The sequence below is a fragment of the Chrysoperla carnea genome, chromosome 2, assembly GCF_905475395.1.
Source record: "Chrysoperla carnea chromosome 2, inChrCarn1.1, whole genome shotgun sequence".
Lineage (NCBI taxonomy): Eukaryota > Metazoa > Arthropoda > Insecta > Neuroptera > Chrysopidae > Chrysoperla > Chrysoperla carnea.
The window spans coordinates 82,497,367-82,733,262 of NC_058338.1; the positions used below are offsets into that span (position 1 = coordinate 82,497,367).

Genomic DNA, 235,896 nt, shown 5'->3' on the forward strand with positions numbered 1-235,896 from the left:
TTCTTTTTTAAATTCAACAAATACTTCATTATGGCTTCTTTTAAAATTTTTAAGTTAAACTCCACTTAAACAAGTAGTTAAATAAATTAGAAATCGTAAAAAGTTATTAAGCATTTTTGACCTGGATTTCAGTACTACTTAGCCCGCTACCTATTTTTGTAGCACCATGTATTCATTCTTTCTTCTCTGATAGTACTCACTGCCCTGATAAAACCATCCGGCTCAAAGCATGCGCGTTACGACAGAGACAACTTTTTTAATTTTTTTAAATATTAAATTAAACTGACCAATTATTTATATTAGATGACCAATTATCAGCGAATGCTTCCCGATCGCGCATAGGTGAAGTTTTTTATTTTTTCTGCGAATGAGGTGCTAAACTTATTAATTGACCTTGAAAAACTTTAATCTTTAATAACAAATTTTCTGATGCTGACCAATTAATGAGACCAACTGACCTTTTATGACCAATTTCTGACCTTTCAGATGGTATAATTGGTCAATCGAAATTCCTTCCGCACATGAGGTGCTAAGATCGCGGAGCTACGAAAAAATCTTCAATTTTTTCAACATTTGTACTAGGAGAACATAAGTACGAATTAGTAGTTCCTGATAGGGAGAAAAAGCAAGTAAGTGTTTTCACCCCGAAAGTCTAAAATTTTATTTTGGCAGAAAGTTATTGGTCTGTCTAGAAGTCATACTCACCAAACACGGGTGTGCAGACCACTAACTTTCTGACTTACGAGGGGACAACAATTACCTTGCTATCAGGTACTACTAATTCCGTCCGTCCATGATGTTCTCCTAGTAGAAATGTGAAGAAAATTGAAGTTTTTGAACGAAAAAAAACTAAAATTTTTCATCATTTGCTTAAAACAAAGAAGAAGAATTTTTTTTAATAAAGTCCTACCCTAGTTTCGAACCAGGCGACTATCTATTCGTAGTCAGATACGCTAACCACTATACCATAAGGGCTCTGTTATTTATAATAATAAATAATTATATTAATATTTTCGACATTCACTCAATATTCCCTAATAAAAATTATAACAAAGTAAAACTCATTTTCGGAAAATTTTGTGATGTTTTATTAGAAAAAGAAATGGCAAACGAAGTTTGAAATACTTACCTATCGCAAAGTTCGAAATACTTACCTATTTTTAACTGAAATAATAATGTATAGCTACAGAGAGATGGGGAAAAATAAAAGAAAAACAGGTTTTGAGTTTTCAACTTTATTTAAATAAAATCAAAATACATAAAAACTATTTACGAATTACTTCCACATAATTCCATATAACTAATTTCATCTTAAAAAAATTTTTTTGCATCAACTTTTTTTTTACAAACCAAATACCACAAAAAAATAAAATGAAAATCCAAAAAAAATTTGTTGATTACGTATCGAAAATGAAAAATGATTGGTAAGGCCACAATCAATAATATAAAAAATCTTTTAAAAACATTCCCCCTCAACTTTTTTTTTACAAAATTTGTCACATGATTGGTGCAAAAGATAATAAAAAGTGAATTGACAGGTCTGGAGTCAAGCTATTATTATTCTAGGATATGGCACGTGGTTTTTCTGCCCCGTGGTAAATAAGCTACTGAGTCGATGTGGAACATTTTCTCTTATAGAACATACAAATGGCAGAGCAGCCATTTTCGAAATAGACGGGATGGGGAAAATAAAAAGAGAAAAAAACTTGATTTCCCACTTCCTCTGTATCTCGAAAATAGCCGCTTTGCCATATATATGTTCCTATGCAAGAAAATGTTTCACATCGATTCGAGAACTTATTTACCAAGCGGCAGAAAGTTAGGGTTTAATGGATTTTTTTACGTGTCATATCCTATAATATATCCAGGATGTACCTAAAAATTTTTGGTATATCTACGAAAACTTCCATAGAAAGAGATTCTTCTTCAGAGGATTGTAATTTAAGATTAAAATTGATGAATATTGAGATCGATATTCAAATAAGAATATTCATCAATTTCAAACTTGACGCTGAAATACATTTTTCAAGACCCTCTGAGAAATAAATCACGGCTTTGAAAATTTTTGTAGAGGAAAAACTTGTTCAAATACTACGCCTGTCTCTAGACCTATTATTTTAAAAGAAAATTCAAATAAAATATTTAAAAAAAAAACTTTGAGATCTAATTTTTATGGCGAACAATTTTTTTAACAGTCAAATATTTCTTTTTTTAAAAATATCATAAGATCACAGTTTTCCTAATGTATGCTAAATCTGGTATGTATCTGAAAAAATTATTTTCAAATTAATGGATATTTTCTTTTTTGGCAAGATTTTCTTTTAAAGAGAGCGTAAATTTTGAAAATTGTTCTCCACAAAAAATTATTTAAAATTAAAAATACAGTCATTTTTTGGCAAACTTAAATAAAACCTTTCAAATTACTATATTCGGTAGCGAAATTACGAAAAATCTGTACTTAGAGGACTAATATTTGAGCCAAGAGGGTTAAAGAATCGGATTATTTGGAAGAATCACGTGAAATTTACAAAATTTAAAAATCGAAAACGAAATCCCCGATTAAATTTTCCTTTGAAATATATCTAAGACTAAGAGAGACGTGAAAAATCTTTAATTTTCTTCCTGAAAATTTTTATTCTACAGGTAAAAATCTAAAACTTGGCATTGCTGCTTTTCAGATTTCTTTCGAGTTTCACAATCTTATTCGTAAATTCAGCTACCGAATAAAATTCGACAATTCCAATTTCTTTAAATGATAAACTGGTTGATATTTAAACAAAACTACCTCCCATAATTAGGGTAAGTTTGTAAAATCAAATTTTTCTGAGAAAAATATTTTCCTAAAAAAGAAATACATAATTTTTTACAAATGGGATCTTTTTAAAATTCTTTAAAAACTCAAAAATGCATGCAAAAATTTCTATAAAAAAAAGATAATTATTTTCGGTTTTCATTTAATATGAAAAATTAAAACAGTCTTGGGAAAATTTTAAAAGTTAAAGAGAGCACTTGCATATGAAATCAAGGGAAGCTGGTTCGTATCTTGGTGGGGCTAATATTTTTACTTTTAGATTAAATGAATTTTTCCTGATGTTCAAAATTTTCCACTTTTTTAAAAAATATCCTATCTCTTTCTCCACTATTAAAATAAATAGTGGAGAAATATCCCTGATAAAACCATCCGACTCAAAGCATGCGCGTTACGACAGAGACAACTTTTTTAATTTTTTTTAATATTAAATTAAACTGACCAATTATTTATATTAGCTGACCAATTATCAGCGAATGCTTCCCGATCGCGCATAGGTGGAGTTTTTTATTTTTTCTGCGAATGAGGTGCTAAACTTATTAATTGACCTTGAAAAACTTTAATCTTTAATAAAAAATTTTCTGATGCTGACCAATTAATGAGACCAACTGACCTTTTATGACCAATTTCTGACCTTTCAGATGGTATAATTGGTCAATCGAAATTCCGCACATGAGGTGCTAAGATCGCGGAGCTAATTCGAGACATTTTTTATTTTAATATTTGGTAATAGGAGGACATGATATAAAATACAAATATTTTACTATATTTAAAATATTACATTATAAATAACGATATATTTTAATTAACTTAACCCATTTATTCATTTTTAGGCACAAAAAATAACTCGTATTGACAATGAAACTTTTTTCCTCAATTAGAGAAAAACTGCAAAATTTTCACTCTCATCTTCGCAATCCGAATTATTACGCGCATCCGAATCATCGTACAAATTTACGTAATTTGGTTTTATTTTCAGGTTTCATTTAAAACTAAAAATCATTCAAGTTAGTCTGTAGTCGTTAATAACATTTATGAATTAAAGTAAAATTATTTATGATAGATTTGAAAACTTATTAATCAACTTCGATTTTTTTTTATGTAAAACGTATTAGTATGTAAAACACATGTAGTATGTAAAACACATTCTGAAAAATCTCACGTGAGATTGGGGGGCGGGGGAGGGGGTTGACTAAAACCTCACGACATCTCACCAAGGGGAGAGGGAGGGACAGAAAATTTAAAAAAACACCTCACGTAATTTATGGACGCCCCCTTATCAATAAAATATATCTGTAAAAAATGAAATTTGTTTTGTATAATTGACGAATAGAACGATACAGAGCCGCATATTTAAGTTTCAAATAGAGCATATAAATACCTTGATCCAACCCTGACATAAATTAAAGGCCAAGTAAAATAATAAATAAGCCAAAACGATTAAACATTCTAAATTGATAAACTAAAATAAAGGCGGTAAAATTTAAAATAACAGGTAAGTAAACTAACGGTATTTTATTTCTTACTTAAGAATGTATGCAGGTAAAGTCAAATATCACCTACTTATTCCGGCATAAATATAATTTGTATATATTATAATGACGTATTCATCTTGATATTATTATTATAAACATGAAATTTTAAAAATTTTAATTATATAGACAGTAAATTTACCAATTAGTTGTTTTAGAAATTTTGTCCATAATTAGAGTTAAGAATTTCTTAAGATAAAATTTATGTAAAATGAAAGAAAAACAACGTAATTCAAGTGAAAAAACAGTGAGTGATTTTAAAAATTCAAAGAGAAAAAATTTTTTCAAATAATTAAACATTTTTGGTAATATCGTTAATATTATGAAAGCTTCTAGACACGAATTTTTCTGCGGTAATAGACTAATTAACCCTTTCATGATTTTATAAAAGTTTTTTTCTGATTTGTTAATAATTTCACATCTGTGCCTTAATTCATGATTTAATTCTGTAGCACATAAGACTTAAAATTGATAACAAAATATGATGAAAATTCGAAATATGTGGTTGGAATGAGATATTTATGAACGGTCTCTCAACAATAACGCCGGCTAATAGCTTAAAATCTAACTTTCTGGTTCGGAAATAATTTCAATAAAAATTCATACAAAAAAAAGTATAAAGTACTTTTAAATAATACGGTAGTTGTCTGATGTAAAATTTTCCATATTACGCATAAAAAATATAAAACTAGACTTGATATCATCACAAAATTTGAAAGTGAAATTAAAATTGATTAAAAACGAAGAAGTTATAAGCATTCAAAGATTGTTTCCCATCTCCTTTTAGCAAAACAAAGTTTTATATGTAGGTAATCTCTATGGAAATATCGGGCAATGATGTCACTAAACTATATCTTCCTTTCTGTTTAATTAGGAATTTTAAACGTTCATATTTTGCGTATATCTAAAAAACTCGTCCCAAAATTTTTTGCATTAGAATAGAAGAAATCTCAATAAATATAAAATAAAAGTTTATGGAATTAGATTCATTTTTGATTATTTTGGTTTTTATTTTAGGAAAGTTCGTTAAAATCAACAACAAACCGAATTGAAAAATGTTGCCAAAACAATAATAATACAAGTATTCTGTTGGTTCTAGCTGTTTGCGTTGGATTAACAGCAATTAATATTTACGAAATACGCCGTATTGATACAAATCGACAAGTAATAGTACAAGAATCAGCTCCAAAGATTACTCAACCAACTTGTCCATCCAACGATATCGAAAACAATCGACCAATATACTGGGTTTACGGACGAAATGTAGATAGTGGATATTTGAAACATGTATTTTTAGTTTTGGAACGACTTGGTTACCAACGTGGAACGAATAATTCAAATTGGGATTTATTATGGGCCCATGATTATCCATTTCGTACTTTATATTCACAGTTAAATAATTTAAAATCACATCAAAAAGTTAATCATTTTCCTGGATGTGGTTATATTACCAATAAAGTTGATTTATCAACGAGTGGTGTGAAAAATATGCCATTAGCTTTTAAATTACCACAGGATAAAGAAAAATTGCTGGATTATGTGAACGAAAATCCAGATAAATTATTTGTACAAAAAAGTAATGCTCATCGAGGTATTAAAATTGAACCAATCAAAACATTGGATTTGAATTCAAATGAAACTTTCATTCAGGAGTATGTGGATAAACCATTTTTGGTAGATGGATATAAATTTGATATTGGTGTTTATACAATTATAACGTCTATAAAACCATTACGGCTTTACATTTATTACGGAGATGTTTTGTTTAGGTAAGTTTTATGCTCGGCCCAAAAATATTAAGAATTACCTATTATCAAATAAAAGCGAAATTTCTTTCAATCATAAAAGTGAAACGTGTAAACTTTACCGTAGCCGCAGCGACACTAAATAGAATAGCTAATACGTTCGTAAAATTGAGAAAAGGTGTATGCAATTCATCAATAAACACCCGAGCGTTCTTCTCACACGTGCAATCTACACCGTAGCCGCAGCGACACAATAAAATAGTTAATACGCTCAAAAATAGTTTATCAAAGACCGCAGCTACTGTGAGCGGCAAATATTGCGCGTATTTTGTTAACGAATTAAAGCAGGGTCTACCTAAAACAAATACCGCGGAAGATACGTTTTGCATTTTTATTAAATTCTGTCACTTTAATTGCTCTATATTCGTTCAAAATTAAGTATTCCTGCTCCACAATTTGGTCGTTTTTGAATTTTAATCCACAAATTCTTCAGGCTAAACTCAGAACAAATTCTATCCTTCTTGAACACTTTGCACCACTTTTAAGCCATTTTTGATAAGCCTGATTTATTATAAAACATTTCTAACATATTTAAGCGAGCCGGGAAACGAAAATTTATTTACAGCAAAAAATTAGAGCAAGCTCTAAGTCAATAATTGATGACATCTTGTATTTAATAAACCAAATGACGTTCAAGCGATTCTCTTACTCCGGTGAAAATGGCATTTACTTTGACAGTTCAGGCTGTTTGCACAAATATGGTAGCAGGATTCATTTCAGCCCCATTTGTATTATTCAGACTCAAAATAGCACATTTCTAAATTTCTGGCCAATTGAAAAAATGTAATATTTATATGTAATTTGTTTTTTCAGATACTGCCCGGTTAAATATTATCCATTTGATCCCGAAAATTTAGATAAATATGTTGTGGGTGACGATTATTTACCAACATGGGAAGTACCTTCATTAAAAAAGCTTTATGATGAATTTGGATATTCCATGAAAGATAGTTTTGACGCATATGTTCGTATGCAAGGTAAAAATCCTAAAACTATATGGGAACAAATTAATGATTCAATTATGGAAATATGTTTGAAGAAAGAAAAGCAAATTAGTAATATTTTAGAAAGGTAAAAAAATAGCTTGATAATTTTTCTTTTCAGAGAACATGAAAGCAAAAAAAAAAATTTTAAGATTTTAGCTTTAAAATTAAAAATGTTTCTAATTTTTTCGATTCAATTTCTAGATTTAAATCAAAATCACACAATTTCTTTGAAATGGTACGATTTGATTTTGTTATTGATGAGGATTTGAATGTTTATGTTATGGAAGCAAATATGAGTCCAAATTTATCATCCGCTCATTATCCACCAAATCAATTGTTATACGAACAAGTTATATTTAATTTGATGGGTCTTGTAGGTTTAGCTAATCGTGTAAGAAAACCATCTTTAGCAACTCGGTAAGTTAAAACACTTTCCTTTTGTCAGTTTTACATATTTAAGCATAGGCCATTAAAATTGAACATAATCGTTGTTTTTTAATATTTTATAGTTTGAAAGAGGTCGGGAATTAATGAAACTTTGAGGTGTTGTTCAGGGGTGATTAAATAAAATTTTCTTAAGTTTTGGGTCTCGAGGACTCTGTGTATAAACAGGAGAGAAAAAAAGTTATTGATAAAAAATCAGAGGAAGATGAAAACTTGAGACTTCATTATCTTCCGAATTTTTTCTATTTGAAACTACCTATCGACTGTATTATACTTATAAGTAGTCTTGAGATTCTGCAGATAATTCAAATAGTTCAGGAAATTGACAAAAGAGGGTTACATGTTATTTTGAATTCAATAGCTGCGATAAAAATGGCAAAGAAATAAAATTTTTATGAATTTTCATTTATAATTTTTTGTTATAGAAATCGTCCCGAAGAAATGATGCAAACAGCCGATAAAAATTTAGTTGTTTATCCCGAAGAATGTGTGAGCAAGAAGTGTAATGAAGATTGTTTGAGCCCAAACTGTGATTTATGTTTACCATGTTTAACATCAAATCAACGTAATATTTTAGTAAATGCCTACAGAGAATATGTAAATCGGGGTGATTGTAAACGAATATTTCCTCCATCATTGGTAAACAGCTAGAATATTTTATGATATAATTTTACCGTCAAAAATTAACACTAATTTTACTCTTCTACAGAATTCGAGTGAAACTGATTTATCAACAAAATTAGCCAGTTTATCGGAAGAAAATCAATGGTTGTATAGATGGTTTTACGGTAAATGTTTATTGGATGATGCATGGTGCTAAATTATAAAAATTAAACATGAAAAATGTTTTAAGCATTTCTGGTACTTGGTGCAGTTATATGTACAGTTACCGTATAAAAAACTGAAACACCGTGTTTTAAAGATTGATTAATGCAATTTTATTGATTTCTTTATTTAAGATTATCGTTACGTCGTCGTTGGTATCGATATCTAATACAATTTATTACACTCATGTGTTTTCCTAACTTGAAAAATTCAGTTTAAAATTCTCAAATTACATACCAGCTTTTGTTTATTTAAATAAAATTGAATATAATCGTTGTTTTTTAATATTTTATAGTTTAACGTTGAAAATTTAAAAATATAAACCTTTAAAAAATCTAGGCTCGTTTTCTATCTTATTGCACCAAAAACTTTGAATGAAACAAATAGTTTTGTGTGATAACTTGTATTCCTATTACAAAATCTTCAATTTCATTTATCACTTAATAAATTTTATCATGCTGGAAGAGCAAGCGAAACTATTTGATTTCGGAAGTAAAAAATGTAATATTTCGTAAAAGGAGAACATGATACATAAAACAGTACAAAAAAAAAAAAAAGTTAATAAAAGATTGAGATGAGGCGATTTAGACCCCAACTAACTACAATAATATTGAACAAGAAAGTGAGATATACGAATAATTGTGTTGAACCAAAAGATGTTATTTATGTTTTGGGGGTTATGATGATTCAATTGAAGTTTATTTCCGGATCACAATCTGCGTACCATACATCGATTTGTTTGTGACACATTTATAGGATCGATTTTTAAATCATCGCAATATTTTATCGAATTTTGCTTGTCTCTTTCGAAAAATTTTGATAAAGACTCTTGCGCTCAACTTTTTAAACAATACTCTTCAATTTTGTACGATGATTCCCATGACATCTGGGTCGACGAGTCAAACTTTGGCGAAAATTAACTCGAAACACTGGATAGTTGCAATTTTTCGTTCTGGCAGTTTTTCCTGAGACAAGTGTAAAATTTCTTCAGTTTCAATGAGCACATATGCTAACTTGACAGAAAACCCCAGGTTATACGTCGTATATCGGCGTGTACCCTCCATTCATTGCGTGTAACGTAGACAAGAAGGAATCATCGATGTACTTAACTTTTATTAATTTCAAAAAATTTCATATATTTAACAGTATTTACTATTTAGGCATTAACACGTACTTAGCCACGTAGATCGATGGTAAGTCCAAGTCCAAAAAGAATCTATTTTTAAGTTCTAATAACTTGACTAATAATTTAATTTAAAAATATTTTTTTATTTATCTTACAAAAATGAATTCATAAAAACGCACTCATACACAAAATTATTTAATTTACGTGTCTGTTTCAACATTTTCTGAATCATCTTCCGTAGTTTCTTCAACATCTTTTTGTTTATTCTGGACGTCCTATAAAAAAACATTAATTTAAACAATATACTATTAAAATAAACAATATTTACAAGAGTTTAAACCACCAACCGTTGATTTTGAATTTGTTGATCCGGAAATAATTTCTTCTGGTACTAAAATCTCCTCTTCTTCCATTGGCCGCGGAATATTTGGTTGTTTTGATATTGATGTTTCTTCTTCATCACTATCACTGCCACGATCGTCACCTGGATGTACTGATGCATAACTTTGTGGTTCAGAATCAATTTCACATGTTCCTGGTTTTTTCCACTGTTTCGTTTTTTCCTACAATGAATACATTTGGAAAATACGTTAAAGCTTAAATCGATCAATATTTAATAGTTTAAGTAAGGGGATTGCATAAAATAGAAGAAGATTTGTAAGAAAAGGAAAAGCAAACAAGATATTGTAGTTGGGAGATATGGTTAATTCATTTATATTCTTTCTTTTTAATCAGCGTAACCATATTCGTTGAGTGTCATTGTAGGGACAATTTAATACCACTATATACTATTCTGTCAGATACAAGATGTATTCCATCCCTTCCTAATTTCAATAAGGGAGGTTAGATTAGGTGAGAGTGGCTGTCCTGGAGTGAGACACACTAAAATCATAGGATCTGTTGTGATACCGAAAAGGAGTTGATCCATTTCCGATCACTACTCCATAAGCCATGGAGTCAAAGAAAGGCTGGCTCAAGTGAGTTCAGCTCCTCGTGGTAAGAGCTGGGAAGTGACAGAGAAGATGAGACATCGTTTCTTCCACCTACTAACTGTCATCATGATACACTGTCAGGCCCAGGCGTTCAGCGAACCTGATACCTAGCCAGTGTCCTTGGAAGTAATACAAGATCTTCGGAACATCGACTTCATAATTTCCCGGAATGTCCCTGTTTCAATAAGGAAAGAAATATCCGAAATTCAGCTACCCTAAGCTATATTACTCTCGATTATTGACACTCGATAATGTATCCCTATGACTCTCATAGACTATGACAGTCGATACTGCTATACTACCTTAATATGAATTCTCGAATCTTACTAAAACTGAATACTCCATCTATGGTAATCGCTGCAAATGTCCTAACTATTAAACTCGTGGTTAAGACATTAGAGGAGTGTTTACAAATCACGGAATTAAACCAGCCCATTTTTGTACCAATACAAGGGACACATAAAATTTACTTACATAATATGACTCAATTGCTTTATATTTCTCCATATACATATTATATACATAATTAGCCATATGTGCCATGTCTTTTATAACCATAGGTGGAACATGTGGCTTCGCTAAATGATGTCGATTAGTTGGATACATTTCTCCTGGCAAAAGATGTAATTGAACAGGTTTGTCCATAAGCTATACATAAATTAAGAATTAATACAATGTTTTTCTTTATTTAAATTCCGTATCAATCACGTCGTACCTGTTTAAATGCTGGTGTCAACTCAAAACAATTCCTAAATAAATTTGCCCTAGCAAACACATATAAACCTAGACGTGCACGTGACATTGCTACAACCAATCGACGTACATCACGTAAATGCCCAACTGCTTTGGTACGTACCAATGATAGTAAAATATAATCATTTTGTTGCCCTTGATATTTATCGACAGTCGTAATCTGTAACCAAAAATTAAAGTTAACTTCCAAAATTTTTCTGTTAGGTTTATGAATTCAAAGCTTCTTTAGCTGCGTTGAGTGATTTAATTATAATAGTTTTTTATAGAAGGGGGGAAAAATTCTAGTTTGGTGTTTACAAAAAAAAATTTCATACAAAAGTTGTTTATTTTTTTTATGAAATGGCTTAATTAGGTGATTTTATGAACACCTATACACGTATCATCAATATTTCTAAGCCTAATAAACTTGGGAATAAAACTAGGATACGTTCATACATACAGTGCAACCTCGATGTAACAAATCTGAAGGGAACCAGTAAATATTCGTTATATCAAGTAATTCATTAAACTGAGGTTTGTTATATTGAGGTTAAGTTGGTCTAAAATCCGTTATAAAGAGGTAAAGAAATAATTTTATTTACCTCAACATTGCGTACTCATCTTGTTATAGGGAACAACTTCTACTAATAAATGATAACTCAATTTTATCAAATTACTGTATGTATTTTCTATTAAAAAACAATTAGGTATGTTACAAAATTTTCCCCTTAGATTACAAAATTAAATGCAGTAAAATCCATATAAGTAGGTATTCAGGAGGTTACATACATTATGTAGGTAATTAAATGTTAACTTCAAAAATTTTTTGAGTAAAAAAAGTGTCGGAACCTGTCGCGACATGAATTACATACTATGGAGCATACTAACTGTCATATATTGGTGGGACTTCATACGTTATATAATGGTTTTGAATTGATGAAATTCGTTATTTAGAGGTATTTGAATTTTTTATTATAGTTGAAAATTCGTTATAAAGAGGCTGTTCGCAAAAAATATTCGAAATGTAGAGGTATATTTTAAATTGACTCTTATGGACAATTCAAGGGGATTACGAAAAATTTGTTAAATCGAGGAATTCGTTATATTAAGGTTGCACTGTATTTAATATATACAGGGTATAAAATTTTAGCTTTCGTATGTTTATGGCTACAAAACCCACTCAAGCAGTAGCGGATTTAAGATGTGGCAAAACAGTAGTTGCCCACTGGAACGTCGAAGTAGGGCACCACAAGAGGTTTCGAAGTGCATTTACGAAGACTAAAACAAAAAGGAGGGAAAAGATAAATTTGTATAAGAGGACATCACAAGTGACACCAAGTTCATTAACGAAGACTTACAAAAAAAAACGGGGAACCGAGGTAATTAATAAAGACTTAAAAAGAACGGCCATATTTATAGATTTTATCTACTGGGCCTTTTTCCTCAAATTCACCACTGCAACCACTGCCAAGAGTGTTCAGAGGCCCAATGAAGGAAAAAGGGAAGAATGTCTAATGTGTTTTTAGAATATTTTTATTTACTCCCCTACTTTAAAGCCACAGCGAAACGTGAACGGATTTAACAAATATGTTAACAATTTTAACTTGCAAATTATGAATTATTAATCATTCATATTACAATTAATTTAAACACAGTTATTCCAAAGTTTTAAGTTTTCACTTCTATCGGTAGTCCCCATAACTGCCTACCATTTTGCTTTTATTACTTACTTTGTTTGGTTTTCCCATTAAAGGATTTTCAGCACATCGTATATTGATAACATCACGTATTAAATGTTTTTGTCCATTATATGTCGTTAAAATTGATATTTTTTCAGCCGGATATCCCAATAATCTCATATACATGAATACTGCTACACAATATTCTGCTTCAGCTAAATTCTAAAATGAAAATTTGATAAGTCAATAAATTTCAATAATGAAATTAAACTGCAAGAAAACAAAAATTATTCAAAATATGAATTACCTGGTAAAAGTATGGACTAGGTTCTGATTCACCAACACCATTGAAATCTCCAACGTCAATTAATTGGTAATCAAATAAGAAACCAGCATTGGCAATTTGATATTCAGGTGTATTTTGTACATGTGCCAAATTTCCAAGACGTTTGTATCGCCAATTATATAAATTACAAATACTAAACAAGAAATAAGATTAGAATGAAACAGAAAACAATATTAAACTACTCAGGTTCTGGCCCGTAGTCAGGGGTAGGTCAGGGCAGGATTAGACTCTCCTGAAAAATCTAGAGCCTGCCCTATAACAGGTTCCAAAATGTGGGATCCTGGTTCCGACATTTAACCCAAAATTAGTGGGATTCAAAAACAATTCCCATCAAAACCGATAAAATTTAGCTGTAATATCGAAAAATTAATTTTGCTCTATCACATCCAATTTATATTCAATTTTGTTGAACCAAGCATGTAATCCTACTAAATTTGAGTCATACTTTTAGAATTTTTGGTCAAATTAAACCTATCTTAAATAGGTTTCAAGAATGTAGGGTCCTGGTTTCGACATTTAGCGCAATGGTAAATGGTAGAGTAAAATTAACTTCAAAGATGGAAAGTTTATCCCAAAATTAGGGGAATTCAAAAAAATTCCAAACTAAACCGATAAAATTTGTACTATCACATCCAAATAATATCCAATTTAAAATAATTTATATGACATACCTTGGACGAGCTCTTCCTTGTTCGTCTAAATCAACAGTAGGAACACCTAAACGAACTAATCGCGTAAATAGTGATTGTTCCATATTTGAATATTTTTGAAACGCCATATTTTTTATAACAGGTGGTAATTGATGATGATCACCAATCATAATCCATCGTTTTAATCGATTGTATCCATCCTGAGGATTTTGTAATAATAATGGAATAAATGTTTCAATTTCTAAAATTTGTGCAGATTCTTCCATAAGTATATTATCATATTTGAATCCTTAAAAATAGAAAAAAAATAATGAATAATACCAAAGGTTTGCTCCAAAACTTGTTCGTGACTTTTTATGAGTAAAGAAAGCGAAGAATAAAACTAGTTTATCATTGGTTTTAGCATATTCTTGATAAAATACTGAAGATGTATAGATTCTTCGACGGAGGAACAATAAATTATTGAAAATTTGCTTCGATACTTACCCATATCGACTAATTCTTTTCGTTTTAACGCAGCATGCGTACATGTCATAGCAATAATTTTAGCTTCTTTCACCAAAAGATATTTTGATCGATCCAATCCAGAACGTAATAATTCAAATGCACGAAATTCTTCCAATTCGTTGAATATATGTTCAATATAACGGAAACAACTGTTGGCAATCTCCAAGTCATCTTCATAGGATACACCTTTAAATAAAGGTTTTGGAGCATCTTCGAAAAAATTATGAAATGGAAATTCTTCACTTATAGATTTTACAGCAACTGGCTAAAAAAATAGTTAAAATTCAAGTGTCTCGATTTCAATTCGAAAAACATTCTGAAAATTACCTTTCCATCAGCTGGTTTTACACAGCTTAAGAATTTTTCCCATCTGGCTAACACTTGATATAGGAAAAAGTGTCCAGCTGTTTCACATGTATATGATACATCACCAGGCACATCTAAAGCAGCTTGAAGGCGAGCAACTCGTTCGAGCAGATCTAATCGTTTAGCCAAAACATAATTTACTCGACCATATCTTTAACAAAATGCATTTTTATTTGATTAGAATGAAAAAAATGGAAAAATTTTACAATTATTAAAATTTTAAATTTTAATTATTAAAATTAAGATTATTGCCACCTTTTAAAATTTGTCATCTCGAATTTTGTAGAATTGAACGACTTGTGAAAATAATACTACAAATAATGAATCGTCATAAAATATAATATAAAGCGAATTGAATCAATATTTTAGTCATTATTTGGTAGCATTAATACAATCGCAAAAAAAAAAATGGCACACTTAAAAAAATGTTTTTTTTTTTTTTTGATAAATTTACTGTTTAGATTTATTGTTTCTTTGTAGCAATTTTGATTTGACAGGGAATAACTTAAGGGGTTATATCCAGTTAGAATTTTTAAGGATTGATTTTTTATATTTAAGTATCTTCTCTGAAAATTTCAAGTTGATCCGAAAAATATTCACGAAGATAAAGGCATAAACAAAATTTAACTTAACGTAGACGTCTTTTGAAACTTTAAACGCGTCTTTCTCGAAACAGCGTTTTCAAAGTCGGTGAGCAAGATTTCTGAAATTTATTTCGATATTTTAGACCACTTTGAATTTGGAAATTTTTTTTGGAAGCCGTCATTTTGTCAAAAATTATAGTTTTGACTATTCCTTCGATTAATACCTGTATTCATCTATCGACTAAAGAAATTTTCTGAATTTTTTCATTTTGGATAATCAAAACTAGAGATATGGTGCTCACCGCCGGATAACTTTTTTAGAGGACCTCCAGGAGATCAACTACAGGAGCAGTACCATATCAAATTTTTGAAATCGAACAACGGAACGAAATTTTACGTTTTTATATTTATGTAAAATAAATGGCCTTCCCATAAAAACCTCATAAAAAACGTGTTTTATGCTCTCTCAACTGGATGTAACCCCTTATCTAAGAAAGCTCTTAAGATGTTTAATACTAGCGAGCTTAAAGAGAAATTATCAAACTTTTGAGTATTTTTAAAGGATTTTTTCAAAGTTAATAAATAATTAATAAGAACAACTTTTTCCACAATTTGAAAGTCTCGCCACAAAGCGATAAGGGAATATATATATTCTTTAGCTTTTGTTTTTAAAAACATAAAGGTTTAAACTTTGAAAAGATTTCAGGTTTATTTCTGTAAGGTCATTATTTGAGGACAGTTTAAAGTGAAAAGTGTCTATTTTGCTTTGTCGGCGAAAAGCTCGTATAAAAATCAATATAAGCTGTTTTACAGAGAAATAAACAAGCTTTCGATTGCACGTACTCAATTTCTTAATAAGTACTTATGAAGCCCGTGCCCACTTTAATATTCATATAAAATTAATAAACAAATTTTTTTAGCGGTTTAGTTCCCTGAACATAAAATATTACGAGATGATAAAAATGTTTGAGATATTGAGTCAAAAACTAGAAATTACAAGCTTTCATTCCTGTTGATAATTCTGCAAATTTACCTGCTGAAATCTTTTTCCGTATCCAAAGCTTCTTCACCATGACCTAAACGTAATAAATGTCTTTCATCAATATCAAGAGCAACAATCTTTTCAAACAACTGATTTAAAGCTTGATTGGAATGTGTGACAATTAGGGTTCGCTGATGTGGCCAATTATGGTAAATATTCGATATAATTTGAACGGCGACGTCAGTTTTACCAGTACCAGGTGGACCCACAACAAGTGTTAAACCAGGTTGCATACCAGCACGAATAGCTTCCACTTGAGTTGGTGTAAAAGGTATCCAATTTCTAAAAATAAGGAAATAAATTGTTTTTAGTTTTATAAAAAGTTAAAGCAATAATACTCTTCAATCCTTATTGTAATTTGATTATCTAATCCGTAATCTGTAATAGATTGCTAGTTTTAATTGTTGACCGTAATCAGTTATTCCATTACACAATTCAATTATAAATTCTAATCAGTAATTAATTCTTGGAATTATTAGAGTTTTTTACTTGTGTGAAAATTTTATTAATCAAAAAAATTACAGCGCTTTTCTAGCCTTAGAAAAAATTTTTATTTCGACTTTTCGATGCAACGTTTGCAAGACCCTCTAAAAGATTTTATTTTACGAGTACAATCGAGATAGAATTGGTACCTCGGAGTGATAATTACTCTTCGGGAAAAATTCGATACTATTTGTCACGTTTTTTGTTTAAAAAACGATCACAATTGCTGCGATGTTATATTTTCGTTCTAAAAAATTCACGAATTGTTGTTTCACAATGCTGACTGTGAATTTGAAGAATTTTTTCCACAAATGGTTCAATAAAGCCAAATAGTCTTTTTAAGAATTGCCTGTCCTTACAAAGTGGCCATTCATTAATTACGTAAGCATGATTTTGACGATTTTTGACGCCCCTCTTTCCACATAAACATAACATACATAAGATTTTTCGAATCTCCTTTTCCCTTCTTATATAACATTCAATCTCGTTTTGCCCAATAATAAAACTCTGTTAGAAAAAGATCAGTTACAGTTTGACGTAAATTGAAAATTTTTATTCTTTAGTAGATAATTTAGATTTACATCATTTCTAATATTAAATTTCAACTCATAAAATCTTACTTAAGAATGGGGTTCTTCCCCCACATAAGCACATAAATAGACTTTTAAAACAACCCCCTACACCAAAATGATTACGTAATTAATGAACGGCTCCTTAAATCTTTTGCAAGCAATCATAAGGCTCTTTTTTTCGAACGCGTTACTATTATTGTTAATATAAGGTTTTGTAGATGTTAAATAGTACTACTTTTGGATTACCGAACGGAAATCTATTTTTGATTTTGGCAATTTCATCTTTTTGTTATTTGATCAGATGATTTAAATTGGTATTTATTATTTTCAAAAAACTGTGCGGTAAATCATGTTGAAATTCAACAAAAAAATACGGTTTTAGTGGTAAAACTAAACGGTATGTTAAAAAAAATCTAATTTGTGTCTCTCTTTACTAAGGGAACTATGATTTTTTGAATAAATTTTAAAAAAAGTTAACTATGACCATAAAACACTGCTATACTACCTTAAGGTACAAATATGAAGCGATTATACTAAAAAATGAATATTTTCGATGTATGTTGTTATCATCATAAAAAATACTTACTTCTTCGGTTCATTATACAAATAAGGACCACGTTTTGGAATTACATGTGGTTCAACAATTAATACTGGTTTTTTACCGTCTTCCATTTTTTCCTCTGCTTTACCACTCTCTTCATCATCGTCATGATTTTCAAAAGTAATTTTAAATGGTCTAACCAATTTTGTTGGATCATTAGTTTTTACTTTTATTTCATAATTTGGGAAACTATTACGTAAATGATCCATATCCAAAAATGTATCATTAAAATCCAATGTTGAAATTTGATCAGACATTCGTGTATAATGTGCTGCACCTGGATCTCCATACCCTAATATAATGTCATGTAACCAATCCGGTACAACACATTCAGTGTTCATTAGTTCTCGGATTGTTTCAAGTACGGCCTTAAAGTTATTCTCCTTTGGTTTGCGGCGAATTAATATGTTAAAGTTTTCGTAAACGTCATCCATTATACCCTTGTTAGCGTTATCCATATCCAAACGATATTGATTACAATCAAGCCATACACGAAATGTACGTTCATCGCCAGGTAATATGGGTCTTGGTTCTGGTCCTTCTTCAATTACACGACCAGCTGTATCCAACATACCTTCAATTTCACATCCACGTACAGCATATAAACCAGTTTGTGGTATGAATGGCTGTTTATAATCGTATTTGGTACCTAAAAATTAAATATGAATCAAAGAATGAAAAAATGCTTTACAAGGTACAAATTCATGTAAGATGCTAAGAATTAGTTTTTAAATGATAGATTTTTCAGTTTTTCTGCGGAATCAAATGCCGAGAAAAGGGTTTTTCTCAAATACCTCCAAAACGATTAACTTTTCGGTTTGAAATGCTTTGAAAATAAATTGTAATTTTCAAAATATAGAATTAAGCTCAAGAAATACACAATTTGGACGATAAATCGAATTCTTATCGTAAGTTACACCCAGGGCCGGATTAACCATTAGGCAAAGTAGAGAAAATTTTATTGGAAAAGTTGGATCATCAATGACAATAGGTATTATTGCGTTTTTTCCGACGCATGCTGCTGTCAGTTGATGAAATACTTCATACTTATAGAACAGCGCCATCTATTGCATTTAACAAGAATAAAGTGAAAATACACCCGAATCTCATGTTACTCACATCCGTCACATCAACTTGAAAAGAGCGGATGATCTTCAAAACATTGAAAAGGTACCCCGAGAATTACATTGCCTAGGGGTCAAAACATGGTTAATCTGGCCCTGATTACACTCTTAATAGCATTCATCAATCTATTGTAAAGTCTCGAACGATTATTAAGAACACAAAAAGAGACTCGCGATTCTTCTGAAAACACAAACATGATGCTCAGTTCATTTTCAAGCTGCATAAAATGTTCCCGAGCAATCTATAGCCGTTTTTTACTGCGGATTATGGATCTAAAGCTTATATTCAGCCCCCTGGGGTGTGTATTCATTTCCGAAATAATTTTTTTTCAAAGTTTTTGTACTTGTTGCAACATTTTGCTGTATTTGAAGACGTTGAACAATTTCAGTTTAGCTCAAAAGTGATTACAGAGTGATTAACTAAGGGGTTCGAAACTTAGAGAAGAAGAGAGACTATCTTAGTATCCGTAAAATTAATCATATAGCTGGGAATAATGAGAAAGTTGTATTTTTAATATTACCTATTGGATTAGGTGGCTTTACAGACACCAAAAAACATACATCATGTTTACGTAAATTTTCCCATTCGTTTTTAATTTCAGGTCGAACAGACAGATTTACTGTGACATCGGCACGAACACGTGATGGACGTTTTTCACCAATGTTTGGTTTTGCAACTTCTACAACAGCAAAACTCGTAATCGGTTGTGCCATTCTAGCCCAACCACCCCAATAAACAGTACTATCTTCAGCTTGCCTAAAAACAAATGTATTTCATTAGCAAGTTAAGTTAAATCGATCACTACTGACGAGATTTTAAATAAATCATTTCAAGGAACTTACCATGGACATAAACGACTTACAGCATCTTCAATATCTTGTCGAATTTCATCTATAAAAAAAAATTAATTAAATAAGAATATTAGAAAAATTTTTTTTGACAATAGGGCATCATTTTTCAAATAGATTCTAGAGTGCGAATAAACCACTAATAAAAACACAAAATATTTCAATCGATAAGCGCTATAAAAATGCATTAAAATTTTACACTTTCAAATTTCCCGGATAAATTGACAAAAGCGCAGGACACAGTGGACGACATATTACTCTGTGGTCGACGTCGACGTCGGTTGGCTGCTCAGCCGTATGACGTAATAACATAGCGGTTTCTATTTCATGGTGTTAAAAAAAAATGAAAGTTTAACTTGAATTTTAAAATTTATTTTATTATTTTTGAACTAATGCCGGTTTTCCACTAAACGGACAGTTGAGTTTTTGTTGAAAAATAAAAACAAAACTGAAACTGTAATGGTCATTACACTGTCAGTCTTGTTGCAGTTTTGTTTTTTTGACAGGACTTTCTGTTTTTTTAACCCCTGAACTAAAAAAAAAAGGAAGTGTTATAAGTTTGATCGCTATATGTATGTGTGTCTGTGGCATCGTAGCGTCTAAACGGATGAAGCGATTTTGATTTTATTTTCATTCGAAAGGTAATTTAATGGAGAGTGTTCTTAGACATGTTTTTTAAATTTTGTAAATTTCACTTGTTGTTTGTTCGTTTAGTGGCAAACCGGCATTAAACTAACATTTTCCGACTGCTTTTTACCTAAGCTATCTCACTAATATATTTTTAGATTTTTCCTCAAATATGGTAAAATACCCAATTTTTTGTCTGTACTTACATGTGCTTTCTAAGCGGAATAAATTAAAATTACGTAATAAATAATCGTGTAATGTTAAGAATTGTAAATTTAATTTTGGCAATGCTAAACATCCTTCACCACTAAAGTATGCAGTAGGTACAATATTTTCATCCCATATAATGTCTTCGGTAGGGTATAAAGGCATTTCATTTAATGCCTCTAGCTGTGATGCACGACGCTCATGTCGTGAAATAAGTAATTCACGTAGAAATGTTTCATCAAGACGACACCATTCTAATGTACGTTTGTCTTCTTCACTAAGATCAGGACCTGGTGGAGCTACCAAATTTAAATATGCTGCTATTTCATGTAATTCTTTTGTGCTAAACATAATTAAGAAAAATATTTTTAGTATATCATCGAATTTTATTATAAAGGGTATCCCAAGAATAACACAAGATTCGAATCGTACGCCATATTTTAGGGCGAAAAATCGATCTAGTTAGGTTTCATTTTTAGAACACATCGTTTTATCCGTGTTTTCAGGAAAAACTGAAATATAAACTGCAAAATATGACTCTTCCTGACATCTATTGACGAATATATACATTGTACGTGGTACGTTTCGTATGTATTGTATAATGTGCGGTCTGTGTGGCTGTCAGTTTTGGTTGATAGACAGCTGCTGTGATATACGTATATCGTAGTTAACGAAATAAAGTACATTGCCGGGATATTCAAATTGGTATTTGTATGGAGATATTTTAACGGGTCTTATATAAGTGATAAAATTTAACTCAAAAAATACCGAACAATGCTCGGTCATCCAGGTACTGAAATACTAAAGTGAATAAACGCTAGACAATAAAATATAACGAAAACTTTATTAAAAATAAATTAACAAATAGTTTACAAAAACGTACCTCAACGAACCAAAATGTTTCATTAATCCATTTCTCGTATCAACACTTGCTACATTAGCTAAGGCAAATGCTCGCAATTTTTTAAAACGTGCAAATGCAGCCCTTTGTAACGATGTAATACGATTGTAATGAATTTGCGTCATATCATGTTCCGATAAAGGATCACCAGAATCATCACTAATTTCAAATCTTGCATAGAATTTTAGCATGTCTAAAAGCTGAAACAAAGAGAATTAAGACATTAGTTAAAAAATTTTTTAAGCAATTTTTTATACTTATAAATTCAAAAATATTGATTTTGCTCTATTACACAAAAATTTTATTTAAGGTAGTACGAGCACCAAGACATTCTTAGATATAGGGTTGAAATTATTTATACCTTATTTTCAATTTTGATTCTTTTTGTTATAACTTCCGTAAATGAAAAAATGTAACCGAAAAATCAGAATATAATTTTTCGATATCTGTCTCAGTTTTCGAAATATCAAAGTCTAAATAATTAAACAAAATTTTCAATACTCGGTATTTTGAAAATTACTCCCGGTATCGAAAAATTGAATTCTTACTTTTCGCCTTATATTGTCAAGTTATAACATAGTTAACCATCAAAATTAAAAATATATATTTTTTTAAATTTGTGTCCCCATTACCGTGCTTATACATCCTTAATAAGTCGGGCACAACGGGTTTTTTTTTTGCTTTCAATAATTTATTAAGGTTTTAACTTTAAATAATTTTTTTAAATTTCCACTGATTATTTTTGGAGAAATTTCTACCATCCATCTACCGTTTTACCATAAAACCAATGCTAAATATGCCTACTTTTGAAGTCATTTATTTATTTAAATAATCGGGCAATTCCCCCTAAAATTTTCAGTATTGATTTAGACTTGGTCCAACATCATATCAGAAAAATCAAGCTTTTTACTTAAAATTGCCTTGATGCTGGTACATCCTTAATGTAATATGAAAATATTTGGGTTAGATTTTTCAGATTAGAACTATGTTCCATATCGCGTGCCCGATCTACACTTTTTTACTGTTTATCATATTGAAATAAAATACTATCAATTAGATCCTTGATCCTCAAGTCGAATTCAATCCACGGGAAAATTTTTTTTTTTAAATTCAACTTTGTTAAGTAACTTTTGGTTCTAATCTTTGGTAACTTATGATTACTACTCATAGATGGCTTTTGACATAACATTTGAAAAACTTCTTTTGTTTTGGTAAAATTTTGGGTTAAAATTTATCCAAAATTTCAGTTTTAACTTTTGGTTAAATATTGTTAGGATCAAATGCGGCTAATTTATCGATAAAATCGAATCGGAAAAATTTTCGAATATACTGGGCCCAAGTTTAGTGTGATAAAAGGCTCTTATCAAAGAATTTGAATCACACATGTAGATAATAACATATTTATTAACCTTGTAATAATTTCTACGAATATAAAATTAAAATCGTAAGATTATTATAAAAATGTTAACGTTAAAATATGTGTCATTTAAGTAAACAAACTTGAGATTTCTCGATGGCCAACTGCGTAGTAGTATGTTCAACAACATTTTCTTTTGAAATTACAAAACAATTTACATTTGTTTAATGATTAATAATAATTTCTTTGTAAAATATAATTTGTTGAAGCATTTGATGCTTGAGTACTATTCAACTATAATTGTAAAGATAAAATAGGTGAAAAAAATATTATTTATTGAAGTAGGTACTTATTTACTCCAATTTCAAAATAAATAATATTCAAGATGTTTATTGTAAAATTATAATTATAACAAACAGTAAACATAGGAAAATATACTTTTATTGTTTGACTAGTGGGATTATCCGAGACTTCGTCTCAAGTTTATGTTGTTCAGTTTGACAAACAATCTTTATGACGTACTCCTTGTCAATCCAAGGTAGTAACAGAACATTTTCCTCTTAGGAATTGGAAATTTTTTCAAAACCATTTTTTGACAAAAATGGAAAGAAATATCATATATAAAAGTTTTATAGCAAAATTGTTTTTATTTTTCATGATAATTTTAAAGTTACAGGCAGTTTTAAAAAACTTTTCAAAAGAGAAACGAAAACGCCCAACAAAAAAATGTTCGTAAAAGTTCGTGTAACGTCATAATGTTACTTAATAATTGTATACAGTGTATACTATTCAATTAACATTATTACATCACAAAGATGTTTTACGAACATTTTTTTGTCGGGCGTTTTCGTTTCTCTTTTGAAAAACTGTCTGTAACTTTAAAATTATCATGAAAAAATAAAAACAGTTTTATTAAAACTTATATATTATCTCTCTATTTTTGTCAACAAACAAAAATTTGGTTCAAAATCCCAATTGAAAAATATTTCAGTGATAACTAAAATGTAGAGCAACATGCAAGCGTTGTTCAGAAAGAAATGCAATAACAGAAAACAGACTGTCCTATTAAGTACTGAAGATATATAACGCAGAGTAACTTCGAAAAAACTCCTTTTCGTACATGGTAAAAGATATATTAAGACGGAAAGGAAATTTTAACTATGCACCAAATAAAAATTTCTTCACATTTTTGTAGATAGCTTCAAAATTTACCGAAGTATGCCAATTTTAAAATTGTGCATGTTTTGCTGATTTATTCATTTAAATGAAAAAGGATCCATCTTGTAAACCGTTAGAGATAGAACAAAAGTTTAAATGTAAAAATTATTCCTTATATAAAAATGAACAACTTTTGTTTGAAATATTTTTTCATAAACTTCCCCGTTTATCATTATTCGATGCAGGATTATATCATAGAATTTTCATTCTAGACCCAACTGAAAAAATTTTCAAATCTTTTCGAAACAGAAGCCAGAAAATTGGACAACACGAACCTGAGCGTCCTAAGATAGTATTTCCGTATTTAATGTTATATTTTTATACCTTATGGAAGTAATGTCATTATACTTCCAAAAAAAAAAAAAAAAATTAATTATATGCAATTATTAATAATTATTAAGTAAATAAATGAAATTTATAATTTTTTTATCAAATTAAAAATAACAATTACCTACTTAGGCTGATAAAAATAGTGAAAATTCAATTTCATTTTACTTTCTAATATGTTCGTTAAATTTTTCATAATTCAAATAAAATGTTCCCAAAAGGTTTCAATTTATTTATTAATCTTCAAGCTAAACAAACATGGTGGATTCACAAAGATTAAATTTCAAAATTTTCTGATGATTTTTCGTTATAATTATTTATTTAACACACTTTCCTCCAATTTTTTTTAGAAAAACAGATAAGTCACACTGAATATTAAATTGATCGTCAAAATCGTCAATTGTCAATAAAAAATCGTCAAAATCCTTCTTACGTAATTAATGAATGGCTTCCGGAATTACAGGCATAAGCAAAAACCTGCTAGTTATTATTTAATAATACTTCATCCTCAAAATTCCACTTCTTCCGATTGAACTTCGATGTAGAGTTTAAACAAACTTAGAGTTCGATTTTTTCGAAAAATATAACAAGTCAAAACAAAAAATTGACTGAGTTAATTGTTGAAATACAATGCATAGACAGTGGTGATTAGTCTACCATGCATGTCACACATACATGACTGATATTCTCATATAATACATACTATACAATTTACGCCTTATTTGCGCCCTCACGGGTAAGCAGTGATGTTTACGAAAAAATGTTTCAAACAAAAGTTGGTTATTTTTTTACAAGGAATATTTTTTACATTTAAAATTTTGTTCTATCTCTAATGGTTTACAAGATGGGTCCTACGGACCCAATACCCAATTGACCTATGTTGCTCATTTACGAACTCGACCTCACTTTTTACGTCCTGAGTACTCTGTAAAAATTTGCTTGATTTCTCTTTTTTCGGTTTTGAGTTATCGTGTTGACAAACAGACGGATAGACAACCGAAAATGGACTTGTTAGGTGTTTTTTTAAACACCTATACCAAAATTTTGTTCATAGCATTAATATTTTTAAACGTTACAAACTTGGGACTAAGCTTAGTATACCTTGCATATTACATATATGCATGGTATAAAAATTAACTTTTTGGTTAATGACATGATAATATTACTTGCTGTCTGATTCTTTGTAGGATTTCCATAAATTTATAATTTATGAAGTTTTTTTGGTTTAAAAATCATCCGATTTAAAAATAAATAAATGTAATAATTAAATATTAGATTAGTCAATCGTTTGTTTTGCGTAAATCGTTTTGGAAAAACCCAAATATGTACATGAGAAAAAGTAAATGTTTACAAACAAGTTTTCTATAGGTATCTAGTACCAACAGGTAACTAATAATCACATTTGATAAAAACCACAAATATGCCGGTAATTAAATAAAATTAATCAAGCACGAGAGATTCATAGACGCACGAAGCATCACTTTTTCCTCTCAAGACCCTGTGATCTGATAATTACATAAGCTTTTCTAGTTGTGCTTGATAACATTGCAATCCGATCTAATTTAATTTTCCGAAAAAGACTCTTGCGCTTAATTTTTACTTTACAACCCCTATTTGTTCTGCATAAATAGTTCGTATTGATCATAATTATTAATAATTTATTTGTAATATTTTATTGATTTAATAGTAAAAAAATATTTTGATAAAGTTTATTAAAAAAAGACAATGATTGAATTGTTTTTCAAAAAGGTCGAAGTTGAAGTACAAAACATATACATCATAAACTGACCCAGTCAATCCAACCTTATCAAATGAACAAGCAATGAGCAAAATCTTTCTTGGACTCTTAACACCTCTATATATTCGGTTTTATACGAAAGATTTACGCTCAACGCTCACGTCAAATTCAGTTTTAGCTGATATTGGCTTTTACAAATTACTCTAGTTATGAATAAGATGGTAATCCGATCTAATGTAATTTGCGATAGGAGCTGATGCACAAAATTTTTTCGTAACAATTTTTATTCTGTATAAATAATTCGTATTAATCATAATTATTAATAATTTATTTGTAATATTTTATTGATTTAATAATAAAAAAAAAATATTTTGATAGTTTACTAAAAATAAGACAGTTTTTCAAAAAGACCGAAGTTGAAGTGCAAAACATAAATCATAAATTGACCCAGTCAATCCAACCTTATCAAATGAATGAACAAGCAATGAGCAAAATCTACTTGGACTATTAACACTGTCTGTCCGTCTGTCATCACGATTACTCAAAAACGAAATGAGATATCAAGCTAAAATTTTTAAAGCGTGCTAAGGACGTGAAAAGTGAGGTCAAGTTCGTAAATGAGCAACATAGGTCAATTGGGTCTTTGGTCCGTAGGACTCATCTTGTAAATTGTTAGAGATAGAACAAAATTTTAAATATAAAAAGTGTTCCTTATAAAAAAATAACTTTTGTTTGAAACATTTTTTCGTAAACATCACTGTTTAACCGTGAGAACGCAAATTGTATAGCATGTATTATATGGGATTATCAGTTATATATGTGTAACATGTATGTATGTGTAATGTGACAGAGTAATCAACACTGTATATACATGGTATTTCAACAATTAACTCAGTCAATTGTTTGTTTCACTTGTTTTTTCTTTCGCTAGATAGAGTCTTTCTTAACATTGAAATCCAATAGACTATAGATATATAGATTTATACAGCACATTGCTAAAATTACTTATCAGATTGTAATACTTGTATTTTACAAAAGATTTGTTAATTTACAATTACAATTTTTTTAAAGAATGACACTGCAATTATGATTGTGTGTATATAGAGGCAAAACCAGATGAAATATGATTCATATTTTTAAGTTTATCGCGTGCGATGATATACGGAGATGACGCTTGCCATATTTTTTCACCTTATTTGACTAATTTCAAGATAATAAAAATTAATAATGGTGCATAGTCCGTTCAATGAATTTGACTTAACTTTGCCGGGATTTGATAAAAATTATATAATTATAAAATAATTAATAATTATACATGTTATATGCATATAACAAAACAAACTACAAAGTTTATATAAAAAAGTATGAAAACTATCGAAATTATAAAAGACTCGAAGAGCAAATATGGCACAGCACATTTAGATGTATAATGAAGTAGTCATCTTTAGTCTTTTTATTCAATGAAAAAATCAGCTGAGTGTACAAAGTAGGGTTTACATTTTATTTACTCGTGGCACCTACATCTTAGCGTTAAAATCGGTTAATATTGCGAACAGATATTTCGAAAAGACAAGAAGTTCTTGTAAGAGTCAAATTCGTTAAATCAAAAATTTAATGGAATTTGCAAAGCCACTCTTTACATGATCAAAATTTGGTAGATCTGGCTTTTTGTATAAAACATCAAATTTTTGTGTATAATAAATAATTAATTTGACTGTATAAAAAAAATAAACAGTCATAAACAGATTATGAGATTAATTTACAAATAAATTTTGAGTAAAATGTTAGAATCATAAAAATTTTAACTGTAATTTGTATATTTTTAGTGGTTATTGTGTTAAGAAATAGCCCGTGAGCAAACAACACCTCAATGTCACCCAGCTGTTAAAAACTTGGCATTGACTGAACATTGAATGTTGTAGCTCAGATCAGAATTATATTATCCCAAATTATTTCCAATTGTTCGAATAGTACCTGTGGGTATCCGGTCCCCCTCCCACTAAAATTTATAGAAAAATATGCATGATTTAAAATGGCTTCCAAAAACTTGAGACCAGTGTGGCTTTGAAAATTAACCCAGAACCATACTTTTCTACACAATTTTCTAATCGACCGAGTGGTACTGGAGGTTGCTATCCCCTGTAACACTCGCGGTGGTCAAAATTTCTCACAGTGGGAGCTAGAGACTACCAATAATTCTTGAGGGATTGAAGATAATATGGGAAAGTGTTTCTAGTCTTATCTACAAGAAAGCCAGGTTTTTAGAAACTAACGATATTCAAGTGTTCCTAGCTCCCGGACTAAAATTTTGTGGTTTTTAAAACAAACAAAAAAACAATTGACATGACACTATTGTCGTAAATTTTTCACGTGATCATTAAAAACCAAATTCAATATAGTATTATTTATTATTGACACTTGAAAATTTTGTGAAAAAATAATAATTCCTAGAATTAGGTACCTACGTAAGTAATGTAAGGAAACAGGAAAAAATAATGATTATATGATATTAGCAAATAATTTTGTATAAGCTTTTATTTACTTGCAATGTTTGTATGTACTCTGTGCCCAAAAAATAAGGTGACATTGTATTTATTTTGAAAATTCTAATTTATTCTTCCAAATCAATTTCATCCCCTTCAATGTAATCCCCTCCCGATGCAATGCACTTATGCCAACGGATTTTCCAATGTTCGAAACACTGGTTGTAGTCACTTTCCGGGATTACCTTCAGTTCCGTCTTCGCTGCGGTTTGAATCTCCTCTATCGTATCAAAACGGTGTCCCCGGGGCGGTCTTTTGAACAGCTGCTGAACAGCCAGATCAGGTGAATACGGTGGTTGTGGAACAATATGGGTTGAGTTTTTGAAATGATCACGAATTATGAGTGTAGTATGGGATGGTGCATTATCGTGGTGTAAAAACCATGAATTGTCTTTCCACAATTCTGGCCTTTTTAGGCGGATAGCGTTACGCAAATGACGCATAACGTTCAAATAATATTCCTTGTTGACTGTTTGGCCGAGCGGAAGGAATTCATAATGCACAACAAACGCGCGCAGTTTAAATTCAAATTTCACCTTATTTTTTGGACACAGTATTATGTAGGTATGTTTGTTTGGGTCTCAAATCTTGTAACTATATTTTAAATCAGTTATCCTCAACGGATTTAACTGAACTTTTGAAAACACGTTTAGTTTGGACAATTCATGGTAAGCTAAGTGACGTCATTCTAAATTCAATATGCCGGACTAGCTATTTTATCCAAAGAAAGGGTATTATGAGAAGAATACGAATAACCATACATGACTATCGTAAAAGCTTTAGACGTTCTAAATCATATTTAAAATTTTATTGTGAGTAAAAAGTTGAGATCCCAGACTATAAGCAAATTAGGAAAATTGACAAATCTCCGATAACAATAATTGATTTTTTACATCCTTGTACGAAATAATGAAAATATTGCAATCGCAAAAAAAATTAGGGTTTTCTTTTAACAGAAATGTCAAACAATCGCCCATTAATCCATTTTTATTGGTTTATCACGTATGTACATACTTCCGTGCTTATTTATGTCTGCGTCTAACATAATTCAAAAGCGATTAGCAGTAAAATTTTGAAATTTTATATTTAGTTATGTTATATCTCATATTAAATCTACTTTTATTAAATAGACGTACAAGGAAGTACTGTGGTGTCACCTGATTTTTAGTTTTTGTGATCAACGTGCTAAGGTGAATGTTTAAACACTTAAAACAGACTGATTATAGCTTTAATTATAAATAAATTCACAATAAAATCAGTACGATTAAACGATTAATTTTTATACCTACTTAATTGATAAGAAAAAAAAAAAAAAACACTTTACTTTTGTAAATGTCTGATTACACAAGAGTTTCATTTCAGGCACTAATTTACCTTCGAAAAAGGAGAAGAATTATTATAGTAATATGAGAAATATTCTATTCATTAAAAATTTTTATCCTTTATTTTTTAAATTCCCCCATTTAGGGGAATTTATTTTATTCGATAGTCATAGTATACTCCCTCTGGAGCAATACGCCTCATTTTTATTATTTTTTCCCTGGCACTTCAATGGTTTAGTATTACATTATAATAAAATGAAATGTAAAAAAAAAAAAAATTGGAAAAAATTTGTTAAAAAAAATGAAGCTAGTTTTAGACACAACTTAATTTTATTAAATAAACGATTAATTTTTTCTATGTGTATTTGTATGGTAATTTTAGAATTTTTTTTTAAAGATGAATTTATTTTGATAACTTAAGTAGGTTTGCGGTTAGAAAAAACCAAATTTCTCCTATTATATTTACTAAGAGTTTTATAAGTGTGCAAGTTAAATATTAATAATTAAATTGAAGCTATTTAAGCACTTCTGATTTTGCATGATTTAACATGAGGATGCTTAAGCACCCTCATGTTAAATGACTTAACTCACAACTCGTTCGAAGTTGAGAACGGGTCCATGTGACTAAATAAATTTAGATTTTATAGAACTATGCTCCTTATTGCACGATATTTGTTTGCTGGTTGAGAGTTACAACCAAAAAAACTGCAGCTGACACCAAAAACCGACATCTAGGTTACTTAGTAAACTAAAATTTTCACATTTGATTCAAGTTACCTTTAATTTTGGGAATATGCAAAAATCTTTTTATGACTTTTAATTTGTATTTTTTGTCAAAATTTCATGTTATGTCATTTAAAAAAATTGAGTTGTGAAAGTTATCAGAAGTTAAAGAAGATAGAGATAATTTAAAGTAAGTACAATGCAATTTTTATATTATGCCATAATAAATATTCTAATCAAATCAATCGTAATGTACTCGCATATTAAGTTGACTACTAAATCAGAAGTATGTCTTTTTTAAACTAATACTGAATTTATTTCATACAGTAAAGAAGTCATAAAATTAAATTCTTTAAATGAATCAACCAAGTATTTGATTTCTAAAATTAATACCTTAAATTTTCAGAATAATACCTACTTACCGGGTGTCTCGCGACACCTCTCTAGATTTTTATAAAGATATTTTTGACTAAAGCTTTTTTTTGCCAAGGATATTTTTGAAGTGGTTCGATTACGTTTATGATACATTAATAAAGCAATTACCTAATTAATTTCAGTATTACGTACAGTTTTCAAGAATGTTTGTAATGTATGTACACACATTCTTGGAAAAATGAAACATCTAAATTGAAAAATGTTTTAGATTTTTAATGAATAACATAGTTTTGTTAGGATGATTAAACAAATATCATAGATTAATCGTGAAAAAATATAAGGAAATGAGTTATTATTCTGTGAAATATGAAGTTGTGGCTTTTAACAGATCACAGTAGTACACTTAATTAATTTAAGTGTACTACGTCATTACCCGTCCGTTTGGTGAACGATTTTAACTTTCTTCAAAAATAATTTTCAAAATTAATGTAATTCGGTTTTGCACCTAACGAATATAAAACATACTTTTAGCTCCCTTATCTTCCTTAGTCCTCCTCGTAATTCCTTACTATCACGACTTGATTCCTAAATGATCATTGCTTAGAGCTCGCTTGTTCTTCCTCTATATGTATTTAAATTCATATGTTCTTAACCTATCCAAAAAATTAAAAAAAAAAAACTTTAAATATAGCCTAGAAAACTATTTTAGATAAGCGAAAACATAATGGTAGGCTCTTCAATTTTATTAATTCAAATTAAATTCAATAATCTCAAGTTTTTAAATGTACACTGAAAAAAAAATTCTTAATATCAACCGATATGGGGTTGTCTCAAAGTCATAGCGAAATCAAATATGGCGAATGGGGCCACGAATGTGATACAACTACCGTACGGAGTTGAATGGTGAAGTTGACAAAAACGCATGAGTTGTTTTTATGAAATTTATATACTTTTTAATAAAAATTTCAAATATTGTTGTTTTGAAATATAACCTAGTTTTAAACAATCTTTGGTTCTACCATTTATAAATATTATAACATAATATTGGTGTGATTGACACAACTACATGAGCAGGTAAAAAATAAACGGTTTATACCTGCTAATAGGTTTATTTCAAATGAAAAATTATATACCTTTGAGTCGGATTTGAACCACCGACATATGGTTTACTACTGATCTACCAACTACGCTATTAATGGTTGTTGTAAAAGTACAAAAATACCTATATTATATTATAAAAATGATCAATTAGTTTATTTCCAATTCTCTGTCTATAAGTAACAACAATCTCCATGTGGTTGGCTCAATCACATATGTACTACACATGATGATGATAGATATGTTTTCGTACTAACCTAATTCTATATTTAAAGCAAACGTTAAGATTTGTTATTTTAATTTGTATATTCGCTTATTTACACGATTATATATTTCAACTAAGTACAACTTTATTTTCCATCAATAAAATGCATGACTTTAAACTAAAATCAATCTCTTTCATAGAAGTAATGATTTTGTATCAATTAATTCATATTTTAAATTCAATCCCATTCTATTGTAAATACAAACATTCAGCTGTACTTGTTTCAATCATTAGGAAATTGTTTGAAAGTATTTTTACTTTATTTCAATACGAAACGACTACCTTCGGGATGAGGTAATTATTTTAATTTTTTTCAGTGGAAGTAATACGAATTTTCAATACAAACTTTTTCCCACCTTTCAATTTCACATCTTTATGGACTGATTTTCGTTAGCCTATGTTCATTCTATGGGCTTAAAGTATCTGCAGACCAAAGTTCTTCAAAATGAATCCCACTTTTTAGTCTTGAAAGCCAAGCAAATAGACAGGAAAAGTAACTTTCACATTTATAATATTAGTAAAGATCTAACCTATACTGTAACTTAGTATTTTGTTGAATTTTCATTGAATGCTTGGGTTTTGAGGAACTTAACCTTCGCTTAATGCAAATCCAAAATTTGCGCCTCCTCGCAGAAATAATTATAAAAAAAGCTAAGTGAAGTGTCTTCATTGGAAATTGTCAATGTTTATACTATCTTCACGTTTTAATAATAATTTAACAGAAACAGGAGGGGTAGAATCTTACTCATATATGGAGGTTTTGCGTATGCATTATATTTTTTATAATATTTTTATTGTAACACTCATTAGTAATTTTAATAATCATTAGTTTATTAATAATTTAAATGAATAATTAATTAAATTATATAAAATTAATACTTATCTGTATCTGCTGCTAATGGGTTATGAATGACATCACTTTGATAACATAAAATTTGCAAGTTGTTTTTTTGCAATAATAAACGTCATTATTGATAACTTGATACAATATATTCATGTTTTTTAAGAATGTATGCAATGTATTTTTTAGAAAAAAAAGTTATTGGTAAACTATACGAAACAGCGCAAAAATTCAAAGTGTCCTCGAAATTAGGGGTTTATCGTTTCAAAACAGTAAAATTCAATGAAAAATTTTCAGGCATAATAGACAAGGACTCACGATTGACACAGTCTATTATATGTTTTTTTACTTAATAAATCACTAAATGCAACTTAAATAATTATTTAATACCTTATATTTATAAATATTTACCCTGCACTAAGGTACGTATAGCTGAGCGCCCTCTATTTCCAAAACGGTTCAATGTTTAAAAAAACGTTTCAAAGAAAATTTTATCCTCTACAACTTATAATAAATACAGGTGAAAACAAACAATTGACTGAGTTAATTGTTGAAATACCATGTATAAGACAGTGTTGATTACTCTGTCATATTACACATACATACTATATGTATAACTGATAATCCCATATGATACATACTATACAATTTGCGCTCTCACGGTTAAACAGTGATGTTTACAAAAAATGTTTGAAGTAAAAGATGTTTATTTTTTTTATTAGGAACATTTTTTACATTAAAACTTTTGTTCTTTCTCTAACGGTTTACAAGACCCAATGCAACGGTTTACAATGACCTACGTTGCTCATTTACGAACTCGATCTCACTTTTAATGTCCTAAGCACGCTATAAAAGCTTGATATCTCTTTTCGTTTTGGAATAATCGTGATGACAGACGGACAGACGACAGAGAGACAATCGGAAATGGGCAAATGAGGTGATTTTATTAACATCTATACCAAAATTTTGTTCATAGTATCAAAATTTTAAGCGTTAAAAACTTGGGACTAAACTGAGTATACCTTGGTATATTTCATTAAAGGCAAAGGAAACGAGATATTCTTAAAAAGACTGATTTTTGCGTCCTTGGGCCTTCAATATCTAAAAAAGCGCACACGTGATCATATATGACTTTTGAGACAACATTTGTACTATCAAAATAAAAGTTTGCGAGACAACAATTTTACTATCAAAATAAATGTTTGTACAAATATTCAGCTTATACCGTTAGATTCCGAGGTGAAACCCAAAGATGTTTCCACCATCATTGAGTATCAAATAATTCTTTAATAATTCCAAATATTTCCTTCAAGTTTTTAAGAGTTATTACGCTGTTATAATTTTTGGGGTATCTTATGATCGTTCTTAAACAAATTTGTTTAGAATGAAGTCGCCATACAATTTAAAAATAAATTATGATGCTGGAAATTAAATACTGTTTTTAACTAAAAATAAGTAGTACTTAAATATCCTCATAAATCACAATAAAATGCAAATAAATTGTATATTTTCATGTCACTTGGTAAATTCAAATTAAGAGATATAAAGTAACATATGTCATATTAATTACTATTTTACTATGTTCTTATAAGTATTAGATAAAATATTCTAAAATATAAATATTTAACATTAGATGAACGTTGTAATTTAAAGAACAACGCTATAATCACACTATTTAAGCTTGATTTTTTTTTTTTGACTTCCAAAGTATGCACATTTAGCATTGGTTTTATGGTTAAACAGTAGATGGATAATATGTTTTCATAGATTTTTCCAAAACTAGTCGACGCCACTTAAAAAAAACGGTTCGAAACATCGGACTTTATTATATTATCTTGTAATATTTTTATTGAAAGTAGCCATTCGTAAAAATTATTTAAAAACAAGGAAAAGCTTCAGTTTCTTAGCTTCACGAATTTGGCTTAATTAAGTTTTATTTATTTCTTTATTTGATTTATTTGATTATGAGAACAATTTGAATAATTATACGATTTTATCATGCGATTTTTGAGGTTTTTGCACTTACACTTGAACGTAAACAGTTTACTAAAATTATTTAAAAGGTTTTCCCAAGGGTGTGGGTCTTCTCGAATTTTCCTGGATATGTAGCCTATACCAATCCTAGGAACACCTTAAGGTCTAGCCTTGTGTCAAGTTTAATCGAAATCGTTAGAACCGTCTTTGAGAAGACCCAAAAAAAAAGTTTTTCCCAATAGTGTGGGCCTTCTCGAATTTTCCCGGTTATGTGGCCTATACCAATCCTTGGAACACCTTAAGGTCTTGCCTTGTGCCTAGTAAAACCCCAAAAGTCCTGTTTTTGCCTAGAGAGAAGTACCCTTAAAAAAAGGCATAGGGAAAAAATGAAAAAATCGTCTGGAATTATGACGAAACTGAACCTATGTACCGAGTTTGAGAAAAATTGCTTGAAAATTGAATGCTCCAACTTGGTAACAGACATACCGGCGGAAGCAACATTTTTTAAAAACCACTTCTTGGAATCAGTGACCCTCAAAACGTGTATTTCCGTTGAAACCCCGATATCGATTTTTTTTTTCGATCACAATACTTTATTATATGTATTTATAATATAATAAAGTAAAAAATACATATTTCCAATTTTGATGGTGAATTAGTTTATAACTTGACAATATAAGACAAAAATTGAGAATAAAATTGTTCGATGTCTTAGAATAATTTTCAAAATGTTGAAAATTGAAGATTTTGTTAATTATTTAGCTTTCGATATTTCGAAAACGAAAGTAGGCAGATATCAAAAATTGTATTCTCATTTTTCGTCTACATTCATGAAGTTATGACAAAATTCATCAAAATTAAAAAAACAAGGTACAAATAATTTCAACCCTAAATCTAAAATTGCATTGGTGCTCGTACTACCTTAAATGAAAAATATTTTACAAGATTTTATTGAGCTTGCAATCGTTGTATTTATGAGTATTTGTAAAATGTTGAGGCTCTCAATTTCAAATATCAAGGATGAGAGCGCCACAGGCTTTTAAAAATCAAGCTCATGTGTGACTGGTTTTCGAAAATTTCAACCTTTAGACCTTTTTAAGGATCTTAATCGCTAAATGAATGGGTTGATAGGATCCTTGCTTATACATACGTAATTATGGATGACATGAAATTTCATCATGTGAAAATACAACTCGGTTTTTGAACATTTTAAACTCTATGGTTGTATCTCTTATTCTCCAACAAAGTGCGTCCCCTGTGAATAATTTGCCCTAAACTTTCCAAGTATAAAGATATTTCATAATTTGAAATGAGAAAGCGTACAATGAAAAATTCCAATATTATAAATTCAATGATACGTTAAACGACGTACATGGAAATACCAAAACATTAGCACGTAATAGTGTTAATTTAACAAATAACAAAATTACATAATAAGGGTGGTTTGCGTAGTTTATTTTTATTACCAAAAGAATAGTAATTTATAATATATTGATTCAACAAATTATAGTGAACGACATTTTTAAAGCACATTCTTCATCAAAAGTCTCTTAAGTCGAGCACAAAATAAGACGCAATTAGGGCAAGGCGGTGTATTTCACAATGACTTTTACTATTAGTCACTACTCGAAATATTGTTTACTAAAGTGAAATTTATTCCCACTTTTACACCAGGTACTCTGGCCAGTCTGGGCAATGGCTTAGTGCAACGCGTTCGACTTCGATTCCCGTTTGTTCTTAAAACAATCATTCTTTGCAACCACCGTTTCCATTCTACGCATTAAGTACGCGATTCAACGACAAAATAATTGATCTATAATGCGATTTTCGAAATTTTAAAGTGAGTTCATTCTAAGTGATATACCTATAATATTAAATGTGAAATAAATGTACTGTTATAGTTATATCACTTACAATGGTGCAAATTTTGCGTTGAACAACTCGTTTTTCCATAAAATACATTTAAAATGATGAAATGAATGGCAATTGTGTGTTATTTCTTCTATAAGTGATTTTCTCTAAATCTTTAGACCTCAATAAAGTTCAAACGGAATAAGTCTCAAATATTTGCATACACTTATTTTTTAGGGAACTTCCTTAACACGTTTATGATAACTTCACTTGTTACTAATAAAACATGTAATAAAATCTTAGAAAACAATTTTAACTAACTTCAAATTTTCTAATTAATTTGAAAATTTGCACACGTTTCAAGGTCTGATGACAACAAAAATTATTTAATAACTATATTATTACTTTACTAGTATTATCTTGAAATATTAATAGTAATCTCTACGAATAAATGGTCTAATGGCTATGGTGCCCGCTTCTTATGCAGAAGGCCGCCGCGGCCGGGTCAAAACTCGTTCACGTTTATATAAATTTTATTCTTCTTTGTTACCCGAAGAACACACATTCTTCAACTAATTGTAAGCGAGATTAAAAAATAAGAAAATAAATTATAGTTAAAAAAAAAGCTTTATTGCACTAAAAAGTGGATAATAATTTTAATTGTTATGTAAAATTCAAAGCGTGAGGGAGGGTCGATATCTGTTATATAAGCTAATTTAACTATTATTAGCCTTATTTAAAGATCAATTCCATGTTATATAAAAGCCACCTGCATGTATTAATAATTATTAATCACCAAACTTCTGCAATAGAAATGATGTTATGTTTTCTTTCAACTTATATCGAAAGTGTTTGATAAAAAGTGCTTCATCACATAAACTATTCAGTTGGTTTTAATTTTCGTATATCGTAAAAAACACTTTCTGTTTTTTGTATCAAAAAGAGTGATTTGTATATTTGAAGTAGTTTATCATCAGTAATATCTTTTGAAATTGAAAACAGACATATGTAATGAATTTATCAATTAATTTAACAAACATGTGTACGGTACTGTGCAGTACCACGAAATATTTGTACACTGGATCATTTCTTAAAAATTGCTTTCTGCGAGACAACAACTTACTATATAAATATAAAATTTACTTATCCAAAAGCAAGCCGAGGAAATCTTTGCTGAAAAAAAGATTGTCGACTCGAATCGAAATTACTGCCTGAGTATTTTGTTATTCGATATTTAAATTTTTGCGTAAAATGTTGAGGAGACTAAGGTTGAAAAAACGCATTTTCATGATCTTTGGATCAAACAATGTATTGTATCACTGATCAACATTATACGCACTAAATATTACAATTTTTTTTGTAGATTATCATGTACTGTTAGTGTAATACAACCGGGAAAAATAATTTACCTTAAGTCAATATAAAAACAACCGTTGAGGCTATTTATTACTGCCACTGGGTGCTTAGAATAGAGGATGTCTGTAAGATACAGTAGTAGAAATTTCAATATTTCATTCACTTACATTCTATGATGCTGATTCCTTAGAGAGTAAAGATTGCATGTTGAAGTGCGTTTCGTTAATTAGTTAATACGGGTAAAGGCTATAATAAATAAATAAATAGTAATAGGAAAAATAGTTCTGTAAGCAGAGGCTATTTTCAATTTTATATTATTACAATGGTTTTAAAACCCATAAATGTAACTTTTTATCCGAGGTTTTACATTCTCCCCATCTATAATTATTATTAAAACCATCATCTAAAAAAACAAACTTTTCCAAATTATTTACTCGTGTTTATAAACAAAAATTTTACAATCTTCTCAGAATAAACGTATTGTTTATATTATCAATCAAAATATTTTGTTATGGAAAGTGAAATGATATTATATGCATTTCGTAATGTTTAAACTGATTTCGAAATTTTAGTAAATAAACAATAATTAACTGTGTCCACGGTACCACACGCGTGGCTTACACAGTGATCAATTTGGTTTTAATGAATGTTCAGTTAGGTTAGGTTATATTGGCTGTCCACGAAGGACATACTTAGGCTATAGAGCCTATTGTGATACCATACATGTGTTTTACCACCTTTCCGCTGATAATTTCATTTATCAGCTCCTCAATTTCAGAGGCTGAGTGTACCTCCTTCATGCACCATCACAAATATTAATTAAATTAATTTTGTTGTGACGGCGGGAATCGAACCCGCTACCCTATGCATACCACAGACGGAATTGGTTACGCCTTAACCAACTGAGCTAATAGGGCGAATGTTCAGTTAGTTTTTGAAATTATCTTAAATTTAGTTATTTTTTTTTTTTTTAGAATTAAAAACATAACCTCTCTCTTATGCTCTCTCTATGTTAATTATCCGAACTTTAATTAAATTTATAAAAAATTTTGAATTTTCTTTCGATATACCCATAGCGAGGCAACCTTAATTTTAATTTTATTTAGAATAACGTACGCTTTTATGGGGCATATAAAAAGTCAAGAAAATATTTTAATCTTGATGTTCTTATTTTGGTTTATAAACAAATGACGTATTCTAATGGTTGAATGACCCTGTAAATATGGGTTCTATGAATAACATACAAGAATCGTCTGGAAATATATCTTTTACATTGGTATGCAGTTTTATTGTAGTTTGTATTACAACCTCTTTATATGATTTACGTTTTTATAACATGCACGTTTTCTTGTAATGTACTTGCTTATTGCAGTATAATTATGCACAAATATTTGAACCATAGTAGAATTAGACAAGGTATGCTCTTGCACAGGGGTAGAGTCACCGCCATATTGACTATTTGTTTACGTTCGAGCTTCCTTGTTTCATCGAATCATCTCGATAATCTTTTTTAAATGTCTTACGGACACAAAAAAAATTCATTGTAAAGAACGATTTTTTCATTACTAAAATAAAGGTTTGTTCACACAAACGTATTCACATTTTCTACAACATTTGAATCAGGAAGCATTAACAAGTTATGATGGCGTCGACTGGGTACGTGCGCGAACTGAACAAAAACTCGTCTTCCATCGAACATACATTGTCTAACTCTACCATGACTTGAACCATCATAATGGTAGATATAAGTCGCCTTCCAATAATTCAGTAATAAAAAACAAAATAGCATATCATAGAGAACTGGATCAATTTTGGATCTTGGTACAGTCTGATACTAATTTCAGAAAATCAGAAAATCGCAAGAATTTTTAAGAAGGTAATCTGTTATTTATTAAATGATATTACATAATCACCTTAGACATGTATGGGAAAATCCAAAATCAATGGCACTGACCATCAAAGAATATTAAGAATATTAAAATTTCAATGATAGTGGAGTCAAATTAAACATAAAAATTATTGAAATCAGGATAAATTTTTGTGACACTTGGAGAAAATACTTTCAAATAATAATTTTTACCTCTTTCAAAATTAGTTTAATTAAAATACAGGATGTTCAAAAAGTTCGAGACCCCATTAACTATTAGAAAATAATGAAAAGTTGTAGGATTTTGCTCGCAAAATTTAATGGTGGCTTTGGTTTTGATCTTAACATTGAATATGAAGGTCACTTCAAGGTCAAGTCTATTTTTTAAAATGATAAATAATTTAACTCTTGATTATAAAAGTTTTCACAGAATTTTACACTAAATTACCGAGGTAACATGTAATGCTCCAAATGTATTTATTTATTTCACGACCTCGAACAGATAATTTAAAAAATATTCATAAATGTACTAAACGATTTAATAATAAATATAATAAGGTATTCTACTATATCAAGTACTTCAGAATTTTGATTTTGCAAATAAAAAGACACCAAAAATTTATTTCGGAAAAATACACACGCTTTCTTGCCAAAAACTTAAATTAAATTTAAACCTTTTTAAACTGTCAAAAACGCGTGCATCCAATTTGGTGACGTAATATCGGCATCATTATACGAAATAACACATATAAGTTTGACAGATATATTCATAGACAACTAATTATAATGAATATAAATATTTATTATTTATGGATATATTATACCCTGTTGTCTACACTGAACTAACTGATGGTTTATGGTTCATATCGATATGACATCATATCAGGGCTTGCCCGCGTTTTAGGTCACGTGATATACAGTTTAAAAATTACGATTTTTAACTTTAATATTATAAAAGAAAAATGTGCTTTTATGACTCGAAATCAGAATATTCAAGTATATTATTTTTACATATACCCTATTGTATAATTTCAGCTGGTTTCATATAAAATTTCTCCAGATTCTCCACTATTAATTAAATATACTCAAAATTTGTTAATTAATATTAATGTGATTTTCAATAAATCAATTAAAGTTATAAAACTCACACATAAGTTGGATATTCCAAATATTAAGTATTTTTGTAAATACTTATGAACATAAAATTATAATTTTAGTTTTGTGTTGCTAAACTAAGCATCTAATTTCGGAAGGCCGATTAAGATCTGACCTTATTATTATAAGGGTCAGCGGTGTATAAGTATTTTTAGATAAGGTCTAACGCGTGTGTTTTTTTTTTTTTTAATATCCGTTTTAGCAATACATTTTCAACGCACGTTATTAGACTTCTGAAAAAAAAGCCGCGTTAAAATCAACGCTCGTGTAATGATAAAAGTTGGTTTAAGAATGAAGCTAATAATAAACATAATAAACTGTTTGAAAATGGATGGATAGACAGAAACATGTCATAATATTATAAATTTTTAAAATATTAAATGAAGAGTCGAATTGTGCAAATTAAAAAATTGAAGAGTTCTTCAGCTATCATAATGGAATTCCAGAAAGTAAAGGTCTCTCTACTAAATTAATAAATTAAAATTAAGTTGTTAATAACTATCGATTTATGTGTTTTTCAACTTTTTTCACTGTTCTTGTGTGGTTATTACCATTAATTTTGTAAAATTATTATCGACTATTTTCGGTAATTATTAAAATTGAATAAAATTTTATACACTCAAAGACAACATTAATCGTTCACCGTACTTTGGAAATTTTTTTAGTGATTTTAGATAGGCTGAAACTGCGTTAATAGTGGTCGTATTGAAATAAAAAAAACATTTTTAAATTTGAAATATCTTGTTTTGAAATCTTAAAAATTAAAAAAAAAAAAAAACAAGAAGCGCAAATTTTTGGATTTTTCAAACTTTCAATGGGGTAAAAAAAGTTCTGGTCATACCAATACTGAGATTGCTTAGTCTGATTCTTCAGCTTAAGGTATTTCGATACCAAAAACATGAAAATGATGAAATTTCATTCATCAATTAATCATCTATACGTCTTTTGTGAAAAATTCTTATGGATTCTGTAAACAATTTAGGAGTATGTCAGCTTTTTTTTACCAAAAAAGGACACATTCCGATATTGTATTTAAAAAATTCTTATAGATTCTCTGAACGGTTTAGGAGAGAGAAATTGACTATCAAAGTCAGTGTTGTTACCATATAAAGTAATTCACATTTATGCATAGTTATTAGTTTTGGCATGAGTTTAAAGCTTAAACTTAAGAAATATTGAAAAAAGTTTTTTATGTAAATTATTTTAAACATTTTTTAAAGCATTTGTTGACTAATAAACCAACATTTATAACGACTTTTTCATATCCCACCATGTAAAAAAGGCTGTTATCCCTATATATTATAAATGTGAAAGTAAGGATGTTTGTTTGTCACGCTTTCACGCTAAAACTATCGAATGGTTTTTAATGAAACTGTACAGCAATATAGCTGACATATCAGAATAACACATGAACTAAAATTTATAAAGATATATTAAAAAGAAATAAAAAAATAAAATTTAATTTGACATTTACCATTTTTTAAATTTTTACAGAAATCTTTAATTTATGGTTCAAAATGATGATTATAGATGGAGTAGATCTATGATCATCATTTTGAACCATAAATTAAAGAATTCTATAGAAATTTAAAATAGTAAATGTCTAACGAATCATGTCCAACTTTTCTGATATACTAAATGAATTATGACTATTTTACATTTAAGAAAATTGAAAACTGTATATATCAAGAGAGGGTGGAGGCTATAAAGCGGTGGCTTTTACTTTTAAGCCCAGTGAAGCGGGCGGGTATCAATCTAGTAAATAATTAATTTCTCGTAAACAGAGAATGAAATTTATACAGAAGTTGTATTCAACTCACTAATTGACACACAAAATTTCAGTTTTTTCGTAACACTTTCCTTTTTGGTATCGAAACACCTTAGGTCGACGGATATGTTCTTTTCTTATGTTTTTTTCGGGTATTGAATGCAAAGTTATATTTTCCATTTCGATACTATCATTATTAACGAAGTTACAACCTATCAGTAATTTTCAGAAATCTTAAAAAAATAGTGCAAATGTAAGGGTGGACGCTTAAGTTTGTCTTTGAGTGTAGTTATAGAAAAAAAAGTTTAATAAGAACCTTGACTTTTTTGCAATGAACACTTATTTATTACGTTATTGAACCAGCTATAAAATTAATAATTGGTTATTTGAAAATGTAAACAATTAACCTGTAATTATGGAAATACATAATTTTCGAACACATTTTGCTTTCGAAAAAATTAATATCAAATAAAGGTACCTATAATTAATTCAAACGTTTATTTTTTTAATCAAATATTATTCCTTTTTGCTGAAATTTAATTAACGCTTTTATTGTCAATTGAATAAAATTGATTTTTAAAATTTGTTCACCATCGTAAATTTGCGAATTTTAAAATAATAGTTGGACTTATTAATCAATTATAATTAATTATCAATTATAATTTGGATAAGAACGAAGTAACCGAATCCACCTACATCAAACTGTAATTGTAAATATGTATGTAGTTAAATTTAAATAAATAAAGGTTAACAAATAATGATTAGGGCAACAGTTGAAAAAACCAATTAAAAATAGTCCATAAAAGCAGCTAAAAGCAAATGTTTAAATTTTCCCTGAATCATTAATACATTCATATCTATTCGTTGTGTGCGTAGTCATGGTAGGGACAATAAAATCGATGCATGCACTTCCAGTGAAAAATCTTGGAGTTAAAGGGGGCTGTTATGACTAATTTGCAATTTTTTACATGTTAATGTTATAGAAATGTCAAATTAAAATTATTGAAAAACACGAATTAATTAAACTTAATGCATTAAAAATTGTGAAAATAAGAAATCAAATTGAACAAATATTATTTTTCAAATGTAAATTATCATAATTATTTATTTAAATTTGTGAGACAATAAATTTAAATTTTAAATGTAAGTTTTAAATGCAATCCATACAATTATATATGCATCCATACAATTCTATAATTAAAGTAGTGTATCGTTACCATGGAAACGAAACTCACGCACGGAGCGAATACATATCTTTCCGAATCAATAATAATTTATGATCAAATTAATAATCAGGAAGTTTGTCTCGTCAATTTTAAATATTACTGCAATTAATTAACCGACATTGTATATCTCAGTAAATTTCATAGGATGTTTGATGGCAATTTGAATATTTCTCTGGTAAATACCGAGTTAAAATTTATTGCTTAACTTTTTAACTCATGATTAACCTTGTTCAATAAAAATTTTTAAATTGGTATGTTTATTACAAACAGGGTGATAATAGGTCACAGTAAAACCTGTTCGTTGTGTAAAAACGGTAATTAAAGAAACTTGTTATTTGACGCGTTATAAACTCATAATAATGTGCCAGGATGAAAAATAAGTTCCACGTCATATTTATAAATATCAGTTTTGAAAAATAATTTTAATTATTTAAATTATCATGTTCAAGAAACTTGATAGCAAGTTATTAGGCATAGAAGTTATCTTCTTTATGCCCCGTACCCACGAGTCCAGTATTTCAAGCCAACAAGCTAGTAAAACTGGCTTCATGTAAACAAAATTATCTTGGTCTTTAAGACAACAAAACAAATTAAGTTGAAAAAACAGTAAAAAAATGTTAAGCTTAAAAAACATCCAAGCCAGCACAATAAAATAGAATGTATTTTTAGTCCTCGACGCAAAAGGATGGATGTTATAAGTTTGACCGCTATGTGAGCCTGCCTGCCTGTCTGTCTGTAGCATCTTAGCTCTTAAACGGATGAAACGATTTTATTTTTTGTTTATTTCAAGGAAATCGGTTCAGTTTGGAGAGAGGTAAGTAAGGAAAAAATCGCATTTGTCGGAGGTTTTTTAAAGTTTGTAAATTTCACTTGTTTAAGGTACTACCTTATTCCTACTCCTGTACTAAACTTATGTAACTGCAATCATATTAGCTTGAATTTTGAATCTTCTTGTAGATATTAATTAACATACGATCTGCTAATGTTGACGATGGAATCAAGGCTGGGCTAGCATTGGTTTGCCAATCTTGCCCAAGCTTATAAAACGATCCTCGGTTTGCCAACCCTTGCCTTAAACTAATAAATAAACGCTTGGTTTCTTAGCACTTGCAGAAGATTAGACCAGAATTGATTTGAAAAGCCTGGTTTCCAAGCTTGACTCGATGATTAACAATTTTTAGTCAGGCTTGAACCTATTGGCCCGGATGTTACTTCCTATGTATGAGTACTTTGTAGGTTTCAAACATTGACCTCTTGTGTGCGGTGCAATAGAAATTAGATCGGTTTCTGATTAAGTAACCGACAGCATTCATTGATACATAAATTTATTAAAACAACCATAAAATACTGATCAAATACATACACACTGATCAAATATAATGTTAGATTAAAACCAAATGTTTTATAAGCTAACATTAAAATAAATTATTTGTTTTAAATTGTCAAACAAATTATTTAAACACAAAATATTTAAACAGCGTGTGTAATGGCATCGAATGTAAACCAATTTAAATATTATCGAAGATAATAAATGAGAACTCTAGGATATTTCGAAATAAATTTCGATTTTTTGCCCCAATATCTTAGAACAATCATGGTATAAGAGTAATCATGACTAGCTAATTCTTACTGATGATGAATACTTGGTAGTCGAAATACGTATTTATAAAATACAAAAAAAAAAGATCTATGAAATTGGGGCAAAAATCGAAATTTATTTTGTAAACCAATTTGTTAAAAAATGTTTTCTGTTGATTGTCAAATCAATATCAAAGTCACAGCTTGTCATAGAAAAGTAGAAAAAAACTTTACACAAAATCACAAAACTATGAACAAATGTAGTAACTTTTTTAATGCTTTTCACTACACTGTTTTTATTCGCTTGGGAAAGCTATTTCTCTCTATTCTTTTGGTTTTTGAACTGTGAGGAAAATAAAAAAACATGCTTTAATAAATGAACATATGAAAATATTTAGTTAAACGACTGGTTAATCTTTGACTAAGCGGCAAAAACAGTTTCGAAAAAACTCCAAGAGGCCTGTCAAGTTGTACGGAACTCTCCTACGAAAAAATATATGTAATAAGGATAGGAAACTACGAGCTATAAGCGCCCGTGGCTGAATTTAAGACGCGTATCTGAGCGAGGTCTAGTCATCGGTTGTTGCGTACTTTGTACTGCACATCAGGCTGTCTAAGAGATTGAAAACATGTTTTCAATTACTTTCAATTGATTGAGAAAGACAAAAAATTGAAAACAAAAGATAGCCTGATGCGCAGTACAAAGTACGCAACAGCCGGGAGGATTAGACCTTGCCTGAATAGGCGCCTTTTTTCGAGCTACTCTCTCCACTCTAGTTTCTTGCTTCAACGCTGGCTTTATTCAATACTCTATAAGCCTACAACCTTTCTATGGCGATTGTCTTGGAAGCGTAAAGGAATCTTTGCACAATGATGTTATTGTTAGTACATGGATCATCCCACATGGCTTCGCGCATAATATTATTTTTGACTCTGCACAGTATGATAAATCTCAAATAAAATACTTCAAGGTACAATGATTTAATATAATAATCCGACAATTAACCTAAAAAATTGGCTCTCAGTTCCTGATACAGCTCCCATCAATTTTTGGAACTCCTTCCAATAACAGTTCTAGCCTACTATGACCATTTTTATTTTAACGATTTAAATAATTTTTTTAAATTTAAAAATTGAATTTGAAAATTGAAACAACTATTTTAAGGTAGGTCCTATTTATAAACAAATATCTTCGTAGATCAGATTCTATAATTTTTTTGAAATTCTTTTCAAATTCATTCTAAACGGACCCCATGGTCTAAGTGTGTCCCACCGCAGAACAACCACTCTAACCTAACCTAACCTAACCTCAAATTCAACATGGCTACCCCATATGCTATTTATGAAGCAATTGCAGGTTTCTATTAAAATAAATGGTGATAAAATTAAAGAAGAAAAATTCAATTTTTTTTAATTTTTATCATCGCAGTAGGCTAGAAATGCTGTTTGAAGTAATTCATCGGGTTAAATACCGGTCTATAAATATTATTACTATTTGCATTCAATGGAAAGGTATGTGTATTTAGTATTATTAAATAAATATAATTTCACGGTCGATTTAGGATTTTAAATTAAATGATATTATAAAATTAGCTAAACAAGGTTAGAAGACAAGTTTTTGCAAACATGAAAATTAATAAGTAAGTTTTATCTTTCCCAAATCACAAATAACAAAAAATTATGAAAATAAACATTCAATTACTTCTTGTCTGCAGCTTTAAAAGCAGTTTTCATTGTAAAAAAATCAAAATTTCATTTGCTTTTAATTATTTTCATTAATTTTCTATCGAAAAATACTATTATTTAGTTATTTGTAAATATTTGTTTGCAATGAAATTTTTCTGTAGTAATAAGAGTCATGATTTTTCCTTTTAATGTGTTAAACTTGATCTGTGCGGTTTTTGGTTTTTGACATACGAACTTTTTATACCATGTATGTGTATGAAATATACCAAGATATATTAAGTTTAGTCAAAAGTTTGTAACGCTTAAAAATATTGATACTATGAACAGAATTTTGGTATAGGTTCAATTAGTCCATTTTCGGTTGCTCGTCTGTCTGTCTGCCCGTCTTTTATCACGATTACTCAAAAAGGAAAAGAGATATCAAGCTTAAAATTTTTATAGCGTGCTTAGGACGTAAAAAGTGAGGTCGAGTACGTACATGAGCAACATAGGTCAATTGGGTCTTGGGCAATGTAGGACCCATCTTGTAAACCGTTAGAGATGAAACAAAAATTTAAATATAAAAAATGTTCCTTATAAAAAAATAAATAACTTTTGTTTGAAACATTTTTTCGTAAACACCACTATTTACCCGTGAGAGCGCAAATTGTATAGTATGTATTATATGGGTATGTCAGTTATATATGTGTGACATGTATGTATGTGTAATGTGACAGGGTAATCAACACTGCCTATACATGGTTTTCTACAATTAAGTCAGTCAATTGCTTGTTTTCACTTGTTTGTACATAACATAGTATAGAATAGTATATTCGAGTTGAAGTTTTTCAATATTGAGACGATTCGTTCACAAGCAAACATAAAGTAGATAATTTTCAAACGGCTAGTCGGATTGTCAAGAAAACTATAAACTGACCCGAATAAACTAGACTTCAAAAACAAATTCAATTCCGATTCATCTGCTAACGCTAAAATTAAAGATATCAGATTGTTCTTTGCTTTATTACAATGAGAAACACAGACACATACAGCAAGTTTTTAAGAACGTTCCCACAAAAATGAGTTACGTTTCAAATTTTGAGGGTGGATTCTGTTAGAAATTAGCAAAATTAAACGAAAATTAAGTGTAAAAATTTAGAGAAAATCCGTTATAGAAGGAATAAACAAACAAATACCATTCATTTCATAACTTTAAATGTATTTTATGGAAAAACGAATTTCGCTTGTTATAATTTTCTTTATAGAGAAATATTTATCATGCTTTTAACCAATGAATATTAGTTTTCCAAATTAATCTCAAGAGAATTAACTTTGTTACATAATAAACTATATCTTTAAAAAAACTCAATATACGATTTATATGTTAAAAACGCAAACTTTAAGGATGTATAATCATGACAACAATGTTTGATTTAAAGGCTCAAAATTTTTGCATAAGTAGACTTTTACTCAAAGAATGTGTGGTTAAAATTTCAGCATAGGTACCCATGCAAATTTTTAAGAAAAATCATTCAAAATCAATATTTTGAAAGTTTTTATAATTTTTCATTTGGAATGAATGTGAAAGCAAATTAAAAAAAAAACTGTTTAATAGAAAGTAAACATATAATCAATGGCATAGAAAAGAAAAAATTCAAGTGTCCCCGTCCAAATAAAGGATGTAAGAGTAGGGTAGATTTAGGGTTAAAATTATTTTTATCTTATTTTCAACTTTGATAATGAATTTTGTTATAACTTCATGAATGTAGACGAAAAATAAGAATAAAATTTTTCAATATGTGCCTTGGTTTTCGAAATATCGAAAGCTGAATATTTTAACAAAATTTGCAATTTTTGATATTTTGAAAATTACGCCAGATATCGAAAAATTTTATTCTTACTTTTCGTCTTATATCAATCAAAATTGAAAATAAATATTTTTTAAATTTGTACCCCCACTACCGTGCTCATACACCCTTAACAGTTCAAATCTATTAATTTAACACCGTAAGGGGTATTAAAAAAATTTACCGGCTTATAAAGGGTATTAATGAGAATATTCACGATTTAAGTATGATCCTATAAGAAAGCGTTATTTTTTGGGAACGATTTTGTCGTTAATAAAAAATATAAACGTTGATATTTTTACAAAATACTAAACAAATAAAACAGACCTAATTGATAGAAAAATTTTATCTAAATTTCATTATCAATATCTAGATGACGAAGAATTTTCAATGTTTATGATTATATTAAAAAGTGAGTTTTTTTATTTACATAATAATCGTGACCTTTACCTGTGTGTAAATAATATTCAACCTGTTATATCAATATTTATAGCTGGTAGTAAGTAGTTTGCGTCGATTATCGTACATCATAGGTATTTTTTAAATATCTGAAGTAAAACACGACGGCCTTCACATACAAATTATTATTAATTTATAAAAATCTTTTTATTTTTTGCCTGATTAATTGGCGTCTATTAAAAATAGATATAAATAGTTGGGAACATCAAATGGGTGTGAATAGTCGATGCGTGATGAAAAAATTCTAAAATATACTCTTAAAAAGGAAATTCTCTGGAAGAATTCAGTATGAAATTTTCAGTCGCAAAAACATTTAGATTCAGCCGAAAACTTTTACCTTAGACACAATCGAACTGTTTGACACAGTGTGTCTACTTCCATTCTTGGTATCTAGACTCGAAGTACACGGTAAGAAATGCATTGCGTTTACTACAATGCAGGTATGGTATAGAAACAGATTCATATAGTATAATATGTTAGCATAAGTAATATTACAGTATTGAATAGGGCAATCCACCATAATTATTGTGGGTATCGCCAACCAGTATGGACCTGATGCTCATACTGCATTGACTCGTCCGCCATAACTATTGCTAATGTTCCCTCATTACAGTCATAAAACAGTATAGTCTTCACAACGATACTGACATAGTGGTATCCACAAAAAATTTCTTATCGTGCAGTTAGAGAAGAACATTGTCCTTTCGTTATTTATATATACTTTGTACGATAGAATTTTCTAAGCTATACAGGGTGGCCCGTCACTCGATCAGCATGGCTGAAGGGCGTATTCTTTGGACAATTATAAGTCGAAAGTGCCTTTTAAACTTTTGTCCAAAACCTAATAGTTAAGGAATTATGGGTACTATTCAAGTTAACCAATAAAGTATAGACATTGTTGAGCAAAGCAGTTTAATGTTTAAGGTAGTACCAGCATGAAATCACTTTTCGACAGATTTGGCCGAATTTTTTTTCTCGGGTTTATAATAGCTTTATTTATGAATTCCTAAAATTTCATAATTTTTGACCGTTTAGATCGCGAGATATTTAAAGACAAAGTTCGCGATTTTGAGGGTCATGTCCCATTTAAAGCATGTAAAATGTCCGGTCTCTCCAACTATTTTTTATGATATTATTATATATTGAAGAAAAAGTAGAAAAAAATGTTTATACAATACAATTCTAAAAAAAAAATTTAGAAATTAATTTTCACTTTCGAGATATTAATTTTGACGTAAATTGATCGAAATTGGGACGTTGGCATAATTATTTCCCATTTTAAACGGTCAAAATTTCTGAAACTTTGGGAATTAATAGTAAGCATTATTAAATTCTTAAATTTAATTTTTCGTTAAATTCTGTCGAAAAAAAAATTGTACCATTGCTTTAACATAGAAACTGCAAATACCATGCTGGAACATCGTTAATTAATTAAACACTAAAAAAGGGACTATATTTTCCACCATTATAGAAAAGCTTTTTCGTCGAAAAGTTCTTGCTGTACGGGACGTTCTGAATAAGCTTTAGGAAAATTACCTTTTTCTGTTAAATGACGATGTACATTTTAGAGCACTTATTTGATAGGAATTCGCCAATCACACTGACGTTGTTGCTTTTCCGTCTCAATATCCGCAAATAATAAACAATATGTGAAAACAATTACATGGTCTGCCAGATAAATTTACTATTGTTTCCTATTGACTTTTATCTCTAGAGACGTAATAGTGCACATAGCTCCTGAACTGATCGAGTCACGGAACACCCTGTATAGTATTTACATCTTGAAAGTATCTTGTTTTCGTCCAAACTCGACATTTTTTCCCTCTTTTATTTTTTATTTCTCGTGTCCTTCATTAATTCACACCTTGAGATAAGATTGTCTAAAATTTTAAATTTTTTAAGTATTCTCAACATTTTATTTATAAATGCATTAAAAATTTTAAGCATACTTATAATATTTATTACAAATATTTTCAATAAATAAATTTGCATAGACCGGTATTTAACCCGGGAAATGGATTGACTCTCTGATATGGGCATATCGCAGGGCTCTTATCATCAGTTGGGATTCCTTCGATCAACAATTTTATCCTACTTCGATAATTTTCATTAACATTTACTTAAAAATAACGATTTTCTTTTCTTCTCAAATTTGATTTTATCACCATATTTTATATCAACGTATGTAAAATTTAAAACTGAATTAAATGCCGTATGGTTTTGAAAAATTTATTTTGATCGATGCTGACTATTTAATAAAAACACAATTCCAGAATTGACAGGAGTTTTCTTACAGAGTCTACAGCCTTTTTCGACCTAAACACCAGTCTATAATGATAAACGGAAATATTATTAAATTATAATTTGATTAATTTGAATAATGTTTTAAAAATAATTTGATATATGCTGTTCAAATAAGACTGCTAATAATCAAGTTGGCAAGAGAGAATTGTTTGACGTCATTTATTAAAAGTAAGTAAAACAAGTGAAAACAAACAATTGAATGAGTTAATTGTTGAAATACCATGTATAGGCAGTGTTGATAACTCTGTCACATTTCACATACATACATATCTGACATATTTAACTGATATTCTCATATAATGCGCAAGTGTTGATGCGCAATCGTTTGTTTTTTTTGACGTCATGTAAATAACAAAAGATATTCACTTTGATATTCCTATATTAATACATACTATGAAATTTGTACCTAATTAACGCCCTCGTGGGTAAACAGTGATGTTTACAAAAAAATGTTTCAAACAAAAGTTGTTTATTTTTTTGTAAGGAACATTTTTTACATTTAAACTTTTATTCTATCTCTAACGGTTTACAAGATGGGTACTACGGACCCATGACCCAATTGACCCATGTTGCTCATTTACGAACTTGACCTCACTTTTTACGTCCTAAGCACGCTGTAAAAATTTCAGCTTGATATCTCTTTTCGTTTTTGAGTAATCGTGACCACAGACGGACGGACGGACGGACGGAAATGGATTAATTAGGTGATTTTATGAACACCTATACCAATTTTTTTTTTGTAGCATCAATATTTTTAGGCGTTACAAACTTGGGACTAAACTTATAATACTATGTATATTTCATATATACATGGTATAAAAATATCTAATAATGAACGTGAAAAATACATTAAATTATTTATAATCTTTAAAATTTGTCACAATCCATTAAAATGGTTTTCCAATTGCTACTGTTTATGTATTTCCCAAGGCTTTACAAATATTTTTATTTTTTTTAAACATTGTCACCAATAAAAAAATTAATTTAAAAAAACAAAAAGCCCCCCTAAATAAAACCTGAAAGAAAAAAGCAATTCAATTTTTTGAATAGCGACGTTAACAGTCGGGACCTAATTAAATCTAGACTGATTAAAATCTTCTCAATAATGGGTCCCAACTGTTTAATTCGCTATATAAACTACTGATCTTGTTTTCTTCTTTTCAGTTTTTATTCAACGTAGTCGGGTTTTTTGAAATTATAAATTAATTTTTTTTTATTTTACACTTTTATGTTAGGATTTTCACATGCCTATATAATGAGTCCCCACTTACCATAGTTCGTCGTCCATGTATCTTGCAGACAAAAAAATGCGATACTTCTTTACTATCGGATATATTTAATGGTTGAAAAATACACATTTTTTAATATGCTTAGTGCCACCAAATATATCTGATGTATATAAATGTCGCATTTTTATTGACCGCAAGATACCTATGTACCTCTGCGTCACAAAATCTGCACAGAGCAAATGTTAAAAAGGTGCCATAATTTGTTCTCTAAAATATATTTGGTGATATGCATGTGATATATAACATGTCATAACCATTTTTAACAAAATCTAGAAATTTAAAACCTTGGAAATCTTATAATTTTACTGATTTAATAAAAATGGATAACAACTAGAGTAGATTTTGTGACAAAGAGTATATGTTTCGTTCTTGTGACCCTCTAGATACCAAAGGCGTGAACCGATTTAGATGATTCTTTGATTGACGTCTTTTTTGACATTCTAATATAGAATCTCTGAGAAAAATATGTCTATTTTCATAGCTTGACAAATGAAAACTTGGAAAAAAAATTATTAAATAAAATTTTATCAATATTCCACCTTGATTGTGCTTATTATTCAATAATACATAACTAATAACAAAAGGAACATAGTTTCTACTGGATGCCTCCGACACCTCTCAGTTTCCACACAATCCCAGTAATCGGAACAAATCCAGAAAACGGTACATCACTGGTTGTTATTGAGATCATTTGTAAATTCAAGAAAATTTTTCTTATCTTAAGCATTTCTACTCACAAAACGACTTGCAGATAAATTCTTTACTGTTTACAAGTTAATTAAGTGCTCATTAATAAGCGGTAAGGTTTTCGTATTCTTATCATTACTTTTATATCATTTATACAAATTATTCGACACAATGTAACCGCAGTTCTATATAGGAAATAGTCATTGCTCTTATCAAAGATTCGAAACATCATCAATTATTATTGCGTGTTTTTTTATTTGTAGACGTAATATATTTGTGGTCAAAAAATTTATTGTATGAAAAGAATTTATAAGGAAAACTTTTGTAAATAGATTTTATTCGAATCACAACTATTTATGAATCACTTCAAGGGTTTATAATTTCCAGAGTGAGAAATTTTTGGTGTAAACAAACGCACGGGTTGCGTTCATCATACAAAAGAAATCAGTTTTAGTTCGAAGGGGTGCATTTAAAAGGGTATGTGAAGGGCACCAAAATTGTTTATTTAGATATTGTAAATTCAACCATTTTCAACCCATTTTTTTTTGCGTACCCAAATAACTATTTTTCAATTAAGAATGTATATATGTGCACGGTAGTGGGGGCACAAATTTAAAAATTATATTTTTCCAATTTTGATATTGAATTATGTTATAACTGGTCTCATTTTCAAAAAATCATAAATGAAATATGAAGTTATAAAAAAATCCATCATCAAAATTGAAAATAAGATAAAATAATTTAAATCCTAAATCTACCCTGTATAGAAAATGTTGAATGTCAGTGCAGGCATTATTTAAAAAAAAAAAAATTAATTAATAAATTAGAAAAGTTTAAAACTAACCCAATTATGTAACCCAATTTCCACCATTTATTTTGGTTTTCGAAAATTCTGATAATTTTTATTTTTCGAGAATCTTTACAAAGCCATTAGTTGAAGCTACCTGCAAATTTTTTACTCCCTCGTTTATAGTTTATAGTTTTGGACAAAATGGACACCATTGTCTTAATTTGCACTCCCACGAGTAAACAGTGATGTTTACAAAAAAATGTTTCAAACAAAAGTTGTTTATTTTTTTTATAAAGAACATTTTTTACATTTAAACTTTTGTTATTTTTCTCACGATTTACAAAAATTCAATTGATCTATGTTGCTTATTTACATGCTATAAAAACTTCAGCTTGATATCACTTTTCGTTTTTGAGTTATCGTGTAGCCGGACAGACAGGCGGACAACCGTAAATGGACTAATGAGGTGATTTTATTAACACCTATACCAAAACTTCTGTGCAATCATCATTATTTCTAAGCGTTACAAACTTGGAACTAAAATCAGTATCCAAATTTATCTCTCGAATTACAAGTTTTCGCATGTAATTAAACACCGATCTTTTTTCGAAGAGTACATACAGCTGTATGAAATTTTGTAAAAATTTCAGTATTTTTTAATCCTTTAAATTTTTTAAAATTAAAAAAGGTGAGAGTCCACGTAACAAATAATAATAATGACAAATGGAAATGTTATTTAAATCGGTAGATACGACAGTTTTATAGACAAACAGATGCCTCCTATGGTAAAATATCATTGGATAAATAGTATTTAGAATAATTGCACGTTCGTGTGTAGACAATGACATTAATCATGAATACATACCTGTTTTCACTTAACTAACTATTGACTTCAAAAGTAATGAACATATTTTCTATCGTAGCGCCGATTTGTATGGTGTTGAAAACCACTTTTGAACGCAATAGTAGTAGCAGGTGATCATAAAATTAATAGATTAAGTCATAAATATATATTTTTTTTAATTTAATTGCTCTGCCATTATGTCCTCAATTCTTATTTTGTATGTCAAAATAATATATCACCATCTTGTCAAACAATTTTAAATGATGTTACGAAGTTATTTATCAATAATGCATATACGTTTGAACCAAAATCAGTTTAATCAAAAAGAAAAAAATTTATTAAAAAATACTGTAAAATTTGAGTCGCTCCTTACTTTGAATAATCTTTGATATTTTAAATTGAGCTCGCAAAGCTTTCACAAATATTCATGTATTACTGACTCATAAAAAAAATTATTTTCTAATTTTGAGTACAATAAAACAGTCCCGTGCGCAGGAATTATCCAAGGCAGGAGTTCAAAATTTAATTCTACGAGTTAATTCTGTACGGCACAGAAACTTTTTTTTCCAAAACGCGATGTATTGTTCGTAGGGCTAAACCGTTTAGTCGATCTTCAGACCTTGTCGATTTAAGGAATGTTTTGAGACGATGAAAAGAAGCGTTTAATTGTCGCTGTTGTCAAAGGCAAAACTGCCAGAAAGCGATGCATTTGCTAGAAATTTGGAAACGCATCTTTATTGCAAATACCGGCTTTGAGGGTAATGCGTTTTCGCCAAAATTGAACTTCGTCGACCCATATGTCACGGGAATCATCGTGCAAAATTGTATAGTCTAGTTAAAAAGTTGAGCACAAGAATCTTTTTCATTTTATTGAGAAAGAGACAGACAATATTTGATAAAATTATATTGAGTCTGTTATGATGTGAGCCTGATTTCGCAATTCTATGCAGTATTCATCGCAGATATCGCTCACGATTTTGAAAATTTTTCTGTACTCTTTCAAGACCCAGATTTTCAGTTTGAAGTACTTGACTCAAAGAAAAATCAAAGAATGTACCTAGCTCAAAATATGCATGGATATCTGACTAGTCAGTGGAAATGCGTTTCATAAATGGATGCATTTGTAGAACTATATTGTTAATTGAAATTTATGTGGAGAGATTCTCAATGGGAGGAGTTTTGACCCCCAAAACCCCTCCCGTGCGCTCGGGCCTGCAATAAAATCTTGCCCCTCTATACAGACTACAGAGAATTTGGTGGTATAATTCAGCTTTATTATTTGAAATAAAATATCGAAGAAAATTTATTAAAGTTTTTTTTACTCTTTAGCATATTTCAAACATTAATAATATTTAAAATATAAACTAGAGAATTATAAACAGTGAAAATGTCAATAATAACGATCACGCGATGCGACGACAAATGTAACAACCAATTTAATTATTATAATAATTTCAAAGTTAATTATCGTCAACTATACTTACTCTGTATATCATAGTTTTAAAAACAAAATTTTATTTACACGGAGTTTTTTTTACCTCTATATACAAACTACAATGTACTATGTAGAAAAGCAATTATAAATTTTTTCTTCTCTTCTCAGTATATAGGAAGTTATTATAATGGATTCGATTTGCGAAATCGAAATTTTCAACAAATCTTTACATTTCATGGTCAGGACAAGTCATTAACACCAATTTGGAGAAAAACTATGTATGGGTATGGCTGTGTACGTACGTTCGTGGTAATGTTTTTCGTTATTGATATCACGCGAACAATAAATATCGACTTCGATGAGGTGCCGATCGAAGCGTATTAACCGCAATGTGCTCCGATTTCATATCATTCGATTGAATCGTTTCGAGCCGGGCGAATTTTTTGAAAAAAATTTTCCTGATCGAAATCACGGGAAAAAAATGATATCAACTTCATTGAAGGGCCGATCGAAGCATCAAAAAAATCATAGCAATATTACAATATCAATGTACAATTAATTTTTTATAATAGGTATTACAAAATTATAGCAATATTGAGTTGAGTTTTTGTTAATAAGTAATCCATTATTTTCGACTACTTAGCTTCTCCATTAGTTTTATATCCTGTAATAATAAAATATATACCAAGGTATACTCATTTTAGTCGCAAGTTTATAATACGCTTAGAATTATTGATGATACGAACAAAATGGTATATGTGTTTGTTACCACGATCACTCAAAAACAAAAAAAGATATAATTAAATAAAAGTTGTAATTTTTATAGCGTGCCCAGGACGTAGAAGTTTAAGTTTGAAAATGAGCAGCATAGGTCAATTGGATCTTTGTAAACGGTTAGAGATAGAACTAAAGTTTAAATATAAAAAAATGTTTCTTTTTTCGAAATAGTTTTTCGTAAATATCACTGTTTACTCGTGAGGGTGCAAATTAGGGCAATAATTTGGTGTTCACTTTCTCCAAAACTATAAAAGATAGGGAATTGAAAAATTTGCAAGTAGCTTCAACTAATTGTCTTGTGAAACATTCTCGAAAAACAAAAACAAATTCTCGAAATTACTTTACTTTCACACATTCTGTATGCAGGGTATTTCAACAATTAACTCAGTCAATTGTTTGTTTTCACTTGTTTTTGTGAAAATTTTAAAGTCCATAATCTATGCAGATAACATTAATTATGACAATATTTGGCATACTATCAAATATCCATGTAAACAGTTTTGGTGAACCATTATATTTTATAAGAAATGATTTTTTATTAGCGCACTGAATAGCTAAACCTATCTAATCAAAACAATCTTTACTGGTACATGTATGTATTGTAGTTTGTACAATACTAGACTTTACATAATCTAATAATTATTATAAACCAAGTTCAATACATTGAATTTAAAAAAAAAAAAAAAACAACTTAATATGTATTTGAATAATGATAAAAACAATAATGATTCTATAACATGAAAACCACCTACTTATTAATAAAATACCAAACAATTCTTTAGTTTATTCAAAGACCTTCTACAATACAGACAGACAGTTGATTCAAACTTCACTGATCAACAACTCATTATTAATTGTATTATTGTTACAAGTATTCTTATAGATAATAAAGATTAAGTCAATCGTCTTATTATTTATGTGTTGAAAAAAAAAATTCATTCAAAAAGTTTATTAAAAAAAAAAGTTTTTATCAAAAATAATATTATGATTATTATTATTACGACGCTAACAAAAATTGAAAATAAACAAAAATTAATAACAATATTTTGAGATTAATATATCAGCGTTAACACGCAAGTCGATCACTAATATTTTAGACTCTCTCACAGTCATACTCAGTTGAGAAAAAAAAATTCGTAAATATTTTAGTTTAATATAAATAAAATTTTCATTTAATGTTTTGGTGTTTATAAAATAAAGTGGTGTTTTTTGTTAGTTTTACAATTTTAAATGTGATTTTGTGATTTTCTTTTGAAATAATAATACTTCGTGAAATATAGTCAAAAATCTTTTCGAAGGTAGTTTTTCTTTTTTAGTTATTTTTTAAAGTTTTAAATCAAGTGAACTTTTCCTAGTAAAATTGTTTAAATCATTTATGAATATCTTTCGTTTAACTCACTTAACGACACTTAAAATATTTTTAGGACTTTAATAGAAAATTTAAAGTTTGAATGAAAATATAGCTGTAATTTTCGTCATCAATTTGGTAATCATTGAGGCATATTGCATTTTCTTACTTATTTAAACTGGTTAGCCGGTTAATGGAAAATTTGTTAAAAAACTTAGCTTCAAGAAAGCATTTAAATTCAGGAAATTGTTCATAAGTGTTTGATGTTTCTTATTCATAAGTTTTTGATGTTTAATTTTCTATTAAGTTCGTTAACATAAATAAATACGTTGAATTCTCAAAAAGTATTTTGCTCAAATTTTTCAATTACAATAAGAACAAATTTAATTTCACGAAGTCTTCACAATAATTGAATTATATTTTATTAAACTTAAAGTTCTTATCATTAATCTATTTCAAAATAAGTTTTGACAATCTTTTCTCCCCTGAAGGCTCCGCCAAATTTGAATTAAGTTTTATGAAACTTGCAATTCTACCATAATTCTATTTCGAAATGACTTTGAAAATATTTTCATCCTCTTCCTGAAGCCTTCTACAAATTTGAATTATGTTTTATGAAATTTGCAATTTTACCATAATTCTATTTCGAAATGAGTTTGAAAACCTTTTCCTCTCCTAATGAATCGTCCTACAAATTTATTATGAAACTTGCAATTTTACCATAATTCTATTTCGAAATGAGTTTGAAAAACTTTCCCGCCCTTTCCTGAAGCCTCTATTATTATAATTATTATTAATTTTCGATTTAACCGGTAACTTAAAAAATTAGTTCCGAGAGTTATTGGATAAAGATTGTAGTAATTAGCCCAAAAAATTTACGATAGCCAGTTTATTTGACTAATAAACAATCACATGTTTTTAAGGGAATTGTCTAGAACCGATTCAAGAAATCGCTGTTCAAGCGATTTTTGTATTTTTGGTGTTAAAATTACTTGAAGTACTGAGTTTTATGGTAAAAAAAACCACAATTTTTTCTCGATTTTTCAAATTTTCTAAAGAAAATTTTCCAATTTTCTAAGCCCTCTTTCGAAAAAATAGAAAAATCCACCAAAAAAGTTGTCAAAGTCATGTTCGTTTGACCAATTGTCGAATATTTTTTATATCGCTATTTTTATAAGATATTTTTCTTCATCAAATGAAATTGATTTTTGTGGTTTTTGGACCAACTTTATATGATCCAAAAACCAGAAACAACCAAAATTTCGAATATGTTGATAATTTTTTAAGCATAACTAACGACAAAATCTCAAATATTCACTTAATATCGATTAAATTGCAAAAATTATAAAGCAACTTTTGTTTGCAATTTCTTAATGATCAGTATATAAGGTATTTAAAACTAGAGATAAACAAAATAAACCATACACAAATTAAAGAATTTCGAAATATAACTTTTAAAATTCCGCTTTTCCCAACATTCGGACATCATAATGTCGGATTTCGTGGATAGATAGGTACTATAGTAATCGCGAATATTCGATATTTCGTCACACGCAAGCAAAGTTTCATTGTATGACTTTTCATTTTTAAGTCTTTTTCAATTTTAAAATGAAATTATTTCCACACTCACATTCCAAAGTAACTTGAAGAAAATTATATTTAGAATTTAAAAAAATTTGAAAATGTACTACTTTTAAACTGGCACAGATTTTTGTTTTAAACATATATGTTATTAATAAAAAAAATGCAAATAAGTATATTGAACTTGGGGACCAAACTATAAAAATTTTATCCCACGTAATTCCGTTGCTCATTATATCATTTATATTTAGAACAGAATTAAAATTTATTCAAAAAAAATTTTCACCGCAATAAAAAATAAAATTACCATAAATATTTAAATTTAAAATCAATCCCAAATTAATATAAAAAATTTATTATTAGATTTGTTACAGATAAAAATTTAAAATAATATAATCTACTCAAAAAAAATAAAATAAAATTTTAAAGTACTTCAATCAATAATTTTCTTGGGAGCCATCATGTTTTGGAGTCGACGATAGTGAATAATCGATTTCTAGCTAAGGATGTGGTTAGAATCGCCTTCAAAGCGTGATGGCTCAGAAAAAAATGATTAATTGGGAGTACTTCAAAATTATTATTAGTTGGGTTTTTTATTTTGGAGTTGGTTCTATTTCTTGTAAAAATAATTTATTTTTTACTTTTTAGTGAGTTTAGGCTTTCCTTCATACGTAATAAACAAAGTCACACATATAAGTCAAAGTACCATGTAGAAAACACTTAAAAATTCAATACTTTTTTCAGAGGTATCTTTAAAATCTACTGAACCGATTTGAAAGAAACCGAAACCTTGAAAGTATAACCACTTTGAGAGTATATTCTTTCAAACAAAAAATCGGCCTACAATTGGCGTAGTATAAATGTACAGGGTGCTAAAGTTCTAACATCATGACTACATCAAACGATAGATAACATTAAAATAAAGACAATTTCTTAATACACTTATAGTTCGAAAAGCGTCGTTTCCAAATACAAGTTGTTGAAATTGGAAATACAAGTTGTTGGAAAAACAAAAACATTTTCGTGATAATAGCCAAAAATGCCTGATTATAATTTGAAATTTTAGAGTATGACCTACAGATTCTTCATGATTTAATCTTATACTGATAATTGATAAAGTGACATCATCTCATTTCGAGAAAAAAAATCCTGGTACCACTGGCTTTATAGCAAAAACAAGAAAACTATGCAATTCCCATTCTTAGGGCATTATTTGCCAAATTCCCAATTTTTCTAAGTCGCCGTTTTGGCAAAGTTCACAATGAAATTTATGTATCTAGAAAGTGTGTAAAGACTTATAGCCAAGTTTGAAGTCCTGTTCTTATAATTTGGACCACCCTGTATAATTATCATTATTCATTAAAATTCAATAAATCAACTACAAAGTTTTAAATTTAATTATAATTTAAAGCCAAACTATCGATAACAAAAAAGAATTGGGTCAAAGAGTAATTAATTTATTTTAGAATTTTATAATAATTGATTTATTCATTAAATTTTATATTTTGAATTATTCAATAAAAATTATTTCATTGCGTTCAAAACATTTTTGTTTAACACTAAAAATAATTTAATAACTTTTTTATGGTAATTTAATTTCGATTATTATCAGAGAAAACTTTTATAATCAATAGACAAAGGATAGACATATACATCTTCTTTATTTTGAAACTATTTTTTACTTTTGATGCATTTTGTTTGAAGTTTTTGAAGGTTCTATGTTTGACATTACCTTGTGTCTATATGCTTTTAAGGGTAAGTTTATTTAAAACTCTCTGTAAATTAGTAACAACAATGTAATTAACACAACCGCACAATAGCTAGACATGACAGCTATGTGTTCGTAGTAACCAAATCCTATATTTAAAGCAAACGCAAAGAAATGATCTTTTAATTCGTCTTTTCGATTTACTTACACGATTATATATTCCAACTAAGTACAATTTAATTTTCCATCTATAAAATGCATGGCTTTAAATTAAAATCAATCTCTTTCATAGAAGTAAAGATTTTTTTTATTTAACTTCAGTGATTTTATATCAATGAATTCATATTTTAAATTCAATCCCATTCTATTTGAAATACAAATATTTATTAGCTGTACTTGTTCCAATCATTATGAAATTGTGTGAAAGTATTATTTATTTCAATATGAAACGGCCAACTTCGGGATGACGTTGTCATTTTTTTTTTCAGTGATGCAACTGACCGTTTAGTTTACGAAAAAAACAATAAACAAAGATTGCTTTTTGACGAACATTTAGTCTAATCCAAAAGTAAATTGTACAAGCAGCATGGTTGATCAATTTACCCAAGTGTGACCACGTGCTGCTTGCTATACTGTGGCATCTTGCCATAGTGTCATAGTGTACGAGTTGCGAGTTCGAGTCCAGGCAGCGGCAGTGTGAACAATTATAATTAGTGGGGGTGCAGAATTGATCACATTGTCGTTGCTTGGATAAGAACGAAGTAACCGATTGCACCCACATCATAAAATAAACGGATATAGTTAATAAACAGTATAACGGATGTAGTTAAATAAAAAAAATTAACAAATAATGATGTGGGTGGCCTCTGTTAAGGCATTTGTCAGAGAAACGGAGGTTAAACCCCGTAAGCAACTATACTTAAGTAACAATCCTTCAACCCTCCTTCCGTCCATCAAGATGAGAATTCTATATTCAAATTTTCTACTTAAATAGGCCATACTTATAAAATCGGTTCATATTCAGTGAAGAATTCATAACTTCTTGAATTACACTTCAGTGAAGTTGCGGATATAGCTAGTTTGAATATTAAGTTTGTTTATAATTTCAGTCAATAAAACTCATTAGCAAATAATTGTGAATTTTAAATATTTATATTTAAAAAAATGAGTTTATTTTAATTAATTAAAAAATATTGATTGTATATTTTTATGAAATTTAACATAAATAATTAATTTGATGATGTTTATATTTCAATATTTATATATATTTACTTTTTATAGTTAATAAAAAAAAATAGTCTGCACTAGAATATTTTTATTTCCAATCTAATTGTTTTCGCCATTAAATGCAAGGAATTCATAATCAATTTATTTATTATCTCTCCACTTTATAGACCCGCGTAACTCTTAAAGAAGTTCCCAAAAAATTCACGTTTTCTTAGGATCACTTTTAAGTCGTGTATACATTCTCATTCTCATTAATGCCCTTTATAATAAAAAAAAAATGGAGTTTAACCTCGGTTTCTCTGACATATACGCCTTATAACAGAGACCACCCAAATCATTATTTGTTAAACTTGATTTATTTATCTACATGCATTTTTACAATTACATTTTGATGTGGGTGAATTCGGTTACTTCGTTCTTATCCAAGCGACGACAATGTGATCAATTCTGCACCCCTATTAATTATAATTGTTCACACTTCCGCTGCCTGGACTCGAACCCGCAACTTCCCAGTCAATAGCCAAACGGTCAAAGACTAACGCCTTAGTCTGCTCGACCACTGAGCCGGTTCGTAATGCTCTTTATAAGCAGCAAATATTTTAATATAAAGAAACTGATGATAACTGATTTTCTTTTAATATTAAGGCATCAATATTTCAAAAATTATGGTATATGCATCGACAAATTTTACTTCTTTTTATCTACTATTTTTCCCAAGTTCTAACAGAACTCGCCCTTAAAATTTGCAACGTAAATCTCAAACATTTTCATACATTCTCTTTTTTTGGGAACGTTCTAAAGTTCATTTTAAAAGGGAAACTTTTACTCCCAACAAATATTTATTTATTTATATGAACTGTTTTGCTTATTTTGAGCTAGAGATTACGCATAATGACGTGAAATTTTGAAACACTCTGTAAATGTGTCGGACAATGCAGACAAACAGTGACTTAAATCTGAATTTAAAGATGTTTTTACAATAGAATTTATTATTTTAAATTGCCCTTTTAAAATTATTTTACAAACACTGAATAAATTGTTGTTTTCGACTTTATATTAAAAAATAGGTAATTATTTCATAAAAATATTTAATCAGCAGTTTTAATATAAATATTGAATTGTTTAATTTTAATGAAAGTATATTACTATATTAGTCAAAATAAGAAGATGCCCGAGTTTTATACAGTTTAGCAAATGTAGCAATATATATAATTTCATGACTGGGAGTAAAACTGGTGGAACATTAAGAAAAATCCCATGAAAGTTGCTACGAAATTCCGAATGTTTAAGAATTTCTTTTTACTTCAAGAGATTTTAACTCTCAATTAGCTACACCACTTGCTACAAATGAAAAGATGACCGGTGATGAGCACTTACTTAAGGTGTTTGTTTGTCTCCGTACAATATTATAAAAATGTTGTGTATACTATATCAACAGCAATAGTATGTATGTATACATATGCTTAGTATACATACATAGTCAAATAAAGTTCTTTTTAACTTATAGCCATCTCTCTTCAACCCTTATACTCTAAATATAACTGTTTCTGTTCAACAATAAATTTAAATAACTTTGAGTAATTATATCTCTAGAATGAAATGGTCAATAATTTTGTTTTTTCAGAACAAATAGATGAATGTTCAGTTAGTTTTTTGAAAATATCTTAAATCTATTTTTTTACAACCTCTCCTACGCTCTCCACGTTAATTATCCAAACTTTAATTGAATCTATCTCGAGTTAGAGATGGCTAATCGACTTCAAATTGTATTATTATATTCTTAATAAGTATAAAAATATTTAGAATTTTTAGTCGCTATTCCCAGAGCGAGACAACAGCCCCAACATGTTTAGTGAGCGATCTTGCGAAAAAACAACCCTAGTAGGTATGGTTAATTTAGCTTAGGGTAGGGATTTTTTCCTCCTTAATTACTTTCTTCAAATTTTATATTAATTCATATATTCTTTGTAATTTGAAGGTTTGCCGTATCGTATAAAAATTCCGCCTATAATTGACTTCATGTGGATTATTGTAGACATAGCACACCTTGGTAGCAAACAGTTTAGAGCCTAGTAATTATTTAAATTTCTTTAAACAATAGCTTTAAATGATTCATATCTTACATTTTTGTGGATGTCAATTTAAGACAAAGATTCCTTGCGTGTAGAAAATCGATCATTATGTATATTTTAGAAAAAAAATTCCTATTACTTATATTTACTTAAAAAAAATGAACAGTTTCAATCATTATTTATAAATTTGACCATGAAAATAAGAATTTTAAAATATGCTTTCGTCATTTATAATAAATTTTCTTTGTATTATGATTTTGTAAAATTGCATACCTGCATCATCTACTAAAACATTTTTTTTCACAATCCTTCCTAAGTAACTGTTTGTCTGTCTGCTTGCTTGATTTTCATGGCTTAGCAGTCGAATTTGGTGAAATTTTGTATGGGGGTGTCATGAACACTGGGAATAAATGACTAAGCATAGGCTACTGAAAATCAAAAGGGTGAAATAATAGCTTAAACTGAAAAATCTTAATACTTTATTAAAACAAGTGAAAACAAACAATTGACTATAAGTGAGTTTAATGTTGAAATACCATGTGTAAAAATAGTTGAAAGTCAATGCTTGCATTATTTTTTATAAATTAGAAAAGTTTAAGAAACTAACACAATTATGGCGGCCTTTCGAGAATGTTTTATTAGATCACTCTTTGAAGCTACTTGAAAACTCCCTATCTTTCATAGTTTTGGAAAAAATAGACACCTTTTGAATTAGACACCAAAAATAGACATAGTTTTGTCTTCTATCTCTAACGGTTTCCAGAAGGATCTCAAGGATCTCAAGGATCCAAGAACCAATTAACTATGTTGCTCATTTACGAACTCGAGCTCACTTTTTACGTCTTAAGCACGCTATAAAAATTTCGGCTTTATATCTTTTTTCATTTTTGAGTTATCGTGATGACAGACGGACTTGATATATATCAAGGTATACTAAGTTTAATTTCAAGTTTGTAACGTTTAAAAATATTGATGCTACGAACAAATTTTTGGTGTAGGTGTTCATAAAATCATCCAAAGAATCCATTTTCATTTGTCCGTCTGTCACGTTTCGTATATATTTGGCTTTGTTGGCTCAAGGATATTAAAAGAAAAACGAAAATTCTTCAAGGCAAGGAAAAATTTTGTATGTCAAGAAATGTTTGTTCTTATAGGTGTGTTTTTTTTTTCGTAACAAGAATATTATTTTCTTCCTTTTAAATTTTAGGTTCAAGAAAATATTTCTTGCGTTAAGAAACTCTTTTTCCTTGTGTCTGTATACAAACTTAAAACTATTGAATTAAAATTTTACTTGTTTTTTAATTAATTGTCTAACTGTATCTTTTTATTTTTTAGGGAAATTAGAACTGTCTATTGAAGCTGGCGGGTAACGGCTAGTAAAATATAAACTATTGATAATAAAATATAAATTAAAATATTAATATTTACTGTGCGTACAATAGTAAAAACAATAATATGTATTTCAGGGTTTAGTTGCGGGTTATGAGTTGTTGTTTACAAAAGCTGTTGACGTATTGTCTATACACTGTTTACAAGTATCATTTTTCACCTAAATGATTTTCTAAAAAATCAATGAAATGTAATAATTTTCCCATAGTGAAAATTAATTTTATACTTGTATCACAATCTTACTAGATGAAAGAGATTCAACTAAAGGAAATAAAATATAAACGCTTCAACGATTCCCAGGAAAACAATTTCAGTTTACACAATTTAAGAAAACGAAAATAATCATTTTACTCAAAAATATGTTCACTATATTCTAGTATTCCGTTGCTAAATTTCTAAAACTGAACTCTTTTTGTCTTGTTGTCTAGTTTAATCCAGTATCCTTGTCGTGTCTGAAAGTACGGGCTAGTTTGCGTTAAATCCGGTAGTTTTAATTGTTAGCAGACTTGTTTATGATGTTGGTCTAATGAATAATCCGTTCATTTGATTATCGAAAGTTTGTGACCTTGAGCACCGAACGCAACTTTGTTAAAAATCGAAAAAACCGTGAAACTTTTTGGGACGTTTTTAATTAGACTAAATTTGCTACAATATGAGACTAGAATTGTCTCCGTAGACCCAATAACTTTCGACATAATGACTTTCAAATAATCATTTTTTCGAACTTCAATTTTTTGCAATATTTTGTCGTTCTGAATGAATTTTGACTCTGATTCTTTGGAAATTTGTATCAGATTTACGAGCGGTTGCGAAGAATTAGGGTCAATGAGGGAATTTTTCACAGTTCTTGACGAAGTTGCATTCGGCGCTCGAGGTCACAAACTTGGATTATTCATTGGGCCAACATCATAGACAAGTCTGCGAAAAATCAAAACTACCGGATTTGACGCAGACTGTGATGTATAAAGTTACTGGACTAGTTAACTAGACTAGAGGTTTTAAATTTTTACTTACTCTCGAATTTTTCAGCCTTTGACAAAACTAATAAATTATATCGAACAGAAAATGTTAATTAAAATAGAGAAAAGGCGCTAATTTCGACTAAACTAAAATTCCCACTTTTACACAACACTTTCTTTGGGATATCGCAAATGAAGGAAAAGTCATTTGGCAACAAAAAAATTCAGACACAAGGTCCATATAAGAGACACTATAGGGATATCAGAAGCTAATAAGATTGGGAAAATGTTGCAACGTTACAAATTCTGAATAATTCTACTTTAAGCCATAGGGCAAGCCAGTTGGGTAACATATGCTTTCAATATTTTACACAAACATTACTCAGTCGGAAATTTCGTCCAATCATTTATATTTCTTTGAGTCATTTAATTAGCAAAAAAAAAAATTAATAAAAATTTTAATTAATTTAGTACATTCCGAAGTTATAAAAAGCTGAGACAACTTTTTTTTTTAACTTAATTGGTAAATAAGGTAATTTACGTAATTAGAAGTAAATATTTTTTGTTTACATTAATATTCCAGTAATTAAGAAACTCTTTCAACGTATTTTTTATCATCACATTCATAAAACAAATTATTAAATTCATAAAAAGACAAACAAGAGATGTAATTACTAAAATAGTTTATTTATTATTTATATTTGTTTAAGGATGTTTCTCGGGAAGGATCAAAATAATCTCGTTTTCTAAGGAAAATTTTTAAGTCGTGTATATGCATGCATTCTCATTAATAAGTATTTAAAATTTTTAATACTCCCTAGGTACGATGTTTTTATAAATTTGACCTGTTAAAGTTTCCGATGAGCTGTTAAAAGGCTATTTTTCTTAAAAAAAGTTTGGAAACTAATATTTATTAGTTAAAAACATGACAAATATTTGCCTTTAGAGAAAATTACAGCAAGTGGCACTTGTTTTTCAATAAGATACATTTAAGGACGTTCATGCGTTAACCTGTTTTGCTATGTGCGTTCATAGGGAAACAGTATGTAACTTTTAAAATTTTAAATTAATAGTAAATAGAAAATTTTTTTTGAAATTCTATTAAAAGTTTAAATAAATATTAACTGGTAAAAGTTTCAAGTATGGTTATCGATATAATTTTTGAAAAATATCGATTTATATTTTTCATTTAGTCCCATGTTAAAACTTACTTTTAGTCATTTTTTAAACTTTAAAAAAATTTAAATTAATTCGATAACAGGTTATTTTTCCTGTCTTAAATCATAGAAAATCATTTAAATTATCGCATTATCATATTGTTTTTTATTTCTCTACTAATATTGTTGACGCATGAACGTCCTTAAAGTGTATTATTGAATGGCATTTTTGTATTATTTCTTCAATAAGTGATTTTTTCTAAATCTTTAGACATCAATATTTCAAAAGCTATGGTATATATCGAAAAATTTTACTCTTAATTTTCGTCTAATTTTTACTTTATCTCTATATATTATAAATGGGAAAGTAAGCATGTTTGTTTGTTTACTTATTTGTTACGCTTTCACGCTAGAACTAGCGAATGGTTTTTGATGAAATTATACAGGAAATATAGCTTATACTTCAGATTAACACATGAGATATAATTTACAAAGATATAATCATTAAAAAAAAAATTAATTTAATTTGACATTTGACATTACCATAAATTACAGATTCCTGTAAAAATAGTCAATACGAAATATTTCACGGCCATCTTCTCTGACATACTCAATGAATAATTACTATAATACATTTAAAGAATTAGAAAACCATACATATTTTACATGTGTAAAACAATCCTTACCATTATTTGTAGTGTTATAGAAAGGAGATAAGCGAGAGCAATCTTTATCAATCTTTACTTTTAAACCCAGCGAAGCGGGTGGGTATCACTCTAGCTATATTATAAATAAATATACCTAACATTAATATAAATATATATGATATAACAGTTATATTATAAGTAATAATCTAGTATTTTCGATCGAAAAAAAAATCGATATCGGGGTTTTAACGAAAACACACGTTTTGAGGGTCGCTGATTTCAAAAAAGTGGTTTTTAAAGAATGTTGTTTCCGTCGCTATGTCGGTATGTCTGTTATCAAGCCGGAGCCTTCAATTTTCAACCTATTTTTCTCAAACTCGGTACATAGGTTCGGTTTGGTCATAATTCCAGACGATTTTTTCATTTTCCCTAGGCCTTTTTTCAAGGGTACTTCCTTCTAGGCCCAAAACAGGATTTATTTGGTTTTATCAAAAACGGCTCTAACGATTTCGATTAAACTTGGCACAAGGCTAGACCTTAAGGGCTAGGATTGGTATAAGCCACATATCCGGGGAAATTCGAGAAGGTCACACCCTAGGGAAAACCTATCCAAATACAGGAAAATGGGAATTTCTAGGGAGAGGCTGAGGGGACAGCAGTGAAACTTCGTATCAGGGTTTATATCAACAAGGTCCTGGGTTTGATATAGCTCCCCTCTGGGACGCCTCCCCCTTTACTCTATCACTTTGAAATTCGGATATGTTATGGATATTAATATTCTACCTGCCTTGGGTACTTTAACTTTTCGAAAATCCTATTCATTTTCCCAATTTTCATTTTTTACATCCAGATACAGTGCAGGAATAAGAAAAATTTCTATAGTCCCAGGGACTATATAAGCGTGTGTTTGCAACTAGTTCTAAATACAATTTTTTCGAAAAGATTAAAAATACGGTTATGAAGATATCGATGTCACTTATTTCTATAATGGATACCCTCATGTCATATTCCCGTTGTGACATTTGAACAAACAAATGAAATTAATGATCCCATATACTGAGACATTATTTTTATTATCCATTAAAAACAAAGATGTGGAAGGCACAACCGACCAAAATCGGTTTTTTCATAACTTATTTCTATAAGGGATACCTATAACATGACATATTCCCGTTATGACATTCGAACAAACAATTGAAATTAATGATCCCATACATTGAGAAATGATTTTTATTATTCATTAAAAACATTTTTAGTATTGTTTCGATAAAAGAATATTTAATCATATGGATGCAAATTGATGATGCCACATATTGTGAAATAAATTATGTTTTTCAAAAATAATGTGAATATTGTTTTCAAAAAAGAATGGGCAATTATATGTCAGCTTGAAATAGTAGACTAAACAAAAAATCGTATTAAGTTCATTGACTTGTGATTGAAAAGTGTCATATGAAGAAAATCTTGGCCTTCAAATTTAAACAGTGTGATCCAATTAATCGTTTACTGAAAATATTCCAGTAATGGAATCTTTTAGAATTATTATTTTACCATTTCATACCACGAGCACATTTCTGTCCAAGAAAAACAAAAAATGTCCTGATCATGTGGGCCGGGTGATTCCATATGGAACTGGCACTATATCTTAAGTGGAATACGTTTTATTTTGCGTCATATTTTGTAAAGAGCTGAACTAAAAGGTAGAAAATAATTTCTTTAGATTCAAAAAAATCATTTTATCGTAAAAAAGCGTAGGGTGCTAAATTTCAATTGTTGTAAATTTTTTATAGGCATAATTGGTAAAAGTAAACTCAGTATAAAATATTTTAAAAAGCATTCCACGCCTTTTTACGATAAAATGATATTTTTGAATTTAAATAAATTATTTTCTACCTTTTAGTTCAGCTCGTTGCGAAAGCGTGATTTTTAGTTTTTTTTAAACTATTCTTTATTTTGTGTTTTTTAGGCTATTATTTGTTTATCAAAAATTCAGTATAATATGGTGGGAGCGCAAGTAAATATATTTTCAGATGTGGAAAAATCCTGATCAGGATAATCAAATAAAATTATTAAATTACTGTATTGTCATCGATCCTTGATAAGTATGTCAAATTTCGTTACATAACATACCTATGAAGCGTATAATAAAAGCGTGTTAAAAATGCACTAAAATGCTATTTTTGTCGGTAATAAAAGTCACTAATAAAATTTAAAATAATTGTAATTCTTCGTCGTATTTTTATATAAGGGACATTTTTTACATTTAAACTTTTTTTTTATCTCTAACGGTCCTACAGACTCAAGCACGCTGTAAATATTTCAGCTTGATATCTCTTTTCGTTTTTGAGTGATCATGCTTACGGACAGACAGACGGGCAGACAACCGGAAAGGACTAATTAGGTGATTCTATGAACACCTATTCCAAAATTTTTTTCGTAGCCTCAATATTTTTAAGCGTTACAAACTTGGGACTAAACTTAATATACTATGTATATTTCATATATACATGATATCAAAATAATATTATTCTGAACGAATTTAAAGTAATCTTGATAAGAAAAAAATTATTGAAATCACAGAATTTAAGATTAACATCAATAAGTATACTTTTAAACTAAGCTGAATAATAATAATAATATTCAATAGGTTTTTATTAAATAAGTTATAATAATTAACCTATAGAAAGAATAATTTAAACGAACAAAATTATTACTGAAATAACCGGACTTTGTTCATGCAATAATAATCATTTTATACATATTTTATTGTATGTTTCAATGTGCAATTCAAAAGGTACAGGAATGTTTACAATGTGCAAAATTATCGTGTTAGATGTTTTATTGAAATATTCAAGTTTTCTAACTTTAAAAGTTTCCGATGTAGCCTCTGTTACTGGATAAAAGGTAATTAAAATCTTTTAAATAATCAAAAATATGCATTAAAAAATATATAATAAAGTTTTACGGACACAGTACAAAACATAATTAATTGTTCATAATTCATAAAAAAATCATTATTCATAACTATTTATTGCAAATATTATTTATGTATTATTTCTCCAGCATGTTTTTTTCTGTCCATACCTTATCTTCCCTATTCGTTTATCAAATTCCATGATTCCTAATTTTCAAGCTTATCATGTTGGCTTCTGAAAAAAAAATAGACTCACGGTCTAAAAATATACTGCTTAGGAAAAAAAACAGGCTAGGTAAATAAATAAGTTTAACGTAAAAATATCATTTTAAGAATGTAACTGCGCCAGGGCAAGTTTGGATAAAAGGATTGATTTTTTTTTAATATGAAGTTGAACTAAGTTTATATCATCAATTCTGAAAATTTTAGGAGGGGTTACCCGATTATTTAAATAAATAAATGATTTCAACAGTAAGCATTTTTAACATTGATCTTATAGAAAAACGGTAGTTGAATGATATGTTTTCATAAATTTCTCCAAAACTATTTGGTCGAAATTTAAAAAAATATATATCTTATATATTTAAACGAGCAATTCTTGTATATATATATATATATATATCAACGATCTTGGAAATGGCTCCAACGATTTTCATGAAAATGAGTATGTAGGGTTTTTTTGGGGCGATAAGTCGATCTAGCTAGGTTTCATTTATCAGAAATGTCGTTTTATTCGTCTTTTCATTAAAAATTCATCAGGCATCTATTGGTGTATAACGTAGTTAATGAAATACAATGCAAATTATAACATAACAAAAAGGAGGCGTTTGAGTAGTCTAAAGTGAAAAATATGACTCTTGCTGACATCTATTGGCGAATAACCGAGCAAAGCTCGGTCATCCAGATATTTTAAATTAAAGTTAACACGCACACGATATTTACATCATGGTCTATTCGACTAATTTTGATATATAATATGTTCCATACATTCGTAAACTAAATATTGACAAATATCTTGTCTAGTAATCTTAATTAAAGAGAATTGAAAAAAATACACTCGAACCAGGACTCGAACCCGGACTTCTTGGATTCATGTCAAGCGTTTTTTTCAATTCTCTTTAATTAAGATTCTCTTTAATTAGACAAGATATTTGTCAATATTTAGTTTACGATGTATGTAACATATTATATATCAAAATTAGTCGAATAGACCATGATGTAAATATCGTGTGCATGATTAAATGTAAACAACAACAATAAGTAATAAAGTTAACATCTTAATAAATTATTGAAAAAAAAACTAAGGATGTATGAACACGTTTCAAATTAAAAAAATTTTTTTGATGGTCAATTATGTTATAACTTGACAATATAAGACGAAAAGTAATAATACAATTTTTCGATATCTGGAGTAATTTTCAAAATATTGTTTAATTATTTAGCTTTCGATATTTCGAAAATCAAGGCAGGTATCGAAAAATTTTATTCTTATTTTTCGTTGATGAAGTTATACCAAAATTCATCATCAAAGTTCACCAGAATTCTAAGCTTTCCTAAGCGCTCGTACTACCTTACATAAGTTGAACTAATAAGTGCATATTAGGCAAACATGTTTCAAATGTAACAGTTTTCATAGACGTTCTCCTAATACTGAAGACAATTAAGAAGTAACAACATATAATTTCAAAAAACTATTTTTATTAGAAGAACGATTTGTATAAGAATAAGTACCTTAAACTATGCATTCTAAAAAGTCCTTTTTTTTAATTCCTACACCAAAATTTTATTTTGAAGTAGATTATGCATCGGTCTGTGGAGTTTTTGATCGTATCTTTGAAAATATTAGTTTGGATCAACAGATTGTAAATAATTTTTTATACGATTCATATTGTTTATTAATATTTTCAATTCATTTTCTACGCATTTGGGGGATTTTTTTATTTATTTTTTTCCTATTTGCAGACAAAAGTATTGATTTAATCATTAACATATTATGATGACCTAACCTCTAACTATAAAAATTTTTTTTAAACAAATTAATTTGTTAATTCATTCTGCCGCAAGTTCAAAGTATATTTATTTAATTTTTGCAAACCGTGCTAAAAAATTTTATGAGTTCAAATACTGAAAAGAAAGACCATGACCTTTATTATATTTTTCAATTCCGCCTCATCAATCAACAAGATCGCGCTACCTTCATAAGATATCAATAAAAACGCGATTTCAGTAAAAACAAGTTAAAATTCATCTTTTCTTTTGTAAGTTAATATTATGATAGTATTTCTTTGTTTTTGCTGATATATACGAAGGTCACTTGAATTTTTTATAAAAAAAAGTTGCATAAAATAAATGATTTCAGTGTTTATGTAATACACTTTTTTGTATTATGATAAATAATTAAATGTCTCAGATCTGTAAAGATATCAAAAACAAGCCGAGAAATAGTAGAAAACTAGAAGAAGCTAGATAAAAATGGTACCATTCTACAACAAACATAAACAAAATGCAATAAAGTGAAACTTGAAATAGAAGAATCTATAGACATGTTATTATGGTTGAAATTATTAAGTTTTTCTAAACGAATACACAATTTCTATTTAATTATTGAAATAAATACCACGATACTCGAAATAAAATTGTATATTAAGTAATTTCATTTACAAAATATAATTAAAAAGCACACAACAGAGTTACATTTCGCTAAATATCGATATTTAGATTACAAAACAACCATCGTCAGTAGCTAAATTTAGTCATATAACACATTGAATAAATTTGGTTACTGACGATGGTTGCGTTACAATCGAAATATCAATATTTAGCGAAATGTAAGTCTGTTAATTCATCCTTATAATTTCTAACTAATTTATATCATAACAAGTAAAAAAATCGTATTTATAAATATTTTTTTTTCTCCGGACGTTTTAATTGCAAAAAATTTTACAGATTAAAGAGCAGAAGTTGATAACTTAACGGATACTAACGCTTGTATTAACATTTTTTATAAACTTTTTTTAGATAAATGAAAAATAACACACAATGAAACCATATGCTGTATTAATTATTAATTGCAATATAATATTTCAAGGTCGGTGTTGTCTAGATTATTTTGAAAATTGTGGGTGGGTAATCATGTTATGAAGTAACGCTTTAATAGTTTACGCAATTTAGCACAATCGATAATAATCGAAAGAGTTTAGCGTTTAAATGTATACAAAATTTAGTAAACAAACATAAATACTAATTTAATGTCAAAAACAATAATAATCGAAATAAAATAAACCGTTGTTTATTATTAGGATTTTTCATGTCCTACCCTTATGAGCGTAAATTCGTGAACTAATTTTAATAAAAAAGCCTCATTAATTATAAAATTTTCAGGTTACAAAATTTTTATTTTTACATATATCTTTTTTCTCTATAACATCTTCTTATATATTATTATTCTAGCAACTTTTTTTCTGTCCCTTATCTTCCTTTTTCGTTTATCAAATTCCACGATTCAACGCTCATTTTCAATCTTATTATGTCTAGGTTTGACGAAAAATATACTCCCGGAAACGCTAGACAAATAATTTGAACGAAAAAATTTCATAAATTTGAATAAATTGTAATAATATGTTTATTAGGCAAACATGTTAGTCGTTACAGATGCTCTGCTAATACTTTAGACATATAATTACTATTTTTATACATGTTCTCCTAATATTAATTTAAGAACTTTTGATTTTTTTCACCACTTTTCTACGAAATTTGTTGTTTTTTGTTTTTAGCCAAGGGTTTTAGGTGTAACTACGGGAAAATATATTCTATACGGTTCGAGCTAGTTCGTTATATTATTTAAATGCGTTCATTGCAGTGTACCCTATATAATTTTTTGATGATAAAATGGTCGAAAGAATGAAAAACATTTGTGCTTTAAATTAAAAATGTTAATGAACTATATTTTAAGTTAAGTGACCTCATCATTATGGTAAATAAACACCACAATGCAAAGACCTACTAGTTGAATTCACGATACAAATGATTCTATAAAAACACACACACGCAGTGAATTAATCTTAATTTAATCGAGTTCTAGTTGGATTTATATACCGGGATCGGGAGCGGATCGCAAAATCACTTGACTCATCGATAACCGGCCTAAACTTTGTAATAAAGCAACTGTGTAATAAACAATGGGTTATGGGAACCCTATCAGACCGGTTTCAAAAATGAAGAAAACCGCAATGCAAAATTGGGATACCAACTTGGCCCATAAGGTAACCGGATAATTTTCATGCGAAATTGCATAGCTTTGAACTTATTCAACCCCCTAGGGATATCCCATACATTTCAAGAAAAATACACCATTTTAAAATTGGCATATCTCGGTCAATTTTGAAGCTAGAAAGTCGAAAAAAAAAATGTATAAAATTAAATCTGCTAGAACTTTTTTTTTTTAATTTGGTGATTAGTTGCAATTTGTAAAAAACTGATTAAAAGTTAGTTAAGCACCCCGCTGAGTGGATTTTTTGGTACGACGTTGATGATTTTTTATTTAATTTTGTTGTGCTAGTACTGATCTACATCTTCTGAGCATCCTTTGGAATACCTTTTTTCAAAATTGTGGATACCATAAATTTATTTTTCTTTTAAACTATCATTTTTATAAATACTGAAAACTTCCGCATTCTTCCAATATTAAAATGTTTAATTATAATAATATATAGAATTTATTTTCTACTTTGGTCATTACGGTACAATAATTAATAAATGCCACAAATTTGTTTATAAAATATTATAAATATAATAATTATTTAATATCCTTATTTAAATACCAAATAAATTAGTTGTTTATTTATTTTTTACCATATAGCATCTCAAGCAAAGCGAACTATGTCTTTTTAAACTGATTAAATAAATTAAAATATACTTAGAATTTAATAAATATTTTTAAGAATTTTTGTACTATTTTTCTTGATAATTTTTTATTTAGTTCTGATAAATGAGGTTGAAATCGTACAACATTATTTTTATCTTCATAATTAAACTAAAAATAAATCGTACGATTATCTTTTTATTCGTAAAATGACCAAATAAAGGTTATCTTGAAATGAATTAATTTAAATTACTTTGATTCAATTAAATGATTTGTAATGCATTTTTTTATACATTCTGGTACAATTACATACAGAATGATAAAACTAAGATAAAATTCTTAAGACAAAAGTTGGAAAGAATGTTTTTAGAATAAAATAAAACTAATTTTTAGATATTAATTTTTGTTTTCGAGATATTAATTTTGACGTAAATTAGTCCGGGCTATTAAAGATTACTTAAATGATTAATCTTTCAAGAATTTCCTTAAGTTCGATATTTTTAGAATAAGTCCTCATTTGTCTTTCCACTAGAAAATTAAAACAAGAGATGAGGTCATTTAAGGTTGTTGCCTCGCTATGGGCATACAAATTTGAAGTCGATTGGCCGTTTCTAACTCGAGATAAATTCAATTAAGTTCTGACAATTAACATGGAGAGCATAGAAAAGTTTGTGTTTTTACCAAGTTATTTAATTCTAGAAAAAAAACTAGATTTAAGATATTTTCAAAAAACTAACTAGAACATTCATGTATTTGTTCTGAGTTTAAAAAAAAAACCAAAATTATTGAATTCATTCTTGAGATATAATCACTCAAAGTTATTTAAATTTATTATATAACAGAAACATTTTTATTTAGAGTATAAGTCGTGTAAGAGAGATGTCTATTATATACAGAATCACAGATGTCTATTATTATTATTTATCATACTGAATACATACAGTGCAATACAGTTAAAACCATGTTAAACCTAATACTATATTAGAATATGTTTGTGTGCTAAGCATATATATACATACATACATATTATTATTGCTGTTAAAGTAATATACAACATTTTTACAATATTTTACGAACACAATAGCCATAAAAACCACATCTGCTAAATTGGAATAATTAATTAAAATTAATTACATAGTATCTAATTAGCGATATACCAGATGAAAAATAGTGTCATTAGGGCATCATGCAACTATTTATAAATTATTTTATATACAGACAAAAAAATCAAATTGACAGTAATTATCATTAGATCAACAATACAAATCTAAGAGATGTTTATTATTTTTACTCGTCACACTAAAATAAGAAAATAGTGTTAAGAGCATATCACAATAATCAATTAATGACTTAATAACGTAAAAAGGTGTTTATGTGACTTTTTCTCAATATATGTAATGTTAAAATTTTTCCAATAACAATTTATAATAATATTTTGATTACTTTGATCAATAAATTGACCTGTGATTGAATTTTTGAGTTTGCCAAACTACTAAAATAATCCTTAAGCATTTCTTTTACGAAATCTTAAAGACTAAACTGTTAATAACTCGGAAATTGTATAAAAAAGGTAATTAAAAAAATAAAAATTCGACTGTATTTAACAAAATTTGAAAAGAAAGAAACAAGTCGCTGTATAAACTACTGGACTTGTTGCTTTGTTCTCAGATTTTATTAAACGCAGTCGGGTTTTTTATTTTTTTAATTATTTATTTTATTTTAGTGTCCCAACACTAAAAAAACCCTCTTATTATACTATATTAAAAATTTAAACCAATTTATTATTCCTAATTAAATTTAAACATATAATTTATATATATTTTTGTAATCCCCTTTTAATTTCCTTTATTTTGATACCCTATTAGATAGGTTTCGTTAATTTCTTTTATGAGGGTATTACTATTTAGCTCAAAAAATCCGCTATTTTGTTTGGTTTTTTCAAACACTAATCTACCCTTGAGTTTTTGAGAAATATAATGATACCTTAAATGTTGAAATCCATTGAATCCACTCCTTGACAGTTGGGTAAAAATGAACAGATTTGCGCCAATTTGTGTTCCTTATTAAACGCGCGACGTCTACAGAACGTGAATATTCAATGCAAACGAATTAGAATTTTCCCAACGGGTGCTCCTGTTACGCGTTATTTGTGAAGATTATCAATTTTGAAGATTCGTGTAAACAAAATTTGGAATCGCGAGATTTTTTTAAAAAAATGATTTAAACTATTTTGTTCTCGAAATTTGAAAATTTTTTACTAAAATGCTAAATTGCATATGAATTTTTCTTTTTTAAAAATAATAATTAAAAATAATTTTTGTTTATTTCAGATTAAATAAGAAATAAATAATGGCGATAAAACTAATATTCTATGGTCTGTTAATAATACATCTGTATACGGGTGTGTCATGTGACATATTAGAAGAATTAAAAGCATCTTCAAATAAATATACTCCATGTTGTGCTGAACTTCCAAATATTATAGAAAATAAGAAATGTATAAATAAATCAGAAAATGATTTTAAATGTGAACATGGAAAGTATGTATCAAATTTGTTTATTTCGTTACGCATTCGGGCACCAGGTACCTTTTGAAGACCAATTCTATCGCGATATTCGTGTTCAGTGAACCCAAAAACCCCCGTATAACAAGTTTGGAATCATTTTCATCACTATTAACCAAATTGTGACTTTAATTTAAAATACAAATTTCTTATAAATCAATTTAGATCACAAAATTTCCTGACGCTCTAACGAATTGAATGCAGAAAACCGCATTCAAATCCGTCTTTCTGTTCAAAATTTTCGAACGTTTTTAGTGTTTCGTTTCTGCGACTATTTATAGAAGTTTTAAATTTTACTTTTACACTTTAATAAATATGGAGGAAGCGTAAACAAATAGATAAGAAATATGAATAATTTTAAAATAAAATAATTTAAATTTAATTTTCTAGGTATGCGATTCATGAAACCGAATTAAAATTTAAAAATGGAAGTATATATATAAACACTTATGATGATAACTGGGAAGGATTCACGTAAGTTAATTACTTTGAATGATTTAAAATAGATTTTCTTATTTTTAAAACTAATCTCAAATTTTCTTATAGCTCAGATTATTGTTTAACAACAATACGTAACAAAGGAATTGAGGAAATTTCTGCACTCGTTTGTTTTCCTGATTACGAAACGGAATACTTACAAGGTCAATTTTCAATAACAAATCCACGAATTATCATCTCAATTATTAGTGTTATCTTTGCACTGTTAACATTTTTGGTATATTGTCTTGTTCCTGATTTACGAGACTTACAGGTAAATGTTATATTTTATCTATGAATAAAATCATAAGGATCTCTTTCAAGAATTAATAGTTTTATCACCGGTATATCTTATAATCAATGTTACCAACAGGATAATATTTTACTTTTTATTTTGAAAAAAATAACAAAATTTATTTGTATTAGATTAAGGAGAGTGACTTGGCAGTAATAAAAACAAGTGAATGTTACAAAATTTAAAAAACCCCGAAAAATGTTTTCGGGTATGGAATTCTAAACTTACACTTGAAACATATCTAAGAAAATTATTAAATTATTTTTCTCCTTAAAGTCTTCTTTAAACTGAACCGATTTTGAAGATTATCGCCTATTTTTTAGTTGTTTCGGGTACGGAAACTCGCACTTAAAACATAAGTAATAAGAACACTCCCCTTTAAATTACCTTTCAAACGAAACAAAACATCAAAATCGGTTCATCCGTTTAGGCGCTATGATGCCACAGACAGACAGGCAGACATACACACATAGCGGTCAAACTTATAACATCTCTTTTTTTTGAATAACTTATACAATCTCTATACATTTATTTCGATACTTTTTGCCGTTACGATGAATCCCTCCATCGTATAAGCGTTACCGGTACTTAGATTCTTTCATGATTTTCCCTTGAAACATTTATTGAATTACTTTTTTTTTGTAGGGAAAATGTATAATGTCATTTTTAATATGTTTATCGGTTGGTTATACGTGGTTAACCATTAACCAATTAAATGTACTGGATAATGAAAGCCCATTTGTATGTTACATGGAAGGTAAAATTAAAGCAAAAACTTAATATATTCGTCATTTATTTAAATTGATTTTATTTTGTTTTAGCTTTTATGTTATACTTCTGGATGATCGCAACATTTTTCTGGTTGAATGTAATATGTATAAATGTTTGGCGTAATGTGAGGTAAGAATAAGCACGAGCATGAGTTGAAGTCCGACAAAATGATTTCCTTGAAATTTAGTAGGTAGGGGGTTTTCGAGGCGAAAAATCGATATAGTTAGGTTTTATTTTTAGAAAACATCGTTTTCTCTTCGAAACGGCTCCAAAGATTTTCATGAAAGATAATGTGCAGGCCGTTTTGGGGGCGAAAAATCGATCTAGCTAGGTTTTATTTTTAGAAAACATCGTTTTCTCTCCGAAACTGCTCCAACGATCTCCGTGAAATTTAGTAGGCAGGGGTTTCGGTGGCGAAATTTCGATCTAACTAGGTTTCATTTTTATAAAACATCGTTTTATCTCGGCTTTTCTACAAAAAAAACTAGCCAAGCTCGGGCATCCAAGTACTGGATAATATTATATGTGTTGTTATTTTCACACAGGTTACATCATATTACAATATCCGATCCGACCATGTTCAAAATATTTAATTTTTATGCATGGGGAATGACTGCATTAATGTTTCTCATCCTGATAGTGGCACATCATACACCCAGTGATTTTTTGAATCCAAATATTGGCGTTACTACATGTTGGTTAAGCGGTAAATACAAATTTTAATACAAAAAATAATTTTATTTTTCCAAAAAAATTTGTTAGTTTAGGCAGATTTATTTTGAATAATTTTTCTTTTTTTTTTTTAGGCGATCTTGAAAGTTGGACATTTTTCTATGGACCGATATTATGTTTGCTCATAATAAACACAATATTATTCATTATCACTGGTTTATACTTGTGGAGTGATTACAGTGGTCTTGCACCAACATCTAAAATCGTTTCTCATCGTTATAAGTAAGTATATTTTATTATCGCTCTGTTTAAAAAAAACTTCAAAGTTGTTTTCGGAAAATCGTTTTGTCATGTGACAAACCGATAGCTTAAAATAGAACTGCACGATAATAGACTTAATTTGGATATCAATAATCGTTAAATAAATAGATGGATATTAAGAAACCATAGTATTTGACAATAATACCGTCCAAAAGAATGAATTAAATTAGTTGACATTCATAGCCCACTCTTTGAATGCTCTTGTTATTCTATAAACCATTGCTTTTCTTTTACCGCCGAACCAAAAATAGGGATTTTATAAATTTGACCTAGCTGTGCGTCTGTCTGTGGCATTGTAGCTCCTCAAGAATGAACCAATTTTGATTCTTTTTTGTTTAAAAAGGAACTTAACGAAGAACTACAAGGGAAAAAGGGCATTTCGGGGTTTTTAATTTTTGTAAATTTCACAAAGATTTAAGATTGACGACACTAGTGATTTTTCAAAACGTGAAAATCGCTGAAAAGCTTTAAATAATATTTTTTTTAAGAATGAAATATGATCCTGAATTGCAAGCAAATAATTATTAATTTTTTCAGATGTCTTTTGTACTTAAAAATATTCATTGTAATGGGTGTAACATGGCTGTGCGAGCCAATTTCATTTTTGGTCGATACAGTAAAAGAAGATCCCAAAGAAGAATACATATTATTGTAAGTAAAAAAAAGTTAACGAATACCCCAAACATAAAAACCCCAAAAGTCCATTAATACCCCAAAGATATAAGCAATATTTCAGTAAGTCGGATTGCCATAGGTCGCGGTAGGTGCAATTTGTTTTTACACAGAATTTTGTAAAATCTACCAAAGACCCGCCTAACAGTCAAATAATTTTTGTCTTCTCTGAATCACTCAAAATAAATCATCTAGACATAGAAAATGTAATAAAACAGAAAAAAATTCTAAGCAAAGTCTTTAGAAATTTTTGTATCTTAGATACGACTGCTAATATCACAATGATAACTTTGTATCACTATTTAAACTAATGAGAAATACCTTAAATAAAATTTCGAAACAAAATATTATTATTATCATGACAAGAAATACGGCAGATCAAGCTGTGCACAGCCATATCTGGGCCATTCGACTGTGCTCGGCTGAGAATCGGCTAGAACAGAGTTGGGAAGGATGGTGAGACTCTTGACAAGACACAAGGTCGATTAAACTATCACTTTCATAACTTGGGAATCTCTGACTTGGGGATATCAGGCCTACCCGGCTTGTAGAGCCTGATGGAGGAAGCTGAAATCTCCATACATCAATCCTTCAATCCTGGTAGCCACCTTGTTGTAGAAGTTGTGGGCTTTCTGTGAAACGTCTGGCCTTGATAGAATACTATAGCTTCATCTGTCTAAAATAGCACCTCTTACCCGGAGATCTCTCTCGATTAAGATAATTTACGAAATTAAATTAATAAAAATCTCATTACTAAAACCATTTATTTTTGCAGGAACATTGTCGATTATATCAATTTATTACAAGGTGTATTCATATTCATCATATTGGTATTAACACGTAAGCGTGCTTTACGTGGCTTAGCACGTACTGAAATATGTGGTTATCGTTTAGCACCAGCATCATGTGCAACCATGGAACGTTTAGAAGAAGATTTTGATGAAATACTTGAAAACGATTTAGAACGTAATGTCAATAATACAATAATATCAGCAGAAATTAAGTGATTTTATACCAAAAAATAAATAAATATAGGCGGCCATAGTGTAAAGTGAAGTGCATAACTGAGTGAAGTGGAAGTGAATATAACGTATCTCTACGAGAGACTTAGAAGTTTTCTATTTGTATTATTTATTAAGGAATCGAAATATTTCAATTTATAGTCAATGGATGTGGTTTCAAAGTAGTCCGGTCGTTATCGCTGTTTTAGCTGTGAGACAAAAATGGGGTGTATGGGGGGCGTCCGCATTTAAAAAGCACGTGGTAAAAGCGGAGTATTTTTTAACCACAGTCCCGCATAAAAAAGTTTTCGTTGAAGACGAAAGAGGAAGATAATAATATACAAAAATATATATGTAAAAAAAAGAATTTGAATTAAGGTAATACCAGCATGAAATCACTTGCTTCTCCAAACTGAAGCGATTTGGAAAATCACCGCCATAGCTAAAGAACACGCTCAAAATCGGTCCATTTGTTTAGTCGCTACGATGCCTCACACAGACAGACATCCACGACGATCAAAATTTTATCACCCCTTCTTTTGGTTCGGGGGTTAAAAAAGGAGAGTTGAAAGAAATGCTTTTAGAATAGCATAAAAAACTAGCACCACGCCGTTTTGTTTTCGAGATATTAATTTTGACGTAAATTGGTCAAAATTGGGATCTTAGGCATAATTATCTCGTGTTTTAAACAGTCAAAACCTCTGAAACTTTAAGATTGAATATTAAGCTCTATTAAATTCTTAAATTTAATTTCTGTCGAAAAAAATTTTACCTTTTAGCATAAGAATTGCTAATTCCATGCTGGTAATACTTTAAATCAATAGACCTTTTCATTTTAAAAAGTGATTACCTTTTGTTTCGGACAGTATGCCAAAAAAATCTTTGTCCAACTTATGACTGTCTGTCCGAAACAATAATGAATCGCAATTGAAATGAAAAGGTCTATGAAAGGCGTACTTAATTTTAAAATATATACATTAGGGTTTTTTTTTCTAGAAAAAAAAGTTGTTTTTGCATCGGATGTGGATGCAGAAAAACTATCCGATTCTGATGCTCTTAAAATTTTTACAAGCAGCTAATACATTTTGATTTTGAATTAAAATGTCTTCAAAGCAAAATTTGCTAACAAGGCAATAAAATGATAAATTATTGTGATTAAACTCCAATGTCTCGTAAGCATTTCTCTGGATCCGCATCAAAGTTATTTAATCGAATTAAATCGATTTTAGTACCTCACGTTCTTATCACGCTTAACCTAACCTTTGTCTATTAAAAAATGTGACACAATTTCTAAATGTTTTGACCATTCCTCGAATAAAAATTTAATCTTATGTGCCTTATAATTCTTAATTCATTCTTTAACATTCTTTATAGTGTACAAATTTCTGAAAGTTTTTACGAAAAGTAAAAATTTATATTCAGAAAACTATAGTTCCGCGCAACGAAATAAATAAATTCCCTCACTTAATTAAAAGCTAAAAAAAAAAAGCAAGGTCTCAAATTAAAGTAATTAAAATTTTTATTAATAAATTTGATTTACTTTACAATCAAATGCGATGGGAAATTTTGTTAAGCCAAAAAACTTTTAGATAATTGTCCGAATTACTTATCCATTTTTCAAATTGCTTAACAGATTAGCTACCAAACACAAAGGATTTGTTATGACATAATTAATTAGATTTAATTTATACCTAATTTAAATTAGTCGTTTTGTAAAACAAAGTGATTATTTGTTTATTTAATATTTGATTTGCATAATAATTATAGCAATTTACATAACTGAGTACTGAGTACTGAGGTGCGGAGTTATAAAACAAAAAAATTACGCATTTACAAATATCTTTTGTTGAGTTCTCTTTGTCTGAATATTTAGCACATGACGACCGTCTCCCATAATTGGAATAAGGAAGCAAACGTCAATCAGTTTCTAAATCAAGCTCAATAAAAAGATGTCGATTAGTTGCTACCACAATTGGGCAGATTTTAATAGAGTACTTTCGGTAGCGAAAAATAAATTATGTTTGATAAAAATTAAAATTTATGTAGAAATATACTTAAATATTCTGATTTTGAGTCATAAAAGCACATTATTGTTTTATTATATTAAAATTAAAAGTCGTAATTTTTAATCTGTATATTACGTGACCTAGATCACGAGCCGCCATGATGTGACATCATATAGGCAAAAATAATATGCACTAATTATTAATTTGTTGATGGCTTTCATAGTAATTGTAGGTTATGTTACCATCAACTTTATTTTATACATATAATAATTACACACACGGCTGTTGTTTTTACCAATATTACGTCACCAAAATGGCTGTCAGCGTTTTTCAGCGTTGTTCAGATTAGTTAATCAGGAGTAAATTTCGCAATTTTATGGAAACACAAGTGATGCAAAATGTGGGTTATGGTTTGAACCGTAATATATCAATACCCCATCTAGTTTGCCCTTTTGAACGTTAGATACACCACCGATTTCGTACAAAACAATAAATCTTAAGGGTACAATTCGCACAATAAACTATCGAAAAATTCGCTTAAACGATTTAAAAGAGTCGACCGTTAATTTTCAAAATAAAATTACATAATTTGTAACAAGTTATAAGAAATTCATACCCATTAAGTTCATTTTGCGACATTTTATAATTATTAAAATGGAAAAAAAGAAGATAATTAATCAAAAATTTACCGTTTTTAGTCAAGTTCCTAGTAAAATAATTAATTTTTTGTGTCATTTTACGGTAATTTTTCTAACATAACTTCTTAAGTTGACTATTTTGGAATTAAATGATGACGTCAGAGTATATGTATGAGGGAAAAACCAATTTAACCTTGAATATAATTTTTGTACATGCAATAAATTTTTTTTTTTTTTTTGGGAAAAATTTATATATTTTTGTATAATGAATCTCATTATAAAAACTTAGTTTTTTTTTTTTGTATTAATTCAGAAATGTAAAACATGTTTGTATATATAATTAATAAATAATATGTTATTTAATTAATAAAAACTAATAATTAAGTTGTTTTTTATTATTCCGAATTCCAAACTAAAAAAAAATGTAGTAAGCATGTGGTTTTTTTAATGAGAGGCCTTTAGATATTTTTAAACGACAATTTTATTGTTGATAAAAGGAGCCAACGACTTGAGAAATTGACTCCAGAATGGGCCTTGGGAATGGTTGTAATATATTTTGGCGACAAGGAATTGATAAAACCACCAATTCTAATAACGGTCCTTTTACTCAGACACCAGCGTATCGATTTGAAGAACAGAAGGCAGAGATTTAATTCTATTCACAGCTAATTTTTGAAGTGAAACTTCTTTGCGCGCACCACTAAAAAAATCATACTTGAGGTACTATCTAAAGGTGAATTAGAAATACAATGAAACTCGCATTTGATTTCTCCACATTTTTTATTTAAAGTTGGTGCACGTGTTGTAAAATTAATTATAGTTTTATTCCCTGTTCACAGATAGCGCTCGTGTACTAAAATTTAACAATAGTTCTATTTTTTCTTTCACAGATGGCAATTCATTGCCATGCTACATAATCAATCACAAATATGTATTATTTAAAAATGTATAAGCACGGTATGGACTAAGAGCCAGCGCCTGCCAGGCATACGTTAAAGTATAAAAGCTACATTATATAAAAGCTTACATCTTTTTCCAGAATTTTTCAGTTCGATAGCATGCAAAGTCGATGCAGAAATTCATAGAAAACAATTTTTTTTTTTATTCGCTGCAATCCGATCAATAGAAGCAGAGATATTTAAGGAAACGTCACCAACGAAAACATTGTAGAGATAAATTGTCCCAAAACCGTGTGTACAAGACCGTGCGGAATGTTCCGAAATCGGAAAAATCTTTTTCTCTGCTTTTAAAACGAAAGAACCCTATTAAACAAAAATTAACCTTCTCCCAAAATTTTACGAATTGATTATCAAAATTCGGTAGATTTACCCCACTAAGAATTTTTTATTAATAACTTTTTTATTGTGAGTGAACTACCTAAAGTGGACACAATAGACCTCTGATGTCGAAATAACAGACAAATACAATTCTAATCATTATACATTTATCAATATGTATATACAAATGTATCTAATTAGCTAGTAATTAAAATTACATATTGACGTCAAAAGTGTAATTTTATCCTTAAATGAAACAAGTACTAAAAATAAAAAACTAATTAACACTTAAGGTTGTTGAGGCGTTACAAAACTTAAAATTTTGAGAAATTGTTCCTAAATTTTTTTAAAGATTATCTGAAAATAATAAGTTTTTTAGAAAGTAATTTTTCTTATATATTAATTGTAATTTTCAGTAAACATTTTTTTAATAAAAAAATTATACCTTAAATTATTATTTTTACATTATGACTTTCCAATAAGAACTAATGTTAATTTATGGTAACTTATTTTCTGAACAACCTGTATAATTTTCAGACAATCTTTTTAAAAATTTAATTGTACCATGTTTAAGAACAAGCATTTATCGAAATTTTAAAATTTAAGTTAATGTTGTTTTTTTTTTGAATTGCCTCAACAACCTTAAAATGACGTAGTCTATGCTCACAGATAATTTAAAAAAATAATTATTACGCTGGAAAGCTCTTAAATTAAACAACGCATCATTTTTATAAAACAACAAGGAAATTTTCTATTGATGTAAATTTTTTATCTATCATGTACTTGCGGTCAATAAAAATGCACAACATCTTATATACATTAGATATATTTTGTGACACTAAGTATATCAAAAAATGTGTTTGTAAGCGATAAACTTTTGAACGAAACAAGAAAACGATTATCGAATTATTAGAGAGAGGTAAACATTGATCAGTTCCCTACGGACCCAAGACTCAATTGACCTATGCAGCTCAATTACGAGCTCAACCTCACTTTTATACGTCCTGAACACACTATAAACGCTTCATATCTCTTTATGACGCTGAAATCTTAATTGAAAAACTCAATAACATTCCTGGAGCATTCTGTATATTAACTGTGTTATGAATTATTAAGTGCGTTTGATTATCACGCAATATAATACGGAATTGAATTTATATTGATTTGCCTATTTTATAGTTTTAAATGTGATGTATAGTATATAAACTTAGCAAATCAATTTAAAAAAAATAAAATTTTTGTTTTTGTTGGTTTTCTATGAATTTCCATTAAGTTTGGATAAAGGCCCTTCCTTTCATTTTTCCTATCCCTTTTTTATGACATATTCTGTACAATGTTTGTAGTGTTTAAAAAAAAGAATAAGTTGAATTTAATAATATTAAAAAACAAGTGAAAACAAACAATTGACTGAGTTAATTGTTGAAATACCATGTATAGACAGTGTTGATTACACTGTCATATTACACATACATACATGTCACACATATACTATAACTGATATACCCATATAATACTATACAATTTGCGTAAAATTTATGCTCTCACGGGTAAACAGTGACGTTTACGAAAAACGTTTCAAACAAAAAATGTTAATTTTTTTATAAAGAACATTTTTTACATTTAAACTTTTGTTCTATCTCTAAAGGTTTACAAGATGGGTCCTACGACCCAAGACCCGATTGACCAATGTTGCTCATTTACGAACTCGACCTCACTTTTTACGTCCTAAGCACGCTATAAAAATTTTATTTTGATATCTGTTTTCGTTTTTGAGTTATCGTGCTTACGGACAGACAAACGGACAGACAACCGGAAATGGACTAATTAGGTGATTCTATGAACACCTATACTAAAATTTTTTTCGTAGCATCAATATTTTCAAGCGTTACAAACTTGGGACTAAACTTAATATACTATGTATATTTCATATATACATGGTATAACAACATCCAATAACTGATTAGGATAGGCAAGTGATTTTCAATTATGTTAGCTTTGTTGCATAGAACACAAAAATAAGTTAAAATAACTTTTCTATCAATATAACAATGTTCGTATCTTTCAAAATTGAACAGTCAGTATCTCCATTAAAATTTTTTTAAACTACCCGTTTCGTAGCTACCGAAATGTAGCGGATTAAATAGCGGATATCGGATTAAAAATATATATTTATAAGATTTCTAAGACTAAACTGTTATAATCTGGTGCTGGGTATAGTGCTAATGACCCATTTATTTATTTACTTTTTAAATATTTAAATTATGTTATACTGAATATTCCCGTACAAACATTTATCAAATACATCAATTATATGCGATAAAATATGGCATTCGTCTTATCAAAAACAACCTACATCTCTATATCTCTATATATATTATAAATGCGAAAGTAAGCATGTTTGTTTGTTTGTTTGTTTTTTACGCTTTCACGCTAAAACTAGCAAATGGTTTTTAATGGAACTGTACAGGAATATAGCTCATACTTCAGAATAACACATGAGATATAATTTATAAAAATATATTAATAAAATATAAAAAAAATTTAAAACTTAATTTAATTTGACATTACCATAAATTACAGGTTTCTGTAAAAGTAGTCATTTGACATTACCATAAATTACAGATTTCTGTAACAATAGTCAATATAAAATATTTCACGGCCATCTTTCTGATATACTCAATGAATAATTACGACTATTATACATTTTAAAAAAAATAGAAAACCATACATATATTTTACCTGTGTAAAACAATCCTTACCATTATTTCGAGTGTTATAGAAAGGGGATAAGCGAGAGCAATCTTTATTAATCTTTACTTTTAAACCCAGCGAAGCGAGTGTGTATCATTCCAGTATGTGCATAAATGACACAATTTATACAAAACATACTTTCTCTTTACCTTTAGAAGTAAAGATAAAATTACAAAAAAGTTACATTTCAAAAATAAATTTCACTAGTCGATTGAATTTCTAAAAAAATTCATTTATAAATTAATTTTCAAAACTTAAAAAAACGTAAAATTATGTAAAAACAAGTGAAAACAAACAATTGACTGAGTTAACTGTTGAAATACCCTTTATAGAAAGTGTTTAATATTAGTGCTTGCATTATTTTTTTTTATAAATTAGAAGAATTTAAAAAAGTCAGAATTATGGCCACCACAATTAAGCCTTTCGGCAACTATTTATTTGGTTTCGAAAATTTCGGAAAGATTAAAGTATTTTCTAGAATTTTTTTCGTTTTTCGAGAATGTTTCAAAAAACCACTAGTCGAAGCTACCTGCAAATTCTCAACTCTCTATCTTTATAGTTTTGAAGAAAATGGACATCAAAGTTTTGTCCTAATTTGCACCCTCACGGATAGACAGTGACGTTTACGAAAAGGTGTTTTAAACAAAAGTTTTTTTTTTATAAAGAACATTTTTTATATTTAAACTTTTGTTCTATCTCTAACAGTTTAAAAGATGGACCCGATTGATCTATATTGCTCATTAACGAACTCGATCTCATTTTTAATGTCCTGAACACGCTTTAAAGATATCTCTTTTCGTTTTTTTGTTATAGTGTTCACAGGCAGACATACGGACCGACAACCGGAAATTTACTAATTAGGTGATTTGGTGAGCACTTATACCAAAATTTTTTCCGTATTATCAATATTTCTAAGCCTTACCAACTTGGGACTAAAATTAATATGCCTTGATATATATATTTCATATATACAGGGTATAAAAAAGACAATAAAAGTTATTAGATTCAGTAAAAATAAAAACTAACATGCTGATAATATTTAGGTATTAGCCTATTATCCATTTTTTCCACAACAGCTTTGTCAATCATTCAACCATAATAATTTTGGATTTAACCAAAGTCCCAAATTTACTCATTGGAATAGATTGAAAAACTCGTTTTCAAATAGATGTAGCTACGTCTTAGTTAATGAAAGATAAAGAAAATATGCTTAATAAGCCCTTTGGAATTTAGTCGAATATTTTCATAGTAATATAAACACACCTAAGAAAAAATATTCCATAATGACAAATTTATAAACATTAGCTACATAAATAATTCAAAACTAGAATAATTAAAATTATTTTTGCAAAAGTCGTCAATTTATATGAATAAGAAATATTTCAATATAATAAAGGTAGGTCGTTAGAATAATAAATTAAAAGTTATTAAACAAATTAAAACCTATTATATTTTGTAGGTATGATAAAATTTGCATAAGAGACTATTCTAATAATTTCCACAAAATCATCAGGTATTATTTAATCATCATGTCTATGATTCATACTTTATTATACAGGTAACATCCAACTGAAATAAAAGTGATTTAAGACAACAGTTGGAAATAATTTGTTAAATTAAAAAGTGACTTTTTTTAAAAATTCTTTTTTATTTTACTTTAAAAGTGTAATCCATCAATAAGCAATCTAATAGAAAAAGATCGAAAGGTGTGCAATTTGTAAAAAGGTGAATAAGGACAGACAATCCCCTTTCATAATAGGTAACAACATAAAATAAACAAGCCATATTAATTCTGTTTGAAATAACACTGGAAGAGTAGTCTCTCATCTAAATCAACTCTAAACCATGTCTTGAAAACTAAACTCTCTATAAATAAAGTGTTTTTTATTAGTCAGCACATTTTAATTTTAAAAAAATGCATTTAATGACATTCATAAATTAATTTGTTACATAAAAATATTAAATAATTTTCAAAAAAATCAAAACAAAATGTGTTCGAAAACTATTAATTTAAAAACGTCAATGACCTTGAGTATGGTGGTTATGTTTATATATTGCGTTTGCGCAATCCAAACAGAAACAATATACGGAAGTCAGATTCACACTACAAGCGGTAAAAAAGTTATACGTGTAAATAAATGTTGTGAAGAATATGAAATATTAGTGGGATCACGTTGTACGCATGTAAATGAAACGGATTCAACTGTTTGGAAGCCGATATTTACAAGTCCAGATGGTCGGGTGGATAATGTACAAATTGAACCAGATGCAATTATAAAATTAGCAATTGGTTTACCGATTTGTAGTACGACACAACAGTGGCAAGTTTATCATTATGATAACAGTATTGATCGTTTGTTATTGTTGCCGAGTGGTACGCTACGACATTTTATACATCATGATACACCTGAGGATGTTGAAGCGGAACCAATTGAGGGTAAAGAATCCCGATATCATGATTATGAGACTGGACAGTATTGTTTAGACAAGGTATTGCATTAGATACATTAACAATCATTAGCCATACACGAACCCTCTTTCCGTAGAATAAGAAAGCGCATAAACTTTCAGACGGACGCGTACATCCTTATTAAGGACTTTTCTGGCATGCTTGGTACCCCACACGTTTACACGGAAAAGCGTCGTATGCATTGATACCATTATGCTTTCTTGTAGGAAATAGCGTTCGTGTTAATTTTAACAATCTTATGCATGAAATCGTTCGGATTGTAAGCTTCGTAAAATCACCACTTAAATTTTAAAGTGTAATATCATACATGTAAAACAGCCTTTAGAAAAATGCCCGTTATTATTATTATGTTAAAAAAAAACATTCCCAAAAAGTTTGCTAACAAAGTTTAGTGATACTTTTTTAAGTAAATGTATAGTTTAATTTTAAATATTCACAAGAGATTTGGAAAATTAAATCAGTATTATTACTATAAAAATATTATTTTACACAAAATAAAATTCCCAAGAGAAAATTCTCAATCATCACTTGGTTATTTCAAATTATAATCAAAGGATTTTTGTCTTGAATTAGATACTTCAAGATTCAAGATTGACGCAGTTGCCCAATAAGGCTTAAATACAAAAGCCTGTCTCAAAATGTTAGTTATATATTAAAAGTATTTTGCCTAAAATCACCAATTTTTGAAATATTGGATATTCATGACGGCTATTTCTAAAAGACCTTCACTAGTTTTTTGGTCTTAAAAAATAATATAAAATTATAAAAAACTATTTTTACCAAAGATTAATTATTAATTTTTTACTACAATATTGTTTTTTAAACAATAAGCGTTTTTACAACAAATAGTAATTAACTATTTATATCAAAGTCTTACATTAGTAGCAAAGTCTATTTACACGAACCAGGAATTTAAAATGATCTATTCGATCAGAGAATAAATACTTTGATTGGATAGCAGGTAATTTAAGAAAGTAGGGGCCCTGAAACTATAGTTTTCAGGACATTTAGGGGCCCTGAAACTATAGTTTTCAGCACCTCTCCCCACCATTCGTTTTTATACCAAATATATTCACTTTTTTATCCTTTGGGGGAGGGGTGGCAAATTCTCCTTTGTCCACCTGTTAAATTCGTTAATGAAAATTATCTACGTTCTTAGAATTTTTATGGTCATTTGGGCAGAAAACAGCAAAATTTGGTTCGTTTAACGACAGGATAAATATCTTCAGAAATATTTTCTAAAATCTCCGAGATACCGCTGTCGTATATGATTTCAGGCGGTATCACAAAAACTACTCATTCGATCGTTAAATAGACCCGATATTTGAATCAAATTACTTTAAAAACTTAGTTTTATCAAAATAAAAAATACAATAATTTTCTCGATTTTTTTGTTTTTTTCTTAAGGTGGGTACGTACCTCTGTGTCACAAAAAATGCACGGATTTACATAGAGATATATATTATATACATAAATGTACGTTTTATTTGACACAGAGATACCTCTTTTATAAAAAATCGAAAAAAAAAATTTGTTTCCGAATTTTATATAACCCGCTATCTAAGGCTATTTTCTTAAGAGTTTTCGTAAGGATTCCAATTGGATGAATAATTTTCTAGATAATGCCTAAATCGTATACGACAGCAACTATTAATTCAATTGTCGAACCTAATAAACTAAGTTTTATCTTAGTTTATAGGTGCAGAAAGTTATCAGTTCATAACCAACTAATAACTATTAATTTAAAAACTAATTAATACAAATTATGGTTTTCATTCATTTTCAGAGACTTGATCAAAATGGTACATTAGTTTCACAGTTTGCATTAATATGCACTCCAGAAATATTAACATCATGGACGGATGTGGATTTCTTAATACGAAAAGTAATAAATCCAATATTTCATGTAATTGCCCTTATATGTTATTTATTTGTGGCTATTGTATATTTTGTAATACCAACATTAAGGGATTTAACTGGCAACATTGTTACAACAATATCAGTATGTTTTATTGTTAGTACAGTGGCGGATGTAATACGAATTTTTACGGAATTAAAAAATCATTTTAGTTTTTTGACTGCAGGTTAGTAGAAAATAGTCTAGAAGATGGCAAAAACTTTAAGCATCGAAATTAATGTCTGAATAAAAAAGGTCAAATTGCTTTGTTTGGAAAATAAAGATTCGAAAGACAGTAGACAAAAATTATTTCATAAATTAAAGTCTAAGAATTGACAGTTCTTGAATCATTAACTAAGAATCCAAGAATAGATCTCCTTCCAGCATTACAAATCTAGGTGTTATATACCCTCTAGCACAGGAATGGGCAAATGATCGATCGCGAACGAAGTGTCTATTCCTTAGTCAATTTGAAGACAATTTCTCGGAAAAGGAAATTTACTTCTTTTAGTCATGTTATACGAGGAAGCTTTTTGGAAAGATTTCTAAATCCTTTGCCTGATATAATTGTATTTTTGGGCACATTGGCAGAAAAACATGAACAATTGGAATATCCATAATGGGTAAAAAAAATTAGCATCGCTTACGGATTTTATAGGCAGTGAAGCAGCGTTTTCTCAAATGGCATGGCATACTTAATGGCATCTATTCGATTTTACATTAGTAATTGCAAACCTAACTTTACAAACCTTTTTGATAAAATGGAATGTCACATATCTACATGAAGGTTAATATATTATTATCAATAAAGCCCTTAGATAGCTTTTATTGGTTTTTAATTTAACCCATTTTTCGAAGTTGATCGGGCATAAATTAGAAAAATTAATTTCGATCATACCAGTATTAACTTTGGAACATTTAATGCGATCCCAATCACTATTTTCTGGAACTATTTGACCTTTTCCGTTCATAATTTAATTTTCAATGCTTAAATTATTTAATCAAATTGACGCCACCTAAAGTAGTCTAAATATTGGGAACACGTTACTAATTATATTAATTTATATTTTATTTCAGATATATTTGTGTATTTCAGCTTACTAGGCGCATTTTTCTGGCTAAACAGCCTGGGATTTTATATATGGAAAATGTTCAAGTAATTTTTTCACTTATATTTTTTACGTTTTCAACCTTCTTTTCTATTCGTAAGCCTATTAAATGTGTTTACTTTTAACAAGCAAGCATTGCAGAACAGAATAAACAAAGAAATTAAGACAATTCTTTTATTAATGCTAGTTCATTAAAACTTATATGAGTCTACTGTAAAATTAGGTTTTGATTTTAATGCTTATACTTTTTAGGTCCAGAAATGTATTTTTACGTGTAACAGATGGACGTAAATATTGTCATTATTCATTCTATACATGGGGTAGTACATTAACGCTCGCTGCAGTTGCATTATTTGCTCATTTTATGTTTAATGATCCCAAAGCTCCAACTATATCTATTCTTCACGGGCAAGAAACAATTGGTAAGTACAATTAGATATAATTAAGAAATGTTCAAACCTAATAATCCATCGCAAAAATTTTATTTGTAGGTTGGTTGGGTATGGCGGTTTTCTTCTCACCGATTGCGTGTATTATACTTGTAAATATACTTTTCTACGTTTCAACACAAAATATTATAAATAAAATGCAAACATATGGAAGAATTCATCATAAATTGCGTCATAAGTATGTACTATATTAAATTAAAAATTAAAAATAAAACTGTAAAATTGTGGTCAATATAAAATATAGGGCAAGGGTGGCGAACCAATGGCACGCCATCGATCACAAAGTTCACTATGAAGTAATATATTACTAACGAACGCACACTCGTTTGCTGTTGTAGTTAAATCGTAGACTATAAATGGTAAAGACACATAGTTTGTTTACGCATAGCACATATTCTAGGATATAGCACGTAGAAAAAAACCATGAACCCTAACTTTCTTCCGCGTAGTAAATAAGCTTTTGAGTCGATGCGGAACATTTTTCCAGAATTCCTATGAGAGAAAATGCTCCAAATCAATCCAGAAGTTTATTTACTACGCGGTAGAAAGTTAGATTACATGAATTTTTTTACGTGCTATATCTTAGAATAATAATAGTCCATTTCGGTACGACAAAATTGTCATACGGCACGATAATGGCTTCACTAAAAATTTCTTTAGAAAAAATCGTGACATTTATTTAGAAAAAATAGCACGTTAATTGACACTTACGCCGGGTAATACAAATAGAGAAAGAAATTTAAAGCAGAAAACTCTCTAGAAGTGCCCATAAACCACTAAATTTTTAATTGAAAATTGGTAATAATTTTTACTGATAATTTCCATATAAAACCCAGATTTGAAGAAATTATCCAAGATTAGACAAACTATACGAGCTCCCGCACAATATACAGTCAGTTTTGAGGCAAGTATTCGTCGATTATTCAAAGGCATTGGGATAGACATGGGCGATTTTACATCGTTCGGAACGAAAAAAAAATCATGGCTGCTTCCATGAGACAGTCCATGTATTTCTATTTCCATGCTCTACTTTCGGCTCAATATCAATCGAGTGCGTTCTAATGGCCGTCGCCAAGAGTTCTATATAAACTATATACTATGCGATATAGTCGTAATTTTTTTGTTTGACTCTCTTAGCAATGATCCTAGAGAGCAAGAAATCAAATCACAGTAACTTTAGCTTCAGCAAATTAATGTCCTATAACACAAATTTTGTCTTTCTTTTTTCTAGTTTTCGAATGTTCTGTTTATTATTCATCATCATGACAGTATCCTGGTTGTTCCTATTAATGTCATGGTTAAAATTTGATCCATTATTTTACTCGTATGTGATAGTGAATTCATTACAAGCTCCATTAATTTTATATGTAACTGTATTTGACCAAAAACATGTATTTTATTTATTACGAAAATCATGTTGTTATGCTGATTGTATATGTCCATGTTGCCGTCCTGAACCAGAGTGTACAACATCACCAGGTGGTGATTGGGGTGATGAAATGCAAGCTATGGATAGTGGTATTTATTAAAAAGAAAGAAAAGGAAATTCAAGACTGAGAGAGATGAGATTATAAATTATAAAAGATTAATTTTTTTAATAAAAAAATTTTATTCAATTATCATTACCGATGATGTAATAATTTATTTAGATATTTTAACTAGAGAGCCTTATAAATTTTGAAATTATAACTACTAGTGATGTGACGAATATTCGCATATTTTTTAACATTCGCATTCGTAAGAAACGGAGAGAATGTTTTAGACAAAAAAATAAATAAAATTTTATACAGATATATAATGAAAAAACAACTAATTATTATATTATATATAAGATTTATATTTTTTATTTACTTGCAGAAGTAAAATAAATTTACTATATTTGGAGAAAAAAAAAAAAACAAACAACTAGCCTCAAATCAAAACAAACTGAAGTTTGCTTTTAATGGACTTATAAGTACGGTGTGTTTTAGGACATATATAAGGATATTTTTTAAATTAAAAAAATAATGTACTAATTTCTTTTAAATTTACACTTTCGAAGATATAAAGACTATTTACAGTTGATAAATTATTTAATCTGTAGTAAGAGATACATGACCAGATAAAAGAGATTTCTTTCCGATGGTTCAAATTGCTAGTAAATCGAGATAATAAGAGATTAAAAATCTAAAATACTCGTTTTTAAAAACAAAAATACACATTTTCAAGGGTGCGAAAAAGATCAAAGGCATTTTCAGATTTTTCGGTAATGGAGATTTATAAGTTTTAAGTTAATACATAACAATTTGTGAGCGCTTCATTTAATAGTTAACATTAACATTCGCATTAGCACACGTATTCATGAATGTACAAAATACAACATTCGTTCCATCACTAGTAACTACATACTTATGTTCAAAAAACGCGAAGGCAGATGTTATATTAAAATATAATACTCGTTATTTTATGATTGATCAATTTTGGTCAGTATAAGCATTTTTAGAGTTCAACGAAATTTAATAAAATCATGGTCGTAGTAATAAAATTCAATTAACATTTTTATATTAGCCATACCGTTGATATAGGTTCAAATTGACAATCTTTGAAATATTTCATTTAATAGAAAACCGCTTCACGTACTACAATATTTAAAATAAAGTTTTGCATTTTTTATTGTAATTACATTTTGTTTAAGGCTGTTGTCTAGCTATGAACGTAGTGTGAGGATATTCTCTATAAAATATTTTATACATATTAAGGTTATTGCCACCCTCGAAGAGGCAAAGTGTCAGAAAATTATAATATTTTTTGTACATATTAAGGATATTATAGTATGAATTTTTAACTCTAGAAAAAAACTAGATTTAAGAGTTTTCAAAAAAACCAAAATTATTGATAGTTTCATTACTGAGATATAATTACTCAAAGTAAATGAATTTTATTGTTGAACAGAACCGACCATAGAGTGTATGTAAGTAGTTGAAGAGAGAAGAGAGACTTTTTACGACAATACACTTTATTTTTTACGATAATATCTGCGCCTTATACAACAGCCTTAAATTTTAAAATTTATTATTTAATTCAGAATTATACTAAAAAAGCTATTTATATAATTAATTTAATAATAAATATATATAATTTTTTTAAATGGCTGACGAAATTTAAACATGTTATGTGTGATTCAAACCTTAGAAATTTAAAATTTAATTTAATTTAAAAATAAATTTATAACAAAAACTGTATAATCACATCAAAGCCAAAATTGATATAAACTGGCTACAAAAAGTAGCCTTTTAAGTATTTATTAGAATTGTTTCATTTAGATAATGTTTGTCAAAATGTGTCTTATTTAAAAAAAGCTCAATTTTGTTAATAATTAAACACTTCTTTTAGCTGTTTATTAAAAACATTGTTTAAAACACTTTAAAAAATTTTATAAAGCAACAATTTCCATGACAAGTGTATGTAGTTAAGTTAATACACTAAAATTGACTATTTAAGCTAAATTTGCAAAAAATACAATCCGAAAGAAAACGAATATATAAATACAATCCGAAAGAAAACGAATATAAAAATAACGAAATTTTATTACTACCGGTTTTTAATAATCAGCACATATTTCGCACCAATATTATTAATCGATAAAAACTACAAGTAATTTTTCAACACTTTCCCAAATGCACTCTTGAGTTTTGGTATTCAATAAAAAATCCTCTTAATAAATCCCTAATTGCTTATCAATTATATATCAATTTTTCTAAAATCGTTTTCGTATCGTCTTCAACTATATCTATAATAAAGTTTAAAAATTTGGCTGTTTTATACATACTTTTAAGTGTTCAAATTTATACGAATAAAATATTAACATTTTATTTAAATATTTAAAAAAAATTCCCACAAGTGCATTCCACTAGATTTTTAAGAAATGTTATCTCTCAATATTCCACCCACAAATTGCCTTAAATTATTGATTATACAAGAATTTTGTACTTATACGCGTATTTTGTACTTAATATAAACATATTTAAAATTAAAAATAAAAAGTTTAAACATATATTTTAGTTTTTAATTTACTACCAAAAATTTCCAATAATAGTGCAGGCAGAGAATTTTCATTAAAAAAAATTAACACCTCCGGCTTTTCTCCGGATAATTAGTACAATTTGCAAAAATGCAAGAATAAGTACTGCAGAAAAGCAGCGTACAATTATTTTAATAAGAAACGTTTTCTTCGTTAAGCTACAATCTCTGCATAATGAACAACGGGAATTTACAAACTATATGTCTAGTGTTGTATCGATCACCTGTTACAGTTTGTAAATTCCCGTTTTTCTATGCGTTTCCACGGTCTCATCAATCATCTGCGAGTTTTATAACAACTCTCGATAAAGAAAATTATTTTTTTTAAATTATTGTTTCGTTACCGATCGCGCAAGGCTTTTTCGAAGCACGTATTTTGTGCTGAAACTTTATATTATTTTGCGAAGTAAATTTTTGTACAAATATCATAAAGAGTTACAATCTGAGCCTCGAATGGATTTCCTGCAAGTCATACAAGCCGAGAAAATAAATGATGAAAAACGCAAGATTTTTTCGCAATAAAACCGTGTTTTCTCGTAAAGTTTTAATTTTTTTTTCAATACAGGTTAATTTTTTTGAATACTGAGGCATTTTGTGCCGCAGATACAGCATTATAAACAAAAATTCAAACACTCACCTGACTGAAAAGATGACCTTCAGGTCGTGTAGTTAATGGAGCCAATTGACATCGTACCACTACATGACAATCATCCAGAACAGTGTTAAAGAATCTTCTAGTTGGTAATAATGCTTCCAAATCGATTATTAATTCAAGAAATCGTTCACAATATCGTACCTAGACAAAGATATCATTATGGATTTCTAAAGTTTATAAAAGTGGTAAAAAATCTTACCTTATCCTCCGATATATCACCTTCTGCAGGTATACTTTCTAATATTTTTATAAAATTTAACATTAAACGATGTAAAAACATTCGTTCCCATGTTAAACGTTCAATTTGATCAGGATTGTCTTTTTTCTTAATTGCACGCCAATATTTACGCCATTTTGGATACGATTTAAATTCTTGTTCACGTCTGGCTGGTTGTAAAGAAATCCACATTGATAACGACACTAATCTTTTAACCTATAAACACGAAATTCGATCGATCAAACAAACTGAGAACGAAATTGAATTAAAACTAAGTAATAACTTTACTAAAAAATACATATTTTTAGCTTCCAATCTTTTGAACCAAAAAAAGGGGTCTCGCAAATGGGTCCATAGCAAATAAACCAAAGGTTTCTCTGTGCCCTACTTGAGAGCAACCTATCACCCGCAGGCGAGACGTCTCGGGGTAAAAGATGCTATTTTAAGCATATGAATTTAAAGGATTCTGTTGATGCCAGATACCACGCAAAAAGTCCACAGATTCTTTGCTGGCATTTATCCCAGGATTCATAGATTCAAGATTTGAGACCCAAACTTACTAAACCTGACGTCCTGCAGACTTCTGCAGGAACAAATGTATGTATGGAGGTTTCATCGTCCTGCTTACAAGCCCTACAAGGGAGATCATCATAGATCCTCATGTTATGAAGGTAGTAGGTGGTGTTCAATTGATAGTGCCCTGTTAAGATCCCATCACTTTGCTCTAGTGAGTGGTCACAGGATAATAAATTGTATTTTGTGCGCCATGTTTAGCCAAAAACTTTCGTCATTTAAAAAGAAGAAAATGTATAAACACTGATTATGATCTCCTTACTTGTAAACATTTATTTCTAGTCTTATACAGATTTTCTCCTTTTAATTCTTGCATCTCATTGAAAAAACAATTTTTGCTGATTTAAAATCAAACAATTTACCTGATCTCGACATATTGTAACTTCCATACTATTAAAACAATGATTTAAAAATACAAGTAACGCTGTCTTTTCTTTTAACGAACATCCATTCTCTTTTAAGCATAACGCTAAAACATTTTGGAAAAAATCTCCAAAGCATTCGGGTTTTTTAATGATTGCCTGTAAGAAATATAAATTATTAAGGGTCCATTATTTGTACAAATACTTGAAAATCTTTTGTGCAATTAAATAATATTAAACATGAAAACAAATTTTTACCTGCCATGCTTGAACCCGTTCACGAAATTTTTCATTTAGCATTACCACAATGGACATAAGATGTGCTTGTGAACTTTCGGAAGTAAAATTTGGCCACAAATAGTTTTCTAAATACTGACTGAATTCTAATACCATAATACGTCGTATTGCGAAACTGAAAAGAAATATTTAAATTTTACGATTGACCTACTTCAATTAAATTAGTTGGGAAATTATTTAAAAAATAAGCTCAAAATCGAAAAAATTAACGTTAAATTTTTATCTACGACCATTCAAATCAAATTATAATCGGTGTGGCTATACGGTCTATTTAGACGCGGTATGAAATTATTTTTGCCCTTTTATACCGTGGGGCCCTTATACCGTGCACGGTATACTCTTTATGCCATCGAGCCCTTATACCGTGTGCGGTATAGTCTCGTCCACGGTATACACAATATAGATTGGAAGGCTTATTTGAAGCAAATGAAATATACCGTGTGCGGTATAGTCTCGTCCACGGTATACATTATACAGATGGGAAAGCGTATTCTACAGAAATGTAACATACCGTGTGCGGTATACTCTCGTCCACGGTATACATTATACAGATGGGAAAGCGTATTCTACAGAAATGTAACATACCGTGTGCGGTATACTCTCGTCCACGGTATACATTATACAGATGGGAAAGCTTATTCTACAGAAATGTAACATACCGTGTACGGTATACTCTCGTCCACGGTATACATTATACAGATGGGAAAGCGTATTCTACAGAAATGTAACATACCGTGTGCGGTATACTCTCGTCCACGGTATACATTATACAGATGGGAAAGCGTATTCTACAAAAATGTAACATACCGTGTGCGGTATACTCTCGTCCACGGTATACATTATACAGATGGGAAAGCGTATTCTACAGAAATGTAACATACCGTGTGCGGTATACTCTCGTCCACGGTATACACAATACAGATGGGAAAGCGTATATGTGCGGATAGCCACTTCGTAAAAAAATATTTAAAAAAAAGAAAACACGTATTCTATTAACTATCACAAGTTTCACCAAAGGTAGATAATTAAAGCTCTTCTTAGCTTTTTCGATGTCCAATTCCAGAAAACTTTAAATGATATTTAAGCCTCCAGAATATTTTTTTAAAAAAGTAAACAAAGATATTCAAGATAAAAAGGATATTATTAACTTCAAATACTCACTTATACGCAACGATTTCTTGAAGATATATATCCTCGATAACTTTTGCATTGAAAGGTTTATGATTATCCTTTGAATGTGGAGCCCAATATTCTTCAGCAAGCTAAACGTAAAAATTTAAAAGATTATTCCAAGAAAATTTTTATAGGTTAGTGTAATTTACGTTTAAGTATTTCAATATATTTTGTATACCTGTGTTATGATATCTGCATTAATTTGTTCAACAGTCGGAGTAATAAGTTTAGTATTTACACTAACACTTGTTGCCATTTTAATAATCAATGTTTAATAAAATGTTTATAGAACACATCAAAACATTTCAAATCTTTCAAACCCGGTGATAAAAGTAATTTTACATGCTTCAAACTCTGTTGGCGGTTTGTAGTATTATTTTGATTTACAGAAATGACATTCCCTACAGAGCGTTTCAAAAATGGTGTATTAAACCAAATAATACTGCTATTTTGTATTCCTTGATTAAACCAAAAGAAAAAGTTTAAGATTAAAAAATTTGTCTTAATAAAAAAATAAACAACTATTGTTTGAAAAATTTTATCGTAAACATCATTGTTTACTTGTGAAGGTGCAAATTAGGACATAATTGGTGTCCATTCAGGTGTCCATTTTCTCCAAAACTATATAGAGTAAGAGCTTGCAGTGCCTGATAGACATACGTTAAAGAATGAAAGCTGAAATTTTTTTGCGTATCCTCACTTTTGTAGGGAACAATGTTTGGGGGTTACAAACCTTGACTAACGGTGCCTTCGGTAGGTATCAGGTAATCAAGGGGCGCAGTAAAATATCTCTCTCGCGTTAAATTATAAAAGCTGAAATTTACACAGAGTGTTCAAATGACCATTCTAAGTGAATATTTAAAAGGCCAGACCTATTCGAAGGGTCTAACACTCCCGTTAAATGCAGAAAAAACACAATCTACATTTTCTTCCATGATTATGACCTTATTAAACTGCAATTTTACTTATTTTAATAAATATACAATCTAATTCACTTAACTTAACAGCTGGCCTTTATTCACTCTAAAAGGGTGTTCAACCTTTCGAATATGTCTGGTTATTTAAAAATTATTGTATTTTCTTTAATTATAAAATTTTAACTGCGTAAATACTCTCTTAAATGCTTTCATGTACCTAAGCAATGCTTTCTCAGTGCATTTAACCTTCTACCGCGTCTGGGGACTGTTAGTCCCTTCGGATAGGTCTGGCCTTATCAATATTGACTAAGAATGGTCATTTGAACACTATGTGTAAATTTCAGCTTTTATAATTTAACGTGAGAGAGCTCAGGTACTGCGCCCCTAGATTACCTGATACCTACCGAAGACACCGTTAGTCAAGGTTTGCAACCCCCAAACATTGTTCCCTACACCAGTGAGAATACGCATAAAAATTTTCAGCTTTTATACTGTAACGTATGTCTGGCAGGGGCTGGTTCTTAGTCCAATATAACATATAGGGAGTTTGAAAGTAATATTTGCAGGTAGCGTCAACTAGTATACTTCAGACTACAGAGATTTTTTTTTGTATTAAATTACAGGAATTATTTTTTTATTTAAATAGGTTCAGTACCACATACTGAATGTAAATGTAAAAAATCGTTACAAAAATAGGCGGGGGAAGCGCCTCTATTTTAAGGAAAACCATTTTAGGCTATATTTCCATAACCGCGCACTTGAGACCAAAAATGGTAATAACCTTTAATGTAGATAATTAAATTACCTACCTTTTTTGTAAACTAATTTTTTTTGTATCACCAACCGTTTATTACTTATACAACTATGACGATTTACTTATTGCGTATTTGACCGATATGTCTTCTAATACAACAAAATGATAATACCGCTTTGAAAAAATCGAAAATTTTTTTGTTTTTTTGCTTAGGAATTTCATTAAACTAAATTTATATGTTATATTTGACCCAAAAATCGAGTCCATTCGACGATTGGATGTATGGCTTTTGAGGAATCATCCGAAATCCGATATAATCGATATTTCGGAAATCATTCGCCAAATCATTAAATATACCACATTTTTGCGTTTTTAGGGTCAAAATAACCATATATACGGAGTTTTTTCGAAATCAGAAACCCAAATTTTTTCTCGATTTTTTGCAAAAAATAAACCTTTTGAAAAAATCGAAAATTATTTTTCGTTTAGGAATTTTATTAAACTAAGTTTATAAGGTAAATATGACCTAAAAATTTCTAAAATCGAGTTCAGTTGACGATTGGACGCATAGCCTGTGAAAAATCATCTGAAATCGACTCGGTATAAGCGATATCTCAGAAATCATTCGTCATTCGTAAAAAAAATCTGGTCTATTGGATCATTGGACGCTAATTAGGAGAAAATACAAATATTTGAAAAACAAATTGGGAGTTTTATCCATCCCCTTAGAAAATTTTAAAATAACCTTAAATAAAAACTTACATTCGCCCCGTTCTACACTTTCACACATTTACACAAGTACATGCCAACGTAACGTTGAAGCTCTCGCAGTTTCTTACTATTTCCCCTCCCTCTTCTCCACGGTCTTACCGCTGTTGCGCGCTTCTAATTGGCTTATTATTTTCATTAATAGATAATTATCCGTGCATTATTTAAAAAAATGGAAGAAGACTTTGCGTAGAATTTTTTTTTCTTCCTTATGCAACCAACGTGTCCGTTACTTCTGAGACACCCTATATATGCACACGAAATTTCAGCTCCTTCGGACACTGAAAAGTGGGTCAAATTTAACTTGCAAAATTTCAGGGCATACATATATATGAAGTTAAAAAAAGCTAGTAATAAAATAGTATAATAAATATTTAATTTGTAAAATAAAAACTATTACAATTTTTTTTCGGATATTCCTTAATAACAATTTACAATAATTGAAAAATAACTTTCAATATTTATTTTGAAAAGATAAATTTATACCTTTTTTTAACAAATTTTTACTCTTTTTCAAAAACGTTTTTACAGCTTTATCAATATGAGATTTCTTATGATTAGCCAAATGATTTGGCCTTCCAAATTCTTTACTACAAATATCACATGTATAAATCTGTACTGGTTTTTCTCGAGTATGAAGTTTTTTATGTTTTACTAAATAATTTTGTCTCGGAAATCTTTTATTACAAATATCACATGAAAATTCTTTTTCACCATTATGTATAATTCGTTCATGTTCCACTAAACTCGATTTATAACCAAATGTTTTACCACAAACAGTACATGAATAAGGTCTCTCTTTAGTATGCGTGATTTTATGTCTATTCAAGTTCAGTTTCTTGTTAAATGATTTTGCACAAATTTCACATGTAAATGGTTTCTCACCAGAATGAATCCGTCTATGATCAACTAAATTGCAACGATTTCTAAACGTTTTACCACAAAAATCACATGTATACGGTTTTTCCCCGGTATGTATTCGCTTATGGCGTTGAAGATCGAGCATTTTTGAAAATCCTCGTCCACATTCTTCACATAAGTGAGGTTTTTTGCCAGTATGAATACCTTTATGTGCAGTTAAACTTCTATTACTGGTAAATGATTTATCACAAAGATCACAAGCGAATGGCCTGTCTCCAGCATGCATTCTTTTGTGCTCGACTAAACTCCGATTGATTGTAAATGCTTTATCGCAAATATCACAAGCGAAAGGTTTGTGTCCAGTATGAATTCTTTCATGTTCAATTAAATTTCTACGGAATCTAAATACTTTATCGCACATTTCACAAGCAAAACTTTTTTCTTTAATATGAATATGTCTTTTATGCCTACGTAAATTTCTTTTTTTAGCAAATGTTTTCTCACACACATCACATGTAAAAGGTTTTTCCTCAACGTCTTTTTGTTCGCTTTCTTTTATTTCTTCTTTTATCTCTTCTTGTTCTTCAATTTTAATATTTTCATCTTTAATTATTAAATCTATTTCTAATTTTTGTTCAGGTTTTATATCTTCGAAAGAATGATCAGAGGCATGAGAATTTGCAGGGGATGGAATGAACGATGGATCTGCATCGAAATCCTCTCCGCTACTCTCACTACTATCGCAAACATATGAAAATGTTTTTTTCTTGGTACGAGTTCGCTTTGTTTCAGGTACAACAGTTTCTTTGAAAACTTCCTCTTTAATTTTGATATCAGAATTAAATTGTTGCTCATTTTCAATATTTTCATCTTTGATTGTAGATTCTGCATCTATTTGTTGCTCACTTTTTATACTTTCAACAGAATGGACAGTGGTGTCAATTGAAGGGCGTAAATTGTCTGGATGTGGAATAAATGAGCTAGATGGGTTTGTTGCAGCTGGGACTGCTTGTATAGGTTCAGTCTTTTCTGCAGTATTGCTAACACCACTAGCATATGAAAATGGATTCACTTCAGTATTAATTTGCCTGCTTTCAATTAACTTCTGGTTAAATGTCTTATCATACACATCATATGGAAATCGTAAATCCACTCCAGTTTGCTGTCCTTGATTTGTTAATAAATTATAGTTGTTGGTAAATGTTTTATCACAAATATCATAAGGAAAACGTAAATCCAATCCAGTTTGAATACGTTTATTTCCAAGTAAATTCATGTGATTAGTAAATATTCTATCACGATCTTCATTTGGAACAGGTTCTTCTCCATGAGCGTTCCGTTTATGTTTTACTAAAAGAGGTCGAGTCACAAATGATTTATCGCATGTATTACATGCAAAAGGTCTTTCTCCAGTATGAACAATTCGTTGATGTTTAATTAAATTACATTTCTGAGTATATGATTTATCACACGCATCACAATGAAAATCTTTCCCAAGTTTTTCTCCCTTATGAAGGATCCGTTGATGTTTGGCAAGATTACCTTTTTGAGTAAATGATTTTCCACAAACATCACATGTGTAAGGTTTCTCGCCAGTATGTTTTCGTTTATGTTTTACTAAATCGTTATGAGTGGTAAATGTTTTATCACATGCATCACAAGCATACGGTTTTTCTCCTGTATGAATTCGTTTATGATCAACTAAATTATTTTTGTATCTAAATGCTTTGCCACAAAAATCACACAAAAAACTTTTTTCACCAGTATGAGTCCGTTTATGGGAAACTAAATGGTGTAATTGGTTAAATGTCTTATAACAAACATCACATGAAAAAGGTTTTTCATCTAGTATTTCTTTCTTAATTTTGGATTCTGTATGTGATTTATGGTTGATTTTTAAGTTTTCATTTTTCATTAACAGATTACTTATACCATGAATTGAATAACTTGACATTTTACTTTTGAAGTTTTAGTTGACTTCAAAGCGTCAAAGGTTCACAAACTAACATTAGCATCTGTCTCTTTTACAATTTATGAGAAATTATATTATACATAAAAATATGTTCTTTAGTACCCTAATGTGTACACACACTATTTACATTGAGTGTAGATTAAGAGAGATAGTCATTTTATACTAGCTAGTTGTTTTATACATTAAAAACGGCACCATCATTTCTACTTACACTCAGTGTACTACACTGAAACAAAAATATCCAATTATTTATGTTACGGTTATTATGTATAATTAGACATTTGGAGTTAATAAGACAGTATGCAGCATGGATATAGGAATATTTTTAAAGGGAGGCAGGGTATCATTGTGCCTACTTTTTATTGACTAGGCGCATGCTGAAAGTATGCTCAAATATGCTTGCATTAGAAAATATATGTATTTAATACTTAATCAAAGTTGGGTTGAGTTTGCATAAATTGGCCTTTTTTTAATAGCTCGGGCAACGGAGGTGTTTTTCATATAAAAACCCGGTGGCTAATTCAAACGGTTTGTATTCAGTGTATTACCGTGTATCTTTATTATCTTTATCTATTAAATAATTAAATTATTAATAATAGCCATAACATATATACTAATATTTTATATATACAACAGACTTGTAACAAAAAATAGACTGGTAGGGCATAAAATGTCCACTAAAAATTTAAATAGTTGTGTTTAGTCGAGGTGATGACATCGCTTGTGGAAACTAAGTCAACTTTTTCGGTGGTTTAAGTTTCGGTAGTATGCATACATAATATAGTTTATGTTCTTCATTGAGCATTCAGTTGTTGTTTGTATCCTGGCAGAAAATAAAAATATGACATTTAGCTCTCACACTGTGCAAATTATCATTTTTATCAGTAGTCTTTCTGATCACCACCGAATAATCACGTTCGCTAAGCACAATTAACATGATTAATATGGGCCTCTTATTAAAACGCTTGGGTTAATAGCAATTACGCTCTATTTTTATCACTTTAATGTTAGGTATTTTAATTATTTTTATATTTACACCCGTTTCTTAAGATACACACTGACGTATTGATTGTTAAGAAACATTTAAAAACAAAAAAGTAAACTGCAAACAATCAAATTATAGAGCGCACATATTTTATATTATAGGTCTGTGGGTGAAACCCAAATATTTATACGACCTGTATGAAATTTACATGTAAATGTCAGCTGTCCAGTAAACTTAATAAAACAGCCGTAAAAAACCAAATAAAACTATTTATTCAAACATTAAGGTAAATTTTTTACGATAAATTATCGTTTTTTACATCTGTAAAACATAAACAAATATGTAATTTCCGTAATATCTACAGCGAAATATATATATTTCATGTGAAATTTTGTAAACTAAACAAAAAATTAATATGTCTAGCTATTCATTTAATGATATAAATAATACGCTACTCAAAGATGAAAACTTAAAAAATCTACACCAATTAAATCCAGAATTTCTAATTAAGAATGAAATATTAGAAGAAAAATCAAAAGAAAAACCTTTTTCATGTGATATTTGTGATAAAACATTTAATCAATTTCACCATTTAGTTTCTCATAAACGAATTCATACCGGTGAAAAGAGTTTTTTATGTGATTTTTGTGGTAAAGCATTTCGATATCAAAATAATTTAGTGGAACATAAACGAATTCATACAGGAGAAAAACCATATACGTGCGATGTCTGTCATAAACCATTTACCACTCATAACGATTTAGTTAAACATAAACGAAAACATACTGGCGAGAAACCTTACACATGTGATGTTTGTGCGAAATCATTCACACAAAAAGGTAATTTAATTAGGCATCAACGAATTCATACCGGAGAGAGACCATTTTCCTGTAATATATGCGAGAAATCATTCTCAACACAACATGTTTTAGTCAGACATAGACGGCTTCATACTGGAGAAGAACATGTTCAAAGTGAAGTTCGTGATAAAACATTCGTTAGTCATATTAATTTACTAGAAAATCAACGGCTTCAATCTGGAGTGGATTTACGTTTTCCATATGATTTACCATTTAACCAGAAACAACATTTAATTGAAAATAGACAAATTCCGACTGGAATAAATTCCTTTGCATATATTGGTAGTACGAGCACTAGCGGGGAAAAGTCTGAGACTACGCAAGTTGAATTACCAAGTTCTTACATTTCAGTTCCTGAAAATTCACGACCCACTTTTAGCTCATTTATTCCACCGCCTGATAATTCACATCCTTCAGTTGATACCACTATCCATTCTGTTGAAAGCGTAAAAAGGGAGCAACAAATAAATACAGAATCTATAATCAAAGATGAAAATATTAAAATAGAGCAACAATTTAATTCAGATGTTAAAATTAAAGAGGAAGTTTTAAAAGAAAATGTTGTACCTGAACATAAAGAAAGTCATACTAAGAACAGATCTTTTTCGTATGATGTTTTCGATAGTTGTAGCGAAGGGGATATGGATCCAGGTCCATCAAGTCCATTCATTGCATCTCCCGATAATTCTCATGCCTCTGCCCAATCTTTCGAAGATACAAAAACTGATCAAAAATTCGAATTAACAGTTAAGGATGAAGATATTACAATTGAAGATAATTTTGAAAGTGAGGGACAAAAAGATGTCGAAGAAAAATCTTACTCCTGTGATGTGTGTGAGAAAACGTTTATCAAACGTAGAAATTTACGTAGGCATAAACGACTTATTCATAATAAAAATAAAACTTTTCCATGTGATGATTGCGATAAAGTATTTAAAAAAGAAAGAGATTTGATTATTCATGAGCGGGATCATACTGGAGAAACATGTTTTTCATGCGCTGAATGTGGGAAAACATTTACGAATACAAAAAATTTACGTAGACATCAAAAACTGCATAGAGGAGAAAAAAGATTTGCATGTGATGTTTGCGATAGAGCATTTACATTCCATAGGAATTTGATTGAACATAAACGAATTCATACTGGAGATAAACCTTTTGCTTGTGATATTTGTGAAAAAACATTTACGATCAATCGAAGTTTAGTCGAGCATAAACGAATGCATGCTGGAGACAGGCCATTCGCTTGTGATCTTTGTGATAAAGCATTTACCAGTAATAGAAGTTTAACTGCACATAAAGGTATTCATACTGGCAAAAAACCTCACTTATGTGAAGAATGTGGACGAGGATTTTCCAAAATGCTCGATCTACAACGCCATAAACGAATACATACCGGGGAAAGACCATTTACATGCGATTATTGTGGTAAGACCTTTATAAATCGTTGCAATTTAGTAGAACATAGACGAATTCATACGGGTGAGAAACCATTTACATGTACAGTTTGTTCGAAATCATTTACACAACAGCGAAGTTTAAATATACACAGGGTAACACATACCAAGGAGAGAGCTTTTGCATGTACTGTTTGTGATAAAACATTTGGTTATAAATCCAGTTTAGTGGAACATGAACGAATTATACATAATGGTGAAAAACGTTTTACATGTGATATTTGTAATAAAAAATTCCCTAGACAAAATTATTTGGTTAAACATCGAAGAATACATACTCGAGAACCAGAAATACAGTTACATTCATGCGATATTTGTTTTAAACAATTTTCACGACCAAATCATTTGGCTAATCATAAGAAATCTCACATTGAAAAAGCTGTAAAAACATTTTTGAAAAAAGGTGTAAATATTTTTTCGAAATAAAAATTTGAAATTTTATTTTATATTTTCAGTTATGTTTAAATAAAATTTTTATTGTTTTTAATTTTTACTAAGTCTTTCAATATCTATATAATTTCCAAAATGTATTTTTACATAGTTCACATAAGATTTAATAACTATCCAACTTATCGTAGAATTGTACAAGCAGGACTCGATCTAAGGGGGGAGTAAGTCAGCTAAATGCCAAGAACGGCAATAATGACGGGCGACAAAATTAAAGACATCTTGGAGAGAAAACTTTTATAACAAGTGAAAAAGTGTTGAATGTTAATTCTTGCATTATTTTTTTTTAAATTAGAAGAGTTCTAATTTAGAGGCCTTTCGGTCGCTATTTATTTGGTTTTAGAAAAAGTATTTTCTATAATTTCTTTTCGTTTTTCGATTATGTTTTACAAGATCTGCATTAATGTGCACCCTCACGGATAAAATAGTGATGTTTACGAAAAAATGTTTCAAACAAAAGAATTTTTTATAAGGAAAATTTTTAAGTTTAAACTTTTGTTCTATCTCTAACCGCTCGGTTTACAATATCATGACCTTGTTGCTTGATATCTCTTTTCGTTTTTTAGTTTTCGTGTTTACAGACAGACAACCGGAAATGGATTCTTTAGGTGAATTTATTAACACCTATACCAAAATTTTATTCGTAGCTTCAATATTTTTAAGCGTTACTAACTTGGTACTAAACTTAGTATACCTTGATATATATTATATTATAGGGTATAAAATTATATTATATGATAAGTTACCATACTTAGAATACCTTAATATTTAAAAAAAAAGAAGCTATTTTTGCAGCTTTAAGCCCTTAGATAGCAAATAGCAAAGAATTCAACTCTTTTGATATGTATTGATTTTTGAATTGAGACTACAAAGAAATTTTACCTTATGTTGTACTTTTCCTTCCGTTTCTATTTGACGGGTATATGAGTATTCGAAGTGCCTATTGCTATCCGCCATGAATATTCGTTTACATTACTGTTGTATAATATATTTCCGTGACTACAATTTAGACACGGATATCCGTGGATATACAGTTAAGAGTCACGGATTGAGAATTTCCTCTCGCGCGGGCTCACTGTGATTGACCCTGTCTCTAATGGGGCCGATTGTTTGGCTCTTGTGTTCACCCTGTGACCGTTAAAGGCACGGAAAAATCTTGTATACTCCATTCCTACAACGCGGTATTTTAGAAGAATCTCTAAAATATGATATAACCGGGTGTCCCAAACTTGCTCTGGTTGAGTGGAAGCCTTTTATTTTTCACTTGGAGCTTTTAACATACATTAATTCTCTCATAAACTTTCGTTAATTTATTCAGAAGCCCCAGTAGACTAACATATGTGAATATTATTCAATTCAAATAATATCATATTATCATCCCATTTTTGGTTTAAGGCCATGATTTATATGATGTTAATGTAAAAGGTGGCGAATATTACTTTTTCCCGAAGCGGCTAAATAGCTAGATCGAACCTGTGTAAAATACAGGTACAAAATAACATGTTAAAACTTTTTCTTCATAAATTCAATAAAATTTGGAGAACACAGGATATGTAAATAATTAAATATGTTAATTGTTAAATTTATTATTTTTAAAGCTTTTATTTAAAAAAATATATACAAATGTTAGTAGATTCGTATCTCGATAAATCGATTCGCGAAGTGATGTAAAAAGTGATGCTATTAACTCCTAAGGCTTCGACTAATAGAAATTCAACATATATTACTCATTACATATGAATCAATCATCGAATGGGTAACGATGTTTATTTACAATAGAAAAATTCTTTAATCCATGACGCCCTTTTAAATGTTTTATAAAATTTGAATCATTTGCAAAATAGTGATTACATTCGGTACAAGAATACGGTCGTTCCCCGGTATGTTGTCGTAAATGAACAGTCAAATGATATTTTGTTCGGAATTGCTTTTTGCAATAACTACACTCATATGGTAATTGTCCTGTATGTATTGTTGCGTGAACTCTTAATTGTGAGCGTAAACTAAATTTTCTTCCACAAACTTCACATCCGTGCTGCTTTTCTCCATGTTTCTTTTGATGCAATTTTAAGGCCGCTGTACTTTTAAATTCTTTTGGACACTGATCACAAGTGAACTTTATACCGTCTATATGACTACTTAAATGTTGTGTTAAACGATACTTATCTTTAAGAACTTTACCACATTGATCACAAATCACTTCTTCACTATTATGTCCTTGTTTTTGATGTTCCGTTAAAGTTTCAATATTCATAAATTTCCGCTTACAAATATCACATTTATGAATATATTTTTCTTCGGCAGAACGATGAGTTCTTAGATGTCGTTTTAATAAATATTCATTTTTACAAATTTTATCGCATTCATTACATTTTACTTCGCTAGAATTTACAGTTTCTAAATGTGTTAATGAATGTGCTATTAAATGTTGTTTTAAATAAAATTTACTACCGCATTCTTTACAAGAAAAACGTTTTACTCCCGTATGAGTAAGTGTATGTGCTAAGTACGAGTATTTATGTCGAAAGTGTTTTGAACACTTTTTGCACTCATAATTGGATCCAGTTTGAATGCCGTCATCAATATCATGTACCTTTTTCAAATGTTCATCGTATAACTCATTACTCTCAAATAATTCATCGCAAACTGTACAAATTAAATCATTGGTTGTGACGTCATGAGCCTTTTTTAAATGTTTTTGATAATAATGCACAGTTTCAAAACCTTTATCACATTTATTACATTTCCATTTCGGTTCTTGGTTATTATCTGATATTTCATCCTTAATCAACTCATCCACGGTATTAATTTTTTTCGATTTTGAGCAAACTCTTAGTTTATGAATTTCCTTATGTTGTTTTTTAGCAAAATTTTTGCCACATATTTCGCACTCAAATCTTTTGATTCCTAAATGCATATCACGATGTTCTTTGTAATTTTTAGCTTCATAGAACTGTTTTCCACAAGTTTCGCACGTGTAATTAAATGGATACTTTTTTGATTTTTTTACAATATCATGACTATAATAATGATCCTTAAATTCACTTAAATCTTTAAATAATGCTTGACACTCAACACAAACGTATTCCACTTTAGATTTATGTACTTCTTGAAAATGATCTTGCAAAGATTCAGCGTTTCGTAATCGTTTTTTACACTTATAACATCGCCAATGGATTTTACGTTGATTTTTCTTTAAATTACTATCTGAACTTTTTTGTAAGTTCTCATCGTTAGTTGTGTCAATATTTAATTTTTCTGTTTCTGATACTTCATTGCCTGGTTTCGCTATAGATGAATCAAAATCGGGTGTTTCATCTTTTAAATTTAAAAAGTGATCAATATCGTAATAATCGTCATTGTTATGATCGTCTATTTCAGTTTTAACATTGTCAGTGGCATCAGTTTCTTTATATTCTTCGAGATCTAAATTTATTTCATCACTGTTTTTATCCAGTATTTTGGATTGTTCTTCATCCTCTAACTTTATATCTAAATTTTTGGAATCTGAGAAAATATTACTTAACTTTTGTTGAGCTGTCTTTATTCCCGTAAGTAATTTATGAAAATTGGAAATAGTTTTGCAGCATAGTTTACAAGCTGTGTTTGGATATCCATCTTCTATTTTAATGTGTAAATGTTGCAAAATAAGTTTGTCTAATTGTTCGTTTTGTAAATCTTCTTTGCTTTTTATAGATGACAGTGGACATTTAACAGCACAAAGACGGCAAAATCTTTTTAATGTCATATTTTAAAAAAGAATTCAATAATTTTCAAGACATTACTTTTTTTTTTTTAATTGAAAACTTTCAAAATGTTTAAAACTTGTAAATAAATCAGAGCAGTATTTAAAAAAGTCAAATGTCAAATTTACATTAGTTCCATAGACTTATTTGAAAAACATAGACCGCCAAACGCTCCCGGAATGTATATCATTTAATGGCACACTAGAATTTTTTTAATGTAGCTCTCTGTATTATGTATTCTTTGGTAGCTCATTGCATTATCTTGTAGGCAATAGCTCACATTTCTGTGCCTGATAAAAAAATAAGCTCCCTAATGATCGAAAAAACGTTTCATACTGTTGGCAGAAATTTTCCCCCTTTCCCTCCTCCCAAACGCCCGGGAAAGGGCTTTCTTCTTTTATAGCTGGAAAATGACTGCTCTGCCATTTATATGTCATATGAGAGGCAATGTTCCACAGGAGTTCATGGTTCATGAATTTTTTTATGTGCTATATCCTAGAATAAATACTTTAAAAATTGAATATGAACACTATGCCCCTCCCCCCTAAATTTTAATTTGGTATATTTTGATATGTATCAACATCTAGAAATACCCCTCCGAGGAAGAAATCGTAACGATATTGTAAATTGGATTAATAAAAACGAATATTTTTAAAACTTTTATTTAAAAAATTATAGAAAAGTAAACACAGTTGTACTTCGATAAGTCGAATCTCAAGGGAGTTTCTCATGTTACAAATACAGAAATTGGGAAAAGTTTTAATACTGAAAACTAGTCGTCTACAACAAAATTTTACTTACCAATCACACAATAGAGGTGTCACTGTGAAAGTATACAAGAAAACGGAAAAATGGTATTCGACTTAAAGAAATTCAGCTATGTATAATACAGTACTAGATAGTATATCGTATAAATATAATAGGGTACTTTCGGTAGTGAATAATAAATAATAAAATTTGATAAAAATTACAATTTATGTAGAAATATACTTAAATATTCTGATTTTGAATCATAAAAGCACATTATTGTTTTATTATATTAAAATTAAAAGTCGTAATTTTTAATCTGTATATCACGTGAACTAAGAAATGAGCCGTCATGATCTTACATCATATAGGTAAAAATAATGAAGGTTAGGAAGAAGGAGAACGATCACTGTAGGAAATAGTGTCCCAGAAATACGGACAAAATAAGTAAGGTGCTGCGATCGCTAAATTGTCTCAATAAAAGCGGGCTGTTGTTAATTTTGTACATTCTGCAAGTAATTTCATCTACTTATACTCATAAACAGCTAACTTCGCAGATATTACTTACCGACGAATTTTCAGGGACTTTCCATGGCTTTCATAGTAATTGTAGGTTATGTTACCATCAACTTTATACATATATCAATTACATACACGACTGTTGTTTATGCCAATATTACGTCACCAAAATGGCTGACAGCGGTTTTGAAAGAATAAAAAAAGTTTAAAATTTAATTTTATGGCAAAAAAGCGTGCTTATTTTGCCGAAATATATTCTTTGTGGACTGTTATTAGGCAAATCAACATTTTGAAATACTTTTTCAAATATAGTAGAATACCCTATTAAAACCCAGTGGACATGTATCAATCATCAAATGGGTAACGACGTTTATTTACAACTGAAAAATTCTTTAATCCGTGACGGCCTTTTAAATGTTTTATAAAATTAGAATCACTCGCAAAATAGTGATTACATTCGGTACAAGAATACGGACGTTCCCCGGTATGTTGTCGTAAATGTACAGTTAAATAATATTTTCTACGAAATTGTTTTTTACAATAACTACACTCATATGGTAATTGTCCTGTATGTATTGTTGAATGAACTGTTAACTGTCCACGTAAACTAAATTTTTTTCCACAAACTTCACATTCGTAACTTTTTTCAGCATGTGTTTTTTTATGCGCTTTTAATGCTGTTAGACTTTTAAATTCTTTTGGACATTGATCACAAGTGAACTTTAAACCATCGATGTGACTACTTAAATGTTGTGATAAACGGTATTTGTCTTTAAAAACTTTACCACATTGATCACAAATTACTTCTTCATTGTCATGTCCTTGTTTTTGATGCTCTGCTAAAGATTTTGCATACATAAATTTTCGTTTACAAATATCGCATTTATGTACATATTTTTCATCTTCAGAGCGATGAGTATTTAAATGTCGTTTTAATAAATATTCATTTTTACAAATTTTATCACATTGATTGCATTTCACTTCGCTAGAATTTACAGTTTCTAAATGTGTTAACGAATGTGCTACTAAGTGTTGTTTCAAGTGAAATTTCCGTCCACAATTTTTACAAGTAAAACGTTTTACTCCCGTATGAGTAAGAGTATGTGCTAAATACAAATATTTATGTCGAAAATGTTTAAAACATTTTTTACACTCATAAGTAGATCCCGTTTGAATTCCATCTTCAATATCATGTACTCTTTTCAAATGTTCATCATATTTTTCATTATTCTCGAATAATTCATCACAAACCGAACAAATAAATTCATGATTGATATCATGAACTTTTTTCAAATGTTTTTGATAATTATGCGCAGTTTCAAAACTTTTATCACATTTATTACATTTCCATTTTGATTTTTCTTCATTGTCTGAATTTTCATCTTCATTATTCGATTCATCTTTTACCTTTGATAATTTCGAGCAAACTGTTAGTTTATGAATTTCTTTATGTTGTTTTTTAGCAAAATTTCTTCCACATATTTCACATTCAAATCGTTTAATTCCTAAATGCATATCACAATGACCCTTGTAATTTGTGGGATCATAAAATTGTTTCCCACAAGTTTCGCACGTGTAATTAAATCGATATGTTTTTGAATTTTTAACGACATCATGGCCATAATAATGATCCTTAAATTCTTTTAAATCTTTAAACAATGCTTGACATTCAATACAAACGTACTCTACTTTAGATTTATGTACTTCTTGAAAATGTTCTTCTAAAGAATCAGCGTTTCGTAGACGTTCATCACATTTGTAACACAGCCAATGAATTTTACGTATATTTTTCTTAACTGAACTTTTGTTTAAATTTTCATCATTACTTTTATCTGGATTTAATTTTTCTACTTTTGCATCCAATTCTTCATCAAAAGGTTGTGTTACAGACGAATCCGAATCATTTGTTTCATCGATAAAATTTAAAAAACTGTCTAAATTATCGGAATCGTTATGGTAATCTATTTCAGTTTTAACATTATTCGGTTTTGAATCACTATTGAAATTTGTACCTTCAATGTTTTTACTCAATATTTCTCTGACTTCTTCATCTTCTAATTTTATATCTAAATTTTTGTATTCTGAGTAAATATCATTTAACTTTTCTTGAGCAGCTTTTATTCCGGTAAGCAATTTATGAAAATTTGAAATTGTTTTGCAGCACTGTTCACAAGCTATATTCGGAAACCCTTCGTCTATTTTAATTTGTAAATATTTTAAAATAAGTTTGTCTAATTGTTCATTTCGTAAATTTTCTAGGGTATTTAGCGACGATAAAGGGTATCTAACAGCACAAAGACGACAGAATCTTTCTAATGTCATCTTTCAAAAATGATTGAAATCTTGTTTTCGACAACTCTGTTCTAAAGTAATCATTTGAAAACTTTCGAATTTATTTCGTTTAAAAAAAAGTGAGATAGAATTATACAAAATGTCATTAGAACAACAGAGTCGATGAAAAGATAATAGTGGAGTGAGATTCTTATTTACACATTTTGTGATAATTTTTGCAATTATTGAAAAATGCCTAATAGCAATGAAAATAAAAATATTTGTCGAACTTGTTTAGAAGAAAGTAATAAATCAATGATATCAATTTATGAAGAAACAACCATTCAAAATAAGATACAGCTTGTTACTATGTTAAAAGAGTGTACTACTGTAACGGTAAGTAAATAGTACTAAATATTTTGATAAAAAAATTTCAAATGGTACCTTCATTGGTAGATTATTATTTGTGGATTTTTTCTTTCGATTTGAATTTTTTATTATAACACATTGGCGATCTATAAGTCAATACTTCAAGTCCAAAGTATATATCTAGGGCTGCCACTTCCAGAATTCTTCAAAACCGGAAAAACTTCTAAACTGCTTCTTCTATTCCTTTAAAATTAATTTTTTTTGTTTAAATCTGGAGAATAATAACCTTCGCCCTGTGACCCTAGACAAATCACGAAAACCGAAAACTACAGGCCAAAAGCGGAGAGAAGCGGGCACTTCAATGATGCTGATGAACATCACCATTTCAGCGGTTTTCAGTAATTCATTGAGCTGCAATGTCTCTGATGAACAATTTAAATTTATTCTGCCGTAAGATTGTCTGTATTATGGTTCAACTATCATTTTCGAACATTCCATAGCATTATCGAAAAGTCTGGAATATTCTAGCTTATTAATTGAATTTATATTCGGTCTTTGGTAGTACATACTATATTATAATAAATAATTAAAATAATAAAAAATAATTTTATTATGAGTGTATGACTACAAGTTTTTTATTTGATCTCAAAATTTTTCGAACTTGCGTTCATTCTCAAGAGATTCAATTTAATTTATACGTGTTAAGTGATTTTATGTACACTTATACCAAAACTTTGTTCGTATCATAAATATAAGCGTTACAAACTTGGGACTAAAATTAATATACCTTGATATATATTTCATATATGCAGGGTATAATAAAGTAAATTTTTTTATAGGGGATTTATTTATTTTCTTATAAAATGGCCAAAGAATCGGAGATTATGCTACGAAAATCGGAGACCGGGCATTTGGCAGCCCTACGAACATTCCAAATCATTTTCGAACAATCTGAATTATTTAATAACATTCTAGAACATTCTGGAACATTCCTGTAAATTCTAAAACTTTTGCAAAATTATAATACATCACTGTTACTTTCTGGCAAACTAAATGTTGCTCAAAATAATTTCAACTTGATTTATCGGAAATACAATGTGAATTTCCCACTGCAATTAAATTACCTTATTATCCAGGCGACGGAAACGGCGCTCTGCGGTTGCAAACAGTGAGAACGCACACTGTCTTTTCTTATTTTTTATAATTATTATTTTATTAATTTCTTTAATTAATTACAGATTTCATTATCAGATCAATTGCCAAAAATGATTTGCTATGATTGTAGTCAACAATTAGAATCAAGCTACAAATTCAAAATAAAATGTATATTATCTGATAAAAAATTACGAGAGACAATAAAACCAGAATCAGAAGAAGATAATGATTATAAAGAATCATTTGTAAATAACGATGAAAATCATTCCTCAATTAAAATGGAAAATTCCAATAACGAATGTAATTTTATAAACTTAGAAATCAAAAAAGAATTAGCCGAATCAAATGATGGCATAGAAATTCACACAAGGGCACGTAGTTTGAGAAATAAATCAAATAAGACCCAAATATCTGAAATAATTTCTCATGTTGGTGATTCTGATGACGATATAAAATTCGAAGATGATGAAGATTATGACGAGAACTTTGATACAAAAGATAATATTCTCGCCAATGATGAAAGCAATGATACAAGCGAAACAAAAGGACGAAAACGTAAAAAACGTTTAAATACTACTAAGTACGATTGTGAAGAATGTACAGAAACATTTTGTTCTAAAAAATTATTAAAAGATCACATGAAACGATTTCATGCACATCAGGCTCACAAGTGTCATATTTGTGATAAAGTGTATATGGCAACAGGAAGTTTACAAAATCATATAATGTTGGCACATGAATTTACGTGTAATCGGTGCTTTAAAAAATGTGAAAATGAAGATGAATTAAATGGCCATTATAAGGAGCATAAAGAAAATCATTTGTTTTCGTGTAAAGAATGCGGAAAAATGTTTCAAAAGAAATTTCGATTAATATATCATATTCGGGTAAGTGCTTTACTTAGTATCTACTCTGTTATATAATGGATCAGGCCCGTGCGCAAGAATCATCCAAGAAAGAGCATATATTTCAATATTTTGTTCATCATGTTAGGTCATAAAGCCAATAAAAACAATAATAGTATATTACACTACAAGAGCAGAAAGTTTCGCCTCGATCATCATATCGCGCTATTCAGGGTTCTCAAACTTTCAGCCCGTGTGATGTATACTATTTTCCTTTATTTTCAGCCGAAAGTCTGACATTTATGCTTTGGTATCATAGCATAAATGTGGGACTTTCGGCCTCCCAACAGAAGCAGCAAGTACGTACCTCGCCGTGCATAAAGGAATTTTTTTTTTTTTGGATTAGAAAACATTTTATAAGATCAAAATGTGATATTCAGTAACTATTTTATAATAATTTAACTCTGCGAGGTACAGAAAATATTATATTACACATCTAGGGAGCAAAAATAAAGAATGTCTCATATCTCATGTTCATTGTCCCCCTAGGCTAACAAACTTGAGATCTGAAAAATTCTTTACTTGCTCTCGTGGTGTGTATACTATTTTTCTGCCCTACGGAGGTAGAAAGCGACAGCTTCGTTTAGCACAGCGGGACGAAAGTAGATACTTTACTCCCAGGGGGAGAAAAAACTTTTCCAAAACTCTGTTCGCATCGCGAAATATATTGAGCGAGACTAAACTGTTGTCTCGATCTGCAAACATTCTCGATCTAAGGTATATTTTCAGAAGTATAATTGATTGATTTACTGACTCATCAATAAGCCTATATTTAAATCTACTGGAGTTCATATAATCTACTTCAGGCAATTCAGCTCGATATGAGCTTTAGCCTATCGAACGAACATCTTTTGAGAAATTGGTCGACATTATAACTCTACGCCAAAACAATTATCATTCATTAAGTTTTTTTTCGACTTTAATCACAGTAGTTCCATCTCGCACTTTTCTGGTTACCTCAAATTGATTTCCACTCTTACCGTACCAAGACTTTGGCTTTGGAGACATTTACTGTCAAATTTGCTTAAGTTAGAAACACGAACATTTGAGAGTAGGTTCTCCATAAATTAAGTTGATTAAATGAGAATAATTTAAAAAAATATATTTGTAGACACATTCAGGTGAACGTCCCCATATGTGCACCGTATGTGGCAAAGCATTTGCTTTAAGAGGCAATTTAAATGCGCATATGCGAATTCATACTGGAGCAAAACCTTATCAATGTGAAATATGTGGTAAGTCAAAAATAGACAGTTTTTTATTTTTATATTTTTAAACAAAGTAATTAATTAAATTACAAATCTGGTTTTAGATGCTAGTTTTAGTCAATTACCCACGTTACGCAGTCATTTGATACATCATACACAAGAAAAAAATTATATATGCCCGATTTGTGGGAAAGCTTTGGCTAGAAAATCTGGTTTATCGCAGCATTTATTATCACATTCAGGCGAGAAGAAATATTGTTGTGAAATATGTGGAAAACGATTTACTCACTCATCATCAAGGAATACACATCTTCGAAATCATTCGGGTAAGTCAAATTATAACATTTAAGTTGTAGATAACTCTTTCACTGTTACATAATATGTCTAAAACGCCTTTCGGATCATGTGACTTTTAATAGTCACCATAACCATACAAGCTTCATCATCAAATTTGAAAAAAAACTTTGATTATTGAGTAGATAAATCTATGAATATCGAAAACTTACTGCAGGAAGCAATTCTATTTTATGTTACCCTACATTCAACTTTAAAGAGTAATTAAAATTTGTATTAAGCTAGTGCAAATATCTCTAGCCTTCATGGAAATAAGAATGCTTAATGGGTTCAGCTTGTAAGTTAGCGATTGGAAGGTGAGAGTTGCCTGACCTTATTGATAAAAACAATCTGAAAACTATTAAAAGAGTCATTATACTAACTTTCGCAAAACAAGGTTAGATTTTACATTGAAGTAAATAAAGGGTGGGCAAATTCAAATACTGGAAAGGGCATATGGGTTTGTCGCAAATTAGAGGTTTCTTGGAGGCGTTCTTGGCCAGGGATATTTTGTGTGATAGATTTGTTTGAATTTTTCATAGGAAAGAATCGACTTTATTTTTTTCATAGGTAGTGGTAATTTAGGGGTCAGAAAATGAAATAGGCTAATTTTTACCTCGAAAAAATGCACGGTTCCTATGCGATAGTATACAGGCATAGTGTTTTTTAAAAGATTCTGTAAAAGTTCGTGAAATAGATTTTTAGCACATTTTTCTCAAAAAAGCTTAATTATTTTACACAATAACGATAAAAACTCTCACAATCTCTTTTAATCGCGGGTAATACCGCGGGGCGCAGCTAGTCTGATATATAAGCTACAATACTGTGAATGACTTAACACTGACTTGAGAAATGATTGTTTACAATACCAATGTTACAATGTTACCATACAAACTATCATTTCTTATTTCACCTCCTTCATGTTTTATGTCCTTTCCCAAGGTTTCATTTATCCCTAAACTGAAAACCATCAAAATTGATTCACCTTTATTTGTTTTAGGTGAGAAAAATCATACTTGTACAGTATGTGGCAAAGCATTTAGTCGTGCAGATAATTTACGTATACATAATAAAATTCATACTGGTGATAAACCACATGAGTGTTCAATTTGTGGGCGACGATTTATTCAATTGCATGTATTAAATACACATATGAAAACACATCGAGATTAAAAATGAATTAATTTTTCATTTTTGTTTGTTAAATAAGAGTATTTTGACAATATTTATAAATTTTATTACATTTATGTTATAAAAACGTTAAGTCATTATATTTGTACATAAACAGAATTTAATAAATTTACTTACAAAATTATATTTTAGTAATAATCAATCCTTGTATTTCTCCCAATAGGGGATCGGGCTAATTTTTTTTTATCAGACAAGGCTTGATCTTTACGAATATGATGATTCTCACTTTACGAATAGAAAAGGGAAGTTGGTTTTTAAAAATTTTTACTAGGATGCAAGATATGAACGTTTAAAATTCCTAATTAAACAAAGAGGAAGAAATACCCTAGTGACGTCATACATGGGTATCGCCATAGAGATTACATATAAAACTTTGTTTTACTAAGAGGAGATGGACAATCTTTGGATGCTCATAACTTCTTCGTTTTTTAATCAATTTTAATTTCTCTTTCAAATTTTGTCATGCTATCAAGTCTAGTTTTACATTTTTATGGGTAATATGGCCAATTCGACATCAGGATTATTATCTATGATTTCAGTGCGGTTCATTCACGTGAAAATGATGGAACCTAACTCAATAGATATTTATGTATGGAATAATTCATGTTATTCACAACCTAATTTCTCATTCTGTTCTGTTACTGTTATTCTAAATCATAAACTTTACGCTCCTTACTAATTGGAAGATAAGGTGTCACCTCTCATCCATACTCTCGCGGAGTATCCTCGACGGATATACTTGACAAAGTTACGTCGAAGTGAAACACTTACTACCACACTTTCGTCTTACTATGGCTGTCATCGAAGTGGTAACAGCAGCTGTGGTTGATCTAAGTTTAGACCCAAGTTTGTAACGCTTAAAAATATTGATGCTAAGAACAAATTTTTAATATACGTAAAGTCAGCTAATTTGTCCATTTCCGATTATCTGTCTGTAGAAACGATAACTCAAAAACGAAAAGAGATATCAAGCTGAAATTTTTATAGCGTACTCAGGACAAAAAAAGTGAGATTAAGGTCGTAAACTAGCAACGCCAACATAGTCAATTGGGTCTTGAAATTAAAACATCTACGGTCATCTTTAAAAATGAACAAACTAAATATAAACTATAATTGGACTTAGATTTTTTTATAATCTATTTTGAACCAAGTTAATTTTAATATTGTTGAATAAAATGGCTAAGTAAATTTACGCCAGTGAAGCTCATGTTCGAAATCGGATCTTGCGACATGTTATTACTGTGGTTAGTTTTACTGGTCCTATTCCACCTGCAGAAATAGGTCTATTTGAGCAAGTGATTTTTCGCAAGCAAAAACCAAAATGTCAATATTTATATACCATCACATGAGCTGTGGAGTCTGCATGTTGCTGACTAAAATTAGAAAACATGAAGTTTTGTGAACAACTGATTACTTAGGAAGTTAAAACTTCGAACGATGGGCCAATTCGTATATTGCGATTAACATTATTTTAAGATAGAATATATTAAATGGATGGCATAATATCAGAGGCGTAGTTTATAGATTTTCTTTAGCTCCTCTAGACAAAGTGTGGTAGCATTATTAGAAAATTAAAAAATACGTTGTAAACGCCACAGTACTTCTGTATATGGAATTATTTATAGGCTTTATTAATTTTCATGCCTGTTATAAGGTGAAATTACCTTGTAAAATAAAATAAAACAAGTGAAAACAAACAATTGCCTGAGTTAATTCTTGAAATACCATGTGTGATGAGACAGTGTTGATTACTCTATCACATTACACATACATACATGTAACACATACATAACTGATATTCCCATATAATACCTACATACTATACAATTTGCGCATAATTTGCGCCCTCACTGGAAAAAAGTGATGATTACGAAAAAATGTTTCAAACAAAAATTGTTTATTTTTTTATAAGGAACATTTTTTACATTAAAACTTTTGTTCTATCTCTAACGGTTTAAAAGAAGGGACCTACGGACCCAAGACCCAATTGGTCTATGTTGCTCATTTATGAACTCGACCTCACTTTTTACATCCTGAATACGCTGTAAAAATTTCAGTTTGATATCCTTTTTCCTTTTTTAGTTATCGTGTTCACAGACGGGCGGATGGACGGACGGACAACCGAAAATGAACTAATTAAGTGATTTTATGAACACCTATACCAAAATTTTGTTCGAAGCTTCAATATTTTTAAGCGCTACAAACTTGGGACTAAACTTAGTATACCTTGATATATATTACATATATACATGGTATAAAAATTTATATATACATTCATAATTCCGAATAAACTCGATTTTATGCAATTTTTACGATTTTATTAGTATTGTTTTTTTTAAACGGCAATAAAAAAATTTCAAAAAATTGTTTTCTTTATTTTTAGATTTTCTAGAACAAACAGGCTCTAAGATATTGCTAAGAATCGATCTAAGAAATCGCGTTTCGTATGGGATTTTGGACGCTTTCTTAGAAATTATTTATCCAATCTGCGAATAATTTCTTATACAAAAATTAACTTATATACTGAGTTTTATCGAAATCAAATGTAAATTTTTTATAAATCTTAAAGCGGTATTCCTTTGAAAAAACAAGAATTTTTTTGATTCATAATTTGATAAAACTCTGTATATAAGATAATTTTGACCCAAAGAAAACAAAAACAAAATCGGTTTCATTTGACGATAAGACAAGTAATTTCAGACATATAGTCTAAAATCTTATTTTTAAATATCTGGGATCGATTTCAGGAGATACCTTAGAGATTATTAGTTAACAAAATTATTGGATCTTAATTACTCTTAAGAAATCTAAAAATAGAAACAAACTTTTTTTTTTTTTTAATTCTACCGATTTAATTAAAAAAATCAATTGGACGTAAAATAGTAAAGAACACAAAATTTTTATTTTAGATTTGTGTTTAAAAGAATTGGGTAGTTATAGCATCAGTACATTTGCTCGTTTAAAAAACGTTTTAAGATACAATATCGCAACATAATCGAGTCGTTATTTAAATATTTGGTGAGACAAAATCGTATGAGTAATAAGTGAAATAGATAGTTCCCAAATGAATTGGAATTCTATATATATGTTGTCTTTCTTCTTTGCCCCAGCAGATGCTGTGATCAGGAATAGATGTAAGCAATTTCCTCACTTCAACTACGCTACTGCATAAGACACTATGCCATGAATACACACTCTACGAATTCATATAAAACGAATAAACGAATACATCGAATCACACATGTGGAATAAAGAGAATATATACACTTGAAAATAAGTTAAAATTATTTGTTTGATTCGTTAAAAATATATATATTTTAGTCACCACCTTATAAAGTCTGGAATGTTTATTTTTTATTCATAGTAAAAACAGAGGTATTGTCGTAATCGTAACTTCGTAACATATGTGCGTGAATAATAAACGTTTTCATTTTGTAGGTGGTTTTATCTTTATAATGCTTATTAAATATTCATGGAAGAACAAATTTTTTACATCTTCCAAAGGAATTATAATTTCGGTTAAATTTTGCCAAATGTTGCGAAAAGATAATTTCCAAAAAATTGTTAAAAACATTCGTGATTGTTTATGAAACCTTATAGAGAATGTATTCGTTGGATAAAATATTTTTATAAGAATATTATATAAATCGAATATATATATTCGATTTTTTTTGCATTTTTATATGTTTTAAAAATTTAGTAGATCCTGTTTAAAAAAAACGCAGCTTTCACAATTCCACCTTTGCTCATTGCTATCTCTGGCTTTACACCTAAAAATGCTTGCCAAAGAGATATTTTTTAAAATCTTTCAATTTCAAGTAAATTAAGGTAGGTATCATTTTTAACTAACTATTCATTTAACATAACAAAAATCTCGTAAAATTGAAATCACGATACATAACATCTAGGTTTAACGCCAACTAATCGTTTTGTAAAAAATTCATGTTTTTTTTTATTAATTCAAAATCAGTGTTCACCAGTGGCATAATTATTGGGCGTTAAGTAGTACGCCAGCCAGTGAAATTTTCGGCATGGGGTGTGCGCTCCATTTCGACTTGATTTTCCCTGTTATATTATTTCGTACTGAATATTATATTATTCGTAATATTAACTCCTTTCGATCTTCCAGCGAGATATGAACAGTGTAGACATTTTTCGATTTCGTTTTTGTAATAATACATTCATGACAATTTTATGTTGATTGCGACTGTTGCTGAAACGTTATAGGCTTCTAATCTTAAGTGTATTTAATGCAATACTAGTGAAATTCACAAAATTAAAAAAAACCCGACATTTTTTTCGGGTACGAACTTGAAACATATCTAAGAACACTCTCTATTAAATTACCTGCCAAACAAAAAACTCAAAATCGGTTCATCCGTTTAGGAGCTATGATGCTACAGATAGGCAGACAGACACATACACATAGCGATCAAACTTATAACACCGCTTTTTCTGGTTCGGGGATTAAATTATACATTGTTTAAAATGTCGCAATAGGTTATGTTGATATTGAAGAAGTTTCAATGGATATGCACGGTGACTTCAAAAATCCCCAAAAATCCCCAAAAATTTTATTGCTGTAGCTTACTTACCTATTTTACAACTTTTTCTAGAGTATAAAAATCCTCCTTGTTAATTAGTAACTACGCTCATGCATTAACGTCAAATAATATCATTGTTATATTCACGATTCACGTTTGATCAATAAAGATTTTCAAAGAATGTTATCGGAATGTTTGGAGTTTTTCCAATCTAAAATTGTTCATATGGTGAATAATAATTATATATATATATATTTACGTGTTTAAGTAAGTAAAACGTGTAGGATTTAGTGCAATTAATTATTATTTAAAAAAATCCATTTATTCTACAAGATGAAAAGCCATTTTTTAGAGTTTTTTTCTAAAAACTAGTTTTGTGGACCTTTGATCTCCCTCTAATTTAGGCTTAAATGACTATTCTACAAAAAAGTTGTAGGTAATGATTTTATTGAAAATTTTTTTAGCTATAAGCTGAAAAGTCTTTATTTAGCGAGTTGTTTTCTGAAAACTGGTTTTGTGGAACTTTGACCTTACCCTCCCCTATATATCTAAAATAGGTAAACCTTTAGTTTGCTAATAGTTTTGTTAAAGTAAAGAAGTTGAGGGTTTTTTTCAATCAGTTTTTCTAATTTAAACGATAAAATCAAAATTTGCAAAATATATCAAAAAAATTTTCGCTTCGATTTTAAATTTTTTAATAGTTTCTAAATATTTTTTTTGTCCTTTATGTTTTATAATAGCTTTTTTATGGCGTTTTGGGCGTTATCTCAGACATTAAAAATCCAATCGCCAAATGCACGTCGAATTTTGTAATTTTTTTTGTCAAAATTACCTTATATACTGAGTTTTATCCAAATCAGATACAAATGTTTTATTCCGATTTTTTAGATCGATTTCAGGAGATATCGTAGAAATTATTAGTCTTAAAGTTAAATGAACAAAATTTTCGTTTTAGGACGCAATTACTCTAACTAATCTTAAACTAAAAGCAGAAATTTTTTTGGATTTTTTTTTTCAAATTGATTAGAATTAGTTTCTTCTCGGCTACTTTGCTACGATATACATCGCCTATACTTAATCATAATTAATTTTTAACTGAAGGCATTTAATAGAAAAATTTGAATAAATATTAAGCCCACGTGTTAACTGACAGAAATAAAATTTATATCAAATAAATTGAATTAATTAATTAAATAAATTATTTTGTGCAATTAATTTTAGTATCAGATATTAACTGGAATGCTGTTTATCAAAAAATCAACTTTACGTGAAAATCTAATTGTAAAATCTTAAATTAAATGTTAAAGATATTTAATTTAATAATTTCGGTTGTGAATCAGAGTTGGTTTTAATTGAACTTGAAAATTATATCGAATTCGATGCCGGTTTAAGATGTGTGCCTTTGAAACGAACATTTTGAAGCATTTTCCTCGATTAAATTTATTAGGCTTCTATACCCTGTATAAATTATATATGCCATTTTATATACTTGCCTATTTTCTTATTTTTTTGTGTTCGATTTGGTGCCTGGCCGCAGCATAATAAATAACTAAAAATCCATTTATTTTTCTTACGTTCTCTTTTCATTTTATATTTTTCTCGTTCTAACCATATTTTTATTTCGTATTTTATATAAAAATGTTTTCATAATTTTTTATTACCATTAGAATTTAAAGTACAAGAAGTTATGAACTTAAATTAAAAATTGAAAGCCGGAAGAACTATCACACAATCGAATTGCAGCTCTCGAATATCATACCCATGCATAGGACGTCATCAGTTATATACATTTATTTATACTACCGATAACCATACTATATATATATATATATATATATATATATATATATATATATATATATATATATACTTAGAACAAGCAAAAAGCGTGCTTCTTAGTTTTTTAAACTACATATATTTTATTCAGTGATAAAAGTATGTGTACTATTACTATTAAAAAACTACCTAAGTAATGTATTATGTAATCAATTTGACCTTAAAAATATGAAAAATTGATTTTCATACGTATGAAAATATGATTTATATTTCACCAAATAGTAAAAAATTCAGTAATTATTTTTGAGAGACATATTAATGATGCTTGTAATTTTATAATATTTTGAGCCAGAATGTTATTTTGTTATCATTTCAAATGTAGGAACCTACTTTGAAAATTTATGTTTTACTTACCTTAATGCAGGTGTCGTACCCTTGTGGAAATATTTCATACACAAGATTTAAAAAGTCTTACAGGAAATATTTCATACAAAAGAAGAGTTTTTCACAATAAGTAAAAGTCTTTTAAAATCATTCGTTTTAAAATATTTCCACAAGAGTATTACAACAACAAAAAATATAAACCAAAAGAACCTGTAAAAATGCTAAAAGATAAGAAAATGAATATTTTCCAGAATTAAGAATTGAACAAAATTTGGCCAAGATATCCAAGAATTGATTTTTTATACTCTGTGACGTCATTAAAATCGAAAAAAATTTAATTTTGCTCTATCACACGCAAATTTTATCGTATTTTAATAAACAAAGTATGCAATCCCTTGAATTTTGGGCCATAGTTTTCAAATTTCTGTTCAAATTTAACGTTATTACAATATTTTTCATAATTTAACTATCATGGTTTCCACATTTAGCCTAAGGAGTGGTATAAGCGATTTACTGACAAGAAAAATGAAAAAACGAACCCAAACTAGTATGTTTCAAAAAAAATTTCATTCAAATCGAACAAAATTTGGCTAAGATATCCAAAAAATTGATTTTTTATACTCTGTGACGTCATTAAAATCCAAAAAATTTGATTTTGCTCTATCACATTCAAATTTTATCCTTTTTTAGTAAATCAAGTATGTAAACTCACTAATTATGGGTCATACTTTTCAAATTTCTGGTTCAAATTTAACGTTCAATATATTTCAAAATTTAACTATCATGGCTTCCACATTCAGCCCAAGGAGTGGTATCAGCGACTTACTGATACAAAAAATTGAAAGTACGACCCAAAGTTAGTGTGTTTCAAAAAAATTGATTTTTTATACTTTATGACGTCATTAAAATCCAAATTCAATGTGTATTGTATTCAATTATGTATATTGTATTGTATTCAATGTATATTGTACTTATACTACATCTTACTCTATTATGAAAAGTATAACAATAGCGAAACAGTCTCAATCATTGTTTAAGAAAATTTTGTTCAAATAAAAAATAATTATAGATAATAATGAATTAGAAAATTGTCATCTATAATAATTAAGTGAAGATTGAGTGCCAATTGATCCAATTTGTAAATATGCAACATAAATGTTAAACATAATGCAGACAAAGTTTTACTGGCATAATTTCATTAATTAATATTATAACACCTTTGGGAATAAATATTCACATATTCACTTTATTATCTACACTTAGAAACATTTAAAATAGAACACTGAAAATCTTTCTTTCCACTTCAAGGTAGATGGTGATGGGAAAAAGTTGGGTAACTCACAAATTACTTCCAGAAGATTATAATAAGGATCGTTTAAGGATAGTACCGCTCACAAAAAATTATTCAAGCCAACGAATTTTAAATCAAAAATATTGCGCGTGCGCAATATTGAATGGTAAATTATAGTCTGCTTGAACTCATAAAAATTTCAGCCGTTTATTTAGAATCGTTTGAAAGTTATTTGTATCATATAGCACGGCGTGTCTGTCCGTAGGTTGTAGTCTTTTATAGTTTCCGAGAAATAACGAGTCAAAAATTGACTATGTCTTAAAAGCAGGGTTCGAAAATATCCGATATTTATTATAAATATCAAAATATCGGATATTTTTTATATATATCCGATATCAAAATTTTGATATTTAAAAAAAACTAAAATGTTTCAAAAGTTTTATTAACTTAGGCGCTTCAAGTCAGACAATTGAAACCAAAACATAAAATATTCTTCTAGATCAGGCAAAATCAATTAAAAATAATATTTTTATAAATAAAAATCAACTTTAAAACAAAAAACAATTTTATAAATTGTTATCAGTCAATGGTCATACCTACACTTAGGCAACAAAACAATAAACATTACAAATAATAACTCTAGAGTATAATCAAATCATTCTTTTAATTATCAAATCAGTCATCAGTCATTCGTAATAAACTGTTAATTATCAAAAAAAAAAAAAAAAATTGTCGTTTCATAATTGTGCTTGGATTGACTGCAAGGAAGATAAAGCTAGATCATCTTCCGATTCTGAATCTTACTTAAACTTACTCTTTGAAACGAATTTTTTCTGACACGACACGATTTGAGCTTAGTATTAGTAGGTTTTAACTCTACCCCAATGCCATCAAAATTTGGGAAGTAGAAATACGGGAAACAAACGCCAAAAATTACTAAATAATATTAAATTTTTTAAAATCATTTTTGTATTGATATATATCATAAAAATTCACGTGATATATATCGGATATATATCGGACATATATCATGATATATATCCTCGAACCCTGCTCGAACCTAATAGAGCTAGGTTAATTTTGACCAAAAATTTGAAAAGTATGGCCCAAATTTAGTAGGATTACATTCTTGGTTTATCAAAATTGAATAAAATTTGGATGTGATAGAGCAAAATTAAATTTTTTGGATTCTGATGACGTCATAAAGTTCAAAAATTTAATTTTTTTAATAACACAGGCAATTGTTATCCGATCTTCTTGGATTTTTTTTTGAAACCAACTAATTTTGGGTCATTCTTTTCAGCTGTGATGTCAGTTTTTCGCTAGCTATCACATATGTGCCTAATTCCAGGACCAGACCTCCACAATCTTGAAACCTAATAGAGCTAGGTTAATTTTGATGACAAATTTGAAAAGTATGACCCAAATTTAGTAGAATTACATACTTGGTTTATCAAAATTGGATAAAATTTGGATGTGATAGAGCAAAATTAAATTTTTTGGATTCTGATGACGTCATAGTTCAAAAATTCAATTTTTTTAATAACATTTTTATCCGATCTGATTGGAATTTTTTTTGAAACCCAGTAATTTTGGGTCATTCTTTTCAGCTGTGATGTCAGTTTTTCGTTAGCTATCACATATGTGCTTAATTCCAGAACCAGGCGTCCACATTCTTGAAATCTTATAGAGCTAGGGTAATTTTGATCATAAATTTGAAAATTATGGCCCAAATTTAGTAGGATTACATGCTTGGTTTATCAAAATTGGATAAAATTTGGATGTGATTCATATCTTAGTATTCGTATATCATGTAAAATCAATCACGAAATATAAACTTAAGTATATACGAGCACCATTTAAATTAAAATTAGAACCTTAATAGATTATTGAAAACAAAAAAAAACCGTTGTGCCCGACTAATTAAGGGTGTATGAGCACGGAAGTGGGAAAAAAATTTAAAAAAATAAATTTTTTCAATTTTGATGGCGAAACACAAATTAGCTTATACATTGCCATAAGTCTTTGTTGACGTTGAAATTTGTATACGCGGAAGCTATCAATCGATAAATATACTAGATGACTTAAATGGTTCACTTAAAACAACGAGAGATCATTTTACCTTGAAGGATCATTATATACCACTTTCCCCTTTATATTTTCCATTTTGATGGTGAATTATGTTATAACTTGACAATATAAGACGAAAAGTAGGAATAAAATTTTTCGATGCCTGGAGTAATTTTCTAAATATCGAAAATTAAAATTTATGTTTAATTATTTGGCTTTCAAGATTTTGTAATCCAAGACAGATATCGAAAAATTTTATTCTTATTTTTCGTCTACATTCATGAAGTTATAAAATAACTCAACATCAAAGTTGAAAATAAGGCACAAATAATTTCAACTCTAAATCTAAAATTGCTTTGGTGCTCATACTACCTTAACAGCTAAACTATCTGCTTAAATATGAAATTTTGTCTCTGGCAGCTAAAATATGAGATTTTTTTTAACTACCAGGTATATTTTTTCTGCTTGTAACGGGACTAGGTCCAAAAATGTAATTAAATACCAATGCATTGAAATCTTTGTCTTCTTAATGGATTTTTATACAGTACATTTTTATCACCAAAAACTTAAATCCCATAACATATTGTAGTTCTTACAAACCTAATTAACACCATTACGTCAGCCCAAAAAAGTTGTGCAATCAAGCAGGAAGAAAATTGTTCGAAAAAAAATGTTCAAGGATGATATAAGTTTATTAAGTAAGTTTTCCGTAAGGAAAAGTATTACATTAGCAAATTTTCGACACCCAATCCCATATATTTTTATATTTAATAAAATTTGTGGAAAAATTCTTCTAATCTTTGACTAAGGCCTAGAAAAAAAGTTTCGTAGCACAGAAGCAGCGTTAGCTAAGCGAATTCCCTCAGAGATTGAAAAAATGATACATTTTTCTTAAAATAGAATATTACATTTTAATTTTTCAATAATTTTTAGTTGGAAAACTAAGCGTCTAGGAAAAAACTCACAAAAGTACTTTTTTGCTTTAAACTGATTAAAATATACAAAAATATTTTTTATTTTGAAAAAATTCCAAGTTTTGTACTTTGCGGATCTCCCCACTCCTTGTTTATCGATTGATTTTTCTCATTAACGAACCTGACATTTCAAATACCAAAACCCTTCTTGATACCAAATTTTATTCAAATCGGACTTAAATTGCGACCGCTAGAGAGTTTACAGGTACATAAACGTATATATACATATGTATATATGTATATATATTATACATACATATATATAAATTTTAACGATGGTCATTTTTGACATCTGGTAGGTAGAATTGCTGAACATTTGAAGAAGTTTTCAAAAAATTACACCATCAGTACAAAAGCAATTGCTCCATTTCCTTCGGCAATTCGCTAATAATGAACTTTTAATTGTCGAAATTTTACATTTTCGTTGAAAATGTTGAATATATAATTTATAATGAATCGACATTTGATTAAAAAATATATATCTTTTATTGTACTTTAAAGATATTATTGCCCTATTCATATAACATTGAGAAAAAGCAGATGTCTGATTGGTTCATAAAATCCTGAAAAAAAATGCAACTTTGATCGAAATTTCCCTTTTTCAATCATGAAATTTGTAGGTTTTTCTGGGATATGATTTTTCTCTAATATATTTTAATGAAATTCAAAATTTACTGTGAATTTATCTTAGTGAATGCCATGCTTTTAAGCAGGGTTTGAGGATATATATCAATGGATATATATCCTGATATATATCCGATATATATCCGATATATATCCGATATATATCACGTGAATTTTTATGATATATATCAATACAAAAATGATTTAAAAAAATTTAATATTATTTAGTAATTTTTGGCGTTTGTTACCGTATTTCTACTTCCCGAATTTTGATGGCATTGGAGTAGAGTTAAAACCTACTAATACTAAGCTCAAATCGTGTCGTGTCAGAAAAAATTCGTTTCAAAGAGTAAGTTTAAGTAAGATTCAGAATCGGAAGATGATCTAGCTTTATCTTCTTTGCAGTCAAACCAAGCACAATTATGAAACCAAGCACAATTTTTTTTTTTTTTTTAAATTAAATAAAGATTTAAATGCATTGGTAACTAATTACATTTTTGGACCTATAGTCCCGTTACAAGCAGAACTAAAAAATATACCTGGTAGTTAAAAAAATATCATATTTTAGCTGTGAGAGACAAAATTTCATATTTAAGCAGATAGTTTAGCTGTTAAGGTAGTATGAGCACCAAAACAATTTTAGATTTAGAGTTGAAATTATTTGTGCCTTATTTTCAACTTTGATGTTGAGTTATTTTATACCTTCATGAATCTAGACGAGAAATAGGAATAAAATTTTTCGATATCTGTCTTGGATTACAAAATCTTGAAAGCCAAATAATTAAACATAAATTTTAATTTTCGATATTTTGAAAATTACTCCAGATATCGAAAAATTGCAATCCTACTTTTAGTCTTATATTGTCAAGTTATAACATAATTCGCCATCAAAATTGATAAAATATATTTTTTTAAATTTTTTCCCACTACCGTGCTCATACATCCTTAATTAGTCGGGCACAACAGTTTTTTTTTGTTTTCAATAATCTTTTAAGATTTTAACTTTAATTTAAATGGTGCTCGTCTATACTTAAGTTTATATTTCGTGATTGATTTTACATGATATACGAATACTAAGATATGAATTTCAATGAAAACATTAAGAGAGTTTATTATAATTTTAATTAAATTCACAATCCTCACAAATTAATTGACAATAATATATTTAATGTTTTCAACATTATTTAATTTGGTGCCAAATTATTATGAAGAAGACTCATCTATTGATGATGATGATAATAATCGCATATATATGTACACTAGCTGTGAACTACCCGCTTTGCTGGGCAACATCCCCACTTACACCCCTCCCTCCACATTTCCTTGCGTGGGATAACAGTTTTGTAATGTACACGTCATGCTCTTTTATTTGATACCCCACTTAGGTATATTTGTAAATATTCGATAATTCCTTCCCACTTTCTCGCTACACCTTTCTACCCTCCGAAGGTTAAAAGTAGATAAAAACAATAGATCTTTGAAGCTGATTGTATATCGTATCAATATTTGAGCTTAATCGATGAACAACTTTTTTAGTTTTTGAAGCATATCCCTTTCAACCCCTATTTCAACCCCTTACTCTACTATAATATGGATGTATTATACATAAAACCTTCCTCTTGAATCACTCTATCTATTAAAAAAAACCGCATCAAAATCCGTTGCGTAGTTTCAAAGATTTAAGCGTACAAAGGGACATAGGGACATAGGGACATAGGGACATAGGGACAGAAAAAGCGACTTTGTTTTATACTATGTAGTGATGATACCATAATCATCGCTACATTGCTCTTTTATGTTAAGGTTGTTCGAGCGCCAGAGAAATTTTAGATAAAAGGCTTGATTTTTTTTTTTTATTTAAAGTTGGATTATGCCTAAATCAATTATGAAAATTTTAGGGGAGGTTGCCCGATTATTTAAATAAATAAATAACTTCAAAAGTAGACATATATAACATTTGTCTTATGCAAAAACGATAGATGGATGATGTTTTCAAAGATTTCTTCAAAACTAGTTAGTGGAAATTAAAAATTTTGCCCGACTAATTAAGGATGTATGAGCACGGTAGTGGGCACACAAATTAAAAAAAATAGGGGAAGGACGCCTATAATAATCTTCCTAAGAAAAAATATAATTTATAGCCAAGCTATTCGACATAATTATGTCCAACGTCGAAATATTTTTGGTTTCTTTATTCAAGTGTTACAAGATTAGCAATTTCTATTGATACGTTCAAATTTTTAGAACTATTCAATATTTGATCAACCTCGGATGAATAGTGGGTAAAATGATCCTATTGTAGTTTTTACCAAACAGTTCACATAAAATATTAACTGTTATTTTATTTTGCATCAACGATTAGTATGAAAACAAAAATCATCGGTAAAATAATCTAAAATATCACATTCAAATAGGGATCATTTTACCCATAACGACATATTTGAATATCGTCATAAAAACTGACCTTAAAATAAATTATATGCCTATAAAATGTGTTATTATATTATTAAAAGTCAATAGAAGCTAACAGTAAAACAACCAGCCGGCAAAAATTAACACAAAAGAAGAAATTTTATGTTGAAATTTGCCTTACTCTAGATTGTAAGCAGTAAAATTAAAATTTTTGCTACGAAACACAAATTAGCTTATACATTGCAAGTCTTCGTTGGCGTTGAATTTGTATACGTGGAAGCTATCAATCGATAAATATACTAGATGACTTAAATTTCCCTTAAAACAACGAGAGATCATTTTACCTTGAAGGATCATTATATACCACTTTCCCCTATATATTTTCCATTTTGATGGTGAATTATGTTATAACTTGACAATACAAGACGAAAAGTAGGAATACAATTTTTCGATATCTGGAGTAATTTTCAAAAAATCGAAAATTGAAAATTTTGTTTAATTATTTAGCTTTCGATATTTCGAAACCCAAGACAGATATCGATAAATTTTATTCTTATTTTTCGTCTACATTCATGAAGTTATTCCAAATTCATAATCAAAGTTGAAAATAAGGTACAAATAATTTCAACCACAAGTCTAAACTTGGCGCTCGTACTACCTTAATGAGTCTTCTTCAAATACGCTTCGAAGTTTTTATAAGTACATGTTTGTAGGCGAATTTATGATGTAATGTGTATTCAATAAATAGATTGTTTATATCATTCATGATATGAGTAAGGTGTGCAGGAGACGCACACGACACTTGCGAGTTGCGAGTTTATCTTGTTTGTCAACATTACATGAATAACCTAACGGAAATGTTTTATTTTTCCACTGAGAAAGAAGGGCTATTTAAAATTTTTGTTTTTTCCCTAATAAACGAATCATTATAGACAAAACAAGTGAAAACAAACAATTGACTTAGTTAATTGTTGAAATACCATGTATAGACAGTGTTGATTACTCTATCACATTACACATATACCTATACATGTCACACATACATAAATGATAATCCCATATTAATACATACTATACAATTTTCATCTAATGTGTGCCCTCGTGAGTAAACAGTGATGTTTAAAAAAAAATGTTTCAAGCAAAAGTTGTTTATTTTTTGATACGGAACATTTTTTACACTTAAATTTTTTTTCTATCTCCAACGGCTTACGAAATGGGTCCTACGGCCCACAAAACCCAATTGCCCTATGTTGCTCATTTACGAACTCGACCTTACTTTTTACGTTCTGAGTGCGCTGTAATTTCAGCTTGATATCTTTTTTCGTTTTTGAGTTATCGTGTTCACAGACGGATGGACATAGCATCAATATTTTTAAGCGTTACAAACTTGGGACTAAACTTAATATACTATGTATATTTTATATATACATAGTATAAAAAGTGTAAAATGAATAATTTTTTTGTTTTTCAACCTATTGTTTTTTTTTTTTTTTTTTTTTTTTGTAAATGTTCTGGAAGGTGCATAGATCAAAATATTCATCGAACTTGGTGTCGCTAGAAAGTTTGTCATTGCTATTGATCAAATTATCCAATTATTAGAATCCATATCTGCGTTGCTTTTTGAAAATTTAAAAAAATAGAAAATATTCAACAAAATAAGCCAAAAAATATACTCGGGGTATTCGCCTCTCGCAGGTACAAAACAGCAATATTATGTAAATATTCAACAAAATGAACACGAAAAGTACACCCGGGGGTTTTACATAAAGAATTCCAATATCCTACCATGCTTACGGAGAAACGCTTTTTCTCAAAATAGTAGTACTTTCGTCTTCCAAATTTGTAAGATCGTTTAAGATTGTAAAATTATTTAGATCATTTGACAGAGTCCCAACAACTGATACGATTGGGCAGTGGGGTTTATTGAGCCTAATGAAGTTTTGTGATGTTCAATGTATGTATCTGCCCTCCCACCTAAATGACGATTTTCTTCATAAATAAAAAAAAAAGCTAATGTGTAAGCGTTTATTTACAAAATAAAATCCATTTTGTAAATCCCTTAAATTAAATTTTAATCTAATAATAATATTAGTATTAGTAACTATTTGTATACTAACTAATTATAATTACTTTTAATATATTTTAACTTACATAAAATATTTTTGAATGATTCATATTATGAAATATTTTGTTGGAAAATGTTTAAATTGTATGATTCAAAATTTTCACTTCATATAAAAATAAACAAGCCGTATGGATGTGACCTTTACGGATCAGACCAATAATTTTCTAATAAATAAAATTATAGTGTTTTCATTTCCAGACTATTGTACTTAATCAAATTTCTAGTATTATTCTTAAAATTGCCATATTAAAAATCTGGTGACATTTTGTGCTTACGTTGTATACATCTAAAAACGTAAATTAAGGAAATGACATAATAAAAAGACGTATTATTTTATCGTTGTGCCTAAAATCCGAATCTCGGTAAATATAAGACTTCCAGAAAAAAAGCTTAGTGATAAATATATAAAACAAAGTCGGATTAGTTTTACCATTTATAACTCACGAAAGGTTGGATCGATTTTAATGATATCCGATTTGTTGTATTCATCACCGACCCGAATAGAAAAATAACTATTAAAAAGTACCCTTCCCTCGGCTAAGGGGGAGAGGTGAAAGTTTGTATGAAAAATTGTCATTTTTGAATCCGCTACTTAACCGATCTTAACAATTATTTTGCCTTTAGAATGCTACATTGTCGGAAAATAACATGGTCTATATTTTATTTTCTAAAAAATAAAGATTCCACACCAAAAAAAAACCCATGAAATAGTGAACAAAAGGGGAGACTGATGAGGTTAAGGGAAGTGACGGCTAAAGCACGGCAGGCTTTGTTTTTCAAGCAAGACACGTCAAAACCTACTCAAAACGTAAAGGTATGATAAAGTTTTCGGTTTCGTTTTTCGAGGTGGCAACAGTTACTTTATGCCAGGAAGCTAATAATATTCATAATATATTTTTATATAATATAAAACTATCTTTAATAAATAACCAAAAATTATTATATATATTTACAAAAACTGTTCCGAAGTAACGCCTACGAACTTGTAATAATGTGTTTCTAAATTAATCCGACCGTATAAAATAGGCAATTAAATAAAACTTTTTTAATAAACAAATTTTTTGAATAGAGTATCAATAATATTACTACACAATGAATTTTATTCGGTAAAAGCTTAAGGCTGTTACGTACAAATTTTTGATTAGCGTGAAACACTCTTTGATTATCGTTAAACTTTTAAAAATCCTCTTAAAAATCCATTGTAAAAAAAATTTATAAAGAAAGGCGGTTTTCTAGATAAGAATGATTAAAGCTACAATTGAATTTCAAGCAGTGCGATTATATCTTTTACTCTATCGATTTAAAATTTGGATATGTTATAAGTACTCATATTCTACTTGCCCTGGTTACTTTTATTTTTCGAAAATCCTGTTAATTTTCTCAATTTTCATTTTTGACACACAGGTACAGTGGAATAACAAAATTTGACAATTTTTCTTTGATCATTTTAATAGGAGGGTATTTAAATCTGCCCTATAGGGTATAGAAATCTTTTTCAAGCTCATTATGTCTAGGTTTGACAAAAAATATACTCACGGTCTAAAAATGTACCGCTTAGGAAAAAACACGCTAGACAAATAATTTAAACGAAAAAATCATAAATTTAATAAGTTTATTAGGCAAACATACTAGTTTTTACAACTGCTCGCCTAATACTCTAGACTAGACATATAATACTCAAAACATTATTAGGCAAACATGTTAGATTTTACAAATGCTCTCCTAACACTTTTGACATATAATTACTATTTTTAACACATGGTCTTCTAATATAAATTTAAGGACTTTTTTCACTACTTTTCTGCGAAATTTGTTGTTTGTTGTTATAATCCATGGGTAGCCACGTTTTACGGTAACTACGGGAGCAGAATTTTGCAAGGGTCGATCTAGTTTTTCTTATTCTAGTGTACCTGCCCTGGGAGATAACGATCTATTACTAGTCAAAAAATAATTGATCAAAATTATTTTATACTTATACGAAGTCGAATGTTTATTTTTTTTAATAATATAATATATTTTTATTTACGTCATTAGACCAATTATTTTTAGTTTATTTTTATTTATTTTTTTATAAGAAAATATATTAAACACAGTTACTGTGTTTATTTTGGTAGAAAATTTTTAATGTTTGAATGAAATAATAGAAAAACGACCAGAGACAATATTTTACTTTTTAACTTATATGTATATGTTACAGGAAAAGTTGATCCTCCAGTAAGAGTTGACTATTTCAAGGATAAGTCGATTAGTTACTGGGCTTTTCATTAAAAGTTTTTTATTAAAACCGAAAAGTGTTGAAATAGACCTTTTTCACATTTTTTTTTTAAATGAAAATAAATGTTTTGATAAATGGGCTAATTTTTTCCCCCGATTTTTTTGCAGCCTTATGATCGAGAAAACAGACAATGAAAATCATTAAAATTCAAATTGGCGAAAACGATCCGGAAATACACGAAGTTATACGAATGGTGCTGTGACGTCAGTTCGTCAGTTTACTTTTATTAATTATCATAAATATACGAACTGCAAATGAAATAACACGGCAATAACAGATAAATCGGTCAATATTGACGATGAAAAATCGCGCATAAAAATATATCGGGCGTGTTTTGTACCTCTGTGCCCAAATACTACTTCAAAACAGAAAGAAAAACCTTGTTTTTCCGTTTCCAATGGGTATGGCTATTAGAAAACAGTGGTTTGATCGTGCTCATCGCAAGGGTCCGATTGGAAAATCTAATTATTATTGTTGCGAAGATCATTATGTACAGTACAAATATTATCATTCCCATGATGAACATTTTTTTTACTATACATGTTCAAATTAACCAAAATTCAACACAATACAAAAGTCCCCAAAGCTCTCCCTCGAAGACCTAACAATTTTTTTATGAAATTTTATTAATCACATTTTTTTTCTAGAATGTTACGCTTTTTCTTATTAAAATTAGTACTCACAAAGTTGCTTTTACTTCACGAACTTCGGGTGCATTGAACCTGTCGTCTTACACTAAAAACTTCCATACCAAAAAAAAAAAGAAATTATTTACGGTAGATTTCCTTGATTTGCCTTTGAAAATCTTGGGTCGATTTTGGTGGCATTTTATTCTTCACTTTCAGAAATGATGTAATATAGACAATACCCCGTTAAAGTTGATATTAACGATATATTAATACTACTGTTGACACTGTTTTATTGTCATTGCTTGTCAAATTGACGTCACAGATCACGTGTGCGGTGGAGCAAAAAAAAAATCGTTTTAAATTATTTCAAATATTGTGACTTTTTTTACAATTTTTTTCATAGTGTTTTTATTGTTAAAAATGCGTAATTTTCGAGTTACAGGCTCTACTCCACCTATATTTTCATAAAAAATTAACAAAAAGCATTTGTGTTTTTCATGAAAAAGGTCTATTTGAGCAATATGTACTAGTCAGAGTTAACTATAGCTAGGCAATTAAGTTTCATTGTCTTGAGATAGTTAAAGTTGAGTTTTTGGAGATCTACCAGCTAATAAAAAACAAATAAAAGAACGGTAAAACCTTTATTAATAAATGTAAATGGAAAAGTTAAAGAAATATACTTTTCCATAAAGATAGAACAAGTATTTTGTTATAACAAAGATGTATATCCTAGATCCACGCTCTTTCTGTCCAAGAAATCTCAGGATAAATACCCAGCACTTGCAAAAATATTTTTTTTTATATGTAAGGGTTATTAAACAAGATGTTATCGCGTAAATAGGAAACATTTTGTCTTAAAAGATATTCCCACTGTGTAAGATGGGAGAGATGTGTATATTAAATATCATAATTCACATAAATGTATAAGACATAGTCACCTACGTGTAGGGAGCTTTGATATTATCAGTTCGAAAAATATATGTTAGATATAATAAGTATATGTATATCTATATAAAATTAGTTACGGATGTAATAATCACCGGTGTTCTTGATGAATGTAAATTCCAGTAAGATATATATCTAATATGTAATTATGATATATGATTTTATAAGCGATATTTTAGTTGTAAGTTGGCACATTACATACACTATTAACAAGTGAAACGAATCGATGAATTTATACAAAATACAAATTTGATTCTTTTTACTATAGACTAAGTGTATCATAAATTTAAAAAAAAAATTTATTATGTATGTATCAACGATTTTATTGGAATTTTGCTATTTTTTTTAGAACAATTTATAAAAATAAAAATGACAAATTCATTTTATTTCTAACCGGTAATTCAAAGCTATAAAAATTAGATGTAAATAACCTCACCATGTGTCTTTCAGTAGTTTTTAATTTTTACGGCATAATTTTGACAATTTTTAACCCATCTCCTTCCCCACATGTAAGCATACATAAGATTTCTCGAACCCTCTCACCCATCTTACATAAGATTCAATCTCGTTTTGCCGAATAATAAAACGTTGTTAGAAAAGGATCAGTTATTTACACTAAAACTGAAAGTTTGATGTAAATTAAAGATTTTTATTTTTGGAGAGATTCGATTTTTTCCAAGGGGGTATCGTATATACACAACGAAAAAAATTTGTTGCTCTAATTTCGATAAAATATATGGTAATTTGGACACAAAAATATATAAATTGGATGCATTACACAATTCGACCAGAAGTTTCTTATGTCTGGCTAGATTATGTTATATCGGAAATTAAAAATATATATTAACAAGTGAAAACAAACAATTCACTGAGTTAATTGTGGAAATACCATGCATAGTCAGTGTTGATTTCTTTATCACATTACACATACAAACATGTGACACATACATAACTGTTAATCAAGTAGAGTACATATTATAAAATTTCCGCCTAATTGGCGCCCTCACGGGTAAACAGTGATGTTTACGAAAAAATGTTTCAAACAAAAGTTGTTTAATTTTTGATAAGGAACATTTTTTACATTTAAACTTTTGTTCTATCTCTAACGGTTCACAAGATGGGTCTTGTTTGGGGCTTTTGTTTGAAACATTTTTTTGTAAACATCACTGTTTACTCACAAGGGCACACAGACGCAAATTTTATGGTATGGTATATGTGTAATGTGATCAGAGTAATCAACATTGTGTATACATGGTATTTCAACAATTAATTTACCCAATTGTTTGTTATCACTTGTTTTTATTTTTAAATTAGCTATGGAGTATAACTTAAAAGAAAGGCCTTTAGGGACAAAAGCTTCCTTTTAAGGACAATTTATTTTTTACATTTAAAAAAATAATGTTTTGACTTTCTAATCCATAGCGTCAAAAAATATAAAGTTTTATTAGAGAGGATTGAAAAAAACATGAGACCATGATGTTAATAAATATCGTATGCATGATTAAAAGTAAACAACAAAAACAAAAAGTAATATAAAGTTTTATAATAAAAATTAATTTATCAACTATAAAAAATTATTTTTTTTTTTTTTTAAATCCTAACAAAATATTTACTGTATTTAAATATAATGTGTACATAAAATTATTGATGTATGAATTATTAACAATTTTTTTCTAATCGTAAAAAATTTATAGGTATACTCGAATGGAATAATTTCCACAGCCATATTATTAAAATAATATTGATCATTAAATTCATATAATAAAAATTGTTTTAGCATAATTCTTTGATCTGGATGTAAAATTCTTACAATAAATAAGTATTTTCAACAACGAATTTAATAAAGCTATTAATAAATTGATTTAATTTATAAGGTCACAATCTTGAATTGAATACATAAACAATTTATAATAAAACCTCAATCTATTAATTGAAATAAAATTATAATCATGAATTTATTTTGAAAAATATATTTTTTCATAGAAATATTTCAAGTTTATGGATTTAAATAATGTCGAAGGTAACCTTTATCAATAAATTTGAAACTTTATTTCAACAAATGATATCCCAATTTATTTCCGAGAAGATTGTGTGACTAAAAAAAATTTATTGAAATTAATCACAGCATATCTCAGCAAAAATGAACGTCAGAAAAAAATTTAAAGATAAATTTTCTTTTTTGAGAAATCTTCAACTGACTGGATGCTTTGACTATTGACTTGGGGTTGCGGGTTTGAATCCAGGCAGCGGCAGTGTGAATAAAAAAGTTAATGGTGCGGTAAATTGATCACACTGTCGACGCTTGGTAAAGAACGAAGCAAACGACTCCACCCACATCATAAATTTAGTTGTATAGTCGGATGTAGTTTAACAAATAAATTAAAAATAATGATGACGTGGGTGGCCTCTGTTATTGACATGGTCTGAGAAGTTAAACCCAATTATTATTATTATAAGAGAAATTTTGAAACTTCTTATAATATATTAATAAATCGTCCATAAATTTTCCGGGTACGGAACCCTAAACTTGCACTTCAAACGTATCTAAGAAAACTCTCCATTAAATTACCCTTTTCATTAAAGCCTTCTCCAAACAGAACCGATTTTGAGGATAATCGCCTATTTTTGAATTGTCCCGGGTACAGAACCCTAAACTCGCACTTGAAATATAGGTAAAAACACTCCCCATTAAATTACTTTTCACAAACAGACACATAGACAGACAGGAGAGACACACATAGCGGTCAAACTTATACCACCCCTTTTTTGGTTCGGGGATGAGAATCAACCGCTAATACATGAAATCGCTAAAAAGGGTAAGCTTCGGTGTCCGAAAACGTGCTAATAAATAAACATAAATTATTTGTAGAAAAGAAAAACGTCATAAGTTTTTCCTCTAAGTACTATAATAGAAATATTATTAAACGAACTTGACCCCACTTGTATGATATTTGTAATAATCTATGCCAATTTTTTTCTTGATAAGATCATTAAAAATTAGGGCAACTAATATTCAATAAGATTACGTACACATGTCTATCAATCTAAACTTAATACGATATTTTTAAAATTTTTCTCTATTTTTAGACTTACAAATAATTTATTAATTATAAAGAGTGATACTAATTTTAGTAAAAGCACTTCTAACCATTCTAGAAAAATTAAAAATTGGTCAATATACAGAGTGGACCATTTTAATCTATAATGGTTAATAGCTTGTCTTGTAGTTAACGAATCAAAAAATAACTTAAACAAAAGTTGCAGAGTTTGATGAGGGCATCATCTTCTGATATCAGATTAGATCTAGTTCTCCGGGTTGTTTTAATAGTCAATGTAGATCTTAACAGGTAAGAAACAGAATAATACTTTAAATTAGAAAGTTGATACTCAAAAAAAAAAAAAATAACATATGTTATTTAAAGCATTTTTTCGAAAATCGTTAGATTTCGGAGGAAATGCGACTAAAAAATAAATCATTGTTGCGTTCAATCAAACGAAAGATACTAGATACAGACTAATGTTTTAACAAGAAGTTTACAAGGGAAATAGAAGACATTCGCCTGAATGTAAGAAACTCAACTATTGTATTGTCATTGGTACTTGATACGAGTTTTCAAGTCAATTAGACGTCTGTAAGTTGGATAAAATTCCGTTAAAAGATTCTGTAACATCCCTATATATTATAAATGTGAAAGTAAGCATGTTTGTTTGTTTGTTTGTTACGCTTTCACGCTAAAACTAGCGAATGGTTTTAAATGAAACTGTACAGCAATACAGCTGATATATCAGAATAACACATGAACTAAAATTTATAAAGATATATTAAACAAAATAAAAAAATTTAATTTAATTTGACATTTACCATATTTTAAATTTTGAAACCTTTAATTTATGGTTCAAAATGATGATTATAGATGGAGTAGATCTATGATAATCATTTTGAACCATAAATTAAAGAATTCTGTAAAAATAGTAAATGTCAAATAAATCATGGCCAACTTTTTTAATATACTCAATAAATTATGACTATTTTACATTTAACAAAATTGAAAACTGTGTATATCAAGAAGAGGTGGAGGCTATAAAGTGGTGGTTTTTACTTTTAGGCCCAGTGAAGCGGGCGAGTATCAATCTAGTTCATACATAAAGTAATATTCATTAACAAAAAAAATTGTTTTGTAATTTTGAACAAAGCAGCTTCAGTAATACGATTTTGAACAAATTTTTGCATATCGTATAAATAGTATACTAGCTCGACCCGTGAGGAATTCCGCTCCAGTAGTTACCGTAACCCGTGGCTAAAAACAACAAACATTAAATTTCGTAGAAAAGTGATGAAAAAAATCAAAAGTTCTTAAAATGGATATTAAGAGATTATGCATTAAAAATAGTAATTATATGTCTAGAGTATTAGGAGAGCATCTGTAAGAACTGCAGACATGTTTGCCTAATCAATTTTTCTAGCGTGTTTTTCCTAAGCGGTTCATTTTTAGACCGTGAGTATATTTTTCGTCAAACCTAGACATAATAAGCTTGAAAATGAGGGCTAAATCATGGAATTTGATAAAAGAATAAGGAAGATAAGGGTAGGACAGAAAAAAACTTGCTAGAATAAAAATAATATATAAGATTACTACATATCTAGGGAGCAATAGTAAAGAATGTATCAGATCTTATGATTGACAATGATTCTTTACTTGAATCTGGGGTGTCTATACTATTTTTCTCCGCGATGGAGGCAGAAAGCGGCAACTTGAGTTGAGAAAAAACATTTTATGATAAAATACACGATATTATCTGAACATAAATTTTTGGAATTAAATAAAAATTTTTGTAGGTATTTTACATTTTACATAAAATTTTAATATAAATAATCATTTATTTACTTATGTAAAATTTTAAAATATATATACACTTGGGAAAATTGTATGGATAATTTAATTCGAAAAATATGTAATAAACATTTATATTAACGCCCAAAGTGATTAATTAACTATGCATTTAAATGTCATGTTTATTGAGGTGTAATACCGACACGAATCTTTTTTAAAAAATAATGTATAAATCTACATACTAATCTTTTACATATTACACGAAAATTTTGTTAATTATTCAAATATATTAATTGTCTACGAGCGTTATTAGGCTATCAAAGACTGGTAGGTGTACAAGTTTAAGATCAAGTATTTATCAAGGTTTTATTATAGTTTTGTACCAAGTTTGTATCGCTTAAAAATATTGATGCCAAGAACAGAATTTTGATATAGGTGTTCATAGAATCATCTAATCATTCCGTTTTCGGTTGTCCACCTGTTCGTCTGATAACTCAAAAACGAAAAAAGATATCAAGCGAAAATTTTAACAGCCCACTCAGGACGTAAAAAGTGAGGTCGAGTTTGTAAATGAGGAACATAGGTCAATTGGGTCTAAGGTCCGTAGGACCCATCTTGTAAACCGTTAGTGATTGGACAAATTTCAAATATAAAAAATGTTCCTTATAAAAAAATAAACAACTTTTATTTGAAACATTTTTTTATAAACATCACTGTTTACTCACGAGGGCACACATTAGATGCAAATTTTATAGTATGTATTAATATGGGATTATCAGTTATGTATGTGTGACATGTATAGTTATATGTGTAATGTGATAGAGTAATCAACACTGTTTATACAAGGTATTTCAACAATTTACTCAATTTTTTGATTTCACTTGTTTTTTAAAAAAATTGGAAAAAAATTGAGTTGGCAATCTCAATAGAGAAATAAGGCTCCGAACTTAGTCTTGCCCTAGGGCTCTTTTAATTCTAGTTCTGGCCCTGTCTGCAAGTATGTATTATTAGGTGTAATTTTTTTGTTTTAAAAATATTCTGGGGCGGAAATAATGCCTTATTGAAACCTGTCCTTTAACTGACCATTTTTTAACTTTGAACTCATGGACCGAGACTGAAAGCTTCATACCTGTTTCGAGGTCAAAATTTTTCATTCTTAAAGTTGGCTGATAAAGATCTAGAAATGGAAATTGAAAATAAACAATGAACGGGATTAGCGAGTACTACAGCAAAACGCGACAACTGCTTATATATAAAAACAACAATAGAGTTGTTACAGAAACGTTATGAACGATGATATTTTAAGACACAATGATGTAAAAGTCAGAAATAACGATAACATGTGGTTGATGCTTCTCTCTGGTGTTAAAATTGAACAATACCAGTTGTAAAATTGAACGGTAACATATAGAATGTTTTTTTTAGAGGCTCACATCTTTGAATTGGGAAACAGTTTTTTGTTTGATAATCGATTTGATAATCTCTATATATTATAAATGTGAAAGGAAGGATGTTTGTTTGTTACGCTTTCACGCAAAAACTAGCGAACGGTTTTTAATGAAACTGTACAGCAATATAGCTCATACATCAGAATAACACATGAGCTATAATTTATAAAGATATATTAAAAAAAGAATTTAATTTAATTTAAAATAGTAAATGTTAAACAATTCATGGACATCTTGTTTGATATACTCAATGAATTATGACTATTTTATAATTTAAAAAAATTGAAAACTGTGCATATATTTTAGCTTCGTAAAACAATTCCTTCAAATGTTACAGAAAGGGGATAAGTGAGATCAAGAGTGGATGCTATAAAGCGGTGGTTTCTACTTTTAAGACCAGTGAAGCAGGGTTTAATTAATTTTGTGGGGCAATTGTTGCGTTTTATTAAATCTAAATTCGTTTTCAATGCTTCCTTCTTTAGTATCTCTTCCATTGAATATTTATCAATATACCCTATGTAAGAAATCTAAGCATGTTTTATCGTTTTTGTAAAAGTTACCCCAAGGAGCTATACAGTATGGCATTCCTTTCTTTCCCACACATGAATATAAGAAATGGCTTGGGACCCGTAGAGATTGAAATCGGTGCAGTAGATGGAAATTGATTGCCAAATTTTTAGGAAGTATTAGAATGTTCCGGACAAAATGTTTTGAATATTCTAGAGTGTTCTGAACCATTCGTATATCTTGTAGAATATTTTAGAGAGTTCGAGAATAATCTAGGTGGTTACATATTGTTTGATATCGTTCTAGAATATTCTTGAATTTTCCAGAAAGTTGAATAATATTCTGTTTAATTTTCCTACAGTAAATTTTATATAATTGTATTGAAAATATGATGGTTCATTTTTTTAAATAAAAATTCTATTTTTAAATAACTGTTTGGCTTTATGCTAGCGAATTTAATAAGGCAACTGTATAATTTATATTCATAAAATTTGAATATGTTGATAGGAAATATTTCGTCTGTTGCAAGTTTTGCAAGTTAAACGTTTTTTGTTCATCGAATTAAACACGATTTTTTTATCGGTTATCGCACGGAAGTAGTGTTAAGTGTTAGTTAAAGACATGTTTTTATTATATCTAGCATCTACCTGCATTCTATTTTCACACACAAAAAGATTGTTTTATGAGCAGGGCCGGATTTACACAAAGTGTCGCCCGGACTTAAAAAATACTGCCCTAAGTTTCTGTAACTAATTCTGATACAATAAAATACATATACAATTCGAACTTAAAAGAATAATTTTTTCAAATTCTTTAATTTTAATGTTATGTACCGCGGATCGGATCAACCGATCGATGACACAAATATAACAGCTACATTTGCAGATGAAACTGCGATACTATCGATTGATATAGATCCAAATTCAGCTTCTCAAAAACTGCAGACAAGTATCGATAAAATACAACATTGGTTGAATAAATGGCGTATTCAAGTTAACGAGATGAAATTCATTCAAGTAACGGTTACTTTGAGAAAAGAAACGTATCCAGCTGTGATAATGAACGATGTCAGTTTTCCACAGTCAAATGAAGTTAAATATCTGGATATTCACCTTAATAGAAGACTTACTTGGCCTAAACACAACTGGTTGAAAAGAAAACAGCTAAACTTGAATTTTTCTAATTTATACTGGCTTTTGGGTCAAAATTCTAAGCTCATTGAACAATAAAGTGTTAGTGTATAAAACAATACTTACCTGTGTGGACCTATGGAATTCAGCTATAGGGAATTGCTAGCAATAGTAATATCGAAATCCTGCAAAGATTTCAATCAAAAGTGTTGCGAACAATTAGTGATTCCCCGTGGTATGTGCGTAATGAAGATATTCACCGATTTCAGTGATAGATACCTGGCACGCATTGAGCAGTATCCAAACTTTGAAGTGATTAAACTTTTGGACAAGTTGACAGTGTGAACAGACTAAATAACCAAAACGTACTAGATTTATGATTTAGGTTTTAACAGTCATTGTGAACAGACTAAACAGAAAAAATGTGCTAGATTTAAAATTTAGCTTTATTAAACATTATCATTAGATTAAGGCAATTCATATGCTTCGTTTAAACATATTAAGGTGATCATCAGTGGGTAGATTACCGTTAAAATTGACCTTTTAGTCACTAGATCTATTTGATAATAGAAAATAGAAATTTAAAACAAAAAACTTCTTTAATATTTTTCGTGATGTCTAAGATCAAATTGACATGTACACAAACATATTTTCATCTTTCGAACAATTTGACGCCTCCAAAATTTGCCGGCTAGGGCCATGACCCATGTGGCCCAGTATGTCTATGCCTGGTTGAAAGTTTTTTAGGTGAAAGCTTGAATAATTTTATTACATCTCCCATCTACCTGTATCCCATTTGCACACACAAAAAGATTGCTCTATGAGAATATTTGCTTTTACTAGTTGTTAATTTGACGTGGATCAAATTATTAGAAAATATAATGAAAAAGCCACGCGCTAAATACGACAATTGGTGAACTTGCTGCAGGTATTTTGACTTGAAATACAAGCTTAATACTAAAAAAAAGGTGTATAATACTCAAAAGACATCCATGTGTAAGATCAAAGAAATCGCGATTTTAAAATTAAAATGTTTAAGAAAAAATATAGAATTTACACCAATTTACACCAACAGCTTCTAACATAATATTGGGGATTATCGAATTATATTTGCTTTTCTGGTGGTTTATTATTTGAAAGCTAGTAAATGAAGATTGGAAATATATTGGATCGTATTCCTGAAAGAGTAAAAATACATTCAGAACGTGTAATTTCATATTTTCGTGTACCATTGGCACACATTTTTTGCACATATTATGCTGTGAATATCTTGGAACATGTAAGGCAGATAAAATAATATCGTTGAAAAACTCCAAGATTTCCATAAACTCGAGACTTTAATTACGATAACTTCAATGTTCTCTATCACTATTCGTATATATTATTTCTCTAGTCTGTTTTTTATTGTGCATACGAGATCTTGCTTATTCTTTTATCAAATTACATAATTTACCCCCATTTTAAAGCTTACCGTGTTAGCTAACATACTCAAAATCTAAAAGTGTACCTGTTAGGAAAAAATATACTAGAGAAATAATATTAAGCTATAATTTTATTCATTATGTAATTTGCGTATCATATCTTTAATAAAATTGCCTATAAATAAAAAGAAAGTAAAAAATTACTAACTTATACATTATTTTGCATTATCTAGCTTGATTTTTGTCACGGTAACATTGCCTTTGTCACGTACAGTAAAATTCCGGACAAATCGAGCTAGTGGTATAAAAGCATCACGAAACAGTTATTATTAAGACTGGTAAATTTTGATATTCTTTCCTTAGTGAAATAAGGTAGAATTGAAGTACAGCTTTTATTTTAAAGCAGTTTCGTTTACTGCGTACTGGTCCTTATTCCCAAAAAATTTGCGAAAATTTATAATTATATAAAAATTATTTTTTTAGTGCCTTTCTAGTAATATCAATTTTTAGTGAGACAGTTTTGCCATTGCTAAAGAATGTAATTTTTTATTTGCTAAACCGCTCTCGCTCTCAGGTGCAAGACGTTGGCGTAACAGAGCTTGTGATGGGCTCACGGATGAATGATTTTTTTCATTCGAATTATTTACATCGAACACATAGCCTCTATACTACGTGCGTTCCGTTTGTGCATAGACGTAAATGTACGTAAGTAAATATTTTTTAATAGATTTGTAATAGTATGGCAGACATTAACTTAGCCACAAATAGATATTCATCTTATGTGTGTTATATGTTACAATGTATTATCTAAAGATTGCCTGTACATAATTATGATATTAGTATAATACAATTTTTATGTTCTTTTTGTGTCCTAGTGTATACACTTTTAACACTGAATGTAAATAAAAAACGATAGTCTTATAGAATTAGTATTAGTATTCATTTGAAAAGAAAACTCTGTTTTAACGAGCGACTATTTTACTTATAGATACACTAATTATTATAACTATTGCAAAAATTATGGTCCTAATTGAGGAGTTGGATAGAATAAGGGTGTAAGTTTGCAAAGTGTATTTTCGGAAAAACGCTAGTAAATATTAATATGACATTTTAAAGAATAAATACATACTTCGGGAGTTGCTTCCTTTTGACGAAGCTACTAAACTTTACGATTATGATATGAGCATGAGGACACCATATTTGAGTTATCGTTCTGAAAAAACGCAGCAGGGAATTTGTTGGACACTATGACTACTTGATAAAATTAATAATTATTAAATAATAAAATATTTTGTCCGACAAAAATACTGCACAGATGAGTACTTCGAACATGTCGTACTTCGTCTAATATTTTTGTTTTGTTGTACATGGTTCACTTTTGTTGAATTGTTTAATAATCGATGTTATCTAGTGGCCATAGTGCCCGACAAATTGCTGCGTTTTTTCAAAACGATAAAGTAAATATGACGTCATCATGCTCATTTTTGAAAATGATATCTTAATGCCAATATTCTATGTAATAATTTATGGAAAAAGACTCGCTTTACTTAGAAGCCTACATGTCTGTCGTAGATTACAAGCCTACCAGCCAGCAACTTAATGTATAAAATCGGTGCAAGATTCAACAATAATTATGGTGGAAGCACAAGGGGCACTGTTATTAACAAGCAATAGATATGATCACTGCATTAATCTGCGCTTCCACCAATATGAAGTGATCTTCGGTTTCATCAAAAATTATCAAAAGTATAAGAATAAATTTTTGTGACTTTTTGAGACATAGTTATTGAAATAAATACCATGATACTCGAAATAAAATTCGAAATATATTGTTTCGAGTATCGTGGTATTAATTTGATTAACTAATCGGGAGTAATTTATTTTGATTAATTTTCCTAAAAAAAGAAAGAAGTATAATTTAAATTAAAGTGAAAGGCTGGGCACTGACGTAATACGATATTCAATTAAAATATGGAAATATAATATTTTTAAATCTACTTCGAAATTATTAGAAAATCACCTTCAAAGAGTGCTCAAAAATCAATGTTTGTATAATTTACATAATATGCAATCACAAAATATTTAAAGATAATTGTTTTTCATATAAATTCATTATAAATTTAAAATTATTTGAAACATATGCATTAATTTTAATTTGTATGAATGTTAAAAATAACTGACGTTAATTTAATACAGATTTTGGAGAACTACAATTATTAATTTTGTGAAAAATGGATTATTTGGCATAGATTAAATATATACATAATGATAGCTTTTTATTCAAAATCCTTAGATATACTCTGTTTAATAATTGGAGTTGAAACATTTTTGCAGTTTGATGATTGTTAAAATATTTCAAGAGCAATTGAATTATTAAGTATTATATTTTGAACGAAGTGGAATATAAGATATTCAATATCTTTGTATTGCTAGCCTGAGTTTTAACTCGAAATTCAGTAATGGATAATTCTTTTAATTACAAGTGAAATTTACAAAATTTAAAAACCCCCGACAAATTAATTAATTCCTTGGATTAATTCCTTCGATTCCGGCGATTAATTCCTTGTAAACCGATTTTTGGAAACTTAGCTATAAAATGTTCTCAATCGAGTCGGTTCGACCGTTTAGGGGCTGCGATGCCACTGAGAATCACACAGACGCACAGATAAACACTTTAAACTTATAACCCTACTTCTGAAATCAATATCAAAGTGATGGTCAAGGACATCAGATGAGATGAAAAGGATACTTAGAGAGCTATCTTTTTTTGGGAAAAATTTTTGGAAATATTTTAATTGATTTTGAAATATTCGAGTTGACTTTGTTCTTTTGAATTACTTAATTATTTTACCATTTCATTTTTTGAAATAACTGGAGCCAGGTTTATTTGACCATTCATTTCCATAGTAATTATTTATATGTTAAAATTATATGTCATGCCTTGAACTGAATCAATTTTGAAGATCATCGCCAATTTTTTAGTCTTTTTGGGAAGGGAACACTAATCTAACACTAAGAACACTCTCCGTTAAATTACCTTTCAAATGAAACTAAAAAAAATTAAAATCGGTTCATCCGTTTAGGCGCTACGATGCCGCAGACAGACAAACACACAGACACACACACACACACATAGCGGTCAAACTTATAACACCCCCTTTTTTTAGTTCGGGGGTTAAAAACTACTACTAATAAGTACTAAATAAGACCAATTAGGAAGCATCAATAAACCATGAGACCTCGGTCGCTACGCTAAATGTCTTCTTGACAGCAAAAAAATTACGTTTCATCCGAGATCGAGTGAGGTAATGATACTAAAGGCTACGGTAGGTTACATGGAGGGTAGCGTATAAGACATATATAATTGTAGTATTGCTCAATTTTCTTATGTGAGCTACTAAAAACGGTAAATTCAACCCAACTAATTCATAATTTGCGTTCTACTTTCTAAGTTCAAGTTGAGGATCAAATTTAAATTCATTCCGATTCGAAGTTCGTTAGATCGGTGACTATTTCAATTTTACTTAATTGCGAAATATTGGGAACAATCAAAATATACAGATCTTTTGGAAATTTTATGCTTAACAACTTTTCCCTAAAATGCGAAAAAAAAAAAATTTAAAAAACACGAAAAATTTTGGACATTGATGTACATTTTTCAGAAAATATGAAAGATAAGAGAAAGTTTATATACACAAATCGATCGAAAATTGTTCGTCTCATAACTTTGAACGCATCAGTTTTTCCTTGAAAATGCAAAGTTTTAGGGTAAATTGTATAAAATTGGAATATAGTTGATTTTTCCGGAACCACGCTCTTTTTTTTTCTACGCGTATGAAAATTTTTACTATACGGGTAAGCTAAATATTGGTATAGATGATTTGCTGTACTCAAAAATTCAATTAATTTGATGGAACTAATATTCCAATCACAACAGTCGTTATTTATTTGTAGTCATAATTGATAATGAACTTATAATAGATATATTATGAAAATAGTAAAATTGATCAAAAAGTAATTCATAATTTATTTATTGGATATAGAAAATAGATGAAGCAGTGAAAAGAATGTGTACCAAATTCTATCAATGTTCTTCTAATAATAAATAATAAGTAATATATTCGCTCCGAGCGTGAATTTCGTTTCCATGACAACGATACACTACTTTAATTATAGAATTAATGGATGCATATATAATTGTGTGGATTGCATTGAAAACTTACATTTAAAATTTAATATTCTTGTTTCACAAATTTAAATAAATAATTACGATAATTAACATTTGAAAAATAATATTTGTACAATTTGATTTCTTATTTTCACAATTTTTAATGCATTAAGTTTAATTAATTAGTGTTTTTCAATCATTTTAATTTGACAGTTTCTATATCATTAACATGTAAAGAATTGCAAATTAGTCATAACAGCCCACTTTATCTCCAAAATTTTTCACTTAAAGCGCTGGCATCGATTTTATTATCCCCACCATGACTACGCACACAACGAATATCATCAAATCGGTAGAGTAATAGTCGCGGAAACAAAGCACTGAAGTTCGAAAATTTGAACAGAAAGGCGGATTTGCATGCAATTTTCTGCATTCGATTCGTTAGAGCGTCAGGAAATTTTGTAACTTAAATTGATTTATAACAAATTAAAAATATGCAATTTGCATAAATAATGTGCATTTTATAATTGCATTTTAAATTAACCGTAAATATACTAAATTCACAAGTCGGTTAATAGTGATGAAAATCATTCCCAACTTGTTACTTGAGGGTTTTTGGTGTAGCTGAACACAAAGATCGCGACAGAATTGATCTCCGAGATACCTAAAGCCTAGGGTGAACATTATCCCTGTCTTTTCGAAAGATTGTCGGGAAATTCGTTATATAATCATCCATCGGACTGTTTTTACGAATATCGCTACAGAATTGGTCTCCGAGATATCTGGTGCCCAAGGTGCCCGATTTTGTTGAAAATATTTGTGTTCATGTGTCTCCATAAACCTCCGAGTAACGAGCTTGGATCGATTGTATAGCGCATTTCCCGAAAAATTCAGGAGACGTTGGGAATATCTTTTTCACTGGGCACCAGGTTCCTCGAAGATCAATTATGTCTCCGAGTAAAAAGTTTAGAACCATTTTAATCACTATTAACCGAATTGTGAATTTAGTATATTTACGGTTAATTTAAAATGCAATTATAAATTAACATTGCCGTTGCATGAAGGGGGTGCACTTAGCCTCTGAAATTGAGGAGCTGATAAATGAAATTATCAGCGGAAAGGTGGTAAAACACATAAATGGTATCACAATGGGCTCTATAGCCTAAGTGTGTCCTTCGTGGACAGCCAATATAACCTAACCCAACCTAACGAAACGAATGCAGAAAACCGCATTCAAATCCTTCTTACTATTCCAATATTTCGAAGATTGTCTGTTTTTAGTGTTTCGTTTCCGCAACTATCTAAGTAAGTAATATAGGTAGGTATAACCACCATTTGAACAAACAAAGTTTTATAATATGCAAAGCAATGGCATAGATTTCTTTATTGTGTTTTTATATTTAGAATTGGGCACAGTAAAATTGTATGTATTTTTAAAACACTTCTAAAATATATTCACAGTACAGTAGATCGTCGTTGAACGTTAATCGTCGAGATTATAATACCTATACGACTGACTATTGAATATAAAACTTTTGTTAAATTTAGTCTTTTAGAATTCTTTTTCAAAGGACATAAATTGTAGTTGTGAACAGTTTGTTTAGAAGGTCATTTTTAGATAGAAATAATTTTATACTTTTAAAATAATAATAAAAAACATACTTTTATCAGTGAGATGAACGGGAAAAATCCCGCTGAGATTTATCCGTCGGGATTTTTATACCAGACAAAGATATGGGGTAGTATCGGTCGTTCTGGTGAAAAGAATTTCAGCGAAGCTATCTCGAGAAAAATGGGTAGATAGGTTGTATCTCGAATGTTGTATTTTGTACATTCGCGATTGCGATTGCGAATGTTTATATCCAATATTCGTAAATGCGAATGCGAATCTAAACTTTTAAATGAAGCGCTCGTAATAACGTTATGTAATAACTTAATGCATATAATTCTTCATTAGCGTAAAACAGCTTCCTATTTGTTAAATAATTAATACATTCTTAAAACTTCGTGCGAGGCTTTCTTTTGGCGAGTATACCAAACTTTCTCTCTACGACTTTTGGAAAGTGCTGTCATTTTAAATGAGCAGGATAACGTCATCAAGTAGCTTCCTCTTCCTGCATATCCCCTCTCCCTTTGGCGACGTCCTTAAACTAAGGAAATAAAATTTTTTTATAGATGATACATGATGCAGGTTATTAAAAACTTTTTAATGCAATTGATTAGCCAAAAGACAAAGGACCCCGCAATATTAGAATAGGAAAATGACTTTCTGGGAAACTTTTTCTAACCCAACCTAAAATGTTCTTTGGATCATTTTGATCAAAAGCTTTTTCGGCCACAAAAATTTTTAACGAGTAGTTTTCGACCTGTGGACGATCAAAGCTAAGAATAGATCATAGTTTAAGTATATGATTAAGAAAATTGATTCGTTTGAAACTTTTTCAAACCACCCGCAAAATGTTTTCTACAAAATTTTTTAATGGTTAGTTTACGTTCTACTAGCAATTAAAGTACACATACATTGCAGTTATATAGCCCCTAGCTCAAAAAGTACTCGGTGAAAAATCTTGTGACCGAAAGAGATAAGATGAGAAAGATCCGAAAAACATTATGGGGGTGGTTTGAAAAAGTTTCACAGAAACCCATTTTCCTCGTCTTAGGTAGGTACTACAAATATAGCTGTATGTATAGCTTTGATCACCCCTAGCTCGAAAACTACTCGTGCATTTTGTGATCGTGAGAGTTTTTGATCAGAACGATCTTAAGAAAATTTCGGGGGTGGTTTGAAAAAGTTTCATAGAAAGCCATTTTCTTAGTCTTTTACTTAAACTATAATATATTCGTAGCTTTAATCGCCCGCAGCTCGAAAGCTACTCGCTAAAAATTTTTGAGACTGCGAGAGCTTTTGATCAGAATATTTTAGGGTAGTCCTTTAAACAGATATATATTGTGACAGATATATGTCTGATTCCAGCTATGCTTTTCCAAGATGCTCTGTCCTGGGTTTTATGGATAAGATCTGTGGTAGTTTAAAGTTTTGTATTTGGCAAAATGGTGTTTAAAAATTTTGTTCTTTTTCAACCTCTTCCTCTTTATCCAACCATTTTCCCTGTTAAAGAAAGTTGTTAGCTTTTGCATTCGGATGATGTGACCAAGAAATTCCTATTTCCTCTTTCATTATGTTAAGCATTTATCTATTCCTGCCTTTTTACACTCTTTATCGTTTGAAAGAAAATCTTTGAACTAATTTTGAAGATTCTTCTCCAAAACCACACTTCACAAGCTTCGATTTTTTTTAGCTGTGCTATCGGATATAGTCCAAGTTTCACATCCGTATGTTAGAACCAACCACACACAAGTCTGTCTTTAAAAGTTTATATTTGATAATTCTTTAAATAGATAATTGTCATAATTAAATTTTTTAAATGACTTTTTTCACTAAACTGATACGGAAATAAAATTGTTAAAGGTAATAGACACGCTCGAATATACTCGAATGTGATAACAAAAAACAAAAAAAAGTAAACGAATTCTTCAAAAAAACATTATTATATTGCTTTATAAAACAAAAAAATAACTTAACTGTTCGCTCTATTTATATTGTGTGATAGAGAAAAGTTCTTTTTTGGATATTTGCCAAAAAATATAAATGTTACTTCTGTCTTCAAAAACCACAATCATAATATTTTTGAAAAAGGAAATCGTAACTTAATATTAAAAATGATTGAATAACTTCATATAGGAAATATTTTTTTCATTTGATAAGTCAACTTTTTGTTTTTTGCAAAAATTTCATCCAGAATATGATTTTATAAAACGAGTGCTTAAGCTTATCGAAACATTTAGTAGTACTGATTGACTTTTTGTATGAAATTAATAAAAAAATGCATGTTTGTTAAACTAAACATATGTTTTCGAACTTTTAAGTCTAAAAATAATTGTTTAAAACGCGATTTCATTCAGCATTTTTTGCATCTAGTGAACATCTCTCCCCTACCTGTCTGCTTTTAGCTTAAAATTGATACTTAAACCTTATCAATTTCAATCGCGGTGATTTTTAATTAGAGATGAAACGGATACCCAGTAATTATCCGGTATCCAACCTGTTTTCACTATCCGATCGGATACTGGATAGTAATTCAGTATCCGGCCGAATTCCATATAATAAAATTCAAAAAATTATCATTATTTTACTTAAGTTTATTTTAATAATCGTGCGTCAAAAATGTTTATTTTATTAATTATTTTAGTACTCAAAATTAACAAGTGGAAATTGTGCTGAAAGAATACCAAATTTTCCGCATTTGTTGGTAAGAGGCGACTCCGCTTGGCTTTGTATACCAGACCAGCTTCTGAAAATAGCATTTCGCAGTAAACCTTACTGCCAGGTGCAGAAAGATAACTTCTAACAAATCTTAACAACTGATTCAAATTGACCACCAAATGTATGGGTCGTGATTGCGATTGATTCGCGATATCTTTAAGAAAAGTGTCATGAGCTTCACGTGTGAGCAGGTGATGACGTCGATGATCTGTTACTATCAGAAGATTCGTAGAGTTTTTTATATATGCTAGCATGATTTTCTGTTGGACTTTGTCAGTTTCAAGAACTCCTAAACAGCCTGACTTGAATCACGACTAATGTAATTTAAAAATGTAGACATAATTTTTCAGAGCTTTCATACATATAAGGAGTAGCAAAACATTTTTAATGTATACCTATCTATTATAAGCTGGTCCAAAAAGTCAATTTTTTTTTTTCGAATGTGCTATAAAAGTATGTTCGTTTTTCATGTTTTATGAGCATCCATTCTCCAAAGGAAAGCTAAAAAAACCAATTTTAAGAGGTCGCCCAAATTTTTTTTTTACCTGTCCTACGAGAGGGATTTTAAAAACATGATAAGCTAGCATGTTTTCATAGGAGTCTCAAAGGAAAAAAATGTTTCTTTTTTTGGAACATCCTAATCTCTATACAATTTTATTTTACATTATTTCAATAAAGAATTTCTAATTTTAAAAGCCCTGTTTTGTTCTTCGGCTTAATTAGTTTTTATTAAATAATTAAAGATTATTTAATACTCAGAAATACGGCGCTATTTTTTATCTGAGCGAAAATTGAATTTGAATGATAATAACAATATAATTTTCACAAAATATTTGACATTGATCCAAAAATAATTCAAGAAAACAAAAGATATCATTATTTTAAGTTCATAATTTATTTGTTTTTCTAGTTTGCATCAATATCTTCTTTAATAATAGTCAATAAAGTAGAAATAGTAGAAAATTTAGTTAATTAAAATTTGATAAAATATGCTGTGATAACGTCACCAAGAACAAAAAATCAATCGTTGACTAAGTTGGACCCGACAAGTAAAATTTATCAAAAACTTTTGAAAAAAACAGCTCTGGACCAGAAGTGTGGGCATGTGGGCATTTATTTTTGATTCCACGAAATTTCTTAGTCCACTGAACTTTCTCAATTGTTATTAGATTACCGGTGTCACCATATTGACGTTCATACACTACCAATTAAGAATACGCCAAACTAAAATTCTCCATACAGAAGCTACGTGGTCTAAACAAACTTTTTGATATTAACCTGATGGAAGACAAACATGATACTAAATCGCATGCTGCAGGTATTAATTTAAAATTAATCACCGATGTAAAAATTATTGTGCTATTTTAAAAGTACAGTTAGTCTAAGAGCCGAATTAGGGTCGATGTTCACCCATCTTTTACCAAATGAAAGTTATTTTTTATTAAATGGTGAAAGTACCAAGATTAGAATATTTTTGAATTTTGATCTACCCGAAAGTAAAAACCATCAGAAATTTCGTTCACTATTATCGCATATACAAAGTCGTTTTTTTTAAGTTGACATATGCTTCAAACTCGAAAAATAAGTATTATCAATAAAATTACTTAAGCCAAAAAAATGTTGGATCTATTGGTGCTCATCTCACGCAGACCTTAAACTTGACCCTGATTTTCAGGCTCACTGAAAAGTTCACTCTATTCCATACCTGGTATAATAGTAACATTTTTTGTTCGAAATATTTTTCAGCAAACGCAGAATCAAGGCACACTGCGAAAAATAATTTCCAATAAAATGATTTGTTTTTCTATAAAAACCATTTTTGTTCATATTGAATGTAGAAACGCACAAAAAACTAAGATATGTGGTTTTTTACGGGGTTTTATAAGGTATTTTTGCTATCAATTACTGTTTTAAGCTATTCGGCTTACAAAAAATTGTTTCGCAGAAAAAAAGTTTGCATTTTTATAAAGAACAACTTTGAAATTTAAATTTTTCGTCTAATTTTTGCCAGTTATGAATAGAAGGGGGTTTTTATTTAACCGGAAAATTTCATCGATGAAACTTATTTTCGAGTTTCGCGCATATGACAAGTTAAAAAAGACACCCTGTATACAAACAAGTTGATGAAGGTTATTTCGTTCATATGTTAAATCATTGCCTCGCATTTCTAAATAAAGGTGATTTTATTGCAAATACGGTGGTGCGGTGGATTTTTCACAAGAAATATAGGTCAAAAACTAACGATTACAAGATTTCGAAGTTTTGACATTTTTATTAAAAGTGGGTACTATTAACCATATTTTTTTAAGCAATCCATCACAGGGATATTACTACGAGCTATAAATATTTATCAAAAAAAATTATCAAAACCTACCACTTAGAAATGAAATACATGATTATAACACTCGTCATAATAATGATTTGCATATTGCAAACTATAGATTGCAAAAGTTCAAAAACTCTCCGGAAATTATTGGAAGTGAATTGTACAATAATCTTCTCAGAGCAGAGAGTTAAAAAACATAGAGAGCATGCCAAAATTTAAACGTGAGCTGAAGAAGCATATTGTAACGTCGTGCCCATATAGTTTAATTTAATTTATTTAATTTTCATGTTGACTATACCTATGTACGTTTGTATCTTATGGTGAAAATAAATAATAATAATAATAATAATAATAATAATAATAATAATAATAATAATATTTGTTAATATTTTAAATTTCATAAAAAATAACTTTCATTCGGTAAACAGACGAATTAAGGTCGACCCTACTGTGTGTACTGAGCCCTGAATTCGCTAGCGCTAGGTTTATGCGCGCATCTCTTTTATAATTCTTGCTCGCACTTCATTTATGACTCTTGCTCATGTATGTCTTATTTACGTAATTTTGAATAAAACTGTGTTATACAGATGCTTGTAATAATTAGTAAATGATTTAAGTGTAGAGTGATTTGTACATTTTAAATGCATCATGGCATTGGTAATTAAAACAATTTTATGGAATCCTGTATAGTCTAAGAAACGGTATAAGGTCGATCTTCACCAATCTGATGATGCCAGAGATGAGACATATTATTTATGAAATTTTATTGATTGATAAACACTCCTATTATAGTTTTTCAAGGCTATACAATTATTTTTGTACTTAAATTTTCTTTCTTCTGATACCAATTTCGAATGGTTAACAGATCGGTGTAGTTACAAAAAAATAGTTACCTATATTGGCATTTACCTGTTCATATTCTATGAACAGATCTACACCGATCTGTTAACAAATCGAAGTTGGTATCAGAAAAAGATAATTTAATTACGAAAATAATGGTATAGGCTTGTCTGTAAAAAACTTTCATAGAAAAAATTGATTAAAATTAATTTAATTAAAAAGCCATGAACACTTTTCGATAGAAAAACTATGATAGGCTAATAAATTAATAACATTTCATTAAAAGTCACATCTGGTTATCAGATGGGTGTAGTTCGACCTTACACCGTCTCTTGTATAAGTAGAAGATGCGTTGTATAATAAAATACTTTGATTATAACAACATCGGTTAAACGTGAATTTATTTCTTTTAGAATTCCGCACCAAATTTTATTTTAACACATTTAATGTGTCAAACTGGATACTCGGTAAGATCTCAAGTAGGAAATACCAAGTCAGCCGATTAGGTCGAGATTGGTGCAGCATTGATTTGCCAAGCATCGATTTTTCAACATTTCAAGCTCAAACCTTTGTTCAATTTTTCCACGGTTATTATTTCTTCTATGACAAGAATTAGCTTGATTTAACAGCTCCACAATAATAAAAATTTAATTAAAAAAACTTTTTAAGAAACAAGCTTTTATTGTACTAAAAAAATAATTTTTCCTATGGGTCACTCATACGTGACTGTATTTGTAAAAGCTGGAAGCGCTCCGAATACTCCTGAATATTTTTAATTAAGCGCCCCCAGCTTTTACAAATTTTTTTAACTTTTTAGTACAATGAAAGGTCGCCCTTCAAAAAGTATTTTTATTTAAATTTCTAATTTAAAACTAAGAAACGAATGCATATCAAATATGGTGGAAGCGACCACAAATATGCTTGCCAAATTTTAGCTCATTCGAAAACCGGGAATAGCTCATTCCAAAACGTCCTATCATTAATTTCGGACCATTTGTGTAGTCAAATGCTTTGGAACATCAATAACGTCAAATTTGAATAAGGAATTTTAACGATACATTTCGATCATTTGATTCAAAAAGACGTGGGTAGACAGGTCAAGGTCGTAAAACCTGACCTTCAAACGGCTCAGCAAATTTTCTTGAAACATAGCTAAGAATATTCTCGATCAATTTACCTTTGCAACAAACAAACAAACAAACAAAAAATAAAAAGCGATTCATCTGTTTAGGAGATGATGTCAAAAACGAATTGTTCAGACCTGATTTTGTATCGAAGGTTTCTTTATAATCATAAATAAAATCATTTTAATATATTTTTCTTGGGGCTTCTATGATGGGCAGCCAAAATTTTATTTCCCCTATTTTAATGCCTATTACTTTTCGATTCTTCAACTATTCAATTTTCGATATTCAATACGAGATTTTACCAAAACAGCTTGTTACATATTACCTCCTTTCTTAAAATTATGGATATCAGCTATCGACTATGAAAGACCTTGGCAACAATCCTATCCTTCGGGTAGTACCATTTTTGGAAAATTACAGGACCTAATAATTTCGCAGGCTTAGAAAACTTATTTGCGGTTCGCTGAGATATCGCTGTATGATTTATGACGTTATATAATTGAAAACTGACGTTACATGACAAATATAAGAGTACATGACTTAATTAACCCGACTAATAAAGGGGGAGGCTAAGTTTATACGTATCTTTGTATCTATGTATCTGTGTGTCTGTCTGGAGCACCGGAGCTCCTAAACGAATGAACCGATTTTGTTTTTTTTTGTTTTTTCTTGGTTGAAAGGTAATTTGAACATGAGTGTTTTTAGCTATGTTTCAACTGCAAGATTAGGGTTCCGTACCTGATAACAACTAAAAAAGAGTTGATGATCTTCATAGATTTTCTGAGTAGATTTTCTTAAAACATAGCTAAGAACACTCTCGATCAAATAACCTTTCAAACAAAAAACAAAAAAAAAAACGACATGGTTCTTTCGTTTAGAACGTACAATGCGAGGACATGTCGAAGATTGCTTTAAATTTTTAATTTAAGTTAATAAATTTTACAAATGTACAAAATGTTATCGAAAAATTGCACTCTCCTAGTAAAGCAGTGTTTCTCAAATATACTAATTCTAGAAGAACATAAAAAAGCCTACTTATAGTAAGGTCAATAAATTTTAAGTCAATAGCCCCATATGAAGATTGTTATTTCTCTACAAAGAATAAGTAGTGCCAAAGCTTTGAAACGGTTTTTTCACGTACCCCGCTAATATTCAGTAGCACAATTTAAAAAACACTGCAGAAAATCAATTTTTCTTCACATGTAAAATGAAATATTGGAGAGCGCTGTTAAACACATGTTTTAAAAAAAAATTAAATATGTTTATTGAGAGTTACAACATATTTAGTTAAAAAAATTATTTAAACAAAATAAAAATAAATTAATGATGAAAAAAATGTAGCATTTTCAACAATATCAAATGCATTGTTGTGAATAAGAGCACACATTTTGTTGTAGCACGAGATTCTTGAATTTAATCTAAATATATTTTTTTTTGTCGTTGAACGCAGAGGTCAGACACCCATTTCTAATTTCTTTCATACATAACAATGTTACGTTATACATGTTAAGAATAAACGTGTATAACAAACATGTCTTCTCATTATTGAAAAAGAAATCCTCACGCCACGAAAGCTGTCGATGACTAAGAATATGCCGTGTTGCTTTGCCGTTGGCGAGTGTGTCGAGGTAACTACACTTCCACAATTGTCTGAAAAAGTGATGGTTTGAATATTGTGATGTATTTTCGTAGCATTGAAACGGTTAGCCCGTTGTTTAGTAGGCACCTCCACCTAAAAAGGTAGATTCAGCCCGATGTAACGAATGTTGGTATTGGTCCAAATGGATGACCAATCAATAAGCTCGTTACTAAATTGGATCACGTTGCCCACTTTATAATCCGGGGTCAGCCGCTGAAGGCGATCAGAACGGCTTTCGAACGTAAGTGCGACAATACCAATGTGTGTCTTTAATTATTTTATTCATAACAATTAAAGCACATTGTTATCAACAATTATATTTTGTAACGGTTTCTTCTGCACCTGTGATATTTCATACAATTTTTTTTTTTTTTACATATTTTTGATAATAATTGAATTTTTTTTGGTGATTTATTTTTTTAATTATTTAATTCTTTATCAAATTAATTTGTTATTGTGCAACTTTATTTGTGTGTGAATCAATATTTTGCATCGATTATTGAAGGATTACAACTCCAGCAATCAAATTTTGCATTGTGTGTTTTTTTCGCAAATATTTGTGTTAAAATTTAAATTATTTTTGGTTAATTTTTTAATGGAAGTGATAACTTGAAAATAGCTATTAAATTTTAATTAACAATTTAAAAAAAAAAATTATTTTGTAATTATAAGATGGCTGCTATTACATAACATGGCCGTTGTCCACTGATTGTCTTAATTATTCAAGTTATTGAAAAAAAATTGCATGTTTTGTTTTTGAAATATTTTGGGTTCGAATCCCAAATTTTTTCTTTAAATTTTTTGTTATTGTGTTGATAAATTTGAAAAAAAAAAGTTATTGTGATTTTAATTTGCAATTTAAAGTGAATTTTTTTTGAGTGTTGCATATAAACTTTTAAATATAATTTCGTTTTCTATTTTCGAGAGTCTACTTACTGCGTAAGAACGTTCTCAGTGACGTCATATGAACAAGTCTATACGCATGTCCGTCTATAAATAGAAAAACATATTAAAATAAATCAGGGTTTGGCTCAATTCTATTCTTAAATTAAAATAAAAAGAAAGTTCTTTTTTTTCAAAATTTAATACACTTTAAAGTAAAAAAAATCAATTTTTTATGTAAACAAAAGTGAAATTCAATTCAAAATACGGACGATAGGCTTGAAAAAAAAAACATTAAAATTTATTTTTAATGAAAATTATTTTTAAAAAGCACATTACTCAAATACTTGAATTGCAAATGAGTCACATGACCTGAAAATTCAATCGCGCACAAGCAACTCAAGATAAAAATAGAACTTTGTATTGTATGACCGATCGCGGTTTGTTTTCCCGAATATCAACGAATTTAACTTTTTATATATTATTAACACACATATTTCTTACGACTCCATTTATGGAGTGCAATCCCAATTATAAATAATCTATCATAAAAGAATTTCTAAAATAATACAAATCGTTTTCCATTCTTTTATTTTACATTATGTAATTTTTTCTTAATGGAAATATTTAAATGAAATATTTTTAGTGCTGCATTTTATTTTTTCTAAATTAAAGCAATTTAATATTTGATTAATTAAATTCAAAAAGTTTTTAGCTCATTTTTTAAAAATTATTTTTATGAGAATTAACATTGAATTTTTATATCTTTCAATATGACCTTAATTAATTAGAGGCCTATAATAAATAGATAAAAAAAGTTTAATAATTTTTATTAAAGCCTTGCATTAAAAATATTTCAATAATATTGATGAAAAAATTATTTTGGAAAAAAGAAAAAACCGTTACAGATTTCATTAAAAATTTTCAATCAACATACAATAATATTAATTAAGAATGCCTTCGAATTAAATAGAAATTAAATCAAAACTTTCGCCCCATTTTAAAAAGCGTTCGGGTAATGTTATAAAAGTAGAAACATCTTATAATATAGCCCTGAATTAATTTCAAATAATTAGACCAGTAATTAAAAGGGGGATTATAAATGGCGTTTCCATGAACGGTATCAAGTATCCATTAGTTAGAAAAAAAATCTTTCAATTTCTTTTTGTGTCACCAATGGGCATTAAGTACGATGACAAGAACATGTCATGCTTATGAAATTGATGATTTTATTAAAATAATTCCGTATCTTTTTAATAGTTTTCGGGTTAATAAACTTCTAATAATTCTTCTAGATTTTTATTATCTTTTCTCAATCTCCAAATGACCGCCCTTTTGGAATATACGAATAAAAAAAACATTTGGTAGACATAATTACACATAATAAAATCGACAGTACAAAAGTAACTGATATACTTTTTTTGATTAATCTGTAAAGCGAATTAAAGTTTTTTGGCACTTTGTAATTTAAACGTAACTTTTAGAACATAAAAAAGTGTTTTTCTTACTTAAAAAGCATAGCCAAAATATTGGATCCAAGATTTTAATTGCAAAATAAAAATTTCTTTTGTAATGGATCTTAAATTTTGAAATTAATTCTTAATCTGGCTGTGCATTTTCGTAAAATTGGTAATAGAGACATTCTTAATTAAAATTATATGTAGATTAATAAATAATATAAAAACAATTTTTTTTAATATTTAGTTTTTTAAGGAAGGCTCTTGGGCTGTATTACGTGTCTCGATAGCCCCGATCTTTCTACCCGTCCGAAACCATGCCGAAAGTCGTAAAACAGGAAGGAGATGATCCCGATCCAACTCCATACCTGTTTGTATCTCTCGAACAAAAACGTATCGATCAAACAAAGCCCTACGATGCCAAGAAAACATGCTGGGTGCCGGACGACAAAGAAGGTTTTGTTCTCGGTGAGATCAAAGCCACCAAAGGTGATCAAGTCACCGTAACCGTTCCCGGTGGTGAGGTGAGTATTTTATTTATGAATATATCCATAGGATATGTCCCAAAACTCATTGAAAATAGAGTGTGGAAAGGAGATGAAATTCTAAGTTGAAAAGTACTTCGCAAAGCGTAAAACTTATTAATGAAGATTTTCTCTGTGGACGGGATATGTCAGATCAAAAAATCCCGCAGATCTTTTCTTCTTAGAATTATATTCTCAATGTATGCTTCTATCCAAGAATTTTGGGACCCTATATAATAAAAATCCCTATTCAAAATATATCCTTAAAATAAAGATTCAAATCTTTAATTTTCATTTGGGTGAAGTGAACTTTGTATTCATTTTATGTTTACAAATTATATAACCATTTTACTTAAATATGTTTGCCATATATTAGGAAAAAACCTTAAAGAAGGAACAGATTTCCCAAGTCAATCCACCAAAATTCGAAAAAATCGAAGATATGGCTGATTTAACATTCTTAAACGATGCAGCTGTATTACATAACCTTCGACAACGATACTACGCCAAATTAATTTATGTAAGTTGAAAGGAATTCTTAACAATATTAATAGGCAATATTTTTTGTATAGGACAAAGTCTTCAAGAAAGAACTCGTAACACAAGTCAATCCACCAAAATATGAAAAAGCTGAGGATATGTCAAATTTGACATACCTTAACGATGCCTCTGTACTTCATAATCTTAAACAGAGATATTACCATAAACTTATTTACGTAAGTGACCCCTGGAGAATCAACGACGAACAGAAAATGCTCGCCTGCTTTTTTTTTTGAAAAATTTGTTTTTCCTGTTCAAAATTTGTTTTACCTTCCCTTTTTTAATCAAGATCAAAATATTCAATTCCTTTTAACAAGTTCAAAATTTTTGCATACTAACAATTTGCTTTGCTTATGCCGAAAATTATACGTAAAGGCAAATTTCAAAATGAAAAATCCTTAAAAAAAAAGTTAAATAATTTAATGATAAATTCAAAATAAAGTCCATTAAGATTCATTACTTTTCTTTGAAATTACGTTCAAAACTATTCATTATTTCAGAGTAGAAAAAATTTTGAGATTATTTTGGAAATAATATTTTTAAGTTTAATTTTTAATCGATGAAATTCATTTATTCGATTATGTGATAATTGCCGATGAATTTTGTAGTTAATTCATGTTAAAAAATTATTTTTGACAATTTTTATTTCACAATGTGAACGCCAGCGTTGGATTTGATTTTGATATTTTGCGTATTTAATACCAAAGAATATAATGAATCTTTAAATTTTAAAAATTTCATTTTAATTAATCAATATTAATTTAAAAACTCCAATCTTGAACAAAATTTTTTTACTAACTTTGTAGTTAATGCTTTGCGGCTAATTTTTCATAGGGGTCATCAGGCAAAAATCGCCTTCCCCAACGAATATTTTGCAAAAAAAACAAGGAAATATTCATGATTTTTTATCATTATTTTTACACACGAAAACTTAAGCAGGAACCGTATATTAAAACATACAACCTGCGTAAATCAGATAAACAGATAAAAAGGGCTCAATAATCGTGCCCTATACAAAATTCATATTTTCATTACACTTATATTTTAATACACCACACAGGAACTGTATTGAAACATACAACCTGATCATCGACAGACAATATTTTTTTCTATGTTGTCCGAAAATTTTCATATTTTGTGTGTTCTACAAGAGTTTTTTTTCAGATGTTTTATCTCGTACATTTATACTTGAATAAAATATGACAATTTAAGTTTATGTACGAAGAAATTTGATGTAAATATTTTGAAATGCGAAAATTTAAACAAGAATGAAGATTTGTGGAAGAAATATTATCTCGTGTCTGTATCTCAAAAGGTTTTTATCTATATCACTGTATTTTACAGAGATGTAGAGACTAAAATCGTATAAAAACTTTTTTGAGCTATACCCTTTTATCAAAACACGGCAGTATAATTATTCAATTTTTGGAACTGGAAAATTGTGTGTTAGACATCGGACAGTGACAGCTTTTGTCAATTTTAAGTGAAATTTACAGAATTTAATGGACCCCCGATAAATTTTTCGGGTACAGAACCCTAAACTCGCACTTGAAACGTATCTAAGAAAACTATTTATTAACTTACCTTTTTCCTTAGAGCCTTTTCAAACTAAACCGATTTTGAGGACAATCACTTTTTTTTAAGTTGTTTCGGGTACGGAATCCTAAACTCACACATGAAACACAGCTAAGAACACTCTCCATTAAATTACCTTTCAAACGAAATAAAATAAAATAAAAAATGGTTTATCCGCTTAGGCGCTTAGATGCCACAGGCAGACAGACAGACAGACACACATAGCGGTCAAACTTATAACATTTTTTGGTTCGGGGATTAAAAATAAAAAAAGGGATAATTTGTTAATTCAAAAAGGGTCAATTTTTATAAAAACGGGTTAATTTGTTGAATCTAAAAATCGTAGACTTACTGCCAATGAATCTTTTTCAAAATTTTTCACAATATTTTCGGTTCTTAAAAGTCTATCCTCTACACAAATCTCGCAAATGCTTCCCAAAAGCGAATTAATTATATTGAGAACTTCTGTTAGAAAACATTAGTGCCTTAAGTAAAACTAATTCTTATAATTCCTTCTCTATGATGGAAGTTAGTTCAGAAAATATTAAAAATATCTACATATAGTAAACAGCTATACAGTTAGTTTGGGCGCTAAGGTATCAACGTGTTACGTTCTATAAATACTCAAATCTTTTGTTTATTCTGGCAAAGAAGGTAAAAATTGTATTAAAGACAAGAGCATTTCGGAATATTTACTACGAAAATCTACAAACTTTAATTTCGATATATTTTATCTGTATTTTTAAAGATAAAAAATTTTATTTTGAGCCGAAGTTTATGGAAATCATAGGAATATTAAAATGAGAGTAGGAATATATTTCACAGAAGTTTATATCGAAATTAGAGTTTATCGTTTTTTTTTGTGTGTGTGTTAATGTTTCTATTTAAATGAGGATGTTTCAATCAAAAATTTCATCAAACTTTTAATAACTTTACAGACATACTCAGGTCTCTTCTGTGTTGCTATCAACCCTTATAAGAGATTCCCTGTATACACACTTCGTTGTGCTAAATTATACCGTGGTAAAAGGCGTAATGAAGTTCCACCACATATTTTCGCTATTTCTGACGGTGCCTACGTTAACATGTTAACTAGTAAGTGAAAAACCAATATGCAAAAAAAGTACGAACACCAGGGAAATTTTGGATAAAAGGCTTAATTTTTTAAAGTAGACATAATTAACATTGTTTTTATGAGAAAATAGTAGATGGGTGATATGTTTTCATAGGTTTTCCAAAACTAGTCGGTGGAAATTTAAAAAAAAAACAATTTAAATTGAAGTTAAAACCTTAATAAATTATTGAAAACAAAAAAAACTCATTGTGCCCGACTAATAAAGAATGTATGAGCTCGGTGGTGGAGACACAAATTTAAAAAATATATATTTTCAAGTTTCATGGTGAGTTATGTTATAATTTGACAATGTGAGACGAAAAGTAAGAATAAAATTTTTCGATATCTGGAGTAATTTTCAAAATATCGAAAATTGAAAATTTTGTTTAATTATTTAGCTTTCGATATTTCGAAAACCAAGGGAGATATCGAAAAATTGTATTCTTATTTTTCGTCCATATTCCTGAAGTTATAACAAAATTCATCATCAAAGTTTCAAAATAAGGTACAAATAATTTTAACCCGAAGTCTAAAATTGTCTTGGCGTTCGAACTTACTTTAAATCTAAAGCAAAAATACTAACTTTTGTTTTATCATTTCCTTTTAGACCATGAAAATCAATCTATGTTGATTACGTAAGTATTTTTCAACCATGTATTTTGAGACTCAAAATCCCTGGAAAAAGTTTCTGAAAGAAAATATCTGTGAAAAAAATTTCTGAGGAAAAATTCGATTAAAACAAAATCCATAAAAAAAGTATAAAAATTACTACTTTTTAATGAGATGAGTGATAAAAAAAGTAATACCATTTTTCTCACGAGAATTTTCTTTCCCACGGACCTTTTTTACAGGGATCTGTAGGTCCTATCGTTATATACTCCTCGTCAAAGACTTGCACTCATTTTTACTAATAATTTTTTCTGATACTTAGTGGTGAATCTGGTGCCGGTAAAACTGAAAACACGAAGAAAGTAATTGCTTACTTCGCCACCGTTGGTGCCTCATCCAAAAAAGACCAAGCTTCTGAAAAGAAGGGAAGTTTAGAAGATCAAGTCGTACAAACTAACCCTGTACTTGAAGCTTTCGGTAACGCTAAGACCGTGCGTAATGACAACTCTTCACGTTTCGTAAGTATTTTTCCAAAATGAAAATAAGCTTTAAAATTAAAACAATATTTTTCAAGATTATAAATTGTTTAGGGTAAATTCATCCGTATTCATTTCGGTCCATCTGGTAAATTGGCTGGTGCTGATATTGAAACTTGTAAGTTTATCGAAAACAGAAAAATAATTGAACATAATCAAATAACTGAATTTTTCTTGCAGACTTGCTTGAAAAAGCTCGTGTCATCTCTCAACAATCTCTTGAACGGTCCTACCACATTTTCTACCAAATGATGTCTGGATCCGTTGAAGGATTAAAACGTATGTATTAGTAATTATTGATTTTTCAGGATAAAAAAAATCTACAGAAGAAGGAATAATGTTCAAAAAATAATATATTTCTTTTTATATATAAACTATAGCCTTGTGTCTTCTCAGCGACGATATCAAAGATTATTACTTCGTCTCCCAAGGAAAAACCACAATTCCCGGTATGGATGACGGTGAAGAATGTCAGCTCACTGACGTAAGTCTTATATACAATCTCAAATCGTATTTGAGATTAGATGAATGGTATTATGAGACTCTTCAGTAGACTCTGTGAGCTTAGTTTGGAAACAATTACTTCAAAAACTTCTCGTTAAAACAAGACGAAAAAGAGAATGTGGTTTTTTCATCCCTTTTTAGAAATCCTTATACACAAGGAGAGGAAAAGAGTGTTTGGTTTTATACATCCTCTATTGGAAACAAATTACTTCCAAATTTTTCTTTGAAAGAAAATGAATGTTTCCATATGGAGTTTTTTTTTCATAGTTTGAGACGACATACCTACCCAGTACCCTACAAACGATTTGAACAGTGTTGAGTTAGACGTATACACTGACAAATCATTACCCCAAATCCTACACATATAAAAAACACAAACTGTTTAAATTCACAGAAATGTGCCTCTTAACCAAGGACGTAAGCGAATACTACTTCATTGCACAAGGAAAAACTGCCATTCCTGGAGTTGATGATGGCGAGGAAATGTGTATTACTGATGTAAGTGATCGGGCCGACCCCGACCTTATAAACAAAACCATTTTCGCAGCTGATATATGTGCAAATCATACAATGTCCTAAATGTTTTTTATGTTTTGTCTTATTTAGATTTTTGTGTTTTGTCCGAATTTAGATTTTAGTTTGTGACCGTCCGCTTTATATGTCATATCTGTTTATTTTTTTTTTAATTTTTACTGTTACATTTTGTTTTTTTGTTTTTATATGTTTAGTTTTAAGATTAGTTTTTTTTTTTTCTGAAAGTAGCGCGGGTTTCCTTACCATTATTTTCGAATATACATTTGTATTTCTGGTTTATTTCATTTATTAATTCCGTTTCTCGTAGAAATGACTTTATTGACGAACAGAATGGAGGATTATCATTTTATTAATCAAGGTAAAACACGAATTCCTGGAGTAAATGATTGCGAGGAAATGCTTGTTACTGATGTAAGTCGATGAGACAATTTTCCATTCACGCGGAAAAAGTGCATAAAGATATTTCGCCATTTTAAATTGTAAATGTCTATGTGCTTTTTTCCTGGTGAATATCAACGCCCGTTATCTTTCTCTATTTAAAAAAGGAGCGTGGCGACTAAAGAATTGGTGAATCAAAAATTATATTCTACATGAAACGGAAAAAGTAAAAAAAAAAAGGAAAACAAAATTTATAATTGGAGATCAAAAATTATTTCAGTATTTATTTGATTTATTTTATTTTATTTTATTTTTTTTTTGCATTTTATTACAAAACTGACTGGCTATTTTAATTCAATTTTAATTTTTATAAGTCAAATAAATATTCCCAAAAAAAAAAAATATTCAGAATAATGGGTAATGTGAAAGTCGCTCGCTTCCAACAAAAACTAATTAGCATGTTTGTGAAACAGTAAGTAAATGCTTTTTGTGTTTGGCTTATTCGCTTTATTTAATTTCCAATATGGCGAAAAGTTTGAAGAAGAATACCTAAAATGAAAATTGTGCAGGCGCGCATCTTACGCAGACATTAAACTTAATATAGGTTTTCAAGTTCAATGAAAAGCTCGCTTCATAACTGATAATCGATAGATCAACACTTTAAATTAGAAAGTTGTTATTGATTAAAAAAGTAACATTTTTTGTTCGAAACATTTTTCCACAAACGGTTCACTATAGGCAAAACGGACTGAAAAGTTTTGCCTTTAAAAGTTTTAAGTTTTTTAAAATAATTGTTTCTGCGAAATCCAGGCACTCTTCGAAAATAATTTTCCAATAAATCCAATAAAACTGATTTGTTTTTCTATAAAGACCATTTTTTTTTCAAATTGATTGGACAAACACACAAAAAGTTGATTTTTGCTATCAATTACTGTCTAAACTACTACTTTGTCAGTTATGAATCAGAGTTAGGCTTTAATTGAACTCGAAAATCAACATCGAATTCAATGCCGGTATAAGATGTGTGCCTTTGTAGCTAATATTTTTCTTTTGAAACGATTTCCTCGATTAAATTTATTTATCGAGTTTCAAGTATTTGTCAATTTAAAACAGCACCCTGTTATATCAAATGCTGTATATTTGCTTAAACATCGAATCTATTGCTATCGTTAAGAGAATTTTGTTTCCAGATATACAAATTGTTGTAGTTATCTGCTCACGATGCTTAGAATTCGTGATCAAAATATCGTTAATCAAACTTTTCAGCGCTTTGTACGTTAAAAAATGCAAATACCTGCAACATTTGCTCAAATAAAAAAAATGCTAAAAAATTTCGTGCCTTACACAGGCTAGCATCATTCGTTATTTAAACTAAAAATGACAAACAAAATTGTCAAATCACAACAAAAAAACTAAAAATTTACATTCTTTAAACAGCAAGCCTTCGATATTCTTGGTTTCACCAAACAAGAAAAGGATGATATTTACAAGATCACCGCCGCTGTTATGCACATGGGTTCCATGAAATTCAAACAACGTGGTCGTGAAGAACAAGCTGAAGCTGATGGCACAGAGGTACTTAGAAAAATTTACAAGCGTACAAACTTAGAAAACAGAAATATATAAACTAAATAATTTTCTAATAAATAGGATGGTGAAAAAGTTGCTCAACTTTTGGGTGTTGACTGTGGTGAATTATACAAAGCTTTACTTAAGCCACGTATTAAGGTCGGTAATGAATTCGTCACCCAAGGTCGTAACAAGGATCAAGTAGCCTACTCTGTTGGTGCTATGTCAAAGGGTATGTTTGATCGTCTCTTCAAATTCTTGGTCAAGAAATGTAACGAAACTCTTGACACCAAACAAAAACGTCAACACTTCATTGGTGTACTGGATATTGCTGGTTTCGAAATCTTCGACGTAAGTTTTTAAAATAGATTGATTAAACAATACTTTTTTCTAATTCGGAAAATGTATTGTTTAATAAATTAAATAAAGCTTGAAAAGAATTTCAAAAGTGACTTGAGCATAATATTTGATAGTGGCAATATTTTTGGCATCAATATAGTCGGACTAGCGCTCTAAATAATTGAGCGAGTGAATTTTGTACAAATATTCTATATCTTGATCACTCATGTTGATAAGCAATGATAAAAAATATTTATCAAAGCTCACTTTTGAAAGGTAAAACAATTTATCTTTCATATTTAGGATGCGACCATTTATTTTATAAAGTTCTCAAAGTAATTTCTTACAGCAAAGGAGTTCGTTTAGGTTGAACCAGTCCATAAGATGACGTCAAATTTGATTTCAAATATATAGCAGTGAAATTTTAATTCATCATCAACTTTCCTGATCCTCTTAAAGTTCCTTCCCCTTTATAGATACCTCTTTAATTTTACAGCAAAAATTGACGCTTTCTAAAAAAAATAATTAACATTACTATATGCTTAACATTTTCACATTCACCAATCTCAAAATTAATCGCTTATTAATCGCTAAATCCGCTATTTGTAGTTCAACGGTTTTGAACAACTTTGTATTAACTTCACCAATGAAAAACTTCAACAATTTTTCAACCATCACATGTTCGTACTCGAACAAGAAGAATATAAAAAGGAAGGAATTGTCTGGACCTTTATTGATTTCGGAATGGACTTGCTTGCTTGCATTGACCTTATTGAAAAGGTTAGATTATTTATACTGTTAGGGGCGCTTGCATATTTTAGTATATTTAAGTTAAAATTAATTACACTCTTAGATTTAATAAGCTAAAAAATAACAATGCTGCTTCATATGCAAAAAAAAGGTAAGCGCAAATATTGCTAATTCATATAATTTTTTCATTTTCGATTTTGCATCGTCATTTGCATGTTGCACTATGCTATGAATTTCCCAACCAACTTCATTTCATTTTCAATGAAAACCTTAATTACATTTTGAACAATTTTGAGGAACAAAAATGTTGTGAAATTACCAAAAAAGATTGAGAGGTCTTCAGATCTTAATCTTGGTTCCTCTTGTGGTTAATACTGATATGTTTTTGTTAAAATCGATAAAAATTTCACTGCAAAATGTTGAAAAGTTATTAACATTTTTTTTTCCAGTATGTATAATTTTTTGTATGGAATAAGGACTCCAATTTGTTCGTTATAATATTTATTACAGCATTATTTAGGTTATGCAGTTTGCAGTATGCATTCCAGATGAATGTTTTTTATCCTATCCACTCCAGAGAATGTATTTTTTCTTAAAAAGTTCTTCTTTAAATTTTTTTTTTCCAACCAAGTAAAAAATTTTATTATAAAAAAAAAATTTCTTTGCATTTTTGATCGTACTCGAAATAGTACAACGGTTTCGAGCAATTGTGTATCAACTTTACCAATGAAAAATTACAACAATTCTTTAACCATCACATGTTCGTACTTGAACAAGAAGAATACAAAAAAGAGGGTATTGACTGGGCCTTCATCGATTTTGGAATGGACTTGTTAGCTTGTATTGAGCTTATTGAAAAGGTAAAGATGTTGGGTACGATATGGGTTATTTAAAAAAAAGTCGGACACCATGCAACGATTTGGAGAGGAGCTGAAAGGTTTGGTGTTTGAACCTTCTGCTGTATCCTGCTGTATTCTTATATTGTTCCAGAATTCCAGAATCACATATTATATAAATATGTTTATTTTGAAAATCTCATTTTTATGACTTTGAGAGCTTTCCTATATTTTTTACTTCTACATGTGTTAAACAAATGTTTTATTAAGACATACATTTGTTTTCTTGTAAATTTTATGTCTAGTTTTTAAGTGTTTTTATAATAATGTTTTGTACACCTGATCTAACCAAAACCATAAACCCTTGTATAAATGCAGTTTAACGGTTTTGAACAACTTTGTATTAACTTCACCAATGAAAAACTTCAACAATTCTTCAATCATCACATGTTCGTTTTGGAACAAGAAGAATATAAACGTGAAGGAATCGAATGGACCTTTATTGATTTTGGCATGGATCTCCAACAATGTATTGAATTAATTGAAAAGGTATAGGGCCCTTCTTAATACAATGGCTACCCTATACTATAATATAATAATTATTTATTATATATTTGAGCTTTAACTATTTTTCGTAACAATTTTTTTTTTTTTTGTTCAAATTTGATTCTAACATTCTATTTTACAGGAACGGCTTCCATAAAAAAATCTTTTTTTTTTCCTTTTTTTTTTGTCTTATGCTTTTCATGTTCAATTTTGTAAAATTTTTCTGTTTTTTTTTTTGTTTCTGTTTTCTGTGTCCGATATATGGACGACTGGACTGTAAATATGCGTGGACTGTTGATCTCAGTTGAATAGTTTTAATCAACTTTGTATCAATTTTACAAATGAAAAATTACAACAATTATTCAATCATCATATGTTCATTCTCGAACAAGAAGAATATGAACGCGAAGGAATTCAATGGACTTTCATTGATTTCGGTATGGATCTACAACCAACAATTGATCTAATTGAGAAGGTATCTTTTTGCCTTGCGACAAATCATAAAATAACATTTTTTTGATTAGAAGTTTTTTCGAAATTTTGATTAGAAAACGTTTCATTAGATTTTCTTTTTTTTTATGTAGAAGCTTTTAAAATTTCTTTCAAAATAATATTAATACGGAAAAAAATAATTCTACATCCAGTCGTCTATTTTACTGTGAATTTCACAAATTTAAAAGCTTCATGCTGTTGCTAATTTATTTTAAAATGTGAGTATTTATAAACAGTAAGCTCAGGCTGCACCATTATTGCAATTGGTAAGTGTGTGTGTCTGCACCAACATTTTAATGGAATTTTAAACTGAACTGGGAGAAATACATGTTTTGGATACACACACAATTGTAAATATTTTCATGATTATGGTCTTTCTATCGGATAGAGAAAGAACGCAATATCTTTATTTCTCAAAATAGTAGTTGTATTAGTTCAATAAATCTGCCAAATACTCTTCTATATTTCTCGTCTGTGAACATAGTATAGAAAACAGCACATGGTCACAGCACACAATAAAATTGAAAAACAGTAATTCGTGTACAGTAATTCACTTCTGAATTTAACTAGATAAAAATATTCGCCAAAGAGTAACCTTTGTTTATTGTTTTTTCGTAAACTAAACGGTCAATTACATTCTATTTATGTTTTCGATCATATATCTAGTTTTGTTTTCGAAGTTACTTTCTTAGATTTCTCCAAACCTAGTCGGTGAAAATTAAAAAAAAAAATAAATAAATAAATAAATTAAGTTAAAACCTTAATAAATTATTGAAAACAAAAAAATAATGGTGAAAATATAATATCGTTAGAAATACCTTAATAATATGGCCTCTATGTAGATGTTGACGGCTACACTAGCACGGCAAATTATCCTCCTTGTAAAAAAATGTTAGAATACGTTAAAATTCAAAAATCGAATTAAATTTTGCGGAGATTTTGCAAAGTCTCTGCAAAATTTCCGAAAGTTTACAAGACATATTACACGTACGTAAAATATGTAACGCAAAAACGGATAGACGGAAATTTCTTCGACCAGGAGTGAAAATCTACGCGTTTTTTATAAAAATATTCACAACTGTGTTAAACTTCAAAAAAATTGCGCAAAAAAAATTCGTTATTTTAAATAACTCTTTTTTATAATTAAACAGCCTATGGGTATCTTGTCCATCCTTGAAGAAGAATCTATGTTCCCCAAAGCTACTGACAGAACCTTTGAGGAAAAATTGAACAACAACCATTTGGGTAAATCACCAAACTTCTTGAAACCAAAACCACCAAAACCAGGTCAAGCTGCCGCTCACTTCGCTATTGGGCATTATGCTGGTAATGTACCATACAACATAACCGGTTGGTTAGAAAAGAACAAGGATCCCTTGAACGACACTGTTGTCGATTTATACAAGAAGGGTACAAATGCACTTTTACGTGAAATCTTCGCTGATCATCCAGGTCAATCTGGTACAGCTGCTGAAGCTAAAGGTATAGTATTTATAAACAAACATTTTGGTCCAGTGCACTTACGTAAATCATATTGGGGTGACAAAAGTTTTCACACTATATTTTTTTTATTAATGCATTCAATAGGGGGTTTTTTGGAGCCATTAAATTTGATTTTGCTCATTCGGAAAATCAGATTTAAGGTCTCCCAACAACCTCCTATTGAATTAATGAATAAAAAAATCTATTGTCAAAAAAATTGGGTCGGTCCGTGAGTGCATTGGACTGTTTCCTTTCATGATTATTTTCATATCATTAAATGGGTCTAGAATTTGGGATTTGGGATTATGATGTTTTTTGTAATGGGGAACATTTAAAAATATTTATTGCATAATTTAGGTGGAAAACGTCCAAAAGGATCTGCATTTATGACTGTATCTGCTCTATATAGGGTAATTACTTCATGAACTATTTCCAGCTTAGAACGTGATATTTTAAAACAAAAGCTTAGATGTCCTGTCTATTTCAATACTTTCATTTGCATCAAAATTTATAAACTAATTTTAATCATTAACATTTATTCTTCCATTTTCAATTCAATCCTTTAAACATTATCCTGTATTTTTTCTGGAATAATTCGCTTTTTCCTTTCATAATAATTGAAACATCTGTTTCACTTGAAAATTTTTCTATGGTTATAAAACATTTCAAATATAGGGTGTCCAAAATATTTCAATTCAACACTCTGTATTGAATTAGGGATTAAAATTTGAAGGAAAAGAGTCTTGAGAAGTTTTTCGAGTTGACTTTTCAATGGTATAAGGAATCCAAAATTTCTGAGCCTGTTTTTTTGTATAGAATTTTATTTTCCTTATCAATATATTGTTCGAATATAACCATTGCGGAACACCCTAAATGTTCAAATTATACTTTTTTCCAAATACTTTATCTTTCTGAACTATTTTTCGTTCCAATCGATTTCTTTCATTGATAGATGGGGGGATAACACTATCATGTTTTATTCATAATATTTTTTTTCGAAAATCCTGAAACTTGAAAATCAATAATTTTTTCCCAGAAATCATATAAATAAAATGTATTTGTTTTGCACGAATTTGCTTTAATCGTATTTGTCTATGACTATAGGAGCTGGTCGTGGTAAGAAGGGTGGTGGTTTCGCCACTGTATCTTCTGCCTATAAGGTGATTAAAAAAAAATTTTCTCAAAATGTATATTTTTTGGATTTTATTTTTTGGAATTTTTCTAGTATATATACATTTTCTGACTACAAAAAATTACTTCCAAAGTCAGAAAATATGAGTTTTTATTTATTATAACTTCACACACGAATTGTATATATTATTTTTTTTCTAGATCACAATTTTAATTCTTATAATTTTTTAGCATGATTAAATGATCAAAAGGTCGGTTGTAGCTATTATTTATGACAGGGCTAATAAGACCAATTTTGATTTGTAAAATATGATTTTAAATTGTACAAAGAATTTATATTTTACACTTGTTTTTTTTTCTAAACGACACCAGAGTAGTTAAAACTTCATACAAATCACTGCTCTAGTTCCAAGTAAAAAAATTTTACTTTTAACACATCACAAAAAGCTCACAATTATTCACTAATCCAATTAATCATAGTATTTTAAGGTGTTTTGTTTTTTTCTTAACAAATTTTGATAATAATTTCTTCATTGGAATAAAAATCACTGTGTGTTTTTACTAAAATTACAATATGCTTTTAACTAATTTAAAAATCTTTTATCTAGCTCGAATAGAATTATCGTTTGTGTTTTTATCGTCAAAATCTCAAAAAAATCTGAGAAACTTAAGGCAATTTCGTTAAAAATTTGGATATTCATGTTTTAGGAACAATTGAACAACTTGATGACCACTTTGAGATCAACTCAACCTCACTTCGTCCGTTGTATCATCCCCAATGAATTGAAACAACCTGGTTAGTAAAACTTAGAAATGATTAAAATGAATTATCATTTAAAAAATTTTCATGGCTTATAATTTGAGAAGATTTACAAATTACAATGTACGGATTACATAAACCCTATAAACCTTTGGTCAGGGTTCTATAAACCCTATAAGCCTTTGGTCGGGGTTTTATAAACCCTATAAACCTTGAATAGGTATAGAAATTTGTAATATGCTATGCGGCAAATTTATCGAAAAGTCAAAACGGTTTTGACATGAAATGGCGGAAAATATATTCTCAACCAAACGTATAATTTTTAAAAACCTTATTCATATACGTTTGCTGAAATAATGACGAATTCTTAAGCATATAGCATCGAAAAAAAAGATTTGCATGGAATTTTTCTCTTCAGTTCAAATTGTATTTGTATTTTTTTGTATCAGAATTAGCTAAAGAAACTTAGGGCGGGTATTAGCTACGTTGGCCGAGCGAGTACAGGCACAAACTTTAACCGTTTGACTACTGACTGGGCGGTTGTGGGTTCGAATTCAGAATTATAATTAATGGGGCGGTAAATTGACCACACTGCCGTCGCTTGGATAAGAACGAAGTAATAGACATCATAAATTTAATTTATATTCGAATTTAGTCTAAAATAAATAAAGATTAAATATAATGGTGCGGGTGGCCTCAGTTAAAGATGGGTGTCTAACAACGGAAGTTAAACGCCATTACTGTTATTATTAAAATAGGATCGTTAAAAAAATTTGCGTGGAATTTTTTTCTTCAGTTCAAATTCTATATGTATTTTATTGCATCAGAATTAGCTACAGAAACTTAGGGCGGCATTTTTTACCATTGTCCAAGAGTGGCAGTGTAATTTTGGCATATCAAACCATAAGAAATACGTCGAATAAAGCTGCAATACAGCTCAATTTTTGATACTTTTATAGCAGGAAGATAAAGAAAAACTATGAAAATTTTCAAAATGATATTCTCCATTTTGTGGAAGACAAATGTGTTAATATTTTTTTTCCCTCTTAGGTGTCATTGACTCACATCTTGTTATGCATCAATTGACATGTAACGGTGTACTTGAAGGTATCCGTATTTGTCGTAAAGGTTTCCCCAACAGGATGGTGTACCCAGATTTCAAACTTCGGTAAATATAAGTTTTTTTTTTTTTAATTAAACTTTAATTAGTAGAATCAACTTGAAATGAATAACTTGATTAATTATTTATTCTGGTGAATATAGTTATATGATCTTAGCTCCGGCTATAATGACAGCCGAAAAAGATCCCAAAAAAGCAGCCGAAAAATGTCTTTCATCAATCGCATTAGATCCAGAAAGTTATCGTTGTGGTCACACAAAGGCAAGATAATTTGAAAATGACCTTTCTTAGTCCTCTGTGATATGAAATGATTTTTACTTAGTCCTCTGTGATATGAAATGATTTTACCTATACCCCTTATATGTTATGATGGATGATATAGAAATTTTTTTTGTTTGACCCTTAGAATTTGACCCTTTCACATATTTTATCCAAAAATTAATTAGTGCACTTTTAGGATTGATCCAGAATTTAAAAAAAAAATGTTTTAGACACAACTACATTTTTATAATGAACTTTAGTTTATAGTTTTGATTTAGGAGTTGAATAAAATTTTTTTCGTTCCAAAATGTTGCAAAATGCAGGTCTAGAAAAATTATGAGGATATCATTGAACCTTTCCATAAAAGTTTTTTTTTTCTGGAAACAATTTTCTATTTGCTAAGGCTATTTTATAAAAAAAATTTTATTCAATTATGTGACTAATATCACCCAAATTTTATGAGACATCTTAATACTTCTATGCATCAACGTGTTACCCTTTAGATACAAGATCCTCAACCCTGCCCCCGTAGACAAAGAATCTGATATTAAGAAAGCAGCTGCACTCATCTTGGAATCAACTTCTCTTGATCCTGATATGTACCGTTTGGGACACACCAAGGCATGATATTTAGATATATAGGATTTCCTTTACGATATATTTTCGCTTCCAAAACATTTTTTATTTACAAAATGGTGAAATACTTTCAATACTAGGTATCAATTGCCACAATTATAACTGGGCAACATACCACCAATTTTGTACCAAAGCATTGTTGTTTTTTTAAGTGTTTCCTTTTTCAGAAATTTATTCTTTTGTTTTTAATTTAACGTCTAAACCGCCAAAGAACAAGCAGAAAGACGAAAATTGTGTACTTTTTTAAAATTCTTATTAAATTATTGAAAAATTCATGTAAATATTAAAAATTTCATTTTGGAAATTTCTTTTTAATAAATTAATTCTTTTTAATAAATTAAGCAAATTTGATAAGAATTTTAATTAATTTTAACTTTTTTTTTTGTTGAATTGAGTTTTTATTTGACTAACTAATTGTACCCAAACACAGATACAAAATTCTGTGCGCTAATCAAATCAAAGAACCATGTGCTCCAGAAAAAGCAGCTCAAATTATTCTAGAATTCATAAACATGGAAGCTGATCAATTTAGAATGGGCAAAACAAAGGTGATAAACCTTGCTTAGAAAAAAACCCGCTGTTTTTAAACCCTTTCCTAACCCTATTTTAAATGTAACAAACCTTTCCCAAACTTAACTGTGTTATTTGCTTTTTTTTTCTTTCCTTTTTTTAATTGGATATTTTTTGTTTAAAAATTTTCAAATTATATTTTCAATTATTTTGGCTTAATTGATGTGTAATCTTTGTGAAAAATGTTATACTAATTTAAATACCATGGGGGGACTTTGGGAAATATATAGGTATTCTTCCGTGCTGGTGTCTTGGGTCAAATGGAAGAACTTCGTGATGAACGTCTTTCTAAGATCCTTTCTTGGATGCAATCATGGATTCGTGGTTACCTCTCAAGAAAAGACTTCATCAAATTACAAGAACAACGGTAATTTAATACATAAATCTCTTTTGAAAAATTTGAAACCAATTGCTTTAATTTTTTTGTATACAGTCTTGCCTTACAAGTTGTACAACGTAACTTGCGCAAATACTTGCAACTCCGTACCTGGCCATGGTGGAAATTGTGGCAAAAGGTCAAACCTCTTCTCAACGTCACCAGAGTCGAGGACGAACTTGCCGTAAGTATAAATATTTTCAAAAATAATTTTATGAAAAAAATTTTTTAACTTAATTCTTTGATCATCAAAAGCCTTTGATGAAAACTTTGATGTTTCAATATTTATTTTATTTTCATTTGATATATAAATATACAAAAAAATTTTTCTCAAAATTTCACACTTTTAAAACTGCTCTTCATTTTAACGCGATCTAAACAAAATTTAATTCTAACACATATTAAATTCATAAAAAAAAGAAGATTATCATCGACATAGCTTTAAAAAGTAGGATAATTTTTACGCTTCAATTAATATTGAAATCCCACATAAAATTCCATGCACCTACAAGATTAATATCGCCAATTATATTTTTGGACTATACGGAAGAAGAACATGTTCAAAGTAACAGCTTCATTAATTTTCAAAAACTATTTTTATGATTATGAATATACCTGAGATGAAAAAATGACCTCACAGATATGATTCAAAAAAAAAATTAATAAATTTATTTACCTGGCTATAGGTGATACATACTTATATGTCCAGCTCCAATTTTTCTTTAATAACAAATTGGCATACATCCAAATGAGATACATATCGTTAATGTAATATATTTTGTACGTTTCAATTTATTTGATCTGATTAAATTATGGAGAAGGGGATATTTTTTTCGGATACCAAACGCTGTATATCATGTATCGTTTAAAAAAAATGTATATTTTTAATATGCGCGAATTGTACATGTATAATTTTTCACCAAGGCGTTGCAACACATTTCTTCGCGCCCACACATGAACTTTTTCTGGAATATGATGACTACTTAAACCCCTCTTAAATATGAACACTTTAGTTACACTCCAGCATTCAACTCTTTCACATTATTTCCAACTAGTGAAATGAGTGTAGTGCGAATTATCAATACGAAATCGAAACGATATTATTAAATCGATAATAATACGGGTTTACAAATATTCCAGTTTAATTTTTAAATAATAATTAATTCGGGAATAATTTTTAAATAAAATAATTTAATTATTTACTTTTTAAATTGTTTTTAAATATAATAATTAATTCAAAATGGAGAGTAGTGACTCAAATACCGAAATAATTGAACATTATCAAACCAGAAAAGATAAAGCTGAGGAAATGTTACAGAAATTGGAAGAGAAAGCCCAAAAAGCACAAGAAGCTTTTGAACGTGAAGAAAAAGCACGTAAAGAACTTGAAGTACTTCATGCAAAATTGTTGGAAGAAAAGACCGCTCTCTTGGGTCAATTGGCTGGTGAAAAAGGATCTTTAGGTGAAATCACCGAAAAGGCTAACAAACTCGCAGCTCAAAAGGCTGACTTAGAATCACAATTACATGTAAGTAAAATCAAATAATTTTATTTATATTAAATTAATTAATCCATATATTTTTGAAATAATTTTTATGAAGTATATCTCTAATTACACTCTGGAACGATAATTCAGTTAATCGTTATTAGAGAGTTTATTTTTGGATTAAAACGCAAATATTTATATTCACTGGAAATAACGACTATAACATATTTTTTATGCATCTGTTATGTTTCACCTGAAAATATTTCTCATAATCTATTTTTAAATAATATATTCGATAGAAAATTATATTCGCGTTATGAATCATTTAATGCTATTTTATTTTTAAATATTTTACCTACATAAAATTTATTTTTAAATTTTAATAATTTATTTTTGGAATTTATTAATTATTTTTAATATTTTTATTTGATTTTTTGTAAATAGGATACTCAAGACCGTCTTACCTCAGAGGAAGATGCTCGTCAACAACTTGCTCAAGCTAAAAAGAAGTTGGAACAAGAGCTTGCTGGTTTGAAGAAAGATGTTGAAGATCTTGAATTAACTGTTCAAAAAACTGAACAAGACAAAGCCACCAAAGACCATCAAATCCGCAATTTGAATGATGAGATCGCACACCAAGATGAACTCATCAACAAATTGAACAAAGAAAAGAAGAACCAAGGTGAAATTAACCAAAAAACAGCTGAAGAACTTCAAGCCGCCGAAGACAAGGTTAACCATTTGAACAAAGTCAAGGCTAAACTTGAACAAACTTTGGATGAACTTGAAGATTCATTGGAACGTGAAAAGAAATTACGTGGTGATGTTGAAAAATCAAAGAGGAAGGTAGAAGGTGACCTTAAACTTACCCAAGAAGCTGTTGCTGACTTAGAACGCAACAAGAAAGAACTTGAACAAACTGTTCAACGTAAAGACAAAGAAATCTCATCATTGTCTGCCAAATTGGAAGATGAACAATCCCTTGTTGGCAAAACACAAAAACAAATCAAGGAATTGCAAGCTCGCATTGAAGAACTTGAAGAAGAAGTTGAAGCTGAACGTCAAGCACGTGCCAAGGCTGAAAAACAACGTGCCGATTTGGCCCGCGAACTTGAAGAACTTGGTGAACGTCTTGAAGAAGCTGGTGGTGCAACATCTGCCCAAATTGAGCTCAACAAGAAACGTGAAGCTGAACTCAGCAAACTTCGTCGTGACCTCGAAGAATCTAACATCCAACATGAAGGTACATTGGCTAACTTACGTAAGAAGCACAATGACGCCGTAGCTGAAATGGGAGAACAAATTGACCAACTCAACAAAATGAAAGCCCGGTATGTATTTTTAATTCAGTTTATTACATAAAAATTTTCAATATATTATTTAAATTTTTACTTAAATAATAATTTGCAAATAAAACAGGGCTGAAAATGATCGGGCTCGTGTTCATGACGAACTCAATAATACACGTCTCGCTGTTGATCAAGTAGCACGAGAGAAGGTAAAGCTGCAGATTTCTTGCACGATCTGTAGCACTTCCCTTGTAGTGATCAATAAATCCTTCCAAGTGTGTGTTATCCATATTTGTTTACAGATAAAGTTCAGCCCTGAAATGAAATAAAAACTGTTATCATGTAAAATAATATATAACTTTTAATTATGTATTTAGAGCTGAAAAAGAAAAGGCCCAATACTTCGGTGAATTGAACGATCTCCGTGCTGGAGTTGACCATCTTGCAAACGAGAAGGTATTATTTTTTCCAGGAAAATCGCTTCCGCAATTTAGGAAAACACAGCTATTATATAATCAATGCTTTTATTAATGAACAGGAGCTGAACGCAATATTATAAAATTTAAAAAAAAATTACAATTTTAATTATCCTTTACTAATATGTCACTAACGTTCAAAAAAATAAAACTTTAACAGACCTTGTTGCTAACAACATGCGTGTGAAATTTTTAAATATAAAAGGCAAAACATAATCGATTTTTTTTTTGTAACTTAGGCCGCTGCAGAAAAGATTGCTAAACAACTTACACAACAACTTAATGACGTACAAGGCAAATTAGACGAAACCAATCGCACACTTAATGACTTCGATGCCGCCAAGAAGAAGCTTTCAATTGAAAACTCTGACTTACTCCGTCAACTCGAAGAAGCCGAATCACAAGTCTCCCAACTTTCAAAGATCAAGATTTCATTGACCACACAACTCGAAGACACCAAACGTCTTGCTGATGAAGAAGGTCGTGAACGTGCTACTTTACTCGGCAAATTCCGTAACTTGGAACACGATTTGGACAACCTTCGTGAACAAGTTGAAGAAGAAGCTGAAGGTAAAGCTGACTTACAACGCCAACTCAGCAAAGCTAATGCTGAAGCTCAATTATGGAGATCTAAATACGAATCTGAAGGAGTTGCCCGTGCTGAAGAACTTGAGGAAGCTAAACGCAAGTTACAAGCTCGTCTCGCTGAAGCCGAAGAAACAATTGAATCACTCAACCAAAAATGCTTGGCTCTTGAAAAGACCAAACAACGTCTTGCCACAGAAGTTGAAGATTTATCACTTGAAGTTGACCGTGCCACCGCTATTGCCAATGCTGCTGAAAAGAAACAAAAAGCATTCGACAAAATCATTGGTGAATGGAAACTTAAAGTTGATGATCTTGCTGCTGAACTTGATGCCAGCCAAAAGGAATGCCGTAACTACTCCACTGAACTCTTCCGTCTCAAGGGAGCTTATGAAGAAGGACAAGAACAACTTGAAGCTGTCCGCCGTGAAAACAAGAACTTGGCTGATGAAGTCAAAGACTTACTCGACCAAATTGGAGAAGGTGGCCGCAACATCCATGAAATTGAAAAAGCAAGAAAACGTCTTGAAGCCGAAAAAGACGAACTTCAAGCCGCTCTTGAAGAAGCTGAAGCCGCTCTTGAACAAGAAGAAAACAAAGTACTTCGTGCTCAACTCGAATTATCTCAAGTACGTCAAGAAATTGACCGCCGCATCCAAGAGAAAGAAGAAGAATTCGAAAACACACGCAAAAACCACCAACGTGCATTGGACTCAATGCAAGCCTCCCTTGAAGCCGAAGCTAAAGGTAAGGCTGAGGCCCTTCGCATGAAGAAGAAGTTGGAAGCTGACATCAACGAATTGGAAATTGCTCTTGACCATGCCAACAAAGCTAACGCTGAAGCACAAAAGAACATCAAACGTTACCAACAACAACTTAAAGATGTTCAAACCGCTCTTGAAGAAGAACAACGTGCCCGCGATGATGCTCGTGAACAACTTGGTATTTCTGAACGTCGTGCTAACGCTCTTCAAAACGAACTTGAAGAATCTAGAACACTTTTGGAACAAGCTGACCGTGGCCGTCGTCAAGCCGAACAAGAATTGGCTGATGCTCATGATCAATTAAACGAATTATCAGCACAAAATGCTTCAGTTTCTGCTGCCAAGAGGAAACTCGAATCAGAACTCCAAACCTTACACTCCGACTTAGATGAACTTCTTAACGAAGCTAAGAACTCAGAAGAAAAGGCCAAGAAAGCCATGGTTGATGCTGCCAGATTAGCTGATGAGCTCCGTGCTGAACAAGACCACGCACAAACTCAAGAAAAATTACGAAAGGCTCTTGAAACACAAATCAAAGAATTGCAAGTACGATTGGATGAAGCCGAAGCTAACGCACTTAAAGGTGGAAAGAAAGCAATCCAAAAATTGGAACAACGTGTACGCGAATTAGAAAATGAACTTGATGGAGAACAAAGACGACATGCTGACGCACAAAAGAACTTACGTAAATCAGAACGTCGCATCAAGGAATTGAGCTTCCAATCTGAAGAAGACCGCAAGAACCACGAACGTATGCAAGATCTTGTAGACAAACTTCAACAAAAGATCAAAACATACAAGAGGCAGATCGAAGAAGCAGAAGAAATTGCTGCTCTCAATCTTGCCAAATTCCGAAAAGCACAACAAGAATTAGAAGAAGCCGAAGAACGAGCTGACTTAGCCGAACAAGCTATTTCCAAATTCCGTGCAAAGGGACGTGCCGGATCTACTGCCCGTGGTGCTAGCCCAGCGGTAAGTAACACTCTTAGAAACTATTTCAAATAATAATTATTTATGCTTATTGCAAAATGCTTTAAATATACCTTAAATTTTCTTATAGCCGAAGGGGCGCAAACTTGCGCTGGAGTAACCTCAAGCTTACTTGTAAGTTAGATAGATATTTAGAAAAAAAGAAACAGATACAGTTCCTGCCTGATACGATGTACTAAAAACGTGCTCGTATCGAAATTACCCTAGCATGGTGTGCTTTGCAATAAATAATTTAATTAAATACTTACATTTTTGTTTCTAATTTACAGCCTCACCGATCGTTGGCTCGACCACAATTGGACGGATTAAGCTTCCCACCTAGGTTCGACCTCCATCCCGAAGGGGAAATCTAAAAACATCACATTTTACCTTTTATTTTTAAAAAGGCTATTGTATATTTTGAACAAAAAAAAATCTTTATTTTAATTTTGTGTTAAAACGAAATTAATCCATAACCAATCTTTTTTTCATATCATTTTTACTCATAGATTGGTTTCTTAAATAAAAAAACAAAAAAGCATTCATTTTATTCGTTAATTTTATAATTTCATTTATTTTAATTTATATAATTTAATTTTTTTTTTGTTTTATTTTATTCGTTATTATTTAAAATGAACATATAATAATAATTTTCAATTAATTATTATATTTAAAATATATTCCGAAAAATATGAACATACAAAATAAACAAATTAAAAAAAAAATAACACCTTTATTATGATAAATAAAGAAGATTAAAATAATGGTTCGTCCGTACCTGCATATTAATGCGACTACTAAAACAAATTATTTTTATTATTAGAGACACGTACTGCCATCTTAACACAGCCCTGTTGCCGCAATTTTATCGCAGATCTCACGATACCATTGTGCGTAATATAATTTAAAAAAAAAATAAAAATATTTTCACAAAATGTTATAATTTATAATTAATTTTATTTTATTTGTTTATTACTTGTACACTATTACTATTATTATTATTACTATTATATTATATATTATGTAAGAGTGAGACAGACGATGTATGATGAACAAAAGCCAAGCACCAATAAACAAATTGATATCGTTATCATTTTAATTGTCTTTTTTATTTATTAATTTTATTATTCTTCCAGAATTTTAAAGGACAAAACCTTTCTTGTGATAATTGAAGTTTTCAGAGAATTTAACAATAAAACGAAAAAACTTCCATGGGCATCCATCCTCGTCTATGAGCAATGCGGACTTGCATAAAGAGACACACAATAAACTTTATGGCACGCAATAAACTTATAACAATGGTGGCTTTGACTTAAAATAACTCGCCCACACCTGCTTTTGAACTGTTCAATCAACTGATTATTTTCACTAGTATACTAACTACAAAGTGCTTCTTCTTTAATAAAGGGACGCAAGATATACTCACCAACGAACGACAAAATTTATCCATGGAAATGAATCACCCAACAAACGTTCTACCATTCAACTAAAACGTTTAAGGTAGTACGAGCGCCAAGGCAAGTTTGGACTAGTGGTTGAAATTATTCGTACCTTATTTTCAACTTTGATGATTAATTTTGTTATAACTTTATGAATGAAGACGAAAAATAAGAATAAAATTTTTCGACATCTGCCTTTGTTTTCGAAATATCGAAGGTAAAATAATTAAAGAAAATTTTCAATTTTCGATATTTTGAAAATTACTCCAGATATCGAAAAATTGTATTCTTACTTTTCGACTTATATTGTAGAGTTATAACATAATTCACTATCAAAATTATAATTATAAAAAATATACAATTTTTTAAATTTGTCCCCCACTACCGTGTTCATACATCCTTAATTAGTCGGGCACAACGGGTTTTTTTTGTTTTCAATAATCTATTTAGGTTTTAACTTAAAAATAGTGTTTTAAATTAGAAATAGTGTTTTTTTTTTAATTTTCATCGACTAGTTTTGGAGAAATCTATGAAAACATACCACCCATCTACTGTTTTCTCATAAGACCAATGTTAAGTATGCCAACTTTTGAAGTCATTTATTTATTTAAATAATTAGGCAACTTCCAAAATTGATTTAGATTTAGTTCACTTGTACATCGACACTTGTACATCCTTAAGAAATAGTAATACTTTAATGTTTTCTGTTTTATGCCATCTTGAAGGTATGGTTGTGAAACATTTTTCCAACCGTACGACAATATCGTTCACTTTTCAACTTATTGGAATTTTTCTTACTTCCGGTCGAGCAACTTCAAGTTTTTAGGTATAGCAATTTTTTCCATTCAGTCTTGGTGGCGCTGATTTCCCACAAAACTTGTTTTTTTTATAATTTATAGCGTAAATTCTGAACTTATATAGCAAAAATCACGCTGTGTCCTTTTCAGTAAAATCGTCAATCAAAATACTTCGATCGCGTACTCGCTTGTTTAGACATCCACAGATTCGGTCATTCCTTATTAAAATTATATTAATGTTGTCTTCTTGTTAATTACATCGATGCATTCTTTCGGAAACTTATTCAAACTATACAAACAAATGTGGATAATAGTTAGAACGTAGAAAAAAGTGTTTTAAATTTAAAGTAAGAAGTATTTTTAATAGAAAACACAGATTTCCAATTGAAAGTTTTACATTTTTTATTAATTCGTAGACTATAAAGTAGGTGGTACTTTAACTTCATTGTCTCGTGGACCGCTTAAAAGCTTTATAAATGGCCTAAAGTTTAAGTATTGCATTAATTTTGGGGCATCATTTACACAGGGTAGTTCAAGGTATAACAGGAAAGACTTCATAAAATGTTAAATAATGTTAAAATAATAGCAATTTCGTAACAGGCTTATACATGGGAATGTGTTATTCTCTAGTGGAAGTTCTACGGGAAGTAAAAGATTAGAAAAAACCGAAATTATTGTGCATATTACCAAAACGGCTACTTAGATATTTTTTTTCAAAACAGGGTGATTGGACACCTGATCTGTCGCTGGTTAACGTAATTTATCACCATAGGCCTTAAGATCATACGTGTCAAATTTCCAATTTTTCTAAGCAAGCGTTTTACAATATTCACAAAAATATTATTTTTATTAAAAAATTTCTTCATTTCGAGTGAATTTTTGCCGTCCTGTCCAGCAAAGCATTTTCGACAAAGTTTTCGACCAAATCATTGAGAATTTTTTCAAATTTCTGATGTACATTTTTTTATTTTTTTTTACAAATGTTAAGTTTAAAAAAATTACCCTGTATAGGCAGGCACAGAAGAGGTTGAGGATTTAACAGAAATAAAAAACGTCCAAATTGTTTTCTAACTTAGGTATATTTACAATATCTACTGACTAGTTAACAATAAAAAATTATAGAATTTATATAATTACTAATATTATAATATTTAAAATAAAATATTTTAATTTGATTTATTTTTATTATAATAATAATTAATTGGTTTATCGTTTGGTTTAATACGTATTAATTGTTTAAATTGTCCAATAATTAATTCAAGTTGCGATTTCATTCGTAATTCTACATTAAATTCTTTCATTGTTTCTTTAACAACTGGTAAAAGTTTTGGTAATAACGCATGATCAACTGTTGGGAATAAATGATGTAATGCATGTTCACCGAAATTTGTTAAGACTAAAAATTGATTTCCATTGATATCAGTACGATCCATCACTGCATCCAATTGGCCTAAACCCCAATCTCTATCCTCCCTGAAATTAAATTCGTTATTAATCAATTATAAAATGTTTTAAATAATTGACTGTTAACTCGTCACCGAAAAACATAATCTGTTTTTTACAGTCTGCCAATGATAGGAGACCCGTTTTATGCATAGTTAAGTATTAACATTTGTTTGTAAATCTGCCTTTCATATTAATACAATTCAAGACTATTCAATACACTATAAACTTATTGGCAGACGGTTTTCTCCTGTACAAACTTTAACTTTACTAATATTAGTTGGTAAAAAACACATTGTGAAATAATGTTAAAGTTAGTACGCGAAAAAACTATCTGCCAATAAATTTTTTTTGTACTATTTTTTTGTAGTATATAACAGTCTTGCCTTTTATTCAATTGAATGACAGACTGTAAAAAGTTTTTCTCTTTGATTTACAAATATTAATTTTTAACCATGCCTTAAATCGTTATGAAGGTTACTGTAAAAATAGATGTTTTTCTGTCACGCGCTGACAGTCTATAATCTAAGTGCAGTAAAACCAGACGATATTTCCCCGCAAGACTAAAAAATTTTCATGTTGTTCAATTTCATATTTAGATTTAACAACCTCCAAAAATTTTCCATCATTATAAACTTTGTACGTATTTTCAAATTTTGTACATTTAGGAAATACAAAAAGAAGAAAGCTTATAGACTAGTTATAATATTTAAAGAAGGCCTCAGAAAAACTTTTAGAAGCATTTCATATTACTTTTGGGCAAAAGTTCTCTTCCCCCTATTTCGCCCCTGCTGAATCCGCATATGCCGGTTGCCCAATCGTAATCTCGACCGGAAGTGAGATATCGAAGATGGCGGCCAGATTTTTGCCCCTATTTTTAGTGTTCTCTATATAATTCCAAAACTATGCATTTTTTTAGAATTATAACAGAATAATCAGAAGTTACCAAAGATCAGAATCAATTATCTAATTATTATGTAATAATAACCTATGTAATAATAATTAGGTAATTGATTCTGATCTTTGGTAACTTGATTATTCTGTTATAAATAAGAAAATGTCTATCTTCAGAACTTGATAAACGAAAACTTGATACATAATTAAATAATACATAATTTAAAACGAAAGAAACATAATTCTTACCGGGTGTCCCACAACACCTCTATTACCGATAAGTTGTTTTGCGATTCGCTTCCGGACTATTGTGAATGTAATTGACTTGTCCTTTCAAACTACCTTCAAACCATTATGAGAACTAGACAGAGCAAATTGGCGAAAAATGCAGTTTTCTCTTTTTTGAATTTTTAAGATTTGTGAGTGAACGATATGGCCTAAAGACATCGTTCTTTGCTTATATTAAAGCTAATTACATTTACTTTAACATCTTTTCCCATGAATTCACCCATAAAATGAGTATTTTCCTCGATATCTGAGTCGAAAATATACCAAGTATGAAAATTTCACTTTTTTCGAAAAAATTGCCAATATTTGGTGAGCTGTATCTCAGTAAGAATTAAACCTACAGAGCTGATTTTGTTCTCAATTTTGATCTATTTTTTCCGAAGCTATTTTTTCTTAGATTCCTTTCCTTGTGAAAACGTTTCTGCTTACTTTGAGAGAACCTTACTCAAACGTTTCTGGATTGACGTCGAGTTAAATACTATAAGGTCAGTGTCACAAAAAAGTCAGTGTAAAATTTTAATATGTGGTACTGACAGAGACAGATTCATCAACTCTACAAAACTAAAAAAATATCTTACCGTGGTGTATCGCCTTCATGGAAAATATGTGGATGGTGATGTGCAGCATTTAAACCAACAAACGCAAAATGAAAACTTGCAACACAAATAATTATTGCAAACCAAAATAGAACATTTAAAAATGATGCACCGCTAACTAAATACATGAGTGTTGGTAAAATTCCTCCAATCAAATATTCCCATTTAAATGGGATTTCACCAAGAATAAGACGAATTGTCCTAAAAAAATAATAGATCAGTAAAACAGTAAAACAGTACAATATGCTTGAATCAACGAACGAAATATTGATAAGGTTACGTTGTATTTCGTATTTGTATTGAAAACCTTTGAAATGTGCTTTTCGCCTCTTTGGTAAAACAAATAATAATAGTTGAACACCCGGGTAAAAAAAATTATATTGAATTATATATCTTCATATATAATTATATATGATTCATATATAATTCTATAAGTATAATTATATATAATCATATATAATTATATAAAATTATATATTATAATAGGGAATATTCATGAAATTTATATTTGGTTCAAATATTTTTTTTTCCGTAACTTTATTGGCTGGACAATTCAACTAAACCATTATTTTAGTAATTAATTACTTTTTAATTACTTAAAATTAATTAATAAAAGTACAAATTCAGTGAGAAAAATTCAAAATTTCTAAAACGGGAAATTCAAATTTTTAAACGGACGTGACATCATAGTACTGGCTTGTCAAATTTGTTGACATACTGCATGACATTAATTACTTACATTTGGTATGATATTACATTAATTTCTATTATTCTAAGGCTTTTTATTAGAAAACTTAATGATAACGAGTGTAAATTCTATGTTGTAAATTCATTTGATTAAAGTGTTAATTATACATTGAACTGTTACCAATTGACAGATCACGTACTTATATGTCATCAACAGAAAACGCCAAAAAACTGCGATTAAATATCTCAAAATTATGATGTATTTTAAATATTTTTTTACACTTAATTACAGCATTTTTAAGCAGTATTTATATTTTTTACTTTGTTATAACGGTGCAAACAATGAATTAAATATATAAAAAAATACATGAATATTCCCAATTTTTGTCATTTTTTTATGATTATATATAGTTATATTAGAAATTTATCATTACGCTTAGTGTGAGTACACTTTTTTCACAGCAAGAATTAGAACTATGTTATATACCCTATTTTTATGATTTTTAAGATTGGCTTTTGATTTGGTTAAATATTACCAATGGAAAAAAAAGTTCTAACTTACCTTACGATGGCTGGAGCAAAAAAGAATGCGAAGTAAATGATAAAGCTGTATACCATTGGGAAATACCTAGCGAAAAAAGATTTTTGTAGTGGCAAATATTGTAAAAATGGTTCAACCACTATAATTTCATAGTCTTGTAGTGTATTTGTAAATAAATGATGACTTAAGACATGTGTTATTCTCCATTCGCTAAAATAAAAAATAAAAACAAGTGAAATAAACGATTGACAGAGCTCATTGATGAAATATTCTGTATAGACAATGTTGAATATGAGTTCTTGCTTGCATTATTTTTAATAAATTCGATAAGTTTAAAAAAAACAACAAATTTATTTGTTCTAGTTTTTGTAAATTTTGAAAATATTTTAAAGAAAACTTTTTTTGTTAAATCCAGTTAACTTTTGTAGCATAAAATTTAAAACATGGTTTAGGTAGCACAAAAGAGTTTAAATTGAATTAAATTTTGTAATTCAATTTAAATATTAATCGAAGAATTTATTTATGCAAACAGAAAATTGATTATATTGTTAAAAATTTAACAATATAATCAATTTTTTTGAAATATAATACTATACAAGGTAACAAGATTATCATATTATATCACAAACTTTATTCAAGATATTATATTTATTAACGTTACAATGTTGAATCAAGTTTGTTGTGGATGTAAGAGTACCAAGGGAAATTAAAATAAAAAGCTTGCTTTTTTTATATGAATAAGTCTACGCCATTTCTGGAAATTTTAGAGGGGGGGGGGTTGTCCGATTATTTAAATAAATAAATGACTTCAAAAGTAATCATAATTAACATTGGTTTAATGGTAAAACGTAGATGGATGACATATATGTTTTCATAGATTTCTCCAAAACTTGTTGGTGGAAATTAAAAAAAACTATTTACATTAAAGTTAAAACCTTAATAAATTATTGAAAACAAAAAATCCCGTTGTGCCCGACTAATTAAGGATGTATGAGCACGGAAGTGGGGACACAAATTTATTATGTTATAACTTAACAATATAAGTCAAAAAGTAAGAATACAATTTTTCGATATCTGGAGACTTTCAAAGTATAGTAAATTTAAAATTAGTTTAATTATTTAGTTTTCGATATTTCGAAAACAAAGGCAGACGCCGAAAAATTTTATTGTTATTTTTCATCATCAAAGTTGAAAATAAGGTACAAATAATTTGAATCCTAACTCTAAAATTGCTTTGATGCTCGTACTACCTTAATAAACATATTACATGCTCATTGATGCCCGGGGTGAATTTTTGGATGACAAACATGAAATCTAAGACATTCTTTAATTGCTCCCGAGGTATGTATACTAGTTTTATGCTTGACAGAGGCGGAACGCGGCAACTTCGCTAAGCCCGGCGGGACAAAAGTTGACTCTTTCCGTCTAGAGGGGAGAAAATATACTTTTTGCTATACCTTTACCGAAAGTATAATTTTCGATACTATAATCAATTCACCATTTCGTAAAATTTCCCAACCTTACGATTAAGGTCATCCAAAGATATTTCGTAGAAAACTATAAAAAAAATGACTTTTTAGTTGGTATACTGAGGCGGGCAGTACCGAGGAGGTATTGACACTTATGAATCAGATACCCTTTTTCTATGCCGATTATTTTGGACATCATACTTGCATACTGAAATTTTGAAGTTAAACCTTAGAGCCTTTCATGGTCATTTCAGAGTCACGTGAATATGTAGACTAAATAGATTTTGTATCTTATATATTTAAACGAGCAATTCTTGTATATATATATATATATATATATATATATATATATATATATATATATATATATATATATCAACGATCTTGGAAATGGCTCCAAGATTTTCATGAAAATGAGTATGTAGGGGTTTTTTGGGGCGATAAGTCGATCTAGCTAGGTTTCATTTATCAGAAATGTCCTTTTATCCGTCTTTTCGTGAAAAATTCATCAGACATCTATTGGTGTATAACGTAGTTAATGAAATACAATGCAAATTATAACATAACAAAAAGGAGGCGTTTGAGTAGTCTAAAGTGAAAAAAATTCATCAGACATCTATTGGTGTATAACGTAGTTAATGAAATACAATGCAAATTATAACATAACAAAAAGGAGGCGTTTGAGTAGTCTAAAGTGAAAAATATGACTCTTGCTGACATCTATTGGCGAATAACCGAGCAAAGCTCGGTCATCCAGATATTAAGGTATAATGTGGGCATTTGAACCTTACTTTATTATTGGTAAAATAACCTTTCCGTAAATTGACTAAAAATTGAAGAATTAACTTACCTCATAGACATTAATGATATATTAAAATAATACATTCGAAAATTATCTTTTTGATGGAAAAAATTATGTGCTGATATCGTACACATAGATAAACATAATGCAGAAATTAATGCACAAATATAACTTTGAAACATAGCAGACATTATACCAAAACCATATGCACCAATTAACAATAGATCAGAAATATAAACACTTGTAGTTTTCTTATGATTTCTTTGTAATTCTTTTAAAATTGGTGCTGTTTTCCTTTTTAACGTACGGTAAAAACCGTTTTCCTCAAAAGTGAATGGTGAATTTCTTGGCCCTTTTGCATCACGTACATAGTATTTTGGTAAAATTCTATCCGCTGCATTTGATGATATATGATGTGATTCGAATGCTTCAGTAATATCAGTACCCTATTTAAAAAAACATAAATTAATATGGCAATATTAAAATGAAATTTTACCTCAGTATTTCGCTCTAGCTGATGATACCGAATTTCAATGGAATGTCCAAAACTGGTGGTGGTATCAATTGTTTATAGCATTTTTTTATAAAAGAAATGCTACTTTTTCATATTGCGAGTTTACCTAGCAAAATTTTGGCTCATTTAATTACTAAAATTAAAAATTTGATAAATACTTAATTAAGAAACAGGCAGATTTAAACTTAAAATCTCTAAAACAGGTCAAATTTCTATTAAATTTATAATAACCGACTTCATTGACCGCTTTATAGAGCAGACCATAAACTATAAATCGTTATTAAACGACTCTGGAGAAAATTTTTTTATATAGATAGAATAAAATTTTCAAAGGAAGAAGGTATTTTTCTTGTTTCAGGAAACTTTTGTCTTATTTTGAGTCAAGAAAATAGTTTTTGGTGTCTTTCATATAAAATCATCCTAAGAACATTCTAAAATTTCCAAACAACGTCTGCCAAAGGTGCATACCTCCCCTTCTTTTCATTACCCTTATCCTATTTATGGCATTATCTGTACAATGTATGTATTGCTAAAAAAAAAGAATTGCCCCATTCTTTGTCGAAGGTAAAAAATCCAAAAATATTATATGATTATATCTATTATTTAAGCTTACTTGTGATGTTTCTATCCAGAATTTTCCACCAGGATGCTTCTCCATAAATGTAGATAAATCGTATAACTTGTTGTGTACACGCCATAATCCTTCAGCATTGTCATCTAATCGTTTCCCTTTAATCCACATATCAGGTACAGGTTTCTTCATTATTCGTATTGATGGATATTTTAATTCTGGATAACTAACTTTATGGTCCGGTATTGGTCCATTAAATATTTCATTGCCAGCTATTTTTTCTGAATTGGGCGGCATTTTGCTTCGTGTAAATTATGCTATTCAATATACCTATAACAAATAATTCTAGATTAATTTAAATATGAGAAGTTGAAATCCTGTCATTTTCATGCCTTGTGACCCTGTGAACTTTTATTCAGAATGACTGAAAAAGTTCGACCGAAATGCAGATTACATATAATTTGTGCGAGGTCCATTTACGTTGAGAAGCTTATTTCAGTATTTAACTATCAAAAATCCTAATTTTCTTGGTCTAACATATAGGAAAGCAATCAAGCATAATGGCACAGATGACAGTGTTGCTATTTGTATACATTTTGTCACTATCTGATGCCTTTGTAAAATTAATTTGATTATGATTTATGACGTTAAATGTTTGTTTACAGTAAAATCACCTCAATATGAACTTGACTGCATATTAAATTCAAAATAGTGTAGTTACTTCATATATGTAAAAAAATCTTTGGTGATAATAAAACTTGAAAAACTTGAGTTGAATAAAACAATAAAATTGCTTCATTTTTAAGAAACTGTCTAGACGATTCAAAGGCTTTGAATTATTTTTATACAGGTGCGCTATTATATCCTATACTATAATAATTAATTGCAACTTTGTAAAAAAAAAAGATTAAAAATAATTACTCCGGAAAATAGTTATTTGTTTGATGTTTATTTACCTTCAAATTATATCTTTCGTGTTTCTATTAATTTTTATTCTCTGGATTTTATAATCAGGGTCTGATCAGGGTTAATTTGTGTCTCATGCAAAACCTACAAGGTTCCTCCCTTTACTTTGTTCCATTTCAATTACAAAAAAAAAAGTTCCTATTTCTCACTTTTTTATGTACAAACGTTTTGATCAAATTAAATGGAAAATATTAGATAATTTTCTATCGTAAGCCTGGCTAAGCCAGTGAAACTGTTCTGTAAAACTATTGAAAAAATTTGTAGTTGTAGTACTTATTTGTATTTTGTAAAAGTAGTCTTTTATTTTTTGTGCTCGTTTTTCGTAGCGCTCTGTTCAGTCGCATATAATACCTAAAGCCGGTACTGATTCGTTTTTACCACAATATATAATTTCAGAATATATTGTGGTAAAAACAACGGTACCCCATGTGCCTATTAAAATTCAACATAATTTACATTTAATATAAATATCGGCATCTTTTGTAGACTAAAATCTTTGATATTTTTACCCTGCTCCCTGTAGTACTATACAAAGAAAATGAAAGAAACCGCTCGCATTTTGTAAAACCTCATGGAATGTGTTTTTTAGGTGTCAAATTTCATTAGTAAACATTAGTTAATAAAAAATAAATTGTTAATTAAATGGAAGAACGATCAATGTTAAGTTCATTTAAAAATTAGGCAACTTGTATGACGTAAATGTTAAATGTTTGTCAAATAATCGAAAACTATTATCCATATATAACGTATACGTAATTCAAGTTGCCTATTAGTCAACTTTAACATTAACCGTTTTATTGAATTAACAATTGATTGTTTATAAACAATTAGAAACATTTATACCACCTACCCATGCGTTACTAATGATATTTAACACCTAAGAAACACATTCCATGAGGTTTTAGCAAAATGCGAGCGGTTTCTTCCATTTTACTTTAACTGTACTATGTGTAATAAACAGTCTCGTGATTGAACTTCAAAAGAGGCGAATATACAGCAATTTTTACAGTAAATTTTCGACGTAGTAACGATGTATTCTCAAGGACTAAAAAGAAGGTCTTTATTGACAGATTTTTATTACGGGGGAGGCTAATTTTTAAAACTGCCTACGAGTGCAAAATTTTTTAATCCGCGTCTGTGTATAGTCCACTCACATCCGCGATCGAATAATTTTCAACGAAAAAGAAAATTTTTTTTAAATACTTATGTTAACAAAACTAGATTTACTTTAAAAAACACACTTTAAAATAAAAACTTACCTTAAAAAAAGATGCAAATTTATTTATAATATCCGGCAATGAAAAAAAAATTGAATGCTTAATAACATTTACTATCAGCCAATGAGCGTAACAATCATAACACAAAAGTTGTCAACAATGTACGAGCATGTATATTATAAATAACTTTCAAGAAAATAATGATTAAACTATTTTGAAATTTTGTTCAAAAATGAACTTACTGTAATGGTGTTATCAGTTTAGTATAACTAATATTTAGTTCAGTTCTTAAATACTATATAAAATTTAATAATGAATGACTTTTGACTTTTCAGCAAAACATATATAAAATAATATTTTTTTTTATGTTAATATTATTATTATTAATTTCCTGACATGCAACCATCGTGCTACTCCTGAAAATAGACAAGCAAATTTTATGAAATCTTTATGTATTGAAATTTTTATAATGTGTTATAAGAATAATCGGATAAAATGGCAATTTATAGACAAAATCTAAATTTAGGATATGTTTATTAATTAACTCATTACATATAAAACAGGTTTTTGAAATAAATCTGAATTTCATTGGTATTGATTAGTTTCAAAGTTTTGTTATAATTTACCGCTTTTTCAATTTCTCAAATTTTAGGAACTATGTTTCTTATTACACGATCTTTGTTTGTTGGTTGGGAGTTAAAGCCAAAAAACTGCAACAGATACCAAAAAACGACATCTAGGTTACCCAGGAAACTAAAACTACTTCAATCGATTCAGGTTGCCATGAATCGATTGAAGTTGCGAAAAATCTTTTTATAAGTCAATTTGTATTTTTTGTAAAAATTTTTTGTTTTTTCATTAAAAAAATATTGAGTTGTGAAAGTTATCAGAAGTAAAAGAAAACAGAGATAATTTAAAGTAAGTACAATATAATTTGTATGTTTTGTCATAATAAATATCCTAATCAAACCAAACGTAATGTTCTCACATATTGGGTTGACTACTAAATCAGAAGTACCTATGTTTTTTTTAAACTAATACTACAATTAATTCATACAGTAAAAACTAAGTAGCTATAAAATTAAATTATTTAAAGAATCAAACAATTATTTTACTTCTTAAATTAATACCTTTAATTTTCAGAAAAATATTTTTTAAATAAAAAAAGTAAGTGCTACAGTTATAATGTAGCAAAGTACGAAAGGAATATAATTCCCACCGGGTGTCCCACGACGCCTTTCGATCTTTTTACTTAAGTTTAAAATTTTAGATTAATAAAAGTAAAAAAAAAGTATGATAAAATTGAAATGTTGATCAAAAGTTTTGGAAAATTTTTACTAAAAATTACTAATGAATTGAGTGATTCCAACATGAAATAATAGCCCTTTGGCCTGGTGTCGATTTCAATGTATCTTTCGTTAAAATTTGCGAGAAAAGATGACAAGATCTGAAATCAAAATTAAAATTAACATGAAAGATATAAGGAACTAAGTAATTATTTCTATCTTATTCTTGCAAAACAACTTTTGATATGAAGTCTCTATGGCAATTGCAGGTTATGACGTCGCCAAGTGTAATTTTCCTTACTTTTTATTTGTACTTTTAAATCCTTCATATTTTCGTAGTTATTGATGTTATCCAATAATAGACCTTTTTCATGAAAAATTGAAATGCTTTTTGTTAATTTTTTATGAAAATATAGGTCGAGTAGAACCTGTAACTCGAAAATTACGCATTTTTAACAATCAAAACACCTTGAAAACAATTTTTAAAAGTCACGACATTTGAAATAATTTAAAACGATTTTGACACTGTTTTTACATAGTTTGGATATTTATTATGTTTATTGAATAACTCATTTAGTTTCAATTTTACACGAAAAATGGTCAGAACCAAAGTTATTTGAAATTAAATTTCCTACAATTTTCTTTAATACAAATTTTCCTAGGATCAATATTTTTCGATTGAGACCCGAAAAAATGTTGTCGTGAATTCTTCTTTCTCGATCCTCATATCATGCTATGTTATTTAGTGTATTTTTAATTAATTAATTACTCTCTTAATTGATCGATAAGATACCCAAATTTTTTTTTATTTAATAATATGTATCGTTAACTACAACATACTAAAAATTTGGATCATTTTCTACTAATTTATTTTTTCTATTACTGGTGAGGGAGCCTCCTTAAGATCAATATTTTTCGTTTTAAACCTAAAAAGAGATGGTCATGAATTTTTATTTTTTGCATTATTCGTTTATTTTTAAGTTTACGTGAAAACTGGTTATCACCGAAGTTTCTAGAAATTAAATTTCCTACAATTTTAGTCCTCATCAATTTATTCCTAGGATCGATATTTTTTTCGGACCAAGTGTCAGAAGAATTTGGATTTTGTGTTCGTTTCAAAAATGAAAAAGTGAAAAAAAAAAAATTTGCATTTTTCATTGTAAAAGTTATTTCATTTACATCCTTCTTTCTCTTTAACGTAAGCGTGCATCACAAAAACTCGGCATCAAAAAAAGGTCGGCATCAAAGTTACTGCAATCTCAATTTACAAATGATTAGTTTATCATCGTTTATACGAAAAAAAAAATCAATAATAAAGAACATATCAGAATAATCGATCCTAGGCAAAAATTGATAAGGACCAAAATTGTAAGAAATTTAAATCTAAATAACTTCGGAATTTTTAAAAAACAATCGTGTTCTTCAATAAACAAAAACTCATCCTACCTTTTTTCAGATCTAAATAAAAAAATGTCGATCCTAAGAAAAAATTGTTGTAAGAAATTTTATTCCTAACAATTTTAGTAATAGCTATTTTCGCGTAAAATTAAAAATAAACGAGCTATGCAACAAACAAGAATTCATGAACACCTTTTTTCGGGCATAATCGAAAAATATCGATCCTAGAAAAAAATTGATAAAAACCAAAATTATACAAAATTTAATTTCAAATAACTTGGGTCATTACCATTTTTTGTATAAAATTGATAATAAACGAGTTATGAAACAAACAAGAATTCATGACCACCTTTTTTCGGGTCTAAATCGAAAAATATCGATCCTAGAAAAAAATTGATAAAAACCAAAATTGTACGAAATTTAATTTTAAATAACTTGGTTCATTACCATTTTTTGTATAAAATTGATAATAAACGAGTTATGCAACAAACCAGAAGTCACGACCATCTTTTTTTAGGTCTAAATCGAAAAATAGCGTTCCTAGAAAAAAATTGCTCAAAACCAAAATTTTACGAAATTTAATTTTAAATAACTTGAGTCATTACCATTTTTTGTATAAAATTGATAATAAACGAGTTATGCAACAAACAAGAATTCACGACAGCCGTTTATTAGGTCTTAATCGAAAAATATCGATCCTAGAATAAATTTATATTGACCAAAATTGTAGGAAATTTAATTTCAAATAACTTTGGTTCTGACCATTTTTCGTCTAAAACTGAAAATAAACGAGTTATTCAATAAAAAAAATGCAAACTATGCCAAAACAATATTTGAAAATATATAATTCTTACTAATTGACTTCACAGCCGCCATTCTTATAGCTTCGTGAATTTTTGGATCATTTTCGCCAATTTGAATTTAAATGATTTTCATTGTCTGTTTTCTCGGTCATATTGCTCCAAAAAAATCGGGGAAAAAAATTTTCCCATTAATCCAGACATTTCATTTAAAAAAAAAAGAAAAAAAAATGTGAAAAAGGTCTATTGATTTCACAAGATATTTTGGCTCGTTAACGATCGTGTTGTGAAGCAACAAAAAAATTTTTGGATAAAGCCAATTGGTCTGGCTGGCAAGAATCATAGCCCGTGGATTTGTACGATTTTTTTTTTGTAGTATGTAGAAAAGTGTGCGGACTCTGGTTAATGGTATACACATAGAATACTACGGACTATACTCTCTTTTTTCAAGTTTATGAATTGTAAAAAAATTTTAATGGTCGTGTATATTTATAGTTTTTTTTTCAAAAAATTGATCATGCAATTAGACCATGATCCCATAACAAAATGAAAATTTCACAATAAATTTACATTATTGAATGAAGGAGTATAGACTGAGAGGAGGATCGTAAATTTGTGAGGAGGGGGTTCTGTTCTAATACAACTTAGGGATCTGACTAATTACTAAACTTATTGCCCTTTTGTACCCACGGAGTCCTGGTTTGTAGCCCAAAAAACCCTACAGTAAATCCTCCTCTGAGTATGGCATTACTGAAAATTAAGATTTTTCACGCTAGCCATTAGGTAATAATACCTTAAATGAAATCGAATTTTTCGATTGTAATGTTTTTGACGTTTTTAATTTGTTCGCTGTATATATATGTTAAAAGAAAGTCACTACTGACAAAATCTTAAAGGTAACAGGTAAGTACCAAACTTACCTTTATCAGTCATATAATGTTTACTTCTCTTATGAGCCAACGGTCTATTATAAAAATAACAATAAAAGTATTACATAACTTATTTTAGTCTAAAACAAAAGATGTGAGTAGTATATCAAATGTAGTAAAATGTTTAAATAATATAATCTTTCGATTTTGTGATAAAAAGCTTGGAACAAAAGTTGCTTGTTTTTTGAACAAATTACAGTTATTGTCTTTTACATCTATTTGGCTTATTCACAAAGAACCATTTCTTAAACATTCCTAGAACTCTAGAAATTTATTAGAATTTTGCTCGGAAAAATATCACGACTACAATCACAGGCCCAGTTAAAAGGAAATTTAATTGTTTAAAACGCTACCAAATATGCTAGGCAGTGATTTCTCTTTTTTTAAATTTTTTTTTTTTTTTTTTGTAACCTTGATTTTCGGATTCAGCAGAAAAAAATACGACGAAAATCAATGGCCGAACTCTATCGGCCACGAAAACTGGCTCAGAGGCCGGAGTAAACTATTTGCTTTGAGATAGATGACTGTTGAGATAATCTTAGTAGGGTTGTAATTTTGAAGGCATATTATTACTCCAACGCGAAACCTTTGTTTTGTTGCCAGCTATACTGGTTACCTACTGGTTTAAATGAAACGCAATTTAGTAAAATATCACACGTTTTTGACACCGATTTCAAATGAAAATAATTTTTTTTTAAATTCTCTGTTCAATAAAATAAATTATTGATTGAATATTGTTTATAACTAAATATTTAATGAATATTTATAATATATTCAAGATTCGTAGCAAAAATTTTCTTTTACTATTTATAATTTTTAGTCAAGAAATTTTACAAAACATTTTATAATTATGATGAATAATTTTTATATTAATAATCGACACGAAATGTCAAACCATATAAATTCCTTTAATGGTCAAGCACTGAGATTACCTTACCGCTAAAATGACCTTCCTTTCCGTACAAGAATGGCGGTGATTCACGTCGTTTCATGACGTCATTAATTCCCATAGAATACTGCAGCAGAGTCCAAAAGTAGTCTACAGCGGAACGAATTCTCTTCAATAAGATCTCTGAACAGTGAATATCGGAACGCACCCAAAATCGTACTTATCAAACAGAAGTTTTTTTATTGAAATTGACGGTCAAAAATCAAATTTTGGAAAGATCGAAACGTGTTCTGCAGGTTTGTACACTCGGTCCTTTGCTTTTTGTGTGTTTTATAAACGATTTCCAAAAGCATTTAAATAATGGAAAGTTAAAGAGTATTACTGAAGTTTTTACAGAGCTTATATCTGCTGGCAGACTCGACGATACTAAGGACTTAGCGCACTAAAACTTAATAAAATACATATTCAATTTCAAGCTTGGTGTTACATTAGCCAACTCATTGTTTATCTGGACGAAACGACTATATAATGTGAACTTGACAAAATTTTTAGGAGTTCACAGATCAAGGAAATTAAATATTTATAAAAAATTGAATAAATTTGTATTTCTAATTAGAACGAAAGTGTGTTGACCACAAACTACTCATCATATTTTATTAGGTTAGGTTAGGTTATATTGGCTGTCCACGAACGACACACTTAGGCTATAGAGACCATTGTGATACCATATATGTGTTTTACCACCTTTCCGCTGGTAATTTCATTTATCAGCTCCTCAATACCATGCACTACACCAGCCCACCACAACTATTAATTAAATCAATATTGTTGCGACGGCGGGAATCGAACCCGATACCCTATGCATACCGCGGACGGAATTGGTTACACCTTAACCAACTGAACTAATTGGGCGACATCATATTTTATTACTTGCATATATTTTCTACCATTAAATACCGTAACAAGTATGAAGAGGAAGCGTAGCATCAAATAGGGTATTTGTTGCACAAGAAAAGATATTAAAGATCATATTAAATGTTGGCTCAAAGGAATCTTCCAAAAGTATATTTCAAAATAATGATTTATTAACGTCGCATCGACAGAGGTGAATTAACAAATTTTGTGACCGTAGGCAGTTTCAAAAATTAACCCCACCCGGACTAAAATTCTTTCAATAACGACTTTCTTTTTAGTCCTACAGTTTCGCACTAATTGTTATTAAAAATGATAAACAAGAAAGTTTGTTTAATAAAATATTGTTAACGATGGCGTCAGTTTTTTCAGAAAAAATTGTTTATTTCAAAGTTCACAACATTTTAGAATCTCTCCACCGTCAGATCTATGAAAAAAATTTATTGAAAATCAACACGTCTTTCAAAATCAACACGTCTTGGAGTCTCACATGGTAAATGATCTTGAAAATTATGATTAGTGGATAAATCAGAATCGTACTAATAGAGTTTTAAGTTTTTTAAATTGAAAAAAGGACTACAAATGTGAACACAGGTGTATCCCTTCGATATCTATATGAACTTGGGTTATTTTTCTGAAATTCTTTGACCAAATCAAAATATCCTGATAATTCTTCATCCAGCTAATTTGAGTTTTTCAGTTTTGGCGTCTTGGGGCACCCGGTAGGAACTTTGTTCATTTCGTTATAAATAATATATTATTGAATAGCAAGCACAGTGAAGGAAAGGAAAAAAATTGTATTTAATAATTGTTTTTTCATTTTTCGTTTATCAAGCTATGAAAATAGACACTTTATTCTTAATTATTATTATAAAAATATACATTATAAATTTACATCTCATCTCATCGATCGAGGTGAATTAAGAAATTTTGTGACCGTAGGCAGCTTCAATCAATTAAGACTTTTTTTTAATCCTTCAGTTTCAAATTCTTTATTTCTTAGAAACTTTAAATTCGCGTTGATTGTTTGGGTTTGTTAAATAAGAACGTAAATGGTAACCAAATCTAATCAAAAAACCACTTTTCTAAATCAGCAGAACACATTGTTTCTAACAAACCTATTTGCTCTGTATTGAACTTTTTCGGTGATTAAATTAATCAAATTGTTTAAAAACACAAATTTAATATAAAAATTGCTGTAAAATTCTCGCCTCCCTTCGAGTGACAAGCTTGTCAATAATTACTAGATATACTGCCACTCTTTCCTGGCCAGATAATGAAGAAGTAATATTCGGCAGATTCATCTGCAGTGAGCTTTCTCTTCAGTCATCTTTGTGTCCTTTTTGTATACTTTGACCGTCTTGCGTTTGAGAGTAACCGGGACTGATATTCATTTTTATTGAAATTTCCCCTTTCTGCAGAGATTATATGAATTAGATTGTCATTCATTTAAATGACTGTACAAGTGTCAATAACAACGGACTGTAATTTTTTTTAATATTAACACAATTAATTTTATTTTATCTAGCAGAATTAATTTTATGTTTGTTTAAAAATTTTCAAGTAACCTCGTTGCCTACAGGCACGCGTGTCTAGTTTGCCTTATGAATATATGTATAAATGCAAATTTAAATTTAATTAATTTATTTATTTTTTATAATTTAATTTTCATTGCTAAAATATATGAAAGAAAAACTTGTATTAATTTTGGGTAAGGACAAAATAATGAAAAAATTAAAAATTGCGAATTTGTCATGAAAATCGGTACATGAATATAAAAAAATTTTCTAAGCAACTTATTCTAATAATTTTTTTCGATATCTCTAACCATTTCTGACGCTATAGGCAAAATATCAAGAATCGACCCCTTATTTGTCAATTTGTAGTAGGCTGAGTTTAAAGATCAGATTTTGGTTAGGTAAGGATCTTAAAAAATATGATCGATCACCCGGTATGACTGTGCGAAATGCCTTATGGATATTCCTATCAATATCAAAAATATGAGGGTGTTTTCTTCATAAAAGCTACACACTGTATATAATTTGCCCCGTGCTGAGAGGGTAATTGTTTCGAAAATCCTAAATCTTGACGTTGAGAAACTGCTTGTTTCAAAATTTAACTAATTAAATTCCTAATTTGTCCGGACTAATACTTGTTTGTTAAAATATCGACCACTAGCTTCTTAGATCATCATATAAATATTAAAACATATTGCCAGAATTTTATAACCTTTGGGTAATACCAATAAAACTAACTATAAACAAAGTTTAAAAAAAATTCCATTACATGTTTTTGTGACAAGACAAAAAAATTCCATTTTTCCGATGCAATTATCCGATGGTGGACCTTTAATTGCACCATCTCTATCTCTATATTATAAATGCGAAAGTAAGCATGTTTGCTTGTTTGTTTGTTTGTTACGCTTTCACGCATAAACTAGCGAATTTAATTTAATTTGACATCTGAAATTACCATTAATTATAACAGTATACAGATTTCTGTAAAAATAGTCAATATAAAATATTTCAAGGTCATCTTCTCTGATATACTCAATTAAATACTATTATATACATTTAAAAAAATAATATATTTTACCTGTGTAAAACAATCCTTACCATTATTTCGAGTGTTATAGAAAAGGGATAAGCGGTAGCAATCTTTATCAATCCTTACTTTTAAACCCAGCGAAGCGGGTGGGTATTACTCTAGTATATAATTAAAATAAAAGATGCATAATAGAATTTTAAGGTGTAGTACAATGGAACTTAATTCTTAGTTCTTCTCGTTAGATGTTCTTATTTCTTGACAGATTTTTCTGTCTATAAGGCCTTTTAAGCGGAGAGTCTGTGACAATAAAATTGCACATATACGGATTTCGAAATTTCAGATATGAATCAATGCTATTTAATGATATGTACAATTTGGACTAGGTGTTCCAGGGTTTATCCGTGCCAGTGCAGTTTTACTGTCACGAGCTTCAGGGCTATTTGTCCTGATGTCGATTTCAATGTATCTTTTTTATTTAAAAAAAAAAGATATAAGCAATTCAATTGTTTTTTTCTATCTTATCCTTGCAAAACAACTTTTCATATGTGGTCTCTATAGCAATCGCAGGTTATGATGTCACCAAGCGCTATATTTCTTTATTTCAATTTGTACATTTTAAACATTGATTTTTTCGTAGTTATTGATGTTATCCGAAAATTAATTTCCCACGATGTTTTAGTTCGATAACGATCTTTTGAAGCAATAAAAATATTTTAGTACAAAGGTCCATTATATGAAACAAATTTAATAACTAAAAGGCAAACAACCTAGAGAATGATTATCCATGTGCATTTATTTTCAATCAAAATGGAAATTACATTTTTTAGATTAGATTCTAGGGTATCTCCATTAGGTTGTGACACATGGTAGGTGCATAATGATATTTTTATTGATAGTTGCTAAGTGTTTAAACTAAAGTGTTGAGCTAAAGTGTTTAAAAAGCGTATAAATGTGACTTCTTGGTAGGTACCTACTAGATCTTCCCCTAATAAAAAAATAATTACTAGGTAATTTTAATAATAAACATGTAATTACAAAAAATTTTATTCTAATTCATAATTATCATATTAATGAATTTCAACATTTCCATACAATAATAGATAATTAATTTGTTAAAATCACGATTTAAATTAAATTTTGGTGTCTGTCTTATTTATTTTTATACCATGTACTTATTTGAAATAAACCAAGGTATACTAAGTTCAGTCCCAAGTTTGTGACGCTTAAAAATATTGATGCTATGAACAAAATTTTGGTATAGATGTTCATAAAATCACCTAATTAGTCCATTTCCGGTTGTCTGTCTGTCTGTCAGTCATATGTTTGTCGTCTGCCCGTCTGTCTGTCTGAGATATCAAGCTGAAATTTTTATAGCGTCCTTAGGACGTAAAAAGTAAGGTTGAGTTCGTAAATGAGCAACATAGGTCAATTGGGTCTTGTAAACCGTTAAAGATAGAACAAAAGTTCAAACAACTTTTGGTGATACATTTTTTCGTAAACATCATTGTTTAACCGTGAAAGCGAAAACTATGCGCTAATTGTATAGTATGTATTATATGGGAATATCAGTTATATATGTGTGACATATATGTTTGTGTAATATGACAGAGTAATCAACACTGTCTATACATGGTATTTAAACAATTAACTCAGTCAGTTGTTTGTTTTTACTTATTAATAAAGTAAAGAGTGGTCCAATTTCAGTTTCCTATGTTTGCTACTCTGTAAATTCTGTGAATACTTTCGCTAGTTAAATGTTTGAAACATTTTTGGCTTGCAAAACGTAGTTGCACACATCCCTAAGTGGTTCAAATAACATACCAAAAAAGTAGCTTTACCTACATCGCGTTTTGCGATTTTAATATAGGATTTAACTTTGATCATTTTTAAATTATTTTGAAAACCGATTAATTATTTTTGTATTCACAAGCAGTCAATAAAGGCATAATAAATCATTGAAAGTTAAAAAAAATTTTTACTTATCAACAAGAGACACTAATTGTTATTAAAAATGATAAACAAGAAAGTTTTTTCAATAAAATATTGAAAACGATGGCGTCATTTGTCAGAAAAAAATTGTTTATTTCAAAGTTCACAACATTTTGGAATCTCTCCGCCGTCAGATCTATGAAAAAAATTTATTGAAAATAAACACGTCTTGGAGTCTCTCATCATGCACACGGTAAATGATCTTGAAAATTATGATTAGTGGCTACAAATGTAAACACAGTGTATCCATTCGATATCAATATAAACTTGAGAAAATTCTAGGGTATTTTCGAAATGCTTCGCCAAATAAAAAACTCGTGATAATTCTATATACAGGTAATTTGGATATTTGAAAATTATTATGACATTACATTGCGTTATAAGCGACGGTACTACGAAAAGCTACTAAGGAAAAAAAAACAACAAGCGTCATGGGACACCCGGTAGGAGCTTCGTTATAAATAATGTATTATTTTATAACAAGCACAGTGGAGGAAAGGAAAAAAAAATTTTAACAATTGTTTTTTGTTTATAAAGTTATGAAAATAGAACAAATAAGACATTTTATTCTTAATTATTATAATAAAAATATATATATAAAATATGTTTATTTTATGGGTGAGTTTCCATTTAATTTTATGGGTAAATTACCAAATATCAGAATAATTTTGTTTTGATTACTGTTCATAGTAATCAAAACAAAACATGCTTTTCAAATGTTATGTCAAAAGCCATCTATGGACAGTAATCAGAAATTACCAAAGATCAGAACCCAAAGTTATTAAACAAAGTATAATTTTAAAAAAAATCTATTTATGTGGATGGATGAGGAGCGAGCACCGTAACCGCAAGATCACAGTCTGATTGAGAATATTATTAATCTACCCCCGCCCCCCCCCCTTCGCCGAACGAGCGATAAGGAACATAGTTCCAAAAAAAGGTTTTAAAGACATTACCTCAATCCCACCAATTACATTAAAAAAGAGTTCAAAAAAGTGGAACGTTGAAAAAGATTAGACAACTTTATTGTAATTAACTCTTTCGGCTTTAAAACCGCTAACTCCTAAGTAGGTAATTATTCAAAAACTGTTCAAGAAACCGAACAAATTGAAAATAAACAAAACAACTCTGTTACTTTTCAAGAGTGTTTTATTAGATTATAAATTATCTCATAAAGATAACGTATATCTATTTTCCTAGAATTCAACCAATATAGCGTGATATTAAAAGTATTATGACATTTGATATTTGAAATAAAAAGCACTAAATACAGAAATCTTTACAATTCTCTTGACTATTTATTCATCACTAATCTTGACTATTTTCAGTGGTCCGAACAAACCTGGCAATTGAAAATAATAGTGGCTTGATTGATTGTTCCGTCACCAACTTCAAAGCAATTATTTAATACGAGGTCAAATATTTACGGATGGGGCGTGTAAAGGAAGAAATCCAAGCCAAAACCCTTAACTCACATTTATGCTACAAATTCAAAAGCTTATGGGATTAAAATCATGATCTACTGTTTTTTATCGTTAATTTATTATTATTATTATTATACCCGGTATATATTAAATATATATCAAGGTATATTAAATTTAGTCCCAATTTTGTAACGCTTAGAAATATTGATGATACGAACAAAATTAAGATATAGGTGTTCATAAAATCATCTAATTATTAGTCTATTTTCGGTTGTCCTTCCGTCTGTCCGTACGTATACCGCGCTTAGTTCAAAAAAATGAATTTCAATTCGTAAATGAGCATCATAGGTCAAATAAAAAAAAAGTTCCTTATAAAAAAACTTTTGTTTGGTGTCCATTTTCTCCCAAACTATAAAATATAGGGAATTGAAAATAGTAATATCTCTCAAGTTTTGGATATAACTACCGGTGACTTTTGATAAAACCAAAATTTTATTTTTAATATTGTTCAAAATTTTGTGTTTTTTAACTTACTTTATAACTATGTATATACAATTCCTACAGTGAATAAAATTCGGTAATCATTTACTTACCTTCGTACCTTTCTGTCTAAACAATAAATTATTCATCACTAAAATCACAACAAAACTTGAACGACAATGTTAAGAAAACTCAGGTCAGAAAACAGGTAATATAAAAATTAATGGGATTAAGTTGGTTTAAGCGATAAGTGAAAGTAAACTACTTAATTTTTTAGATCGGCAGATATATGAAAAAATATTGATTTTTTCGGTAAATTAACAATTTTTTTAATTTTTGTTATGAACAAAAATTAGTAGCTCAGAAACTGGATTAGCTAAGCGAATGGTCTCGTACGCCAGAGAGACTACAAAAAATTCTTAAAAAAATTAAAAAATCAAATTTTGCATTTTTAATTTTACAAGAATTTCGAAAACTAAGCTATTTTTTTAAAACTATTCTTTCGGAAATTTGCTAGAAATGAACAGCTAATTTGACGATTTTCTCTGACCCCAAAGTTTCGTTGCCCGAACTTTCAATCCATACACAAGTCGTAATTTTATTCTACTATTGAATTTATTTGAAAAGTGAATATGATGTGGAAAATGTGCAAAAAATACACCTAAGAAGCAAAGAAGACAATGTAAAATTCAGCTCATAGTAGGTATGTGTAACTGGAAATATTACGACGTTCCTAGGAAAAAGCTGTGGGAGACTTTTGAATGAATCCTGAAAAAGATGATATATTTTAACTGTTCAGTTCCCAAGGTTATACGTTTTTTTTCTTACATAACATTTTTTTACCATAAAATAAGCAAATTTATTGATTGACTTTTCAACACAATTAGTATTTACCAGCTGGTATTCATAGGACATTACCAGCTGGTAAATACTTATTTAAATTAAGGCCCTACGGAAAACATAAGAGGATTGGAATTGACTAAAAACGCGTGTCACATGAATTAAATGATTTTTTCGATTGTAGAACTGAAAACTTCTTCAGCCGCATTGAATGATTTTATTTTAATAGTTTTTTAGTAGGGAGTAAAAAATCTGATATGGTGGACACAATGGTTTAGGTCGTTACGTCGGAAGCGATATGCATGTCACGTGACACATATACACGTTAAAAACACTGATTCACGACCGATCACTGACGTTAAGCAACAGTGGGCATAATCAGTATTTGGATGGGAGACCCATTTCAATACCAAATTTAGCTTCCGTGTGTTTATGGTTGCAAAACCCGAAAAGTCGTCGATAGATTGACAAAATCAAGACGTTTTTCGTCTATGTTTTATACACTTATTAGGTATTTACACATTGATAATTCTAAGTTATTTTATTTCTATGCACTACCAATTTTCTACACACAAAAATTTTCTGTTTTAAGCCGGGACTAGTGGTTTTTTAAAATTTTGCTAAGTTCATTTGACGAATATAGCAAGTACCTATGGATTGATCCACAATAATCAATAATCGACTGTCGATATTGGGATAGCCTTAGTTTTCTCATCCCTTCCAAGTTTAAATAATCTTTTAAAGCTGTAATTCGCCTGGACTATTATCTCAAATTATTTAATTTGTATCAATTTTTTGTTATTGTGGAAAAAACTGCCTACATATTAAACAATAAATTATTCTCTAAACTGGTTTTAATACACTTATATCAATAATTGAAACGTAATTCCCAAACAAGAATGATGGAAAATCTTCATGGTCGCAAAATTATTTTTCAATATAATTATAAGCCAATCCTAAATCCTAAACTACTCAAGTCAGATAGAAGCTTCGTATTCGTATTTTAGAAAAATTAAATTGTTTAATTAGTATTATTCGAATGTATACAAATTCTAAACCCCCTCTAGACATATAACCCCTAGGAAAAAGTAAAAAAAAAAAACCGAAATTATCCTTTTTAGCACTATGCTAAAAAAAATGAAATTTTTTTTAATCGACGTGGAATAACTTTAGATGGATACAAGAACAAGCGATCACTTAAATCTTGCCAATGCAATGCCCTGATAATAGAGAAGTTTAAAATAAATCCTTTTTACTACTGTACGTAAGAGAAAAATGTGATTTTTTTTCATAGGCATGATATGTTATTCAACACGATTTTTCTGCACCAGAAGGCGAAGAAAAGTACATATGTACTTCGAAATTAGTATAAATTAGATCAAAGTTGTCTCTGTTCTGTACTCAACGAATTTGTTTCAAATTAAATACGGCATCAGCATAATGCATTCTTTCATATCAAATAAAATAATTAAAATTTTTATAAAGTGCAAAAATTTATTAAAATTAGCTATAAATTTATAATTATGTAATTTACTAATTAAATTCTTGAAATTTATAAGTTTGTTAGTACCTTGGCTGTTTATATTAATTCCGATCCTACTGAGTTACCGTAACCCGTGCCTACAAACAACAAACAACAAATTTCGTAGAAAAGTGGTGAAAAACATAAAAAGTTCTTAAATTAATATTAGGAGAACATGTATTAAAAATAGTAATTATATGACTAGAGTACTAAGAGAGCATCTGTAAAAACTAACATGTTTGCCTAATAAACTTATTATTTAAATTTATTTATTATAATGATATTTTTTTCGTTTAAATTCTAAATCTAACGTGTTTTTCCCAAACGGTACATGTGTGTATATTTTTTGTCAAACCTAGACCTAATTAGCTTGAAAATGAGGGGTGGATTATGGAATTTGATAAAGGAAAGGATGATAAGGGTAGGACAGAAATATAAAATAAAAATAATTATTTTAAAAAAAGTACCTTTAAATGTATCTATTCAGTATTTAGATATGGTGGTTTCTAGATACTTTTAAAAAAAAATGTGTCTATGTATATCTATATTAAGATACATTTTACCATAAGTACCCCAATAGCCAGAGCAAAAACAGTAGTTTCATTATGCAATTTACTGCAGAAATTTTTTTCGTGTTGGAATATGTTTAGAGATATCCTTCGAGAGTAAATCGAAATTAGTGGGACGGAGGGACCGTGAGCTTCAGCCGCCATCTTGGAAAACTTTTTTTTTCAAATATCTCGTGAATCAGGCATCGCACAACAAAAATAGTAGGAATCATTTTCATAAAGAATAACATCTTCTATAACTTTTATTTAAAATTTTTTCCTTTATAATAACACCAACACGAAAAAAATTTCTGCAGTAAATTGCAGAAAAAAAACCCGGTTATTGGCCTAAAGTATCTGTATCTATATCTAGATACATTTTAAAAGCATCGATTACAGCACTGAAATTGAGCCACGTATTTTATAGGCACCCCCTTTTCGAAAAGTGACACAGCAATTATTACTAAAAATGATAAATAAGAAAGTACTGTAGCGTCAAATTTTTGAAAAAAAATTATTCATTTCAAAGTTCACCATGACTTGGATTCTCTCTCTAATCATGCGAATAATAAATGATATTAAAAATTATGAATAATGTTAACAAACCAGAAACGTATTAGTGTAGCCTTCCATAAATATTTTATCGTTCGACAGAATATTGAAAACTCCAGTAAACTTGTCGCTACCTGGTTACATTCCTAATAGAGCGGTCTTCGTTACGCCACCACAAATTTGTCATCCCATAAATAATAAGCCCATCAAGTTTTCGTTTGAATTGAAATTAGACCCTGAGTCCATAATGAAGAACAAATCTTTGACTCTATTTCTTCGGCTTTTTTGAGAATTGAGCGTTTACTACAATGCTGGTATGGTATAGAGACAGATGCATAGAGTATGTATTTTAGCATAAGTAATATTACTTACAATATTGAATATTACTGTCCATCAGAAGTATTGTGGGTATCGGCAACTAATATTGGACTTACCGTGTAGAGTTAAAATTGGAAACAAAGGAAATTGAGGTTTTAACTGGGGCACAATTGTGAAATTAATGGTTAGAATGGAATTAGTGGTCAAGTTAAATTGATAAATTTTGGTGTTTTTCAAGTTTACCAATAACGAAAGAAACGTAAAAAATGTTTATATATACGCCAATGAAATAAGAACAACTTTTCTTACTCATTTACCGTGCGAAAAATAGTTCATTGCCACACAAGCAATCAAATTAGCCAATTGGTATAGTAACTTTTTTAATGTTCTATTTTTAACCGACTTCAAACAAAACAGAAGGAGGTTATCAATTCGACTGCATTTTTCTTTTTTTACTGTGTGTTACCTCAGAACTTTCCACTGGGTAAACCGTTTTTGATGATTCTTTATCGATTTGAAAGCTGGTACTTCCCGTTTGGCCTCATTTCATTTTGGTCCATTTCTGACAACAACATCCGTGAGAAAACAATAAAAGTCTTAAATTTGCATTAAGATTGCACGACAAGAGGACGAATAACTCAATATCACACCAACCGATTTCGGTGATTTTTTTTTTAATGACAAATTAGTTAGTGTAGGTATACCTCAAGAATACTTCAGATTCACTAAAAATTAAAAAAAAAAAAACTTTTAACAAATAGCTTGAATCAAATAGGGCAAAATCTGACACAATTATATTTATCATATTTGTCCGAACGCCACAGAGCAGCATAGGAGCTCTTCGATTGTTTAACCGCTATTGATTAGCCGTATCTACAAGCGCGACTCAAAGATCGTTGCAGCGTAACAGCGACGCGCGGACAGGTTCTAACCTGCTTTGTTTACGCTCGTAAATAGTTTTATCTACAACGATTCAACCAAAGTTTTTACTAATTTAAAATGAGTTTTCACGAGTCTTAAATAAAAGTAATTGAACAAATTGTGTTATTTTTTTAAATAAATCCAATACTTTTATACCCAAAGTATAAGTTTTGAAAAATCTCACGTGAGATTGAAGTAGGGGGAGGGGGTTGACAAAGATCTTACGACATCTCACCAAGGGGGGAGGGTGGGTATACCTATAGGTACAACTCTGTTGCTCTGCAGTGTATTTTGTTTATAAATTGTCAAATAAATAATGATGAGCATTTAATTAATATTTTCCTAGAATTTTAGAAATAAAAATGTTGATATTCTCATTATATTTGAAGTTTTTATCACATTACAAATATTTACATATTGTATGCAACAACCCAAAACATATGCAATGATAACAATACAATGATAATTAATACTTACTATATTTATAAATTTTATCAAAACATTACAAAGTGGTTATGAAGAATAGACCATGAGACAGAAAGCGTACTTTGTTTGGTATATGATTAATAGTATCTCAATTATATGTAATCCGTTCATTTTTTGTGACACTGAGATACATACTTGAAACTTGGTCTGTGGCTTCGTTTTGGCGAGTCTACCAAATTTCTCTCTACGACTTTTTTGAAAGTGCTGCATTCTTTTTAATCAATTAGAAAATCTAAAAAAACACAATTACAATTTACAATGGGACCAGAACACTAGTTGAAGCTACCCGCAAATTTTCAACTTCATATCTTTTATAGTTTTGGAGAAAAGGGACACCAACGTTTTGTCCTAATTTGTACCCTCACGGGAAAACAATGATCTTTACGAAACAAATGTTGGAATCAAAAGTTGTTTATTTTTTTATAAGTTCTATCTGTAACGGTTTACAAGATGGATCCTATGGCCACAAGACCCACTTGACTAATATTCCTCATTTACGAACTCAAACTTACTTTTTACGACCTGAGCACCAGGGTTCGAAAATATCCGATATTTATTATAAATATCAAAATATCGGATATTTTTTATATATATCCGATATATATCAAAATTTTGATATTTAAAAAAAACTAAAATGTTTTAAAGGTTTTATTAACTTAGGCGCTTCAAATCAGACAAATGAAACCAAAACACAAAATATTCTTCTAGATCAGGCAAAATAAATTAAAAATAATATTTTTATAAATAAAAATCAACTTTAAAACAAAAAACAATTTTATAAATTGTTATCAGTCAATGGCCATACCTACACTTAGGCAACCAAACAATAAACATTACAAATAATAACTCTAGACCTAGAGTATAATCAATCAAAAAAAAAAAAAGTCGTTTCATAATTGTGGTTGGTTTGACTGCAAGGAAGATAAAGCTAGATCATCTTCCGATTCTGAATCTTACTTAACCTTACTCTTTGAAACGAGATTTTTCTGATGACGTCATAAAGTTCAAAAATTCGATTTTCTGATAACACAGACAATTTTTATCCGATCTTATTGGAATTTTTTTTGAAACCCACTAATTTTGGGTCATTATTTTCAGCTGTGATGTCAGTTTTTCGCTAGCTATCACATATGTGCTTAATTCCGGAACCAGGCGTCCACATTCTTGAAATATTATAGAGCTAGGGTAATTTTGATCATAAATTTGAAAATTATGGCCCAAATCTAGTAGGATTACATACTTGGTTTATCAAAATTAAATAAAGTTTGGATGTGATAGAGCAAAATTAAATTTTTTGGATTCTGATGACGTCATAAAGTTCAAAAATTAAATTTTTATAATAACACAGGCAATTTTTATCTGATCTTATTGGAATTTTTTTTGAAACCAACTAATTTTGGGTCATTCTTTTCTGCTGTGATGTCAGTTTTTCGCTAGCTATCACATATGTGCCTAATTCCAGGACCAGACCTCCACAATCTTGAAACCTAATAGAGCTAGGTTAATTTTGATGACAAATTTGAAAAGTATGACCCAAATTTAGTAGAATTACATACTTGGTTTATCAAAATTGGATAAAATTTGGAAGTGATAGAGCAAAATTAAATTTTTTGGATTCTGATGACGTCATAAAGTTCAAAAATTCAATTTTTTTTAATAATACAGGCAATTTTTATCCGATCTTATTGGAATTTTTTTTGAAACCAACTAATTTTGGGTCATTCTTTTCAGCTGTGATGTCAGTTTTTCGCTAGCTATCACATATGTGCCTAATTCCAGGACCAGACCTCCACAATCTTGAAACCTAATAGAGCTAGGTTAATTTTGATGACAAATTTGAAAAGTATGACCCAAATTTAGTAGAATTACATACTTGGTTTATCAAAATTGGATAAAATTTGGAAGTGATAGAGCAAAATTAAATTTTTTGGATTCTGATGACGTCATAAAGTTCAAAAATTCAATTTTTTTAATAACACAGGCAATTTTTATCCGATTTTATTGGAATTTGTTTTGAAACCCATTAATTTTGGGTCATTCTTTTCAGCTGTGATGTCAGTTTTTCGCTAGCTATCACATATGTGCCTAATTCCAGGACCAGACCTCCACAATCTTGAAACCTAATAGAGCTAGGTTAATTTTGATGACAAATTTGAAAAGTATGACCCAAATTTAGTAGAATTACATACTTGGTTTATCAAAATTGGATAAAATTTGGAAGTGATAGAGCAAAATTAAATTTTTTGGATTCTGATGACGTCATAAAGTTCAAAAATTCAATTTTTTTAATAACACAGGCAATTTTTATCCGATCTTATTGGAATTTGTTTTGAAACCCATTAATTTTGGGTCATTCTTTTCAGCTGTGATGTCAGTTTTTCGCTAGCTATCACATATGTGCCTAATTCCAGGACCAGACCTCCACAATCTTGAAACCTAATAGAGCTAGGTTAATTTTGATGGTATTTTTTTTCATGGTATTTCGGCAATTAACTGAGTTTATTGTTTGTTTTTATATTGGATTAATAATTATTTAGTTTATTAGTTTATGGAACAAAACTATACATATAGATAACAATAAATGATACGCAATTTAATGATAATAATTTTTTATTTGCATGTAGTCAACTCAATTATTGTAAATAGAGTCCATAATACAGGTTATATAGAAGCTAGTTACTCATATGTCCATAATGCACTAAATTACAGGAGTTATTTTATTATTTAATAGGTTCAGTATCACGCACTGAATGTAAATGCACGAAATTCTTACAAAAATAAGGCGGGGAAGTGCCTCCATTTTAATGAAAACCGTTTTAGACTATATCTCCATTACTGTAGATCATGAAGAATGTAGAACTCATGGTCAAAACATTGATAACTTAACCTTAAATATAAAGCTACGTTCACATGGAATAAAAAACTAGCGTAACGTTTAAAATGGTAAAATTGTACATCTGTATATGAAGGTTATAGAACAGGAGAAAGATTACTATGTACTAAAGCATTAGCGTACCTGTCCCTAAAAATTTGTAGCATTTATAGATAATTTTTAAGCCACCAGCCGCGCTGTCATCAAGAAGTAGTATCTGTGAAGTTAGCTGTTGTTGTTAGCATAATGTACAAATTGATATATCATTTGAAATTAGCGCACAACAGCCTGCTTTTATTGATACTACGTATTGATCGCAGCGCCTCACTTATTTTATCCATATTTCGGGGACAATATTTTCTATAGCGATCGTTCTCTTGCCTATATGCTTCATGGTATTTTACTATGACTTGTGGAGTGGAGCACAAGTCACAGTATTTTACTATGACTTGTGGTATGGAGCACAAGTCATAGTATTTTACTATGACTTGTGGAGTGGAGCACAAGTCATAGTATTTTCCTATGACTTGTGGAGTGGAGCACAAGTCATAGTATTTTACTATGACTTGTGGAGTGGAGCACAAGTCATAGTATTTTACTATGATTTGTGGTATGGAGCACAAGTCATAGTATTTTACTATGACTTGTGGAGTGGAGCACAAGTATAGTATTTTACTATGACTTGTGGTATGGAACACAAGTCATAGTATTTTACTATGACTTGTGGAGTGGAGCACAAGTCGTAGTATTTTACTATGACTTGTGGAGTGGAGCACAAGTCATAGTATTTTACTATGACTTGTGGTATGGAGCACAAGTCATAGTATTTTACTATGACTTGTGGAGTGGAGCACAAGTCATAGTATTTTACTATGACTTGTGGTATAGAGCACAAGTCATAGTATTTAACTATGACTTGTGGAGTGGAGCACAAGTCATAGTATTTTACTATGACTTGTGGTATAGAGCACAAGTCATAGTATTTTACTATGACTTATGGAGTGGAGGACAAGTCATAGTATTTTACTATGACTTGTGGAGTGAAGCACAAGTATAGTATTTTACTATGACTTGTGGTATGGAGCACAAGTCATAGTATTTTACTATGACTTGTGGAGTGGAGCACAAGTCATAGTATTTTACTATGACTTGTGGAGTGGAGCACAAGTCATAGTATTTTACTATGACTTGTGGTATGGAGCACAAGTCATAGTATTTTACTATGACTTGTGGAGTGAAGCACAAGTATAGTATTTTACTATGACTTGTGGAGTGGAGCACAAGTCATAGTATTTTACTATGACTTGTGGTATGGAGCACAAGTCATAGTATTTTACTATGACTTGTGGAGTGGAGCACAAGTCATAGTATTTTACTATGACTTGTGGTATAGAGCACAAGTCATAGTATTTTACTATGACTTGTGGAGTGGAGCACAAGTCATAGTATTTTACTATGACTTGTGGTATGGAGTACTAGTCATAGTATTTTACTATGACTTGTGGTATAGAGCACAAGTCATAGTAATTTACTATGACTTGTGGAGTGGAGCACAAGTCATAGTATTTTACTATGACTTGTGGTATGGAGCACAATTCATAGTATTTTACTATGACTTGTGGAGTGGAGCACAAGGCATAGTATTTTACTATGACTTATGGTGTGGAGCACAAGTCATAGTATTTTACTATGACTTGTGGAGTGGAGCACAAGTCATAGTATTTTACTATGACTTGTGGTATGGAGCACAAGTCATAGTAAAATACTATGACTTGTGGAGTGGAGCACAAGTCATAGTATTTTACTATGACTTGTGGTATGGAGCACAAGTCAAAGTATTTTACTATGACTTGTGGAGTGGAGCACAAGTCATAGTATTTTACTATGACTTGTGGTATGGAGCACAAGTCATAGTATTTTACTATGACTTGTGGAGTGGAGCACAAGTCATAGTATTTTACTATGACTTGTGGTATAGAGCACAAGTCATAGTATTTTACTATGACTTGTGGAGTGGAGCACAAGTCATAGTATTTTACTATGACTTGTGGTATGGAGCACAAGTCATAGTATTTTACTATGACTTGTGGTATGGAGCACAAGTCATAGTATTTTACTATGACTTGTGGAGTGGAGTACAAGTCATAGTATTTTACTGTGACTTGTGGAGTGGAGCACAAGTCATAGTATTTTACTATGACTTGTGGTATGGAGCACAAGTCATAGTATTTTACTATGACTTGTGGTATGGAGCACAAGTCATAGTATTTTACTATGACTTGTGGAGTGGATCACAAGTCATAGTATTTTACTATGACTTATGGTATGGAGTACAAGTCATAGTATTTTACTATGACTTGGTATAGAGCACAAGTCATAGTATTTTACTATGACTTGTGGAGTGGAGCACAAGTCATAGTATTTTACTATGACTTGTGGAGTGGAGCACAAGTCATAGCATTTTACTATGACTTGTGGTATGGAGCGCAAGTCATAGTATTTTACTATGACTTGTGGAGTGGAGCACAAGTCATAGTATTTTACTATGACTTGTGGAGTGGAGCACAAGTCATAGTATTTTACTATGACTTGTGGAGTGGAGCACAAGTCATAGTATTTTACTATGACTTGTGGAGTGGAGCACAAGTCATAGTATTTTACTATGACTTGTGGAGTGGAGCACAAGTCATAGTATTTTACTATGACTTGTGGTATGGAGCACAAGTCATAGTATTTTACTATGACTTGTGGAGTGGAGCACAAGTCATAGTATTTTACTATGACTTGTGGAGTGGAGCACAAGTCATAGTATTTTACTATGACTTGTGGAGTGGAGCACAAGTCATAGTATTTTACTATGACTTGTGGTATGGAGCACAAGTCATAGTATTTTACTATGATTTGTGGAGTGGAGCACAAGTCATAGTATTTTACTATGACTTGTGGTATGGAGCACAAGTCATAGTATTTTACTATGACTTGTGGAGTGGAGCACATGTCATAGTATTTTACTATGACTTATGGAGTGGAGCACAAGTCATTGTATTTTACTATGACTTGTGGAGTGGAGCACAAGTCATAGTATTTTACTATGACTTGTGGTATGGAGCACAAGTCATAGTATTTTACTATGACTTGTGGTATGGAGCACAAGTCATAGTATTTTACTATGACTTGTGGTATGGAGCACAAATCATAGTATTTTACTATGACTTGTGGAGTGGAGCACAAGTCATAGTATTTTACTATGACTTGTGGTATAGAGCACAAGTCATAGTATTTTACTATGACTTGTGGAGTGGAGCACAAGTCATAGTATTTTACTATGACTTGTGGAGTGGAGCACAAGTCATAGTATTTTACTATGACTTGTGGTATGGAGCACAAGTCATAGTATTTTACTATGACTAGTGGAGTGGAGCACAAGTCATAGTATTTTACTATGACTTGTGGAGTGGAGCACAAGTCATAGTATTTTACTATGACTTGTGGAGAGGAGCACAAGTCATAGTATTTTACTATGACTTGTGGAGTGGAGCACAAGTCATAGTATTTTACTATGACTTGTGGAGTGGAGCACAAGTCATAGTATTTTACTATGACTTGTGGAGTGGAGCACAAGTCATAGTATTTTACTATGACTTGTGGTATGGAGCACAAGTCATAGTATTTTACTATTACTTGTGGAGTGGAGCACAAGTCATAGTATTTTACTATGACTTGTGGTATGGAGCACAAGTCATAGTATTTTACTATGACTTGTGGAGTGGAGCACAAGTCATAGTATTTTACTATGACTTGTGGTATAGAGCACAAGTCATAGTATATTACTATGACTTGTGGAGTGGAGCACAAGTCATAGTATTTTACTATGACTTGTGTATGGAGCACAAGTCATAGTATTTTACTATGACTTGTGGAGTGGAGCACAAGTCATAGTATTTTACTATGACTTGTGTATGGAGCACAAGTCATAGTTTTTTACTATGACTTGTGGAGTGGAGCACAAGTCATAGTATTTTACTATGACTTGTGGAGTGGAGCACAAGTCATAGTATTTTACTATGACTTGTGGTATGGAGCACAAGTGACTTGTGGAGTGGAGCACAAGTCATAGTATTTTACTATGACTTGTGGAGTGGAGCACAAGTCATAGTATTTTACTATGACTTGTGGTATGGAGCACAAGTCATAGTATTTTACTATGACTTGTGGAGTGGAGCACAATTCATAGTATTTTACTATGACTTGTGGTATGGAGCACAAGTCATAGTATTTTACTATGACTTGTGGTATGGAGCACAAGTCATAGTATTTTACTATGACTTGTGGTATGGAGCACAAGTCATAGTATTTTACTATGACTTGTGGTATGGAGCACAAATCATAGTATTTTACTATGACTTGTGGAGTGGAGCACAAGTCATAGTATTTTACTATGACTTGTGGTATAGAGCACAAGTCATAGTATTTTACTATGACTTGTGGAGTGGAGCACAAGTCATAGTATTTTACTATGACTTGTGGAGTGGAGCACAAGTCATAGTATTTTACTATGACTTGTGGTATGGAGCACAAGTCATAGTATTTTACTATGACTAGTGGAGTGGAGCACAAGTCATAGTATTTTACTATGACTTGTGGAGTGGAGCACAAGTCATAGTATTTTACTATGACTTGTGGAGAGGAGCACAAGTCATAGTATTTTACTATGACTTGTGGAGTGGAGCACAAGTCATAGTATTTTACTATGACTTGTGGAGTGGAGCACAAGTCATAGTATTTTACTATGACTTGTGGAGTGGAGCACAAGTCATAGTATTTTACTATGACTTGTGGTATGGAGCACAAGTCATAGTATTTTACTATGACTTGTGGAGTGGAGCACAAGTCATAGTATTTTACTATGACTTGTGGTATGGAGCACAAGTCATAGTATTTTACTATGACTTGTGGAGTGGAGCACAAGTCATAGTATTTTACTATGACTTGTGGTATAGAGCACAAGTCATAGTATATTACTATGACTTGTGGAGTGGAGCACAAGTCATAGTATTTTACTATGACTTGTGTATGGAGCACAAGTCATAGTATTTTACTATGACTTGTGGAGTGGAGCACAAGTCATAGTATTTTACTATGACTTGTGTATGGAGCACAAGTCATAGTTTTTTACTATGACTTGTGGAGTGGAGCACAAGTCATAGTATTTTACTATGACTTGTGGAGTGGAGCACAAGTCATAGTATTTTACTATGACTTGTGGTATGGAGCACAAGTGACTTGTGGAGTGGAGCACAAGTCATAGTATTTTACTATGACTTGTGGAGTGGAGCACAAGTCATAGTATTTTACTATGACTTGTGGTATGGAGCACAAGTCATAGTATTTTACTATGACTTGTGGAGTGGAGCACAATTCATAGTATTTTACTATGACTTGTGGTATGGAGCACAAGTCATAGTATTTTACTATGACTTGTGGAGTGGAGCACAAGTCATAATATTTTACTATGAGTTGTGGAGTGGAGCACAAGTCATAGTATTTTACTATGACTTGTGGTATGGAGCACAAGTCATAGTATTTTACTATGACTTGTAGTATGGAGCACAAGTCATAGTATTTTACTATGACTTGTGGTATGGAGCACAAGTCATAGTATTTTACTATGACTTGTGGAGTGGAGCACAAGTCATAGTATTTTACTATGACTTGTGGAGTGGAGCACAAGTCATAGTATTTTACTATGACTTGTGGTATGGAGCACAACTCATAGTATTTTACTATGACTTGTGGAGTGGAGCACAAGTCATAGTATTTTACTATGACTTATGGTATGGAGCACAAGTCATAGTGTTTTACTATGACTTGTGGAGTGGAGCACAAGTCATAGTATTTTACTATGACTTGTGGAGTGGAGCACAAGTCATAGTATTTTACTATGACTTGTGGTATGGAGCACAAGTCATAGTATTTTACTATGACTTGTGGAGTGAAACACAAGTATAGTATTTTACTATGACTTGTGGAGTGGAGCACATGTCATAGTATTTTACTATGACTTATGGAGTGGAGCACAAGTCATAGTATTTTACTATGACTTGTGGGGTGGAGCACAAGTCATAGTATTTTACTATGACTTGTGGTATGGAGCACAAGTCATAGTATTTTACTATGACTTGTGGTATGGAGCACAAGTTATAGTATTTTACTATGACTTGTGGAGTGGAGCACAAGTCATAGTATTTTACTATGACTTGTGGAGTGGAGCACAAGTCATAGTATTTTACTATGACTTGTGGTATGGAGCACAAGTCATAGTATTTTACTGTGACTTGTGGAGTGGAGCACAAGTCATAGTATTTTACTATGACTTGTGGTATGGAGCACAAGTCATAGTATTTTACTATGACTTGTGGTATGGAACACAAGTCATAGTATTTTACTATGACTTGTGGAGTGGAGCACAAGTCATAGTATTTTACTATGACTTGTGGTATAGAGCACAAGTCATAGTATTTTACTATGACTTGTGGTATAGAGCACAAGTCATAGTATTTTACTATGACTTGTGGAGTGGAGCACAAGTCATAGTATTTTACTATGACTTGTGGAGTGGAGCACAAGTCATAGTATTTTACTATGACTTGTGGTATGGAGCACAAGTCATAGTATTTTACTATGACTTGTGGAGTGGAGCACAAGTCATAGTATTTTACCATGAAGGTTATAGAACAGGAGAAAGATCGCTATGTACTAAAGCATTAGCGTACCTGTCCCTAAAAATTTGTAGCATTTATAGTTCATTTTTAAGCCACCAGCCGCGCTGTCATCAAGAAGTAGTATCTGTGAAGTTAACTGTTGTTGTTAGCATAATGTACAAATTGATATATCATTTGAAATTAGCGCACAACAGCCCGCTTTTATTGATACTACGTATTGATCGCAGCGCCTCACTTATTTTATCCATATTTCGGGGACAATATTTTCTATAGCGATCGTTCTCCTGCCTATATGTTTCATGCTGTAGATAATTAAATTACCTACCTTTTTTGTTGACTAATTTTTTTTTGTATCACTAACCGTTAATGAGTTATACCCTCTCTAAATTTGTAAGGATTTTGTGTATGTACATTCAGTACGTTATAATAAACCTATTATTAGACAAAAATAACTCCTGTAAATTATTGCAAGAAAAAATTATCAATTATTTGTAGCTGTAATGCAACATTAAACGCGTTATAACGTCATAAATATTAATTTTAGAAAAAAAGTTTGAAGTAAATATTTGTAAATATTTGTATTTGTGTATTTTTCCGAAATAAATTTTTACTGGTTTCTTAGTAGCAAAATCAACATTTTGAAGTACTTTTTCAAAAATAGGAGAATACATTAGTTAAAATTAAATTTTTAATGTTCATACAGAAATCTACACTTATCAATGGCCAGAAAACTTATTATATGGGAGCTGCTGCCCTCTTGTATCTTTTTTATGAACTGTATGGCTATTATGAATGATGTCAACATTGACTTAATCAAGGGTTTGTGTATTTACT

The 235,896-nt window shown here is 29.5% G+C and overlaps 11 protein-coding genes across 26 annotated transcripts; 6 read left to right on the top strand and 5 right to left on the bottom strand.

Moving 5' to 3' along the window:
• Positions 1-4,478: 4,478 nt before the first annotated feature.
• LOC123293141 (probable tubulin polyglutamylase ttll-15) lies at positions 4,479-8,575 on the top strand. Its single transcript, XM_044873856.1, has 6 exons — positions 4,479-4,588; positions 5,359-6,110; positions 6,960-7,217; positions 7,334-7,549; positions 8,002-8,215; positions 8,286-8,575. Exons 1-6 carry the CDS (start codon positions 4,553-4,555, stop codon positions 8,394-8,396), a joined length of 1,587 nt encoding a protein of 528 aa, XP_044729791.1. The 5' UTR covers positions 4,479-4,552; the 3' UTR covers positions 8,397-8,575.
• Positions 8,576-9,649: 1,074 nt separating this feature from the next.
• On the bottom strand, positions 9,650-105,356 carry LOC123293746 (RNA helicase aquarius). Its single transcript, XM_044874647.1, has 21 exons — positions 105,216-105,356; positions 105,026-105,126; positions 103,826-103,979; positions 103,568-103,726; positions 102,615-102,848; positions 102,398-102,556; positions 21,772-21,989; positions 20,888-21,231; positions 20,049-20,097; positions 19,727-19,962; positions 18,067-18,730; positions 16,417-16,707; positions 14,761-14,950; positions 14,413-14,698; positions 13,948-14,215; positions 13,238-13,409; positions 12,982-13,152; positions 11,235-11,432; positions 10,994-11,167; positions 9,875-10,090; positions 9,650-9,802 (listed from the first exon to the last, which is right to left on the bottom strand). Exons 1-21 carry the CDS (start codon positions 105,291-105,293, stop codon positions 9,728-9,730), a joined length of 4,437 nt encoding a protein of 1,478 aa, XP_044730582.1. The 5' UTR covers positions 105,294-105,356; the 3' UTR covers positions 9,650-9,727.
• Positions 59,660-85,962, top strand: LOC123293748 (G-protein coupled receptor Mth2-like). Its single transcript, XM_044874649.1, has 10 exons — positions 59,660-59,766; positions 80,662-80,871; positions 81,286-81,369; positions 81,442-81,646; positions 82,313-82,424; positions 82,489-82,567; positions 82,984-83,144; positions 83,245-83,392; positions 83,969-84,082; positions 84,879-85,962. Exons 2-10 carry the CDS (start codon positions 80,681-80,683, stop codon positions 85,108-85,110), a joined length of 1,326 nt encoding a protein of 441 aa, XP_044730584.1. The 5' UTR covers positions 59,660-59,766; positions 80,662-80,680; the 3' UTR covers positions 85,111-85,962.
• On the top strand, positions 93,401-99,291 carry LOC123293747 (probable G-protein coupled receptor Mth-like 5). The gene is made up of 6 exons (XM_044874648.1): positions 93,401-94,266; positions 96,033-96,330; positions 97,221-97,299; positions 97,505-97,674; positions 97,744-97,879; positions 98,933-99,291. Exons 1-6 carry the CDS (start codon positions 93,766-93,768, stop codon positions 99,228-99,230), a joined length of 1,482 nt encoding a protein of 493 aa, XP_044730583.1. The 5' UTR covers positions 93,401-93,765; the 3' UTR covers positions 99,231-99,291.
• A 2,010-nt stretch (positions 105,357-107,366) lies between the features above and the next one.
• Positions 107,367-110,291, bottom strand: LOC123292989 (zinc finger protein 85-like). Its single transcript, XM_044873704.1, has 2 exons — positions 108,151-110,291; positions 107,367-107,376 (listed from the first exon to the last, which is right to left on the bottom strand). The coding sequence occupies exons 1-2, from the start codon at positions 110,289-110,291 to the stop codon at positions 107,367-107,369; spliced, it is 2,151 nt and encodes a 716-aa protein (XP_044729639.1).
• Positions 110,292-110,704: 413 nt separating this feature from the next.
• Positions 110,705-115,524, top strand: LOC123292990 (zinc finger protein 2 homolog). The gene is made up of 3 exons (XM_044873705.1): positions 110,705-110,726; positions 111,891-114,014; positions 115,454-115,524. The coding sequence occupies exons 1-3, from the start codon at positions 110,705-110,707 to the stop codon at positions 115,522-115,524; spliced, it is 2,217 nt and encodes a 738-aa protein (XP_044729640.1).
• A 275-nt stretch (positions 115,525-115,799) lies between these two features.
• On the bottom strand, positions 115,800-117,806 carry LOC123292991 (zinc finger protein 182-like). Its single transcript, XM_044873706.1, has 2 exons — positions 116,436-117,806; positions 115,800-116,321 (listed from the first exon to the last, which is right to left on the bottom strand). Exons 1-2 carry the CDS (start codon positions 117,804-117,806, stop codon positions 115,800-115,802), a joined length of 1,893 nt encoding a protein of 630 aa, XP_044729641.1.
• Positions 117,807-119,415: 1,609 nt separating this feature from the next.
• LOC123292992 (zinc finger protein 883-like) lies at positions 119,416-121,392 on the bottom strand. The gene is made up of 3 exons (XM_044873707.1): positions 120,414-121,392; positions 120,222-120,353; positions 119,416-120,176 (listed from the first exon to the last, which is right to left on the bottom strand). The coding sequence occupies exons 1-3, from the start codon at positions 121,390-121,392 to the stop codon at positions 119,416-119,418; spliced, it is 1,872 nt and encodes a 623-aa protein (XP_044729642.1).
• Positions 121,393-121,503: 111 nt separating this feature from the next.
• LOC123291475 (zinc finger protein OZF) lies at positions 121,504-126,502 on the top strand. The gene is made up of 5 exons (XM_044871777.1): positions 121,504-121,737; positions 122,949-123,752; positions 124,882-125,005; positions 125,083-125,304; positions 126,312-126,502. The coding sequence occupies exons 1-5, from the start codon at positions 121,594-121,596 to the stop codon at positions 126,482-126,484; spliced, it is 1,467 nt and encodes a 488-aa protein (XP_044727712.1). The 5' UTR covers positions 121,504-121,593; the 3' UTR covers positions 126,485-126,502.
• A 46,378-nt stretch (positions 126,503-172,880) lies between these two features.
• LOC123292107 (myosin heavy chain, muscle) lies at positions 172,881-195,945 on the top strand. Of its 16 annotated transcripts, none has more exons than XM_044872649.1 (23): positions 172,881-173,176; positions 173,553-173,696; positions 176,230-176,386; positions 177,013-177,040; positions 177,337-177,532; positions 177,605-177,668; positions 177,731-177,829; positions 177,931-178,034; positions 180,404-180,541; positions 180,617-180,886; positions 182,314-182,484; positions 184,650-184,980; positions 186,088-186,140; positions 186,820-186,907; positions 187,922-188,039; positions 188,756-188,873; positions 189,689-189,825; positions 189,892-190,018; positions 191,153-191,362; positions 191,765-192,651; positions 192,987-193,065; positions 193,325-195,406; positions 195,694-195,945. In XM_044872649.1, exons 1-23 carry the CDS (start codon positions 172,970-172,972, stop codon positions 195,775-195,777), a joined length of 5,892 nt encoding a protein of 1,963 aa, XP_044728584.1. In that variant the 5' UTR covers positions 172,881-172,969; the 3' UTR covers positions 195,778-195,945. The 16 variants fall into 16 exon arrangements, with proteins under 16 accessions (XP_044728584.1, XP_044728593.1, XP_044728587.1 ...); XM_044872658.1 differs by lacking the exons at positions 188,756-188,873; positions 192,987-193,065 and adding exons at positions 189,319-189,436; positions 192,740-192,818; XM_044872652.1 differs by lacking the exon at positions 188,756-188,873 and adding an exon at positions 189,319-189,436.
• A 2,884-nt stretch (positions 195,946-198,829) lies between these two features.
• LOC123292994 (cytochrome b5-related protein-like) lies at positions 198,830-207,882 on the bottom strand (the record flags this gene model as incomplete). The annotated part of the gene is made up of 6 exons (XM_044873708.1): positions 207,670-207,882; positions 205,487-205,774; positions 204,408-204,805; positions 202,110-202,298; positions 200,843-201,061; positions 198,830-199,112 (listed from the first exon to the last, which is right to left on the bottom strand). Coding segments are annotated over exons 2-6 (1,344 nt in total), but the record flags the coding sequence as incomplete, so codon positions are not given.
• Positions 207,883-235,896: the final 28,014 nt, after the last annotated feature.

Excerpts from the sequence above, each read along its gene's own strand:
- LOC123292992 (XM_044873707.1), bottom strand. The coding sequence starts at position 121,392 with ATGACATTAGAAAGATTCTGTCGTCTTTGTGCTGTTAGATACCCTTTA. Across the intron at positions 120,354-120,413 it reads AGAAAAATCAAAATGGAAAT|TTCATGATATCAATCATGAA; the intron begins GTAATAAATGTG and ends ATTTGAAAAAAG. Across the intron at positions 120,177-120,221 it reads AACGGGATCTACTTATGAGT|CACATACTCTTACTCATACG; the intron begins GTAAAAAATGTT and ends ATTTGTATTTAG.
- LOC123293748 (XM_044874649.1), top strand. The coding sequence starts at position 80,681 with ATGGCGATAAAACTAATATTCTATGGTCTGTTAATAATACATCTGTAT. Across the intron at positions 80,872-81,285 it reads TTTAAATGTGAACATGGAAA|GTATGCGATTCATGAAACCG; the intron begins GTATGTATCAAA and ends TTAATTTTCTAG. Across the intron at positions 83,393-83,968 it reads ATCGTTTCTCATCGTTATAA|ATGTCTTTTGTACTTAAAAA; the intron begins GTAAGTATATTT and ends TAATTTTTTCAG.
- LOC123293746 (XM_044874647.1), bottom strand. The coding sequence starts at position 105,293 with ATGGCAACAAGTGTTAGTGTAAATACTAAACTTATTACTCCGACTGTT. Across the intron at positions 102,849-103,567 it reads TTACAATATGTCGAGATCAG|GTTAAAAGATTAGTGTCGTT; the intron begins GTAAATTGTTTG and ends TCGTGTTTATAG. Across the intron at positions 21,232-21,771 it reads AAACATTTTGGTTCGTTGAG|CACAAAAGAATTACATGAAA; the intron begins GTACGTTTTTGT and ends AATTATGTTTAG.
- LOC123291475 (XM_044871777.1), top strand. The coding sequence starts at position 121,594 with ATGCCTAATAGCAATGAAAATAAAAATATTTGTCGAACTTGTTTAGAA. Across the intron at positions 123,753-124,881 it reads GATTAATATATCATATTCGG|ACACATTCAGGTGAACGTCC; the intron begins GTAAGTGCTTTA and ends ATATATTTGTAG. Across the intron at positions 125,006-125,082 it reads TTATCAATGTGAAATATGTG|ATGCTAGTTTTAGTCAATTA; the intron begins GTAAGTCAAAAA and ends ATCTGGTTTTAG.
- LOC123292990 (XM_044873705.1), top strand. The coding sequence starts at position 110,705 with ATGCTTGCATTAGAAAATATAT. Across the intron at positions 110,727-111,890 it reads GCTTGCATTAGAAAATATAT|TTTCTCATAAACGAATTCAT; the intron begins GTATTTAATACT and ends TTCACCATTTAG. Across the intron at positions 114,015-115,453 it reads AAAAACATTTTTGAAAAAAG|GCCATGATTTATATGATGTT; the intron begins GTGTAAATATTT and ends TTTTGGTTTAAG.
- LOC123293141 (XM_044873856.1), top strand. The coding sequence starts at position 4,553 with ATGAAAGAAAAACAACGTAATTCAAGTGAAAAAACA. Across the intron at positions 6,111-6,959 it reads TACGGAGATGTTTTGTTTAG|ATACTGCCCGGTTAAATATT; the intron begins GTAAGTTTTATG and ends TTGTTTTTTCAG. Across the intron at positions 7,218-7,333 it reads ATTAGTAATATTTTAGAAAG|ATTTAAATCAAAATCACACA; the intron begins GTAAAAAAATAG and ends TTCAATTTCTAG.
- LOC123292989 (XM_044873704.1), bottom strand. The coding sequence starts at position 110,291 with ATGTCAAGTTATTCAATTCATGGTATAAGTAATCTGTTAATGAAAAAT.
- LOC123292991 (XM_044873706.1), bottom strand. The coding sequence starts at position 117,806 with ATGACATTAAAAAGATTTTGCCGTCTTTGTGCTGTTAAATGTCCACTG. Across the intron at positions 116,322-116,435 it reads AAACTGTAAATTCTAGCGAA|CGGAAATTTATGAATATTGA; the intron begins GTAAAATGTAAT and ends GATATTTGTAAG.
- LOC123293747 (XM_044874648.1), top strand. The coding sequence starts at position 93,766 with ATGTGTTCGAAAACTATTAATTTAAAAACGTCAATGACCTTGAGTATG. Across the intron at positions 97,300-97,504 it reads TATATATGGAAAATGTTCAA|GTCCAGAAATGTATTTTTAC; the intron begins GTAATTTTTTCA and ends TATACTTTTTAG. Across the intron at positions 97,880-98,932 it reads CATCATAAATTGCGTCATAA|TTTTCGAATGTTCTGTTTAT; the intron begins GTATGTACTATA and ends TCTTTTTTCTAG.
- LOC123292107 (XM_044872643.1), top strand. The coding sequence starts at position 172,970 with ATGCCGAAAGTCGTAAAACAGGAAGGAGATGATCCCGATCCAACTCCA. Across the intron at positions 180,542-180,616 it reads CTGAAGCTGATGGCACAGAG|GATGGTGAAAAAGTTGCTCA; the intron begins GTACTTAGAAAA and ends TCTAATAAATAG. Across the intron at positions 189,826-189,891 it reads ATCAAATTACAAGAACAACG|TCTTGCCTTACAAGTTGTAC; the intron begins GTAATTTAATAC and ends TTTTGTATACAG.